At 50.4% G+C, this 288358-nt stretch overlaps 1 protein-coding gene and 1 non-coding gene across 2 annotated transcripts; both read right to left on the bottom strand.

Annotated features, from left to right (window-relative positions):
• Window positions 1-62868: 62868 nt before the first annotated feature.
• On the bottom strand, window positions 62869-276028 carry BCL2 (BCL2 apoptosis regulator). Its single transcript, XM_075532513.1, has 2 exons — window positions 274184-276028; window positions 62869-70780 (listed from the first exon to the last, which is right to left on the bottom strand). The coding sequence occupies exons 1-2, from the start codon at window positions 274736-274738 to the stop codon at window positions 70646-70648; spliced, it is 690 nt and encodes a 229-aa protein (XP_075388628.1). The 5' UTR covers window positions 274739-276028; the 3' UTR covers window positions 62869-70645.
• Window positions 63328-63461, bottom strand: LOC142428379 (small nucleolar RNA SNORA70). The gene has a single exon (XR_012780293.1). It is a non-coding gene; the product is annotated as a small nucleolar RNA SNORA70 (small nucleolar RNA).
• Window positions 276029-288358: the final 12330 nt, after the last annotated feature.

Genomic DNA, 288358 nt, shown 5'->3' with positions numbered 1-288358 from the left:
CATGCTGTCACATGAAGAGCACTGTTTTCCCCATGTAGAGTTAGAAAACGAGGCAAGATGCCGGAGAAGTACTCGTGGAATTTCAGTCTCTCTTTCCATCTGCCTCGTCTCTCTCTCTCCGACTTCTCATTCCATCGCTCCATCGCGCCTCTTCTCTCTCTCCCTCTCCCCATCTGCCCTCTTCGTCCTCCCGCACCCCTGCTTTCCGCCAACTGTCTCCCTCTTTCTCCATCTCTCCCCGGGTGCCACCCTGAGCTGCTCTGGGATTTGTAGGTTATAAAGGACTCCCGTGCTCGGCTTCTAGAAAGTCCCACAAAGGGTGGCGTGCGGAATGTCCGACTTTCCACACGACCGTCTCTGATGTACCTGCCTTTGCACCTGCAACTTGATACATGACTGAAAGGTGAATCTCAAGTCCAATTAGTAAGATGGTTTATTACTTGAAAGGAAAAAAAGAGACAGCTGATAAAAAGATTTTACAGAAGGCCAGTCTTCTGTGACTGTGTGAGTTCAGGTTCACACAACTCTCTTCATAACTGAGGATGATGGAGGGGATTTCCCCAGAGAGCAATCACTGAAGCGGCTGCGGCAAGAGCTGCAAACAGTTCCCGTCAAAGCAGTTTCATGTCTAGAACTTGAGACCCTTGGGGAATTATTATTGATAGAACATTCAGCCCCTGTTCTCTGATAAGAAGTGCATCTCCACCCAATAAGAGGTGCTGATAAGACAATGAGGATGCCTGGTGGCACAGTGGTTAAGCACTGGACGGCAAACCGCTAGGTTTGGCCGTTTGACCCCACCAGCTGCTCCGGGAGATCAGTACAGTCAGGACTGGCAGCTGTGGAAACTGGAAGGGACAACTAGGTTCTGCCCTTCAGCATCCCTAAGAGCTGGAAACAACTACAGCAGTGGGTTGGGTTGGGTTTGTTTGACTGCCTGGTGCCGCAGTGGTTAAGCACTTGGCTCCAAATGGAAAGATTTGGGATTCGAGTCCAGCAGTTCCCGTGGAAGGAAAGTCCTGCCACTCAGCTTCTATGGTCCTCTTGGCACGCCTTCAGCAGTTCCTGCAGGGTCACTGTGACTCACAACCAGCTCAGCTCCACGCAGCGGCCGCACTAAGGCACCGTGTGGACAGAAATACCCACTGAGTTTGACGGAGGTGGATCTGCGTCATGGAAGTCTACAAATGATGCAGGTAAGCATCCCATTGGTATCAAGGAGCATCGCATATAACACCGCACCCACCCACCCACCACCCTTGAGTCAATTCCAACTCACAGGGACAGCTAAAAACTGTCCCTGAAGATATCCAAGGCTGTCGATCGTTCCGGGAGCAGACAGCGTCATCTGGTGGTGCAGCTGGTGGGTTTTCAAGCACCGACCTGTACCCCCAGGGCTCTTATAAAGCAGAAGGCACCGAGAATATTCAAAACCACACCGTGGACTCACTCTGAACAAATGAGTCCTCTTTCTAAAAAAAAAAAATTATTTCCACAAGTCTGAAATTTCAGTAAGGGAAGGATGGAAGCCATTTCAAAAGACATGAAAACACAAACGAAAACAAAACCTCACTGCCCCCAGCCCGATGCCCAATTCTCCCGAACAGAAGCCCCGCCCCACGCGATGGGCTGGCTCCTTTGGTCTGCACACGTGCAATGCAGTATGGTAGCCGGCTCACGGGGTCACCAGGGAACTGGAAATGGGAGCAGTGCTGTAGACACCGGATTCCTAAGACTTGTGGCCCCTCCCAAAGGGAATGTAAACATGGCCCCTTAAATGTCAATGTGGTCCCAGTGGAGATGCCGCTTTGACTGTGTTGGAGCAATGAAGTATATTCTGAACAACACTTTCCTCTGTTTCCACGTTACCTTTGCAAGTGTGGGCCCTGGGGGGGGTGGGAGGGTCACACACTGGACTGCTAACCGCGAGGTCAGCTCTGCTGGAGAAAGACGTGCTGGCTGCTACCATAAAGATCTGAACCCTGGGAACCCCAAGGGGCAGTTCTACTTGGTCCTACACGGTGGCTAGGAGTCAGAACTGACTCTTGGGCCGTGAGAGTATGTTTTGTTTTATTGTGTGTGGAGGGGCGGTGTGTGTGGGGTTGGTTGGTGAGTGAGTAATAGTCAGAAAGACCTGGCAATCTTTTCTCAAAAGGTCTCCCTCTCTTTCCCTTCTGGCACAGTCCTGCTCTGCACCCACGGGCTGGACCGTCTAATGAGCAGCTACAAGACCACGTTCCTCAGGTGCAGGCTGCAGCATGAACGTGGGGTTTTCCGCAGCCCCAGCCCCGCAGGAAAGATCTGGGGACAGGGAAGAACCATTTTCAGGCACAGAAATCACACCATGGGGCAAAGATCAGTGTGTGTGGGGGGGGGTGGGGTGTACCAGCAACCTACCTTCACTCCTGCCAGGCATTGCATCCTGAGCTGAGCCCCATGACAAAAGACCCCACCCCTGACCACCAGGGGGAGCTCGGCTGGCAGGAGGGAGGCCGCCAGTAGGTCTGTGATTTGCTTGACCATGGCAGAAGGCACTTGACCTGCCTCATGGCAGTGGTGTACTGCTGTCCCCAAGTAAGAACCCATGCCCAAGCAACAACCTCACTTCCCCAGCAGCCCAGCTTAGTTGGGAAACCCGCCGCTGAACTCAGAGCTTGGGAAAACTGGACGTTTGGTGCTTGTTTCTTGGTAAGGAAGAGCTCTGTTTTGATGTTGATAGAGGACATCGAAGAGTCTAAGATAGCCAGCATCCATCCACAGGTGCTCTAAATCCCACCCTCGTGGCAAGACAGAAGGCTTGTGACTGCCGTTGAGATACACTGGGGCTTTGACACGTACCCAAGTAATTTGATTTGTAAATGACTCCTTGACTTATTATATTTTTGAAATGTAAGTTGAGTACAGAGGGATCCAAGTTAGCATGGGTACAGCCTAACTTTGCCTACTTTCCGACTGAAGTAATTAAAGCACGCAGTCATCGATCCAAGGTTAAGCTTTGGGTTGCTCATCACAAGGTCAATGATTCAACACCCCCGCCCCCCCCATGCTGCCAGCCACTCCACGGGAGGCTCTTTGCTCCTGTAAAGATGTACAGCCTTGTAGACCCTTAAGGAAGGGACCCCTGGTCACGTAGTAGGCTGCGAACTGCAAGGTCAGCAGTTCAAATCCACCATCCTCTCCTAGGGAGAAAGACAGGGCTTTCTACTTCTGCTAAAAGTTTCCATCTCAGAAACCTACAGGGAATTTGAACTTGTCCTATTGGATGGCTATGAATCGGCATCGACTAGCTGGCAGCGAGTTTGCCTCAGAGTTTTAAAGAATTAAGCAGAAGTTCTGGCTTATCGGGTCCCTGTGGGTCTGCATCACTTGAATGGCAGGGGCGAGCGGGCATCGCCTGTATGTGTACGGTCTTGCCCAGGTGTGTGAAATGAACCTGACCATGAGGGAATACTCAGTCTAATCGAGCATGCGGGGCATTCTACAAGGTCACTGAGCTGAACTTAAAAAAAAAGAAATGAATGAAAATGAGACACACCAATGCCAGAAAGTCCAGGCGATAGATGATGGTGGGTTATAAGAGGTGCCAAGCTAACCAAAGGCAAGACGTGAAGTTCAAGGTGAAGTTTAAAGTGTAAAGCTGTCAAAGGCACTTCTGCAGACTCTTGTGGACCTTTAAATATGGGCTGTGCATGAGGTGCTTCCATGGAGGTTCAGTTTCGTAGCTGTGATGATCATGTGCCTGAGTAGGAGGATGCCTTTCTGGTGGACGCTCTCTGAAAACTGTCGGGTGCGGGGTCATGGCTTCTGGGAAACAGATGGTCAGGCAGCACATGTTGCCAGTTGCCATTGGGCTGGCTCTGACTCTCAGTGACCTTCAGCACACCACCACCAAGCATGACCTGGCCCCATGGCAGCCTCACGATCTTCGGTGTACGTGAGCCCGTGTTACCATCACCGTGTTAACATGGTGGGCGTTCCTTGTCTCTTCTGACCCTCTATTAAACCCACACTACCCTATCCTAATGCTTGGTCTTCCTGGGCAATAGCGTTCTAGGTAAGCAAGGTGCTGTCTGGCGACCCTCCTTCCAGGGAGCCTGCTGGCAGCTCGCGGTTTATTCTTGGCATTCACTGAGTCCCTCCTTCTTCAGTCTTCCCTGTGACTGGCCAGCTCTCACGTGCTGAGCCATGTCCTGGGTCAGGCACACCTTGGTCGTCATCAGCACGCCATCTTTGCTTCCTAACATTTCAGAGAAGTCGCTTACAGCACGTGATGCCAATGCCATCGGTCATGCGGTTTCTTGACTGGCTGCTTGCATGGGCACCGGGTGAGGGTCCACCCGGATGAAGCCCTGGGCAATGTCAGCTTCTTCACCACTCACCAGCCAGACTGCACCGAGTATAAAGAATCTGCTGTCTCGGACGGAGGTGAAGACGGCTGCTGTTTGCATACACGATAGAACTTATTCTCGGGAATGCTCTAGGGCTGGCTTCTCATCTCTGCTCTTGGCAGTGGAAAGAAAGAATGCTTCGGATTGAGTCGGACGCTGCAGCTGCCCTCCCCAGACCTACACAGGCCACGTTAGGCGGCAGAAGCGAACGTGCCCTCTGTGGAAATGGGAGTTCCGGGGTGTGTGATTTTATGGGCACGTGGGCTGTTTTCCTCTCTCAGTCTGAAAGGAGAGTTTGGTCATGGCTCAGGGAACTGGAGGAAGACACCCAATGCTGGTCAAGGTCAGGATCAGCGGTGAGTCTGCTTTGACGGTGGCTGCGGAGGTTCATTTCCACTTGAAAAATAGGAAGAGCCCTCTTACTATTTGGCACAGAAAAAACAAAGTCCTTTCAGAGTGGCGCTGCCTTTGTGTTGTGCACCAGGCCCATCTCGGAGGCTGGCGTCCAGACAGCTCTCGCCCCATTCACGTCTCTGCGGGCCTTGGTGGGATCCAACGGGCAGAGAGAGGGCTGACTGCACTCCTGAATGAGACCAGGCATGAGCCTCAGTCGGCCACAGAACGTGAGTGCTGAGCTGAGGATCGCTCACTGATCTGATCGCCGGGCCAGGGTCTGTGTCAGGCCTGCCTCTGGGTCACTCACTCCCACCCTCTGGGCTGGGTCGGTCATTGCTCCCTCGGCCATGGGAGGCTCACACGCCATGAGGGGAGAACATGCCAGTGTCCCAAACAGTGACATCCACATGGCCTGCGAAGGGACAAGCACATGATCGTGTGGACAACAAGTTTCTTGAGTCTGAAATCAATAATAATCATGTGGTAGGAAAGGAATAATATGTAATCCCTGGGGGGGTCTCCCCTTCAGTGTGGGCCAGTTTCATACACGAGAAGGTATTCTCAAGCATTTTAAGGCCGTGAGCATTGTTGCCTGCCCCCCAGAAAATCCCCAGTTGTTTTTTCCTCCCTTTTCTCCGCCTCTCTCTGTAATCTCTTTTCCTCTAATTATTCTGGCGCTGAGTTGGTTTGTTAGGGCCAAGTTGGAAGCCCAGCAATAGAAGTTTCACTAGGAACCATTGAGGATTGGCTAAATGAATTATATAATATTTTTTATATTATGCACAAAAGCCTGAAAAAACATGAATTAGTAATTTGTGACAATCAGCTCTGGTCTAATTCCAAAAATTCAGGGAAATACCGAGGTATGCTATTTTAACACAGAGAAATCCTAGAGGGTTTTATTCCATTTTATCCCATGCTGTTTAAAAATTATCTCCTTCTTATAAAAGCAGCAACATAATTCATTACACGAAAAGGGAGAAAAACGACAAAATGACGCAGCTACTTCTAGCCATGAGGCAACAACCACTATTACCATCTTGGCCTGTTTTCTTCCAGGGGACTTGGAACATGTTGGAGGAAGCCGTCCTCCCTCCAACATGTCACATATGTTTCTTTTGTCACCATCATCAGTTGGGATGTTTCCTTTGAGCCCCGACTGCCTCCTCTCCACCTTGAAAAGCTGAGAGTTTCCAACATGCCACGGTATAGATCATGCAGCTATAATAATGCCTCTTCTTGGGGGGCAGGGCTGCCCCTCCTTACCCTCCTGGTTCTTCCCACTCTCATCTCTGTCACCTCAGGAAGGGGGAGCACTCCTGAGCCCCCCAGGGAATGCCTGTCTGCACTCTGGGTACTCTTCTACCACCTTGCTTCTTTCAAGGCAGTACCTATCTTGATAGAGGGCTCTGTTGTCGTTTTGGAACCCTGGTGGCATAGTAGCTTAGGAGTTGGGCTGTTAACCACAAGGTCAGCAGTTCAAAACCATCAGCCCCCTCCGTGGAAGATGAGGTTTTCTACTTTCAAACGGATTTGTCGCCTTGGAAATCCACCAGGGCAGCTCGAACCTGTCCCATAGGGTTGCTCTGAGCTGGAATCGGCTCAATGGCAACAAACTGGGTTTGGAGTTTTGCTGTTTTTCAAGAAGTTTCAAGAACATCAGTTCCATGGATCTTCCCACATTCCTCTCCTACAAAGAGGGCCAACTGAGGCTCCAAGAGAGAAGGTGAGCTGACCAGCTGAGTTCTTCCTGTTGGTGGGAGGCAGAGCTGAGATCCAGGCTTCTGCCATCTGTCCCCTCCACTGTCCTGGGTCAGGATCTCGGTCTTCATGACCTTGGTCCTGGGGCTTGGTCTTCTGTTTTCCTTTGACATGAACTTGTAGATCATCTCTCTGTGCTGAATTGTGTTTGGCAGCTGTTTCCATGTTTCCAAAATGGTAACAGATTTGTGTTAGTCTAGGTTGATGAGAGAAACAAATCCAGAGACACTCATATGTGTATAAGAAAGAGCTTTATATCAAAGAGCAATTGTATATTGAGAAAACACCCCAGATCAAACCCATGTCTGATATTCGCCCATATGTCCAATACCAGTCATACCAGTCTATAACTTCCTCTTCAGACTCATGAAACACACAATGATGGCGAATGCAGGAAGATCACAGACCAGTGAGTGGAACATCTTGTGGATCCAGTGGCGGTGGAAGCATCTCAGCGCTGGCGTGGGTCTCCATGTGGCTCCGCCAGCTCCAGGGCTCTAGATCCATTAGCATAGCAATATGTGTGTCTTGTCAGCAGGAAGACAAAGCAGACAAGTCTGTGTGTCCTGCCTCCAAGGAGGAAGACAGGAGTTCCCAGAATCCTCAGGAGAAAACCAGGCTCACACAAAGGCCTCATTCACTGTGACCTGAGTGACAGGCTAGACTCCACCCCTTCATAAATTGACAGATTATGTAACTGCCACAAGCTCTGTGTTGATAAGACTAGCCATAATGTATTGTGGCTGTGACCTCTCTGTTGCTTTGACGACCAGTATTCTGAATGAAGACTTGGACTCTTTTAGCAAAGTCTAAAAATGTAACCTATTCCGCCCACCCCACTTCCCAAAGGCCCCAATCTGGCGAGACACACTCCCTGCCACAAATTGCTCTGACCCTGAATTAAGGGGACCTGGCAGCCTGTGCATCCCACCTGCTGTGTGGAGGCCTGGGGCAGAGGCACCGTGACTCAGACGTCAAGCTGACCTGGCCATCACCTTGCTGAGGACGACAAGTTGAGTGAACTGAGCCCCCATGCTAACCTTCACAGGGACTGCTTTGTGCTGCACAATCCCTGCTTGCTACCTAGCACACCACCAAGTCTGTACACCAAACAGGTGCCACGAGATAGCAAGGCAAGAAACCCAGCCACAAACCCGCGGAGACGCACACCACCCTCGGAGCTGGGCTGGGCTCGGTCCTTCTCCTGATTGCCTGCAGGACCCTCCAGTCCTTGTGGGCTTCCATCTTACACCATTGTCTATTTTTCTTCACCAGGAGCTCCTGTGGTGTAGTGAGCTACAGGTGGGGCTGCTCTCTGCAAAGCCAGCAGTTCAAACCCACCAGCTGTTCCAGGGGAGAGAGACACAATTTGCAGCCTCGGAAGCCCCGGGGGACAGAGCAGTTCTCCTCAGCCCTATGGAGTCCTGGGGAGTCAGAACTGACTCGAGACAGTTGGTTTGTTTTGGTTTTGAGTCTCCCTGCACCATTTCTATCGCTCCTGTAATGTGATGACGGCACTTTGTGACGAATACTGGAAGTGCCATGGACTACCAAAACAACAAACAAATCTGTGAGCCATTAAACGACCTTGATGTGCGTCAACATACATGATCTATATCATAAAACCATTCTCCGTGTATAATTTAATGGCATCGATGACATTCACCCTGCTGTGTGACCTTCATCAACCTTCCTTCTACTTCTAAAACATTTGATCACCCCAGCTGTCCACCTGGGAAGTACTAACTCACCATTCCCCCCACCCCCATCTGTGGTCACCTCTAGCCTAGTTGCTGTCTACAAATTTTGCTGTCTAGATATTTCCTCAGGACTCTGGGAGTGGACACACTTGGCTGCTAAGGGCAAGGTTGGTAGTTCCAACCCACCCGGCTGCTCCATGGGAGGAACACCTGGCCATATGCTTCTGTAACGATCACAACCTAGGAAGCTGGTTATGTATGAATCCATATTGACTCGATGGCACCTCATAACCAATAGAATTTCACATATTCCAAAGTAGAACCATGAAATCACTGTCCTTTGTGTTGGCATCTTTCACTTAGCAGACTCCTGTCAGGGTCCATCCTGGTCACACCATGTATTAGACCTTCATTACGTTTTATGGCCGAATGATATTCTATTGTGTGGCCAGGTGATGCCGTGCCATTTGTTGATGAGTCCTTGGGTTGTTGCCACCTTGCTGGCTGCTGTGAATCATGCTGCAGAGACCATGCCATGTAGGTATCTGGTTGAGTTCCCTCTTTCAGTCCCTGTGGGTGTGTGCTTGGGAGTGGAACTCCTGTGTCACAATGCAGCTAGCTCTGCATTTAACTTTGAGAAGTATAAACCCGTGTTCCACCGAGCCTGCGCTACTGTGCATTCACGCTAGCAATGGACGATGGTTCCACTTTCTCCACCTCGTTGCCAACTCTTGTTCTTTCTCCCATTTTGATAACAGCCATTGCGGTAGGAGCAAGGTGACAGCTCATTGTGGCTTAGGTTTCCATCGTGCTCACGATGAACAGTGGTGAGCATCTTTTCACACGCTCATTGGCCATTTGCAGATCTTCTTTGGAGAAACGTCTCTTCGAGTTCAATGAAAAATGTTGGAGAGCTATAAGAGAAGCAGATGGTCAAAGAGCTATGGAAATCAGCAGAAGGGAGGGGCCAGCTGGGACCAGAGCGGACCAGAACCAGCTTGGCTGGGTGAGGCAGAGGACAACTACGGAAACTGGAGGCTCCTCTCCAGTCGGCCTCCTGCAGCGCCGGCGCTCCCTGCTCAGCCCTTAGGAACTTCCAGTCCCCTAGCGCCACAGAAGCAGCCGTATCACATGGGCCAGCTTTCAGGAAGACCTTTATTTCCTCAAAGTTCCAGAGGTGGAAAAGTCCCAGTGGGGGGTCTTGGCCATGTGGATTCTCTAGGGAGCCTTTCTCCTAGTTTGGGGTCCATGGGAGAGCCCTGCTATTCGAGAGTTTTGTTTTTCACTTTTACCATTTTAATGTGCTGTTGATGAAAGTGCCCACAGTGTCGTGGTACTGCCCACTTTCTCACTGTGTGTCCCATTTCCATTCCTCACTGGGTTTATTGTTTCCCCTTGTCCGCCTGTCCGATCCATTTCTGTCGGTACACTTTGTCTCTGGGTCTGCACTGCCCTTTTGATTATGTGGGGTTGGTTGTTCTAATGCACGTGTAGGGGGAGGGTGCCTTAGAGCTGACTGATGTATGTGAGGATGTGCTCCAAAAACCCAGAATGGCGCTGGGCAGAGTGGAAATTTTGAAGCACACATTTTTCCCACTAGGCAAGCATGGAGCAACTCACTCTGAGTTAGTGCATAGTGAATGTTTTTCTTAAAAGCAGTTTCACTCAAACCTCGCTGCCACCAGAACAATGTACCTGCTCATGCAGCCATCTCGGTGCACCAATTTTTGGCAAAGCACAGCATGCCTCTCTTGCTCCACGTATCTTGCTCACCTGATCTAGCTCCATGTGACTTGTTTTTGTTTCTGCAAATGAAGAGGGGCATGAAAAGACAGCAATTTGATGATGTAGAAGAGGTGAAGAAAAAAATGAGGGCACTGCTGTCAGCCATCCAAACAGATGAGCTTGAAAAATGTTTCCAAGAACGTAATTGCAGATTTGACAAATGTATTAAGTGTAATGGAGAGTACTTTGAAAGTGATAAGGTTGTTTCAAAAAACATTTAGACAGATAGTTTTGAAAAAAAAATCCCAGTACTTTAGAGGGACTGCCTCTTATATAAGTCTTTTTAGAATTTGTTTAACTATGGAAGTATATGATATGTGAATATTATATCAAGAAAACTACTAAAAAAAAAAAAGAAACCCAACTTGACATAAGATTACCATGGGTGAAAGAGGAAGTTTTTGCTTAGGGGGCATTGAGTTCATTGTAATGTTGATGGAACAATTTGGAACATTATTGGGATAATAATGGCCGTACAACACGGAGAGTCTAATCAATGGCACTGAATTATACGGGTAGAAGTTTTTGAATTGGCCAATGTTTTTTTGTGTATATTTTTGCCAAAATGGAGGGGACAATCATATGAACAACAATGAGTACGGGGATAAAGCAAATGTTCTAAAAGCGATGGTGGTAAAGACTTCGTGATATGGTTGAACAATTGAATTTTATCCTATGTGAACAAAGTGCCAATACATCTGTTTTAAAAATAACTAAATAACTAAATAAAGCACATGTACCTCCTAGGTGGTATTGTTCACCTTGCAGACCTGTATACTGTTTTCCTGGAGGTGTGTCCTTGGGGCAAGTTCAGTTCCAGGTTTGCAGGGGTCTAAGGATTTCCACCAGTGCTTAGAAGTGCAGTAAGGCTGATCTTTTAAATTTGTTATCATTTTGAATTTGCTCCACATTTTCCCTCCCATTCAATCTAGAACCTCCTAGTGTCGTCCTTCGTTGGGCGCCATCTAAGTTCTTCTGGACACGGAGTTGAGGCAGCTGGGGTTCCGCGGTCTTGAGGTCGTTGTTGCCTTGGCTCTGGACTGGCTTCCCTCTTCCTGGGTCTGGTTGCATGTTAGCTGGCGGAGCGCCAGCTTTTAAGTTCCCAGTCGCTGCCCTCGGGCGTTTGTTTCCTTAGAGACAGTACTCATGCACCATCTCTCTTCTTCTCGGGATGTCTCGCAGTCGATTCTGCTCTTTTATAATCGGAGATGATTCAATGTAGAATGGGCCCTACACTGGTGCGCTCCCGTTAACATAGGAAATGAGAACGTCTGTTTCCAGACTGGATCACGCTCACAGGTCCAAGGGCCAGGGATTCCATGTACGCTCTGAAGACATACAATTCGATCCATAACGTATGGTGTTGGTTTCTTTTACATATGAAAGTCTTTCCAGGAGTTTTCCCCGTGTCTCTTTAAGAGGCAACAATTTCTTTCCTGCAGGCCTATAGCAAACCCACTGCAGCCCGTCCATTCTGCCTTACGGCCCCTCATGTGCCGAGACTGGCTCCCCAACAAGCATGTGCAACCATCCACTACAGGTTAATCAGCAAGCACCCGTGGGCCCACGCTAAGCTTGCATCTGAGGAATTAGAAAACACCCGTGCGTAACTGTTCCACAGGGCTGTCTTGGCTGTCAGCTTTAGAGACATTGCCAGGTCTTACTTTCCAGGTAACACTGGATGGTCCCAACTGTCAGCGAATGACTAAGTGTCCATCATTTGCACCCCCCAGGGACCTCTGTGGTAGGCTAGGCTCATACACACGAGGGAGGGTTGACACATGCATGGGTTTATCCCACCAAACACGTCTAAACACGTCTCGATAGCGCTAGACAAGTCTCCTTAAGGTGCCTTCCAGAGAAAGGTCCAATCAAAACTGACTCCCAAGGGGGTCTGCTGGGCCAATGCAATCCGAGGCAGGGAGGTCAACTCAGAAGGTCATGGGGAGTGCTTGTTGGGTTCCAAACGCGTCATCCTGATAGGTTTTCTTGAAGGACGGAGGCTGATCACAGGAGCTTATTAGGAGGAAGTTTGAAGAACACCAAAAATGGCAGTGGGGAGAAACGGTCATGAACATTTCGAGAACAACTTTTTGTCCAGCCTGACAATGCATCTGCTCAAACTTCAAGAGCAGATAAGGCTGTCTTAGGAGAATTTGGCTCAGAGATGTTAGCCCATCCACCTTACAGCCCCGATGCTGCCCCTTGAGACTTGATGGTGTTCCATCAACTCAAAGACCACCAGAAAAGGAATGTGATCTAAGGCCTTTGAGGCTGCACAAACTGCCCTGCTGCCATGATGTAAAGTGAAGGACGCAGCATTCTGGAGGGAGCACCAGAGAGATGGGAACACCCCCTTCAGAAGCAGACCTACATGGAGGACACGTCAGGAAACAGCAGTTTCATGTTGTGATGTTTCTGTTGGACAAAGAGTCTGTGATGCTGCAGCAACGCTCTCCCACCTGTCCTTGTATCGCTCACTCACAGTCATCCAGTGGATGCTGACTCACAGCGACCCTCTAGTACAGGGGAGCTCTGCCCCTCGAGGTTCCAGAGTTTCCGAGACCAACTGCTGACAGGAGTAGAAAGTCCCATCTTTCTCTTGCTGGGTGGCTGGTGGTCCCCAGTGGAACTGTCAGGTGCAGTTTCAATCAGAACTGCACAACGATTACCTTTGGGTAAGCCAAAGAAAAAACATATTTGACTTACTCAAACTTCCCAGAAGGCATTGGCCTCATAAAGGAGCAAACATTGTTAGATAGGCAACAATACTAGAGAATGTGTTCCCCATGGTTTCCCAGCAACGTACCCGAGATCCCAGGACTCTAAAAATACAGCAGCTCACTTCACAGAGAACCCTCTTCTGGGAATTTAACTCCCAGAGGACTCTGCTGTAAGTACTGGTGGGTGCCCAAACCCCCCCACCACCCACTAAGTCTTCTAAAATAATTAAATTTGGTATGTTACGGGAATGCAATGAAAAGACCAATGTAATTTCAGCATGTGAGGTTCAACATGCAATTTAGAGTGATCTCAACAATTAGTCCTAGCATGTCGGATCAGCTGTGGATTCCCCACATTGAATAGCTGTCGCCTGCCTGTTTAGAGGAGAGGTTTTCCTTCTTCCTCCGCCCCAGAGAGAAGGAAGCGTTTCTGATACCAAAACGCAACTGTGCATGCTGTGGCCTGTGAATGACAGGTGTGTGTCAGGACGGTCCTCCCATAGAAGTGCAAGCTCACCCGGAAGAACAAAACACACTCACTGCCCTCCAGTCCACGTCCAATGTGTAAGCACTCCACTGTGCCCAAGACACGTCTAGGAAGACAGGGCGGTATGTGAATTGGGCATTATGCAAACCCTGTGCGAGCTGCTTCCAGAGGGCCTCATTGCCACTGCCTCTGCTGCACCTGGAGCTTCTGGGAGAGGCTGAGAGGTCCCGGGGGAGAGTGGAGGCGAGGCAGGGGCTAAGGTGGGAGAAGAGGAGAGGCAGGGGCTAAGGTGGGAGAGGAGGAGAGGCAGGGGCTAAGGTGGGAGAGGAGGAGAGGCAGGGGCTAAGGTGGGAGGAGAGGCAGGGGCTAAGGTGGGAGAGGAGGAGAGGCAGGGGCTAAGGTGGGAGGAGAGGCAGGGGCTAAGGTGGGAGAGGAGGAGAGGCAGGGGCTAAGGTGGGAGAAGAGGCGAGGCAGGGGCTAAGGTGGGAGAGGAGGAGAGGCTGAGAGGACCCGGGTGAGAGTGGAGGCGAGGCAGGGGCTAAGGTGGGAGAGGAGGAGAGGCAGGGGGTAAGGTGGGAGAGGAGGAGAGGCAGGGGCTAAGGTGGGAGAGGAGGAGAGGCTGAGAGGGCCCAGGTGGGGGATGAGGAGAGGCAGGGGACCGGGTGGGAGTGGAATGTCCTGCTCTGCTCACCATTCCACTCCTTGAGCCATAGGAGCAGCTCCGGAGACCCTGCTATGTCACCATGCGCCCCATGGCCCAAGCTGGAATACCCTGCCCTGACTCCTGTCCTCTGCCTCTATCATACCTGTGCTGGGTTTAAAACCATTACCAAAAAGCCACCTCACTGCTAGGAGGTCCATCCCAACTCCAAGCCACCCTGCGGACAGTGTCAGTCTGAGGCTGCCAGTCATCACAGGAGCAGAGCGCCTCCTCTTTCTTTCACCACAGACCAGCTGGTAGTTTCGAACTGCTGACCTGGTGATGGTTAGCAGCCGCACAGGCAATCCAACAAGCCAACAGGGATCCTGTTAAAACCTTCTGGGGGAATGACAAAAGGATGCCTGCTTTCTCTGAAGTATTTTGTTTCAAACCTCCTGTGGCCAGATGTTGCCAGAAGAAACACGAAGGGAAACATGTTGTCAGGACACAGGGACTCAAATGTAACAAGTGTGCGGATGGCGCCGGACCAGGCGGGTTCCTTCAGTTGTGCAGACAGGCAGGAGGAGTCCCAACAGACTCGAGGGCACCCGAGTTATGCATGCCTGTGCACAGTTAAATGTATGCATGTATGTGTGCAGATATATGCATATATATGATAAAGACTATCGAACTCCACATTTGCAAAGCGTCTGTTTTCCTCTTTCCCCCTGGCCTATTGGGCTGCTTGTTGTTTTATTTATTGGCATTCTTTCTGCATTAAATATACATGATCTGATTCGATCAACAATAAAGGTAGATCCTGGCGCATCCTGCTGTCGCACACCCTGTTAGTAACTCCTCCAAGTCCCCATCTCTCATCTCTTGATTTCATTTATGGCTTGTTGTTTTTTATAAAGAAGTTTCCAGTTCAGAGGGATTGTGTATCAGTGATTGTTCTGAGTTGCAGCAATGGAATCCGGTCTGACTAGTTTAAACAGAAAAGAAATTGATTGGCGCTGGTAGGAAGCCCAGTGATGTTTGTGATGGATGGGAAAGCAGGCCAGTGGCCCAATGTGAGCCACTCCCGGATACAGCACTGATCTGGCTCTGACTAGAATCCACCACCACACTCCCTGGAGCCACACAACCGGCTCTTTCTGGAAGCTTTCCCCAACTCCAACCACACCTCCTCCAGCCCTACAGTTCTAGCTTCCTACCTCCAAGTAGTTTCTGACTGGCTGATATAGGTCACGTGCTGCATGATTTGGCTGAGTCTGAGCTGGGTTTTAAACGGAACTGGTTTTGTCCTCCCTTGAGAAAGGGAGTCCCAAGGCGAGCAACCTCGACATTCAGACTCCTTAGCTGGAGATGGGGCCAATCCAGATAACCCTCAAGTGTTTGTGCTGTGGTTCTTCATGTTGAAGTCTTTCATTCTTCTGGAATTTATTTTTGCATACTTGGCAGAGGAATTTACATTTTTTCTCAGCAGAAGGCTGACTTGCGATGATGCCGCTGTCTAGTCCTCTCTCCTGCTTGTCTAGGGCAGCCATTTCTCTCTGCAATCCCAAACTCCCAACTTCTGTCCAGGTGCTTCTGACTCTAGGCGACCCCACATGTTACAGGGTGGAAACAGGTCTTGACCGTAACCTGGACAGATGCAGATCACCAGGTATTACTTCTGCAGTGCAGCTGGGGCACGTGTGCACAGCCAGTCGCTGGGCTAATGGTTGAGAGCAAACCGTACCACGGGGACACTACTCCTCTGTGCTGACCACCCTATTCTAATGCCCCCGTGCAATAACCGGGTGTAGACGCCAGTGTTACCCCTGTGTGGCACACCTGGCAGTTCACACAACCTGACTTTCCCTTGTGAATTTAGACTCAACTCAGAAGGGCAACAAGCCCCCCATGGGTATCGTCGGGAATTGAGTTAAATGTATGGCTTATTTAGGCAGCTGTGGCATCTTTATCATTTTGAGCCTCCTGATCCATTTTTTCGGGTCTTCTTTTTATGTTCTTTAATAAAATTTCATCATATTTTCCATAAATCTCTTAAGCGTTTTTATGCGACGTCTGTTCCTCGGGCCTTTTTATCGATGCTGCTGCTTCTGTGGCCCGGGTGCTTTCTTTCCATCTTGGTTTCTAATTTGTTGCTGTTGGCATGCAGGCGAGGAGGCCTGATTACATTGTGTTTGTTGGTCTTGTCATTAGCAACCTTGCCGAAAGCCTTCATTAGATTATCTGTCATTAACCAGGCATTTTCTTTATCTGAAAATTCTCATTTGTTTTCATTTCCTTTTGAAAGCTTGCACTTTTGCTTCTTGTCTGGCACGGTTGCTCATACTTCTCATGTCTGTGTGCTCTAGACTGGATCTGGGCTCCTAGAATGCTCGATGGCAGAGAATGACTGCCCCCAGGGGCTGACCTGGGCTTTTTGATGGGGACAAATGACCAGATCTTTTCTCTCGTGGGACAGATGGTGAGTTTGAACCACCAACCTTGTGGTTATAAATTGAGTGTTTAGCCATGGCACCCCCAGGGCCCCACCCTGCACTTCCTGTCCTTTGTTGAATTGTAGCCCTAGCTGCCCGCCTCTCTGACTTCTTGCTTCTAATGGAATTTGGATCCGTGGTTTCAGTGGGATTGAAACAATTGAAACAACCTGTGTCCTGCCTGCATGATCATTTTAAGTATAAAAAACAATATCCCGAAAGGTAGTTTATTATTTCATACAGTGAATACTTCAATACGAACCAAAAGAGAGGTGCGCAAAAACTAATGATAAGAAAGTATTTTAAAATATTAAGGAAAAATTAAAGCATACCAGACATAAATCAACTAAACTGTTACTAAGATATTTCCATATTGCTTCTTTGTTTTTTAAATTTAACTTATTTTTCCCACATTGCTTCTTGATTGGTGCCCTCACTTGTGATATTCTTCACTCTCATCCAAGCGCCGTCAGCTGTGTGGTCGTTCCCTCACCATCGTTTCACCGGTGGTTTGGCACTTTTTCTCTTTATACTCTATGTGTGCTTCCTGAAGTGGCAGACAGGAGGGAATACAAAATATACCATTTCATCAAAAGTTCAACAAGTCTTATGAAATGAATAAATCTTACAGGCATATTTCTGTCTAAATTCTTATACTTATGTGTGCTAGTTACATAATTTGTTGTCTATTTGAGACTTAAGAGTGAAGGGGTGGAGTTTAGCCTGTCAATCAGGTCACAGCTCGATGACCTCATTTGGAGGCGCTAAGGGAGGCTGGATACACCCTCACTCCCCGGGAGATATTGCAGCTGACAAGACACATGGAGCTACGCTAGTGCCCCGAGCTGGAAGAGCCATGTGGAGACTCCTGCCATTGCTGAGATTGCCTCCACTGCCACTGGATCCACAAGATTCCCTACCTATGGCCTGTGATCTTTCTGCATTCTGTATCATTGCATGTGTTTCATGAGTCTGAAGAGGAATTTATAGATTGGTATCAGACATATGAGCTAATATTGGACTTATGGACTTGATCTGGACTAGGTGGGGATGTTTTGTTAATGTACAATTACTCTTTAGATAAAGCTTTCTTACACACATGTGTCTATGAATTTGTTTCTCTAGTCTTCCCAGACTAACACCTTGTGGATGGGATGAACATTACTATGGGCTTAGACTATGCTACTGTACATATGCACATTAAAAGAGTAAGGAATGTAAATGATTTCCATATGGATTAGAGAGAACCCTGATTACAAGTGCTATTTTAACAACCAGTTTGCCAAAGTCAACAAAAAATCAGCTATTGGTTCTGCTGAACTGGTGCGAACCAGCTGAATGCCACCACTGCATAGGTTGGAATGAACTTCACTGCAATGTTTTTTGGCTTTTTTGTTAGTTTTTGGTTGCGGCTTATGACCCATGATGGTACACTAATTCAAGTGCCAGGATTCTAAGCACAAGGTTGGTGCTTTGAATCTATCAGTTTCCCCACAGGATAGAGATGAGCTGTCTGGTTCTGGAGAGATGTGCCACCCTGAGACCCGAGAGAGCAGCTCGACTCTGTCCTATAGGATCTCTCTGAGTTGAAATCAACTCAACTGCAACCGGTTTGTCTTTTGTTGTTGTTGTTACTTTATGACATAAGGTTGTGACAGGACTGCTCCTGGGGCATTTAAAAAAATTGATAAAATTCCCTCCTCAGATTCTCAGGTCCTCTTCTACGTCTAGTTTCCTGGAGTTTTCTTTTAAATTGAGAGTTGGGGTTGAGTTGTCAGAATAAAGGATCACACGTTATTTTGTTTTCAGCATGTTAAAGTCCACTTGAGACAGTTAAAGTTTATTGTGCCAGCCTGGCTGATAAACACATGTGGGGTTAATTGAAGGGCAGAAAGATAAATGGCTCGGTAAGCCTCGCCTTTCTAGTTCTCGGGTCTCTTGCTCTCTGATGGTTGAACCAGGGTGCAGCTGCCTTAGCCAGTTCTCTGCTTCAGCAGGCAAGGCTCACTTCCTGCAAGACATCCCCAAGGAGAAGCCACATGGACCTACCCCAGTGCAGCCCTGGGTGTTGGAGCAGCCGTGTGGAGACCCTTGCCAGTGCTGAGTTTCTTATGTGTTCACTGATTCGGCTTTCCTCCTGCAGTGGTCATCATAGTGTGTGTTTTGTGAGATGGAGGAGGACTTTGTGGATTGGTGTTGGACATATGGGTTAATGTTGGACTTGTGGGCTTGGACAGCACTGGGTGGGATGTTTTCTTGATGTGCACTTGCCCTTTCTATAAAACTCTCTTATACATATGAGTTTCTGTGCATCTGTGCATAGTCTAAAGTACCTAGACTAACACACCACTGATGGATTCTCCTGCTGTTCTCCCGTTCCTAGAATCAGCCAGAATTGGCCATGATAAATAATTTCTTTCTTTGCAATTCATATTATTTGTGTTGTGGATATTGTTGAGGGTATGCACAGCAAAACATACACCGATCCAACCATCTCTACACGCACAATTCAGTGACATGGATCATCTTCTCCCAGTGTTGTAACCATTGCCCCTTCCTTCTCTGAGTTGTCCTTCCCCCACTCACACAAACCAAACCATAGCAACACAAAATTCACCACCCTCTGTTGATGCCAACTCAGAGCAACTCTTTAGCGACTCTGTCGCTTCTCCTACACTTTCTGCCTAATCTCTCCAATTGCGGATGTCCATCGGCTTCCCTGCACATAGTTCTTAAAGAGCACAAGGTCCCAGGCCGACATTCTTTACTCGTGAAGCTAGAGGACTGTCTGGTTTCAAGAAGACTCCAGGGACCATTTTTGGTGTAAAGCTTAAAGATCATCTCAGGGCAGTGGTTTCAGAAATCCAGCAAGCCTCAGTGGCTCCAGAAAGTCTGAACTTGACAAGAATCTGAAATTCTGTCCTGGGATTTCTCTTCGAATCGGGATCTTTCTGTAGAATCAATACCTATTAATTCTACAGAATTAATAAGCAAAGGAGGAGTTTTACCTAATGCACCATCTATCTCCTGTTTGCTGTCTGTCTTCTTTGCTAGACCGAAGTCTCAGGGAAGGCAGAGACGTGCTCTACCGCGTTCCCTGCCACGTCCCAGTCAGCAAGCAGCATGGGCCACCTAAGAGATGCTCCACAGACACTTGGTGAAGTGTGAATGAATGAGGTCCATTCCTTTGGGTTGGAAGAAGAGGGTGTCTTCTGTGTGTGTTCCCCCAGCCTCAGATCCTTCACTTGATAACTGGCTCATTTCTAATGAAGTAGGAAAAGAGGGTACCTTGCACTAGCAGTGTGCACTAGCAGTGTGATCCGTCTTTTGTCCTGCAGCTGGTCCCGGGGATAAGGTTGGCAGAGTAACTGCCCACTACAGTCCACGTGGCCCTCCCTCATGCCAGCACTTCAGTTGGCTGATATTCTTTCCTTGATAAGGTGAGTCCTTGGTGATGCTGCCCATGTGAGGTGCAAGTTGCCCTTTATGTACCTTTCCCGCGGGGCAGCTGGCACCAGCAGGCACCCTGGGGGAAAGCACCCCAGCTTCCTTGGAGCGTTCTGGCCTCCACACCATTGTGCAGTGCCTCTCCGGGGTTCCTTGGGTGGTCAGCACTCACCCCGCCTGCAATCACTGTGACCGCCATTTTGTTGTTGCTTGGCACCATTGAGTCAGCTCCCACCCATAGCGGGACCCTATGGGCAACGGAACCAAATCCTGCGCCACCCTCACAGGTGTCCCTGTGTCTGAGCCCACTGAGGCAGCCGCTGTGCCAATCTAGCTCCTTGAGGGCCTCCCTCTTTGTGGCCGCCCCTCCACTTTACCGAACAGGATGACCTTCCCCACGGTATTTCCTGACAACACGTCCAAAATATGTAAAACGAAGGGACTCTCGCCATCCTTGCTTCTGAGGAGCACTCTGGCCTTACTGCTTACAATCTAGATGGGTTTGTCCTTTCAGCGGCCCATTATACTTTTAATATTCTTCTCTAGCACCACAATTCAAATGCATTTATTCTTCTACCGTCTTCCTTATTCAATGTCCAACTTTCACACGCATATGAGGCCATCTGCAAATACGGTGGCTTGGGTCAGCCGCACCTTCGTCCTCAAAGCAATATCCTAGCTCTTCAATACTCGAAATACAGACGTCTCGAGCAGCAGGTTCACCGCGCCAATATGCTTCTGACTACTGCTTCCGTGAGCAGTGATTACGGGTCCAAGTACGACACAATCCTGGACAACTGCAGCCTTTTCTCCATTATCATGATGTTACTCTTGGCCCAGTCATGAGGATTTTGGTGTCCCTTACATCGAGTTGTAATCCACATCGAAGGCTATAATTCTTGATCTTCATCAGATAGTGCTTCAATCCCTCCTCGCTTTCAGCAAGCAAGGTTGTGGCATCGGCAGACTGTAGGTTCATAAAGCCTTCCCCCAGCCCTGATGTCGCACTCTTCTTCATTTAATCCAGCTTCTCTGATGATGTGCTCAGTGTGCAGATTGAACAAGTGTGGGGAAAGGATACAACCCTGCTGCACACTTTCCTGCTCCAGATGGAATTATGATCCGCCAGAACATGTCTTGAAGTTGTAACACTTGTACTACATATATGACCCAGTTTGGAAGTTTCTTTTGTTATGTGGAGGAAGCCTGGTGGCATAGTGGTTATTTGTTGGACTGCTGACTGCAACCACCAGTCCCTCAGGGGGAGAAAGGCATGACTTTCTACTCCTGCCAAGAGTTACATGGCCTCACAAACCCACAGGAGCCTTCCTAGCCTGACCTCTGGCTGAGTTTGCCTCAACTGGATGGCAGTGAGTTTGGTCTCTTTTGTTATGTTTTGCTGGTTTCTTTTGTTGTCCAGGATAGGATGGAGCCTAGCCCTAATCCCTTCCAAGGTTCTAAAATAACCAGACCCAACACAGACCCTCTTGTGGGAAGAAAGCTCCAAGTGAGGTTCATCTACAGGTCAAGGGTTGCCTATGGCTACCAACAAGGAAAGAATGGGCAAGACCCTGCTTAGGGCTTTCAGCCTCTGAACTTGAGACAGTACGTTTCTGTTCCACAAAGTCACCCCTTGTGATATTTGGGTTATCACCCACCCCACCCCGGCCACTGCTACTGAGTCTGATGACTCATAGCGAGTGTATGGGACAGAGTCCAACTTGCTGTAGGGTTTTCAAAGCTACTCCTCTTTATGGAAGCAGATGGCTTCATCTTTCTCCTAAGTAGCAGCTGGTGGATTTGAACTGCCTTCCTTCTGACTGGCAGCCCAATGAGCCACCAAGGATCCTCTGTGTTAGCACCAAAAAACTGAACCAAACTTACTGCCATCAAGTTGATGCTGACACATAGTGACCCTATAAGGAATGTTAGAGTTGGCCCCGTAAGTTTCTGAGACTGTAACTCTGTAAAGCCTGGTCTTGGTCTTTCTCCCGAGGAGGGGAGGGTGTTTTCTAACTGCTGCCCTGGAAGATGAGAGTCCAACACGGAACCACTCTGCAGAGCCCTAGGTAACTAAGACACCTCCCGTTGTCCTTATTCCCTTTGAGGCTGCAGGGCATTGCTAATGGTTTAAGTTCCAGTTCACAAGAACTGTTATGGGTCCATTGATAAAAGTTCAAGAGATGCTCGAGTTTGGGGGATTGTCTTCTCTCTCTCTCTCTCTCTCTCTCTCTCTCTCTCTCTCTCTCTCTCTGTCTGTCTGTCTGCGCTTCTGTGACGGTGCTGGGGGTGAAAACAGCCAAGCAGGAGTGGTGTTGGGTAGAAAGACCTCCAGGGCCCCACGGTAGCCCCGTTTAGCATTAAACTTGATGGGCTTCCACGGAGGAGTATTCATTGCACATTGAAGAGACAGATGGAATGAGCGCTCCTCTTTGATGTGTTATGCATCACAGGAGAGAATTGTGCTCTAAGTGAAAAATCAACACATCAACAAAATCATTTTTTCTTATAAGCCAGAAGCCCTCTGAGACATCTAGAACTGCAGGCTTATTTCCCTCAAAAAGAGATTTAAAACAAGAGACAGAACCAGCGTGTTGGGTGACGATGGCTGGTCCGTTCCAGAAGGTGATGTCTCCATGGGAATGGTCCTCAGAACACAGGTGCTCTTACATGACCTGGGCCCCTGAAGGTCCAGACGCACCCCTGTTAGGCAGAGGCTATGCCAGAGGAAGCTCGAGTTGTCAGACATTCTGCCTTGCCTTCCCCACGTGGTGGAGGTTTGATAAAATCCTTTACACGGTTTGAACTCAGCTCTTCGTTCGTGGTATTTTCCATCCTTCCCAAGGGCAGTTGAAGGGATGTGTAAGCCTCCTGTTTCTGGTTCATTTTCCTTTCACTCATCAAAACGAGGTCACAGGCAAGTGCTTTGATCCTCCAGCAGGATTTTTTTTCCATGAGAATCTGGACGCCGTTACTTTCAAAGCAGAGCACGGGTCTTTGCCAAGAGAGTTGGGGGAGTTCGCAGCTTGAAGTTTGAGCTTCACGGGAAGCACGTGACCCGTGAGACCCAACGGGGCCCACAACTTGGCTCAGGAAGGCCTCCTGCCCTCCAGTCTCATCAATCCCATTAATTAACTGTCAGACCAGCTGTGTAACAAGTGAACTTGGATGGGGCTCTGCCATTTTCTTGATCCCCAGCCAGACACGGTAGGTATAAAACCTGGCACCATTAATGAGGTGCTTCAGAGAGAAACTGGTATTTGCGCAACAATGAAATGTGCTGGGTAGGACATGCATTTCTAAAATGAATATGTGCATGAGCCAGAAGCCTTCTTTGAGTTCTTCCAAAGACCCCATAATGGAGGGGAAGTTATCTGAGGCTGCTCTGATTCTCTGCCCCATTTCTCTAATGTTTTTGTGGTGTTCTGTGCCCATGGTGTAGTCATAGAGAGGGGGGGGGTTGTATGATTATGACAAACATCCTTGTTTAAAGAAACATCAGCTATCTTATGGTGAGATGATACTGTGAAAAGCCATAGACAGGGGTCATCCTTGAATTGCTTTGAATTGTTAGTGATCAAAGCGAAGTCAGACCAGTTTGAAGGTCAGTCCTAAAGATCCTTTGCTGGGAAGGGACGGAGTTGATCATGACCTATGCAAAGGACAGGAGGCAGGGGTCAGGGCAGGCCAGGAGTCATCATGCCCAGGACTTCCCCAGGCTCTGACCAGGCTGAGAATCAAGAGCAGAATCTTTGGGGAGAATTCAGGCAGAGAGACTGCCAGGGATGTCTCACTCTATAGAATCTCTGGAAGATTCTAGAAAGAGTAGGCTAGGTAATGCTAGCTATCATGCCCCAATGAGGTGGCCACATAAGGGTTAAATATTTCAAAGGCCAGAGAAAAATTAAACATTTAAGTCCATAGTTCTCAACCTTCCTAATGTCACGACCCTTTAATACAGTTCTTCATGTTGTGATGCCCCCAACCATTAAAGTAATTTTGTTGCTACTTCATAACTGTAATTTTGCTACTGTTATGAATCGGGCAACCCCTGTGAAAGTGTTGTTCAACCCCCAAATGAGCCGCGACCCACAGCTTGAGAACCGCTGATTTAAGTTGAACTATCCTTGACTCCATTTCTTCTTCATTACCCCTGGTACTTGGGTAGGCAACATCTCTCTCAATGTTTCCCAGGCCCAGGAGCTTACTACTTACTTACTAAGGCAACCTGTCCCTTGTTAGGAGCTGTGGTGATGTAGCGGGCTAAGCATGGAGCTACCAACCACAAAGTTAGTGGTTTGAACTCACCAGCCTCTCTGAGGGAGATACAGGAGGTTGTCCCCTATAAAGTTATAAAGTCACAGAAACCCAAAGAGGGAGTTTTACTCTGTCCAGTCAGGTAACTATGTTGGAATCGCCTCAATGACAGTGAGTCTTTTGTATTGGACGCTTTTGTTTTCTATCGGAGTCTTTTGTTGTTGGACTATAGGAAATAGGAAAAAGCTCTTGTTTTGAACTTAAAGTTTCCTCCAGTCTTTTGCCAACCATCTAGAGTTTGAATTCATGGATCAACTTTAATACAATATATGGACAGTAATCCTTTTATATTGAATACAAATCAATACATCGTTCTCCTAGAATTTTCTTATTCTAGCCACGTCTACTAAAGGTCTTCAAACAGTTTTCCTATGCTGGGACTCCCTACCCTGTTCAGTCTCTTCTGCACATAATTTAGCCTCAGTGGTCCTCTTAAATGTGGCATCTGGAATTGAATGCGCACTCCACGGCACTGTCTGGGCAATGAGCTCCTCTTCGAGCCACTTTGCTGATGCAGGCAGAGCTGGTGGGCAGTCCTCAAGCCATTGTCAAATCAGCCGTTCCCTGCTATGCACTCGTGCAATTTATATCCCGAACACGTTCAGGAGAGTGCATGGCTTAAAGAGAAAGGGAATTATGGAGGAGAAACAACTTGACAAGCAGGGTAAGGATGGCTGAACAGTTGAAAGAATGCAACAACTGTAGCGGAGTTACACGTGTAGGCATTGCTGGATAGGTTGCCTTCTGATATGTATGTTCTCCCAGACAACAGCAAGATGAACAGAAATCATAAAATGGAAAGATTGCTTTAAGGGAAGAAGAAACAGCAGTCGTTCGGGTGGTTTGGGCTCCTGACTACGTTCCATGACTTTAGCTGTCCCCCCACCCCCCATGAGGTAACAGGCCTAGACTCTGCCTTACTCCATGTCACGGAGGAGAAGCAAGCAGCGTGTCAGGTCCACGTGCAGAGCCTTTGGCTTGGATAGGACTAGGAATGATGATGCTGAGTTTTGGTTTTTGGATGCCTCCCCCGTTGCCATTGAAGTGAGTTGATCCCTCTTCCTGGTGACCCAAGTGAGTCTGAGTGGAATGTTCATATGGTTTCAATGACTGGTTAATAGAAGTGGGTCACCAGGCCTTTCCTCCAAGTGTCTCTGGGTGGACTTGAATCTCTAACGTAGCCAAGTGCGTTAGGCACCCATCCACCAATCAAAGGCTCCGTTCATTATTCGCATCAACATTTACTCTTGGGTCATTTCTACTTAATAGAACAATAATATCCTCCAGCCGAATTTACTTGCATGATGGCTGGGTTCCTGAAAACGCGAGTTTCAATAACATGGGTTATATTTTCAACACTGGTTGGGAATTCCTTGGATACAGATGCTACCATGGATCTTTCTCTGTAAAGCTGAAGAATGTTTGGAAAACCAAACACCTCTAATTTGCCAATGCAAGAAGCCTGTTGATTTACTTCCCTTAAGTCATGGTTAATCTGAATCTATAAACACTTCATCTCAAAACTGATAAAGTAGTACAGTAACTGGTCAATTGACCAGAATTAATTGATGTGATTTCATACTCTGTACAGCATGATTTAAGGTTCACACTTAGTAAATTAAATGAGATCATTTAATAACTACTAACAGGATCAGGGTGACATTTAATGTATGACGTGCATGATGGAATGATGACTCTACAGTCACCCAGATGGTACCTCCTCTTATTGCTCTTAACATTACTCATTCATTCATCAACCATTATTGAGTGTCTAGAATATTCTAGAACTGGGAATACAAACACTGGTGGTTTAATTTATATCATACAATGGCTTCGGTAATTCACTGCTGGGCACCCCATCTTAAACTGCAAAGCTCTTAATTAAGAATTAAATGAAGATTAGCATGACCTAAGGAATCTGTGATAGTTAGGTTTTCTGTGCCAACATGGCTCCCATAGGAGCCTGTGGGTGGAGTTTAGCCTGTCAATCAGGTCGCAGCTTGATTGGAGGGAGACTGAGATAAATGGCTTTCCGAGGTCAGCCTCTTTCTTTCTCCCTGGTGATCAGACCAGCATGCTGCTGCCTGAGCTAGTCCATTGACTCAATCATGTGCTGCACTACCTCTGGGCTAAGCCAATCCGTGGATTCTGTTGCCACGATGTGCATAGCTAGAGCCTGAGACTTCACTGGGACCTGCTTTGCCCGTTGGGATCGGCTGCTGGCCTCTGCTATGCCTCCGCTTCTCAGCTTCCTCTTGTTTCTGCCCCACCCTGCCACGTCTGCTGCCTGTGGGCTGAATCTGCCCACCTGGCTGAGGGTAGATTCTACTGTCAGCCTCCTTGACCTTGGACCAGCAGCTGGCGTGAGCTGAAGGATCTTCAGTATATGAACTGTTCGTTCCAAGAGAGTGAATGGAACTGAGCCTTCTACTGTTGTGTGGAATAATTACTTTTGTATTCCTTCTCACTATGTACACCTTTCCATACATGCATACTTGTGTGTATATATAATCATAAGTGTCCTGGTTTTGTTTCTCTAGCCGACGCTGCCTAACACAGAGTTAAACAGACTTTCTGGAATCTAGCTGGAAAGAAGAATAAATGAGAACGTTCATATGGTGGACCACAAGCAGGATCTTTTCCTTGGACAAGGGAGGACCAACAATCAGTGGCGAATCTATGGGAAAGTGACAACTTCAGTCCCACTCTGCCCGTGGCTCAGTAACCAGAGGTAGAACTATCACACTGAGAAGAATCAATAGCATTCACTGCCATCTTCCTGTGAGCTAGATGCTCTTTTAAGCACTTTTTATGTGTTCATTCATTCATTCAGTTCTACCCCTGAAACCTCTAAAGAGCCCTACTGGCACCGTGATTAAGTACTTGAATACTAATAAAAACATCAGTGCTTCCATGGGACAACGATGTGGACATCTCTCCTGAAAAGAGAAACGCCTTGGAAACCCAAAGTGGCAGTTCCACTCCATCTTGCAGGATCACTCTAAGTCAGAACGACTCATAATTTTAAGATCCTTACCAAACGCCAAATCAAACTCACTGCCAGTGAATGAATTCTGACCCATCCAGGAGAACTGCCCCTTTGGGTTTCCAAGACTTTCTGTCTTTATAGAAGCAGCCAGCTTCGAACCACTGACAGTGAGGTCAGCAGCTCACTGTGTAACCCACTCCCCCACCAAGCTCCTCTCCACACCACCTACTGCCATAGACTTAATACCCAGCCAGAGCCACAGGGTAGAATTGCCCCCATGGGTGTCTGAGACTGTACATCTTTATGGGAGTAGAAAACCTCGTTTTCTCCCACAGAGCAACTGGAGGGTCTGAATTGCTGACATTGTCGTTAGTGACCTGATACACAAGCCACTTGGCCACCAGGACTCCTTCCTGGGCTTCCGAAGCCCCAAACCAAACTCACTGCCATCCAGTCAATGATGCCTCAGAGTGACCCAAAACGGCAGGGTACAACTGCTCCTGTGAGTTTCTAAGCCGGGAACTCTTTATGGGCGTAGAAAGCACCTTCTCTCTCTGGAGGAGCAGCTGGTGGTTTTGAACTGCTGACCTTTTGGTTAGCAGCCCAATGGGTAATGGTTCTGCCAGCAGGGCTCCTTCCAGGGCTTCTAGGTGTGACAAATTTATTTGTGCTGGACTCCTGACCTAAAGTTTGAAAGTTTGAACCCCCGCTCCAGCCCATTGGAGGCATGAAAGAGAGCCCTGCCATCCTCTCCCGGTACCGCCCATCCAAGGAGCAGTTCTTCTCTATAAGACATGGAGTTACTATGAGTCAGAATCGACTCCACAGGAGTGATTTAAAAATATATATATAGTTGAATCTATGATGATTCTTATTTTATAAATGGAGAGCCCAAGACAGAGAGGCTAAGCACCTTACCCGAGGCTGCACATCTTGTCCAGTTGGCCTGGAAGGCCCACACATGGGTGGTTGGGGGCTCTCGTGGGTACAGTTGTTGTGTAGCCTCATGGCTCAGATGGGGCTGCACAATTGCAGATGTCATTCATTTGGTGGTGCTTTTACCCCCACCCACAACATCAGGCTAACAGACCCCCCCACCCCCCATCATGCAGACGCTCCCAATTGAACCAGGAATGGCTTCACCTTGTGATTTATGTACCTGCTCTCTTGTTGGAACAAGTAGACAGCCACCGTGTTCCGGCATGTCACGAGACAAAGATTTCTAAAAAGCCCAGTGACTGGAGGATGAAATAGATTTTCCTGGGGGACATCAGGTGACACAACCCCTCTGTTCAGAGGGATATCCACCCCACCCCACCAATTGTCCCCTTGTTATATGTTCCACATCCCATACATCAGAAGGCCCTGCATGGCTGGATACTGAATCAGGGATGGGTATTAATGGATTAATGCATGCCAGAGAGGACCTGCAGCGAGTGACCCATGAACGTAGTAGCTCCAGGTCTCCTAGCCCTGGGCCAGCTTTCCAAAACCCAGACAGAGCCCAAGGCCTCCCCTGCTGCCGGCTCTTCATCAGCCCTCCTCTCTCCTCAGGGCACACTCTGAGGAGATGCTCAGGGCCCTTGTGGAGGAGAAGCTACCCCAATCCTCACCCAGGCAAGCCCTGAGAACCCTGAATTCCCCTCTGTCCTTGCTCCTTCCCTCCTCAGGCTACCAGCTTCGCTCTCCTGAAGCATCTCTGAGGGATGGAGGACCGAGGTGAGTCGGCAACAAAGTGGGGGCAGCTGAAGCCAAGGGCAGAGCTGGGGCATCTGTGGTCCAGGGCCTCAGGCACAGCATCCCCAGTGGAAGATGAGCTGAGGGGCCCCCACCGCGCTTCCCCAGGCTGGAGACCCTGGGAGGAGAGACACCAGGGAACCAGTTAAAGGCATCGGTCCTGTTGCAAGAGCAAGGCTGGACACAGACATCTTTGACTCCTTCACTGCCGCACAGACTGGGCACCCTTGACGCATTTTTTAGATGCAATGGTGGGGGCTCCTGCACAGGTAGGATGCGCCGGTGGATATAGCAGGAGCCTCACTCATGTTCGTTTGTTTGTTTATTCGTTCCTTCATCCATCCACCCATCCATCCATCCATCCATCAGCGCAGGTCCACCCAGCGTTTGTGTGTCGGAGCTGGGCTTAAGAAGGGACCAGGCAGACTAACAGGCAGGAAGTGGGGGGGGGGGCGTTTCCTGGGTGGAGAATACTGAGGAAGTTAGGATCCTGGAGATGGTGAACCAGGTACTGAAGAGGGCAGAGCAGCTGGGAAGTGGGAGCGCCTGGCCTCATGGGGGCGCAGGCGTTCATCCAGAAAGCTAGTGGGTTTCTGGGGGTAGAGGATTTCGAAGGCAGAGGTTAATTTTCGCCTGGGGGTGGGATGGGGTGGGGGCCCTAGGCCGGGGCCCTCCCTTCCCACACGTGCCGTTCCTGGGCCACTTCTTCCCTGCCCACGCGTCCTGTTGAGGTACCACTTCCTCTTTCAGAGTTCTCCTGGGGCTCCACCTCCCCCATGTCCTCAGAGGCCACCCACTTCCCTGCAGGAAGCAGGGCATTGGGTCCCTGGGAGAGCTGGCTGGCGTTCTACAAGGGCAGGAGGGAAGGTTACAGGCTTATCTGTCGTCTTGTCTGTAACTGAACTCGGCCCGCAGCTCGCACCTGACAACACCGTGGCTGATCGCCCAAGCCACAATAAAATGTTAAGGCGGTGAAGAAAATGACCTGGAAAACACAGGGAATTACAGGTTTGGGACCCGGAAAAAATCATGCTATTCAAATTGTGAATACAATCCTGCAGAATCCCTGGACACCGCTGAGGTGGATGCACCGGAGAGGCGCGGGCATGCGTGACAGCTCTGTTTCACTCAGATTGACAGAGGCAAAGCCACCGTTTGAAACGTTTTTAAAAACACCTAAGAGATTTAGGAGGGGGAAATGATTGCTTAAAAAGCAATAATGATAATCCAACACTTAAGGGGGAAGTACCGCAAAAGCAATTCTCGTTAGTTTCCGTCCTCTCTGCCTGCCTCCCTCCTTCCTCCCCAGGGAATTCTAAAGGACGCACCCCTTCCCTTCGGCCTGTCCGGGGAAGCCCCCCAGAAAGCACTGGGGAGGCTGCTGCCAGGAGCACCTGCAGATAGAGAGCAAGCTCAGGCTGTGGGCTGGTGGAGGCGGCAAGACCATCATTTGCCTTTCTCCTCTGAGTGAGAGCTCTGTAATTTCGGATTTTGCCTAATTGCTGTTTAGTGTTCTGGGGATGGTTTCCCCCGGGCGGTTGTGAGTTTGTTGGGGAAGCGATATTCAGGGCTTCCAAGCTTGGTCCAGCTGCAGCTCCCAGGTTCGTGGGCCTGAGTGGGAACCGGTGGGCCCGAGGGCTATGCTCACCCTAAGAGTCCACAAATCCTCATTTCAGCAGGCGGGAGCCAGGAGGTGAAGGAGCAGTGCTGGTGTGCTGTGTGGTGACTGACCCTCACTGGGCAGGTGGCGTGGGTCCCAGGCTGCTCCAATGGACGGCCAGCAGCTGGGGACCCAAAGAAAGGCCGCCTGTTATGGCCTCCTGTCTCCTAGCGGTGAGAGTTTCTGGCCCACTTGCGTGAGGCTGCAGGCACTCTGCCGCTGCCCGGCATCCCACGGGCCGCTGGGAAAACATTGTGAGTTTCCAGCGCTCCCGGCTGTGGGTAAGAACACCGGAATCTCTGGGTGGTGCTGGGGGTTCAGTGAAATGCTCGACTGACCACTAGCTGAAAGGCTGAAAGGTTGGTGGTTTGAACCCGCCCATAGACTCCTGGGAAGCAAGAGCTGCCCACCTACTTTGGAAAGGCCATGGCCTTGGAGCCCCCTGGAGCTGTTCCATTCTGCACACGTGACGCTCCCCAGGGCTCGATGGCTGCGAACGCCCGCTGGGCTGCCTGCCTGCCGTGAGTGGCTCTGGGGAGAACGGAGGGTGTGAAGCACCCACACGGTCCACACCAAACTGTGCCTCCCTCCTCTGGGCGTCAATTATCACCAGCAATCATAGGTGCTTTTTTTTTTTTTTTTTTTTTATTTTAAGCAAAGCAGAAGTCACGACCAAGTTTATGTGTCATGGTCAAACACCGCGGCTAACAGCAAGTGCACTTTTCATAACTGGCAGCTCTGAGCTGAGGCCATGGACGTTACCGCCTCGAGGACATGGGCCGGGGGCAGGTGGACCGGGTAGGGCCTCGTGGCTCAGAACACAGGTTCCCCAGCCACCACATCTCCTCATTGCTGGTGCCTGAGCCCCCAAACTGGCCAGACCTTTACCACAGGGGAGGCAGGCAGAGAGGGATTACGTTATAGTTCTGAAAGGCGCAAAAGCACAGGAGATGTTTCCAGAACCGTACAGAAGGCTCCAGCAGACAGCAGAGCCTGGGGTGTGGGTGTGTGTACGAGTGTGGAGCGTGCGGGGGAGCGGGCCACGGCAGGCACTGCTGGCAGACAAGGCTGGCGTGGAGGGCTCACTTGCCCGTTTCTGAGGGCATTTCTCACGGGCGTTTGATCTAAGCGTGTTGGAAGGGCCGCAGGGAGACACAGAAGGTGAGGTAGGACTGCAGATGGGACACAGGGCAACGTGCTGCTGTCCCCGTCTGGGCTGGAGCATGAAAGGGAAGAGGCAGTGCTACTAAACGCTCCTCTTCTGAGACTGCAGCTGTGGAACCCTGACCCTGCTGCCCGAACACGATGACCACAGAATCTGCCGCTGGTGGGGACACGGGAGAAGGCCCCTCCCCTCCTCTTGCCTCTTGTCACCCACCAGCATTTCCCATTGGTCAACCTCACTAGAAGCCAACCGGGAATTGTCATCTCCCTGAGTTCAACTCTCACTCCCAAATGTCATTTATATGCTGGGAGGGGCTAGAACTAAGGCTCCATGCTCTGGGCTGTTCTGATGGCTCATAAAACTGTAAGGACCTCACATGACCGAAACGCAAGGCCCCCTGCCCACCTCGTGCCCCGATTCAAACACGAGGAGCAGATGCAAGGTCTGCTGATGTGGAGGGTGTCAGCAGCCGGGGGATGACCCAAGCAAGCTAATCACATGCTTCCGTGGGAAGCCGGGGACACCCGCCCTCTTGGCACGCTCAGAGCTTGGTCCCTGCTGGTTCCCTGTGCACCTCCAAGTCCCTGCCTGGCCTGTGGTGTCTTCTTCCCTGGCAGTTTCCAGAGGTCAGCCACTGGGGTCCAGGTTCCCTGCACCGTGCCCTTTCAACTCTAGGAAGAAAGTGGAAGGTACATAATTTCATAAAAGGAAAAGTGTTTCGTAAGCTGGAGCACCCCAAGACTTCCTCTGGCCACCTCTTCCAGACATTGCTGTGCCCTCGCCCGACTCAGAAGCAGCAGGCATGCTTGCCATCACCTGGGCATGGACAAATGCCATCAGGGGAAGCCAGGCGGGACTGTAGACTGTGGCTCCTCCTCTGCTTCTAGTCCTGAACCTCCCACATCCTTCTGTCCCAGGGAAGGGGCGTTCTCCCTCTGCCCGTCCAGAACGAGAGGAACGTTTCGGCCAGCCTCGTAGGTGGGAGCCTTAGAGTCCCATTTAACGTGCTTTAAAGACAATAAAGATACACGTATTTCTTACACAGCTGAATTTGGTAGCGTGAGATTCACACACCATCTTTATACTTTGGTGGAATGTAAAGAAGGATTTTCCCCTGCACGCCTGGGGCAGTTATCTGAGGGGTGATCTTGTATGTCCTAGAATGTGCAACACAGAAATAAGATGTGTTTGCCCCACAGGAGGGACATTCTTGGTCTTCTGTGAACTAACTGCAAGAGTTAGTTCTCTTTTTTCCCTCTGGTCTTTAGGGGATCGTAAAGTTAATGTACAGGCCAAAGATTAGGAAGAAAACCCCAAAGATGGTAAAAAAAGATCAAAATCTCAATTCACATGTGAACCATAGCCAATCAGGGAACAGTATTTTCCCAAGCACTAGCCCTACGTGAATCTGTGGGTTAACCATTAAGCAGAAAAATAGAAGGTTGGTGTTTCAGACCCACTAGATGCTCTGCAGGAGAAAGATGGGGCTGCTTGTTCCTGTAAAGGATGACAGTCTTGGAAGCTCACAGGGGCAGTTCTACTCTGTCCTCTAGGTGTTGGAATTGACTCAAAGGGGATGGGTTTGTATGTTTGGTAGTCGTAAGAGGAGCTTTGTCACCTTCCCCACACGATTGCTGAAGACAAAGCAGGTACATAAGCAAATGTGGTGAAGAAAGCTGATGGTGCCCGGCTATCAAAAGAGATAGTGTCTGGGGAATTAAAGGCTTGAAGGTGAACAAGTGGCCATCTAGCTCAGAAGCAACAAAGCTCACATGGAAGAAGCACCAGCCTGTGTGATCATGAGGTGTTGATGGAATCAGGTATCAGGCATCAAAGAACAAAAAAGTCACATCATTATGAATGAGGGGGAGTGCAAATTGGGGACCCAAAGGAACTGGACATCCCCTTACAGAAAGGTTATGGGGAGGAGACAAGTCTGTCAGGGTGCAGTATAGCAACAATAAAACATACAATTTTCCTCTAGTTCTTAAATGTTCCACCATCCCCCCACACTATCATGATCCCAATTCTACCTTACAAATCAGGCTAAACCAGAGGATGTACACTGGTAAAGATAAGAATTGGAAACACAGGGAATGCAGGACAGATAAACCCCTTAGGACCAATAATGAGAGTGGCGATACCAGGAGGGGAAGGGGCAGGTGGGGTAGAAAGGGGGAACCTATCACAAGGATCTACATATAACTCCCACCCTGGGGGACGGACAACAGAACAGTGGGTGAAGGGTGACATCAGGCAGTGTAAGACATGACAAAATAATATTAATTTATAAATTATCAAGGCTTCATGAGGGAGGGGAAATGAGGAGCTGATACCAAGGGCTCAAGTAGAAAGATGTTTTGAGAATGATAATGACAACAAATGTACCCGACACAGTGGATGTTTGTATTGATTGTGATAAGAGTTGTACCAGCCCCCAATAAAGTGATTTTAAAAAGAAAATGAAAGAGAATGAATGTTTTGGAAACAATGATGGCAACATATGACAGCATGTGTACGAATAGTCTTCATACAATTGCTGTATGGAATGTTATAAGAGCCCCCATAAAATGATTTCTATTTTTGAAAAAAAGAACAAGCAAAAAAAAAAAAAAAGAGGAGCTTTGCTCCACAAGAAGATTGAAGAAAAGCCCTAAACATTCCACTTCATTTTTCAAAAACAAAAGGAGAAATCAAGCCACGAGTTCTCTAGTTCTTATTTCTTTGAAGTTCAATTGAGTTAATGTTCAAGGTGTTTCGGGATATGTGTAATGATTAGCAATATAATACAATGAACATGTATTGGTCCAAACGAATAATTGGAATGCAAACCCTGGAAACAAGAAGGATCAGTTATTGCAAAGTATGGACTCTGTGATACAAGAAATCACATGACAGGAGTTTTGCAAGACCAATGACTTATTCATTTCAAATACCAATTTTCACCAACATGAAAGTTGGCTACACACATGGACCACCCTAGATGAATGCACAAGACTCAGTTCCACTCTATCTGTGGAAAGAGATGCTGGAGAAGCTCAATATTTGCAGTCAGAGCAAGGCTAGGGGCCACCTGCAGAACAGACAGAACTGTGAGCTCCTGAATTTAGAGATCATCGCACGAATAAACCTGACACATTGAACACAACCAGACAAGCTGTGGTATGACTGCAAATAGTTGCACATAATGAAACTGAAAGGTTATTAAAAAGAGGAAAGAAAATACCAAATTGAATAGCAGAAGAGACTCTACAACTTGCTAAAGAGCATGTAGAATAGCTAAAGAGAAAGCAAGAAGGAAGCTGGACAGACTACAAATGGCAACTTGAGAGGACAAAGGGAAGTGTGGTGACGAAACGTGCAAAGACCTGAGTAGAAAACCCAAAGGGAAGAACGTGATTGGCATTTCTCAAACAGAAAGGAACTGAAGGGGAAAAAATCAAGCCTCAAGTTGAAATATTGAAGGATTTTGTTTGACCAATTCGTCAGTAGGAGTGGAGCAAGGCTTATTAACAACCTGCGATGTGCAGGTGACTCAACCTCGTTTGCTGAAAGTGAAGAAGACGTGAAATACTTGCTGATGAAGATCAAGGATTACAACTTTCCTTATGGATTGCAACTCAGTGTAAAGAAGATCCACATTTGCACAACTGGACCAATAGATGACATCACGATAAATGGAGGAGAGGTTAAAGTTGTCAAGGATTTTGTCTTGCTTGGATCCGTACTACATGCTCATGGAAGCAGCACGCAGGGGGTCAAAAGATGTGTTGCCTTAGGCAAATCTGCTGTACAAGATCTCTCTAGAGGTTTGAAAAAGCAAGAATGTTGCTTTGAGGAGAAAGGAGCGCCTGGCCCAAAGCCATGGTCGTTTCAATTGCCTCATATGTATGCGAAAACTGGACCCTCAGTAAGGATGTATTTGGATGATGGTGATCGTGAAGAGCAGGGAAAGTATCCTGGGCTGTCAAAGAACAAACAGATGTCCCCTGGAAGCAGTACAGCAAGAGTGCTCCTTAGAGGCAAGGATGGTGAGACTTTGCCCGACCTTCTTTGGACGTGTTGTCAGAAGAGACCAGTCCCTGGAAAGGGCATCATGTTTGGTAAAGTGGAGGGTGGCTAAAAAGAGGACAAGGCCTTGGCAAGAGGCATCGACACCGTGAATGTAACAATGCACGCAAGCCTTGTGAGGATGGCGCCGGACCGGCCAGGGTTTCCTTCTGCTGAACATTGGGTCGCTATGAGGCTGAGCTGACTGGACAGCATCTAACAACACCGGACAATGCAGGAGGCACCAAAAGAAGATAGAAGGAAGACAAATGATCACTGTACCCAAAAGAACTGGCCAACAGGGAAACACTTCAGTAGGAAGCATATGATGAATGAACTGATGGCGTGGAAGGAAGAAGTCCAAGCTGCACTAAGGGCGTGGACAAAGAGCGAAGCTCCAGGAATCGGTGTAGTATTAATTTAAATGTTTTAAAAAAAACAACAAACAAACCAGAAGAGGGTTGGAGGTGCTCACCAGGTGTTATGCCAAGAAATGTGAAAGACAGTTACCTGGTCAACTGACTAGACAACACCCATATTCACGCCCATCCCAAAGACCAGTGATCCCACACGCTGCAAAAATGATCAAACAATGTCGCATGCAGGCACACCATTTCTGAAGTGAATTTAAAAAGGATTCCAGGGGTACATTGACTGGGAAAGGTCAGAAATTCAAGTCTGATTCAGAAGAGGTCAGGGAACAAGGAGTTTCATTGCTAATATGCTACAAATCTTGGCTGACAGCAGAGAATACCACAAAGATGTTTACCTGTGTTTTATTGACTATGCAACACCATTAGATTGTGTAAATCATACCCAATATTTTGAAGAATGATAATTCCAAAATACTTCATTGTGCTGAATATAGACCAAGAGGCAGTCATTCAACCAGAACGAGGGTGTAGTATGTAACTTAAAATCAGGAAAGGTGTGTATTAAGGTTGTATCCTTTCACCATATTTATTCGATCTGTATGCTGAGCAAATAATCTGAGAAGCTGGATTATATGAAGAAGAACACAGCATGAGGATTGGAGGAAGACTCATTAACAACCTGTGATATGCAGATGGCACAACCATACTTGAGGAAAGCCAAGAGGACTTGAAGAATTTATTGAACGAGATGAAATATTATACCCTTAAGTATGGATTACAGCCCAAAATAAAGAAAGCCAATATCTTTACAACTGGACTGATAAGTACTGAGTTAGTTTATTGTGCCAACCTGGCCGGTAAACACATGTGGGGTTAATTGAAGGGTGGAGGGATAAATGGATTGGTGAGCCTCGTCTTTCTACTTCTCGGTTCTCTTGCTTTGTGGTGGTCACACCAGGGTGCAGCTGCCTTAGCAGTTCCCTGCTTCAGCTTGCAAGGCTGGCTTCCTGCAAGACATCCCAAAGGAGAAGCCACATGAACCTACCCCTATGCAGCCCTGGGTGCTGGAGCAGCTGTGTGGAGAACCCTGCCAGCGCTGAGATGCTTACACATTCACTGACTCAGATTTCCTCCTGCAGTCGGCATCATTGTGTTTTGTGAGATGGAGGAGGACTTTGTGGATTGGTGTTGGACATATGGGTTAATGTTGGACTTGTGGGCTTGGGCAGCACTGGATTGGGATGTTCTCTTGATGCACACTTACCCTTTATAAAGGACCCTCTCTTATAAATGAGTTGCTGTGGATTTGTTTCTCTAAAGTACTCAAACTAATACAAGCACATTCTGATAAATGGAGAAGATTGAAGTCGATCCATAATCGATGCTTCGATCCATAATCCATGCTTATGGAAGCAACCCCCAAGAAATCAAATGGCATCATATTGCATTGGGCAGATCTCTGTATTGGGGAAATATTAAAGAGCAAAGATGTCAAAGGTGTGCCTCACGCAAGCGGCTGTGTTTTCAGTAGGCAAGATGCACGTGAAAGCTGACCAATGAACATGGAGGATCAAAGAACACTTGACGTCATTGCATGATGGCATCGGCACAGAATATTGAACTGACATCAACGGAACTGACAGAAAAACAGACAAGCCTCTCTTGGAAGAAGTACAGCCAGAATGCTCCCCAGAAAGGAGAATGATGGGATTTCATCTCTTGTCCTTAGAACACGTCATCAGGAGGGAGGAGCCCCTGGAGAATCAGGACCTCATGCTTGGTAGAGGGGAGGAGCAGAGAGATGGAGAAAGACCCGCTACAGGATGGATGGGCACGGGGCTGCAACAGCGGGCTCAAAAAGCGCAGGCAGGTTGTGTGAGTGGCGCAGGAGCGGGCAGCGTGGCTCTCTGCGGCGCGTACAGTCGCTGTGTGTCAGAACGGACTCAGGGGCACCTGACAGCTACCACAAGAAGGAAAACTGAGCCAATGTCAATGTGTAACTTTATCGATGTCTACGGATCACAAGTCAGGGGTCATTTTATCCCAAAGCCATTCTAACTAGACAGGATCTGTTTATTTTCCTTTTGTTTTGACCCTTCCTGGCTGAGGGTTGTTTAGTTAGACTTGGTTGGAGAAAAATTCCTTCTCAGAAAAAAAGCAAGTTATTTTCTTGTGAAGAGAAAATGGACGAAAACAAACTACCGGATATCCTCGTGTATAAGCCGAGTTTTTCTGGCATATTTTCAATGCCGTTTTTGTGGTAAAATTAGGTGCCTCGACTGATATTCAGGTCGGTTTATACTCGAATGTATACGGTATTTGGGGGGTTGATCGTTTTTTTATTTACCTTAAGTAGGGTTTTCAAGGTACTCCGGTGGCATAGTGGTCAAAGCACTTGTTTTTTAATGGAAAGACTAACCGTTTGACCCACCAGGTGCTCCACAGAAGAAAGGTGTGGCAGTCTGCTTCCATAGAGATGCGTAGCCATGGAAACCCTGCAGGGCAGTGCTATGCTGTCCTAGAGGATCTTAGAGGACCACTGAGTCAACTTAATTTGATGGTAATGAGGTGATTTTTGGAGGTGTGCATGCGGTTCAAGGAGGGTGTGCCAAGAGCTCTGGTGGCACCACCGTTAAGCACTGGGTGACCCACCCCAAAAACCTGTGCAGGAGAAAGATCTGGCTGCCTGCTCCTGTGAAGATGGCAGCCACGAAACTCCTGTGGGAGCCAGTCGACCCTGTCCTACAGGGTCCCTAGAGTCAGACTCGACCTAATGGCACACGACAACAGCAAGCAGGCTTCTCACGCTTCATCGGTTCGGTTGTCATTTCTTGCTAGAAAATTTTTAAAAATGCTAGGAGTGAGAGAGAGAGAGGCGCTCTCCAATGTACACCATGAAGATGGCCCAGGACTGGGCAGCGCTTCACTCTGCACACAGAGTCGCCGTGAGGGCTTGCTGACTCAAGGGCGGCGAACCCCAACAACCCACGAGAAACCTACCAACTTGAAGGACACGGTAGAAAATCCATATGTCCCTGGGGCTCTTCCTCCAAGAGTAGATGCAGGGAGGAGAAAACCCACGCAGATTCTTTAACCAGGGGTCCCTTTTTAAGCAGGCACCAGAACCCTCGTTTTGTTGGCACGTAGATCAAGCTAGAAGCCCCTGCTTGACCTTCCATGCTGGTGCTTGGTCGCAGGGATCTGCTTTGGGGTTGTCTGAGACGTCTGGGAGGAGGCAGCCCCTCAGCATCAGCATTTCACCGTGTTTTCCTGCAAGGGGGCACTGATGTGCTGGAAACCTGGCTGCCTGGGCAGGCAGCGTGAAGCCAGGCAGCCCGCCCCCTCCCCGCTGGGCCAATTCATCCACTGCCAATAGCGTCATAGCTGCAGCCTCGTGGTTTCCCTCGCCCACCTAGACTAATAAATGAACCTCTTGGAAATGAGCGGTGAGCACAATGTTAAATTTAAATACTGTGTCACCCTGCTCGAACGTGCCTTCCGTCATGAGATCAGCTCGGTTGAAGGACACGCTGGCCGGGGGCTCCGGAGGCATGGGCAGAGGCCTTTAGCCTCACTGGGAAATCAATGGGCAGACAGTCTGCTAGGGGCCGGGCTGCTTCTCTGGATGGCAGTCACAAGTCCCTTAGCAGCTGATCCACAGCGTCCCCAAGCTTGCCGAGGGCAATGAGAGGTCCTTAAATATTTTGTTTCATTATGCAACTCTCACAAATGACTTCCTTTTTTCTTCCCCCCACCCCAAGTTCTTTTTCCTTTTTGATAACCAGAAGTGATTAAAAGCTTCCCAGGAAATTAAATTGGGGGTGGTGGGGCATAGTGGTGAATCTCTTGGCTGAAGACTGAAAGGTCAATGGTTAGCCTCCCTGGCCACTGCAGGGAGAGAGATGTGGTGATCTGTGGGTACCCTCCCCTCCCCGTGTCCTATCGGGTGACTACGCATCAGGATGGACTCCGGGAGAACGAGAAGGAAATGGGAACCCTGGACTCCATGCCTACTTGTTCTAGTTCCTACTTGGAAATCCCACATGCCCAGGTTGGGAAAACAATCAAGGATTGGGCATCAGCCTACATGGATCAAGGTGACAAGGACAGGGAGGAAGAATACCACCTCAGGACACCCAGGCCCTTCCCATCTGTCGGGGTCAGTGAATCATGGATGGGCTGGCTTTCCTGGCGTCTGCCTCTAAAAGTGCTCAGGACACATTGGTGGCTTGGCTGGTATTTCAGACGAAGAAATGAGGGTCTGGACTGAAAACAGACAAGGCTTGGAGGCTCTAGGAGTGGCGGCAACCGGTCAAAACTCCAACAGAGATAGTTGTCAGCTAGCTTTCTCTCTCTCTCCTAGAGCAGGGGAACTCAAAATTCTGAGTCATCCCACCCGACAATAACAAATAGACCATAGTACAGTGTATGTGATTTCTGGCCAGGCTCAGATCTCAGGTGCCATCAAAGATGACCATCTGGCTCTCTATGCAGTGGAGTCAGCTTATAAGTCCTTCCTGTTAGACTCACGGGTCCAGCTCCATACAGGTGAAAAGCTGCCGGGACACAGATGGCATGTGACACACACGAGCACCAAGTGCTGGTTTCCTTCCTATACAAAGAGCACTGAGGAATGAATGAAAAGACCAAGGGACCTGCAGAAAAATGGGGTTACCCATAGGTGGCAAATCAACACGGCTTTTGACGCCTGTAAAGATTGGCAGCTTCAGAGAACTACAGAGGCAGCTCTCTGCTGTGCCACGGGGCATTGTGATTCGTAATGGACTCCATGGCAGGGTTTTGGGTATGATGTTCTTAAATTTTGTGATCTGAACTTGAATTTGATTAGGCGAGATTTCCCTATGTTTCTCCCTCTGAATATACATGTTTTCCCCATCGATTGCCCGCTTCAATAAGTCTGGGAAGATAAACAGGACCGGGCAGCACTCAGGCCATGCTTGGCACTGCCCCAATGACGTCACTTCATCCTGAAAGCCACCTGTAAGGGGGTGCTGTTGTCATCACCCTGGTTTCAGAGATAGGGCAACCGAGGCCCAGAATGGTCATAGCACTTTCCCAAAGTCACTCTGAAGGATCAAATCCCCCCAAAACCCAAACCCACAGCCACGGAATTGCTTCTGACTCATGCCCCACCCACCACGTGCTAAGTCCCAGGTGCTGTGGCTGTCATCTCTACGGGGCAGGTCACCAGCCTTGATTCCCCGGCTGCTGGTAGGGTTCCAGCCATAAGGCTTTCAGGGAGTAGTTGAGTGCAAACCATTCTCGAGACCCCAGGGGCCGCCTTCAGAAGGACAGTTGCCCCGAATGGGGCTACACTGCCGGTTAACAAGGACGCTTGACTGTGCTCTTCTTCAAAGCCGTGATTCTCAGCAGAGGCATCCACTGCCAATGAGCTCGCCAAGGAAGGCCCCACAGCCGGCTCGTGGGAAGCGGTACTGCTGCGTGGTCCAGCTCAGAACCCGTCGGCGGTCAGTGCTAGCTGATCGTCTACCCTAGAAGGCCCGGTGTGGCTCAAACAGCAGATGCACTTGGCTGATGGTGGGAAGGGAGACATGTGAATCCACTTCCCAAGATCCTAGGAAGAAAGGTCGAGTGGCTGAGAGCTCAGCCTTTGAACACTGAGCTCTACTCTGAACCAAATCAATGGCAACTGGGTCCCACGGGTCCCTGCCTGGGTGCAGAGTGTGTGTGAGTCTCTTGAAGTTCTTGAGTTGCTAGAAAGATGTCTGGTTTTGTTGCTGGAAGTGAGATGGCATGGTGTTTGGTTTTCAAACCATCCGGGGACAAAGCGGGTCCAGGTCTCACTGGCCGGTTGGCTGTAAGTGAAACGGGCTGCCTCCTGTATCACCCGTCTTGCCACCGCTGTAGCCCCCCTCGTGGGGAGTGGGCTGCCCGTGCTGTCGGTTCAAACCACATCCTGCCCCTCTCCGCTCTGCACCCGACCACGCACAGCAGGCTTCTCCCTGAAGCACTTTGGTGGCTTTTTTTCACAGAAGTGAGAACCGCTCAGCCCCAGGCTGACTGTCAACTCACCCTCTCCCCCACCAAACCTGGTCCAAGGCCTTCGTTTGGTACGGGGGACTTTATCTGACTTTCCTTTAGCAGTCCTGACTCCCTCCCCCACCCCTCCTGCCCCACACACACACCCAGAAGTCATAGCGTGAAGGCAGGGATGACAGGGGAAGAGAAGCAGAGGGCACCGCTGCTGTCCAGCACCAGCCCGATCCATCGGCAGACAAAGCCACAAACGCGGGTCCCTGGGAGGCCCCAGCCAGCCAAGCTCTTTTTACCGGGGCCAGCTGCTATCCAGGTGACCCCGACTCATGGAGACCCCGGGTGTCTGAGGAGACTTGTGCTCTCTAGAGCTTCCAATGGCTGAGCTCTCAGCAGCAGATTCCAGACCCTTCTCCGAAGCCACGGCCCAGTGAGCAGAAGCCACTGAACTTAGTGTTTGCAGCTAAAGGCAAGAACCATTCACCAACCCCTTCCCAGGGACTCCTCTGGGCCCTTTACAAACAGGGAGCCACCTGGCTCCACCGTCCGAGGACACTGAGTCAGGGAGGGCCATGCTTTGTCCAAGGAGATAGTCGGTGGTCGCTCTAAGCGGGCTCCTGGTGCACACTCCTTCTCAGGCCAGTCGCAGCCGTTCCATGATGGAGTGACCTCACTGGTTTCCCAGGGGGCCCTGGTGGCACAGTGGGTTACGTGTTGGGCTGCTAACCACACAGTCAGCAGTTCGAAACCACCAGCCGCTCTATGGGAGAAGGATGAAACTTTCTACTCCTGTAAAGAGGCACAGTCTTGGAAACCAATAGGGGCAGTTCTGCCCTGTCCCCTAGGGGCATGATGAGACCGATTTGACTTGGCATTTGGGTTGGCATCAGGGGGAATCAGTATGTAAGGTCGTGGTGATCAAGGAACACAACTGAGTCAAGAGGCTGTCTGCTCAGAGCAAGGGTGGTCCAGTGCTGGGTGTTGGCACATGGATGCCAGTTCCAGAAGGAGGAGGAAGAGGATGCAGTAGCTACCTGACAAACCCATCATGGGAATATCAGAGCTCATCTGGACTCCTTAGTTTGGGATTATGCCTGCTGCCCAGTCTTCTGGGGGGTCTGTGGGGAGCGAGCACGTGATGGTAAGAGCAGTGACCTTGGCAGGGCTGCCGGGAAACAAACCTGGCTGCCAGAGTCCAGGAGAAGATGCCAAGTGTCCACAGGGTATGCAGCGGGCAGGTCAGGCCAGCCCTCTGTCCTCAGGGTCCCCGCTCCCGTGGGAGGGTCTGCAAGGCTAGTGTAGCCTTGGTCGTGGGAAACTTCATTTCCAAAGACACCTCCCAGTGATGTCTGACCTTGAACTGTGCTTATCACCAGGCTGAGGGCTCTCTGCATCGGTCCAGGGTACAAATCGTCCTGGAAATGAGGAGCTTGTGAACTTGGCTCTGACTGGCATTGGGAAGTCAGACCTTCCTGGAACCCCCCAGTGGTTGTGGGCACAGCCTGGGCCCTGGTGCTCACCCTGCGGCACAACCTGTCCTGTGAGCCTCCCTGCGGCCGTTTAACCGACAGCCAGATAAGCAGGGGTGTGCCGCTGCTTGCACAATAAACCACGGAGTCCAGGGAAGGACCAGCCTGCCCCCCACCCACCCCCCGTGGTCAGAACTGAGTTCCCTTCATGACTGTCTTCTCCACTGGTTCCTCTCCATCCTGTGGTGTGTGTGTGTGTGCGCGCACGTGCGCACACACATGTTTAGGATGGTGGGTCCCCTTCACCCACTCAAGCATCACATGGTTGGTGACCAGTGGCCTGTCTCCCTGGCTTAGGTTGTAACTGCAGCAGCTGCCCATTGTGACCAGGGCTGGGCATCTGGAGGGTCAGGGATGCCAGCCCCCCAGGGGGTGACCAAGTCAGCTTGGGCATCTGTGGTGAAGTTGGTGTGGCAAGTCCAACAGGTTCAGGAGTCTTTCTGCTCTGACAGCTGGACCCCACACCTGAACTCCAACATCTTGTCAGCCAGGGCCCTCACCTGCCACAAACACTGCCCCCCAGGTGGCAAGCAATATCCTCCAAATGGACTCTGCCTGTGCCCGGCACCCCAGCACCACTCTGGGCTCGCTCCACAGCATGTGTTAGCATCTTCACTGGCCCCCCCTGCCCCACCCGTCCTCTCTGAGGTTCCAGGGGCTGCACCGGTGGTCAGCAGACTTGAACTGTCCCCGCTGCAGACTCAACACTCAGGCTCAGCATCACCCTTTTCCATGTCAGGGCTGTCCAGCACGTGCTGACCCTCATGTCCGTGCACAGCCACCTTCAGTGTGCACAGCTGGACCCTCCATGGCTTCCTGTCCAGTCTTCCCAGAACCCTCAGGGAGGGTCTGAGCCACCCACCTTCCGGCACTTATCCAGCACTTAACCCTCTGCTCCACTCTCACTCAAACTCATGCCATCCAGTTGATGCCAACTCACAGTGACCCTACAGGACTAGGTAGACCTGACCCTGGGGGTTTCTGAGACTGTAACTCTTTACAGGAGTAGAAAGCCCTGTCTTCCTTCCTTGAGGCGGCTGGTAGTTTCAAACAGCTGACTTTTTGGTTCACAGCCCAATATGTTAACCACTACACTATCAGGGAAAGATGAAGAGAGGCAGAGAAATGGTCCAGAAGAGGCAGAAAGTGAGAGAGAGAGGAGACAGAGGGGAGCACACTCGAACTCCAATGCACCACCCACTGGGCCCCTTGCCTGCCATCAAGGGCTTCCACAGGACAGCAATCACCACCCCTTCCTGTGCTACCATAGCAAAGATGCCCCTTGCCCCACCCCCCCAAGGCTGAGGCTCCCAGACAGAGCTACAGGTCCTTCAGAACAGGGATTCAGAGCAGGAGTACAGCAAGCTGCCCAGTGGACCCTCCTCTAGAACTTGGGGGTCCCTGTAGTCAGTGCAGGGGCCTCAGGTCCTCTGCTCTCCACTCCTCTAGACTCAGTGACACAGGCAGAGGCTTCAGAGAGGCGAGTGCCACCACACCCCTGTCACCCCAGCCTCCAAGTCGCACCGGGGGCACATGATACACAGGGGCCCAGCCCCTGTGTGCTCAGATGGAGTTGTGAGCAGTGGCTCACCAGGGGAAGGTGACTGCGGAATCTGGGAATATCACCGGTTACACTCCAACCAGGAGAGGCAGGGAGCCCAGCCCTGAGGCCCACCCTCTCCTTGGCATCCTGGCAGGCTGGGGCTCTTCCTGCCCCTGACTGCCTTCCTGGTGGGCGCAAAGGAGCTGCCACCTGGGCCTGGCCTGCTGTGCCTGGAGGGGCCCATGGCAGGGTTTAATCAGCTGTGGCCGAGGACGCAGGGCCCCGGACTGACCTCAGGATCTGCTCTCCATGTCGAATCCCCAGCCCCTCATCGATCACCCCCTTGCTGCCCCTCTCTGACCAGCTCCCCGCCCGCTGGCCTCCAGTTGCTCACCAATAATTCCAACCTGTCTTCTGTGACACACACAGACAAGAAGCTGTGGGCATGTGGCTCTGGGCATGGCAGTTAGAGGCGGGGTCCGCCGCTGGGGCCTGGATGGTCAGAAAGATAGCAGCACCATCACCACGTGGCTTCCTGTCCCCTCTTGGGATCTGTCTCTGGCGGGTGGCTGCCTGCCTGCCTCTTGCCTCCCCAGCTTCTCCACCCTCAGAGGCACCTGATCATAGAGGTGGCCCACCTGTGACCTTGGTAAGTCACAGCCCTCGTCATTGCACAGGGGGACCTTGCAGGAGGGGACACCTGTCAGGTGCTGTTCCTCTTGGTCTGTAATGAAGAGGCGCTGACAGACCCCAGGACACTCAGCCTTCCTGCCCAGCTTCTTGCTCTTCCTAGGTGAACTGTCTACACCTGGGGGGGCTGGGGAGGGGGTGGGGAGGGAAGACCAGGTAGGGGAGCCAGGGGGCAAGGAAAGGGGCTTCAAAAAGCTCATGAGAAAAGGAAAAGATAACAGAGTTTTCCCATGAACTTTTTGAAGCCCCCCTCCTCCAGCTGCATGCACAGGTACTGCATGTACACACGTGTTCAGTTGTGTCCCATGAGGTCCCATCAGTTGCAGCAGACTTGACAGCATCTAACGACAATATGTGTGCATGCATGCGTATGTGTACACAAGTGCCTGTGTGTGTGTATATGTGGTGTGTGTGTGTGTGTGTGTGTGTGTGAATAATTGGGAAAGAGAAGAGCAGTTAATTGAGCCTGAGTGAATGCCTTCCAAGGGTTTGGCTGGTGTTCAGTAGGGAGGGGACTGGGAAGGGAGGGACCTGGTCGTTTTAACTGAAGCTCAGAGCTGGATCCTCGGAGTGAGCAGGCAGTGGGGTGGGGACAGCTCTGAGCAGTGTTGTCCCAGGGCCTGTGCCCACAGACATTGTGGCTGCCCCAAGGACCCCCAGTCCATTTCCCCCAGGGCAGGGATGGAGGTGGGGGGAGCCCCTTAAGTGAAGAGCAAATAGAACCTCCTCTTCCAGCTGGGTGTGACTTATTTGATACCAGCTGGGAAGCCTGTTTTAAGTGGAGCAATTCTGGGGAAAGACAGAAGACATCTGAGGTCATTGCTCCTGCCAAGAAACTGCCTTGACCTTTGGCCTTTGCTGCTCTCCTGAGGCATAGCCAGTAGGTGGCAGCACCAATGCTGTTCTGTATCCTAGGACTCTGTACGTCTGTGCATTTGTGGATGAGTCTATGAGTGTGTATGTCAACATGTGTGTATGTGTACGTATGTGCATGTATGTATTGTGTGTGTTTGTATGTGTACGTGTGTATGTTCATGTCTGTGCACACATACATAAGCCTGGTCACAAGGAGATGATTCCAAGTCTTCCAAAACCAAACTCACCACCAGCAAGTCTATGCCAACCCATAGCGACCCTGTGGGGGAAGGTAGAATTGCCTTTGTGGGTTTCCAAGATTGTAACTCTTTGCAAGAATAGAAAGTCTCATGGCTGCCCTGTGGAGCCACTGGTGGTTTTGAACTGCTGACCTTGTGGTTAGCAGCCCAACAGTTCAGCACTGTGCTACCCGGGCTCATTTCAACTCCTACTGACCCGATAAGCCAAGCAGGGTAGACCTGCCCCCCACGGTTGTCATCTTTCCCATAGCTGACTGTCGCATCTCCCTCCTATGGAGCAGCAGGAAAGGTCACATGGCCAACCTTCCCGCGAGGAGCTCAGCACTTAACCGCTGCACCACCAGAGGCCAAGCTGGATGGTTAACATTCGCTGAGCTTCTCATGTGTCAGGCCACATGAAGAGTCCTGGCAGCACAATAGTTAAGTGCTCTGTTGTTAAGCGAAGGAGCGGCAGTGTGAACCAACCCAGAGACTCCGTGGCGATCGGCTTCCATACAGACCAGAGTGGAGACAAGTCCTACAGGCGCTCTGCTCTGTCACGTGGCGTTGCTGCCAGCCACTCAGCGCCAGCAGCCCAGTGTCCCAGGTCGAGTGTTGACTCGTACCAGCTCACGCCATCATGCCAGCAGCCCCAGAGTAAGGTCTGCCCATATTCATCCTGTAAGCCCACAAGCCAAGACGCAAAGAGGCTTGCGGTTCACAGTAACAAGGGAAAGAAACAGGGTTTAGGCGCACATCTTGATCTTCATCACAGGCCCCTGGCAGGTCCGCCTGCTGGGCGTGGAGTAGGGAAAGGAGGGGTAAGTGTGGTTGGGCTGCGAAGGAGATGGAGAAGACAGCAAATTCCATTCCCCCTGCAGAAGAAGGCAGTTATGGTGGGTCTTTAGCCATGGGAGGGGCAGGGAGGAAGGGGTGTTCAGAAACAGACCTTGCTGAGTGGCGCTGGCTAGCAGATGGCAGACGGCCAGGAGATTGCTTAGGAGTGGGCACTGTGGACCTGGACCAAGGTGGAGGGGGGCAACAAGAGACAGCAGGAGACAGGAGTCTTCCAGAAAAGAGATCGAAGGATGGAGGTGAGTGGACAAGTGATGGGAGAGGCAACAGCAAGAGCTGAAAAAAAGGCTTCAGGACAGGTGGGAGACCAGCAAGGTGAGAAGATGGCATCAGATAAGAGCCCATGGCCCTGTCTCCCCAAGACCGTCCCCTAGCAGTGCATTCCTCAGTTCCACGACAAAGAGAACTGGCTGAGGGGGCCCCAGGGGCTTCGCTGGTGGCTCAAATCTGCCAGGGGCACTTCCAATAAAGGCCTGGCCACCTGTCTCCTCAAAGTCACTGCTATGACCTGGAAGGTTCCACTCTGCAGCACAAGAATTCGCCAAGAGTCAGAGTGGATCTTTATAACAACTCAAAGGAGGGAAGGGCCACCACTTGAACATGAGGAGCACCGGGCCAACATAAAGCCTCTTGGTAGCAGACGTCTCAGAGCCTCAGACCTGCCAGTGTGTGACTCTTCAAGAGGGAAATCCGGTGTTTCACAAACTTACTTGGACAATGTGACGCCATTTCTGCACTGCCCCTCCTGGAGCTGCGGTGGGCCACAGGACCCTCTGCGGGAATCCCAGTGGTCGGTGGAAAACCTCTACGCCCAGAACCCTTTGTGGGCACCAGGTCACGTAGGTGACATGCCAAACCTGCGGACAAAGGTCCTGGTTCCCTGACTTCTGATGTTGCTTTGGATGGCTTTGTCATTGTTTCCTTAATGTTGCCTTGTTCCTCTCAGGGAGCAGGACCCTCTTCCGGAGTCTGGGATGATGGATATACAGGGTCCATCGTGACTGACCCGAGGGTGGCAGTGGGCCCCTGACACGGGCCTTTCTTCGGCCTCCCGAGTCAGTGATGAGCTTGCCCTGCTTGGCAGTTCTGAAGCCATTGTCCCCACGCCCATGAGTTTGCATGACATTCTACCTTGGGGACATTCTGGCCACAGGGACTTGGCCGAATAGCAGGAAAGACCAGAACGTACCTTCTTCACCGGGGTGTGTTCCTGGTGGCACAAATGGTTAAGCGTTGAAAGACTGACTGATCTACTGGCAGTTGGACCCTACACAAACAGGCCAGGCCACCTGCTTCGGAGAGCTATCAGCCGCCGGAAATTCCACAGAGTGGAGCTCCACAAATGGGGCTGCCATGAGCCAGGGTTCCACTGGATGGCGGGTGGTTGGTGGGCTAGCTGGTTGGGTGCTTTGGGGATCTGTTCCAGAAGAGAACTCAGAATTAGAAGGGTCTTGAACTCCATCTTGGGGTTGCTGGTTACCAAGGAAGGTTACCACAAGGCCTACTGTCCTGGGAGATGTGGCAGTGGGGAGCCCTGAGGGATGGCCTCCAAGAAAACGCAGGGAGCCCCCAAGGAGAAGGATGTCTGTCGGCATAGCTACCAGCCAGCCCCAGGAGCTGCTCAGCAGATCTCAGACAGGCTACCGGGACTGGGCAGGCTAGGAGGCCAGAGAGTAGAACTGGTAGGGCCGGTCAGCCAAGGGGGGGCTGGCTGACCTGGAGGGCAAATCACTTTGTGCACTTTCTTCATTAGAGAGAGAGAGGGAGAGAGAAAGAAAGAGAGAGAGAGAGAGAGAGGAGAGATAAATATCTAATCTACCTCTGTTAGAGGTTTGGGGTGGTTCTGTTTTGCTTTTATGTGAAGAGCAACTAATAAAAAATGATCCCAGAGTGCTCTGAAAATAAATCCTTGGCCTGTGCATTTCTAGCCAGAAAAGCAACTATTCTCACCGGGTCTGGACTGGGGCTCCATTTCTCACGATAAAATCAATTTCTAAAAGGTGAGCCCTTTGTGCTCGCTCCTACTTTCTCAGAAGAAAATGGTTTTTGGCTCGAGGGGAGTTCGAGGACACCCCATGCCAGCCGTCTGGGGGGTGTAGGCAGTGCCCTCCCTTGGCTGAATGGCACGCTCTCTCCCATTTTGGTCCTATTTCAGCAATGGCCGCCCGTCCGACCCTGCCTTCTTACTGGGATGGAATTCAGAAAGAAAGCGAAAACAGAGCGAGATCAGCAGATAAGTAAAGTACATTTTAATTGAGGCTCACCGTGCAGGAGGACTTTGGGCAGTGTGGAATTACGGGTTTCCATATTCTTTCTTGTCCTGGATGAAACTCAAGCCCAGGAGGTTATATTAAACGATATCACCCCATGCCACAGGGTCTCTGAACGAGTCTTGAATGCAAATGGCAGAGAACTGTGCAAAAGACCTGACACAGGTGACTTTTCTGGGTCTGTCAGAAAGGAAATTAGCTCGCAGGAGCAGAGAGGTGGGTTGACGTTTGGACCTATTGACCCTCTCATCTATCCCACAGGGTGACCCCCCCCCCAGGACGCCCCCATTGACCTTTCAGATCAGTGGTCCTCAACCTTCCTCATGCTGCAACCCTTTCATACAGTTCCTCATGTTGTGGTGACCCCCCCAACCCTAAAATTATTTTCGTTGCTACTTCATCACTGTCATTTTGCTGCTGTTATGAATTGGGTGACCCCTGTGAAAGGGCCGTTTGACCCCCAAAGGAGTCGCGACCCACAAGTGGAGAACCTCTGTTTTAGATGAATGGCCTGGAGTCCAAGCTATAATGAGGGCTTCGTGCAGGTTTTGTGTTGTGAAAACTGTACCTTAGCCCGCAGGAGTGCATCCAAGTTAAAACTTCCCTACATTCTTTTTTTTAAATTTGTATTTAATATACATTTCATAGGCTCCTATCTTAAAAGCTTTCTGATTGATTGACGGCAGTGAGCCAGCTCCCTTATCTACCTTCCCACTTTTTCTCAGCTGCGGTGGCGGCGTGGTGTCTGCAGCTGTGCTGGAAGTTGGAAAGAAAACATTCTGGAAGGCCAAGCTGCACCGTGGAAGAAGCTGCCTTGCTCTTTCAGGTCTGGATGTAGCTGTCACTGAAAGGGATTCTCCCAGATGGTCACTGGTTCCCCTTGGATTTTAAGTGACTGGTGCATTGTGAAGCCGGTGTGTGGTGACAGGGCCCCACGGCTGCCCCTCCACCCAGGGGTAAGTGTGTGAATGTGAGCTTTAATTTCAGACTTGAATCTCCAAGACCAGTCGATCCTAAGACGTCACTCCCACTGGCTTAATTCTGCTGAGTTGCTATCACAGAATATCAAAAGGCGGTTGGCGTTAACAAAAAGAAATGTATTCCTCAAAATTTAAGAAGGTTTTCCTTCTCTGTTGGTTCCAGTGGAAGGTCCTTTGTCATCAATCTTCCCGAGTCCAGGAGTTTCTAGCACAGGGACCCCAGGTCCAAAGGATGCACCCCTCCCCCTTTTTTTGGGTGGTAATAAGTCCCCCTGATCTCTGTTCATATGTTTAATCTCTTTTATATCTTAAGAGAGATCAACTCAAGATTCAACTAATCCTGTAGACCGTATCCTTCCTCATTAACCTCAGCACCACTGTCATCGACTCCATGCCAGCTCATACCAGCCACAGAGCTCATAAGGCTGTAAGTCTTTATGGGAGCAAAGAGTCCCTTCTTCCTTCGGAGGAATGGGTTTGAACTACCAACCTCATGTTTAGCATCCCAGTGCTTATCCTCCAGGACAGCACCACCAGGCCTTCTCCACTAGCATCACGGAGGCATAGGATCATTATATCAGATATTCGCCAAGCCAAGTTGACACCTACTGTGGAGGGGCACAACTCAGTCCCCAACACCCATCCTCCTGTACATTTGTCTTACATCAAGAAGGAACCCCCTCCTGCTGCCCTGTGCAATACACCGCCATGTGTGGCTATCTACATTTAAATGAAGGAACGTGTGGAATTTAGTTCACCAGTCATATCAGCCACAGGTCAAGAGCTCAGCAATCACAAGAGGCTAGTGGTTATGATGTTGGACAGTCCCTAGAACATCCTAGTCCGAGAGAGAGTTCTTTTGGGCTGTGCTGCCCAATGACTTAACCTCGTCCCTCTTTCTTCCAGAAGAAACCGAGACCCTTAAAGCTTCCCTGACTTCCCCAGGGAACTCCAGGGCCTTACAAAGTCATGGCCATTCAAAGTCATGGCCTTACAAAGTCATGGCCATTCAAAGTCATGGCCATTCAAAGTCATGGCCATTCAAAGTCATGGCCATTCAAGAGTCCTGAGGAATAGTCTTCATTACACCCTTGATTTTTGAAAGAAAATTTCCGCACCAAATGTGTATTTGACTTTTGCAAGTGAAATGTAATATGAAAATAGTCTTGAAATATAAAAGACTGGATCCTTTTTGGACTTTCTCAATGGGGAAAGTTCTGTCAAAATTAGTTTCCTGTCCTTCACGGGCTGTGGAAAGTCACAAGAAAAATGAGGCCTGCGTTAGTTTTTAGAGACCGAGAAAAATCACTCTATTCTGTCCTGGTCGACACTGATGACTGTCATCCCAGGGTGCTCGGGTCACTTTGAAAACTGCGGGTTGTTGCAGGAGGAGGCCAGGTAACACACTGTCCCTGGAGGGGCAGGTCCCATCATTAGAATGTTTACAATAGGTCAGTATCAGGCTGGCTTAGTGGGACACGTGTGTCCCAAACACACTCTGCGCATGCTCAGCCTCACTTACAGTCAAGATAGACAACACAAGTCCCCTGACAGAGCAGTGTGCAGGGTTTATGTAGTCCCATGCAAGGACTCACAGGCACCGGAATTCTCAGAGAGTGGGTTGGCTGCAGAAATCAAATCCAAATAACCATCAACTATCAATACCAGGAGCCCTAGTGGTGTAGTGTTTGTGTGTTGGGTTGCGACCCGCATGGTCAGTAGTTCAAAACCACCAGCAGTTCCTAGGAGAAAGGCTGGGTTTTCTATGCTGGTAGATAGTTACAGTCTCAGAAACCCACAGGAGGAGCGCTATGAACCAGCATTGACTTAATGGCAGTGAGTTGTTTTTTTGTCCATTAATAAGGGGTTTTCAGAAAGTGGGGCCTCTTACAACTGGTCCTCCCATAGATTGTTGTGAGGCAGAATGGGAGGGCCCCAGAAGGGTTCCTAGTCTGTAATCTTTCCTGAAGATGATCATCAGGCCTTTTCTCCTATGGAACCACTAGGAGGGTCTGAACCACCAACCTTTGGGTTGCGCCAACAGGACTCCATTTTCTCCTCGGTAGAAGAGGCCCAGAAACATCCTCTGAGGGCATCTTTCCTGCTGCTCTTTCCGGTGGATGCTCTGCCCTTTGGAGCTCAAAGGGCATTCAGGGCAATTGGGTTGGACTATTTGTTCAATGGGTTGGTGCGGTCATTGTTCTATCAGACAACAGAAGGGGTTCTCATGGGTTATCTGGGTGCCCCTAGGCGATCACAGTGTCTTTATGAAATGGGCACACAGTCACAGCAGGTGCAGTGATGGAACACAGAGAATGGAGCCATGTGAGGAAGGGGCCCTATGCCCAGGAATGTTCGAGAAGCTGGAAAAACCTGGCCAAGGGCATGGATTCTCCCCTGGGTCCTCCTCTGACAACCCCCTGATTTCATCCCAGTGAGATTCATAAGACTCATCAGTAATGGACCCGCCCTGCTGAGCTTTGTTACAACGGGTGTAAGACCTTGAGAACTGACAGTAAGGGATTGGCATAGCATAGCATCTGTCACACTCTAGATGCCAGTTAGGCGGTGGGCTGTTTGGGCATGTGTCTTTAAATTGTATTACTAGCCTATTCTGAGGGCCAGGGTCGGAACTTAAGTCTGACCATAAAACTCACCCCTGACGCTCCCCTAAAGACAGCTGGACAGGTAGCCCTTTCAAAGAAATGTCATGGCATGCGTTGTCAAGTGGATTATGACAGGTGCAGTCAGGGTAAAATGCAACACCTTAATATTTGATCTCCCTTTTGACCGATTTTAAATTGGTTCTTGTTTTTAACATGTCCTGATTTCTTTTCCATTGCGGCGCTTACATCTGTTTTACTTTGTCATTGTCGTTAGGGTTTTTGTATGTTTTCTGTATGTTTTCCTGTCTGTGAAATCTAGGATCGATCAAGCTGTAGAGACAGTAACGGGATTAATGGTTCCTCGAGGCTGTGACGGGGGAGGTTGGGGGGGGGTGAGTGGGACAGGGAGCTAATAACAATGAGGATAAAAATGAATAAAAGGTCCTAAAATTGATTGTAGTGATGCGTGTACAACTCTTCCTTGTGCGATTGAACTCTTGAACGGCATGCTCTGAATTACACGTCAACAAGAAAGACATGACAGAAGAAGAGGAGGAGAGGAGGAGAGGAGGAGGAGGAAGAGGAGAAGGAGAAGGAGGAGGAGGAGGAGGAGGAGGAGAAGAGGAGGAGGAGGGGGAGAAGGAGGAGGAGGAGGAGGAAGAGGAGGAGGAGGAGGAGGAGGAGGAGGAGGAGGAGGAGAAGGAGAAGAAGAAGAAGAAGAAGACATGAAAGCATCTTTGGGCTCCTGTGTCCCCAGGAGATGCTTCCCAGTCTTGGTTTCGCAGAGTACGTGGGAGTCTCCCAGTGGCTCCTGGGAAAGGCCACTGCCCCAGGCAGTCTACAGGCTGGGGAGTGGACGCCTGGGCCCTGGGGTGAACCTCAAAGGTTCACACCGAGCCTCACAGGTTGGCGGCGGGACCCAGCCTGTGTCTTTGTAGGAGAGCCCTGGTGACCTGCTTCCACTCAGAACCCACGGCCACAGTCCCTGCTGACTCGGAGGGACCCTGTGGGGCAGAGCAGAACTGCCTCGGACAGGGTTTCTAACCGCCATCTTTACGGAAGCTGACTGTCACCTCTTTCTCCCTCGAGGCAGCTGGGGGGCTCGCTCCGCAGCGAAGCACGCAGCCACGGTGCCAGCGGGCTCCTTCCGAGGACAGCAGCGGAGACGATGCTCCTGGGCAGGCCGACTCGGTTAGAGGGTCGCTTGGCTGGCATCCATCAACAGCAATCATGAGACGGTCTGCGCGCCACGGCCTTGGTGCAGGCAGGACGGCCGTGCACTTGAGACATCCTCTCAGACAACGGGGCAGCAGAGACCAACGTGCCCTGGAGCTGAGCGACTGCTAAGTGGGAGCAAAGGACCCAGAGAACACCATTAACAGATTGCTGGGCGACTTCCAGTGTGTGGCCCCACGCTGCCGGGGACTTCTGATAGTTTCCGGTCACTCATGCATCTCCCTTTGTACGTTTTACCATCCGCACCAGGAGTTTTGTCTGTTTGCTTTGCTTTAATACCGCCAATGGTTGATGTGGGTTCAGAGGGGGTCAAGACACGACACAGACACACCTGGTCGCCCATGGCTGATCAGAGTGACAGCCATGGTGCTTCGTACATGGCTCCCGTCTTTGTGGCGTGGTCGCGGCTTCCCCTCCGAGCAGGGAGTGTGTGTGATGACACAGGAACCCCATTTTATTTGAGTTTGAATTAGTTATGGTACCATTGGGAGTGTGTGGTAATGATGGAAGCAATTAGTGAAGGAAAATGAGAAGAGGCCGACATTGGAGTTTTATTTTCAAGTGTACTTGAGAGAAAAGCATTTAGGGAGGGAGAGCGCACAGGGCCCCTTTCCTGCACACCGATCTCATTGCAAAGCAAACACAGAGGAGGTGAGTTTTAAGTGGCGTCAAAGGGAATGTTAGAAGCGAATGTTAATCATCTAAAAACCATCAGTGCAAGTAAATAGCTAGGTGGGGCTGGGCAGAGAAATTGCAAAAGCTCTCTGTGGGCATCTCAACCCGTTGATCTTTGAGAAGGAGGCCCGTGCACAGTGCTCTCGGCAGGGCCATTGTCAAGGTTGTTACAGAGTCTAATATCAGGCATCATCACCTGCTCTCCCCAGGCATGTACCTGGTTCATCCTGCCTGCTGCCCGTTATTACCCCAGGGCCATTTCTCTCTCTCTCTCTCTCTCTCTCACGATCTCTCTGGGTAAATAAACAGGAAAGGCAGGGGTGGGCAGTGTTTAAGGAAACTGTTGACATTGCGACCGTGTAGGTAATTGTAGGGCTTTGTTTCACCGACATGTTCTACTCCCCTAAAAGCTAGTCTGGGAAACTCAAGGCAGTCTACCTCACACCTATCAGGCCGCTATGCGCTGGCGTTTGATTTTTGAGTTTGGGGCTTGGCTATTTCTTCATTTCAGCCCTCACTCTCTTTGTAGACACAGTCACTGTACTCCTTCCCATGTTCACGCCATTCTAACGGGCTCACAATCATAAATAACACGGCACCCTGCTTTCTGTGCAGTAGAAATCCTTTGCACATCGGTCTTCCTCTCCACTGTCTCATGAGGCTAATAAGACAGACCACGGGACTTCTGAGACACCCCCACCAAACCCAGGAGGAACCAAAGACTCAAAGACGAAACTGAAACACATCCAGAGTGCTCCTTAGAAACAAGGATGGCGAGACCCGTCTCCCCAGATTGGACTCTGAGAGTTCACTGCCTGCTGATCAAAGTCAAGAACCAAGCCAGTCGTAGGTCAAGTGCAGGCATTCTCCGTGAGCCAAGTAGAGCTGGCACCACCGAGTTTCAACCACGTGGATGCTCAGAAGCACATCACCAGGCAGGTCTTCCCAGACACCCCTCAATGGGTTTGAACTGCCAACCTTTGAGTTAATCTTCAAAGGACCGCCTTTACAGCAGACACAGCTGTAATAAAATAGGTACTTTTTAAAAAGCTAGCTAGAAAAGAGAGAGAAGAATGTGTCCCAGACTTAGCCACCTAATTAGTGAGTTGGCGGGGAGGGGGGAGACACAAAGGTCATGTAGTGTGTGTGTGTGTGTGCTATAAAACCACTGGCTAAACAAAGCCTAGCCCCAGGTCTGCTCCACCCAGCACGGCAGCCACCGCCCCTGTGGTCACCAAGCACTGGAAACGTGACCCATTCACAGCGAGAGAGGCTCTCTGGAACAAACAAATTCATCTTGGGAGAAATACAACTGGAATGCAAGGCTGGCACGAATCAGTCTCATGTACTTTGGGCGTGTTACCGTGAGAGACGGGCAGCAAAGGAGAGGGAGACCGTGAAGGAGACTGATGGGCACCACGGCAACAACAATGGGCTCGGGCATAACAATTGTGAGGCTGGGGCTGGACCGAGCCGTGCTCCCTTTTGTTGGACGCAGGGTTGCTGTGAGTCCGAACTGGCTCAAAGGCACTGAATAACAGCTATTGCCGTGGGGCTGATTCAGACTCATGGAATGGAGACCCTGGAAGACAGGGTAGACTGTCCCCCATGGGGTTTCTGAGACTGTAATGTTCATGGTGGCATAGTGGTTATGCATTGGGCTGCTAATTTTAAGGTCAGCAGTTCAAATCCACCAGCTGCCCCTTGGGAAAAATATGAGGATTTCTACTCCCATAAAGAGTTACAGTCTCAGGGCAGCTCTACCCTATCTATCCTATAGGGCCTCTATGAGTTGGCATCTGCCTCGTAGCAATGAGGTTAGTATTCAGCTTTCCTATCCACGGAAGCACACATCTTTCTCCCTAAGAGTGGCTGGTGATGTTGACCTTTCGCTTAGCACCCAGGCGCTTACCCAGTGCCCCATCAGGGTTCCTCTCGACCCTGGGAGTGGGCCCCTCTTACGGAAGGACGTGGGAGAAAGCAGCTCCCTATGGCACTCTCAATGGAAACATGCTCATTTCTGAAACGTAGTTTCTGTCCGAAACTCCACCCAAGGCAGATTGCTTCCTGGAAATGGAGCCAGGGGACTTTAGAGTGTTTCGTATTAAAAACAGAAAAAAACCAAGACAGAGAGAAATAATTATATTTCTAAAGGCTTTTAGAACAAACGCCTGCTTGTGAGACCCGCACTTCCTATAAATATTTTATCCCTCTTTCTTTTGTTCCTCAGTTTAGGGGCTCCACGTGGCTGTGGGGGAGAATGGTCCCGCTGGGAGCCAAGACCAAAGCCACTCGTGTCCACTTACTGCTAACTGTGCTCACAGGCGTCTGGCACCTCGCAGACTCCGCCTGCAGTATTCTGTGATGACTCGCGTGGAGAACTGAAGAAAATCAGGCCATGCAGTAAAAAAAGCCAAACCTGCACAGCGTCCAAGCTGCTTGTGCCTGCAGCCTGCTGACCGTTAGACCGGTGAACAGAAGTAAGTCAAAAAGTATCGCTATGGTGTGTGTGTGTGTGTGTGTGTGTGTGTGTTCCAGTCAATACATGCCTGGGTGTCTTCCGAACAAAGTGCGTTTAGACATCTCTGGGACCAGTGAGTGGACTGCGGACCAGTCCTTTCCATCTTTCCAAAGATCAAGACCAAACCCACTGCCAAGGAATTTGTCCTGGCTCAGCGAGACCCTGTAGGAGGGAGTGGAACTGCCCCTTTGGGTTTCCGAGCTAAATCTGCAAAAGCCCAGGCAGCCTCGTCGGCAGAGTCTAACTGTGCACCTTGCAGTGACCAGCCCACCGTGTCACCGGGGCGCCTTCGGTCTCGTTAGGGTGCCTTTGGGGGGAAAGTCCAATGAACACGGTGGCTTCCAAAGGAATTTGTTGGGCCTCACATTCAATGCTGGACGTCGGCTGGGAGGTTCTCACTCACTGCCAGCAAGCCAGTTCTGACTCACGGTCACTCTACAGGATGGGGTAGCACTGCTCCTGTGTGTTTACCAGACTGTCACTCATTTTATTTTTTTCAGATTTCTAGTGACTCCTCATTCATTTCAACTTATTAAAGCCATGTATTTCAGCTTGCTTTTTAAAAAAGAAATAGAGGAAAGCCTAAAACCAGATGAGTAGCCAGTTTTGAAAATATACGCAGATTTCTCATGCACATGCACTACTAGTTCACTTCTTTAGAGAACCAGTTAAACAGAGTCCTTAACACAGAACGTGTGTAATTCTTCCAAAATGACGGAGACTGCCACTCTTGACAGGAGTAGAAAGTCTCATCTTTCTCCCGAGGAAAGGCTGGCGGTTTTGAAGTGCTGACCTTGTGGTTCGCAGCGAGGCTGTCGCCCACGACACCACCGGGGCTCCTGAGACAGTCAGGGCAGCTGAGTGGAGGAGCCCAACGGCGTCAACGTGATCGATTTTCTCAAGCACACCCAATGCTCACAGGGCTTACCATGAAGATGTTCTAAGGAAGCAGAAACTGGCCTTGGTGGGGACAAGGCCAGGAAAGTGATGCGGAAGTGTTCCCGCCGTCATGACAACACATTCGCCCATTCTTCAAGGTAGCAAGGGCCATCCTGCCAGAGCTTCTTACCCCACCCACCCCACAGCCCTGACCTCCCCCCTCAGACTGAAGATCACTGAAAAGGGGGCGGATTTGAGTCCCTCCAGGAGGCGCGGCAGAGCCTTTTGGACATGGTGCAATTTGAGGAACCCAGAATCTTTGGGGGGAGGGTTGAAAAGATAGAAACGCTGTCCTCAGAATACGCAGAAATAATAGCTTCACGTTTTGATGTTTTGGAATCATCACTCTGGAGATGACTGTGTAGCGGTGCTTTCTGACGTATTAAGCAAGTGTGCGCCTACAGATGTAAATCGTTCACAGGCCCCCAAACAGACAAGCTCTGCAGCTGCTGCCATTTCCATTTTGAGTCAAGGAGACCCCATCTGGGTCAGACTAGAATTGTGTTGTAAAAGGTTTTTAAGAGGCGCCCTGGTGACTTAGTGGTGACACCCTGGGCTATGATCCACAAGGTCAGCAGTTTGAAACCACCAGCTAGCTCCACAGGAGAAAGACAGGGCTTTCTACTTCCTCAGAGTGACAGTCTAGTCTACCCTGCAACGGCAGGTCACCGTGAGGCAGCATAAACTCGATGGCAGTGCATTCCTTAAAGAGGGTTTTCAATGGCTGCGACATTTCCCAACTGGATGGCCAGGCCTTTCTTCCATGGCACCCCAGGGTGCGTTCAAAATGCTAACCATTTGAGTGGAGATGTCCCAAATCACAGACATTCTAAATCCATTGATTTCCCTCCTCCCCTAAATTCAGGGTAGGAATACCAGCTTGTTTCCTTGATGTTGACAATGAGATTCATTCAAATGAAAACACCCTGTGGGGTCCCCAAGGGAACATAGATATCTGCTGCCGCTCGCTCGTGAAGACCTACGCTCAAGCCCCGGGTCAGTTCAGAGGGAAGTGCCCAGGACAGTGGGCTTCTGAGAAGCTGCCTGCTCTGATACCTAAGAGGTGCTGGACAGACACCCGCCCCCCTGCATATGTTTAAGTTGACATCTAATGCTTAAAAGTTTTTTCAATTGAAATCATTACCCAAATGTCTAATGCACAGGAAATGGGATGAGAAAAATGATTATCCTCAACTGATGACATGGCTTCCTTTTGTCTGATATAATTTCAGGTCCTTCTTGCTGTGACAGGAGGCCTGGTGTTGTACTGGTTACACGGGACTTTGAAACTCCCAGGCGTTCCTTGGGAGGAAGAGGGGCTGTCTACGCTGGTGAAGGGATAGTCTCAGAAATGTACAGGGCAGTTCTCCCTTGTCCGAGAGGGCTGCTCTGAGTCTGCATCAACTGGATGGCAGTGAGTTTGTGTTCCTGCTGGGATTGTGATCCCTGATCAAATTCCTGAAGATTGAATGGATTAAAGAACGCCTGAAAAGTGAGGAGTCCTCACCCAGCCATCTAAATACACATAGCCACTCCTTTGTGGTGGGGCTACTTCTGGTACATACACACAGATAACACAGACACAGGCACACACACACATAAACACAGATGCACATGCACAAAGATACACACACAGACCCGTCCACAGACATACACAGAACACACATGCACACACAGAAAGAAACACAGATACAGGAACACACACAGACACACATGCACAAAGACACACACACAGACGCACACACACAGACCCGTCCACAGACATACACAGAACACACATGCACACACAGAAACACAGACACAGGAACACACACAGACACACATAAAAAAAGACATACACACAGATGCATATACACAGACTCATCCACAGACATACACAGAACACACATGCACACACAGATAACACAGACACAGGCACACAGACACATGAGCCCCTGTTTCTTCTAAGAGAGAATCTTTGATTTGGCTTGCTGGGCAGCTTCTTCCTTGGAAACCACTTTGGATTGAGATTTTTTTTTCTATTTTTAAAAATCATTTTATTGGGAACTCATAAAGTTCTTATCATAATCCATACATCCATCGTGCCAAGCACATTTGTACATATGTTGCCATCATGTTTTTGTCTGTGTGAAGCACATTTGTACATATATTGCCGTCATCATTCTCAAACACTTGCTTTCTACTTGAGCCCTTGGTATCAGCTCCTAATTTTTCCCCTCCCTCCCTGCCCCTCTTCCCTAATGAACCCTTGATAATTTATAAATTAATATTAGTTTGTCATGTATTACACTGTCCTATGTCTCCCTTCACCCATTTTTATTGTCTGTCCACCAGGGCGGGGGTTATATGTAGATCCTTGTAATAGGTTCCCTCTTTCTATCCCACCTTCCCTCCACCCTCCTGGTATTGTCGCTCTCACCACTGGTCCTGAAGGGATCATCTGTCTTGGATTCCCTTTGTTTCTGGTTCCTACCTGTACCGGTGTACATCCTCTGGTCTAGCCCGATTTGTAAGGTAGAACTGGGATCATGATAGTGGGGGAGAGGAAGAATTTAAGAACTAGAGGAAAGTTGTATGTTTCATTGTTGCTACACTGCACCCTGATGAGCTTGTTTCCTCCCTGAGACCCTTCTGTAAGGGGATGTCCAGTTGCCTGCAGATGGGTTTTGGGTCCCCACTCCGCACTCCCCCTCATTCACAATGATATGATTTTTTGTTCTTTGATGTCTGATACCTGATCCCATGGACACCTCATGATCACACAGGCTGGTGTGCTTTTTCTATGTGGGCTTTGTCACTTTTCTGCTAGATGACCACTTGTTTACCTTCGAGCCCTTAAGACCCTAGACGTTATATCTTTTGATAGCCAGGCACCATCACCATATTTGCTTATGCACCCATTTGTCTTCAGAGATTGTGTGGGGAAGGTGAGCATCATGGAATTCCAGTTTAACAGAACAAAGTATTCTTGCATTCAGGGAGTACGTGAGTGGAGGCCCACTGTCCATCTGTTACCTTAATAGTAAACCTATAAATATATGCACATAGATCTATTTCCCCATCATTTATAAATATATTTACATATGTACATGCCTGTATTTAGACCTCTATAAATGCCCTTTGCCTTGGATTGAGATATTGACAAATGGTTACAAGTTTGCCTGAGAAGTCACTTTAACAATGAACACACTAACCTTCTGCAGGACTTTTTAAAGGTGTTCAATGGAAGCTAAAGATCCTAAGGACTCAGTTACTCAGGACTAACTACAGGAGGACTACCAGGACCAGTGCTTGTTGTCACACTGGGGAATCTCACATTGTTCCTGTGCCTGCCTCAGTGTGTACATAACTCCATTCCACTTTTTATCCTAATAGGAGTCTCTACTACACCTGAAAAGTTTTTGATTACCCTCTTGTATGTTCTCTACTTCAAAAATCTATGCATTTAAACAAGTGTGTGTGTGTGTGTGTGGGGGGGGCATAAGCTTTCATAACTTGCTTCTGGATTGATTTCTTATTATTATTATCCAATGCACAGATAATACATTTGATAATATGCAGAAGATTTGTCTTGTATGGAAGTGCATCTTTAGATGAGATGAAGGGGCTGGTTTATCTCTCCTCACACCCTCTCCTCAACCAGGAAGCACATTATCCACAGATAGAAATGATATATTACTGGAAAGAATTTGGGTTCACCTTCTATGTCATTCCTAATTTTTTATTTTAAGGGGTGCAAGCACTGAGGATCGCACACATACACAATAACATAGGAGGGAAAGGAATTTTGCTATAACAACTTCTGAGATATATATATATGTATATATATTTAATCAGGAAGTTCCGTTTTTATTTGGTGGGTACAAGTGAAGCAGCGCAGGGCTACCAAGGCCTTTGTGAATGCAGGGCCCGCCACTTATCTAAAGGGGGTGGGCACAGTTAGGGATGTATTCGACTCCACAGCCATCAGGGTGAGACACTTCTCAGCCACCATATTCTCAAACTCGTTGGCATTAAACTTGGTGAAGCCCCATTTCTTGGAGATGTGGATCTTCTGGTGCCCAGGGAACTTGAACGTGGCCCTGGATAAGGCCTCAATCACATGCTCCTTGTTTTGAAGCTTGGTGCAGATGGACATGATAACCTTGCCAATGTGGACTCTAGTCACCGTGCCTTGAGGTTTCCCCAAAGCACCTCACATCCCAGTTTGGAGCCTGGGGGAGCAGAAATTAGCCAGGCCAGAGGCATCGAAAAGCAGCGAAAGGCTGTCTCCAAGGTCCCTTAGGGCAGCCTCTACACACCAATAGGCTGCAAACACTACCGAGGAGGCTTGCTGTTTGCAGCCACTGCACACCGGCCCCCACCAGGAGGAGGATGGTCGGCGTAATTAGCTGCAGACTGAGTTATATTTTTTAAAGCATGTTAAAGAAATAAAGGTTGATCAGGAGGCTTGATTGGGTCCTCTTTCCATTTTGTTGGAAGCAAAAAAATTGTAGAGCCAGTCGACACAGCCATTAGAGTCAAGTACTCGGATGTATCAAAGCATCCCTGTCACCCCCTGGGGCCTGAGGGCAAGTTTGGATGTCCATAAGCAAAGTGGGTGAGTAAACCGGTGTTCTAGAATGAAGACATTTTTGTTTGTAGCATTTGCTGATCTCTGTTGTGCAAACATTTCCACCATGGCCACTTTTAAATGACCAACTTGACTTTCCTCAATGCAGAGCTGGAAAGAGATTTGTATAATTGGCTCTCATGATGGTCCGAGTTGGTTTCAGCAGTCTGCTGCAACACCCACAACAAGATTCACAAGTGAAGTATAACAAGATGATTGTGAAAACGGAGGTGGGGGAGTGGAACGCTGATCTGACCTCAGGAAGGGTTCTCAGGGAGATAAGGTTGTGAAAAGTACCCATTGGCAGTGAGGGGACTGGTGTGTTTTACAGCGCTTTGGAGGGGAAAAGATGGAGCTTTCTACTCCTACAGAGTTAGTCTTAGAAACTCACAAGGGTGGATGGTTTCCCGTCCTAGAAGATTGCCCGGAGTCAGAACTGACTCAATGGTAGGTTGTTTTGTGTTTGTTTTTTCAATCCAAATAATGTGCTGAACCATGTCAATGGCCCTCCAGAATTGAAAAACAGGAGTCCCCGCCCCCTTATCAATGTAATCTGTAAGAGTTTAAAGGAGGAGAGTTGAGGGCTGATGCGTAGGGTCTGAGGACCTAAACATATGAAGCGCCTTGCTACTTGAGACTCCAAAGCAAGCGGCTTCTTTGGTTATCTTGAAATCACGGTAACTTAAAAATGTAATTCCAGTTTTTTTCTCAGCTTTTCCTAAAATCCTTCACCTTGTGCAATCCAGGGGCGGGAACTCCAAGCCCTGGGCGGAGTACATATCCCCCAGCCCAGTGGTTCTCTGCAGATGGGGAACTCCTGCTCCAGCCTGGTCACCTGAAAGCCCCCAGGGCTTCACTAGGGTGGGACTGCTGCTGAGTCAGCCCAAGAAGGCTTTCAAAGGTTTTGTTTCTTGACCATCAAGGGCAGGGTAAAGTCCTGGGGGCCCATGTGGACTGTCACAGGGCAGAACCAATAGCACGCACGCTCCTCTATTTGTCTTCACACTATTGGCTGGGCAGACAAGGAACATTGAGTGGGTGTGTGTGTGGGTGTGACGTTTTTCCAACCCAAGAACAGTACCACTATAGTGAATGGTGGCCAGAAAGAAATCACCTTCATTGTCTAAAATCATTTCGTTTGTAGTTGCTTGGATGTCTAGTGTTACAAGGTAACGAGCCCTGAGGGGCAGAGTGGTTAAATCACTCAGCCGCTAACCCAACAGGTCATGGTTTCAATCCCCTGGATGCTCCACTGACAGTGTTGGTCACCCTCTGGAGAGTTCCAGTCTGTCCCAGAGGTCACCGAATCAGAATAGACTCCACAGTAACGGGGGAGTCTGAGGCTAATCGAAAACACCGAAATCCGTTGCTGTTGATTCTGACAGGCTGGAACTTCCCCCTAGGGTTTTCCTAGCTGGGAAACATTACAGCCAGTCTGCCAGGCCTTTCTTCCTCAGAGCCACCGCAGGGTGGAACTGTCGTCCTTTATTTAGGCTGGCAGTCAGGTAAGTGTTAGCCACTTTTGCCACAGGGAACTAGTATCCTTGAGAAGTATTGACCTTAGAAATAGCCCAGAGAACACAGAAGCAGAGAAGCCTAGCTAACAGAAGTTTTCAGTCCGAAACACTTTTAATTCACTTGTTTAAAACACAAACAATCCCAGTGGGCCCAAACAAAAGCAAAGCTTGATTGCTCTGAAGACTTAAGGGGGCATTGCATCAGCACAGCCACTAAGGCTTCTAATTGGCTCTCCTTCAAACACTGCCCAGGATGGGGGGCAACTTAATGAAACCGAGTAGCTGGGAAGCCAGCCCACCACAGATCCCCCAACAGGGCTAGGCGTGCGGCTTTAGAAACAATGCGACAGGACTTTTTGATTGAGCGGATTCTCCCACCTTCCACCCAGAGGACGTGTGGAACCTGGCACATTGAATCATCTCACACAGGACTGCCATGCTCATTAAGAGGCTGCCCGTCTCTTGACTGTGAGCCTTTCTGGGGAGTGGCGTTGCCAATCTGTTGTTTTTATTTGTGGAGTCATTGCTGTGCTGTCCTTGGGACCAAAAGCCACCTTGTCATCGAGAGGATGGTGACGACAGTGATTTTCCTGGGCCGTCCATTCACACCCCATCTGGTCTCTCTGTGCCCAGTGAGATGCATGCTTCACGGCTGTCCAAGTCCATGCCGGGAGCAGACCTGGAACAGAATGATTCTCTGGGTAAGGCTAAGGGACATGTGTCAACATGTACCTAATTCAGCTTCGCATTACCCTATTTTTTATCACTGCCCATAATAAATACTTAGAAACAGATGTCCTCACCATCCGGGAGGTTGTTGTTCATCTCCCGCTGGTTAAAATAGCAAGCGCCATTGTTAAATACCTATCGGGTAAACCTGGGGTGGACATTCATGCCGCTGGTGGCAGAAGCTGCACAAGAACTTTGGGCCCCTGGCTCTGCAGCACTGAGCTGGGCCGTGCTGTGCAGATGTCTCTAGAAGCTACCCCACAAAGGCTTCCCATTGGGCACTCGGAGTTCTTCATTGATGCATCATGGAGACACAGGGGTAGCCCCGCTTGCTTCCATTGCATGCCCCAGTGCAGGCGCCCCAGAAACCCATGCTCTCGGACCCCATCTTAGGATTGCTTGGTTTAAAAATCCTTCCTCCCTCTCATCTCCACGACACATGTCCTTTGTCCTGCAATATATATTCTTTTAGATCCCTAAAAGTTCCAAATGGATTAACAGTAGAGATCTGATTGGAACCTACATGTATCTGACCATGTAGAATCGTATTTCTTTAAAAAGTGTGTAACCACATTTGTCTGGGCAGCAAAAGACCCCACAGACTAAGATCAGAATAGAATTTCAGCCGCCTCCTTAATTTCCCCAGCATGGCGGAAGTTTCAAGCCCTTCCTGTGTTTTCTCCGATAGAGGTGGTGTACATTACTCACCATAAGTGATAAGAAAGCGTCAACACAGCCGCAGCCTCAGCAAGCTGATTGAAATGAGAACTGAGGTTCAAATTCATAAATGGCCCATGTTAGCAGAAGTCGACTTACAAGCATAGGCGCTCTGCCATTCTGTTGTGCCACTAGATGCTTGACGTCAAGGTTGAACGGGTGTTGTTGGGTTCCTAGTGGCTCACACTAATCCCTGATTATCATCACATCTCTTAATTCACAGTCGCTTCCTTATTTCTTGCACTGGACCGGGGTTGGGCCTTTAAATGGCAAACAGTAGACATCCGCTAATGAAAAGCACCTAGCGATGGACTGCTAACCCAAGGGTCTGAAAGGCCCCAGGCCTCTCCAGGGGAGAATGCGGAGCCTGTTGGCTCCCTTAGAGATCCTTGGAAAACCTCTGGGAGGTCACATTGAGTCGGAATGGCCCAGCAGGTTTCTGTTCATGAAGCCAAAGTCTCATCTCAAGGGAAGGCCACTTACTATGGACATGCTTTCAGAGGGAGCTGTCCCTGGAGAAAGGACAACTTGCCCGGTGAGGCAGAAAGCCCTCAGTGAGACAGTGACACAGTGGCTGCAACAATGGGCTCAAACCTAAGCAGTGTGCCGGTGGTGCAGGACCAGCATCAAGGCACCGAATGCCAACATCTGACTGTGCAGAACTCCGTGGGCGGGCCAGAGAGAGGGGGGTGTGCTGCCGGAACTACTTGAAGGGCCTTCTTCATTCTAAACGTGACTTTCCTCCAACGTTCAAGCCTACACGGGTTTGCAGGCCGTCAAATCCTCTGCAGTGTCCTTCCCTGGGGACCGTGTCTCTCTGACTGCTTGGTCTTTCTTTGAGAGTGCTCACGCAGTGAGGTCTAGAGAGCTTCAAGACCTTGAATGCTCTTTTCCCCTGCCCCCTGCTAAGTTCTTTGTCAGAGCCTTTGACTCCAATTTAGAAAGCGCTGATGTCCGATTGCACCCCGGCCCTCGCCAGCACACTCGGCCTGTGTGATACAGAGGAGTGAATACTCAGGGGTGAATCCCTTCTGGATATGAAGCGGGTAGAAATGTTTCTCTGCTGTCAGGCCACACTGCGATTGAGACACGAAACAAAAAATAAAGGAAGAGGGGAAATGACTAGTTGAGGCTTTTATATATACATTCATTGCTTCTAACATTTTTTTTAACAAGAAAAATGTAACATCAGCTACTCTTATTAGAGTGAGGGAAGCCACAATACTGTACAGTTCTGGGGACAGGTAGCCCCGCACATTAATGGTTAAAACCAGTTATCAAATCCCCACAGCAAAAGGAAACTAGTCAGAAATTCACCACCATGACCTTTGCTTTATATATATAGATATATAGCTATACATCTTTTGAATACTCTGCGAATCCCAGCTTAAACAACAACAACAGTAACAACAGACAAACGGACTTTATATTAAACACGTCCTCTGCGCTTCGTGGTTACTTCGAAAGCAGCTTGAAGACACCTCCCCGTCTGGCGCGCTGCACGCTGAGCTGACCCACTGGAACGATCTTGGCAGGATGGCAGCACAGGGTGGGATATTCCAGGTGTCTCACTTTTGACAATGTAAACCTTTCAGAAAATAACGTTTTGCTAGAAAAATTAGGATCATTCAAAGGTCTGATCATCCTGTTCCCTGAGGCCTGCCAGGAGGTCTGACTTTATACCACGGGGTTCCTGCTCTCTCCCTGGGGAACGTGAAGGGCCCTTGCATTTCAGGAAGGAGCCGAAGGAGGGCCACAGAGAAGGGCCATGGGGCAGGAGGGACGTGGGGCTCTCGATGGGGAGTTAGGTTTTAGCAGGCCAGCGAAAGCAACGGACTGTCTTAAAGTCAAACCAGTCATAGCCAGATTTTAACCCTCTGATCACTTTCCACCTGGATTTTCAACTCATGAATGTCAAGCGTTTAACCAAACCTGTCTGGGATCCTCAAAAAAAGCTGGGTTACATTCAGAATTGCCCAGGAATGGACGAGGGGTCCTTCAAGAAACAGGGTCAAAGGGACAACAGCTGCCCGCCTCAAGCTAAACCACTGGGCTGGCATGCAAGTGCAGGACGGATCGGCTCGGTTGAAACAAGGCTCCTCGTGGGCCAAAAGATGCTCCTGGGTTTCTCAGTTTGTGGACCGAGACTCAGGGCGCCCCACCTTCCCGGAAATGCTTTTGACGACTTAAGACCCAAATCTCAAATGATCATTTCTGCTCACAAATAGTGTGGCGGCCGTTAACTAAATACAATTAAGAAAAATGATGAGATGTATGTAATTTTTAAGCAGCTTTTGAAATATCAACCACAGCATTAAACACTGAACATAGTACATTCCCAGGTGAACACAGGTAAAGGGATACAATGCAATAATGCCGCAAACTTAGTTCATGTATGTCTCAAGGCTGACGCTAAACTTAAAAAAAATAGCTTCTAGTACATTAACTGGAGATTTCTTTTGACTTCGTTTGCTACTTCTCTGCAATTTTCCACCATTTTTTAAAATTGTCTCAAGATGTACAGATAAATCCCCAAATTCCACACCTGGTGGCCCCCCTTTTTTGTTATTTTTTGTAGGTTTTCAAATAAAACCAAAAGACAATGATAAGATAATGCTTTACATTGTAAGTCCATAGACACGCCAATCCTTAACACCACATGTCAACGCTTCCTTCAGAATTTATGACCTTCTCCCAAACCAGTTAAAGCCTTTCTGGAAACTGTGTTCGTTCGGGCCCATAGGCCACGTCTGTCCCCAGCATGCCTGACACCATCTCTCTTCCACTAGTTCCATTGGCAGCCTCTGCTGACCCCTCCGGAAAAGGAGCCATGACTCAGTTTCCCTCCACCACGATCCACTGCTCTGAGACAACTTCCCAGGTTGTTCCTTCAGAGTGTATCTTCAGAGGTCCTGTGGTATCCAGGTTCTGGTTCTGTGAGAAAACGGGCCCAACCTGAGAGCCAGCCCCGAGGCCAGCAGGCCCAGGCAGAGTCCAGCTATTGCTATATCTCCACGGTGGCGTTCTGAACTCCATCACCTCGGTGACTCTGGGAAGCCACATGGTCTGTGTGTAAAAGCCCGCCGTGAGGCCTGTGAGCGCCCAGGTTCCCTTCTGGGCCAAGGCCCTCTCCGGGTAGGCGGCCAGATGGGCCTGCGGCTCACTCTGGGAAAAGCAGGCACTTGTGGCAGCCTGATGCTTCTGGAAACTCTTGCCTTCCTGGTGCTGAAGAAGTCACCGATGCCCCCGCTTTCTGGCAGGCCAAAGGGTCCTGCTTTGTCCTCAGGCGGAGCCTGCATCCGGAGGGGCAGGTCCAAGCTACAGGGATATACACATACACACCAGGGTTTAAGGTACTGGATGATACTGTATAAATTGCTAAAATGCTTCTCGGCACAATTGGTAGCTTAAAAAAATACTTTCCTAAGGTTTAAGGGCATTGAGTTTTCTCCCCCACCGCTGACTGTTGGCGTGGAAATCTCAGTGGAGTCCGGTTTTTCCCTTCCGACCGGCTTTGTACCTTGTGAATCCTACACGCAGCGAAGAGGGGCCTTCCATGCCAGCATCCGCCCTCGGTGGCCAACGTCCCAGCCGGTGGAGAGGCTCACTCCTTTCCTCCCAGCCCCGAGCAGCCACCCTCTGGGTCCCCGGGTGACAGGTCCAGCCCTCTGCCAGTCAGTTTCTCAAAAGGAGACTAAGTGCAGCCGGAAGCCGGAAGTGGGGCTTGGCAAGATGGGAGGTCTGATGAGACTGTCTTAAATAAATAAATCTTTGTATTACCATGTAAAAAATAAATGATATTTCCCTTTGGCAGTAAGTAGCTGATTCGACGTTGAGTGTGAAAGTCATTCCTGTGTGTGTGTGATTGCTGTTTGTTTGTTTGTTTAATGTTCGTTTTGAGAGACTAGACCACGGCTGCGTTTCTTGGTACCTCACTGATGACGTAAACAGTTGCCACTGCTTTAGCGAACCTTTCGAAGAACTGTTTGTGGCAGGCTGGGTGACTTCACTTGTGCCCCAGGTAGGCCCCCAGGGTGATACAAGCTCCAACCAGAACAAGGCTGAGCAGGGTCTTCAAGGACAGCCAGGAGAGATCGAACAGCGGCCGCATGCCGGGGCTATACAGTTCCACAAAGGCGTCCTGGGGAGGGGGAGGGAGGGGAGAGAAATATGGTTAGAGACAGAACACACAATGCCTGGGTCTCACGGTCACCACCATCAGAAGGGCAGAGGAAAGGTAGCCGCTCTTGCTGGGGCAGGTTCAGGACCCACCACCATTCATTTAAAGAACAGAGGTGGTGGAATCCTTAAGGCAGTGGTTCTCAACCTGCCTCATGCCAAGATCCTTTCATACCTCATGTGGTGGTGACCCCCATTCCCCGCCCGCAACCATAAAATGATTCTCATTGCGGCTTCATCACCGCCATTTTGCTACTGTTATGAATTGGGCGACCCCCGTGAAAGGGTCGTTCGACCCCCAGAGGGGTTGCGACCCACGGGTTGAGAACCGGTGGCTTCATGGATCCAGAGCTTTGGAGGGGAGAAGGTTTTGGAAGTAGAGAATTGGTGATGGTTACGCACGCAACATCGCGAATGGAATTGGTGCCACAAGGTTGGCAGTTTGAAACCACCAGTGGCTCTGAGGGAGAAAGATGAGGCTTTCTACTCTTATAAAGAGTTCTAGTCTTAGAAACCCACAGAAGCAGTTCTACCCTGTCCTATAGGGTTGCTAGGAGGCTGCGTCTGCTCAATAGCAGTGAGTGTGGTTTGGTTTGGTTTGGTTTGGGTTTGCTGGCAGTGATTACTGCCAGGAGCCCTCAGGGTTAAACACTGGCTACCAACTTAAACGTCACCAATCCAAACCCACCAGCTGCTTCTCAGTCCTGATGATCGACTTCCATAAGGATTTAGTGCCTTGCGAACCCCATGAGGCGGTGCTACTCTGCCCACTAGGATCACACTGAGTTGAACTTGGCTTTAAGGCAATGGGTTTTTGGTTTGGAGTGGCAGCTAAGGGACCAGGTTTCATCTCTCTATCAAGGGCTCAGGAGGAAGCAGGGTAGCCTTAGGAGCGTGGGGCAAGTCTGCGTCTTACAAACTGCACAACTCTGGGGGCCAGGCAGGCAACATTCCCAGCAGCCCTCACTACTTGATGCTTGGGGTCCCTGAGTCCCTTCAGCTGCCTGGGGTGCTCTCTATAGCTACGTTGGAAGAGAACCTTGACTCTCAGCCAAGTGCTCCTGGACATGGGGTCACCCCAGAGAAGTGGGGGCAAGAAGGGACAGGTTCTGTTGGCATGCCTCCCAGTTAGCCTGGTGTCCAGCACTGGAGAGGGTCCGGGCACTGCCTCCCCACACACCCCTTTCTCTCCTGAGCTGGTAGAATTTCCTCCCGTGGCTTCCACCCACCTGCTGCGTATACCTCTAACTGACCTACTGGGCCATCCCTGGTGTGCAACATAAAGTATCCTTCCCAGAGCTGGATTAGGTAAGGTAGCCTCCAGTGACCGAGCAAGGGGCACCGTGGTCTTGAACAGGCGCTGCAACTTGTGGGCGATGGTCTGTGTGAAATTCCCGCCTGGCAACTTATTAGCTGGTGACCTTGAACAAATTACCCCACCCTGAATGCCTTTTACTTCATCCATAAAATTGGTTGTTTGGCAAGATGAAAGTCAAACACATCCATCAGTGTGGTTCGGAATCTGAAACAGAGGAATCTGAAACAAAGGAAGAGGGTGCTCCCTCTTCCAGTGCTCTCAGGAAACCCACCCGCCCCCGCCTAGAGGTCCCAGTGAGCCTGATATGCTACAGAGGCAATTGCCCAACTCCTTCCGAAGAGGCAGCTTTCGGTTCTGAAAGGCAACAAAGATTCCTATGGAAACTGTGCATTAAGGTGTACACATTACGTGTCCTAGTTCAAGACGGGAAATAATACCAGAGGTCCTGCCACTCAATAATCCACCCGTCCCTCAGTTCCTAGGCTGGGGATGCTGCCCTTGGCATGCCTAACCCACAGGCACCTCCCTGAGGCACCTTGAAGAGGAGGCTGCGTCTGGTCCCTCTAGGCTTTGCTCATGGGCGATCCCAAAGCGCACCCTGTGGCTTGTGGACGGGACATCTTCCAAGTCCCCTCTCTGGGAGATACGACCGGCTTTGTCAAACATCCTGGTGAGGGTGATGTGTCAAGGCTCTCTGAGCAGTCTGTCACTGTTTGTTTAAGTTTAAAGGCCGTTTTAAATAAACACGTGCTCTTTGTACATATTCAAACAAAGAGGGGAAAGAAAACCTGGGACATGAGCACATGATTCCAACGAACTCCCAGGCTGTTCTCTCTAGCTCTCAGTCCCGGGGTGGAGCGGCTCCCTCACTCTGCTGCTAACCCCAAGGTCAGCAGTTCAAACCCACCAGTTACTCCAAGAGGGAACGATGAGGTGTTTTGTTCTTATGAAGAAAGATGTGCAGCCTCAGAAACCGCGAGGGGCGATCCTGCTCTGTCCTCTCTGCCAGGCTCAGAAATGGACGAGGGCCCCTCGCTGCTTTTCCCAGCAGACGGAGTCTGAGCCCTGGCTGGGGGTTTCCACAGAGCTTCTCTACAAACCTCCAGGTTCACAGGCCGCAGCTGGTGCCTGTGCCACCAGAGCGGGCACAGGAGTAGAGAATGGCCAAGACCCTGGCCTGCCGCCTGGTTGCAGGAGGTGTGGGCTGACACAGACCAGCGTCAAGACTTCCTACCAGGCATGTCATCCAAGTGTCCTCATCCCTTCTACACCACGACCAGTATGTGACAACTCTCGCCCCCTTCCATCAGCCAGCCTTTTTCTCTCTCTCTCTCTCTCTTTCACACACACACACACACACACACACACACACACACACACACACACACACACACACACACACCTCTTGGGCTTTTGTCCATCCTCCAGCATTTGTCTTTTTCCACTTCAGGACCCTTTAAGATGCTCCATGTTAACCTGATTCCAGATCAACTGAGATTTAAAAACAGATGGCGTGTATGGGCAAACACTGAAGAAAATGCCAATTCCTTCAAGCACTGGAGAGGTAGAGGGAAAGGGGGGAGGGGCTCCAGGCCATCCTCACACACCAGGTGTAACAAAGTCCTGAATGAAACACATATTAGCAAAATCCTACCATTTACATCCCTGCAGGGGTATACTATTCAGCCACGAAAAACTATAGTCTGTGTGGTGGTTAAATAATTCCATGTCAAACTGAAGAGAGATAAAAGTATAGGGTGGTATTCAACTTGTCTATCGGGTCACAGACTGATGGTCCCTCCTTGTGGGCGCGGCCTTCTCCTAAGGAGGGCTCTGGGAACCTCCCCTTCTCTGTCTTCACCTGTCAGAACACTGTGATGCTTCCTCCACTGTTGATCTGCAAGACTTTGCAACCAACAAATGGCTTGAGTCTGAAGAAGGACTGGGCTGGGCTGTTTTCTCGACACATAATTACTTCTTGATAGAAAGCTTTTCCTTACACGTTGGAGAGTGTCACTGGCTTTGTTTTGCTAGTCAACCTGGCCTGCATCTATTGGCAAGAGAAGAGGTTAAGGTGTTCCTGATGAAGTACTGCGTGAAGTATGAAGCAGATGAAAAAATGGTAAGCAAAACGTGATTCCATATTTGCAAAAGGCCAGCACACGCATATGTGTGTGTGTGTATTGTGTGTGTGTGTGTGTGTGTGTGTGTGTGTATTCAGAAGAGAAGGAGTCAAGGGAATGCCTCCAGCTGTCAGCCCCGATGACCTTGGGCGACAAGAGTCAGGGGAGGAACTGGCCTGGACAGGTTTTTCTTTTTGTTTTGGGTTAGCTGTCTTTTCTCATGTGCTTACAAGAATTGTGTATTAATATTTACTACACAAAAGTTAAAATATTATGTATAAGATACTAACACCTGCCCAGTGTTGACTGAATCTGGTGGGGAGGGGGGGAATCTGACACTGTAATTTGACTGACAAAACTCTTGGGAGCAGTCCACACTGAAGGGGAGGGGCTCCTAGGTAGTAGGCAGCCCAGTACATGGCTCCAAGGAAATGGACTCCTCCCGGACCCCAGCCCCAAAGAGTCCTGAGCAGTTCTGCACTCAGAGGCCTGGGCCTCGGGGCTCATGGGTGATCTTGAGCAGTGGACAGCACAGGAACACTTAATATGGCTTAGCAGCGAATAAGCTGCCTTGCTACAATCCACAGCCTTGGAGCTGACTGGGGACGCAGTATTTACACGATGAGGGGAGGCATGGTGGCAGGGATAGCCATTCTGCCTGAAAAGCTCTTACGCTCCAGAGAGGTACTGCCTCTCTGCGTGGATTCACTCGGAATGAAATGGGGGCTGCCGTCTTGAAACCGGCATGCATCCGTAAAGAGAAATTGAAGAGGAAGAAAGTGTGGTACCAACAAGAAACCAAGTGGTCCTATCCAGCACCTTTGATCGTTCCTGGCTTGTTTTTCATGGCTTTATAATTTTGTCTCCATGGGCATCTTCCCCCTGAAGTTTTGGGAGGGAAAAGACAAAGGCAAGGGCAGGCCCATAGGCACACAGCCATGGGAGGTGGGAGGTGGGAGGTGGGAGGGACGTCGGGGTCAGTTGAGATTTCAGGGATGGGGCAATGGCGTCTAATAAAGGCACTGTCTGACTGGGGAAGCAAACACAGCGAGATCGGCTCAGGAGATGACCTGCAGGTGGTACCAGTAAGTACAAACACACGGTATGTGTATGCTGAGTTTTATGTCTCCGGTCTCCTGCCCTCTATTGATCTATTGATCTCCCTGTGCCCTCCCCCAGTCTCCCTCACCTGGCTTCTTCCCTTCCAGACTGTCTGTGTACCAACTTTGCCTCCAACCCACAGAGCCCTGCTGGGGCTCCCAAGTGCTCTGGATAAAATCGCCCAACAGTGCAGGCGGGCACTGCTCTGAATGGACAGTCTCCGGCTCAGGGCGCTCTTAGATCACTTCGCAGCCCTTCATCCTCGGCCAGATCTCTTCTCTGTGCCTTGTAGTGACCGTTCCCACCTGCCCCCACTTCTCTCGAGCGGCCTGTTCACCTTTTCCCAGATGACCCTCCTTTCTTCTTAAAGAAAATGGGGTCTAGGGGGCTAGCTTGCCCACCTGTTAACAACGTTCCGACCTGCTCTTCTTCACGCTGCACCTCTATGCCACTATTTCCCCATCCCTTCTGGAATCTTCCTCCATCTTAGTCTTCGCTCTACATCCCCCTCCTTCCGTCCTCTTTTTCCTTGGCCTGGAGACATTCCGATTTCCTCAAAATGCTGGCTGTGGTGCTGTGTGCCACCCTACCCCTCCTCCTCCTCCTCTCTCTTTCTCTCTCTCTCTCTCTCACTTCCAGGCAAACCTCGAGCAAGCGCAGGCAGCTCGCTTCTCACTCACATCTCACCCACTTGCTTTGGCAGTTTCCTCGGAAACCACCCCCACAAAGGCCACTAGTGCCCTCCAGGTTGTTAGCTTTGGTTTTAAGGGTACCTCTTACTGGAAGCTGGGGTGCGACCCCCATGAAAACCACGGGGGTCTTTCTGCTCTCTCTGGGGTCTCCTGAGGCTTTACCGACTAGGAAATGACATCCAACTTGCGTGGGTCATTACACATAGATAACATTGTACATCATGGGAATCCCATAACTCTACATGGTCCTCATGTAGAACCTGCACCCAGAAGCATCATTCACACAGTACAGGGGAATACTGAGCAGTTGAAAATCAGGAAGGTGTGTGTTCAGCATATAGCCTTTCACCATACGTCTTCAGTGTATATGCTCAGAGAACAAGCCCAGAGGCTGGACAGCAATGCAGCGTCAGGATTGGAGGAAGGCTTGTTGAACACCTGTGGGGTGCAGGTGAGACAACCTTGCTTGCTGAAAGTAAAGTGAGCTTGAAGCGCTCACTGGGGAAGATGAGAAACTAAATAAAGCCTTCAGCATGGATCACGGCTCAACATCAAGAACGCGGCCCACAGGACCAAAAAGCAACAGCACAGTATATGGAGAAATGGAGACGGTGTCAGGATTTCATTTCCCTTGGATCCACCATCGATGTCCATGCAGGCAGTAATCAAGAAAGTACATAACAGATTGCATTGGCCCAATCTGCTGCAAAACAAGACACCATTTTAAAGTGTTGAAAAAAAAAAAAGCCAAGATGCCACATTGAGGACCAAGAAGTGATTGATCCCCACCCTGGTATTTTCAAGCGCCTCACGGCTGGGTAGGAATAAGGAAGACCCTGGAAGAACTGATGCATTATGACTGTGGGGTGGGTGGAGAAGACGGAATAGAATACTGGCTTCCAGGAGCAAGACCAAGTCTGTCTTGGAGAAAGTACAGCCAGAATGCTCCTTAGAAGTGAGGTCTTACACACTAGGGACGTGCTGCTTGATAGTGTCACTGAACAAGGGGCTGCCCCTCAACAAGGGGGGGAGGGTGTGACGCAGTGGCTGTAACAATTAAGGACAGTGAGGATGAGCAGGAGCCGGCACTCAGGATGAGAACAGCAGGCTTCTGTTGAGACGCTCGCCTCTCTCCTTGGCGAACCCCTTCCTGCTCACGGTCTTAATTAAAAACCAACCCCTTCTCTGAACACCAGGTTTCTACGGCCAACTGCTTTCTAAAACGGACAATGCCTTCCTCCCAAACTAAAGCTAGTACTGTCCCTCACCCCTCAGACTGGCCCCTCTTCCTGCATTCATGAAGCCCCTCAGTCAAGCACACCTAAAACCCAAGGTTCTCCTAGACGGTCCCCTCCCACTCAGTCAGGGTTCCCCAGGGAAGACCCTGAGAAAAAGACTAGAATGCATGTCACTTACGTGGGAGCTGAGCCCAGGGACTATTCGCCGGGTAGTGAGGAATAGAGGCAGAAAAGAAGCACAGTCAAGTGTGACCTCATCAAGCAACTGGGCAGTAGCTCCTGTAGGTGAGGTTCAGGTGGAAGTGAAGCCTAGGAGCCTCAAGGCATCCTACCCAGGGGCTCAGGGGCTGGGGTCTCCAGATGGCAACCCCCATCACTTGAGGGGGTTCTGCACACAGCAGAGTGGGCTAGGGGGCAGGGATGGGCCACCCTGGAAGCTGGTGCTCAAGCTGGAAGGGCAAGGGGACACAGGTCCTTCTGCCTCATGGCCTTTACCACTTAGACTGCTCTGTCCCATCACCCCCTCTCCCCAGGATCACTGCTGTGATTTCCCCTGGAATCCCCACCTCCAGTGCCAGCCTGGCCCTCTGGCCTTCTCCCCACCTGCAGCCAGAGCAAGTGGTGTTCAGCCCGTGACTACTTCCTCGCTGGAGTCCGGGTTCTCTGATGTGGCTCCAGGCTCCCAAGGCTCTGGACTAGCGCCTGCGTCTGGGGGAGCCATTCTCCTGCCAGCAGCTGACCCTCCAGGGGAGTCTGGGCAGTCATTTTCTCCCCAGCACTTTCTCCAAGGCTCCCAGGTTGAACAAGTGCCCTGGAGTGCTATGTTTCAGAGGCCATGGCCATTGGAGTTGGTGTCTCCTCACACTCTGAGCACCTGGGGGAGCAGGGCCCTGGAGCATGGGGGTAGCAGTGACAGTGGAGGTAGTGGTCACATGTTAGGCATTCAAGCGTTATGGAATAGAAATCCATCAATTTCTTTCTTTCTCTCTCTCTCTCTCTCTCTTACTGTAGATTCCCCTAACTTCATAGATGTATTTTTTTAGGGATAAGTGTTCTGAAGCCAAATAAATGACTGGATTAAACAATCTTCAATGTTTCTGTTCATATGTATGTGTGTGCATGTATATATATCTATCTCGGCAGTGTCTAGCTTCTCTCAAGAGGGCTGCTATCCAGGCAGCCACAGAGCACCACGCTGGCATCAGCCTCTAGCCACCCTGGTCAGCATGGGCACCGTGCTGCTTGTCACATCGCCTGGCCCATAATGCATGCTGAATGCCCAGCCGGGCAGCATGTTCCTAACTCACCTGTCTACTTTCTACAGGGAAGATGCCTGCCGTGCTGCCAGGGTGTCTGTCAGGCACAGCCTGTGACACCTGCCGTCCACAGACACAGGGTGGGCCTGCGGGGTGGGAGCAGGAAAGGCTGCACGGGATGGGGACCCCATCAGGCACAGGCTGCTTTGAGACATCCCTGCAAACAGAAGGATCCGGCTGAGTCCCCGGCCCCGGCCACGGTCCCCCTGAGCAGAGCAGGCAGACGGCTCCCAAGACTAGCTCAGACGGAGCAGCTCCAGGAAGCTCAGGGCCTCCTCAGTAGGCCACTCAGAGGGAAGTGAGACCTCTCTCTACCGGAAAAAAAGCAGCTGGGGGGAAGTGACTCCCTTTCCCCTGGTCCCTGGCCTGGCCGGATTTCCTCTGCAGCACATTGTGCTGAATGAGGCCTGAGGCTCTGCCAGTCAGTTGCATGCATCTGTCTGTTCTGGACTCTTCCTCCTTCACCCTCCCTTTCCTCCCAAATACTGATGGGGGGGGGGGAGAGGAAGAACATCCCCGGGGGGCGGGGGGGGGGGTGAAGGACACACAGCTGTCTGGCCTGCAGGTGGTGTGGGCAGACTGACTGGACCCTGTCCGGTGGTGATGGTGGCAGTGGTTGACCGTGAGCCACTCTAGACACAAGGTTCGTTGAATAATAGGCCAGCCACCCACCGACGAAAGCTAATCTAAGTGTCATTTGGATGTAAGACGAAACCGGCTAGAAAAATGGCAGGGGATGAAAACCTGAACAAAACCAAAACAAAGCTTCCCTGCCCACTGCTTTTGGTCCAGGGAAGTCTGGGTATATTTTGTTATGCAAATTTAGCTGAGCATGCAAATAAGCCTGGGGCCCCTGGAGGTGGGGGGACAGTAAAATGAGAAGTGGGGGGGGGGGTGCTCCTTCCATGCTGAGCTAGGCTACATCTGCAGCATCTGAAGTGAATGTGGGGTCTTGATCAAAAGATGCCTTGTGGGGGGTTTTCCCACAGGAGGAGAGGAGGCTGGGGCAGAGAGCTGTCAACCCCCAGGTGGGATCTGAAGGGTTCTGTTTGATCTCTAGAGGGCCTGAGGCCAGAGGCGCAGTCTGGAGAAAGGTCCTGGTCCGGAGACCCAGTTCTCACCCTCTGCATTCCCAAACCAAACTCACTGCCGTTGTGTCCAGACTGACTGATGGCAACCCTACAGGGCGGGGAAGAACTGCCCCTGTGGGTTTCTGAGAATATAATCTGTACAGGAGCAAAAAGCCTCGTCTTTCCCCCTCGAAGCGGCTAGCCCTTTTGAAATACTGACCTTGTGGTTAGCAGCCCAACCCGTAACCGCCCTGCATTAGGTAAACAAATGTTGTGGGGAGTGGCTGGGGGTACTTCCGTGGCTTTGGTCCCTCCAGCTAGGAGCTGCTCCCTGGTCCAGTGCTTCCCCAGCCCCACGTGGGAATGGTGAGACACACATTCGCAGAAACACGTGTTAAAGAAAGGCAGGGTACTCAGGCTGTTTGCTGCCTCCAGCTGGTGTCATTCACATGTTGGTCCGTCCTGATTCACGGCGACCTCTAGTATGGCAGTTGTAAGCCATGGCTTCCCAGGCTCTGACCTTCTGGGAACACAGTGCCAGCCTTTCTTCGGAGGCACCTCTGGGTGCGAGCCTTTTGGTTAGGGCACAAGGACGGAACTGTCTATGCCATCTGGGATACCCTAGCCGTTACCCCGCCCCCACTGCCATCGAGTCAATTCCGACTCTGGGTGACCCTGTCGTGGGTTGCTGAGACGATCGATCTTCTCAGAAGCAGTCAGACAGCCTCATCTCTGTGCGGAGGAGCGATGGATGGGTTTGAACTGCTGACAGTGCCTCCAGGGCTCCTCCCTCTGAAATCTCATCGTCAGCTCCCTTATTCGCCCAGGAGTCCAACGACTTTGGGTTAAGAGTGAAGGAGCCTGCCAGCTCCACGCGCTGAGGATCCTGCCCTGCTAACGTGGCTGCATGGTATCTGGGCAAAGCCACAGCGCTGTGATGGGCAGGAGACCGCTCTCCCTGCGTGGGAAGCCCTCTGCATGGACCCTGAAGCTCTGTGGTGGAAGGGGACGGCTGTCCCTACCCACCCACAGGTGTCCTAAGAGGAAGGTGTCTTCCTCGGGATCAACAAAACTGTACCTGTTGGTCACTGATTGGCCTCTGCCGAGAGTCCTGGGTGGGGATAGCGCCCTGGCAACCAACTCCTCTCTCTACCACTGCAAGAGTTAATTCATGAAAATGCTAGAAATGGGAAATGAAAGCAATGCTGGCGAAGCTCTGCAGCTCAGTCGAGTGGCTGTCATTGGGGCGCTGCTCCCTGGGCGGGAGGGGGGCATCCCTTCACTGATTGAATGTGGAGGGTCAGAGCCAGAGGCTGCCACTCGGATGCTCACGGCTTAAATCAGCAAGTGTTGACTGAGGTGGGTGGGGCAGGAAGGACATAGAACCTGCATGTTTAATAGGAACTTGCCAACAGTGGGCTCAGGTTTCCAGGGGCGTAGATGGGGCGTCCCAGTGAGAAGAGTGGAGGAGAGCACTGGGGCAGGCAGCATCCTCTCCTGGCACCTGCACCTGCCTCCACCCCACATCCCTCTCTAATGACATTGGTGGGACCAAGCCTGACCTTGCTGGGGCAAGTCACTCAGAAACTCTGCTCCAACTTCCCGGTCCACTGCCGTCCCACTCCAAAGCACCTGAGAAGGGATATGTGCGTTCATTGTGTGGTCGCACTTTTGGGAAGCCTCTAGAATGGCACAATTAATTGGTGGGGCCGGGAGGACTGGATAGAGGGGGCGGGGGGGAGAATGGGAGTTACTGCTTGTGCGGTGCTGAGTGTGCCTGGGGTGTGTGATGTGGATTGAATTGTGTGCTCCCTCCCACCCCAAATAGGTGTTGACTTGGCTGGGCCATGATCTGCCGTATTATGCCTGTGTCTTCCACTTGGTGAATTGACGTAATTATCTTGTGTTGGAAACCCTCACTTCTGTGACGTTACTGAATTGGGATTAGAAGCAGTTACGTTCATGAGGTAGGATTAGGTTGTAGCTCCAGCGGTACCTAAAAGAGATTGAAGAAGCAAGCAGAGAGCCAGGGGTCTCATGACCTCCAAGAAAGAAATGCCAGGAACTGGCACATCCTTTGGACCCAAGGTCCCAGTGCCGAGAAGATCCGAGCCCCCGGGGGAAGACCGATACCAGGACACCTGGAGAGCTCGAGGAACCGCATCCCCCACAGGGGTAGAAGGTGACAAGACAGAGAGACAGCCTGCCAATAGAGTTGGTGTCTTGAATTCCAACTTCCGGCCTCCTAACCTGCGAGAGAATGCATTTCTGTTTGGTAAAGCTGCCCACTTGGGGGATGAAGGCATTTGAGACTGGGTAGGGGTGATGGCAGTGGGCAGCACCACATGGCGGGTGTAACTCATGTCACTGGAAGCACATAGTTAAAAAACGGTGAAAACGGCAAATGTGTTATCTCTATTTTACCAAAATGAAATATTACCACAGAGATCTCAGCAGCCATGCCCCGCTCCCAGCCCTCCGTGGCCCCAGCCGAATGAGGCACTCTGTGGCAGTCCCGACAACCGGGAAAGGTCCCGGGGCAGCAGTGGTTGCAGCCCCCACCCCACCCCGTGCACACCCCAGCCTCCCACCAGGAGTGCTCATGGGGGCCTGGGGGCGGCGGGCTCTCTCTCTTTGGCTGGGAGCTCCAGATGGGCGGGCGAGGGAGACCTGCTTTCGTTTTGTAGTTTATGATGAAGCTTCCTCCGTCCGTTCGTTCACCTGGAATGACTCAACGTGAGTGAAAGCAGATGCGTTTCCAGCTGCCCTGCCGGGGTCTCTGACAGGCCTCTCCTTTCCCCGGCAGACCCCTGTCCTGTGAGCAGCGAGGGCATCCGGGGGAGCCCTGCGCCGCCAGGCTGGGCAAAGCCTGGGCTTGAGTGGACGCTCACCAGGAAGGACCTTGGGCAGTGTGTTCCCAGTTGTCACACGGGCACACAGACAGGAGGGCCTGACAGTAAGCAGAGTGAGTGCCAAGGGGGTGGGAAGCTGAGCTGATTTCCACCAGCGAACCCTCCAGGGGAACAGCTGACAGCTGGCGGCCTGCAGCGAGGACCCCCTCCAGGTCCTCAGGCCTGTCTGTCCTGCAGCCTCGGAGATTTCTGCGGCGTGATCCCTGGGGTGTTACTTCCTCCACCTCCAGGGCCCCTGCCACTCCTGGCCATCTGCTGCGCACATTCAGCACCCCCGCCACGGGGACTACCACATGCCTACCTGTCCTCGGCCACAGGTGAGGCTGCCACGTCCCAGGCCAGGGCACATGCCTGGGGGCAGGGCCCTTGGTGACACGTGGGAGTGGGTGGGCTCCAGCACAGATATGTGCTTAACAGCATCAGGCGGCATGCTGCAGGGACATGCGGGTGACATGGGGCTTGTCCTTGAACCCAAAGCAGGGCCCTACCCACACCGAGGACTTCATAAACGCTCTCCCTGGTGAGATGGAATAGCTCAGTGTTGGGGTCCGGAGAAGAAGCCCGAGGTCAGGGCAGTAAAGGCCTCAGCAGGGACTTCTGCCCAGAAAAGGAAGCCCATTGCCCTCGAGCTGATTCCGACTCAGCGAGCCCCTGTGGGACAGAACGGAACTGCTCCTTGGGGTCTGAAGAGAAACCCTTTATGGAAGCAGATGCTCACTGCATTTGCCCTGGAGCAGCTAGTTGGTTCAAAACACTGCCCTTTCCCTTAGCGGCTCCACACTTAATCGACGGAGCTACCAGGGCTTCTGCAAGGACTTCAGGTCAAGCAAATGATTATTTCTCCCACCTAGTGAACCACACACAGCTCTGGGCCTTCCTGCTCACACTTCGATGCCTTCCTGTCACGAGGCTGGCCCTTGTCCATTTTGCTCTGGTCTACTTTGGGCATGTCTGAATGGAGCAGTCCACTGGCAGCCAGGACACCCGTAGGCACATCCCGTCTAGTGCTCAGTCGGATGTACCCTGGCTCAGTTGTATATACACTGGCTCACTCAGCAGTATACTTCTCCGCTCCGGCTTTTCTCTTTAGCTTCCCCTCATGGTCCCTTCCTAGGGCAGGCGTGCCCGAGTTTCCTGGAAGACAGTGCTTCTCCATGGAAAGCTGGCCTCAGGGATAAATGCTTGCCGGGTGGAAAGAGCAATCAGCAATCGCTAGAGGGGATCATGTTTGGTAAGAGAGATGGGCAATAAACCAAGGGATAGCCTCAAGGAGATGGCCTGACACAACAGCCACACTGATGGCCCCAAACAAAGCGCCCACCAGGAAGACGAGGCAGGGACGGGTCCCTTTCCCTGAGGAGGGCCCAGGCCCGGGCCACCTTTCATTCCGTTGCACTTACGGTTGCCTGGAATGATGAGTGACCAACAACAAGTGGGGGCAAGGAGGCCTCTGCAGACCCGGTGGGTTTGGCCATAGCCGTGTCTGCATCCTCCAGCCTTCCTCCCGGTGTGGGCAATGGCAGCAGGCTTAGAGCCATGCCATGCGGGCACCACTGTTACCTCTGACCTGGGACAGTCAAGACACGTCCCTCTGACATCGGAGCCAGATGCCCCATCTACAAGCCCCTTTCACCCTGGCAGGGGAAACCAGCTTCTTAATGACGAGCGAGCAGGAGCGGGATGAGTTCGGATAAATGGGCAAGCGCAGAAGGAACACGTCCGAATCTCACGGTCTCTCCTCTGAGCGTTCTCACCTCTGCCAAATCCTAGAAATTCCCAGGACCTACAGTTGGATGTGCTTTTCCTCTCCGGCTGAGCCTGAAACATCACTTAAATGGCTTCTGAGGACCTCCTCAGGCACTGAACCCCCTGCAAAGCCTTGCAGTGAAGTCCAGACATGCCTGGAGGGGTTTTGAGTGACACTTGACCCTGAGGATAAGTTCACGGTTAGCAGGTTACAGAGTCAATTAGGTATGTTTCACTAACTTGGAAAAGATAATTTTGTGAAAGGTAATTTTAAATGTTAAAACGATAATTTCACAGCCCCACTGTTGATATTTCACTGCTGGGGAGCCTCTGCTGACTCACAGGGCCCAAATCACACAGAGTAGCTCTGCTCCCCAGGGCTGCTCCCCAGGTCGTAAATCTTTATGGTGGCAGCGTCATTGTTTATAATGCCTTTTAAATTTCTTAGTGTGATAAAATACCTATATATGTGTAGATAATAAATGTGCTAATCCAACCATTGTAAGTGCACTCGTTGATGTGGTTATTTATGCATTGAGCTGCAAACCTCAAAGTCAGCAGTTTGAAATATCCAGACACTGTGCAGGAGAAAGACGAAGTTTTCTATTCCCCCAAAGTGTTACAGTCTCAGAAACCCACAGGGGCAGTTCTACCCTGTCCTATATATTGGGTTGCCATGAGTCTAAACTGACTCGATGGCAGTGAGTTTGGTGTTTGATGACATAAGGGATCTTGGTAACACAGTGGGCTACTTATTGAACTTCTTACTGCAAAATCAGCAGTTTGAACCCACTAGCCATTCCATGAGAGAAAAATGAGACTGCTCCTGTAAGGATTTAAAGTCTCCAAAAACCCAAAGGGGTAGTAATTCTACTTTAGTCTATAGGGTTGCTATGAGTCAGAACTGACACAATGGCAGTAAGTTGAGTTTAGTTTTATTTAAATTCAGGGACATTAACTACATTCAATACATTGTGCAAACATCCCCACTAGCCAGTTGGGAATGGTTTCCCCCATCCTATAATACTGTTCATGAGAAAGTAAGAATTCTCCCCAAGTACAGTGCTACCTCCATAGCATCCTGTCCCTGGGTTCTTTATATGGTTTCAAGTTCGTGTCCAGTGGAGTAGGCTCCCACTGGGGACCACATACTTGAGGGAACACAGTCTTTCAAAGGCAAAGACCTGCACAGTGCTGTCCCTTGGCTTAGCAGCTCACACATCACGACATCACCCAGGTTGGCAATGGTGAGCATTGTTCCCTGTCACCTCGAGTTGTCATGAGTGCCAACTGCCCTTGTCTCAGGTCTTCTGCTTCCTGGGCAGGGACTGGCCTTTCCAGAGTCTGTGGGTCTCATTGGTCACACTGGGAGATTGCCCCAAATGTCCTCCTAGAGGTTCCTTTCTGGTTCTAATGTCATATAATGTTTAGATACTGGAATTCTAGTTTGTGTTTGTGCACAAAAGGAAGGATGAGGAGGGCTGAGGAATTGGGAGACTAGGAGGAACAGGTTGTGATGGCTCTTTAGGAGCCCTGGTGGTGAGATGGTTGAGCGGTCAGCTGTAACTGTAATGTTGGCAGTTCGAAGCCAAGCAGCCACTCTGAAGTAGAGTGAGGAGGCAGTCTGCTTCTGGAAAGCTCAGAGACCTGGAAACTCGGGGGAGCGGTGCTACCCTGTCCTCCAGGGTCACTGTGAGTTGGAATTGACTTCATGACACACAACAACAAGGGCATTTTGACTCATCAAAAGAGAGTTTATGACCATAGAGTTGGCTCAAATCTATAACTGAGGTGGTTTTATTAGAGGAAACCTGGATATAACCTGGCCCAAGACAGAGGCTAGAGATGTGCTTGGCATTCTAGGCAATGGAAGCATTATGGGCCAAAGCTTTTCCAAACCAAACCAGACTCACCGCTACTGCGTCGATGATGAATCATCACAACCCTATAGCACAGGGTAGAACTGCCCCTGTGTTTCTGACACTGTAACTTTTTTACAGGGGTAGAAAGCCCTGTCTTTCTCCTGAGGAATGGCTGGTGGTTTTGAACTGTGACCTTATGGACCACATAACCATTATGCCACGAGGGCTCCTCCAAAGTCTTTAGGTGGCCTCAAATGAGAATTCTTCTAAGAACCCGAATCTGAATTTGGGGCAGGTTTATAATGACTTGACTACCCATTCCTGCTTGAGAATCCATGTGATCAATCGCAAAAACAAAGAAACAACCTAAATGCCCATCAATAGAAGAATGGCTAAACAACTGGCGGCCTGGACATGTTTGGTAGGTGATATTTATACATGTGTATTTACCTTTGCTGCAACTATATCCATGCATGATGTACAGCACACAGTGGGCAGAGTGACGCTAACATCTGAGACATAACGAACTACCTTGAGGGAATGAGTCATTGGGCTTGGGGGCTCAGGACCAGACTCTCAGGGGCCGTCAACGGCAACTGGCCTCACATAGTCCACGAAGGCATGCTCTACGTCCTACTCTGGCGGGTGGGGACCAGGCTCTTAAAGGCTCATGAGGTACAACCATGGACCTCTCTTTGTCTGGAGTTCAGAAGAGTGATGAAGACACACGGAGACGGTCCAACCGATGAATGGACCACACGAGCATCCGTCTCCACAACCCCGAGGCTGGGAGAACTAGATGGTAGCCAGCTACCCCAACCAATTGCTTCTAAAGGGATCATGCTAGAAGGCCTGGCTAGAATGAGATAAAACGGAAAACAAAACACAATGTCATAGAAAAGGACCGGATTCACTCTGAAAGCCTGTATATAAACTCACACCCTTCATGAGCTATGCCCACCTTTGAAAACCCCACCATTTGAGCTCCAAAGGGCAGCATTAGCCCAAGGACAAAGTCCTGAAGGGTTCCAAAAGCAGGAATGGAAACAGGCAGCACAGGGATGAGGGGGGATTGGCGATGACTCGCTGTGGGGATTGCAATGGATGGGATGAAACAAAATGTGTACAGAGTGTTGAATGGAAAACCAATCTGCTCGGCAGGCCTTCACAGTAAAGAATCCCTGTCGCTGTTTTGTGGGGTCACCGTTCAAGCGGAACAGAAGTCCTATTTCAATAACATTCGATTATTTTGTGGCAAGTGAAGGGTTGCCTTCTCACGACGTCTCCTCTATCAGTCATAGATAATATTTGCAGGATCCCTTTGGGGGAGAAGTTACTAGGGTAACCAGAGCAGCTGGATGGCTTTCCTCCCTAGTCCTCGGGCTGCAGAAATGTATGACTCAGAAGACCGTGCCATGCTCCATCCTAGCTCGACTTGTGTCTCCCGGAGTGTTCCCCTTGAGCTGAAACGTTCCATCCTTACGTCTTTTCCAGAGGGTCTCCCCCTCCTCCTACCCCTTCCCCAGAGGAACTTGCCCAGAAAATCCATTCAGCGCTTTGCGACTTAGCGGACAGTGGGCTGATATCCCAGCTTCAGAACCTGTAGATTGGCTTTCATTTTCTTTTTGAGTTCAGGTCTCCCCGGGTTGGTCTAGATCCACCCCATCAACCTTGGCCTGGACCAGGAAGGTGAACCGTGAACCGTGCCTGGTCCGAAGCTGACCAAGATACATCACTGCCACTTTCTTTCTCTCCTGGGCTTTCACAAAGACAGTATCCCCCCCCCACCCACCCACTCTGAGCTGGATGATGTATACTTTTAACATCCCAGGAAGAACGTGTCAGTGATATGCAAGTCATAATAAGATAAAATCAAAAGAAATGCAATAACGAGGGACAGGGAATGCCGTCATTTTTCGCATGACGTGCCCCCAAGGAAAATCTACTTGTAAGGAGTGCCAGCACCAGATAGATGGGAACAGAACATCAGAAAAGCAACTTGCTAGTGGAAGGGTGGCTTCATCTTTCGTCTCTGTGGCACGTCGAACTTCCTGTCAGTTGTAAAGGCCAACCCATTCTAATCTATCGATGCAGATTAACGTGACTAGAAGTTACATTGCTCTTAGAGGCGGGTGGTCAGCAGGGGCAGCAGAAGCGCTGCCCCTGGTCAGCCTGGTTTTGAGCCCTGCCTCTTGCTTTTGTTTGCAACCACTGTATGGCTTTCTATCCCTGGGGCAGGTGGATTTTAAATTTGGGGAGAGAGGTTACTTTTGTCCAGATACCATTCCTTTTACCCCACCTTAAAGCCTCTTATCAATTGTCATGGGCCCCACGGGACCCCGGGAAAGCCAGCCCTTCGTTGCATCAGTCATTGCCATGTGATGGGGGGCACCATCATGACCCCTCCTTTGTTCTTCCTCAAACCTGGTCCAAATTCAAGGGTTAGCCTCTTCCCATTTAGCCTTCTAAAGACCTGCCTGACCCACAAATGTCAATGCAGGGACGGCGAGAAAGGCCACGACACGAATTCCTAAATACACGGACGGAAGCCCAGCTAACACTTGTTGGTGTCCTCCTGGCAGTAAAATGTCTACGAATGTTGGGCTGCGACAGAAACCGTGATGTTTAAGGAAGAGCTGTAGGACTTGGGGGTGAGGGAGAAAGACTGCCGGTCCGAGGGCCCTGGCTGACTCCTTCGAGCTTGGTAGGCAACACTCCTCAGAGATGACGAAGCCACAGCCCCACCAAGTAGGCAAATGAGCCTCTTTTCATCCTGACCACCCTGCAGCCTCACTGTCATGTCAACACATGCCCGCTCAAGGCCCTTCCATTTCCCCTGCTGCAGTGCAGTCGGGGCCAGTCCCCACCGCTTGCTCATCTTGATACTCGCTAAGAGCAGAACGGACTTTTCCCATTGTGGGCCTTTCTATCAAGAAGCCTTAGACATGGGTCACACTCGTCTCTTGAAATTTCCCACAAAATTCCCTTCGCCACCCTGGACAGTATCTGTGCTGTCCCTAAGCTCGGTTTCTCATGTGGCCCAACTCCCCTCAGCCCTCAGCGGGCAGGAGGGTTTTCTGGGCACCTCTTAGGGCTTCTGGGGAGGACTCTGAAGAAACGGAGCCCACTGCTCCTCTGGCCAGTCCATGTGAGTCCAGGGAGGAGCAGTGTCCTCTGGAGCGCCCTAGGATGGCATTGGGCATAGCTCAGAAACACAGACCAGGAGGGCTCCGGAGAGGAGGCCAGCCAGGAGGTGATGCTGAGGCAGTCACGGGGGAGGGAGGCTGTCACCAAAGCTGGAGGTGGCAACTTGTATCCAGGGAGTGGACTCTGAGAGTCCAGCCTGCCTGGCGGGCACTCCCAAACCGAAGCTCATGAGAAACAGCCTTGGCATGGAAGTCAGAGCTTATTGAATTTCTGTAGGCCCGGCCCAGTTTCTCATCATCCCCAGGCTTGTGGATACATGCTCATTTCCTTGGCAGCCTCAGATAAAGCCCTTAATGTGACATGAGTTCCTCAGAGATTAGCATGATTATAAATATAAACGTTCAAACACAAGCAAGTTGACACCGAATGTCATCCCCCCAAAACAAACAAACAAACAAACAAACAGTGGCTTTCTGTTATCTGCAGATTCTGAGTAGTGTACTGAGACCTGGGATGAACAAGCTAGGACATAGGTCATTGGTCCCACCTGGCTCATTTTCAAGGCCAAAGAGCCTTTGCAGAATGGAGCCGGATTGGATGATGGCCCTGATATGTATCTGCTACCATGCATGATGGGCCAGCCGGGGATGGCGAACTGAGAAATGCTGGTTCCGAACTTCAAGGAGGGGCTCGGGTAGGAGTCACTGAGACCCTTATCAAGGCAGATGGCCATTGGTCAGGAGCCAACGTGTCTAACTTCTCTGTGTTCTTACTGCTTCATACAGTGACACAAAGAGAGACCCTATGACCTACAACTGTAAATAGACAACAGACATGAAAGGGTTCATTAACCTAACGAAGAGAAACCCATTGTAGAGTTCCGTAGAAACAGGCATTGGTCACCAACTAACTGGGGTGGAGCCTGGTGTGGAGTTCCTGTCACCAGGACTGGCACTTTGATGTGTCCTTGGTCACTAAGCAGAGCCACCCCTGAGCAGCACCTGGGTTCTCCAATTCTAGGTATATGAAACTTAAACAACAACAACTATTTCTATCAAGAAAATTCTCGAGGTGTGTTTTCATTCATTTGTACAAACCCTCCCCCAAGGTGAGTCAGAGAGGCTGAGATGAGACTGGATCGTGCCACAGGCAAGCCAGGGGAAAGCACAAGTCAGGGGACTGCAATCACCAATTCTAGGCTTGCCTTTCCTGACACCCGTAACCCACCAAGCCAGCTCAGGGCACTGCTCCGCCACATGCTTCTACAAAGAACGAAGTGGCAAGCATTCTAGTTGTTAGGTGCCTTTGAGTCGGTTCCAAGTCGGCGTCCCTGATGCACGGCAGAACGAAACACCGCTGGTCCAGCGCCATCCTCACAATTGTTCTTAGGCTTGAGCCCATTGCTGCCGCCACCGGGTCAGTCCATCTCCTTGAGGCCCTTCCTCTTCTTCGCTGCCCCGCCGCTTTATCAACCACGATGTCCTTCTCCAGGGGCGGGTCTCTCCCGGTAACATGTCCAAAGTACTCGAGACCACGTCTCACCATCCTTGCCTCTAAGGAGCATTCTGGTGACACTTTTTTCAAGACGGATTTATTCCTTGTTCAATCCCCTCCGTCACAATTCAAATGCACCAAGTTTCCGTTAGTCTTTCTTATTCAAAGTCCAACTTTCATCTGCATATAAGGTGATTGAAAATAGATGGCTTGGGTCAGGGCTCCCCTTAGTCCTCACAGTAACAGGCTTGCTTTTTTAACACCTTAAAGAGGTCTTAAGGGGCGCATTTACTCAGTTCAACAGCTCCCTCGATCTCCTGACTTCAGGTTCCATGAACATTGATTACGGATCCAAGGAAGACAAAATCCTGGGCAACTTCAATCTTTCCTCTGTTTATTACGATGGTGCCTATCGGTCCCATTGTGAGGATCTGCATTTTCTGTAAGTTGAGTTGTAATCCACTGAAGGCTAAAATTCTTGATTTTCATCAGTGTGTAGTCTGGGTTGACTAGAGAAACAAATCCAGGGACAATCATACGTGTGTAAGAGAGAGATTTATATAAAAGAGCAATTGTATATTGAGAAAACATCCCAGCCCAGTCTAGATCAAGTCCATAAGCCTGATATTAGCTCCTATGTTTGATACTACTCCATAAATACCTCTTTAGACTCACACAGCACATCCGATAATGCCAAATGCAGGAAAATCACAGGCCAGTGATGGATTCAGTGGTGGTGGAAGCATCTCAGCCCTCGTGGGAGTCTCCACATGGCTCCTCCATCTCCAGGGCTCTGGCTGCAATCAGTGTGGCTCTATGTGGCTTGTCAACAGGAATGTGAAGAAGAGTGTGTGTGTATCCTGCCTCCATGCCCACACAGAGGCCTCATTGGCTATGACCTGATTGACAGGCTAGACTCAAGTTGACAGAAGATTATGTAACTGCCACAATCAATAAGTGCTTCAAGGCCTCCTCACTTTCCGCAAGCAGGGTTGTGCTATCTGAATATCAAAGGCTGCTAACAAGCCTTTCTCCAATCCTGATACTGCATTCTTCTTCATATAATTCCGCTTGTGTGCTCTGCTCAGCAGACAGACTGAGTAACTGGTGCACACCTGCCTTGACTTTAGACCATGGAGCACTCCCTTGTTCTGATTGCACTGCTGAGTGGTCGAAAGAGCCGAAGACATGTGTCCACTCTCATTGCAGACCAGCGGTTCCTTTCTTCTTGGAAGATTCATTATTTGGGCTCAGTTAAATTGTATAAGACCTACTTTAATAGGATGGTAGATTGGTCAGACAACTCTTTTCCATAGTTGATTAATTTACACACACACACACACACACACACACACACACACACACCCTTCCCAAACCAAACTCACTGCTATCGATTGAGTCATTTCCGACTTACAGTGACCCTGTAGGACAGGGCAGAACTGCCCTCTGTGGGTTTATAAGGCTATAAGTCTTTATGGAAGCAGAAAGCTTCATCTTCTGCCTTAGAGAGGCTGGTGGTTTCAAACTGCTGACCTTGCGGTTAGCAGCCCAATTCATACCCATGATGTCACCAGGGCCCCTGGATCGATAGATATAACACATAGAACGCACTGCCATGGTGTCAATTCTAACTCATGGCGGCACTCAAGTGGGCAGGGTAGAACTGCCCCGTGGGTTTCCCAGACTGTAACACTTTACCAGAAAAGAAAGCCTCATCTTTCTTCTACAGACTTAGATCAAACATATATATTTCTATATAAATATATATAAGTTATGTAAAACATAGTAAATATTTGATAACAAAAGATAGACCATGGAAAGGAAGACAGAAAAACACACACGATCAAACTGTGGTGTTGATAAAGGACAGTGAGTGTACTGCGGACTGCCAGATGGAGGAGTAAATGCGGCTCAGAGAAGCACAAACGAGGAGGCCCCTCAGAACTGACCAGGGGAGACTGACTGGCTTACTTTGCAAACGGTTGCAGCAGCGCATCGACAGGGAGCTGCCAGAAATTCACACCAGATTCAGAGGGGACACGGAACCCGGGATATCACTGTTGCTCTCATACGACAGAAAACACCATCCAAAAGAAGGCAGTCGCAGGACAATGTTTTCTTGTGTCTTCTTGGCTACACAAAGGCTGTGTAGACAGATCATAACAAACCACAGATAGCAGTGCAAAGAAGGGGAATTCCAGAACACTTCACTGTGCTCTGCAGAACCTGAATACGGACGGAGAGGCAGGCATTTGAGACAGAACAAGAGGATCCTGTGTGTTTAAAATTGGGATGGGTGTGTGCCAGGGTTGTGTCCTTCCACCACACTGATTCGATCTTTTCACTAGGCAAATAACCCAAGAATATGGACTATGTGAATAAGAACATTGCATTGGGTTTAGAGAGAGACTCATGAACAACCTGTGATATTAAAGTGACACAACGGTGCTTGCTGAAAGTGACGAGGACTTTGAGTAAGTGATAATGAAGATCAAAGACTACAGCCTTCATCGTGGATTACAATCAATGTAAAGAAAACAACTGGGCCAACAAATATGATAAATGGAGAAAAGATTGAGGTGGTCAAGGATTTCATTTTACTGGGACCCGTAACCAATGCTCATGGAAGGCACGAAATCCAACAACATGTTACACTGGACAAATCTGTCCCAGGAGACCTCTGTGGAGTGTTCAAAATCAAAGATGCTCTTTGAGAACCAAGGTGTTCCTGAAACAAGCCAGTGGTATTTTCACTTGGCTCACATGCAGAAAACCTGAAGAAGAATTTGGGGGTTGAAGAACTTTACATTCCAGAACCGTCAGCGGAATGAACTGCTCTGTCTTGGGAGAACTACAGCCAGACACACCCTTTAAAAGTGAGGATGTGGGGGCTTCATCTCACATACTTTGGACATGTTATCAAGACGGACCGGACCCTAGAGCAGCGGTTCTCAACCTGTGGGTAGCGACCCCTTTGGGGGCTGAATGACCCTTTCATGGGGGGTTCCAGATTCATAACAGCAGCAAAATGACAGTGATGACATAGCAAAGAAAAGAATTTTATGGTTGGGGGTCACCACCACATGAGGAACTGTATGAAAGGGTTGCAGCGTTAGGAAGGTTGAGAACCACTGCCCTAGAGAAAGAAAGCAGAGGGGCAGTGAAAAAGAGGAAGGGCTTCAACAAGATGATGGGTTGACATAGTGATTGGAACCCTGGGCTCAAACAGCATCAGGTGTGAGGATGGTGCAGGGCCAGGCAGTGCAGGTTCTGTTGTACAGAGTCCTCTGAGTCCGAGCCGACGGCACAGCATCTAACACCACCACCACCAATGCTGGACAAGCCATGAGGAAAGATTCATTTCTAGAAGAGGGCCTTGTGTTCAGTCAAGTTGAGTGTCAGCAAAAACAAGAGAGCCTCCCACGGACAGACACACACACCAGCGTGAAGCCCACGTCTACTCTCCTAGCTTTAAGGTCTTCCAACAGGCGACCATCTGGAGGCTGGGCGAGGCGAGGCAACATTTTGTTTTGTTGTACCCAAGGTCACTTTGCGTCAGAGACAACTCAACAGCAAGTCACAATAGCAACCTATTTGCTAACAGCTCCCTCGGGAGAGAACGCACGCACGAGGCTCAGATTCCTGAATGCCTCCAGCTCTGAGTTCAGGTAGTATCAGTCAGCTCACCAGCCCATCCTCCTAGCCTGCTCTTGCATGAACGGCTCTCTCTTGGCCAGCCACCTTCGGCTCTGCAGCTCGGCCTGCCACCTTGCTCTCCGCCCCTCCATCTCGGTTCGCTGATGAGCTCACTGCCTGATGCCTGCCCGCCTCCGTCTGCTGGAGGGCAATGACTGTTGATTTACCTCCGTCTCCGCAGGTTCCAGCACTGCCTGGCATCTCATGTAAGATGTGTGTTTGCTTAGGATGAATGAATAAGTGAATGAATAAACAGAACCATTTATGTAAAACAGACTTGACTTACTGGTCAGACGGAGTCTGGTGAAAGCCCCAGACTATAGCCCTGAGACACCCTCCAAAGTCACACACCCCCCACCACACTCCAGGCGCTGCCTCTCAGTCACATAATAGACAAGCCTCCAAGGTGAACAACAGATAGTGCTCCCCACGATGGTCTACTGTCCAAGACCAAAAGAGCAGCGTTTGCCCCAGACAGGCCAAGAAGGCAGGAAGGGTGGATGGAAAGGGGCAGCCCAGGGAGGAAGTGGGCGAGGGCTGACCCATTGAGGGGAACACAAATAAAATCATGAAGCACCATGTGTCTACGCTGGCCAGTGGGAAACTAGTGTACCCTGGACACACTCTCTGAGGATGCCACACAATAAAGTAAATGGATCAACCGGGGCACATAGATGGCATTGGGCTACAGGGTGATATGCATGACACGCATGCTTGAAGACCCCCAGGAGCATCTGGGCCTGGGGAGGCAGAGTCTAGAACCCTGAGCTGGGAAGACGAGGCTTGAAGGCCAAGACCACAGCGTCTTAACTTTATGATCTTGAATGCGATGTCTCGCCACAGAGCCTCAGTCACCTCCTCTAGAAGAAGCAGAGGATGATCATGTCTAGCATGCCCACTGGCTGGGGTGAGGATGACACTCGCAAGATCCTCCAGGTCCATGGCCCTATGAGGTTGGCACGGAGGAAACGGGAAGTCAGTGGTGGTGCGGCCTCACCACCAAAGGCAAACAACTACCCCAACAGGCACTTGGTGAATGCACCGGGCCAGCATGGCGATGCCCCAAGGAGTGGACAGGGAACACGGCGAGTCAAGGCCATCAGGAGTCAGGGGTCCAGCAATCAGTATGCGAGCGAGCTCTGGAGAGGAGCTACACTTTGAGGGCAGGATGGGGTCTTAGTGGGTATCTTGTGAAGTGGGAGCTACAGGGTCCTTACAGTGTGGGCCAGAGTCTTGCTAGTGGTTGGGTTGGTTGCATTTGCGTTGCTCTCTGCTGCCCCCTGTGGGTGCACAAAGGGAAGAGGGGGCGGAGGTGGGTGGTGGTGGTGCCATCAGCTGATCAGCTAAGCTGGCAAGAGGAGAGGAGAAGCAGGTGAGGAAGACACCCAAGCTTTGAAACCAGGGACAGGTAGTGGGGGTGGACAGAGAGGAAGGCTGCACAGTTCCCTGGACTGTGTCACCCCCTCACTCCTCTTTGCTAAGTCTGAGACCCAGGATGACGATTCATCCTGGGAGGATTCCGGACAAGTATCAGACTAGCTTGGACCCGTGGGCTGACGGAGGCCAGGTGCACAAGCCTCCCTGGGTCCCGGACCCAGGTTGAGGGTGCCCTCCAAGCAAGGTCAGAAGCGGCTGAGAGGAGAAGCCCCAGGAGGGAAAGATGGAGAAATGAAGGATGCAAGAGCTGACCAGACTGCTAGACAAAGGCATGTACATGCAAATATAAATATGAGGATGGGGAAATAGATCTATGTGTCTATATTTATAGGTTTAGTATTAAGGTGGCGGAAGGACCTTGGGCCTCTACTCAAGCACTCCCTCAATGCATGAATACTTTCTATTATTAAATTGGCACTCTACGATGCTCACCCTCCCAACACAACTGCTGAAGCCAAAGCAGGTGAACAAGTAAATGTGGTGAAGAAAGCTGATGGTGACCGGCTATCAAAAGAGATAGTGTCTGGGATCTTAAAGGCTTGAAGATTAAAAAGCGGCCATCTAGCTCAGAAGCAACAAAGCCCACATGGAAGAACACACCACCAGCCTGTGTGATCACAAGGTCCCGAATGGATCAGTTATCAGGCATCAAAGAACAAAACATCATATCATTGGCTGCACACCTCCATGATACGATCGCTGAAGATAAATGGGTGCATAAGCAAATGTGGCGAAGAAAGCTGATGGTGCCCAGCTATCAAAAGAGATAGTGTCTGGGGTCTTAAAGACTTGAAGGTGAACAAGCGGTCATTTAGCTCAAAAGCAACAAAGCCCACATGGAAGAAGCACACCAGCCTGTGTGATCACGAGGTGCTAAAGGGACCAGGTATAAGGCATCATGCAAAAAAAAAAAAAATATATATATATATATACCATAGTGAATGAAGGGGGAAGTGCAGAGTGGAGACCCAAAACCCATTTGTCGGCCACTGGAGATCCCCACCCAGAGGGGTTTAGGAGAGGAGATGGGTCAGTCTGGGTGCAATGTAGTACCGATGAAGAACACAGCTTTCCCCCAGATCCTGGATGCTTCCTACCCCCAACTACCATGATCCGAATTCTACCTTGCAGGACTGGATAGGGCAGAGGTTGTACACTGGTGCATATGGGAGCTGGAGGCACAGGGAATCCAGGACCTGGGATGTGAGGGGCGATACTGGGAGAGTAGAGGGTGAGTGGGTTGGAAAGGGGGAACCAATTACAAGGATCCACATGTAACCTCCTCCCTGGGAGATGGATGGCAGAGAAGGGGGGGAAGGGAGACTCCGGATAGGGCAAGATATGACAAAATAACAATCTATAAATTATCAAGGGCTCATGAGGGAGGGGGGAGCAGGTAGGGAGGGGAAAAAAAGAGGACCTGATGCAAAGGGCTTAAGTGGAGAGCAAATGCTTTGAAAATACAATTGATGTATGTATATGTATGGATTGTGATAAGAGTTGTGTGAGCCCCTAATATAATATAAAAAAAAAAATGAGCTGACCAGACTGAAGTGAGCAGCAGAACAGCCAGAGGCAGAGGAGGGCCGACTGTCCCCGGGGGCACAACAACAACACGATGAACAACGCTTCTCATGTGTGTCAGCCCGGCGCTTGCAACTCACAAAACACGAGCCGGTGTCAGATGTGGGGCCAGAGTGCCTGGGAGGTTCTCCGCCCTGGCACAGCCGGCACTCGGGTCAGGTAGTTCTTTGCTGGGTAGCCGGGCAGGGGGCTGTCCCATGCACGGTTAAGATGCTGAACAACATCCCTGGTCTCTGCCCACTCAATGCTGGCTGCGAGGCCTGCTTCGTGGTTCTACCCTTTAAAATATGCCCCCCACCCCAGGCATGGCCCATGTCCCCTGGGAGACTAAACCACTCCATGAGACTCACTTGTGCCATAGACGGCTGGCAAAACCTGGGTGGCAATCTCACTTGGAAGGAGACTAACCCCTGGGCCGTCGGAAGAAGTGTCTCTTTCTGTTCAGGGATAGACAAGCGGACACTAAGGTATGTCATTCTCGCTCAGGTGAGGGGAGAGGTCAGAGCTTCGAGGAGTCCATGCTCACTCGAATGACCCTATAAAACAGAGGGGAACTGCCCTGGGGGCTTCTCGTGGAGGCCGGCTGCACATCTCCCTGCCCTGGTGCAGATGGATGGTTTGAAGTGCTCACCTTTCGGTTAGCAGCCAGGTTCATCACCAAGCTGGGCTCTCCCTGTGGGCGGGCAGAGGGGGGGGATGGTATGCCTCAGTGCCCCTCATCCACCCGTTCCATCCATGAACAGAATAAGATGCTCCTTCCGGAGGCCCAGGGATATTTTTCCCAGCCTGGATTTTGGAGGTCCTGGCTTAGCTCGGGTGGGGGGTGGGGGCTGTCAGGTGAGCAGGAGACTACAAGGGAGGGGGTTCAAACCCAACAGCCACTTCTTGGGACAAAGAAGAGGCTGTCTGCTCCTGTAAAGCTTTACAGTCTCAGAGACATTATGTAGGGTCCTGTCAATCAGAATTGGCTTGATGGCAATGGGTTTGGCTAGTCTGTCCATTTAGTGGTTACAATGTAGCAACACACAAACCTAACTGACAGATAGCCATCCAGAGAGACAGACATGATCGAGTTTTATCCCTCAGTCTTCTTAGGTCACTGCAAACCACTGCTTCATAATCTCCAGAGGGCTCTGACCTGAAACCCTGATTCCCCAGCATTGGACTCTCAGGAAGAGGCTCTTTTCTGAAGACAGCAGGGTGTGTGTGTGTGTGTGTGTGTGTGTGTGTGTGTGTGTGTGTGTGTGTTCAGGAGGGGGTTGTCAGGGAACCCCACTGCTCTTACCATCCCACCACAGCAGAGACAGTTGCCAGGACAGCAAGGACCCCGACACCCCCCCCCCCCCATCCCGCCCCAAGCAACCACTCGTGGGCGAGCAAATCCAGGGCCGCCTTCCTTCACAGTCAGACAGCCCTGTCTTGGAGCTAAATACCAAAAGTCTTTGCACAAATAAACAATTAAGTTAATTGTGGGTCTGACAAATATTCCCTTTTCCCGAGGAGCTAAGCACCCATTGAGGCATAGTCTTTTCGCCAGAGCCTCTTCCAGAAACACCGAGATGGGAGAAGCAGAAGGAACATGGTCCAACGCCTGTATTCCTTCTGGGGAACCGGAGTCCCGGAGAGGGCAAGTGGCAGGCAGCAGCAAAGCCACTGGCCCTGTCTCTGCTCCCCAACTCCACGGGTCAGCCTGGAAGGGCAGCCCGCAGGGGCTTTCCAGAGGTTGGGGCACTCCATGTTCCTGGACTCTCTGAGACGGCCTGCGAGCCTCGCCTGGTCTCTAGTAGAACCCTCATGTCTGTCTGTCTGTCAGTGAGGGTCACGTGTTGCTCTGGTGCCAAACAGGCCACAGCAGAGCTTCCAGACGATGAAGAAGACGAGGGGAAAAGGCTAGCGGCCCACTTCCCGAAGCAGCCATCAGAAACCCTTGGCTCCCATCAGCCTGAGCGGCAACAGGGGTGGGGGTGGGGGCTGCAACTCCAAAAACTGGATAGGCAGCAGCCAGGAACAGAGATGGACGGCTTGTGGGCTCCTGGAAGCCCTCGCCCGTGGCTGGTTCCGGAAACCACCCCAAAAGTTTGGACACGGTGGCCCCAGGACAGTGGGGTACCGATGGCTTGTTCTGTGATGTGGGATTCAGTCACCCTGAGTCTGGACTGTGCGCAGCTTCCACCGGCTCTCTCATCCCCCCACCCCTGCTTATTGAAGCTGTAGCCAGGCACAACGTATGGAGGTGGCACTTGTGTTTATACGCCACATGCCATCAAAATCCCACAATGACAGCCCTCTGCCATCCCCTGAGCTCCCCGGGCCTCACTGGCTCGGCTGGAGCTGGATGCGTACCCCCCGCCCCAACACAAGCACACACCCATGCGACACGCAAGTCTGGGCCAGGCGCACCCTGCTTATTGGCCAAGAAACAAACACACCTGTCTGCTTTCATGGGGTGCTAGGGGGTTTCCAATCTGTATATGAGACAACTTTTACACTCAACCCAAACAGCCGTTTTTTTTTTTTTCAAAAGCCAAAATTAGAACAAAAACAAACACATACAGAGCTCTTGCCTCGACGTAGCAGGAACAAGAAACTCAAAAGTCGAGAAATGTCATCAGAATAGCCCTGGCTAGGTGTGGGGGCTCGGTTCTCGGGGCTCTTCTGGGGTTGGGGGTAAGGGTGAGGAACCCTGCCTCAGGTGACGCACCTTAAAACTAAAGCCAGCCTGTCCCTGGAACATACTGCATTATCCCCACACCAAATACCCCTAGATATGCAGCATCTGCATGCCCACCCACCACTCAGCCAGCCTTGAACCAGACCCGATGCCCTGACTCCAAGCTGATGCAACAACATGGTACAGGGTTTCTAAGGCTGTGGATCTTTATGGCAGCAGACAGCCTCATCTTTCTCCCTCAGAGCAGCTGGTAGGTTTGAACCCCTAACCTTGAAGTTAGCACCTCAGTGCATATCCCACAACACTACCAGGGCTTCAGTGTTTTGGCAAGATACTGACTCACATAGGATTTATCAGCGTTTAGGGAACCAGGTATGTTTTTATTGTGTTTAGGGGCTGTCGAGTTGGTTTCTGCTCACAGCAACACTGTACGATGGACCCACAGATCATTCACAGTCACGTGAGTATGGATTCACAGTCCCTGGGTGGTAAAGATCGTGATAGTTGATTCCTACCCCAATGGTTGGTGGTCCGTACCCATTCACCAAGACTGCAGAAGATGGACTTGCTGGTCTTCTATGTGTATCCCAGCCAGGAAAGCCTCACGGACCTGAATTTGACCCCGGAACACCAAGGGCGTGGGCTTTTGGTTCTGACTGTAGATTCATGGGCAGATTATCGACTTTGGAAATAAAGTAGAGATACTGGGGCCTTGCACGCCGAGCCGCCCAGCTCACATGTTCTTCTGGGGCCCCAGCCCGGGGCTTCAGGGAGCTGGGATCACACTTCAGTCAGCGAGTGGGGCCTCAGCCAGGGCGAGGGCTGGGCAGCGTGAATGTCAACCAAATCATTAAAAACACAACTGAAAGGAACTATTATTAAAAAGACTCATGCACCATAAAGGGGAATTTCCAGAAGGCTCTGATATTAGCCGTTCAAATCTATTCCTGCCCTCTCTCGGTTCATGGCAGATGATGACAAGGAGAGCAAGGGGTCAGGAAAGCACGGGGCAGGGGACACGGTGCCACTGCAGGGGATTCCACGCCTGAGCCCCTGGCTGGTTGGTGAGAGCAGAAGACACACTCACAAGGAGGGAGAGAGAGAGACAGAGAGGACAGACAGAGCAAGAGAGAGAAAGAGAAAGAGGCAGACAGGGCAGAGCGAGCAAAACACAGACAGAACAAAAGAGAGAAAGAGACAGGGGGTCGGGGAGAGGGGGACAGAGAGGCAGAGGCAGAGCGAGAGCAGGACATGGACCCATTCACCCACACGAAGACATAACTGCTTACGTTAAAAAAAAAAGAGGACAAAACACCCACTAGTTGTTAGTGCAGACTTTATCTGTTCAGTTGGGCAACATGGCTTTTCCAAAGTATGAATTCGGAAACGAATTCTGTCAGAAGCAGAGCGAGTGGGGGATTTCTCTGAGTACAAGGGCAGGCATGGATGTCCTTGTCAAGTCCACGCTTACGTGTGCACGGACGGCCACGGCACACTGGGGAGTGGGCCACAGCGGCGGCGGGGCACACTGTATTGCTGGGAGCCGGACTTTACTGGGCGTCCATTTTTGATGTGGACAGGGGCATCAAGGGGGAAATGAGCTAAAATATGTGAGCATAAGGATTTCCCCATACAGCAGGGGCTGCCCCCACCCTTATCTCCTCGTTTCTGCTGGCCAGCTCTTGCAGTTCTGAGTCCCTTTCAGTGAGCTGTCAGAGGGGACTGTCCCTGAAAAATGCCACCAGGCTTGGTAAAGCAGAGGAGGAAGGCCTTCCGTGAGATGGAATGACACGGAATGACACAGGGGCTGCCACAAGGAGCTCAAACACAGCAGCCAACGGAGTCCCCGTGAGGTACAGACCCTACAATGGTACCTAACCACCACAGCAACACGTCATGTCCAGGTTTTGTGTTTCCAAATTCAAGACACTTTATTAGTGTTTTAACTCTTAAATTGAAGTAGAATTTTTTAAAAAACCCAACTCTTATGTGCACAGTTTGATGTATTTTTCCCAACACATATCCCCTGGCCCCCTCTACCTCTATTAAGAGATGGGAGTCTTTTCATCCATCCTTAAAGCCACTTTGTCTTTAAAACTCTGTCTGGTTGTACTGGAGATGGTCAAAGGCAAATGCATGGGAAGCCAGCCCTATCGTTCCTCAGCGATTGAAACACACGTGAGACGGGCTGGAGGAGGCCACCTGCCCCAGCAGACGTGCCTGCACAGAGGGGTCCTGGGGTTACAGCCAGAGAGGGTTCTGAGACAGGCACCTGGCCCCTCTCAGCAGCATGCCGGCACCGGACCATCTAGCCAAGACTGCGCTGGCTTGGGTTTCTGGTTTTGTTCTTTAGACATTAGGACTGACATGTTTAGAAAGAGGGAAGTTGAGGCTGAATAGTCAAATCTACCAGATTCTCACAGGGGTGAATGCTCTCTGATTAGGGGGGTTCAGCCACGACTTGGGGGACTCCTTATGCGACATTTGGTCGCCATCGTGGATGTCAAATGGGTGCACGCGAGCAGGCTAATGAGAAGTTGTCTCCTTGGGGTTTCAAGTCCGCTCTGACTTGTTGTGAACCGATGTGCAATAGAACAAAACACTGTGCCCCAGCCACAGCTTGTTCTATGTTTGAGCCCGTTTTTATAGCCACCCTGTCTATCCATCTCATTAAGAGCCTGCCTCTTCTTTAACGCCCTCTTTGGTGTCCAAAGTATGAGAAAAGGGCTCCCCATCCTGACTTCTCAGGAGCATCTGGCTGCACTTCTTCCAACACAAATATGTCCATTCTCCTGGCAGTCTGTGGTCTCTTTTCTATTCTTTGCCGTAATTCAAAGGTATCCATCCTTCTTGGGTCTTTAATGTTCATTGTCCAGCTTTTTAGTCTTCTTGGCATTGCCTGTTTCCAAAATCCTCAGAGGAGATCTTTGGTAGAATGTCTGTCCCAGGTAACAGATTTACAACTAAGGAAAATGGTCACTTTGGGTCCCACCCCCCTTAGCTTTCCCATCTCCATGTCTCCTTGCACCTTAGTAGGATGTTCCTCTAGTGGCCCTGTCCAGGAGGAGGGACAGGTCTGGGAGGGAAACATTGGCGCATGCACTTCCTTTGGTGGGGGGTCACAGGAGTCCTTGCTCTGCTGGGCCCACACCCCTCACTGTGCTCCTGTCCAGAGCCGCGGTTCTGGCACTTAGACCAGGCTTGCAAGAGCACACGGAGAGGGAGTCAGGTACTGTTGACCTCTTCTGGACAATCATATCTCAGAGCCTTTGCAGCCTGTGGGGACATTTGAACGACAGGTCACTATGAGTCAGGAGGGACTCAGTGGCAGTGAGTTGGGTGTGAAAACAAAAACAAAATGAGTCCAAACGTACGACTCAGGGCACTGTCTTATGCAAGCTTTGCTTTCCCAACGTAGTACCCCAAGACACTGCTGTCTTCAACTTTCCAGCTATCAAAACAATGTGGTTGAAAAAGTTGACGACTTTAAAGCCCCTGAAAGGTCACCTCTCTGCCTTGTACCCTCTCGAATTAACAGCCCAACGGGTGTTTTGAGTCACATGCATTGTTCTTTGTTCATTTGCATCTGGTGAAATCCCTCCTTTGGACCAATTTAGTAAGCAGAGACCTTGGGCTTCCTTGGTGACTGGTCTCTCGTCTCCTCTCTGTATGTATTTTTCCTGCTCCCCAAAATGCAGACTCTCAACTGATGACATGAAGGTACCACCTTGGTCACCTGAGCTTCCTTTTTGCTGACACTACCTGCCTGCCTCACCTGGGGTGGGATCCTGTCTCCTGTTTCACACATAATATAGACCTTCGGGCTCCAAGCTCCCCAAGGCCCCCAGAGCTCACTCCATCAGGGAGGGTCTCCTGGGGCAACCCAAGGGGGCACTTCACCTTCTCCTGCCCCAGGACCCCAGCACTTGGTGAAGGCCCTTCAGCGTGCTTGTGCCAATTACTGAGGGTGACTCCAAGAGAACTTATCCTGGGTACCCACTCCCCAGTCCACGAGCTACAGACTTTAACCTCCCAATGCACTCCGTGGCAAAGAGGCCCCATCTGGGGCTGTGGGTCCTTGTGGCCCCTAGTGCTTACAGGAGGCTCTGGGGCCCCACGAGGCACCCTGCTCACCACCCACAGGTCTCTGTGTAAGTGCTGGCTTCTAGAACTCTACTTCTTTCTCTATGAGTCATTGAAGAATGACTCATGCTCAGCCTCCCCAACTGGCACATGTGACCCCAGGGCCGTGAAGTGTCTCTGTGGATGTGTAAACCAAAGCAGTTCTTAGAACCCAGCTCCACCCTGCCTGCCCCCCCCCCACTGTCTTCATTTCCCTTCTGTTTGTGGAAGGGAGGGGGCAGAGGCAGAGGGGCCCCTCACACTCACGTCCCCAGAGACTCTCTGGCCAACAACTGGGGGCACACAGGCAGGCTCCAGTGAGCGTATTCCCTAAGGACAGCCCATCCAAAAGCACAAAGCAATACCCACAGGGACCGGATAGGATGAGGACCGGCCTAACAAACCCCACTGTAAGCCCTGTCTTCTGCTGCCCCTGCAGGAATCCTGCCTTAAGGGAGTGGAGATGAACCCTGAGGTACAGGATGCCACTCCCCCTCGCCCCAACCAAACGACCCGCCCCAGTGAGCTTCGTCTCTGGAAACAGAGGAGCAGGCCCAGGCTCTGCTGCAGTGTGACGTGGCTGCTCACACCCAGAATGGCCATGGCACTCTGAACCCCACAGTGTCTTGACTATCCTGCTGCTGTGCCTCAGCTCGAGGCTGGGGGTGTAAGGCTTTGCTTGTTCGCTCGCTCGCTCGCTGGCTCGCTCAGGCACAGGGCAGGAAGGATGTCTGGTGACACAGCTGCCATGTACTCTAGATAGCGGGAACGACCTCCTTTCTCACTTCCCATTTTCTACGACACCAAATCTGAGCTCATTGGCCTGCTTTCTGAAGACCCCCGTCCTGAGGGCCTTCCCAGACTTCTTTCCCAGCATGGTGATGGGGACCATGCCTGGTGCTGGTCCCTCCCATGGGGCCCTCTTCCCACGCCCTCCACAGCCCCACCCCTGACCTCCATCATCCAGATCTTAGCCCAGTCCTCACTTTCTGCCAGGCCTACCTGGAAAGCTTCCACGGAGGCTCCCTGGTCACTCCCACAATGTCACCAGCTCTTAGAATGCAGATCCCCCCGCCCCCCATCCCCCCAATGCTTACTGCCCTTGCCCCTGGCTGCAGAGCTGATGCAGATGGACGGACCGGACGGGGCCCCTCTTCACATCCACGTCTCCTAGGCTTTGGCAACACTTGGTTTCATCTGCTCATCCTCTTGCTGTCACTAGACGTAGGGTGACTCTTTTTCTCTGTCTCTCGGTCTGGTGGGTGGTTCTTGGAAGAGGAGGGGACTCAGGAATTTTAATTCCATGTGGCTCCACAGAGTGGATGAATCCAGCTTCCAGAGGACAAGAAGCAGGACTTTGTCCTATTTTGCCAATATGGCTTCATTTGCACAGCCTTAGCTAACTTTCAGGAGCCCTGGTGGCGCAGTGGGTTAAGCCTTGGGCTGCTAACTGCAAGGTCCACCGTTTGAACCCACCAGCTATTGCGAAGGGCAAAAATGAGGCTGTCTGCTCTCGTCAGGATGACAGCTTTGGAAACCCACAGAGGCAGTTCTACTCTGTCCTATAGGATCGCTGTGAGTCAGAGCTGACTCAGGGGCAGTGAGGGGTTTTGGGTTTTTGTTTTGTTTTTGCACCTAGCATTTAAGAGACCCTGGTGGTCAGATGTTGGGGAGCCAACTGAAAAGGCATGTGTACTCCTGAGAAAAAGGCAAGCAGCCTGCTTCCTTCAGATGACAGCCTCAGAGACCCTGGGGATCGCTAGGCCTGCAGTCTGAACCCCCCAGGGGGCTGGGCATTAGAATCCACTTGAAGGCTCTGTGGCCTCGTGGGTTACCCACTGGGCGCGAACTGCAGGAGCCACAGTTGGAAACGCCCAGCTGCTCTGTCGGGAAAGAGGAGGCTTCCTGCTCCTGTAAAGAGATCCAGTCTCCCCTTCCGGTGTGCTCCCGTTCCCTGGGGTCTCGGGCCCTGCCAACATGGACAAGTGTGGAGGTGCTTCCCATGCGAAGGGAACTGTGTTGGGAGAAGTGGGCGTGGAAGACAAACAGCCACATTCTGCCATTCGGAAGCGTGGCCTCATCCAGCTCTTCAAGACCAGCCAGAAGTCACAGGCTTTGCACCCGACAATGGTGCTGGAATTGAACTGAGAAGAACGATGCAGGTCTGGTAGCTGGACTTAGTGGCAAAGGTCATGCCATGGTGACATTCCTGGAGTTTGTTTTAAGGTTGTCAAAGTAGGCAATGTGTCACCCTTGGCCATCTCAAAGGCAAGAAGGAAAGGCCAAGATCCTGTTTAATGGCGAACATGTAATAACATTTCTTTGCCAGGAAAAAAAAAAAAAAGAGTTGCAGTCTAGGAAACCCACAAGGCAGTTCCTCCCTGTCCTACAGGGTTGCCAAGAGTCAGCGTCGACACATGGCAGTGAGATACTCCGGCCTCCTATTGAGATGGCCTGCGTGCCACCTGAAAGGTAAGCTGTACTCTGCATCCTGGTCAGAGGCGGCACAGGAGTGGAGTGCTCAACCAATGGACCCACCCAAGCAGTGATCTGAATTTTATACAACATGACTTAGAGCAGGGAGGCCTGGGGTATTGCAGTTGATGGACTTAGCTATTGACCTCAAGGTTAAAGGTTGGAGTCTGCCCAGGAAGAGAGGCCTGGCAATCTAACTCTGCTCCCCCCCCCCAAATAATTTTTTAAAATCAACCATTGAAAGACCCGAGGAGTGTCCTTCTACTTTGACACATATGGGCTTGCCAGGAGTTGGAGTGGACTTAAAGGGGCACTGAATCTGCTTTCATGGACAAGAGTAGATCCAAGTGTGTAACAGTTATGAGCGCATCTGGACACCATACTAACCAAAGAGGCAGGTGCTATTATTATTCACATGAGGAGACGGAGACAGAAGAATGACCCAGTCACAATGGCAGCCCCTGACTCAATCTCCAGACCTACGGTTCTGTGTCTGTTCTCCACTACCACGTTAAGTCCTGTTAGAGAGTGGGTGTTATTAATGGTCTGCCGGTTCAAGACCACTGGCCGCTCTACAAAAGAAAGAAGAAGCCTCTGCTCTGGTAGTGACTGGCAGTCTCAGTAACCTGTACTGGGCACGCGTGCTCTGTCCTCTAGGGCAGCTATGAGTCCGAATCATTTCAATGACAGTAAGGATGAGTTTGGTCAGGTGTTCTGTGGTGGTAGTGGTGGTGCTGCTGCTGTGAGTGAGGCATTGGGCTGTTAGCCTAACAGTCGTTGGTTCAAACCCAGCAATGGTTTAAACCATTCATCTCTCTCATGGGGAGAAAGAAGGCATGACCTGTGCCTGTGAAGATGGACAGCCTCGGAAAACCCATATAAGGTCACCGAAAGTCAGAACGGAGGAGGCCTGGGTGGTGCAGTGGATTACAACTGCGCTGCTGACCACAAGGTCAGTAGTTTGAAACCACCAGCCGTTTTGCAAAAGAAAGACGAGACTCTCTAGTCCCACAAAGACTGACAGCCTTGGAAACCCACGGGGGCGGTTGTACTGTCTTACAGGGTCACCAGGAGTCAGAATTGACTCGTGGGCTGTGAGTCTGGTTTGGGTGAGTTGGAAACAGTTTGCTGCAAGTTGGCTTGGGTTTAGGCAATCTTGCTGTCATGGTGAGGGACCTGCCTTCCATGGGCACTGGAGTTCAACATGAAGAAAAGCGATGACTAGACAAAACCGCCCAGAGATGCTCCACAAAGCTACAAGGGGCTCAGTAGGGTTTTCACGGACCCTTTGATGGTAGGCTGCAAAAGGTTGTTACCCAAGTGCTGTAGAAATATTAAATACCTCTTGAGATAGCGTCCCCTCCAGATGAAATGACTACACACCCAATCGAATCGTCCCAAGCCCTTTATTCCTCAAGCTAAAGAAATGCAACATGCCCTACGATAATTGAGCTTTTAGGTCCAAGCTGGGTCAGGATTCTCAGTGGTTTCTACCTGCAGCAATCTTTTAGGATGAGATCTAATACCACGTAATCTTTTCGATAATGAGATTTTCTATATGCAGCTAATCAATGGAAAGAAGGTTTCCTCAGGGGTGGGGGCTGCTTCCAACTTAAGTGGACCCTGTGGGACAAAGTGGCTTGCTTTCTGCCGGGTCTGGACTTTGCACCTGGCTGGTTGAACTCCAGTTCTTTAAGCTTGAGTCAGGCCTGCAATATTGCCTGCCAGCCCTGGGAGTTGTCAGTGGCCTGCCACTCCTTGGATTTATTAGCTTCTGCAGCCACCAGCCTGTCATCTTCCTTCCCCTTGGATACTCACTTTACAATAAGCCTCCAGCCCAACATCTGACCCCTGGATTTGGAACTTGGCTGCACTTGGGACTCTGTGTGAGGCATTTTCTTGATATGAATGCCCCTCTATCTGGGCTAATAGAAGCACCACTGATTTCACTTCTCTAGAGAACACAGCCGCAGACACCCCGAACTCATCACTGCAGCAAGATTTGTTGACCATCTTTTAAAGAAGCTCACTCTTGCAGACCCACCCAGAGCTTGTGACTCTGGAAGAAGAGAAACCTCATCCTGGTGGTCAGATCTCGGCAGGAAGTGATACCTCCCACTATTATTCATGTATTAGCAGTTGCTTAAGTGCCGCAGGCTTTTAGGGGGGAAAGCTGGGAGGCCGTGGTTGGAAATGAAGTCCCATTATTAATGTGGTCAAGCTATTCAGCTGGATTCAATAAAGTAAAAAGCCCTGCCCAGATGAGTGTCTGTGGTAGTCGAGGCTAAAAGCTGTTTTTGAAAATAATCTCGTTTTATTGAATCCAGTCTTTCTACACAGAGTGCCTTCTTCCCGAGCGGCTGAAAACCCTCCCATACATTTCAAACCCTGCCCGGGGAGATGGGCACAAGTTTCATGGAGCAAGCACACTTAGATTGAAGGGCGGAAACGTCAGGATACTAACACTAAGGGAAACCTCGGAGTCTGTTGGATCTGCGCCCCAGGAAGGCTGTGAGAGCTTCCTCTGCTTGCTCTATTCGGGGTACAGACCATTATGGAGCAGTCTCAGGGGCAGCCCTGGTGGTGTCGTGGTTCAGCACTTGGCTGATAACCACAGAGTCACTGGTTCAACCCCACTGGCCACTCTGTGGACGGAGCCATGGCACTCTGCTTCAGGAAAGCTTCACAGCCGTGAGGGGGCAGTTCTTTACAGCTGGGGGACAGTTCTGCCCTGAGGTACAGGGTTGCTATGTGCTTGAGTGCACCTGAAGGCAAGGTGGTGCTTTGTTTGCTTATTATTTTAGGAGTCCCAGAGTGGTATACCTGGGCTGCTAAGTGAGATTGGTGATCCAAACTGGCTCAGAGGGACCTTTGAAGAAAGGCCTCCCGAAAGGTCCCGGCCCCTGAAATTCTATGGCTCAAGAGACCCACTCTGAGATATCAGAGTTGCTAAGTGGAACATCCACTCAACAGCACATGGAATCAGCGTCTGCCCCTGAGAACATCAAGGTGAGCAGACAAGGGCCCCCTCAGGAGCAAACCTGTGCCGGGGGCCGCCAAGAGCAGTGAGAAGGGCATCACTTTAGGTGGGCATGATCTGGTGCAACTCCATCTGTCTCTGTCTGGCCCTCAGCCTGAAAGACTTATGATACCTGGCTCTGTCCCCATTGTTCTCAGCTGTCTGGTCCCCTCCTCTCCCAGCCCTCAGCCTTCCCTGGCCTGCTAAGCCCAGAGGCGTCTTCTGAAATGATCCCTCCAACCACATCCTTGGGGCCATCTGCTCCTCCTGCATCGACTGCCCTGCTTGGCAGCATGGTTCCCAAAGCCGGCCACCTGGACAGGCCCCTGTGACCCCAGGCTCTCCCTGAAGGCTTGGCCACTCCACCTGAAAGGAAGGCCTGGAACTGAGCTGGGCAAGGCCAGATGCAGAAGGGGACCAGGCCAGGATGTCCTCAAGGGCCTCAGGACCTCGAGAAGGTTGAGGGTGATGGGTGTAGGTCCCCTAAAAAACTCACTGCCACCAAATGCATTGCCACTCAGAATTTTCCAAGATGCCGTTGGCAGAAAGGCAGGCAGAGGGAACAGAACAGAAGGAAGGCGGCAGGCGCAGGTGCTCCCACTGCCGGAGGTTCGCAGAAGGTACGGAGCAGTCATTGGCCGGGAGTAGATGCCACTCTTCACCAGCCCGGCTCTTCCTGGCCCACACCCAGCAAGTTCCTGGAATTATGGAACACACACAAACACAGACAGGGAACACTAGCGAAGTCCGTTTTCTTGGAAAGTATGATGTCACAGATAAATGTTATAATGAATTTGAGGAGCCCTAGCAGTGCTTCTGGGTAAGCGGACTGTGAACTACAAGGTCAGGGTTCAATCCCACTGGCCACTCTGAAGGAAAAAGATGGAGCTGTCTGCTTCCATAAAGATGGACAGCCTCGGAAACCCCAAGGGGCAGGTATACTTTGTCCGATAAGATCATGAGTTAGAATGGGCTCAATAGCAGTGGGGTGGGGTGTTCAGGAGCCCTGGGGGGTTAGTGGATTCCACATCACTCAGCTCACAAGGTCAGCGGTTCAAACCCACTATTCGCTCTGAGGGAGAAAGAGGAGGCCATCTGCTCCTATAAAGATTTAAAACCTCAGCAGCCTAAGGGCAGATCTGCCCTCTCCCAGACAGCTCTAGGAATAGAAGTGGGATTTATGCCAATGGGTTAAAGAAACCTAACTCACTGCCATCCAATCAATGCCGGCTCACAGCAACTGTGTAGGACGGGGGAGAAATGCTCTTGCAGGTTTCTTTACAGGTACAGAAAGCCCCATCCTTCTCCTGCGGAGCAACTAGTGGTTTCAAACTGCTGGCCTTATGGTTTGCAGCCCAATGTGTGACTAGTATGCCACAAGGGCTCCTCTGTGTGGGTGAGAAGGGGGTTCAATGTGTGTGTGGTGGGGGAGGAGGAGCAGGAACAAATCCCCCCCCAGTCCTGGGGAGAGGCTGTCGCTGCCTTGATGTTGAGCATGACTAACCAAGGGGGCTGGGCCAGCAGACATGTGAGAGTGACTCTGGGTAGAAAGGTAAAGCGTGCAGCACTGGGAACAATGCACCATGGACAGGGGGCGGTATGGAAGTAGACTAATTTCTTCCCTTCCTTCCATTGGTGTCAACCAGCTCTAGGCCCAGAGATGGCTGCCGAGGAGCAAGCTGGCACCCAGGAACAAGGGAGACTGAGAGCTCAGCATCAAAAGTTGCAACAGGGCAAGGTGCATAGACAGTGGTTTATGGACAGCGTGCTAGGGGGCTCTTGGGGAGAGGACATGTGCTGGGAACAGTCTCTGAGACTCTTGTGGTTCGTGAGTGTGTCATTAATATCTCCCATTGTGAGAAGCTTCATTGCCACTCTCAGCCATGTGTTTGCTCCACCAGTCCATCCATCCATTTATTTCAATATTAACATCACAGAACACCCCTCCCTACGGCAGGTTGTGCGTGCTGCACGAGAAAGCTAGTGGGCAAAGGGAAAACTGCCAAAGTGCCTTGGAGCCTCTTCTCAGGGGGTATGTGGACGCAGGGCTGGCTCTCACCTGTTGAGGGTGGCCCCTCGTCTAAAGGCTGAGAGGCTGACCAGAGGCCCAAAGCAGAGGTCATGAGCGACAGCCATAGTGGACACAGTTCCCTCGGACTTGGGAGTCTGCACCACAGGAAAGATTGGTATGAAGGACATGACAGAGAAGGGCTAGGACATCATCGGCCAGGCTCCTCATGGACGGGCATCGTGCTGGCAAAGACATGCCTCCCACCCACGTCCCTGTGGTTGTGGTTGCTGTGAGGTACCATCGGGTCCATGCCAGCTCACAGCAAGCCCTTGGAGCACGGAATGGGATCCTGCCCGGTCCTGTGCCAGGCCCACGGTCATCATGTTGAGCCCGTTGTTGCAGCTACGGCCTCCTCTGGGCCCGTTTCTCACTGGCCTTCTACTTTCCCAAACATGGTTGGCAGTTGGCTGGGCCTGGTATGCGCTGCCCTCACCACATGTACAGAATCAAACCAATGGGTGCCCTTTGCCAAAGACTTACAACCAGGAAGATGGTACCCCATCCCATTCGCTATTCTTGGCAAACTTGTTCATCATATGTGATCAACCGAGTGTTTGTGGGCTCTTCCCACTATGCGAATGGCCGCTTCTTCTGTTCTGAACCAGAATGGATTTTTCTGTGCAGGTCTACACGCGCTGCTCTTTCCACTGTATACTCAGCCACTGGGGGAGGGGAGATGGGCAGTAGGGGGCACCCGCCACCCTGTCGATGACCTGGGTTCACAATATGCATTTCAAGTTCTGGTCCCCATGTCAACTTCATGGATTTTGGAAAGAAAGGGGGCGGGGACAAAGAAAACCCACCACCTTAATTTCAAACTCCTGGTCTTTTTGCCTTTGCGGCAATGAAATTATTGAAGTAGCCTCTTGAGATATTTTGTGTATCCACTCTGCAATTCTATCAGCTCAGCCTGAGAGGCCCCAATGCACTGCTGGAGGAGGGGTGGTGGTGGGATGGGGGAAGGTGAGCAGATGAATTCAGATGGTCAATGATGATGAAGTGTACTGAAAATGCTTCTGGGTTCTCAACTGGGGGCCCAGCAGGTTTCACAAAGAAAAGTCCTCATGTGTATGTGCTGAGGACTAAACTGGAGAATCCTTTGGAAGACAACCGGTGATATAGATGAGACTAAGTAAAAGAGTTCTTCTCACAGGGCTCCAGTTCACACGTGCAGTGGTTTATCCTAAACATGTCTGGACACACCTCGGCAAACAGGGGGTGTCTGCAGGCAGGTTCTCTCCATAAGCTACGTGACCTAGTCTCACACACTCACTGCCCCGAGTCAACTCTCATAGTGATCCTGTGGACAGGGTAGAACTGCCCATGTGGGTTTCTGAGTCTGAACATTTAGACAGGAGTCTAATCTTTCTACCCTGGGGTGGCTGTGGTTTTGAACTGCTGACCCTGTAGCGACCAGCCCCAACACCTAATCCACTAGGCCACCCCAGCTCCTTTTAGGATGTCGTTGAAAAAAACAAAGCCCTAAACAAAATAGTGGCTTCTGCAGGGATCAACTGGACCAGTTCAATTCAAAGCAGAGGTCAGCCCAGCAGGTGACGGTGATGACTGTGCTTTGATCCCCGCAGGGTAATCTGGATAGATACTCTTGAAGAGCACAGGGCAGTCACTGGGCACCCAGAACACTGAAAATGCTAAGAAAAATGAAAACTGCTTTGGTGAGGAAGAGGCCAGGAAGTTGTGCCTGGGATTTGTTTTCCATCATCACAGGGGACCAGTGGTCCCAGGAGAACAAGGGCTGTCCCTCAATCGTTGTTCTGGGAAGCCTTCCCCCATCCATTCTACAGCCTGATCTTTCATCCTGAAGAAGTCTCTGTTCCCAAACCAAAAAACCTCACAGAACATGGGAGAGGAATATGCCGTGGGTCTTCTGAGCATGTCCAGACTGCTGTTTCGACGGGGTGTGAACTGGAGGATGCAGAATGCTGCATGGAAGCCTTAAAGAGATGGGAGCACCATGGAGCTATGTCAAGATCCAATGGCTGCACATTAGGATGTTTTGCCAAGTTTTCTATGGTTTTATAGTACTGCTCCTTGACATAACCCCATCTGTGGTAAACGTGATTCCAGTTATTGGGGATGAAATAATAATTATAGGTTTTAATAGAATAAACAGACACTCCCAGTCTGGCCTCTGGTGGTTGCTGGTTCATTTTGATTCTATAACGACTCCTGGTGACCACACAGTAGAACTTCTCCATGGCTGGAATCTTATCTCCAGACCTTTTCGTCCCTGGAATTTCTGGGTGGGCACCAACCTTTAAATGAGCAACCCAGCGTAGACCCTGCGGCACCCATGGTCCTGAGCTCCCAATGAATTAACACTCACAGGCACAGGTGGCTTCCACTGACTTCCCCCATGCCAACCTCGCCGGGTTCTTCCACAGAAAAACCAGTGAATGGACAACATCTAAAGCTGGTGGAGCACGTGGGCATTCTTTGTCCTGTTCACCACAACTCGGTGGATGAGTCTTCCTGAGAAGGATCAACACAGGTACTATAGATCTGGGGATGGCCTGGCGTCGAAGAACTGGAGAGATGGTCAACATGGACCTGTTCTCCCGCCCTGGAGCTTCAGTGACTCAAGGATTCACCCTTGAGGGTAAGATCAAAATGGGCAGCAAGGCATTTCAAATGACCGGTTTGAAGTTGAGAACCAAGAGCTCATCTTGTGAGGTCATGGAGGCAGAGATGCTCTGTGTCTTCAAGCACGAGTGGGCACAGACAGCCGCTTCAATTTCTCCTCTAAGTCATCTTTCTCATCATTTACACCACGACCTGAATTTCTACTGAGTGATCAAACACGGGGGGTGAATTGGCAACACATTGTCCAGTTTGAATTAACCTTTCAAAACAACACTTAGGATTTCTGGGAAGATGGCGAAAGAGTGACACATACCAGAGGGACTCCGCAGAATTCAGCCCAGGAGAGTTGCTTAGAGGGAAACTCAACACGGCTGGATCTCAGAAGGAGCATCATAAAGATTAAATAGGCACAGACCCACAGGGTTTTGAGGGGCTGGGGCCTTTTGGTTTACCTCAGTGGAAGCCGGTTGGGGCTTGACCTTGGCCCCGCCACTGTATCTGCCGGAGCCGGGACCATTTGGAGCCCATAGGGGGGCTTGGTATCAACACAGCCCCAGTTTGTCCTTGCCTGCCTCCAGAAAATCATAAGAGCAGCTAGGGAAAAACAAGCAATCACATAGGAAGGTTCCCAAATAAGAATATGCTCAGACCTATCAGCAGAAACTATGAAGAAGAGGAGAGAGTGGAGTAACATATTCCAAAAATTGAAGGAAAACAATGCAAACCCAAGAATATTCTACCCAGCCAAATTATTGATCAAGATAGATGGAGAAGTAAGAGTCTTCCCAGACAAGGAAAAACTCAAAGAATACGTTAGAAGACACCCAACCCTACAAAAGATCCTTGCCAACACAGTATGGGCAGACGAACAACACTCACCAAGCATAAATAACAGACTGCCACATAGAACAACCTCACACAGAGGGCAACAAAGAGAAAACAGACCCCAAGATCGCATTGGCTTAAAAGGGAAAGAACAAGAGAGTGATACACCCCCCCCACACACACACACACATGCACAACAGGCTAATGAGAAAGGAAAGTAGGAAAACACCCAACACAAAAGATATAAGATGACATCACAGAGTCCTCAGATGGGGATAATAACCCTGAATATCAATGGCCTGAACTGAGGCATTAAAAGACTGAGACTAGCAGACTGGCTTGAAAAACACAACCCATCAATCTGCTGCCCACAGAGATACATCTCAAGGCACCAGGAAAAAAAGAGACTGAGAATCAAAGGCTGGAGAAAGGCATACCAAGAAAACAACAATTCCAAAAAAGCAGAGGTTGCAATCCTAATCTCACATAAAATTGACCTCAAAGTGCAAACCATAAAAAGAGATAAGGAGGAACACTATATAATGCTCAAGGGAATGGTAGACAAAGAACCACTAAACATTGTAAACATATATTCCCCGAATGAGAGATCCGCCGAATATGTCAAGCAATCACTCCGAAAGATCAAAAAAGAAATCACAGCCTCAATAATTATAGTGGGTGACTTCAACACACCGCTCTCTGAGAAAGATAGGTCACAGGGAAATAAACTCAACAAGGAGGCTAGAGAGCTATACACTACAATTAGACAATTTGACCTGATAGATATTTACAGAGCTTCTCATCCAAATACAAAAAAATTCACATTCTTCTCAAGTACACATGGCACATATTTGAAGACAGACCACATGCTGGGGCATAAGACAAATCTACATAAATTTAAGCACATTGATATCATACACACCTCTCTTTCTGACCACTGTGCCATACAGCTTGAAATCAACAAAAGGAAGATGAAGAAAACAAGAGCAAACAATTGGAGGATGAATAGCTCTCTACTACAGAAGGAGTGCATACCAGCGCAGATCAGAAATGAAATTAGGAAATTTCTAGCAACCAACAAAATGAGAACACGTTGTACCAAAACTTATGGGACACAGCAAAGGCAGTTAACAGAGGAAGTTTCATAGCAATACATGCATGCCTAAGAAAGGAAGAGAGACTCATGATTGATATGCTGGCACAAAATTTACAACTAGAGCAGAGTCAGCAGGACAATCCTACGAATAGCAAAAGAAAAGAAATTATAAAAATCAGGGCTGAGATTCAGGAGAGGGAAAATAAGAAAACATTCAAAAAACGTACTGCTACTAAAAGTTGGTTATTTGAAAGGATAAACAGAATCAACAAACCACTGGTAAACCTAACCAAAAGAAAGGAGGGAACAAATTTCAATAGCAAGAATATGGGATGAAAGAGGGGACATTACAACAGACCCCAATGAAATTAAAAGGATAATTACACAGTACTAAGAAGGATTGTACTCCAATGAATTCAACAATTCGGAAGACATGGACAAATTATTGAAAAAACAATCCCTCCCTAGACTAGACTATCCTTGATGGATGTAAAGAATCTCCACAAACCTAGGCAATAGAAGAAATAGACAAGGTTATCAAGGGATTACCAACAAAAATTCCCCTGGACCAGATGGCTTTACTGGTGAATTCTACCAAGCTTTTAGGGAAGAACACCAATCCTACACAAACTCTTCCAGAGCACAGAAAAAGACAGCAAACTCCCGAACTCCTTCTATGAAGCTAGTATAACTCTGATATCCAAACTGAGCAAGGATCCCACAGAATAAAGAACTAAAGACCAATATCCCTAAGGAACATCAATGCAAAAATCCTTAACAAACTACTAGCCAACAGAATACAAAAGTATAGAAAACAACTAATTCACCATGACTAAGTGAGATTCATACCAGGGATTCAGGGAGGGTTCAACATATGAAAAACCACTAGTATTATTCTTCAAATTGACATGGAAAAACTTGAAGAACCACCTGATGATATCGATAGACGCAGAAAAAGCATCCGACAATACACAACACCAATTCCTGTTTAAGACACTTGAGAAGATAGGACTGGAAGGAATGTTCCTCAAGACAATACAAGCCATATATGAAAAACCAACAGCCAATGTAGTAGTCAATGAAGAAAAGACTAACACAATCCCACTGAAAAAGTGGCCCAGACAAGGACACCCTTGTCCCCACTCTTATTTAATATCGTGCTGTAGGTTTTAGGTAAAAGCATAAGGCAAAGAAGAGACATCAAAAGCATTCGTCTGGGGAAGGAAGAGGTGAAAGAATATTATTTGCAAATTATATGATTTTATATATGGAAAATCCCAGAAGCTCCAAAAGGGGAGTACTAGAAGCAATAGAGGAGTTTGGCAGAGTTGCAGGATACAAGATCAACAAACAGAAGCCCATCGATCTGTTATACGCATCTTATAAGACCACAGAAGAGGAGATCAAAAAGGTGGTATCCTTCACAATAGTCCAACACAAATTGAAATATCTAGGGATATACCTGACTAAAAGAACAAAAGGTCTATAAAAATAATAATAAAGAAATGGGTAGGGGGTGCACAGAGCACTAACCAACCCAAGGGGAGGGTATTGTTTATATCTCCACAGGGAAAGAGGGAGCAGACTTCAACCCAGTGCTCCAAGATGTGAATGCAAAATACTGGCATGGAGTAGTGAATCAGTGGAGAGGTCTGGGAGGCCGGCCCCAATCCCAAATACTAAGTAGATACCTGCCCTTACCCCCAAATAATTTATTTCAAAGGACGGTATTGAATCTGCAGATCTGGGAGAAGTCCATATCTGATTGGAACACACAGGTGCTGATGAAGGAGGAAGAGGAGAGAGTTGAGCACATCCTTGCCCACCAGGCCTTGAGGACAATCATCCCAATTAGAGTAGCCAGTCCACAGAGAGGACCACATGGCCAGCCCCACTATGAGACATGATGCCCCTCACTGCCTCATATCCCTACAGGGGACAACACTGGAGACACAGTGAGGGAATTGCACCTGATCTGATCCTGCCACACCAAGGCAAAACACTAAGTGGGTGCAACAGAACAGCAAGGGAATGGAGCAGTGAGGTCCCCAGAGAGTGCTGAAGGTGGACTTTGGGGCCAGGTTGTGGTGCCCAACCGACTGGGCTGGAAAATACTTCTAAAGGCCAACAAATGATCCTTGAACTAACTACAAGCTTTTCTTTCTTGATGTGTGTGTGTTTTTTTATCATTGGTTTGTTGTTGTTGTTTTGTTGTATATTGTTGCTTAGTTTTGCTCTGTTTTGTTTTTGTGCATGTTATTATCTCCAGAAGTCTGTCTAAATAAGATAGATTGAATGAACAATCTGGAGGAGAAAACAATGGGACCGACAGTACCAGGGGACATGGGAGAGGGGAGGTGGGGGAAAAGGAAGTGGGGGTTAACAAACCCAGGGACAAGAGAACAACAAGTGATCCAAATCGGTGGTAAGGAGGGTGTGGGAGGCCTGGTAAGGCATGATCAAGGGTAATGTAACAAAGAGGAATTGCTGAAACCCTGGTGGGGGCTGAGCATAATAGTGGGACAGAAGGAAAATCAAGGGAAATAGAGGAAAGAGCTGGGAGGCAAAGGGCTGAAAACAAAGCGGATAAATAAACAAATGTGGTGAAGAAAGCTGATGGTGCCCAGCTATCAAAAGATATAGCATCTGGAGTCTAAAAGCTTGAAGGTAAACAAGCGGTCATCTAGCTCAGAAGCAACAAAGCCCACATGGAAGAAGCACACCAGCCTCTGTGATCATGAGGTGTTGAAGGGATCAGATATCAGGCATCATCAGAACAAAAAATCTTACCCTAGTGAATGAGTGAGGAGCGCGGAGTGGGGACCTAAAGCCCATTTGTAGGCCACTGGACATCCCCTTGCAGAGGGGTCTTGGGGAGAAGATGAACCAGACAGAGTGTGATGTAGCAACGATGAAAAACACAACTTTCCTCTAGTTCCTAAATGCTCTCCCCCCACTCCCCTGCCCACTATCATGATCCCAATTCTACCTTACAAATCTGGCTAGACCAAAGTATATATACTGGTACAGATAGGAACTGGAAACACAGGGAATCCAGGGCGGATGATCCCCTCAGGACCAGTGGTGTGAGTGGGGGGATACTGGGAGGGTAGAGCAAGGGTGCGTTGGAAAGGAGGAACAGATTACAAGGATCTACATGTGACCTCCTCCCTGGGGGATGGACAACAGAAAAGTGGGTGAAGGGAGATGTCGGACAGGGCAAAATATGACAAAATAATAATTTATAAATTATCAAGGGTTCATGAGGGAGGGGGTAGTGAGGAGTGAGGGGGAAAATGAGAACCTGACGCCAGGGGTTCAGTGGAGAGCAAATGTTTTTAGAATGATGACAATGAATGTACAAATGCGCTTTATACAATTGATGTGTGTATGGATTGTGATAAGAGTTGTGTGAGCCCCTAATAAAACGATTAAAAAAACAAACGAAAACTTAGTTTAGTTCCAACCTAGAAGGTGGACTCACTTGTCCTCTTTGTTTTTATTCCAGAAAAAAATGGATGCACTGCAGACGGGGTGAAAAAACAAACACAACAGCCCCAAACCTGCTTTCAGTGCATGTATTATCGAGCTTACTGTTAAAGTGCGCGCAAACACACACACACACACACATCAACAACACCCTTTCTACCTGAATATTTTGGGTGTTATTTGGTTAAGCATGTTTGGTTTGGGTTGTTTTGTTTTGTTTTCGTTTTTTTAGTTGAGCTAAAAATGTTACTCCCCACCCCACCCCTCCACCCCCCGGGCATTTCGGAAGGAACATTTAGAGGAAAATAAGAATAAAAATAAATGACGTGTTGAAAAAGTTAAAGCTGTCAAACTCAGAGCAGTGGACAGAAGACGGATGAAGGAAGTGAATTTTCGGTCCGGTGTGGCAGTTTTCCTATTTTGGTTCCTCTAAATAGAGGTGGAAAAACAAATGGGGGGGGGGAGACGAAAAACAAAAAGTCTATCTCTACTCCAGGCAAGAGAGGAATCATCTATGAAAACTTAGTCCTCCATCTGTGTTAACCTCAGCGAGGGGTTCATGTATGTCCCCTTTCATCAGAGAACAAGCCCGCTTCCTGGGAGCGACATCAATGTGTAAGACCTTCTCTTTGACCAGACTTGCCACCAGTTGGCATATTCTTGACATGGCTGAGCTTAGGAATCTCAAGGGGTAGTGACCACAGAGAGATATCTATGACAGCAATGGACTCTAATCAAATTTGACTCTTACCATTGTCTTTGAAGTAAGAAAATAATGAGTTTTGCAATAGCAAGGGGCCTTGGAGGCTAAGGAACTTTCCAGAAGGCTGATGGCACTGGAGAGCCTACAGCTGCCCTGACACTACTGGGCAAAGTTTCTTGTGTTTGTGAATTGTTTGAGGAGGAAGAAGGTCTATCTTCTCATTGAAATCCCAGAGGGCTACATACGCACACATGTAATTCTCACAAACAAGCACTACTGTGATGCCCCGTTTTACAGATGTCAAGTTGAATGGTAAGTGACCTGCCCAGGGTCATGTGTCCAGGTGTAGCGTAGTTCATTCTAGAGCCCAGATTTCCTGGTTTCGAGTCCCCCTGCTGAGGGACTCTGCCAGTACTGTGAACCCATACACTGCTCAGAGTGACATTTTGAGAAACAAAACTGGAACTTAGAATTCCTAGGTGGTGTATCGGCAGGCATGGCTGGGTGGAGGGCGGATGTCCTTCCAGCCACCACCTGCCTTACTGCAGCCAGGATTGGAGGTCCTCTTTCACAGAGCCAGTCTGGGCTGGGCTGGGTGGTAGTGGTAGCTTCTTTTCTTCTTTTTTCTTATAGTTTTATTAGCACTCCGTCCACATGTCATGCAATTCAATAATCCAATCAGATCAAGAAAACTTGTACAATTATCACCACATTCAATTCTAGAACATATTCTTTTTTCCTTGTACTCACTGTTATTCGTGTCATTTCTTTTCTAATTGTGGCAAAAATATACAAAACATTCTCCGATTCAACAACTTCGACATGTATAATTCAGTGCCACTGATTAGACGCTTCATGTTGTACAGCCATGTGGTGGTGTTTTCTACTCTGCGAGAATATGCGTCTGTTTTCCTACTGTCTTTTCCTGCATGTGGATAAATGTGTCATTCCACATCCTAGCCTGAAGTTATGTGCCACGTTGTGCTTTTCTGGTCTACCAAGCACAGCACATGTATTATTTACATTACTCAATTATAAGCAGCTTAAGAACAGGTTCTTGGCTCTCCCTCCGGGTATTCCTATCTCTTTGTCATATGTTCATCAAAACACAAAATTGTGTGACATTCCACTCAGAGGCGTATAGCATACCCACTTTTAAAATTGCTGATGGTTGGCTATTTCCCCCTAAGACGTCACACTGAGACTGGGCTACAAATAAAAGTTTGAGGAGTGTCTTGACATTCTACAGATGGTACTTTGGGTTGAATCACATCCCTCTTTAAGACATGGAGGAAATATTTTTCTCTGCACCCAAGTCAGCACTGGTCTACCCTCCAGCCTACTGGGGAAGAAAACATTAGACAAGAGGAAGGAAAGAGAGGTGGGAGTGGACAGGGAAAGCTCTAAGGAGGTTTAAGAAGTGGCTAAAGTTATTGAAAACAAAGATGATGGTCTAAATGTAAATCCCCACCTAATTTACAATGAAAGATTTTTAGAGAGAGAAAGTCTTAGCCCCCAGAACCAGAAACTGTAACCTGGTTGGAAATCCTGGCAGATAGAATCAAGTTTAGTTGAGATCATTCTGGATTAAGATAGGCCCAAATCCACTGCCTGCTGACCTTACAAGAAGAGACAGCAGCGAAGCCGAGAGCCAGAGAGAGGGAGGAAAGCCACATGACGTCAGAGGCAAAGACTGAAGTGATTTCAATACAAGCCAACCCATGTCAAAGGTTGCTGGCAACCATCAGGAGCTGTAGGGGCCAAGAGGGCTCCCTGGGCAACAAGACCCTGGCACCATCTTGATTTTAGATTTCCAGTCTCCTGGCTGTGAGACAAGGTTCTATTCTCTTGAGTCACAAGACAGGGTAGAACTGCCCCTTTAGGATGGAAACTCTTTATGGGAGTAGAAAGTCCTGCCTTTCTCTCACTGGTGGTTTTGAACCGCATACCTGCTAGTTAGCAGCCCAATGCGTACCACTATGCCATCAGGGCTCCTCCGGAATCCACAGGAACCCCAAGACACCAGCAAACACAGAGAAACCCTCGGATAAGAATGTCTGAACTGGAAATGTCTTGTTACTTCTCTCCTGAGCCTCAACGGAGATTGGCAAGTGCAGAAATGATTCCTTTGTCAGTTGATGAGAAAAGACGGCATGTAAAATGTGCCAGCCTACCCAACCAGATGCTACAGTTAGGCTCCGCCGATGTTACCTACCGCCTCCTTCACAGAGGTTGTGGCAGGAGTCACATTCAAAACACCCAACCCCACACAGGGTGCAGCCCACACCCAGCCAGGCCCATCAGAAGAGATGTCATCTGGCTGTGAACACCTGGCACAGCCAGACTGGGCAAACCAGGGGAATTCCAGCCCTGCCTAGCTCAATCCAGGTCCTTGCTGGCACTGAGAAGGCCCTGGTGAACAGATGGTGATGCCCTTGCCAGTCCTCATTCAAGGCTGGTGGTTTCCACCTGTCCAGCTGCACCGTCGAGGAAAGGCCTGGTAAATACTTCATGAAGATTTCAGTCCTGATACGTCTGGGGGCACTTCTACTCTGTGACACCTGGGGTGGCAGGAACCCGGCAACCGCATTGGCAGGAAGCCCATTTTAGCCCTGGGTGTCAATGGAAAAGGAAGCCGGCGGGAAGGAAACTTGGGCTCAGGGAAGCTCATTCCGTTGACTCAGGTAGAAATCGGTAGGGGCGAGACTCAAGGTCAGGTTTTCTGATTTAGGCTTAGTGGGTTATGTGCCACTAGACACAAGGTCAGCAGTTTGAAACCACCAGCCACTCCCTGGAGAAAGATGAGGCTGTCTGGTTCCACAAAGATTTATCGTCTCTGACCCCCTGTCCTTTAGGATTGCTATGAGTCATGATTGACACCATGGTAGTGAGTTTGGCTGCCGGACACAGGGTAGCCTGAGGTTGAGAGACGTGAGGTTCTACCTTAAGCATTCCCTGAGGGCTGAGCTGAGTGCCTGGGCTGGGCTGGGCATGCCAGCCTCACTGTCAGGGCCACAGCCTGCGGCTGGGGTACACTCACACTTAAATTCAACCTGGGGCAGGGGGAGGTCGGTGGAAACCGTGGGTGGCAATTTCAAATACAGGTCAATCTGAACAACAGCCCCAGCTCCCGGCTCTGACCACCACCGCTATAGCCTGGCTGCGGATGGTCCCGATGAGACGCCGTGCTTGCCTGCTCAGTATTCCTGGCGCCCCACTGACAGGATGGGCCCTTACTGGGGAGAGGCCTCGGGGCAGCCATGGAACAAGTGCTTTGAGAGCCTTAACACCATCTGCAGACGCAGACAGTACCCTCCATAATGATGAGGCCAACTGTCTCCACGCCCTGGTCCATGCCAGAAGGGGCAGGGACGTGCAGGAGGCAGGCGCAGAGGCCCCTCCTTGCTGCTGGCAGCGTCCCAGCCTAGCAAGGGCCTGTCGGGAAACGGTTGTAGAGTGAATGAGTGCGTGAACAAGGCTGAGTGGTGAGTGGATGAATGAGAGCTCCAGCCAGCCAGTGAGCGATCTAGAGAGGCTGGGAGCAGGTGTGCGGTGAGTGGTCAGGGGCTGTGATGTGCAGCCTCTAGCTGGTTTCCAGGATACTTCTGGCCAATTGGACTACATGTGTTTGTCCTAAGGGCAAGGCCGGGTGGCTCGCCATCCGGCCTTTCCCATGGATCTAATTCTCCTCTTTCAGCAGGGCCCCTCCACAGAGGGAGGCGTGGGACCAAGGACACCCGGCAACGGGGCAGACCAGGCCTCTAAGTCCAGATGGCAGCCTCTTATGCCCACAGGAGCCTCTCCCAGGTCCAGCCACACACACCCCAACCTCGGGTCTGGACAGCCTGGCACTGCTCACCTGGCCAGTCTCCCGTGGAGACCCTGGATGAGCCCTCTTCCCGCTCTGCTCCTGTCACCAGTTTGGCCATGGACACCCTCCTCAGGGCACAGACCCCAGCACCAAGCTGGACACAACAATGCATGTTGATGGACAGTGAGGACCAGGTGGGGAGTCTGGCTTCTCTGGTCAGGGGCCGGGGCCTACGAGCTCAGAGAGCCATGGACTTGGGCTCTCCGGCAGGGGTCCTTCATCCCCGAAGGAACTGGGAAGCCATTCTCTGAGGCCGAGTCTCCACACAACCCAGGAAATTCACAAGGATCCGCTTGGAAAAATCAGCCAGTGGAATGCTGAGAAACCACCTTTTGGTCTGAAAGCCACCAGGCGAATGGTGCGGGGCGGGCAGCTCTCCGGTTGTGCGGTCACTGGGAGGCACGGCTGAATGGGGGAACAGTCAGCAACCTCCTCTTCCAGGTCAGCACCCCTCGCCATGTTGCAGGCCGGGCAGGTGTGTTCCCCTCGACTCCATACTAAACCCAAGGTATGACTGAGCTTACAGGTGTGCACTACCAGCCCATGACAGTTCTGCTCCTTTGCCCCTTGTCTGTGCCAAGAGAGAAGGGGTTCGTCCCAGTTCTGCCCCTCCCCCCCCCCCCGACACACTGGAAAGAGAATGCCCAAGCACCCCGGGGTTGGGTGAAAAGATGTAGCTATGATTTAGAAACAGAGTCCTGGTGGCATAGTGGTTACTCATTGAGCTGCTAAACTTCAAGGTCAGCCCTTCAAAACCACCACTTGCTTCATGGGAGAAAACCGAGGCTGTCTAGTCCCAGAAAGAGCTGCAGTCTTGGAAACCCACAGGCGCAGTTCTACCCTGTCCTATATAGTGGCGATGAGTCGGAATCAACTTGAAGGAGGTGAATGAGTTCTTTTCATTGTTTAGACCTGTCAGTGGTCCCACATTAGGACCAGAGATGGCTGGTCTCAGAGCGGGACTGGGGTCTGGGAGTGCGGACCTGTGAATTACAGGGCCCCCTCTGACTCCGAGGCTCACAACTGCCATTTGGAAAAACAATTACCTGCCTGGGATCCTGGGAAAGGCAGGCTTCCTGGTGTCTCTGCCAGCAAGCACAGTTGTAAACAAGGGCTGGGGAATTTCACCAGCAAGACTTGAGAACTGTCTCCTAACAGCTGCAGGTCACCTTGGAAGAGACCGGGCTCAGTGGGTCCCAGTGGATGTCGCAACACAGGGATCAGGGCTCCCCAGCACAGTGCCAAGTCAGCGAGGCCCCCGAGAGGCAGAGAGAACATTCGGTCTGTTAATCAGAGCAGAAAACAACTCCCCCACCCCACCCTCCACCCCCTAGCTCCCCCACCCCCTAGCTCCCTGCTTTGTTGTGAAATTGCCACTGTGCCTTTGACAGGCCATGAAAACCCCAGCCATGTCCAATTTAAAGGGCAGGTTCCCAGGCGGAGAAGGGGAGAGGTTCAAGGGTAGAGAAGAAAAACACAAGTCAAACGTTAGTTGCTGTGAACATATGGAGGATTTGCGGATCACAACGGTCCTGGGACTTGACGCAATCAGAATGAGCACAGGAGCTGGGCTCCCACTTAAGAGGTAACAGGCAGCGAAGTTGCAAAGTTCTCCAAGGGCTGATTTCCGGATGGCCTCCCAGCTTGGGTGCCGAGGGCCACTGCCACTTGCTTTCCTGCCCCCCATACACAGCAAGGGGGCGGTGCCACCCAGTACTGAGCGCCTGGCAGAGCTGTTGGAGTGGGAAAGGAAGACGGGGAGCATTCTCGCACACAGCAGAAAGGGCCAGGGAACACTGAGCGGCCCGAGAGGAAGCTGCCCTGATGTGGCAGCCTGGTCAAGTTCTCTGAGACACACGGGGCTTCTTCCCAGTTTTCAAAGAGGCAGCATGGCCCCTTCCAGCCTGCTGGGGGTGAGTAGGTGTCTTGTTCAGTGTGCCTGTGAACTGACCGTACCCGCTATGGGCAGAAGCTCCTCAATATGCTCCCTACTGGCACTGGGAGTATAGGTGGGGGAGATGGTGATGCCCAAGGAGTGCCAGGCCCACGGGCTAAGGTCCTAGAGTGTGCACGTTGGGATGTGGAGGAGAGGGAAGGGCACTTGTTCGTGGTGTGCTTGGACCACGGCCACTGGCTTGGGACAGACAACACCATGGAAGACAAGTCCATGGGTTCTCATCGTCTGCTCATCCACATTTCTATCACAGGGAGAGTCACGGCAGGTGACACACAGACCAGGATTCTCCTGGAGATCGGATGCATGGCAGTGGGAAGGGATTCTGACACATCGTAGGGGCACACTAACAGAGCTGTTCTTAGATGCTGCCCTGAAAGGTTTCCCGGGCTGCGGTCCTGGTGGAAAGGATCGCCACGTCTCTCTCATGCAAAGTGGCTGATGCCTTTTAACAGCCTCGGATTTGGCCCCTCTGCCTCCAGGGGTCCTTCTCAGGGGTGTTGGAGTTCATGGCCACTGCTCCTGGCATTATTCTCTGACTGACGGATCGCTTAGCTTTCTGTTTTCTCTATGAGATTTCTGGATGTGGGCCCGCATCAAGATGGCCTTCTGACGGCTGTTTAAGATACACTAACCCGCCGTGAAAGAAGTCCAGGGTCACCAGTTAAATCAGCAAATGGCAAATCCAGGTCAGGGATCTACCGGTGGAGCATGGTGCCTGACGTGGCTCAAAACAACACCCGTCAAAACCACCCCTGCCTTCCTTACGCCCCCCTTCCCAAACACGCTCAAGACGCCTGGCAGGCACAGGACTCATAAATAACCCCCTGGCAGGTTCTGGAAAAGGTTCTCATCATATGAAGTTGTTTTTTCTGACTCAGACATGAGAACCCCCGCCCAGCCATGAAGAGCACCATCCACCCGAGGCCTTGGTGTTGCTAGGAATTCTTGTCCTCCAGCACAAAACTGCGGCAGCAACCCCCTCGCCTTCTTTGTGTGCCCCTCGCTCTGCAGGCACGGACTCCCCCGGAGCGGAGCGAGGGCAGGCAGGGCTCCGTGGTCAGCTTCATGCGGGCTTGGTCTCCATGGCGTTTCCCACTTTCCCACGCCAGCCATGGCAGCGTGAGGGATTTGCTGCCAGACAGCTGAGCTGAAGCTCTTGGTGAGAACTCGGCCCAGTGTTGGCTGGTGACGTTGGGGGGTAGGGGGTGGGGTGCTAAATCCATACCAAAGGAAAGGAGGTGGCTATGAGCTACCGCTGAGTTGGCCCCTAGTGCATGACAACTCCATGCACAAGTCCTCCCCCCCCCCAACTGCCAGTCTTGCTCCAGAAGCCTGGGGGTCCATATTGTGATCCACAGAGTGCTCTGATCGTAAGGCCTGCCTTCCTACATGGAGAGGTGGAAGCCCTGCTCACATCTGTTCAGCAGGGCAGCAACAAGCCAGCCTCCACTGACAGACAGGCGGTGGCTGAGCATGAGGTGGCTTTCAGGAATAGAGCTTCCACACCAAGGCTGAGAATCCACAGGGAGCAAGCAGGTAGCCGATAGGGTTTCCCACCTCCACCTCCCATGGCTCCAGGCTAGCAGCTCCCATGGCTTCTGAGCCAGGCTCTCTTGGCAGCCGCTGGGCTGGGCAGACACAGCCTCCACCCTGTTAGAGTCGACGGAAAACAAGGAGTGGCAACTCCACCTTGGGTCCTTGCATACTTCCCGGGACCCGCGTCCATACACAGAGGAAGTTTGTCGAGGTGCAGGCCCTCTGCATCACAGTGATCCAAGGGGCTTTTCATAGATCTGAACATAAACACCGGCCCTGAGAAGGCACTCTCATAGCTAATGAGAGAAGGATCGTTGGTGCATAAAAGGGAGGGGACAACTCAGTTTCCACCCGTAGTCAGAGATGAAAAGGCTCAGGCCTCGTTTGGCCAGGAGTTGTGGATTGAGAGGACGCCGTCAGCTTTTAGGTCTGTGGGGTAGGGCTGTGACCCAAAACCTGGAACCAGGCCAGAAATGTCCACCCCTTGATTGATGGCTCAGCTCCCATACGCCTCTTGTCTCTGGTGAGGTGGTACAGAAGTGGACCAGAGTGATTAGAAAGTTCTGGAAACTCGGGGTTCATAGCAGATGGTTGGAAGGTGGTGAATAAGTTACAAAGCATGCCCAGCTCGACTTTGGGGGAACCACCACTGAGTACTCCCCCCTCCTTGTCCACCTTTCACACAACCGAGCCCCCCACCTTGGGCTGGACCACACGCACTGCCCAGCTCGGTAGAATTATCAACTCCATGGCCCCCGCCATGAACTCGGACAAATGTACATCTCATGAGCTCTCTTCACCCCAAACTACAGCATCGCCATCGTACAGAACAACCAAAAAACAGAAACACGGACCATCTAAACTTCCCGAAGGATCAGGGCCTTAATCCTGGATAGCACCAAGGTGTACTATTCACAGAGACAATGTTGTACATGCTTCTCGGGCCAAAAGCAACGAGGGTCTTCAAAACTAACCATGGGGCTGCTAAGCACAAGACCAGAAGTTCGAACCTACTGGCCACTCTGTGGGAGAAAGAGGAGACTTGCTGCCCTCATAAAGATTTACAGCCTTGGAACCCCAAAAGCGCGGTCCTACTCTGCCCTAAAGGGTCACTATTGAGTTGGAATTGACTCAATGGCAGTGAGAGGTCATTTGTCTGTTTTGCAAGGTGAGGAGAGCAAGGAGAGTGGTCTCTCCCCATTGGAGGAAACAGAAGTGATAAATGGAAAGCCAGGTGAAAACAATGAGTCGAGTGGACTAATGCACCCCACAAACATCAACCTCCATCACCCTGAGACCCAAAGAACTAGTTGGTGCCCGGCGACCACAGCCACTGCTCAGAGGAGAGTCTTGTTAGCAGGTTCTGGATAGAGTGGGAGAGAGGCTCTTAACAACACTCAGAATTGTAACAGAGACAGGCTTAGAGGTCAGAGGTGGGACCCCCCCTGAGATTATGGCCCTTAGTCACCTCTTCAATCTGGAACTGACCCCACCCCTGAGAATAATCAATGACTTATAATCAAAAGGACAGCATTTACCCAGTGACCAAGTTCAGAGGGCGGGAACAGGAAACACTGGGGGAATGCAGAGTAAGCGACGGGAGTTGTTGGGATTGTGATGGACGAGTCAGAACAAATGGTGTAGGAGTTGTTGAATGCAAACCTGACGATCTGCCCAGCACATCTTGACCGAATTCACAAGTTAAACAACTCCGACAACATGAACTCCAATTGCCACTGAGTCGATTCTGACTCTAGCCTTCTCAGTGCCTAAGAGTCCTGATGGCTTCATGGGCTACAAGGTCAAGTTCAAAACCACACGCGAGCCACTCCTCGGGAGAAAGTCGAAAAGTCTTTCTACTCCCATAAAGAGATGTATGCTCTGGAGACCCACCGGGGCAGGGCTCCCCTGTGCTATGAGTCAGAATCAGCTGGATGGCAGTGCGTTTGGTGTGGAGAGGGTTTAGAAGTCGATTCCCAGGCCTTTCTTCTGACGTGACAATGATGCTGAATGCCCAGTCTGCGCCGGACTCCATGGCCATTTGATGAAGCTTATATGGCAGGCCGGCCGGTATGCGGTCTGTGTTCTAGTTCTTCATGAGGAGCCGGCAGCTCCGGTTAACTCGTGTCCTGGGACACACAGCCAACATGTGTCTGTCTGGGGAAAGGTGCCCCATTCTCTCCTGACCAGGTCCTCACAATGGAGCCCTAGGAGCAGGGTGGGACCTGGAGGCACCTCCCTCCCCACAAGGGCAGCCCTTCCTCTCTACTCCTCCACCTGGTTCCAGTCTTCCCCTCCCTCCTCTCTGCTGACCTCTCCTCGCCTTCACCCTTTCCCCTGTCCCTCAGACAGGCCACCCCCATCCTGCTGCCACTCTGAGATGCCCCAGTGCCTCGTTCAGGGCTTGAAACCTCCTGGGTGAATGTGCAGCAAGGAGCCCCCACCCTCACCCCAACTGAGGCGCAGCTTGTAGAATTAGGAGGGTCAGTTGTGCACCTGCAGGCCAGCAACGGGGCTGAATGTGCATGTGCTGTATTGGAGAACACACGGATGTCCCCACATGCTCGGACATCACCTGGTCACAGATGGCCAACACCCATGGACAGATGGCAAGGAGTGGGGATACTTTACAGCTGGCTGGACAAGCTGTGTCCATGGCTGGTCTCTGCAAAGCAACCCTTTGTGGACACATGATCCTCACAGAAGTGGGTAATGGGAAGGGGCATGACTCCCTGCATATTAAACAGCTGGGAACTCAGGGTGGCCGGTCACACCCAGGCCACCAATGCGGCCCATGCCATAGCCCAGCCATAAAAGCATGAGGTTCTGTGTGACCCGGGCTGCAGCCCACCAGGATGAGCGCCCAGACACGGGGTCTCTGAGGCCTAAACATGAGGGCCACTCATTCATCAATGAGAAAATTCATATGACAGCGCAGATAGACTTTCTGCCGCAAACAAGGACCTTGGGGTGGGGGCAAATTGCAGATGGCCACGCGGGGACAGAGGGGTCCAGCACCTGAAGGCAACCATCAATCAGGCGGGAGGACCCCTCCTCCCTCCAGACAGTCTTTGGCTGTGATCCAGGGATGGGGACCAGAAGCGGGTATTGTCTGCCCGTCAACTCCCTGGGAGGAACTCGACGCCCGGCAGGGGGTTGGGGGGGGGAACACCCACAGTGGATCCCAGGGGACTGTGCTTCCCTGGGTGTTAGGGCAGGGTGGGTGAGCAGGACAGAGTGGCTGGGGACGGAGGCCCGCCCCTGGCTCAGACAGCTGTTCTTGGGAGGGACAGCTGCAGAGAGCTCCATTTAGAGCCACCAGCTCAGCTGTGCCCGGCGGGGATGCCCCAGAAAGCTGAAAACAAAACAAATAAAACTCAAACCCTTTGCCAGAGGTGAGTGGGTCCCAAACCACAGCAGTTGTGCAGGGATGGAGCAGAACTGGCCCCAGTGTGTGTCGGAGACTGTCCATTTCTGTGGGAGCAGACCCTCGGGCCCCCACCCCCATGCCGCAGGGGCTGGTATGCTCCGTCCACCGACCTCTAGGTTGGTGGCTGAGCGCTCAACCTCTGCGCCACCAGGGACCCTTCTGGGAAACTGAAGAAGCTCCTGAGTGAGGGGCGTGTCCCAGACAGCCTGACAGCATCCGGGGAAGGCTTCCACAACGCCCCATGTGCAGCAGGAGCTGCAGAGACAGAGAGCACCCTAGCTGGCTGGGTGATGGAGCAGGCTGGTCCAGAGGGCTGTCTGGAGCCACCGGAGCCAGCAGTGCTCCAAGTTTACGGGCCGCGACCCTGCCTCTTGTGTACAGCAAGCGGCGTCATTTGTTTTAGCAAGGATAACTGGCTGCCTCTTGTGCGCGCCGCTTGGCGGACTGCCTTTGAGGGCAGTTTGCTGGAGAACATCAACCCTCCACTCCACAGCGGGGCTTGGGACCACACAGGCACAGGCATGCACACACCCCCCTCCCCAAGCAGCAACAGAAAGGCAGCTTTATTAAAGAGAAGAATGGATCCACATGTGCAACCTGGCTGGACATATCTTGGGGTGGCCACTCTGGTCAGGACAAGGCTCTGTCAGCTGTGGCGGGTGAGCTGGAGAGGGCGGTGTCTGGACTGCCCACAGCTACCTTACTCATGAGAGGTGCCCTGGCCAACGACAGAGACATTCTTACACCTAAGGGTACCATCTTGACACCAACACTTTCCCTGACATCCTCTGTTCAGTTCCTGGGGTCTCCAGGCAGCCTCCAAAGCCCAGCAAGTTCCCAGGACCACCTGCTCCCCCAGGAAGGGCAGGCTGGGCAGGTGAGGTGGTCGCATTCTGGCTTTGAGGCCGGTTTGGGGAACTGTGATCACAAGGAGCCCCCAGCGTGTCCTTGGGGTGTGGACAAACCAGCTCTCTGAGGCTCAGGCCCAAGATCACGGTGGATTCCACAATGCTGCCACCCTTGGGGACCCTTTGAAGTCATGCCCTCGGCCTTTCCCCGATGACAACCCCCCCCAAACTGAGCCAAGTCTTCTTTTACTTCTACAGGATGGGCATCAGGTTCCCTGAGGCAGTCTCTGGTGCAGAATACAGAAATGGGCTGAGCTGGACAGGATCTAAGGACCTGGGTGTGACGTGCATGCCTGAGGGGCAAAGGGATGTCTCTGTGCCCTCCTCCCTTGCTCATTGGACCTAAGGCCAATCTAGATCTGTCGGAGCCTTCAGCCATGCTTCTGGGTCCTGTGAGAGTCCAACAGAAAGCCAGTCAGTTGGGAAGGGTGGCCCTAAGTTCTGAAAGAACAGAGAATTTGGCTGGCGAGACAACAGACACAGAGCAATGCCACAAATAAAAACATAGTCCAGACTAATGCAGGAACAAGCCAAGACTGGGTGGAGTTGGTCTGGAAAGGTTCTCTGCGGGACACATTTCGAAGGGAAAAACAGTTGAACGTCCTAAGATGCACGGGGTCTGAAAGGCATAGGTTCAAGTGTGAATGCCTGGTTGCTTGCGGCGGGCACTCTTAGGAACCATCAGCTACCTTGTTCAGGTACAGAGAGATTAAGGAACTTCACAAAGCCAACACAGTGAAAGGCCGAACCAGGATTTGAACCCTTGCAAGCTGGGTGTCGGGGCACTGGGGTTGGTAAAGCGGAGGGGCAGGTGTAAAGAGGAAGCCCCTCCACAGGCTGGGTTCAGAGTGGCTGCCACAGAGGAACCCCTGCAGAAGAACAATGTGTGAGGACGGCACAGGACCAAGTGGTGTCCCGTTCTGTTGAGCAGAGGGTTGCTAGGAGGTGGGACCCACTGGACGGCAGATAACAACAATTTAGGTCTGAGTGTGGAGGCTTCACCACGCCGCTCGCCTGTCATTTCCCATCACACATGTCGCACTGCCTCGCTGGGAACTGTAGGTATTAAGACGACTTGTCCGACAGCTTGACTTCTGAAGATGAATATTTAAAATACGATTAGCCTCTCGCTCCCAGGGGCGGGGCTGCCTGGATTCTGCTGATCTCTCAGTAATGCATCTAAGGCAGTGATGTGCGCACACTATTTTTGTCTCTGTTAATCTACAGCACTGTATAAACACTGACTCGGTGGAGAGCCCAAATAATAAATTATCACTTGCCCAAGTGCTAAAATAGCACTGGATTTTCTCTGTGCCCGAGCAGGCTATCTTTATACTCCGCGTACTTCTGAGGAGGCCACAGGGCGTTATGCACGCTTCCTCACTGCCACACGCGGGCAGCCTGGCTGCCTTTTTGGTAGACATGACCAACGTTCTCTACAACGCTGAACATGTTACACAGCTGCCTCTGGCTTCAACCGGCTTTCATAAGACAGACAGAGGGGATTGCTGGCTGCCTTTTATTTGCAATGAGTGGAAGTCTACTGATAAGTAAAAGAGGAGTGTTTTGCTACTTAACGGTGTTTTCACTAATGTACATCATTTTTTATTCCTCTCCTTCAAAAATGCAAAACCAAACTCACTGCCATTGGGTTGGGGATGACTCAGAGCGACCCTACAGGGCAGGATAGAACTGGTCCTGTGAATTTCCAAGAGTGTAACTGCTTATGGGAGTAGAAAGGTAACCACTGTGCCCCAGGGCTCCTCACAATTTCTTTTTTTGGGTTGAACTTGAACTTGAATAGATCTTCTATTTTAAAACCATTGCCTTTTTTACTCGCTTGAAGTTCCAAATCCAATACACACGTGGTTCCCCTTTTCCTGGAGGTGGCCCCATTATTTGTTTTCTTCTCTTCTTCAAAACAAGTAGTTCTGCCTCCCGGTCTAGTTGTCTTTCTCTCCACGCCAGCGGTCTGCAGCCAGTCTCTCCCTCTGTTTACCCTGTTTTGTTTTGAGGTTGATTGGTGCCCTGAAGCACGTGGCTTTCCACAGTTGGGCTTCACCTTTTCAGTGTCCGTAGGCAAAAGAGAAGTTTGGATATGGAAACAGTCCGAGCTAGGGAAAGCGCGCCAAAGAAAGCTTTCCTTCAGGGGCTCAGAGCAGGTGGGGGCCCAGCCCTGTGGCGGACATCGACTGGAAAAACAGGCTTCTCTGTCGTCCAGAGTCAGTGCCACGTAGGGCCCAGTGGCATGCCTTAGTCCCGGGTGCATTTAGAGACATGACGAGTTGTCATTTAAGGTTTGTGTCAGCGACCAACGAAAATAGCCCAACAGCTTCTCCTAAGGCAGGACATTCTGTTTTTCGGTCCCCTCTCATGTGAATACCCATCATCGTTATTGAAAAGAGAACCTCCACTCCTAAGAATTGCCGGATGTTTGCAAAAAGAATGTTATACCAACCGTCTCTTTTCAGGGATGGTCGGTTTCCACGGCTCCGTACAGGTTCCTTCATCTCACACACATAGGCTGTGTTATCAGGAGGGACCAGTTCCTGGAGAAGGGCATCACCCTGGGCAGAGCATAGGGTCTGCCAAAGACTGGAAAGACTGTCAGTGAGACGGGCTGGCACGGTAGCTGCCTCCGTGGGCTCACACACAGGGACCATGGTGGGTACGGCACAGGACCAGGCAGTGTACAAAAGCTTGCTCTGACTCAGAACGGACTCAAAGGCACCGAACAAACACACACAACTGTCACCCTGCGTGTGTCCTGAAGCTGCTCTGTGTGGCCCCCTGTGACCTTAGAAACACAGAGCGGGTCTGACCAGACAGAGGTAAGAAAAGGGTCATCGACTCACTGTATCAATGCTGCTGTTGCGGCGGGTGCTAGGGAGTGCTGAGAAACACAGCTTTCTATGCCGGGGGAAGTCTATATACCCGCGTGGCCCTGAGATGAAAGGGACCCGCGTGGCCTACTGGTTAGGTAACGAGCTGATATCTGCAAGGTCAGGAGTTTGAACTCCCAGTTGCTTTGAGGGAGAAAGATGAGAACGTTGGCTCCCATAAAGATGTAAGAATCTCAGGTGCAGTTCACTGTCCTATGGGGTGGCTGAGTCGGAATCGACTTGGTGGCCATGGCTGTGGGTTTGCACTAATATGAGAAGCCCTGGCTGGAGGTGCAGTGTCTAAGAGCTCTGTTGCCGAAGGTTAGGGTTCCGAAGGTTAGGGTTCAGACCCTCCATCTGCTGAATATGTGGTGGTCTGTTTCAGCCAAGATGCCAATCTTGGGAACCTGCGGGACCGGCCTGGTAATTTTTTTTCCCTTTCCCCACCCCCAACTTTTTATTGGTTTAAAGACAGGCCGGGTCTCTCCCACAGGGTCATTATGAGCAGGAGTCAACTTTGGTTTGGTGCTGCTAGGACAAGCCTTTAGCACAGCCCCACATGTTAACTAGCTGCAGTCTAAGACGGGAGCCTCAAGGACACACATCCAGCTACACAGACCCTTGTGTTCTCTCCTCCCTGGGAGTACTCAACACCCCCATTTAAGAATGGCTAGTGGCCTCTCCGTTTTACCCTTCTGGAATCAAGTCGGTCATCACTTCCTCAAGAAAGTCGTTCTAAAGACTAAGCTGGATGCTTACTGGATAGACCCACCCCTCTTTGCCAGGGTCACCACCCACTCAATGGCACCTAACAACAAGCCTTTTTACTCGCAGTCCACATATCGGGCTGTTATGGTGGTTGGTCCCCATGCACAACGCAGCACAACACTGCTGGGTCTTATGGTAGGTTAGTGTGGGGCTGCAGCCACTGAAGCGTTGTCCAGTCTAGATCGCTCCTCTGCCACCAGGAAAAGGGACCACCCCTGTTGAGATCCACAGTTTCCATTGGCTAACTTTCAGAAGCCACCCCCCACCCCCCCAGTTTAGCTTAGCCTGGCAGTGTCACTGACACCAGCCCACTCTAGGGGACCCTGCTGACATTTGTAACACCGAAGGCATCACTTCCAGCAAAACGGAAGCCACCAGAGTACCTCAAACAAACGGATGTGTATCCCACTGGGTTGAAAACGGCACAAAACAGCTTCCGGCAATGACCAGGTCTCAGAAACTAGTTGGATGAGAGAATGCGTGTATGAAGTCAGGAGAGCGGGGAGGGAGTCGGGGACTTGGCGAGACCTTCCTATGATCACGCTGGTTCCTTCTACATGTTTACCCAGGTCTACACTATAGAACTTGGGACATGTCTTAAATCAAAGCCAGGCCAAGCCAAGACTGGCACCGCTAAGAAAAATTACCTGAATGTTTTCAGGAGCAGATTTTGCCCTTTTGTTTTTCTCTGTTTTTAACTCATGGAAGTAAATAGATAATGAAATGAAAAGAGGGGAGACCTTCAACGAGATGGATTGTCTCGGTGGCTGGAATAATGGATTCAGCAATCGTGAGGCTGGTGCAGGACTGGGCAACGTTTTGTTCTGATGCACACGGGGTCTCGACAAACCAGACCCAGCTCAATGGCACCTGACCACCACAGCATGGCGTTCTCACCGGAACGGGGCTCGGGCCTGACCACTGGGGCAGATTTCAGATTACACTCCCCTTGGTCTCTGGCCGTGGAGGACTGGTGTTCGCACCACGGAAATATCAGTAGAATCGGCCTGGTAAGTTTCCATAAACTTGTGTCGGGGTTCTATCCGAGTTCAGGCACACGGGAAACACAGAATAAATAATTAAGAACAATGGGGAGTGGAAAATGCTGGAAAGTGAGGCTGACAAGTAAACAATCCAAAACATGCTTTCTGCTTCATCTTTTTTTTTTTTAATCAAAATTATCTTTTAAAACAGGAAAACCGACTCTGGGCACAAATGAGCTCACCAGCATGGTATTTCAGAGAAGGGAATGTGGAACTACACGCCGCCTTTGGAGTTAGACCTGAGTCTGAGCGTCAGTGCGGCGACTTCCTGGTTGTATAAGTTGGGTCCGTTACTGACATTGGCAGAGCCTCCTGTTTCCTTATCAGTAAAGTGGCCATCAAAATAAGGCCTTATTTTTCAGGATTTTTGAGAGATTTCAAGGCACTCTAAGTGCACAGCCCACGGCCCTGGTTGTGCTCAGGCCCACTCTGCTTCCCAGTGGCCCTGGGTCTCCAAGGGATGCTTTTCAGAAGTCAACTGCTGAGCCTTGCTGACAAGGCACCACTTGTGCTAGAACTTCCAACCTTGCAGCTAGTCGCCAGGCAGCCATTTAACCTGCCCAGGGTCTGAAGCACAGGGTAGGCATTCCACAAGTAACAGAGTGATTGCCAAGGAGCCTTGCCTGCTAGTGCAGCGGGTTCCATGTGGGCCTGCTAACCACAGGTCAGCAGTTCGAATCCACCAGCCGTTGTGTATTAGAAAGACAAAACTTTTTACTACCATGAAGAGATATAGTCTTGGAAACCCACAGGAGCAGTTCTGCCCGGTGTGATAGGGTCCCTTTGAGTCGGCATCAACTTGATGGCAGGGAGTTTGGAGTAGGAGTGGAGACTGCTTACCATCATCCTCCACACTCCTAGATGTATCACTTCGGACAGGAAGATTGGCCATAGGTGGAATTGAACTTTAATCTGTGTACATGATATGAACACAGGTTTAAATAAGCAAATCAGAATGCCAACGAGAACATGTTCGGTATACATGGGAGAGCAAACTATTTAAAGAATTCAGTAGCCCCCGTTTTACTATGAATTAATATGTCTATGCCACTTAAACTTCATTTTTAGTAAGTTACAATGGTGATTAATCTGAATTTATAATCTTGTAATCATCAAATTTTATTAAATACAGATTGTATTGCACCTCCTTCCGGAAAATCCTATTCCTTTCCAGACACCTAGATGTGTACCTAATATGTATTTTTTCATCAATGGGATTATACTTTCTATGTGGGGCTCAAGTTTTCTCTTCTGCTCAGGCCATCTTTCTGTGTGAGTTCACATGTGGGGGATGCTCTTGTGAACAGTCGCATTTCGTTTCAGAATGATCCACTTACCAGCACGTCACCAGGCCCCTGAGTGGGCCGTTGGTTAATTTTCCAGTTTATTTGGTATTTTTTTGGCTTGTTATGATACCTCATGCTGTAATTGAGGTCTCTAGATCCATGTAGGAAAACCATCGAGAACTAAAATTGTCGCATCAGTAGGCACGTGCCACCTTAGGTCAAATTACCCTCAAAAACCCTACCAGAACGTAGCCTCTCCGGGCGCAAACCCACCAAACTCACGGATTCCGACTCTTGTCGGTCTCTTCCCACTGCTGTTGTTGTGAGGTGCCCTTAGGCCGATTCAGACTCATGGCGACCGCAGGCGAAGCAGAACCCAACCTCGCCTGGCCCTGTGCCATCCTCACAGTGACTCTCCTGTGCCTGTGCCGGGCCCTGGGTGCAGCCACCGGGTCCATCCATCCGTAGGGAGTAAAAAAGAAACGTTTGACGCACAAATGGCAGGTTATTTTTAAATGTGTTGCTTTGAGCTCTCTCTTTCAGGTATGTCCCAAAGGAGGGGGCACCAACTGAAGGGGCAATAACATGATTTAAATATTGACCCTTCGCTGTTTGCTTCACCGAGTGTTCATCTTATCTGCTAATGCCCATTGAACGATGTGCATGGCGCCAGGTGGGGGGCCAGAAGGTGGCTGCCTGAGACTCCTTGGATTTCTCCTGTTCCTTCCGCTGAGGAGCCCATGGCAGCATAGGAAGAAGCTGGTTCTCTCTCTCTCTCTCTCTCTCACACACACACACACGTTCATCGTTACCGACTGCTTCTCCATTAGGTTCAGTGTGCAGGCGTGTTCCACCCACACCACCTCCTTTTAGGGTCTGTGTACTTTTGAGTGTTTATAAACCCAATAAAAAGGAGGCCGGGAGCAATAAGAACTGACCTTCACCTCCGGCGAGCAAACCCTCCCCAACCACCTGCTGCTGCCAGCCCAGGGACCCACGGGCGGCTTTCCATCAGCAGGAACCAACCACTTCCTCAGGCCAAAGCCCCTGGGACCTGCCACTTCTGGGGTAACCAGAGTTCTCCAATATGAACCCACGGGTAGGCAAGCTCTGAAAGCACTTCGGAATCACGGAGAAAGAAGGCAGCCCTGCTTAGGACCATCTTGGCACTGAGCACATTGTGTGGTATTTGAAGCTGACGGAGGGTGGTTAGGGAAGAGTGGAGTCCAGGACACCTCTAGGCCCATGGGTGCCAAATTGCCCGGAATGCCGCAGGCTTCTATCTGACTGGGGAGTCCTCTGTTATTCACATGGCTGGGAATTGCTGCCTATGCATGCCTGGCTCTGAATTTAAAACGTGTAACCAGGACTTCATACCTCCTGTCGAAGAGGGAAAGAAGGGGTTCCCTCTCCCAGGAGGGGAAATGTCTGAGGAATAGTGATTCCCCATCACCCACCCCAAATAGTCACCTCTGAGCGAATGGCCACCCTGCCGTGACGCGTGCTAGGAGCCAACAGGGCTAGGACGCAGACAGTGAGGGTGCACCCTGTGGCTTGCTAACCCACAGGCAGCCCCTTCACTGACCACGCCTTTACACATTCTTTTCAAAAGCCAGGTTTTTGGAAATCAGACTACATCCTCCCTCTCCCTGAATGAAGGCAGCTCTCGAGTACAAGGTCAGGCACCAAGTCTCCCTCAATGGCCCAGAGCACTGTGGAATCCACACCATGGACCTAGTCGGGTCCACCCCTCGCGTCCCGATAGGTCTGCGAGGAACTCGCTGGGTGGAGCAAACAGGTCACACACTCAGCTGCTACCTGAAAAGTGGGAGGTTCCAGTACCTCCAGCAGCACCTTGGAAGAAAGGCCTGGTGATCTACTGAAAAATTAGCCACCGCAACCCCCCAAGGAGCACAGTTCTATTCTGACATGCCTGGGCTCATCGACTGGCTTAAATAGGGTGTTCGTCCAGTTCCCTGTCTGAAGGCTAAGCCACTGTATAGTAGGTGGGTCCCAGGGCTCCCAGGGGTCACTCCTGTCGGCAAAGCCACTGTGACCTTGCTGTGACGGCAAGCAATCCCCGTGGTCTCCCTATGACAGACTTATCCTCTACTCCATTCTGCTTCCGAGCCAGAAGCGAGCGGCGCATTCCGCAGCAGGCCATCCGTATTCAGGAGTAGCACAGCTGGCTCGGGCGGAGGAGCACAGAGCATGTGTGACAAGCATCAAACTCCCGGGGACTGGCTTCTGGTGACATCACCCAGGGCGAGGTGTGGCTGGGCAGCTGCTGACTGTAGAAGGAGCAAGCCTGCCAGTTTCAGAGGCATTAAGTAGGGAGAGCGAGTCTTGGGGGCAGTGCCGAAAACAGCAGGTCCTTGGAATCCCCTTAGGTCAGCCCCCACCAATCAGAAGCAGCTAAGTGTGAAGGTAAACTGTAAACGAAAGGAAGATAAAAGGAACCTTTTTTTCATTTCTTTTGCGTCATTTAAAGAAAAAGAGCCTAAGAATATCATATGTGACATTTGAATCCACTGCAATACAAATATCTTCCTTCATTTAAGAAATTCTGGTGGTTCCGGAGACCTGCGGGGCTGATAACCAAAAGGATAGCGGGTCAAGCCCACCAGCTGCTCAGTAGGAGAAAAGAAGAGGCTGTCTGCCTCTGTAAAAATGATGGCCCAGAAATCCCAGGGGGGCTTCCCTTCTGTCCTATTGGGTTGCTAAGGAGATGGAATCGAGGAGATACCATGGGCGGCTCCCTCACTGGACAGCTACTCTGTGCTCGGTGGGCTTCCTGGGGCTGGAGGTCCAGGGTGTGAACTCTCTGTTCTTATGGAGCTCAGACTACCAGCATGCGAGCTCCGGGCTTTCAGATCCAAACTCTCAGAGGACGTGGCATTGAAGCTGGGGTGAGGATGTCAAGAAGAAACAGCGAGGCGGCGAGGGGCAGGGCAGCCCACACAGAGGGCGAGGCTAGCAGTGGCACCATGGGAGGGTCCATGTGTGCGAGGAGCAGACACAGTGCCCGCATGGCTGGTGACCGAGGGCCGTGTTAGAACGGCAAGGTTCAAGGGGTGTGTGCAGGGGGCTAGCCACGTGAGACTTCGGAAACCCTCAGGCAGGCCTGGGATGTTATGCCAAGGGTGGTGGGGCATTTGGAAGTGAAAGACAAACTGAACAGTATTGTTCACACAACGGTGCCGCCACACGCCAAACCCAACAAGAGGCCCAAAGAGAGAAGGGAGAAGGTGTCTTGACAGGTCATGCACCTCCTGACAACCCTTTCCCCAGTGAGCCAGACGCAGGGGGGCACTGATGGCAACTGGGCTCCCCTGACAGCCCTCCCAACACACACACACACACACACACACACACACACACACACACCAGCACAGTGTCCCATCAGCTCTCACTTGGCTAAGGCTGCAATCAGCAAACCATGTCCTTCCTTGGACCTGTCCCAGCTCCCCAGGCTATCTCCAGCCTCCCCACCTCCCCAGGATTTCTTCTGCATTTTATACCCACTGAAGGGTTCCAGGCCCCCACATTTCACACTTCTCCTGTATAAACTAGGTTATTTGGGGGGGGTCGGCAATCTGCTCCCAGTTGATCTGGAATCAACGCCAAGCAATGTATAGCAAGTGAATGTGCGTCGGAGTAGAACTCAGCCCCACAAGGTTGTCAGTGGATGGTTTTGGGGGGAGTCGATCACCAGACCTTTCTTCTGAGGCAACTCTGGTGCACCACTTGAGCCTCCAACCTTCCAGAGAGCAGCCGGCTGCTTACCATCGGCTCCACCCAGGGACTAGGTCTGAAAGCCTTAACTTATTTCACCCAAGGACACAGACTACTACTCAATTCTGCAATCACACTTGTCTTGGGATCGGAAGGGAAGCACCGGCCCAAGACTGGTACCCCATGGTGAATGTCACACTCAATCAAGGCAGGCTTATTTTTAGCAAGTATGAAGCTGTGAGCCAACGGGCAGATCATGTGCTATCTGAGAAGTACACGCTATTACGGTCACCCGATTGCTAATGTGGGGTGCGGTATGCCGTGGGCGACGTTTGTTATGGAACTTGAGGGGTCCATTGTGACAGCTGCACTTCAAAGGCGTAGTAGCTCCCTCTGCAGCGATGCTGGCTGGACAGAAGTCCAGAGAAGAAGCTGAAAGCTCTGTGGACTGCCAGAGGAACCCACAGAGCCATCTTGCCAGGAGCGTGGCCAGCATGAAAGCAGGGTGCCGATACGTCACTACTTGTCTTTCTGACCTGCTGCCAGCCCAGCCCCCAGACAAGGATATGACGCTCGGTCAAGCAAAGGGCCAGCCAAAAGGAGGAAGGTCCCGCACAAGGTGAATCTGGGCTCAGAGCACCACTGTGAGGAAGGTGCAGGTGCAGGACCAGGTAGGGGGATGCGTGCTGTGAGTCAGATGGGCTTGACAGCAGCTGCCTGTCACCCCCATCACCACCACCACGTCCGTGCTCAAGGGGACATGGATTCCATCTCCAATGGCCTTCTAAAGGAGCACCATCAATTCACATTGCTCGATACCTTTTAACACGGAAACCTATTGGCACCTTGATTTTGGGAAGCACTCACAGAAGGTACCCTAAGGTATTTCAGCCCATTTCGCCACCACAACCTGGCTCATCTCTCACTGGGCTGTTTCAAGGACTGACATGAGACAGGGTTCGGGAAGCACTCCATGAAGCACACCACGATGGTGCAGACACTCAGGAAAACTGACCCCCCCTCCTTCCTTTAGCCACGCGCTCCCTGCGAGCCCAAACAGTTACGCTTTTAAATATTTTTAAAATATTTATGTCAAGAGCTAAGAGTTCCTGTGTTCTGGTGCAGTGATTAACACCATCCACCGGCAGTTTTGTCTGTGTACTGCTCTTTCCTCAGCGCCCAGAGAAGCATTGCCACAACACGGTATCGCACGATAGGGGGAAATTGGAATGAAATGGAGTTGAAGGTCAGTTCCTTTGAGAGCTGAATTGTGTGGTCTGTTTGGGTGGGAAGGGAAATCCCTTGGGAGTGCTTTTCCAGGCAAAGCCTTTGGAATTCCCACCCAATGACTGGGCACAGGCATGTAAATAAAGCACAGAGGTCTCTAGTTCAGGCACCCGCTGGTGTCGACATTCCCCTGTGTATGAGACAGACATCTCAGAAGTAGGAAAACAGAGAATCCCATGGCCACCAACAAAGAAGAGCCAGGAGTGAAACAGACCTGGGATGCCTATATGGAGCGGCAGAGACAAGGAGCAGCATCGAGACCCTGAGACAGAGCGGTGGGCTCCCAGCCCACGGAACAAGTAAAGCTCAGTGCCTTTGGGGCATCTATCAGCACTAAAGGAACTTTGTAACACTAGCCAGAACAGGACATAGGCCAAGGGTCTGTGTGCCTGAGAGGCCGAGGACCAGAGAGAGAACCGCATGGCAGCATGGGTGAGAGGAGGCTCTTTGGACAAAAGAACATTCCTGATCATATTTCCTGATCCTGACTTGTGGCAACCTGTTAGCTTCCTTCGTGTGGCCCGTGATTGTGAGTCTGGTCCATGAGTTCTGCGTGGCCACTGCAATGGATGATGGAACCCAGCAGAGACACAGAATCCTGCAGGAGGGATGGTAGATGTCAGCACCGTAGGGTAGAGAAGGCTGCAGAGGGGAGGTGATCTGGTCTCATAAAGATTATAGCTGGGCGGATAGCAGAAATGTGGGGAAAGGGAGACAACGGACAGTGTAAGGCACGAAATAACCACAATAATATATAATTGATTAAGGATTCACGAGGTGGGGAGGGTGGGGGAGGGAGAGGAAAAAAGAGGAACAGATACCAAGGGCTCAAGTAGAAAGAAGATGTTTTGGAAATGTCGATGCAACATATGTACACGTGAGCTTTAACGCGATTGAATGATGGGTTGTCATAAGACATGTAAAAGCCCCTGAATAAAACGATTACTACTACTAATAATAAAGTGTAGCCGAGGAAACCCTATGGGGAAGCTCCAGTCTGTGACTGGGGTCACTGTGAGTGGGTATTCTCTCTATGGCCCCCAATAACAAGAAACCTGCCTCGACCAATAAGTGGTATCTGGGCGCTGGCGCTGCCCCCAGCCAGCTATGTGGCTTTGGGTGGGTGGTTTTACCTTCGGTGAAGCAGGACTCGTGGGTACCATCTGGAAGAGGGCTGTGGTGGTGTGACAGCTAAAGCGCTGAGCTGCTAACACAACGCAGTCTAGAAAACCCTGTCACACGAGGGGCCACTAGGAGCCAGGGCAGCCTGAATGGTAGCCGGCAGTAACCAATTGTCCCCACTGGCCTACGCTTCTGCTCCGGTGCCCTTGTTCAAAGGTCCTGGGCGGTCCAGGTCTCCCATCTGCACAGCACCCTCTATGTTAGCAGCTGCTCACGACAGTGCGGGCAGAGGGAAGAACGGGTCCCCTTCGCTTCCACACCCAACGTTCAGTCGGCACGCATCCTTGACGGGAAATCCTTGGCAAGGTTCAACCTTGAGTCTTGAAAGCAAAATAGGGAGCTTTCTGATCCAGAAGAAAAGGGAAGCGCTGGGGGAGGCCCCTCCGGCCCTTTGTATTCCCCAGGGGTATGGCAAGTCTGAGGACTCCCCTGTTTGAAGAGGCTAACTCACACCCTGAGCCTGTAAAATAGGGCTGTCTGATGTAACGTGTGGATTCATGTACAAAATAACACACCGTTGGTACTGGAGACTTTCACGAGGGCCCTGAAAACAGTGATTTCACGAACCTCTATTTTTATGGAGCCTGTCTGGTTTAAAAAAAAATTTTTTAAGGCGGCTTAACAAAAACTTATCGATGGGTGGTCTCACACCTCGGCAGGGACACATAATCCTTTGTCAGATGGCGGGTCCTGGTGTTTGCTCTGCAAAATGTGGTCACCGTAATTATAAGTAAGAGAAAGTGAAGGCTTGAAGAAAACGCTTGTTGTTGTTGTTCGGACTCGCTGGAGAGCCAGAGGCTGGTGCTCGTGTCCAATGAAGAGGGGGGGGGGTGGGCAACCAGCTTTTAGGTCGGTAGACAGTAATTGGCCTGACAAGTCCACCACTTGGGGACATTGGACTGTGCCTCCGGCTCTTTGCTCAGCAGTCTGCTTTCCTCTTTCAGACGCTCCTTGGGAACAAATGCTGGGTTTCCTCTGTCCGGGGACCACAACCAAACCCGGACCCGAGTTTGTTTTTCCTGTTCAGTGGACCACACAGAATCTTTCAGGAACGACCTCGGAAAGATCGGGCGAGAAAGAACTCAGGCGAAGAGGAAATCAATGCATGGCTTGTATGAAACGACTCCTCGTTCTAACGGTCTTCAGAGGCAGACATTTACAAGGCTCCTGGATAGAAAAAGTCCGTGTGCTGGGTTTTAAAGGGAGAGTCGACCAAGAAAAGAACCAGGAGCAATGAAGTATTGGCAATGGGGGTTGGGGGAGGTTGCTGAGAGCTTTAGCCCCTGGGTAACTGTTAATGGTTCAAAATGTGCCAACAGCTCCAACCCCCCCACCCTCCCTCCCTTCAAATATACTGCAGTCCTAAGCCCTGGCCATGTGAATGGAATTTTGCTGAAAAATGGGGCCTTTGATGTCACTAGTTAAGGTGGGGGGCACAATGGAAGGTGGGTCCTATTGCAATCTGAGTGATGTCCTATGAAAAGGGGAGACACAGACAGACAGACAGAAGGAAGATGGCGATGTGATCCACGGTGTTGTTGCAGCTGCGAACCAAGAAGCACTAGCCGCCCCCACTCCCACCCCCGCCCCCCAGCATCCAGGAGAGACGGGAGAGAGAGACCACCCCCTTGGAACTTTGAAGCAACGTGGTCCTGCCACCCCCTGTAACCCAGAGCACTAGACTGCAGAGCCAGAGACACTCCGCAGCTGTTGTTGACAGTTCCCCAGCCTGCGGTGCTTTGTTACGGCAGCCTGGGGAAGCTCACACCATGAGCTGAAACCCCTTTTTTCACGAGGGCCTGAAGTGTCCCTGCTGGACGAGAGACCACACGTGGGGTGCCCGTGCTCTCTCCGGGTGGTCTGGAAACGGATCGGTCAAGGCTCGGCAGCCCATGGGACCTGGCCCAGGCTGAGTAGCACGCAGGCGCACTCAGAGGGAGTTCAGCAGCAAGAAGGCACCAAGCCCGGCATCCTGGGGTGGGAATACCTGCACCTTCGAGGGCGGGCCAGAGGACTGCATCCCCCCCAGCCCGAGGATTCCCCTCAGCCAGGAGCCCCTACATGCCCGGGCTCCTCCCTCATCCCCGTGCTGCTCGCTTCTCCCAGCCATGAATAGACAGACACAGGGAAATCTGCCACTGCACACCTATGGTTCACCCCCGGACGGCTCTCCCGGCCAGCCAGCCCAGGAAAACAGAAAGTAAGTCATGAAAGATTTCAGTGTCTTGAATCAGAAAAATGGATGATTTTGAAAACACATGAGAAAAAGCAAACTTTTCCTGAAATGGAAAGGCTTTACTTGGTTACACGTGGCTTCCAAATACATACATGCACTTGTATATATGTATGTATATATGCACATCCACATATATACCCAGAGCCAAATAAATACATCACTCACTCACTGCCATGAGGTTCTTTCTGACCCATAGCAACCTATAGGACAGGGTAGCACTGTCCCTGTAGGTTTCTGTGATGAGATATCTTCAGGAAGGAGAAAGCTTCATCTTTCTCCCGAGGAGCGGCTGGTGGTTTTGAACTGCCGACCTTGTAGTTAGCATCCCAATGTGTAACCACCATGCCACCAGGGCTCCTTCCCACTTCTGATGGACCTACTTACCTACATAGACATATATGCAAACAGACACGCAAGTCCATAGAGAAATTCTATTACACCTTAGTTCCTTTTCCATGAACTTTTTGAAGGCCCCTCCACATGGTCAGGCACTGTATGCCCACTGTCTGTAAAGCCAGTAGGTTACGCTCTCGAAGTAAAGGCACATTATGCAGAGCAGCACATGGATGTTACTTTGCAATGCACACCGAAACACTGTTGCTAGTATGACTGTACTATTTTGGTAAACAGGCTTTGGGGTATCTCCAGGTGTTTCTTTAGTGCTTTATAAAAAGCACAGTGCACCATCGGACACAATACACCCAAACCAACCTTTGGCTGATGTTCATGCAAACAGTATCCAACTGTTTTTACTTATATACAAATTTGACTTAAACATAGCCTCAGGAAAGAAACTAGTTTGTAATCCCAGGCCAGCCTACATATTATAAAAGGTGTTTGCACAAAGTCCAAGTCACATAACGTCTTAGCCCACAGAATGTATCGTGGACCCTAACTTATATATGACTCTCTCTCTCTTTCTCTCTCTACACACACACACACACACACACACACACACACACACACACACACACACGAGCTGCACAAAGTCCATGAGGAAAAGAATCCATCATCTTTTCATTCCATTTTCCACGAACTTTTTAACACCCTCTTGTGTGTACACATACATGCATACATGCATATACACACATATGTATATCATCTGGGTGATGTTTCCTGCGGCAAGTCTTCCTACTTGAAATGTCAGGAGTGTGACACGGTGTCAAGCTATTCGGTGTTTTCTGGGCTGTTCCTCCAGGCACTGGTGGCCGGGAGGTGGCCGTCAATTCTGTAACTGTGCACTGAATGAACTCATGTCATCAGAACTTCAGAATACACCTGAGATGTCACCAAGTTAGGACGAGGTCATCATTGATTCCAGTGGGCCCTCATCCAATGACCGTGTCCATAAAAGAGAGGGAAGTCTAGACGCAGACCCATGGGGAAGAAGGCCTGGGAGGCAGACTGCAGTGATACAGCCACAGCCAAGGAGTGGTGGCCTCCACCAGGAGCTAGGAGAGAGGCATGGAGTGCTGTCTCTCTCTCTCTCCACCCCCAAGAAGGAACCAACCAAGGTGACACCTTGATTTCAGACTCCCAGTTACTCTAGAACTAGAGGATATGAGAGTCCTGTTGTTTTAAGAAACGAGCACTAGCTGGCTTAGAATTTCCCACCTGGTAAACGAGGCGAGGCATCACACACACACACACACACACGAATGGAAAATGGGAAGGAGGGAGGCAAGAAAGGAGGGCATGCCATGAAGATAGACCTCCTCCTTGCCTTTTTCTTGCCACCACGCGTGTTAACTTCAAGGGGACACCACTCTCAGCCAGATACTGGGGAGTGAAATGGGAGCTTGGATTCTTTGGGAGGCAAGTTGGCAGTGTGACAGGGTACGCAGGGAAAGGCCATACAGCACCAGCAAGGGACTCAGGTTAAATTGGTCTGTGTGCAACAGCCTGGTGTGGGATCCCCAAGGACAGACTGTGACCTTCAATACCGTGCCATGAGGTGTTTATTTCAGCTTCTGAGGTTATTTGGCCTTAATCTTGTTAAGAAACCACATCCAGACATGCACTCTCACACACACGCACACACACTGATACACAGACACACAGACATGTACGCACACACTGATACACAGACACACCCAGATCCTCAGAGACGTATGTGCAGTTATACACACAGGCACATGCACACGAGTACACACAGACAGACACACAGACGCAGAAACACAGACACACAGACAGTTATGCACACAGGCATGTGCACACAAGCACACACAGACATAAACATGCATACGCAGAGGCACACATAGGCAGGCACACACAGACAGCAAGCAGGTATACACAGGCATGTGCACACATGGACCCACAGGCACACAGGGACACTGCACAAACAGGCAGGCAGACACATTCGCAGAACACACACAGGCATCTAGGTAGATAAACTTGCAGGCCAGGAGCACCTACAGAGACACTGGCAGGCACACAGACATACACAGAGACACACATAGGAACATACACACACGTCTGTAGGCGCGCACACATAGGCATGCACACATGAACATACACACAAAGGGCACACACATGTGCATAGGCACGCACACACATGGGCACACACAGACACACCCTCCGACACATACACATAACACCAGGGCTCGCCCCTCCTCCTTTCCCGAGTGGTGTCAGAGGCTCTCCCCTCCCCTCCCCTATCGAGCACGCCCTGACGTTTCCGACAACACTGGGGTAAACACAGCAGTACAGACCAAACCAAAACAATCACAACACAAAGCGCCAGCGGGGAAAACCAGAAAAGCATCTTTGCAAGCACGTGGGCCTCCAGGGACGCTCTGAAAAGCCCGTTGGCGTTGGCCGTTAGCGAAGCCTGCCCTGCTGCTGCAGACGCGTCCTCGAGGGCTCCTCTCGCTTTATTTGTGCCTCCGTTCTGCAGGAAGTCTCACAGATGTGACGAGGTGATTGAATTCGGTGCAAACCTCGCCTCCCTAAATTCTTAGAATGTAGATAGATACCACTGCCGGTGTTCTTAGAGCTACGCTGCCTCTCACCCCAGGCGGAACACAGTGGGAGCCACGTTTCTCTGGAATCTCTACTTTTAGGTGTTTGCAGGTTTCTCTCTACGACACAGGAAACCATAGATGAGACACTGTTGCCGGTGCAGATACAGGGGGCCTTCTAAAACACTGCCCATCGCTGGCCCACGGCAGCTGAGCTGCACCCAAATGGGAGGGAAAGAGCTGACATCTGCAAGCAGAAATGGGTCCACTTCTCACACCGTGGGGAGGAAAGTCAGCTTCTAGGCCCCCTGTCGTCCTCAGGTGTCTGAAAGGGCTCAGGACAGCAAGGACTGTGAAATGGTTCTTTGAAGAGACTCTCACAAGGAGGCAGAGGTGGTTCAGTGGGAGGATTCTCACCTTCCATGCCGGAGACCCAGGTTGGATTCCCGGCCAGTACACTTCATGCATAATCACCACCCATCCGTCCGTGGAGGGTTCAGCAAAGCTTCCAGACTAAGAAAGACGAGGGAGAAAAGGCCTGGCAATCTATTTCTCAAATCAGACAATGGTTGGCCACCAATCTCCGGAAAGGTGCCAGGCCAGGCTGCATTTGGCCGGAGGTCTGCTCCAGAGCAGTCAACAAGGGCATCTTCTGTAGGCCACAGGGCTGGCAGAGAGCCACGGGGGGCTAAAACCGAGGCAGGTGATAGAGTGATGGTAGTAATAAAGCTCTGAATGGGGGGGTGGAGGGTGCACTAGCAGGAAGCTGCTGAATCGTCTGATCCAAGAGTGAGGAGGCTGAGCATCTCCCAGACAAATGGAAAACGAGGGGTCAGCGCACAGGAGAGCAGTCGAGAAAAGGCTGGTCCTGAGGTTTTCATGATTTTGCTCCGACTATGAAAGCGGGGTTCAGAGCATGTCTGGAAGCCAGCCTCAGCAAGGCTGCACATTCCCACCTGGGCTCTCTGCACCCCCAGCACACAGCACACTGTGGTAGGAAGAGTCGAATCCTTTTTCCCCCGACTCTGACATTTAAGAGTTTCTGAAAGACAGCCAAAATTTCCTGAAGCCCAGATTGTGAGAGTCTTTCAAAAGGCACTAACCAACTCATGTGGGAGAAAGAAGCAGCTTTCTCCTCCCAGAAACAGTTCTCCTCAGCAACCCACACGGGCGATTTGGCTGTATCCTTCAGGTCACCGTGAGTCTGAATGGTCGCAGCAGCAGGGAGTAACATGCGTGAGTCAATTCATCCTTATAGCACCCTCTTTCCAACCCCTCACTGGCCCCCCATCTCTAAGAGAATGCACCCCAGATGATCTTCTCCGGTCAGGATGAGGGTGGGTCAAAAAGTATCGCTACACAATCACAGCAACCTGTATGCAACAAAAGTATCTGTGTGTGAAGTGATGGTCTGTGGACACACCTGCCTTCTAGGTCAATCTGCACTTCCGGAGGCGATGCTTCCATCTCTGAGTCCTTCCAGCCACACCGCATCAAAAACCACCATTTTTCATCCTTAAAAGACTCGAGTTGTGTTTCTTTCCAATGTGAATTTGGGGACCAGAAAGGATTCTGGAAGGGGAAAATCATGGGCTAAGATTTCCCAGAAAAACCCTTATTGTCCTGATGGAAAACAATTCCCTGTCTTTTCTTCACCACAGCAGTCTTCATTGTTCTTAAGCCTGCTTCCTCGCACACCCCTGGGATTATCCTTCAGGAGCATCTATCAAGATGACCCTTTGGGGATCTCTGAAAAGAGTCACCATAACCAGGCTGACCGCTCTGCCTGGAAAAGTAACTGGTCCAACAGACCCCAGATCCCCTTGGAAGCCACTGTTTTGATTGACCACCCTGATGAAACCCAGTCAAGTGAATTCTTGGGAGAACTTGTCTGTCACCATCCTCTGGCCTGAGACACAGTTCAACACATTTTGTCCAGAATATGCCTGTGTGCGTAAGGGCCAGTGCCGTTGGTTTCGACTCAGGCTACAGAGCGTAGCTGTTTTCTAAGCTGTGAGTTTCCCCCAGATCTCGTCTCCGGTGGCGTCGATGATGGATTTGAACCGCCAACCTTGTGGTTAGCAGGTGAGATCTGAGCCTCTGTGCTACCAAGGCTCCTCACATTCACCAACTAAGTAAATAAACTCCTGTGGAGCACGTTAACCCAGGGCCTGCTCCAGTCAGTGAGTAGGTGATCGAGTGGGATTTTACTAGATGGCTGGTTTTAAATAACTTCATTCATTAATTCACTTCACAGTAAGCGTGCTGGCAGCACACTTTGATGGCAACACACTTGACGCTGTAGAAGATGTGGCCTTGTCACTACCCAGGAAAGCAACCGGAGCCCAGTTACTTCACTTTTTTTGTCCAGTTTACTGAGCTCTGTACGATGTCTAAGGTTACTTTCAGTCCTAACTACATAATGTAGATGCCACTTCATGAAAGACACTACTAAGCGCCACTCAGGAGACAAACTCTTAAAGATGCGACCCTTTCTCCTCCTGATAGAGTGTCCCACCTGGCTGTATTCCCAAACTTGCATCCTATGCAGCCTTGATTAAATTCTGACTCGTAGGATCCTACAGGGCAGGACAGAAATGCCCTACAGGGTTTCCACGGCTGTTATCTCCACAGGAACAGATGGCCCATCTTTCTCCCTTGGAGTGGCTGGTGGGTTTCAACTGCCCACCTGTCTCGGTTAGCACCTGAGAGCTTTGACCTGCATATCATTGGAACGCCTGTGGGCTGCCTTGATGAACCATCAAATGCCCACCTCTCTTTAAAGCTTAGTGGTGCCCACTCAGATTTGCACACGCTTGGGCTCAGCATCTTCCCTTCCTGGGCAACCAGTGTTTCCTTGGCTCTCAAGCCCATCAAGAGCCCTTGCCCGAGGCCTCTCGGTTGTCCTGAGCCTCCAGGTTTCGGGAACTGTAGAGTGTGCACTGCCTCCTGGTCCTCCAGGATTCTTCTCTTTCCTTCCCTCCAGAACAAGCGTCCTGGCCCGCCGCCCGCCGCCTGGGTACTAGCAACCTGCTTTAGAATCTGTGCATGTCGGACCTGTCACCATCCGGCTCAGTGGAACCAGCTGCCCTTGGGCAAAACAGCTTTGCTAATCAATCATGCTTCGGGGAAGGGGGCAGTTTGTTCTCGGGACCCACTTTGCCATGACTGGGCCTCATGAAACCGTCTGCGTGTGAACGAAAAGGAGAAATTAAACAGTCTACTGTCCGCGTGCCCTGTAGGAGGGCCGAGCCAGGGGTTTCCTTTACAACACTCTTCCCTGCATGCTGGAGCCACGCGTTCCAGCTTACTGAGAAGCCCTTGCTGGACACTCAGAAGCGACAACAAGTGGGGTACTGGTTGGGAGACTGGAACTCAGTGTCATGAGCAAAAGGAGAAAGCTTGAGAGATATTCCCCAAGTGGTCAGAAATTGGGAACAAACTGTAATTCTTTTTTAAAGCTTCCTGGGAGAAATCCAGTGTGGTTGGGAGATATTAGCATGGTACTTAGCCAGCCGAGCAGATTACTGTCATCTGAAGCCAGCCCAGACAGAAAATACAAGTGGGAAGAGGTCAAGTTCATTGTCATGGAGCTCAGTATACAAAGGCATACCCCCCCCAATGGATTTTTTCCCCCAAAAGCTATGTATTTAAAGTTTTTTACAAAACTGCCTTACCACCTTCAAAGGACTGTCCACTACACTTAATAAATTTATCAAATCTGTGATTCCATTCTTGGAAACATTTTTCAAACTCATCTGTTTGGATGGCTCACAGCACATTCCTCGGTTATTTTTTCGTCTCTTCAATGTTGTGAAATCATGTCCTTTCATGACCCTCTTCATTCACGGAAACAAAAAGAAGTCACATGGAGTGAGGCCAGGTGAGTAAGACGTGTGGCACAAGAGAGGAGGCATGCTGTTTTTTGCCAAAAACTGGTACAGTGAGATGAAATGTGAGCAGGCGCATTGTCAATGTGGCTAAACCAGTCCCCCATCAGTCACAGATCAGGCCTTTTTTGTCAAACACTGTTAGGCAATTTTTTCAGAACCTCTAAATAGAAAGCCCAATTAACAGTCTGACCTGGTGAAATGAACTCCAAATGCACTATCTCCCTCACATAAAAAAACAACACCAAGCATCGGTTTTGGGGGACTACCCCCTCATCTATCTCGACTATAACTTAGTGGCATCGTGGTAATGTGTTGGGCTGCTAACCATAAGGTCAGCAGTTTGAAACCACCAGTCGCTTCCTGGGAGAAAGACTTTCAACTCCAGTAAAGAGTTACAGTCTCAGAAACACACAAGGACACGTCTACTCAGTCCTATATGGTTGCTATGAGTTGGCATTAACTTAATAGTAGGGAGTTGGTTTTATAACTTGGTTATTGGGGCAGCTCGTGTAATTTCTCCGAGTCTTCTATTAAAAAAAAAAAAGTAAAATGGGGCAAAATACACTTCTAGGATGTAATGACAATCAAGTGAGACACCCAGAGCAGGTTGATGCTTCCTCTGCTGTAAATAAGCATAGGAGGAAAGGATTCTTGGAGTCATGTTTTTATTGTTGTTGTGTGCTGTTGAGTTGACCCGGGCTCAGAGCGACCCCATGAGACAAAGGAGGGAACCCCCATGGAGTTTTCTAAGCTGTAGTTTCATGCACGCAGATCATGAGGCCTTTCTCCCCTAGAGGTGGATTTGAACCACCAACCTTTCATGAGCCGCCCAACACTTAGCCAGTCTGCCTCCAGGGCTCCTTGTTATAGTAACAGACCTGCCCGAGTTTGTTCACTGCATGCTACAGACATACATGATCATAATAGACATGGTTGTGTTTGTTCACACTGCATGCCAGAGACATACATGCTGTTGACTCAAAATTTTTTTCTTTCCACTCAGGGTGTCAGCAGGGTGTTCTCGCCCGAGGCGCCTTCCTCACCACGGGCTGTCTGTGTTCTGACTGTGGGTCTCCCTGTGACCCTGCTCCTTGCCTACAAGGAAGCCACTCGGGTTGGCTCAGGACCCATATGAGCCCAGTACAGCCTCATGTCAACCTCACTGGTGCTCAGACCCTATTTCCAAGCAAGGTCACACTCACAGGTGGCAGGAGTTGGGGCGTCTACATCTCTGATTGAGAGAGGGGTGGGACTGAGACTTGCCAATACATACTGGTCAACATTTTCAAAAAGCAAGAAATGGACTTCACATCTAGACTGGGCAGCAGCCTGGAGCCAACATTTTATCAGGGGCCACTGAGGTCTGGAGAGCAGGGCCGTTTCTTTGGGGATGATGTCAACCCTTGGGAAAGGGGCACCGGGGGGAGTGACAGCAGCACCGCCTGACAGATGTCACCCGTGTTACTGAATGATAAACACTTAAAACAGTTAAAGCGGCAACCTTTCGCCATGTATATTTGACCATGATAGTTCTTTGAAAGCTGAATTCTAAACCTCCAGCAGAGTCATCCTTTATTTATAACAACAGCTTTCCCCAGAGCCAGAATAGTTTCTTCATAATAATACCCCCACCCCCCACTTTGGGGGAGTGAGTCTGACTCGCAGGACCACAGCGACCCCATGCACAGGGGCGATTCACACACCCATTCTATCTTCTCTTGTGGATTAAAATTGAGCTTGCATCTCAGGCACCGTCAGATCAGAGAAACAAATCAACAGGCTCTGCCATCACTGTGTGTGTTGATTATGCCTCTTGCTGAATTCAAAAGACAACAAGCCACCACCTAACCTCCTCCGGCTGTTCACAGGACCCTCGACAGTCTTTCAGCAGAAGGGTAGACATTTATTATTATTGCAGGCCCTGTTTCTGTCATATAGGAACTTTGAACCTCTGCGGGAGGATAGAGAAGCAGCTATATTTGAATTCCTCTCACCCCACCCCCAACCCCCACCAAAGCAAAACAAACTCCCCTGTTAAAAAAAACAAACACCCATTGGACTAGGGGGAGTCCAGAAAAAGAAAGGAAAAAAAGGCTTTTGTTATTTTCCTTATGAAAACCGTCTCCCGTCTGCGGTTGGGGCGGGCTGCCGTCTGCAAAGCAGACTAGACATGCCGGGATGTGGACATGGGCGCTCGAAACCAGAGTACGCCAGACCCATCCTCCAGGCCCAGAGAGCTCTGCGCTCCAGCCCCTGCAGAGTGTCGGTTATGACTCCACGAGGCCACAGGGTTCTTAGTAATCCGTTGCAAGGTTTCCCACGTCTCCCTGGAAATCCTCACTGAGTTTGAACCTGCCCCTCCTCTACGAGCCCAACAGGTTCTTATCGAGTTAGCTGTTTCCATCTTGGACCCCTACTAAAGGTGAGGTCACCTGCCTGGACAGCCCCACATCTCTCCCAGGAGAGGCAGATCAGCGTGGTGGACCATCTCCACCTTTGGGCATCTAGGACCGCTCGATCGAATAGCACCACAGAGACTTGGTTCTAAGGCTGCTCTGAAATAACAGAAGACCCATCGCCAGGTCAAGTGTGAGATGCTGAAACGGTCCATTCCACTCTTACTCTCTTTCCCAGGTGATGGAAGGAGCTGAGGAGAAACCTAACAGCAGGGACGCATTGTACGCTAAGTCAAAGGTGAAGAATTCGAAGGTGGCCCAGGTGATATCATTCCAACGCCTTCATTCCCCTCTTACATTTTATTTCTCAACTCTTTGATCGGGGTCCCTTTCCCCACTCCTCTGACAGCGGAGGCTCTTCCACGGAGGCGGATACCACATGGAGGCGCTGTGAGGTGTTGCCACCCTAAATTGGGTAGGTGCCTACCTAAGGGCAGGCTGTTGGGTCTGATGCTGCTGGAGCGAGAAAAGATGAAGACATCGGCTTTTCCATTCACGGAGAGGGATGCTGATGAGATGGGATTTGAAGAAGAGGGTTCTGGCTTGGTTGCATAGAATGTGCTAGAAGTAGGCAGCAGAGGGCAGTGGTGCCGGAGAAGAGGGAAAGAGCAGGGCAGTCAGCCCAGAAACTGATGGCTATTCAAAGATGGCTTCCAGATTCTGAGAAGAAGAAGCCGGAGATTCTGGAGCTCTGGGCAGAGACGAGGAGGATTCATGGTGGGCTGGCTGGCTGAGCCACGGCGGGTGTTAGAGAAAGGAGGAGGAGACTCGAGACTTGACTCTGGGTGAGAAAATCAGACTGGGAGTAGAGTTTTATGATTGATGCCACAAGAAGAAAATGTCTGTCTGCGGGAGCAAGTGACAGGAAAGAAGAGACTGCCCACTCCACAAGGAAAGAGCCCTGGGGAGCACTCTAAAGGATAAGAGGAAGAGGAGGAGGAGGAGGAGGAGCCACAGATGGCAGGGGAGTGGCCACTAGACCAGGAGCCCCTCGGAAGTGTGGCCTTGATTATTATGTAGTCATTGTTAGATCCAGGGAACTGATGGCAGGCTACATCTCGTGAATGTCCGTGGAAGGAAGGGAACCACCGTCAAAGACGTGGGAAGAAACCCAACAACGGGGCCTTGTCCGTCGGAAGAACCCCAAGAGGGCCCGGGCTGATCCGCCTAGAGAATTCTAGTGTCTCCTGAAGACCACACAGCACCAAGTGCTCTCGCCTGCCGGGGTGCAGAAGCTGTGCCTCCAGTCCCGGCCGCCCACACTGGATGCCTTGATGAAGGCTGGCTTATTGGTCTGGATGAAAAAGAGCTCTGGAAAGTGGGTGAAAGGAGACGTTGGACAGTGTAACACATGACCAAATAATAATAATGTATCGCTTATCAAGGGTTCATGGGGGGGGGGGGAGCAGGAAGGGAGGGGATAAAAAGAGGAGCTGATACAAGGGCTCAAGTAGAAGGCAAATGTAAGGATGAGGGCACCAAATGAACACATGTGCTTAACACAATGGCTGGATGGATGGATTGTGGAAAAAGTTGTACGAGCCCCCAATAAACTGATTTAAAAAGGGAAAAAAAGAAAAGATCTCTGGGCTTTATGGCATTTTTCACTCCATGTCTGTGCTGTTTTAATTTGACTGCAAACTCTGGAAACTTCTGAAAGGAAGACACATCTGAAAGGAACCTGGAAGCATTTAGGCATCACTGACTCCATGAGCACTTACGAGGCGGCTTCAAGACGTTTGTGGAGAAACGAAATGAAGGGATGGTGGGATTTCCCCCCACAGACATTTTAGAAGGCTCCTTGTAAGTTATTCTATCCTTGACTTTGGGGGGGGGGAGGAGAAACTAGTGTGTGCATTCGCCTTTGGAGAAGGAAAAACAAGTCATTCAAAGACACTGGAAGTTTATTTAATGTCTGAAGACGGGTACTGGATTGGAGGAACACTTAATGGAAAGGACTAGAGAGGTAAGTAAATATTCCCATCTGCTCCCAGCCCTGCCACCTGGCCATCCGTCCCTCGTCCCTCAGATAGGCTGCAGCCAAGCCGCTTTGTTTTAGTTCCGAAAGTGGAGAGGGCACCTCTCATGGAGTATAAGTACCCAGGAAACACAATGGTCCTTTCTTATGTCTGAACCTCCTGTATGATTTTTTTTAAAAAAATAGAACACATAGCCTCCGCTCTCTCCTTAGGCTGGAGATGTTAACACTGGCAAGCAGTATAACAGGGCAGTCACTGGTTCCCCAAGACACTCCACCTCCCCCAGTACGAGACACCCCCCTGCCCTGCCCCACACCGATGGAGGGCTCCGGGCACAGTTCTCCGCGCATTCCGCCAGCAGTGATGGGTTGACGTGAGAAAAGCAGAGGTTCTCCATGGGCGCAGGCACACCAGGGCTAACCATGGTCACCGCGCAAACCAGCGGAGACCAGGCTCCAGGAACAGCATGGGAGACACCAAGAGGGAGGCTGACGTGTTTAAGGGAGCACAAGGGGGAGTGGTGGCCCAGAAGGCTGGCAAGAGACATGGAGGTGGGGGGCTTCACCCATCAGGCTAAGGAAGGGTGGCTTTATCCTGGTAACAGAACACCAGGGAAGTTTGGAGGCAAGACTCTAAGATCACAGATGTTTTCCACGGTGCTTGTTTGGGGGCCCCGACAAGAGCTTGGAGAGCAAGTCTACCTGGGTCACAGCTGCTGTGCGGGCTTGCACCATCCTCACCTGAACAGAGTGTCTGAAAAGGGGAACGAAGCAATGAGTGGCTGTGTTTGAAACAGAGGAAATGAAGGTTCAGAAGGCACATGGATATGGAAGAAAGGGAGCAAAATGGAACCAAAGGCAACTTGAGATGTGAGGCCCAGGGCTGGGGGTCCCCCTGAACAGCAGGGACTGGAGGCACTGGGGAAAACAGACGCCTGGGAGGAAGGGGAGGCTCAGTTAGAAATGGTGGTGGCTCATCCAAGTTGATTTGACAGCCTCTGGAAAGACAGCTGAAAACCGGGGATGGACACAGGGGGATGTAATGTTGAGAGACCGGGATGGCAGAACAGCCCATGTAAACGGTGAAAGGCTTAGAGGGAGTGCTTGGGATCTAGCTCTAAGGGAGACACATCAAGTGAAAAGTCAGGCCTGAGCTCAGGGAACTTGTGGATGTAACTGAGCAGGAGAAAAGCCCGTGCAGCCGTCAGTGATGGGCTGGACGGCAGGGGAGGAGGAACTCGGCTCATGTGCTAAGAGCCAGGAGGCATACTGAGGCCCCGGTTCCAATTAGCCCATGGAAAGTCAAACACAGTGGCTGAAGGATGGCCTCTAACGTCGGTGTGTAAGCCACTGGCACGACAGCCATTTGAAGAGAGCGTTCATTAGAGAGAGACCCATCGGAGGAGGAGGAGGGATGAAAGAAACTGAGCCATAAAGGAATAAGGCAGCTGACAGCCGTCTAATGGAGCAACCGAATTAAAGACATCGCCCCCAACCCTGGGACTTGGGCGCTCGAATACCATGCCGGAAGGACCAGCCAATCTGTCTTGGAAGAAGTACAACCAGAATGCTCCTTAAAAGCAAGGAAGGCAAGACGCTGTCTGGGGTACTTCAGGCATGTTGTCGAGAGAGACCCGCCCTTTGGAAATAGGACGCCGTGCTTGGTCATCGCAAAAGAAGAGGACTCCCCCGCCCCCCGACCCATGATGTGGACTGACACAGTGGTTGCAATGACAGGCTCCAACCTACCAATTGGGAGGACGGCGTAGGGCCAGGCGGTGTTTCCCTTGTTGTATGCAGGTTCACTAGGAGTTAGGATCGACTCTAAGGCACCTGACCACAACACACTTGTGTGCCATGGAGGAGACACCTGGATGCTCAGGAGATCGAGGAATCGCCAGAGATCCCTGGAAGGGTCTAGACTACCGAAACAGAGGTCAAGGGAACAGCAGACAGCAAATGTGCTGCGTTAAGAGAGCAGAACTCGGGGAGAGGCCCAGGGGCTCCCCGCTGCACTTCCAGGCTTGGTGGGGATTAGAGCTCCTGTGGGCCTGAGGCTCAGGGCAGAATAAGTTCTTCCTCTTTACATAGAGAATGTCAAATTAGCACGACTGGACCCCTTATCATCTTATCTTTGGTTTTGAATTTCGCTCCCGTGTCACACTCTCCAAGTATGGTTTGTTAAACATTTCCTGAATTCATAAATCGCTTTCATCAGTGACGAGCTGCTCTCCACAATCATATGCACTTTACTTAATTGACAACTACATGAACATATTTCTATTTATTACCTCTCAGTGATGTACCAAACAATGAGTGCACTCCATTCGGATCTATATTGTTCTTTTATGAATGAAGGAGCAGGAGTGGGACGTCTGGCCAGTGAAAGGCTCTCTGGGCTGGGAGATAATATTTTATCTGGGTTTCAGTTCAGTCATATGCCTCAGAGGGAGCTTATCTTTCCCGCTGGCTCATGCCTTCCCCCTCAGTTCATTCACTGCTGCCATTCACATTCACACGGAGCTCAAGGTTTCCTCTTCGGTCCATTCATGTCTGCGAAACGGGTTGCCTCATTCCCAACCCAGCACTGAAGAGGTGCTTCTCTTGTCTGCCCCTCCGTTCTCCTAACCCAGACTCCATCCCCCTACCCCCCAGGGTCTGAGTGTCCCCTGACCCAGCTCCCGACTTCTCAAGCTCTTTTCGACTTCATGCCACCTCACACCCAGAACAAGTCTAACTCTGAAACGCCTCTCTGTTTTCCCTCCTGCCCTGAACCTGCCCACTGGTCACGTGGCAGCTAACACATCTCCCTGCCTCTCCCAAACCTTAGGCACACTATCGCTGGAGAGTGACCCCAACTCCGCCTTCTCCTGGCGTTCTGGACCCACAGGTGTCTCTAGGTGACAGCCCTCATTTCCAATGTTAAGCCACCTTGGTGGGGTGATTCACTAGGTTGCTAGCTGCAAGATCAGAAGTTCGAGCCCACCAGCTGCTCTGTGGGAGAAAGACAAGGCTTTCTGCCGCTGTAAAGACTTCCAGCTGCAGAAATCCATGTGAACAGTTGTGCTCTGTCCTGTGGGGTTCCCGTGAGCCAGAATGGACTTGATAGCACTGAGTTTGGTTTTTATATATTTTTAAGTCTTCACCTGGAAACCCGCCCTCAAATGCCCACTGTCACTCTCCCCTTCCCTCTCCCCTCTGTGGTTGCGCTGGCCTCACGCTGGTCCTGTACAGGTGCACAGAGAAACAGGATTGACGATGAGGCGGAGATGTTCCTTTCCTGCACTGGGCATTACTCTAATTGGTCTTGGTCTCTGGAGAATTCAGGGGACACGTGCCACAGGGCACCCACCATGTCCACCATGTCTCCTCGCTGTCCAGAGAGCAGCCAGGGAGCCATCACAGATTCCCTGGTGCTTGCACCGGCTGCATCAGAGACTTGCTGGGGCTTCTATTCAGACTCCAGCAGGGAACCGGCTGAAGGCTGCAGCAGCACCCAGCTTAGTGTTGGTGGTGGTAGAGGGTGCCGCTGAGTGGATTCCAACTGACAGTGACCGCTGAGACAGAGGAGAACGGCTCCCCAAGGGCCTGGCCCCCTGCTGCTAACAGACTGGCCTGCGGTTGAGCCTATAGTGGCTTGGCTGCAGAGAAAGATGATCGTCTGGTCCTATAATGACGTATGGTCTTAGAAGCCCCAAAGGACAGTTCTACTCCATCCTCTGGGGTGGCCACCAGTCAGAATCGACTCTTGGGCATTTGGCTCCTCCACCGTTTCAAGAACAGATCACCAGTTCTTTGTCTCACAGCCGAGCACTGAAGCATTATGCCTCCGGGCTTCTGACAGCTCCCTGTTTTTCAGGTGTAGTTTCTACGTGCCCCGGAAAACAAACTGCCCTTAAACGTTTTGAGACGCCCGAGTGTCTGCCCAGGAGAGGAGGGAAGGTAGAAGTTCACGAGGCTTTCTGCAGCCACACAAAGTGGCCCATTTTAGAGACCAGAAAAGCGAGGCTGCAGAGGGACTCTCATGAAGGGGTACTAAAGCATCACGCCAACACTGGGACCCAGGAGCCCTGCGTCTGAAGGCCAAGTTTAGGTGGCAACTTCTAAGTCTAGGAAGGATAAAAACACAGAAAAAGAGTGAAGGGGGGGTGGGGTCAGGAGAGAAAAGGATGGCGGATTTTCATATTTGTTTCCACATGTGCCCCTACATAGACGCTGCGCCAGGTGAGGGCAACACGCTAAAGCCAGAGGTGACCTGGGTTCTCGCAGGCTGTGAAAGTGAAAAGCAGGTAAACAGATTTATGCTGACTGCTTATGTTACTTTCCCTCCCACGGCGACAGAGGTTGGTTTCAGGTTCTCGAATAAAAATGTAGGTAGAGGCTGTAAAAACCGAGCACAGCAGACATCCCCCTCACGCCAGCAGCCGTGAGTAGCCATTTGAACGCTTTTCTTGGCAAATATTCAAATGTCACATGCCAGCATCACATGCTTACTGCTATTTTAGTCGATCTGATTTGTGTTAAAGTCACCTGCAATGTCAATTGGGTGACTGTGTGATCTCATTACCACCGACAGGCCTCACACAACACCCCTCGCTGGGGACGAAGTCACCAGAAAGACTTTAGTTTTAGGAACCCAACATTTTCTTAGAAGAGGAGGGGAAAAAACGTGGGGGGGGGGCAGGGGGCAGTTCTCAGTAAAAGACAAACCACAGAGCGACTTGGTTCAGAAGGGTGTGCAGAATAAACCACACACCCACACAAAAATGCTATCGAAATCACGAGGAGGCTTTGCCTCGTCCACAAGTGTGAGCACGTTCGCAATAGAACCTGCGGGGTGAGGAGCAGCATTCTCCCCTGACTTTCCCCGTCACTGCGTCCACACTGAAAGAGGACAGAGGACATTCCGGATTGCCTCATTTGTTCTCCATAAAGCGTCAAGAACCCATCAATAAGCCAGGGACCCTTGACTTGGTGAGACACAAGCCCCCTCCCCTCACCCCCTCCCCCGCCACCAGTATCCTTCCTCAGAGCAGGTTGGTCAGCAGTCTCTCCAGACAGAGTCTATGTGGTCTTTCTCAGCCTCAGGCTTCCATGAACCTCAAGGTCCCCAAATTGTCTGATAAAGAAATGAAAGGGGGTGAGGGGGGCATGGAGAGAAACATTTCTGCCAAGAGGCAGGTCCGTTCACAAGAAAAATAAGGAGTGAACACTGCTAAGGTAGACCAGTGACCTTGAAGCTGCACGCACAAGGAGATGGGGCTGGCTGGCCAATCGAAATGCCATCTCAGCTGCAGGCAATGGCTGCGAGGGCCAAGCCACTCAGTGCGGCAGCTGAGAGATGGGGGAGAAGTGGGAGGGAATGGGGCCCGAAAGGCACCTGGAAGGAGGAAAGCAAGGAGCGGGAACAGAAGTGCTGGCAGAGAAGAGGAGAGAGACCAGCAGGCAGCCTAGGATTGAGAGAGAAGAGGCTGTGGGGAGTGCAGAAAGAAGCCCACAACGCTGCCATGTTGGCAGTGGGGGGCAGGGCACACATCTCAAGAGGTGGACTGTCGGAGCCAGTTCTCCCAGCTGCTCCAGGACTGCCAGAACCATCGAGATGTTTACCGTTCTCTTTCAAATGTCTAAAATAGGAGCCTTGTCCATGGGCAGTCTCTGTCAGAAGTTGCCTTGACATCCCCCCACAGCTGTGTATCTTCAAGGTTGAGGCAAGCATCAGAGGTCATGTGTGAGATAGATCATCTACCTTTGGGAGTATTTTTGTTGTTTTTTAAATCAAATCCATTAAAAAGCAGAGGAAAGCCTCCTGCTGCCACATTGTTGTTGTTGTTGTTAAGTGTCACAGAGCCCTTCTAAAAATAAAGTCACACTTCAGACTGCGCGGCTCGTAACTATAAATGTCACTTCCTCAGAACCCCACTCCAGCAACCCATCACCACCTCTTCGCGAATCCTCTTACCTAGCTGGTCAAGATGGCCCCCTCACTTATCTGGAAGTCTTGGGTTTCCCCTGCAGTTCACATGCACTGCCCTCGGCGGGGACAGGCTCACAGCCACACGGCAAGGAAACGGGGAAGGAGCTCGCCCACGCTGCAGACGGAAATAGAAATCACCACACGTCCAGAAAGCTCTGTCCTAACTGTAAAACGCATCTTGTCTTTGAAGCGATCTCATGCCATTATGGACACAGGCCTGTGTGGACCAGAGAACCGGGGCTGGTGGAACGGCTGAATAAACTGTGCCCCGGACTGCTCGTGGAATATGACACAGTCATCGCAAAGGAAGACGGGAAGGGTTTGGATGGCGTAGACTTGTAAAGTGGGAAAGAAAAACAAGATGCAGAGATGGAGAGAGATTCTACGATCAGCTTCTTATTGTCCTTGCTGGTCGGGGGCCGGGTGGGGCTGGGCACTAAGCCATTCTGACTCACAGCAGCGCCATGCCCGGCAGGGCGAAATGCTGTGCCATCCCCGCAATTGCTCTGATGTTTGAGGCCATCGGTGCAGCCTCTTGGCGAGGGCCCTCCTCTTCTTAGCTGGCCCTCTTCTGTGTAAACAAGGGCAACACGTGTGTGCACATCCATCTCGATGCTTTCCTGAGTTATGCTTGGTGTGGTTTCTGAGCACGGGGCCAAGCAGGAAAGAGGTCCTCCAGTGCAGGTGACGTCATGTGTGCGGTCTTCGGCACCACACCCCCTGCCATCAAGTTGGCTCTGACTCATAGCAATCCCAGACAACAGGGCAGGTTTCCAGGGTTATAACTCTTGCTTGGAGCAGAAAGTCTCATCTTTCTCCCCCGGAGCAGCTGGTGGTTTCTAGCTGCTGACTCTGCAGTGTAACCACCACACCACATGGAGACCATGGGTGTGAGAAGATGCATAAAGGGTTGGCCTTCAACATCCCCATGGCTTCCATCTCAGGGTGGTTGAGTTTGAAGCTTTCTCTTTCACCCTAACCTACAGATAGGTATAGCTATAGATACAGACATAGGTAATCAATCACCCTGATCCACAGACGTGTGTGTGTGTGTGTGTGTGTGTGTGTGTGTGTGTGTGTGTTTAGCCCTGGTGGTTACGAGGTGGGCTGTGATCTGCAAAGTCAGCAGTTGAAACCACCAGCTGCTCTTTGGGGGAAAAGATGAGGCTTTCTATTCCTGTAAAGAGTCACAGTCTCAGACACTCACAGAACTCAAAGTTCTATCCTGTCCCAGAGGGTCGCCGGGAGTCAGAATGGACTCAAGGACAGTGAGTCGATATTTTGAAGTATATTTACAACTTTGTGGTGTGTGCATACTGAGAACATTTGACAAGCGGGGGTGGGGCAGATCTGGGAGTCCTATGGGAGGCAGCATCAGGACCAAGAGAGAGTGCACAGGGAAGGCGCACACCCTGCCACAAGCAACCCGGGCAGGTTCTGAGTGCCCGGCCAATCTGGGACACAACATGCAAAGAACAGTTTCCATACGGTGGCAATGTTTTCCCTTCTTCTTCCTGCTTCCCTATGTTTTCCAACTTCTCTGCCATCACCTTATGTTGTTATAATCAGAATGGACGTTATCGTACCATAATTAATTAAAGAATCATGCCAGGAAAGGTTTGAAGTCGGAGAGGCAATCACCACAGAGCTGTTGGAGGATACTCATCCCACCCCACCTGTCCCGCCGCCACCAAGAAAGAGCTAAGGATGGATGAAGCAGCGGCAGCAGTGCGAGCTGTGAGAAGCCACAGAGGCGGAGGAGGCAAGGAGACCAGCAAGGAACCGAAAGGGCAACCCGGCTGGCACTCGAACACTGTCTCGATTAAGAAGACAGGAGGGCAACACTGCTGAAGTAACGCTGCCTGGGCTTAGCGGGTCCTGGCAAAGTTTATCCAGGGGGAGCAAAAAATGGCCCATCTGTGCGTCAAAGATGGCAGAGGTGGCTGAGAAATTGAGGAGCACCGCTCATCTGAGATCAATCCTCTACATACATCTTGTAAGGCAGGTGAAGGCAAGGTGCAACAGTCAGGACAAACAAATAAGTGGCCGACACCACAGACGTCAGAGAGTCGAGGATGGAAGAAGCATTCCGCAGCACAGCACCGAAATGCAGTGTGGCAGCAAAGCATGGCCTGAAACCAACCCCGGGATCCGGTAGAAAGAGTAAACCGATTGCCGGGTAACTTCCGGCTGTGTCAGCCATAACATGAAGGTTAGGATCAGTTAGAAGGAGGACGTTGAAAAGGGTCAATTCAATGATAGCTTGCTTTTTTAATTCTATGAATCGCCCATTCACTTAGCTGGCCCAGTGATAAGCATTCTGCCAACCCGTGGGATCGATACCCTGCTCCACGGAGACAGACATGGCAGTCTGCTTCTGTAGGCTTACACCCTGGCACATGCTGGCTCTCCTACAGGGACTCTCAGAGTCGGAATCACCTCCAGGGCGATGGCTCTGGGAGTTTAAGTCTCCTGGGACAGCACAGAGGATGCCAAGCTGCAGGTGGTGGAGGGGGAAGGTTTCTGGAGAGCCCCCACCTTCCCATTTCCCTGATTCAAGATGGCACACTGTGCCAACTACCAGATTGCATGCCTTCTTTCTCTCTGACGCTCCAATTGGCACAGTTTCCGAAAGGCACCGTGTTTATGCTGCCTCGCATTCCTGAAGCAGCTGCAGCCTGAGTGAAGGCAAACAGTTTTTGTCCTGCAACTCATGCATTGCCATGTAAACACCACGTGGTCGGGAAATGAAAATGTTTACCAAATAATCAAGGACTGAGGCAAAGGAATCAAAATGGACTTTCTGAAGGGCAAAAAGAGGATTTCTGGTGACTCACCCCTAAAGGGCTCATCGGGAAAGGGCACTGTAACCGGGATTCTCCTCGCACTCATGACTGGCCTGCTATTATTTCAAGGGGTCAAGAAAAAGAATGTAGGGAGGCCCGGTTGGATTCTTAAGAGAAACTTGAGTCTCAGGGCAGGCAGGTCAGAGGGGAGCAACGTCCGCCGCCAGGTGCTCCCCACTGCTCATCCTGATGCTTCTGCACAGGTGGGACTTGCCTCAGCCTTCCTCTCCATCCTGCGCCATGGGCTGGGGCACTGGCTGGCCTTGGCCACTTTGCCCTCTCGGCTTCCGCAACCCAACCACCTCGCATCTTTCCAGTCTGGCCCACTCTGGGAGTACCTTCTGTCTGGCACCAGCACCCCCCGCCCCAAATCTCTCCTCCTTTGTGAGCACTCTTCTGGTTGGTCCACTCAATCCGCTGCAGTCAGGTAGGAAGTGGAGTAGCAGCAATAGCCCCAGGGACAGATCTCAAAACCTCTCCATCTGTTGTAGGGAAGTGGGGAGGAGGGGAGGGCTCCGCCTCCATTTCTTTCTCTTCTCTTTCTTTCTCCCTCTTCCTTCCAATGTAATGCTTACTAAATACCTCCTTTACGCAAATGCATAAATACTTCCTTTATGCAAAGCACTCAGCAAGGTTCTTTTACAGGCTTATTTAGTTCAATCCACTCACAAAACCTGAAAGGAGTCACCGTGGAATCAACTCAGACCCCGTGTGTGGCAGAGGGGTTTTCAAGGGCTGACATTTCAGGAGAAATTCTGGAGCCGCTCTGGGTATCTCCCTGGAAATCAAGAATTCTCAACAGCTCTGGGTAACTCCTTGCCAAGGAGCCCCATGTCTTTTCATCGCAGAACTACCTGCCCATCATCACCCACTCAATTCGCCTTGTGTCAAGGCCAAGTCTTCTCCTTCCTCAGCTCCACAGCCTACCGATCTCCTACCTAGTTCCTGCTCTTTGCTTCCCTCACCTTTCTCCATCTCCCGAACCTCGAGGTTTGCTCATAACTCAACTCCTGGCTTCTGGTCTCACTGTAACAGGTTTGCATTCGAAAGCAGGAGCCGATTGACACATGCCACTCATCCAGAACCCTGCGTGAGTCCCCGCGTCTGCTCAGCACAATCTGAGCTCCTGGGCTTGACAGTTAGGGACGTGTTCCTTTCCCCTCCCACAGTCTACTAAATCTCCTCTCCCAGGCTCTGTCCCTGTCATTCCCATGAGGAATGGCCTTTCCCGCCTCTGTCCTCAAGAAAATCCTGCTTTTCAAGCCAGGCTCCAAGGCCACCTAACTCACCAAGTTAACATTGGCTGCTCTTTGTTCTGAGCTTTCTTATCGACTCCGCTGCTTACAGCTCTGGGGCCATCCACAGAGCATATGATGTGGTAGGGCCAAGATAAAACCGAAAAAGCCAAACTCACTGCCATCAAGTCGATGCCAACTCATAGCAACCTGATAGAACAGGGTAGGGTGGAGATAGCATCTATTTTCCTTTGCAGTCCACTACTGTGTCCCAATCACAGCAGTACGGCACAACCAATGAAGTTATTAGCAGTAGTAAATGGGTTAAGGAACCCTGGTGGCATAGGGGTTACACATTGGGCTGCTAACCAAAAGGTCAATGATTCAGAACCGCCAGCTGCACTGTGAGAGAAAGACGAGGCTTGATCCTCTTCCTGTAGAGAGTTCCAGTCTCATAAATTCACAGAGGCGGTTCTACCCTGCATTACGGGATTGCTATGCGTCAGAATTGAATCAATGGCAGAGAGTTTGGGAGGGAGGTTGTTTGAGTAATTGGGTTATGGAGCCCTGCTGGCACTGTGAGTCAGGCCTTGACCTCTTCGCAGCAAGTTCACCAGTTCAAATCCACCAGCCACGCTGTGGGTGGAAGGTCTGCTCCCATACAGACAGAGCATCGTGGCTCCTTCCACCGACCCGTATTGTCAGCACTGACTCAGTGGCAGTGGGTTTAGTTTCTTTGGTTTTAATGAATGAGTTTGGAGGCACCTGTGTCCCTCAGGATTCCGAGCTCGCCTTCACTAAGGGCCTGGTGTGTACGGAGCACTCCTCGGAGGCCAGTGAACTAGTGAGCCATGCTGCTTATCGTGAGTCTTTTAAACAACAACTCACGTTACTACGTCCAACCTCCAGAGACACCATGATTATGAAGGCAGTTTAGTCTGGCGACTCACTGATCATTCTCCTAGCCCTTTCCTCCCTCACTGAAGCCACTAGGGGCAAGAGCCCTACGTTTTAAACACACACGCATGAAAAGAAGGCTCAGAACTATTTACTAGGACTCCTTCCTTCCAGAGCAGCGGGTGGGCGTATAAGGGAAAGAAAGGCACCCACTACTCAGCAGAACGATCCTCAAATCCATACCCTACTTTGTCTGCCATGAGAGAAGCGGAGGAAACAGGAATGTCTGGGGAAACGAAGCATTTTGTTACCTATGAGGCTGGGCGGGTGGAGGACACCTTCCAGAGGAGAGGATGATGTTCTGTTTGGGAGGCTGGGGTCGGAGAGCAGCTGTGTGGGCTTTCCAGAAGAGCCCTGGGTGATCTGTGACATAAGGTGGCCCGGTGGCCTGCTTGTCAGGGTCCTACTTTATCCCTGTTGTCTCTGCAGGATATTAATGGCACCCTCCTTCGCTCTCAGAGCTGTCCCAGCTTGAATGCTAAACTGTGTGCTGCCTTCAGTTATCTGTGGCCGGTCGGTCAGCGTTGGTCGGTCAGCTTGCCCAAGCGCCCCATGAACTGACGATGCTCAGCAAAGGGGCAGGATCGGGGGTCCTGGTACCAGACCAAGGCGCTCTCTAAGAGAACCTACTTCCTCTAAGCTGTTTCCTCAGCAACGATCAGTGACAGAAGCACTTTGGGGAGCGGTAAAGACATCTAAGTTAGTCGCTGCCAACTAGTGCTCACAGCGAGACGAGGAGCTACAGCTTGAGTTACACTGAGTCCTTACGGATGGAGGATCTGATAGCGCCCGGTGAGGCGTTGGTGATGCAGCTCGTGTAATAATCTCCAAAAACAGATAGAGAAGGAAATATTTTGGTTTGGGTTCTAAGGAATATTCTATGGAGAATCAGAATTCCCCCTTAGGTTCCTCACGAGGAAGGTTTAAGGGTTGAAATGACCAGTTTCCCAACAAATGGTGGAAACCTATTACCACAGTGGCGCTCGGTGTCAACAAGTCTCAGAGTTTCCCATTAGCTGATTAGTCCCTCACTCTGAAATATGATCAGCCAGCCGCAGACAGTCAGACAGACACAGCCAGCTTCCAGGCTTAGAACACTCCCCTACAAGCAGTAGGTGCTCAATAAATATTTATTAATTATGTGAACAGATTAATACGTCTGACACCCCCTCAGAAATAAATAAGACACTACCATCAAATCGATTCTGACTCAAAGGGGCTCTAGGCTAGATATGGTAATCATTTTTCAGCCAAAATCATTCTGGGGAGTCGAGAGAATGGCTGCTTAATTATCAAATCATACAATCCCCAGGAACGCTTTTGAAGCCCTAACAACACAGGAGCAAAATACATGTAACAAAACAGATTTAATGGCAAGGATATATGAAGCTTGAACTTACAGTGGATGATTTTAGCATGCAGCTTTCTGAAATTGGTAAAAAAAATTTCATTTGTTATTTCTAGGAAAACAACAAAGAAGATTTTAAGAATGCAGAGTATCAGCTTCATCTAATAGATGTGGGCATAGACCCTTTACCCCGTAAATAAAGAACATTAATGAAATGTTTATTTATAAAACTTCTCCAGGTCACAGAACAAGGGTCAACACATTTCAAACACTGCTCCCACGCAGACCTCAGTGGCCAGCAAAGACGCAGTGACGTGGGAAAGTAGTAACCAAATCACAGTAATGCCTCTACAACTCTTCTCAATATGATTCAACTATTAAATAGTGTGATACGTGAATTATATGTCCACAAAACTGTTAAAAAAACACAAAACAAAACATAGCCTCCAGGCCCTGGTACATTCTGAATTTTCAAAAGCACATGGATAAATAATTCATATAGAATATGCCTATGAAATCATCACGCAAAATAGCAAAATACATATTTAGAACTGAATGATGATAGAAGCTCTAGATTCCAGGAAAAGGGCAGTTTGGCATCAGAAAACTAAAACCATATAAAGAAATTAGAGATAAAACAACTGAAAATTCCCTGTTCCCCATGTGGATACACATAAAGAGAGAAAGACCAGTAGCCACTCAGCACCTACTCATGACTCCCCATGTGCGCCCTAGCATATCTGCTCCACAGGGCTTTCGATGGCCAATTTGGGGCACGCAGATCAGCAGGCCTTTCTTTTGAGGTGCCTTCAGAGATGCTATAATAATAGACAATCACAAGCAAAACCAGTCGCCAGAGAGTCAGTTCTGACTCACAGACACCCTGAAACCAAAACCAATCCCGATGCTGTTGAGTCGACCTGCTCCCTAGGGTGTCCATGGCTGTGTTCATTATGAACCAGACTGTCACCACTTTCTCCTCCCCGGAACCAGTGGGTTTGAACCACCAACCTTTTGGTTAACAGCCGAGCACTCAATCACTGTACCGACTACCTGGGTCCTTAAGATGAGAGTCAATCAACCACACAGAAACTAAGGAACAATAAAGTCGAAATAAAACAAAGGGTGGTTCTTTCTAAAAGATGAATGGGCGTATATTTGAAAAGATGGGGCAGAAATAATGAAAGCTCAAATAAACAGTATTAAGCATAAAAAGGGCCATAGCTATAAAGAGAGTAGAAAAGGAGAGATTATTTTAAGCATGAGGATTCTATTTTCCACTGTAAAGTAATAAAGTTAAAAATCTATAAAGTAGAATATCTGGAAAATTTGTTACCAAAATCGACTCATTTTTCTGAGTACCAATGAAACCTATATTTTAGAATAGATTACAACAATGCGAAAAACCAAAGTCGTTGGTCAAGTACAGTTCAAAACATCCAAACATCTGAGGCAAAATATTAGCAAACCAGAGGTTTTAGTGTAGTGTGTGCTTATGTGTGTGTACAGCACTTCTTTAAAACAGACCATTTTGATATTTGAAAAATACCATATGCTTGTTCACACACTACACTGCTGGATTCATAGTCTATCACACATCATCTAGCATGTAATAAACATGATATATATACACACATATATACATACCTGTGTCTATATGTGTGTGCTGTGTTTATATTTACAGAAAACAAGAGAAATGACCTAGTACTATTCATCCCAGATCAAGGGAGACTTAGCATTAAAAAAGTATACATATATATATAAATTTTAGATTACAAAGAGGGGAAACTGCATAATCACCTTAATAGGTAAAAAAAATCAGCATCTGATAAAGTTTAGCACCCATTCATACTTTTTAAATATAACAAAATGCCTAGCCAATAAAAATATCTACCAAGAACCTATAATAAACTTTGGAAACATTTCCTTTAAAGCCAGGAACAGAATTAAAACAATAAAGAAACAAATAAGACACACATAGAGACACACAGATAAAATAAAGTCAGGAACAAGCCAAAAAACTTCCTTCTTAATTTCCACCCGCACCGCACCTCCACCCACGCCCCTCAGTAAACGCTGTCTGAAATACCGAGCTGAGGCAACGGGAAAATGAGTGTGTGAAATATGGACTGGAAATAAGGACGGGAAAGTGCCACTCTTTGCAGAGGAGAAATGACACGAATAATAAGAGAGTCCAGTAAGGACCCTTGATACAAGAGTAACATACAAGTAGCTGTGAAGTGTGAAGAAATAAAATCATGTTGCCATTGAGCCAATTCAACTTGCAGGTTTCCCAGGCTGCAAGCTTCATCGAAGCCAATGCCCACATCTTTGGCCCATGGAGTCATCGGTTTTGAACCGCTAGCCTTAGGGTTAGCGACGGAGTGCTCAACCACTGTGCCACCAGGGCCCCTTCAAGCTTCTAGAGCACCAACAACCGATTTTTTAAAATGTCGTTTTAGAGAGATCCCATTAGCAACAGCAATGAACTATGAAGCACCCAGGAATCACTCTAAAGAGGTCAGCGCCCGCGAAGGTTAGGGGTGTGCGTCTGTTTTCATTTGAGGGACCATGACAGGGAGCAAGAGCAGTGGGCTCAGGGTCACCGGTGTCTCATCCGAGGGCCCGTAGTGACCAAACCCCGAGGCTCATTCCACGATTTGCAGAGCACCAGGAACTGGAACGAGATGCCATTTAAGGCATGCGAGTGAGGGAGATGACAGCTTCTTCCCTTCTGGAGCAAACCGCAGCCTGCGGAAGGGCATGACATCACTTGATAAAAAGGGAAGAAGCTTGGTGTCCGGGTCATCTGACAGCTCCTTAATGGAGCTCATTTGTGGAGGAGCAGGCCATTCACCGAGTCCCTGGGGAGGATGGAGAAGGGGCAGGAGGAAGTGAAGATTGGCTCCAGAGTCTTCAGGGCACACTGTCTCCCTTACGGAAGGATGGGATTAATCAGGGGGCGGTCAAGAGGCTAGCCCTGGGTCGGCCCAAGAAGCTCCTCCCCTCTTTCTGGCTTTTACCTCTCAGTTAAAACTGAGGCCCTAGACCTTTAACGTGAAGGCCAGGAACTTCTAGAAACTATTTCCTTCCTGGCTTCTCGTGATTGTTGTTTATTTCATTCTTTTAAAATGCAAATCAGGAGCCTTTGCATTTAACGTTTGCACGTGGCTTGGAAGCTTGTCCTGAACGTGTCACCGTGGTGAGAGCAGTGGCTGGCAACTGGCTGTGGTGGAAGCGCTGACCTCCTCCCCGGCTCCACGCCCACTCCCATGGGCTGGCAACTCTTTGGTATGAAGATCAAAGTGATTGTACCTTTTAGCTCAAAACCAAAACACCCATTTGCCATCAAATCCATTCCCACTGCTCCTTAGCAAGTCAATACCGCTTCGCCTTGCCCCACCTGCTGGGGGTACACGTCTCAGTCAATAACCTAGTTCCATTTGCATTTGAGCTAGAAATAAGAATTTCCTGACAGCGTCTCCCCGCTCCTCCCTCCCCTCAGTTCCTGTCCCCAAACCCACTGTCACTGAGTTGGATTCCGACTCATAGTTACCTACATCGGGCCTCCCAGGCTGTAAATCTTTGCAGGAGCGCATAGGCTCATGCCTCTCCCATGGACCAGCTGGTGGTTTTGAACTGCCATCCTTGTCTAGTGCTCCCCACCGCCCACACCCACACCCCAGAGAGGGGTTGTGTGACACTGGCAGGTCATACAACGAAGGCTCCAAAGCCTCTCGGGGAGCTCTTTGAAAATATGAGAGGCTCTCCCAAGCCTGAGGGGACTGTCTGGAGACAGCTAGCCTCGCTGCCCGGTCAGGTGACTGCTTCCTGCAGCTCTGACGCCCTGCATGAGCTCAGCCTGGGTCCCGCCTGCGCCCCTTGACTGGCTCCTTCCTCTGGAGAAGCTCACTGACTGCCTGTGATCCCACAGACTTGTTTCCCTCCACCCGCCCGCCTCCAACACCTTTCCTGATTATTTTACAGAAAGTTGGTCAAAGGTCAGAGTTGCCCAATCGCCCACACAGAGTTCGGTGGTGGCACCAGATACCAGGGCAAAACAGAGCTCCGGCTCCGGGCAGCTTCCGGCACATTGAGGCCAAATTTGGATGCAAACCGAGAAAATGAGCTGTTGCTAACAATCCGTTGTAAATGAAAATACGATCCCGATCCCGGTAATTGATTTTAAATAGTTTTTTGGAGGTTTTTGTTTTGTTTTTTAAAGAATCCTTGGCCGCATTTCATGGAGAATACAAAGTTTCCACAGCGTTCATTCCAGGGTCTGCTTTTTTTTTTACTTCTCCCCCTTTGTGCTGGCTGAACCCCCACGTGGCCAAGCCCAGAGTCTGCATACAGTGTGGGCGGGGCCCGCTCTGTGGGGCCCAGTGGAGGATGCAATCACTTTGTCAGTCGGTTCGGCATTCAATCATCTGCAACTGGCCCCGGAACTCCAAGGAACTTTCGCTCCGGAATGGAGGACAAGGCTACGTGTCGGCTTTTCCCAGCCTCTTTGGGGGAAAGGGGGTGGGAGGGAAAAGAAAAATTAATTCTCGGGGCAGCGAGTGTTTAATTATGTATCAAGTTCATTGACCTCACAGGCGGCTGTCAGATGATCTTGCGAAGGCCCGTGAAAGGCATCCTAGGAATGCAATGATGTGGGCAGAAAGGGAGTGAGTTCATGCCACAGGACTGTGGTTGGAACCTGGTCAGCCACCATCCAGCAAAGCTCCTGATGGAAAACAACAACAACAACACAGGACTTGGGGAGAATCCATGCCTCCATGTCCCTCAGGCTTTTCCAAACCCTCCAGTGGGCGCCTTGCACCTCAAAACGCTGGCCAAGCCCAGAATGTGCCCACCCCCCCTCGGGCTGGGTGAAGTCGCTGAGTCTGCTGCTTGCTGCTTCCACTCGCTGAAAAGGGAACTCTTTGCAATGTTCTTTCCCCATTTGAGAGGTAATGCTTTCTGACTGCCCCGCTACCGACACAAGGAGAGGCTGATGAAGCAATCCCATTCATAAATACAGGGTGAGGCTCGTGAGAGACATGGCAGAGCCTATGTTTATTTGCATGGTTTGGATAGACCTCAGCTCTCCCGTGTATAGGCAGGAATTAGACCTACTTGTCAGTGGACGCCTGGAATTGTGTTCTAAATACAGAAAGAGCTGGGATTTTCCTCTCGGGTCAAGAGATGGGAAGGGGACCGACTGGCAACACGGGCTCCCAGGCATGTGGGTTCCTTTACAGCCTCCCTTTGACTCCCAGGAACACAGAGCCGTGTGGGGACAGTTGAAGACCCACTGGATGCACAGCGGCAGGCCCTGACCCAGTGTTCGCTGTTGTGGGGTTAACTTCGGGGACCTCTCTACTCTGAGAGGGAAGAAGCAGGCTCCTTGAGCTTAGTGCATCTTAAGACACTAAAATTCGCTGACGAGGGTGCAGTATTATTTTCTTCCGTAGCAGTCCCATCAAACATGCTCACTGCAGCACTCAAAGGGCTGTACCTTGAGGAGGGAGTAGAACACAATGGGGCCGCACGAGTTCTAATATCTTTATTATTACCCCACACAGGGAAGGTGGCTGGAATGCAGCCAACACTGTGGATCCCCGGATGGAAGCAGAATGGAAGGCGTTTCCCTCATCAAATCCTTCGCTGCTTCACCACGTCAGCTGCCCAGATTTTTATTTACGTTCATTCCATTAATATTTGGAAAACACAAAGAATGGACTACTGGGAATACAAAACTCCCACAAGGCTGTTGTTGTTTTGTTGTATATTGTTGCTTGGTTTTGCTCTGTCTTGCTTTTGTGCATGTAATTATCTCCGCAGGTCTGTCTAAATAAGATAGGCTGGATGAACCATCTGGAGGAGAAAACAACGGGACTGACAGTTCCAGGGGGACATGGGAGAGGGGGAGGTAGGGGGAAAGGAAGTGGTGTTAACAAACCCAGGGACAAGGGAACAAGTGATCCAAATTGGTGGCGAGGAGGGTGGGGGAGGCAGGGGTAGGGCATGATCAAAGGTAATGTAACCAAGAAGAATTGCTGAAACCCTGGTGGAGACTGAGCATGATAGTGGGACAGGAGGAAAGTCAAAGGAAATAGAGGAAAGAACTGGGAGGCAAAGGGCATTTACAGAGGTCTAGATAGTGACATGTACATATGCAAATATATTTATATATGAGAATGGGGAAATAGATCTATGTGCATATATTTATAGGTTTAGTATTAAGGTAGCAGATTGACATTGGGCCTCCACTCAAGTACTCCCTCAATGCAAGAATACTTTCTTCTATTAAATTGGCATTCTGTGATGCTCACCTTCCCAAAACAACCACTGAAGATAAAGTGGGTGAATAAGCAAATGTGGTGAAGAAAGCTGATGGTGTCTGGCTATCAAAAGATATAACATCTGGGATCTTAAAGGCTTGAAGGTAAACAAGCAGCCATCTAGCATAGAAGCAACAAAGCCCACATGGATCAGGTATCAGGAATTATCAGAACAAAATATCTTACCATAGTGAATGATGGAGAGGGAGTGCAGAGTGGAGACCAAAAGCCCATTTGTAGGCCACTGGAAATCCCCTTACAGAAGGGTTTCAGGGAGGAGACGAGCCCGTCAGGGTGTGATGTAGCAACAATGATTTTCCTATAGTTCCTAAATGCTTTCTCCACCCTCCTCTCCTTATCATAATCCCAATTCGACCTTGCAAGTCTGGCTAGACAAGAGGACGTACACTGGTACAGATAGGAACTGGAAACACGGAATCCAGGGCGGATGATCCCTTCAGGACCAGTGGTGTGAGTGGTGATACTGGGACCGTAGAGGGAGGATGGGTTGGAAAGGGGAAACCGATTACAAGGATCTACATGTGACCTCCTCTCTGGGGGACAGACAACAGAAAAGCGGGTGAAGGGAGACGTCGGACAGGGCAAGATATGACAACATAATAATTTATAAATTATCAAGGGTTCATGGGGGAGGGGGAAGTAGGGAGGAAGGGGGATAATGAGGATCTTATGCCTGGGGCTTAAGTAGAGAGCAAATGTTTTGAGAATGATGAGGCAATGAATGTACAAATGTGCTTTATGCAATTGATGTATGTATGGATTGTGATAAGAGTTGTATGAGGCCCTAATAAAACAATTTTTAAAATTTCTTTAATTAAAAAAAAAAAGGCCACAACAGACAGCCATCAAGCCCCATCGGAGGGGGTTGGAGAAGACTTCCTGCGTAGAATCTTACAGGCAAAAGCTATTTGTCCAGAAAGCCTTAAAGGTTTTCCGAAGGTCAAGAGGAATTTACTGAAAGTTCTGAGCAGGATGCACTGTGGCATTCTGGAGGAGAAAACGATATGACTCACTTGGGTCGTGCTAATTCGGGGTTAACGCCAAACACCAAACCAATTGCTATGGAGGGGATATGCCAACTCGTGACAACACCGGGTGTGCCCAAGCGAAGCTGGGCCACAGGGTTTCCATGGCCGCCATGTTCCAGAAGCAGAGCACTGGGTACTTCTGAGTCCCCTTTTGGTGGGTTCGAACCATCCAGCTTTCTGTTAGTAGCCCAGGGCTTAATCATTCCCATTACCCAGGGACTTGTAATGCATGGCCAGAGAGCTATAGGTCTACCTTACCTTTAACCCATCTGATATTGGTTAAGATTCCCTCTAAGACCCCTTCTCCAAAGGCCATGCTCTTTGCCCTCAAGCCGATGCAACTCATGGTGACCCTGGACACAGGGCAGAGGAGACCTGCTCCCTGGACTTGGCCCGTCTGTACGTCTTGACCGAAGCAGGCTGCCACGTCACCATTTTCTCAGGCAGAGCATTTTGTGGATTCCAATCACCGGACTTTTCGGTTAGAGCTGAGTGCTTCACCACGGCACCACCAGGGCTCTGTCCAAGACCCACAGCATTGAGCTTGACTGTTCTGGTGACAACAAAAGGAAAAAGAACCCCTCTGCCTTCCCACCCAGAAGACGGCGGCCTTCCTCCCATCCTTTACCTCTGCCTTCCCACCCAGAAGACGGCGGCCTTCCTCCCATCCTTTACCTCTGCCTTCCCACCCAGAAGACGGCGGCCTTCCTCCCATCCTTTACCTCTGCCTTCCCACCCAGAAGACGGCGGCCTTCCTCCCATCCTTTACAATGTGTTCGAGAAATGCGATTAGCCCCATTGTTACAAGGAAATACACTTCCCGATAAGAAATCTGGACGCTAATATCCTAAATCACTTCCACTCTGTGCAAGCTATCACTTTAAATAACTCCACGAAGGAAACGACTCTTGTTTCTCAAGAAGTTCCCACTGGGAATCGCTGTGAGCCGCAGCTAGGAAAGCAATATCCTTTTGCATATCCGAATGCCTCCAGCGCTCACCGTCTCCAAACGACCGCAGCAATTTAGTCACGTGCCATCTATTGTCTGTGTTGCTGTCTGCCCTGTCACAGGGCTCTGTGCCTACCTGGCTTGTCTCTAGTGATTAGAAGCTGGATGGTAAGGACTGCTTCATTCAGCTCTGCGTTCCCCAGCGTGTCTTCACCAGAGTGATATTCACAAAAAGGATGAATGGGTGAATGAATGAACGAAGGAACGAATAAGTGTCATGCAAATGTCTAAGGCAGGGATTCAAAAGCTTCCATAAAAACTTCCACATTTTAGTCCATAAATTCTGTTACAACTACTCAGTTCTGATGTGGTAGCATGCAAACTGCCATGGCAAACAACCAAAACCAAAAAGCAATACACTGTCATCTAACCATGTCCGACCCACAGCGACCCTTCAGGCCACAGCAGCAGCCCTGCTCCCTGGAGTTCCCGACGCTGTTCACCTTTACAAGCGCCCACAGCCTCGTCTTTCTCCTGAGGAACAAGTGGTGACCCTGAGATTAGTAGGCCAATGTGTAACCCACTGTCCCACCAGGGATCCCTGAAAACAGTCATAGACGTACATAAGCAATGAGCCTGATATGTTCTACTTAAACTTTATAGATACAACCCAATGGCAGCCTGGACTCAGTCCGCGGGGCCATACATCTCTGACTCTTGACCTACGGGGTCCACTTTGTGATAAACTTCAATATACTTTTAAAAGCTTCATAGGGCACCTCTGATTGGCAATCATTTCTACCAATACAGAAACTTATAATTATCAAAGAGTTGGTTTAGAACCACATTATGATATAGTCACTAGAAGACACCAGAAAAGCACATAGGGAATGAGCTATCCCTCCAAGCATGCTTCATGGCCGTCGATTTTGTATATTGAATGCCTCTAAGAAAAACAAGCCTCATCCCAGAAATAAGAGTCGTCGTTGTTCCGTGTACATCCTCGTGCGCAGGCACATTTGAAGAGATGAGCTCTCAGTTACGGCTGCGTGAAGAGTGGTGCTGGGGCATGGCGAACTTGACTCTTTCCTGGGAAATGGGAACAGCCCTCGCGCCTGCGCTCCACAGGTCATTTACTCTCTAATTTTACTGTTAGGTCCTTTCCAAAGGTTATTAAGGCAGAAAATCCTTCTTTTTCTTGATTACACTCTGGAAAACATCCAGCGGCAAAGGAGGCCCTTGGAAATGCAAATGTTCAGCCAGCAGGCTGAGCCCAAGGGCCACGAAGGGGACCTGGTGAGAACAAGAGGTCCCAGCTGGCCCCCCTGGCCTGGTGAGAGCATCCTGCCCATCCTCAGCTTATGAGGCCAGCTTGTGCGTTAGATACACTGAAAGGGGGGATTTGAATGGAGGTGTGGTGGAAATGAAAAGGGCAAAAATCCTCCCATTTCTCAGTATGGAAAAACCCTTTTTCGAGGTGGGAAGAAACATTCAGCCCATCATGGACAAATTAGTACCCAAATTGTCATTCTGGGGGATGGGATACTCTTTGGAAGAGATCTTCAAGCCACACCAGTCACCCACGGGGTGCTGTGGAACAGTTCTAGTAAGAAAGAGGAATAAGCCAATTTCAGCCTCTACATGAACACACCCAGTAGTACCAGACCAGGCCACGGACAAACGAAGCAGATTAGGAAGCTGCATGTGGAACATAACCAGAGGAAGCCATAAACACGGAGCTCAAAGCTACCACATTGACCCATGTGACGTGAAGCAAGATTATCTGACTCACATGCCACTTGATGACATGATTTTCAACCTCGGGTTAGGATGTGCCCAGACCTGGTGAAAAAAAAGGAGGCCACACTTACATGGCACCATTTGTTTGAACACAAGCTTATGAATGAGCTTGTGCTGGAAAGTAAACATGCCATGGATCCTGACCACAGAGAGCCAGTGAGGTCATCCTGGGTTGCTTTCCTAAGGTCATTGAGTTGTCTACCCTGGTAGCCTTACAAGGAGTAGCTCTGGCAGTAGTGTAGGATATGCACTGGGCAGCTAACCACAACGCCAATGGTTCAATACCACCAACTGAGGCCATCTGCTCCCCCAAAGATCTCCAGTCTTGGAAGCCTTATGAAGGTTATGAATCAGTAGTGACTCAATGGCAGTGGGCTTGGGCTTGGTTTCTTAACCATGCCACAACCCTTTATCATCAGATATTCCTTATTAACTCATAGCGCCGCACCCCCTCCTCCTCTCTACCACCAAACAAGGAGGGGATTCTCCTCATTAGTCAGAACTGGGCTCCAGCTAACAGGATTATGTACATGAAGTAATACTGCTGTTTATAACAACTGAATTGGATCCAGTTTCGAATTGCTTAAAACCTGTGGCAAAGGCACCGCAGCCTCGGTGTGAAGTAAGGTATATGAAAATGAAGACAGGAATTCCAAAGAGAGGCCCGTGAACCGGACATGAAGATTGAGGTGTCAGTCATGCAAAACTGCCCCAAGGGCTGTTTGTGCCAATTCCAGACAACGCCCGACATCTCAGGAAACCTGGAGTCGCTTACTTAAGAAAGCACTGAAAATGAAGTCAACATTCGTCTGCATCCCGGTACAGATGCAGACATCCTGTGAGGTCAGATGATGTGTCCCACTCGCCTCACGATCCTCTTACTCTACTCAGAGACATTGAGATTGAGCCTGTCGATAGAAGACACGAGGCCTTTCTTTCCTTTAACTCAGCAGTTGTCAACCTTCCTCATGCTGTGACTCTTTCACACAGTTCCTCAGGTTGTGGTGACCCCCCCATCCCCCAACTATAAAATTATTTTCATTGCTACTTCATAACTACAATTTTGCTACTGTGATGAATCAGGCAACCCCTGTGAAAGGGTCGTTCAACCCCCAAAGGGGTTGCGACCCACAGGTTGAGAACCGCTGGTTTAACTTAATTCTTTAGCCCTGGTAGGAAAGTGGGTTACAAACTGGACTGCAAATCTCAAGGTCAGCAGTTTGAAACCAGCAGGGTCTCCTAGAATGAAAGATGAGGCTTTCTGTTCCTATAAATATTTACAGCCTCAGGAAAGTTCATCAATCACAAGAGGATAAATATTGTATGAGACCACTGCTATAAGGGAGAAGCAAAACAAACAAGTTATGGACTTTCAACGTCAAGGAAACAGGCCTTGGAGTCGGCCAGCGGCACGGAGGATGAGAGAGGGGATATGAAGCAATAAAGCAGCTAGTAGACCGGTGTCCACCTGGACAAAGTGGGAGATGGTGGTCCCACTTCAAAAGGCAGAAGAGAAACCAAGGCGCAGGGTGGTTTAACTGGTTTAAACTGTTGAGTACAAAGGTGAACATTGGAAATGCAAATCCACACTTAATTTATGATTTAAAAAAAGGAGAGAACCCCCATGCAGGGTCACTCTGAGTCTAAATTCATACCATAGCTGTGGGTATGGTATGGCGTAGGCCGTGTCTGCAGGATACAACTAACAGGTTTATTAAAACGAAGCCAAACTTGCTGCCATGAGCTAAGTTGATGCACAGCAATACTACACACACACACACACGCCACGGGTTTCTGAGATTGTAACTTTTTACAGGAGTAGAAAGCCAAGTCGTTTTTCTACAGCACTGCTGGTGGTTTTGAACTGCCAACCATGCAAATCAAAGCCCGAACGTGTAACCACTACAAAATGAAGCAGTGAATGAGCTTATTGGACATAGAGCCGTTTAAGGTCAGGGCAGCATTGAGATGCCGTTGCTGTGACTGTGTACCATAGTTGGTTTCTGACTCTCAGTGGCCCTGACCCTGTCGGGCAGAGCAGAACCATCCTATGGGGCTTCATCCCATGGGGTCATCTTATGGAAGTGGATCACCAGCTCTTTCAAATACCCAGCTTTTTGGGGGTGAAATAGCTGGTGCTCAATCCTTTCTGAGGCCTCGAGTGCACTCCATTGTCCCCCTTCCTCTGGTTCCCAACTTCTTTACCTCTGAGACGTCGGCTTGATGCAGGAAACGCCACAAGGCTCTGCCTCTGGATTGCCAGAGGTTACGTTTGGCAATGTGGACGGCCCCTCCGATGAGCGGCTCTCCAGGAATACGGGTAAAATGCCTTTTAAATCAGTGCTTTTAAACTAACGTCTGAGGAATGCTACTTCAGCATCGAGAAACAGGACCAGATGAGTTCATTTCAGCTGTCCCTGGCAGCATCCTGGGCACAGAAAAAAGAAAATCTTGAGGGGGAAAAAAAAGAAAGAAAGAAACTTCCATAACCCTCTCTGGGCCCCTCCGCATTCCTGTTTTAAGCACTACAAGATTGATCCTAGCCCACAGATGCAGCTTTTGGATGTCAGACCCGGCAGGCAGATGTTTTCCCTTAACTCTGCTGTCTCTCTCTCAATCTGTTTATAGCGTGTTTCCACTGCAGCCTGCACCTCCCAGAGCCTTCTTGCCTCTGCACGGAAAGGGGGAGTTTTCAGTCACATGCCCGGGGTTCTATTTTCTCAATGGCAACGACCCACCTGTCAACCCAGTCCTGCTTTGTGTGCTTCCTCTGCCAGGAGTCAAGAAACGCTACGGGGACTGGCGAGGGTTCTGTTCTACGTTTCAGGTCGCCGACCTGGTGATGCAGATGGATGACTACATAACTGATATGTGTCTACTGGTCTGTCCCGTCTGGTTACTCGCTACAGGATCTCTATTGTTGTGGTTCTCCTCGTCCTTCGGCGCTGTCAAGCTGGTTCCGACTCATAACAGCCCTACGTGCAATGGAAGCAAACACGGCCCCATCCCGCATCGCCCTCACTGGATCAGTCATCTCCTCCAGGGTCGGGCTCCGCTTGACTCGTGCGGTGTCCTTTCAGAGACTGGTCCCTTCGGACAATGCACCCAAAGTCATGTGAGAGGAGCCTTCATCCTCCTCTCGTCTAAAGAGCATGCTTTCTGGTTATACTTCCTCCAAGATAGATGTGGTTGCTCTTCTGGCAGCCCGGGGGACTTCAGTAGCATTTGCCAGCACCATGAGGCCACAATTCAAAGGCATCCACTCTCCCCTGGTCTCCCCTGTTTGCTGCCAGGTTGGACAGGCAGAGGAGGGGATCAAAAAGGCCCCGGCTGCGTCAGGCTCACGTTGGTGCTCAAAGTGCTCTCTTGACTCGTTCACACTTGCCTGAGGTCTTCGGCAGCAGGCACGCCCCAGGGGACCCGTGCTTGATTCTGTGAGTGCTCCTCTGTGGTCGACCATCACCTTCCGTGGCGGCTTGCTGATGTATCCTCTCTCCCCGCACATTCGCACAGGAGCTCGTGAGAAGCCTGTCTGTCTCTCAGAAGGAAGGAAGGCAGGAGGGCAAATATTTCTGTTGAATGCCCGATGGAATAGATGAGTGAAGCGTCTCCCAAGTAATGGCCCTTAGGAGACCATGGCCATTCTCAACGCCGAGGAGCTGCATGATCATTCAGGCTGGCTTATGTGTTTGGAGGTCATTTCCAGTTTGGCTAAAAGAGCAAACAGGCCAAGTTGGAGTGGGGTCTTTCATGTTAACAGCTAGTTCAATGCTAGGGGGATTCAAACGGAACGACGAGACTCTTGCTGAATGTTCTGTCTGAGATAGAAGTTGACCAGCAGGGAGCTAGATGGATGGAGAGAGAGGAACAAATATATATCCAAACATGCATGCGCACACGCAACACACACATTTTCTCATTTTCAAAGATGCAATCGGACCTTGACACAGTCTTTAGTCTTGTCAGCTAACCTGCAAGGATGGGGAAGCCTTACTTCGCATGGGCAGGAGCAGAAAAGCCCAAAGGAGGGAGAGCTTCTGGGCTCAAGGGGAGTAGGGGAGCAGCTGTCCCTGTGAGAGATGACAGTGGCCTGTGGAGTCTCCTCAATGACTTCATCCCCGACATGGACTGCACGCCAGGGTCATAGGAAGTCATGGTGAGTGCTGCCCCATCACCAATCCAGTGCCCAGCTGTCTTTCCTGAAACCCGTCATGCCCCTGCTCAACACAAGTGAGGCTTGGGGCATCCCCCAGAGCCCAGGTGTCAGGAGAAAACTCTTAGAAGGCGGTGTTTTCACCTGAAATTAACTGCAAATAAGCCACTGAGCTTATGCGTGCCTTCTTTAGGGAAGAAATGAACGCTATCCCAAGAGACTCTTTGGAAAATCGTGGGAATGGGAAACCAGGAGGTCAAAGGCCTCCTCACATTGAAAGCGCCCATGAAGAAGTAGCTTCAAAGTCACCCCGGATCCCAGCATGGGCATGTGCCAACGCCTCCCCTTCATTTCATGATTCTCTTCCAGGAAAATAGCCGGGGCTGGTGCAGGGAACAGCAAAAGGCCAGAGAAAGGCGACTCACACAGGAGCAAAAGAACTGCTCAACCTGCCAAGATGCTTCCGAAGGCCAACCAGGCAGAAAAACCCTTTTGTGGTAAAATACGCCGTCCACCCACTTGACTGGCCCGAGGCATTTCAATGGAGGAAAACAAGGCATCGGGTGCGCATCTCGTCAATCAGAGATGGCAATGTGGTGCCGAACGCCAGAATACACACTAAGTACCCCCTGAAGAAGCAAGGTACCTATGAACAGAGCTGTCTTTGTTTGCTGGCCCCTCTCCTCGGATGACAGCCTCACTGCAGAGTGCAGCAGCCCTGCGGGGTGCAACCCGTACACACCCAAACGGCTGCCAGTCCTCACCCGCCCTGCGGCTTTGCAGGTGGCAACGGCCTGGGGATCTGCTCCTTGGTGAAATAACCTGAGAGTCAAAACCACTGCCATTGAGTTGATGCCTGTGTTGCGTTCAGGGTCGCTGAGACTGTAACTCTATGGGAAAAGCCAGTCCACCTTGCTCCCTTGGAGCCGCGGGAGTTTGAAGGACCTTTCTGCTAGCAGCCAACATTTACCCAACTGCAAAGCCTAGGGGGAAACAATCCTAAAGGCAGTTATGCTCCACTTTATGGGGTTGCCATGGGTTGAAAACGGACTGGACAGCACCCCACGACAATCACCATGGGGTCAAAGGACACGGGCTCAAAGGCAAACTCCAGAGAGTCACCTGGAACAAGCTTCTCTTGAAGAAAATGCCCAACTGGTGTAATTTCAACCACCTAAGACTGGGGCCCTTGCATCTCCTGTCATCCTTGGGAATTCTTGGGGGTAAAGAGGATGCACATGCCATTACAGGCATTTGATAGGAGACAGAATAAGCACATGTAAGACTAAGCTCACACAGTTCACCCTCGGGGTGCTGCTTTGGCTGAGTTTGAGCAAGTCCCTGGTGGGATAATGTCTCTCTGGAGACTAGACCATCCCATCACAACCCCTTCCCACCCCACCCCAGGCCCGACACGGTTGGTGTCTAAACACTCAGGAGTTGGCTTGATGGCTTCCACAGTCTTCCATGATCGACGCTGAAAATCATAGACTGGCCAGTCTGCGAAATCCTTCCAGGAAACACTGGGCCTGCGAGATGCCACTAGGGTGCCAAACAACTCTGACTTCATGGCGGAATGTTCTGGAGACCTCGCCGACCATTATTCCGGTCCTTGATTTCAGAATCATGTCGAGATCTCAGAGTACATTCTAGATTCCAAGATGTTCTGCAAGAAAGAAGCCTGGCTTAAGCCAGCTGGTTCCCAAATGACATTCAGAAATGCTGATATTATTTCCAGTTCATGCCTATTGCCATCCTGAGTACCAGTGCTTTGGAGATGACTGGGGTGGTGTGTGTGTGTGTGTGTGTGTGTGTGTGTGTGTGTGTGTACACAATCTTAAAGTAAATCCTGGTTCATACCTAATTGTATGTCATCTGTCACTAAGTCCAGCAGCTTCTTCCTGAGCGCTGTGTCACTACGGCCTATGCTGCCCATTTAAAACCCCACTGTTTGCTTCTGGTTCTGTAATTCAACACTTCCTGGTGTCACAGAGCAGAAATTATCTTCGAAAGAAGCACAGTGTTCATCCTCCCCACAATTTAACAGAGGAGTCAACCCAGGCCCCCAAGGGGAAGGTGCAGGCACTAGAGACCTGGATCTTTGCAAGCAGGCCTGCTTTTGCCCCATCTTGGTTTAAACTGTCAACAGGGATGCCTGCAGGGTTCCACAGCAGGAAAAGAGGGGGGATTGGGGAGGGGAGAGGAGGAAAGGGGCGTTGGAAAGAGAAAGAGGAAGAAGGGGAGGGTGCACCAATGGAGCACCCGCTCAGTGCCAGACACTTGTGCGCACACCCTCCCACTTAACTCCTGACTATCTCTGCGCACCAGGTGGCTTACAGATGAGGATGCTCAGGGCCACACAGCCAGCAAGTAGCTGCCCAGGATTTGAGCCAAGGACATCCTGACTCCGAGACGTACTTGCGCCCTTCACCACAAAGAGGCTCTGGAGAGGAGCCCGTTGGATGACGGTCAAACCAGGAATCAGTAGATTTTAAGCGAGTGGGACTGACACACCCCACTGCAAGGAAGAACAGACACCAAGAGGATTTTTGCTTTTCCATCAAAATGTGCTCTCGCTCCTGACTGTGGGGAAGGTGGTGGGTTTGCCTCCTCTAGGAAAATAGAATCAATTTAATCAAGTAATGAGACCTGAACTGTGGTGTCACTGGATGTCAGGATTAATCCGGCTGCATAACCATTTAGCGTCAGGGCCCAATGCCTTCTCCTGCCATGTACAAATTCGCTGTGGTTGCTCTTTACGACATCAGCAATGTGCACAGGCTGGGTTAAGATGCCGGTTTTGGTGGTGGTGGCAGTGGTGGTTTATTTCCATTTTACTTACCGGACGGAACATGTACTCTTCAAAACCGATGTCATCCTAGATAGGGGATGGGAGGTGGGGGTGGGAATGGGGGTGTGTGGAAATATCCTCCAGAAATAACCACCTGACAAACTGTGAGAGGATTCTTTTTCATACTCCTCTTTCTGCAAACCAAACTCATAACAGCAGCAACAAAACTCAGGCTTCTTTCTCCCTTTGGTTTTGTTTTATTTTCTAACGGTATTTTGCACTTATTTTTCACTTAGTCGTGAGATTGCTGTGTCTTTTGGAGAATTTAGGAAGCTCACAGAGTCCACAAGTGCAAACCAACAGTGAAAAATGACATCAGCAACACACCAACAGCAACGTCAATGGTCCCAAATAATCGAACCAAAGAAAACACGAGCACTGCAGGACTGGCAGCAAGCATCTCGAGCACGGAAGCGGGTCCCAGCTTATGGGCCCCAGGGAGTGTCCGGATGGGCGGAAGGTAAAGCTGGAATTTGTGTGCATCACAGCCAGTGATGGCTGAGTCACCTTAGGAGAAAGTGTGGCCGGTGTAAAGACAGGCCGGCAGCCCTTGAACAGCCAAGGGTGCTTTCTAGGGAGTGCAGGTAGGCCTCGTCCCCACTAGATGCACCATCTGAAACCAAAACAGAGCCACGCCCCAGTTACCAAGGTGAACTCCTGGCTTCCCCAGCCTTTGTCCCTCAAAGAGAAGCGCTGCTGCTTTTCCTCACACTGTAAAACCGGCACCAGGAACATCTTCATCCACGGAGACGATGTGATACAACATAAAGCAAGTATTTGGGAGCCAACGAGGCTTGTTAAATCTTGATGAGCCAGGTCACAGCTTATCTACAGACAAGCTTGCTTCCAAGTGCATTGACAATGTACTCTGTCATTTGCTTTAATCGGATCCCTCACTCCTGCTATCTATTTTCCTTCGGCTCATGTCCTGAGTGGGAGAGCTCATACAACAGCATTTTATTTCCTCCCCTCGAGGCTCTCCATGGTGCAGACAGTTCACGGCGCTGGCCTCCTAACCCTGCAGTGCCCCGGCAGAAAGAGCTGGTCACCCACTGCCAAAAAGCAGCTCGTGAAACCCTATGGAACATGCCTTTGCTGAGACACGGGGCTGCGTCACGTCTGCCTGCTCAACAGACACTAATCCACGTAAACTTCATAGGGTTAACTTCCGCAACATTAAGAAAACCTACCAGAAATCAAGTTAGAATGAATTAAAAACCACTGCCATCGAGTCAATTCTGACTCATCGCGACCCTATAGCATGGGGTCGGACTGCCCCTGTCGGTTTCCGAGATTGGGAATCATTATGGGAGTAGACAGCCTCATTGTTTTCTGTCAGAGCAGCTGGTGGGTTTGTACTGCTCACCCTGCGGTCAGCAGACCAACACATAACCCACTGTGCCAGCGGGGCTCCTTCTCAGTCCTAGAATAGAGCAGGAAAAACAAAACCTAAAACCCTCCGGGCCCTGCAGTCAATGTTCACTCGCAGCAACTCTCCAGGACAGGGCGGAACTGCTCTGAGGGTCCCTGAGACTGGACACCTGGACAGGAACTGACCGCCTCCTCTTTCTAGTCCAGATCTGAATTCCCAGACAACCGATACCGAGTCTATAAACAAACAACATCGTTCCAATAGTCAATAAAAATTCTCGCTTGGATGAATAGTCAGGAGTGGCCCTTGCCTGGTGAGATGCAAGCATTGCTCAGAGTCCCATGGGCTGCTAGGTGCCGGTGCTTTTCTAAGTTTCTCCTTGCATCGACGCCTAAGAGTTCCACAGCGGCCCCAGAAGCAGGGAGCGAGTGACCTGCACTGTGCACATGAGGAGAGGAGGTGCAGAGCATTGGCTAAGAAAGGGCTGAGCGGGATTGTAATCCACCTGGTCTGGCCCTGGAGTCCACGCAGCAGCATATTGTTGTTACGTGCCGTCGTGTCAGCTCCAGCTCATAGCAAGCCTACAACAGATGGAAATGCTACCAGCTCCCGCACCGTCCCCGGCAGCCTTGCTGTGTTGGAACCCAATGGCTGTAGGACATGTCTCAGTCCATCGCATTAAGGGCCTCCCTCCTCTCCCACGGGCAAACCCACCTGAGAGATCCCATGAGCCAGGAGACGTATTTAAAAACAACAGTGACAAAGGCAAACGCCTCCCCAGGAACCCTAAGCAATTTACAGTGTAAGTCTGTGTTGACAAACTATGGCAGGCGGAGTTTAAAGATTTCTATTGTAAAAAATAAAAAGTGAATGTTTATTTTGAACTCCGGAGATGAATAAACAGAATCACTTGATCGCTGGAGTTAAAGGCTTGTCTGCTTTTAGGAGAAGTTTTTTTTTGTTTTTTGGGATTCCCCAGTATGTTAGAAAGATGATTCTTGGTAAATTGTGGGCAAGAAGGAAATAATATACACATCTGTGGCTATGAGCAGCTAACCAAAAAAAAAAAAAAAAGACAGAAACTGTCTGGACTTGCTTAGCTCAACAACTGCTGAACGTGTTCTCGCTGTTTTTCATCTTACTAAGCAGTTCTGCCTTATCGAGGAGGGTGCATCCCACCTGCGCCTCCGACAGCCTTGAAATGCACACGACGTGTTTGTTTTCCACCCACTGGAAACTTGTGCGAGTTAATCTCTCTTTGGTCTTTACTTGCAGGAGTCGCATTTTGTTTGGAAAGCTTTGGGTGAGAGTAAGCTTCCTTTTGTGTACAGCAAATGGCTGGCGACGTAGCGTGTTTGCTCGGAGAAACTGGGGTGCCCGGTTAGAGGGCTTTTCTTTGCTGTCGGGATGGCAGGTACAAGACTGGACAGAAGCGAAAACGTGCTTGCACTGGGCTCCGTGGCTCTTTGATGAGTGCTCACACTCCTGGAACTGGGTTGTGGCGCTAAACGGCAGGTTTTTTCAGTCTGACGCTACTTGAAACTGCCAGGTATTTGTGTTATCAAAGGCTGCAGACCTCCAACCTTCAGACGATGGGAAAGTTACACCGGAGGAACTCCAACCTTTGGCTGTCCTGCCCTTGTTCTCCACACTGAACACTGATGCTGTTAGCTGCTGGCAGGCCTGCCCCTGACTCATGATGACCGGTGCCTTATAGCAGCTGAAACACCTTCCCAGGGCTATTTGTGGACATCAACACTGTGATTCCCCAGGGTTGGCAGTGGTTGATTTTTGAAAGTAGATCACCAGGCCTTTCCTCCTCAGTCCTTAGTCTGGAAGCTGCTTTGAAACCTGGGCAGCATCAGAACAACACAGAAGCCTCAGCTGGCAAGCCGGGAGTGGCTATGCAGGAGGTGCTCTGCACAGGACTTGAACTTGGGTCTCCCACATGGAAGGTGAGAATTCTATCACTGACCCACAAAGGCGCTCACAGTGCATCTGCGATTCCAGGTCAGAATGACATCTTTATCTTAAAGGAGAGCCATCTGAGGCATAACCATGGTCACACATGTACAGCATGACCCCTCGACTTCTGCAGACATTGTTCGAGGAAAACATACAAAGAGGCACAAGGACTAAGCCAGGTCCTGCCTTAACCTACATCTGGTCCTTGGGTTGTGGATCTACTGGAATCTAGCCCTTGGATTGTTGATCTACCTGAATCTAGTCTTTGGATTGGATAGCTACCTCGTCTGGTCCTTGGTTGTGGTAACCCAGGACCTGGTTCTTGGATTATATAGCTCTACCTGGATCTGGCCCTTGGATGGTGGAGCCTGGCTGCTGTGTGTGGACACCTAGCAAGGGTGTGCTGCTATTATGGGTATTTAGAAGAATTAAAGTCCTGAAAGGGGAAGGCTCTGGCCTGATTCCCGCCCTCCCGTCAGCTAAGGCTACCATCCCGTTTTAATGACGACACAGCCTGGGTACAAAAGGGTTTACGTGGACACAAAACTGTGTGGCGCCAACACCGGCACTTTCTCCAGCTCCTCCGATTACAGCCGGACTATTTCTGTGTGACAGGTCGACAAAGATACACAGGGCAGCCTTGTAATCATCTGACGAAACGCAGGGATGGCGTCCTCCTGGGCCCCGTTGTCAGCCATGACCACCATCTCTCCCCACATCCCCCGACCCTGTAAGTCCTCAGCCAATGAGATCTTGTGAGAGGTTCCCAGGTCCGGGGTTCTCATTGGAAAGTCACATTGGATTCATTGAAACATACGCTTCTTCAAAAACGACGGGGGAGTGTGAAGTCCTGAGTGCAGTGGGTGGACGTGGAGACAGCCGGGCAGCCGCGTGGGCTCCTGGGCCGGACTTCCTTTCCCACTTGGTATTCTTGCCCAGGCTGAGGACTGGGGCCATCGCTTCTTAACTGCCGTCGCCCTGGGATCCCCCCCTGGTTCGGGAAATGTGGGAAGACCACAGCTGATCTCTCAGGGGTGTTGTGAAGATGCTCTCTTTCATGTTGACACACCATGGGACCCCAGGAGTGGCCTGACTGACACCTGTGATTGGCTGCCGGCACACAGCCCCCTCTTAAGTAGAAGTGGGAAGAAGGCAAAGAAATGGCTTCTGTTGTCTGTGGGAATTTCACAAGATGCCATATTAAAGACATTAACATTCTGCGAACGAATTCCATGACACGTGGCAAGGGAACATGCTAATGTACTAGCTCAGTCGTGAAGCGATGCCAAACGTCAAGTCCTTCAAGGGGAGAAAACAATGTGTCCAGATGGTTAAATCATCAAATATATTGATAGGACACATGCCATCAGAAGGCTCCTTCTGTTGGAAATCTGGTTTTGTCTTACGACACTCTGAAAACACTGTCTTTGTGCAACTGGTTGAAGGGTTACATTTTCCAGCTACATTACCTCACGTTATAAAATGGCCCTACTAGAATCTATCAGCAGATACTGCTTGGTGACCTGCTCGGATACGTGTTGGGTACCAGCGCACAAGCCTGGCGGTTCTAACCCATCAGCTGTTCTGAGAGGGAAAGCTGAGGCTGTCTGCGCCCGTCAAGATCGACTGTCTCAGAAACCCTACATAAGGTTGTTGTGCATGGGAATCAACTCGATGACAATCGTTTTGGTTTGGTTTATGGAAAAATGAAACCGAAATTCCAGCTAAAGGGTGGACTGAATTTATTGGTTAATTTTAGTTCCTAGAGTTAAAGGGTGACTTATTCAAGGGCTCCAAAAAATTTCTTGGAAAAATTCTATTATCTTGTCATTGTATGTCCACAAACTCGTATAAAAGGGATAGCTCTGAATGTCTACCCCTCATGCCTAGCACCACGCACAGGAGGCTCGTCAGCTGGCCTGGGGTCTGGGCACAGCGTTAGCGGCTTCTCCAGAGGCCTCCCTGAGGATTGTGGTCACAGGAAGCCAGCCGGTCCATGAGAGAAGATGAAACATACAATCTTCCTCTTGAATGCCTCCCCCCACCCAATCATGATCCCAATTCTACCTTACAAATCCAGTTGGACTGGAGGATGTATACTGGTACAGATAGAAACTGGAAACACAGGGAATCCAGGGCAGATGAACCCCTCAGGACCAGTGGTGAGAGTGGAGATACTGGGAGGGTGGAAGGAAGGTGGAGTAAAAAGGGAAAACAGATTACAAGGATCTAATATAACCTCCTCCCTGGGGGATAGACAGCAGAGAAGTGGGTGAAGGGCAATGTCAGACGGTGTAAGATATGACAAAATCATAATTTATAAATTTATCAAGGGTTCATGGGGAGGGGGGAGCAAAGAGGGAGGGGAAAATGAGGAGCTGATATTAAGGGCTCAAGTAGAAAGCAAATGTTTTGAGAAAGATGAGGGCAACAAATGTACAAATGTGCTTGACACAATGGATGGATGGATGGATTATGATAAGAGTTGTACGAGCCCCCAATAAAATGATTAAATTAAAAAACAGATTAACAATATCCATGAAAACCAAATGCAGGGCCATCAAGGGAAGCTGATCCAGGAGTTTACGCCCGTCAAATGGAGACAGGGGGTGGCAGTGAGGGGGTGGGGTGGAATCTGGTGGTACATTTTTTTGAAACATTAAAGGCATTCATTTGGGGCACCCTCAGCACCACCCCCAATTCAGAAATTTCCATTTTTATTCTATGACTGGGTATTTCCCTACACTTTCAGTGTTCGACTCTTTTATTGTACCCGTGAGAGTCAAATAGCCAAGTTCTTCAGATCCTAAACTGGCTCAATAAAAAGTTAGGATCTATATATTGGTTCTTAGACTTAAAAATAAGAAAGGAAGGGCAGGGATGGGGATGTGGAGGGTAGAGATTTTTGAAATCGTCTTAGAAAGAGTTAGCTGTTGCAAAAAACTCATATAGACTGAGAACATCGAAACAAACCCACTGCCGGCAAGTCAATGCTGACTCAGAGCAACCCTGGAAGGGTTTCTAAGGCTGTGAATCTTCACGAGAATGGACAGCCTCATCCTTCTCCAGCTGGGGGCTCTGAACTGCCACGTCCGGGTTACCAAGATCCATAGGGGTATTATTTCATGTGACCCAATGTTTCACAAAATGTCGAGTGCCTCACTTTGCTCTGTACTACAGAATTACAGCTACATGAATCTAGCTCCCACATTCAGAGTTCGCAGAGTGTTCTGTGCTCTGAAACCAGATGAAGTGTAAATTCTAAAGCACGGTGCGCACACCATCGATACGACCATTCTCCAAATGGCATGAAGTGTTTTTATGGAAACCCAGTCAGTATGCAGCAGGCACAATACAATCCAGCACACAAAGTCCCAATAAACACCCCCAAACCCTGGTTTCCAACGTTGAGATCCTATCTCCACTCTGTAGAAGAGAGGGATTGACACCGTGGAAATTTCCAGAACACCAGGAAAGGGGAAAGCCGGCAGCATCGTCCAGTCTCTTCTGACACCTGGGAGCCCAGGTTGTGTCCGAGAAGATCCCTCTATGCCCAGCAATCTTTTCAGATTCATACAGGGAGTACCACATCTTTCTTGCAAGGTACCTCTGGGTAGACTCAAGCCCTCAACTTGTTGGGTGGCACCAAGTGTTCCACCGCTGGTACCACCCAGGGGCTACGAGGGAGGGGGAGAGTGAGGGACTGATGGGTGTGGCCTCTGGAAGAGAGCCCACAGAGGGGAGAGGAGCAAGGCCGTGCTGCTTGTTTTAGGGGGAAAAAAATCTCCTGTTCTGTTGGGCTTTTAGCCAGTTATGCATCCTTAAAAGTAGTCTTGTGATGTTATCAGAGCAAGAGTGGTCTGATCCCTCCTCAGCTGAGGCTATACTGAGGGCTGAGAGCAGCCTCCTGTGTTGCCCTCTTGGGGCAGCTGTCCCCGGGCCCCCAGACATGTGTTTAGCGAGCGTTGGAGTGGAGGAGCCTTGGCCGTGTCATGGGATCAGCAGCCAAGTACATGTGTGCCCCACACCCACTGTCCAAAGCAAACCCACATTTCGGCTGGGCTTGCTACAGGCTTGTTGGCTTGCGTGATGAAGAACAGGCTGGAAGGCGCACCGGGATGTGAGAGAGCGTAAGAGCCTGTCATCAGCTCCCTTTGTAGATGAAAACATAAAAGCTACACCTGACGGGGTATTCCACGGCATCGGAAAACCTCACCACGTGGCCTCATCACGAATGCAGGCTCAGTCCATTTGATTGAAGCCACAGAAAGATGTCCAACTGTGCGGGCAGGCTGTGGTCCAGGCTGTGACCTGTGAGTCCACACCCTTTGTTCACTGGGAGACGAAAGAGCACATTGAGCCCAGCAGCCTGCGATGTTGAGGCAAAGGGTTGTCACCTCCCCCATGAAGAGGCCCATTGACTCCTGGGGAAACAACTCCCCGGGCACCAGCAGGCAGTGACTTAGCACTGGGAGCCGTCCCAGGTGGCACAGCCTCCTGCTGAGCTCCGCCGGCTCTGCTCCTGTGCTGGGGAGCATTTGGCGGGGGCAGAAGCAAGGCCAGGCGGATACAAAGGGAATGACTCGTGGGGCAGCTTCCTTAAGGATGGGCACGCTGGAAAGCGAGCAGAGCGGTGGTGTTTTATCAGCTGTCGAATCCAGACTGCAGCAGGAAGTGGCTCACTTTCATTCCCATCCTCGGCTCCAGTTTCTGCTTCCGCGTGCCATCCCTGACAGCTACTACCCCGCCCTCCTCCACGAGTCCTTACCTGCAGGCGTGGGTATCAGCCATCTAGGCGTAGCAAGTTTGTTCCCATTCCACATTGCAGGTGGCCAGGTCACCCCTGAACGGACTTCCAATGATAGGCACAAAAAGCACCGGCGAGAAAGCAAGTCGCAGGCCAGGAAACACAAAGCTCATTGCACGAGGGGGTCGCTAAGACGCCGAGAGAGTAAGGCAGGGAGACCAAGAACCGAGCTCTCCCTTGTGGGTCCTCACTCAGAAGAGAGTAACCCCGCTGGAAGCAACTGTGTCCAACTACACAATCTGCTTCCTCCTTGTGACAGCAGCCTTGTCTGCTTCTGAACCCTTCCCTTGTCAACCTATGAAACCGAATGAAACTCACCGCCATCAAGTCCCTGCCCAGTTACAGCAAGCCACTCAAACAGAGTAGACCTGCCCCTGTGGGTTTCTCAGACTCTGGACGGGGGTAGAAAGCCTTGTCTTTTCCCCAAAGAGCGGATGGCGGTTTCAAAGTGCTGACCTGTGGGTCCCAGCCCAACACATGACCCCTATGCCCGCCTACTGTCCCAGAAACCTGATTGGTTGTGCTTTGGGAACATTCCTGGTTCCGCCTCATCTGCTTCATTTCTGGCTCTGTGAGTGCTACATTGAACAAATTCTGCACTTGTAATTCTGCTATTCCGGGGACCGATGTAAAATGGAGAAACTTTGACACTGTCAAGGACTTCTTGTTACCTGAATCCACAATCAACTCCCATGGAAAGCGCAGTCAAGAATTCACACAGCGCGCTTGCAGCATTGGTAAAATCTTGCTGCCCAAGACCTCTTTAAAGTGCGAAAGAGAAAAGAAGTCATGTGGAAGACTAATGTGCACTTGGCCCAAGCTAGGGACCTGCCAATGATCTCACACACGTGGCCACGCTGGTGGACAAGTGAAGGAGGAAAGTCAGAGAAGAATCGGTGCATTTGAATTCTGCATCGTGTGGAAGTCGAACATTGAATGTACTACCAGATGTCTTGCAGGGAGTAGAGGCGGCACGCCCCTGAAAAGCGAGGAGAGGAAGAGCTTGTCCCCCGTCCCTTGGACATGTTGACCAAGAGGGACCAGCCCCTGGAAAAGGACATCAGGCTTGGGAAAGTGGAGGACGTGTGAAAACAAGGAAGACCCTCAACAGGGGGGCGCAGCACCACGGCTGCACCAATGGGCTCAAACCTAACAATGGTGAGAACGGTGCAGGACCGGGCAGGGTCGCCTCCTGCCGGCCACCGGGTTGGTGCGAGGCAGAGCTGGCTGCTGGGCCCCTAGAACCACAGTCCCAGGGTGGTACAAAGGGTTCACGTGCTCAGCTGCTAACCAAAGAGAGGGCTGGTCGTCTTTGCGGGAAACGTTCACACCAAAACCTTACTGAGCAAGGTCTACGCGGACATAGACATACTCGCTCTCCAGCCATTCGTCTCTCATGTTGCGCGTGAAAGCCGGAGGTTTCCACTTCCGGGCTCCACACGTCACAGACCCCGACATACCCAGCAACCTCGCAGTTAAGGCCGGGTGGGGAGCCATCGGCCCACAGGTTTATCAGGCCCGAGAGATCACCCACCCCAGCGAACAGCACCCACCTCACCCAACAGAAGCAGTTCCAGCCAACACCTTAGGGGTGAGTTCACGAAATGTTTGTCCAGTGTGGCCCAAGAATGCTGTTGTAAATAGCCAACTGGCCCTGCGGAGGAAAGACGATCCTGCACCTGGTTTAAGCGGCGAGGGGCAGAGCTTCCAAGCACACACTCCCAGGACCCTGTGGCTCTCCAAGCTCTGCATCCTCTCCATCGTGTTAGAGGCGCCTGACAGAAGGCTGGAAGACCCCACTTTACCAAAGAAGCCCGCAGCCCCTGATCCTGACACAGCAGCGTACCCCGATGGGGAGCCACCGCCTCGTGAGCCCGGCTAACCTGGACCAGTGGCAATGGGAGAGGGCGCAGACCAACTGATGCTTAAAATGTGGGGGGAGAGTGGACAGAAGGTCTCCCATCTCCTCCCTGTTCCCCACAGAGGATAGGGCCGATGTGGGAGGAAGAAGAACAGCAATGCTGTAAAAGCGAGAAATAAAAATAAACATGAGCTGAATCTAGACCCTCCTCCCAACACACACAAAAGAAGACGAAGCTGAAATGATCTTTTTGATGAAAGGCTTTCCTCAAGGCAGCGCCTATCGCATGCAAAGCCACTGCATGCTTCCTACAGCGCCTTTCCACGCCACAAGCAGCAGAAGAGACACCAAAACCAGCAAGGGGCTCCACCGGCCCTCGAGAGGCCTGCTCCTCTCTCTCACGCTCTGGCTGATGGGCACAGGGCAGCCAGGCTGCCTGGAAGAGAGTCCTTTGTGGCCTGACTTGACCTGGCTTGTTCACAGAGGCAGCTTCTTAGTTTGCAGGGAAAGGATAAATAGGAAGTGTTGTGTTCTTCCATCAGGAAGGCAACCCAATCCAGTCCTGTCCCTGAGGCTCAGAGGAGCCAAAGAGCCTCCCTTCTGGCTGTGCCAAGGATCCGCTGCTCAGGTGTGGGCCAAACAAAAACCCTGCCTGTGCCTCCCAGGGAGCAAACAGCATCCACTGCCCCATCAGGAACAAGACACGTGACAGCAGGTACTGAGAGAGCCAGCCTGGTGTCTGGTGCGTCCAGTTAAAAGCCACGACCTTGTTGATCATTCCTCCTTGTGGGGACACCCTGTGAGTCGGAGTAGAAGCCTGGGCCCCACAGAGTTTTCAGTGGCTGATTTTTCTAAATCTATCACCAGGCCTTTCTTCTGAGGTGCCTTGGGGTTGACTTGAACCTCCAACCTTGGGGCTAGCAGCCGAGCATGTTAACCTCGGTACTGCCCAAGAACTCCACTTGGTGCACAGGGGACAGGAGATAAATCTTCACGAAGGAACGAGGAACAAGACATCAGGTGATCAAACGCCAGCACAGAAGTGTTTCTTTCATTAGCTACTAAAGGCCCTGCAGGATGGGTGGCCTTGTCTTGGGAAGGCTAAAGCAATAGGCATTTGTTGGATGAAGAAGCAAACGCCCCCAGCTGTGAATCTCACGTCCTGAAAACCTGCTCTGGAAGGAAACTGACAGTGTTCATAGACAGTCATGGCCATCAAGAACCCTGGCCCTTCGGTTCCTGGGGTTTTAACTGAGGGGTCTTGGGAGGAAAAGACATGTATTAGCCAGGTTTTTTTTTGTTTTCTTTTAGTACAAGGACAAGTCCTTTGTGCCAGGACGTGAGAACCGGAAGTCATCAAAAGCACTGTAATGTTAAGGTATCAAAGTCCTACTTAGTTGTTGCTAGTCTGTCTGTCCATCCTTGTTAGGGGGTAAAAATGTTGCCCCCCCCCCCCAAAATGGGAGGTAGGGAGGTGCCTCTTAAGGCATCTCTACAGTAAATCCAACACCTGGCACTCAGCAGGGCATTAGCATGTTTGCAGCTGTGTCACTGGGGAGCTCTGCCTCTTTCTTCTTAAGTGACATGCTGCCCGGTGTGTCTGTGTGCCTATCTGTGGTGAACGGGAAAAGAAAAAGGCAATACTCCATTAGCATGTGTCTCACGCCCACTCCTGACTTAGCAAAGACCAGGACGCTCCTCAAAAACCAGCGTGACGCCAAAATGGAAGGTGACCACATCCGATCAGAGTGGAGGAGGACTCGGCCATCAATCCCATAACTCCCCAGTTACATCACTGCATAATTGCCAAACCACAGCACTGCACAACTGCCAGATCACATCATTGCATAACTGCCAATAACATAGAACTGCCGAATCACGCCGTTACGTAACTTCCAATGACATCATTATATCACTGCTGAATCACAGCACTGCACAACTGTTGATCACATCATTGCATAACTGCCAAAACTCACCACTGCATAACTGCCGAATCACATCATGGCATAACTGCCGAATCACATCATTACAGAGCTGCCGAATTAACACAATTATAACACTGAGAATCATGGTCCAGCTAACGTGACATATAACCTTAGTCGCCACAACCAATGTAATGTACCTCTCCCTTCACACCTCAGCATCCAGTACAGCAGGCACTTGCCATTAGTGAGCAAAATAGTCAGACAGTAGGGGTGGGTGTGTGCATGCGTGTGTTAATGCTCTCCTACATGTGAGATCTTGAATAATGAGATGATTGATAGCTGAGGAGTAGGTGTACACTGAAAGATTCAGTAGGCGTGTATGGAAAAAAATGGAATCAATTCCAGAGCATTCCGGGGTCACAATCAACCACCCATTAAATTGGCCAGCTGGTGAGAGACCAGATAGGCAGAGACCAAAGCTCTCTTTTACCCACTTCCTTCCTGGAAATGCAGAAGGCTACTTAGGAGTCCAGGAAGGCCTACTTTGGTCAGAACATCAGCACAACTTTAACTCAAACCCCAAACAAAACCACTAGGCCTTGGAGTGTAGTCAGTTAGACGTGGAGCTGTCCATCTCAAAGTCAGGAGTTCAAAACCACCAGTTGAGGGGGGGCAGGAAATGAAGCTTCCTATCCCTGTGGGGGAGTCCTTATGGTGCAGTACAAGGTCAGGAGTTCAAAACCACCAGAAAAAGAAAAGGCTTTCTACTCAGTAAAGAGTGACAATCTCAGAAACTCACAGGGACGTTCTCCCATGTCCTATAGGGTCACTCTGAGTCAGCATAGACCTGATGGCAGTGAGTTTGGTTTGGGTTGAGTTCTGCTCCTGTAAAAAGTCACATCTTGGAAACCACAGGTGCAGATCTACCCTGCCTTTATGGGAGTGACCTGGGTCTTGACTTGAGTCGTGTTGGTGTCTGCCCAAGTTAGGCCTTCTTGGACATCCAAGAAGGAGGTGCATCTCCAGGAAGGAGGTGACTGTGTGGTAGGTAATGTTGGTCTGTCTGCCAAACTGGTCTCTCAGTAACTGGACAGTGCAGCCACTTAGCTCACAGTCAGGCCACCCACCATAATGTGGGCTACTCACGGGTGCCTGGCAGGGCCCAAGAAGAGAGTTCCCTCGGGCAGACAAACACCACCACCCCAGACACACAGCTCCGATCCTTGTCACACCCTCTGTGCATCAGACTCAGAGGAGCAAACACCAAACTGCTGTCCGCAGATGAAGAACTCCCATCAACAGGGAATATAAAACGTTATTTCGAACTTCTGTTCTCAGATGGTGAATACAAGGAGAAGCTGCTGTGCCAGAGAACAGAGTGATCCAACATTCGCAACGCAGGAATGCTCCCACTGCGTTCTGTTTCCAAAACACCGAGCACTACGGCAAGGCTTCGCGCTGGGATCCAGACTCTGCTTCTGGAAGCAGCAGCGGAGATAACGGCCCACTGGCGCTCCCAGGAGAGGCGGTGTCGGCATTTGGGGGCAGACCCTGTAGACGTCAGACCCGCACCCACAAACATGTGGAATAGGGATCTGGCAGGGAAACGGGGGGGGGGACGGGGGAGGGTTTTTATAGCTACAGAACATTCCAGTAACATACCACAGGGAACCTCAAGCATTTCATAAATGAGCCCCTTGGGCCCAGGGGCCCGGGCAGGACCAGCATGGGCTTACTGCCCTCCCCCGCCCACCCCCCATGGTTGTAGACAGAAAGGAATGAGAAACGCCCCTTTCTATGGACTTTATACACCTGCTTGTGACCTGCCCACCAGGTACTGGGAGGGGGTCTCTGCTATCTGAGTTGGGGGGGGGGGGGGAGAGGGGCAGGGAGCAGAATAGCTTAGAAGTGACCTTTCTTTTATCAGGGTGAATGGAAAGGAGTCTTGGTGGCCCAGTGGTTAGAGGCTTGGTTGCTAACTGAAAGGTCAGTGGTTTGAGTCCAAAAGCCGCCCTGCGGGAGACAGACGTGGCAGTGCGCTTCCGTGCGGATGACTCAGAAACCAACTCCCCCACCCCCCACCCGTTCCGGGGCAGTCCTGCTTCCTCCTGCAGGACCACTAGGGACTGAAACTGGTTGACTGCGCTGTGGAACCTCATGTCAATCGCTGGGGTGGGTGCAGGAACAGTACAATGAGGCGAAGATCCTGAGCTTCATCCTGGCTCTTCCACTCAAGATGTGACCAGCGCCCTTGACTCAATGTCTCTCACACAAAACGTCCTGGCTGTAAAACTGGAGTCAAGGGCCTGCTGTAGGGCCGTTTCCGCTGCGATTCAGATGATCCCTGACTCGCCACGCACAGCAGACAGAACCAGTCCCAGAGGACACACCCGCGGCCCATCGGGTTCTCATTGGCTGGTGCTTCAGAGACAGATCACCAAGCAGCCTCTTTCTTAGTCCATCGTGGTCTGGAAGTCCCACTGTTCCCTCCCTGTTCAGTGCACTGGCCGGAAATCAAGCCCTGGCCCGTGGCATGAACAGGGAGTATTTTACATGGAACCCCCATGGTCCCCTTTAGGGTCGACTGTAGAACATCTTCAAGCTAGTGTCTGTTGTTAGTGCTCTCCAGTCAGCTCTGACACACAGTGACCCCGGGGCACAGCGGGGCCACCTCCCCCCACGGTGTCCTCACAGTTCTTGTTCTGCATTGAGGCCACGGTGGCGATGCTGCCGGTGCTACAGGCTCAATGTTGGACACCCAGCTGAAAGGTCAGTGGTACAAAGCCACCAGTCACTGCCCAGGATGAGGCTGTCTGCTCCAGTGAAGAACCACAGCCTCTGAAAGGCCGCTCTGCGTCGTGAAGGGTCAGGAGTGACTCCAGGGCAGGGCCTCGTTCTAATAAGACAAGTGAAACGCTTACCTGGCAGTGGGCCTGCCCACCCGTGGTGGTCTCACCTATCCCCCGCCGGACCTCTGCCTCCTCCCCGGGCTCACAGAACTAGACGGGACATGTTTGACACTTTTCCTTCTTATCTGCCCTCTGCCTCTGCCCCTAAGCAATCTCTCAGGCAAGGCACCAGCCTTCTCAGGTGTGGCATGACAGATATTTTACACACACACACACACACACACACACACACACACACACACACACACCCCTCTCAGTAAAACACCACGGGTCCTATTCTCATTCATGACAAGACAAACTGAATAATTAAACATGAAGATCCTCCCCAGCGGCTGGTGCCCCTTTATCTCCCCACCCTGGGCTCTGCAGGGACCACTGTTCAAGCGAAGCCCCTAGAGGAGATGTGGGACGAGGGACAGGAGCCAGGGAGGCAACCAGAGGTAAATGTCAGCAGCTCAAGGCCCCCCATTCTCAGCCTGCCTCGTTGACTAAACACTCCAAAACACAGTAGTCAAAGGTGACATCACAGAAATGTTCAGGGGGACTAGTGGGGGGCACCCACTAAAAACCTTTGGGCTCTGGGTTTTTCCTTCCGGCGGGGTCGGTAGGAACGGACAGGGCTTGGTGATATGGGTCTCTTGCTGTCAGCACCCGTACCCGCCCTCTTCTCCCAACTCACTGCGTCACAAATAAAGACAACCTGCTTGGGTGGACACAGTTATGCTCTGAACTATTAGTTGAAAGGCTGGCAGTTTGACACCCACCCTCACCTCCCACCCCACCAAAGTGCTTCAGCAGAAAGGCCTGGTGATCTGCTTTGGAAAAGTCAGAGCACTCCGCTCACTGGGGCTGGAACCATCTGCTCCATCACAACTGGCTTGGGTGTGTGTGTGTGTATGTGTGTGTGTGTGTGTGTGTACAGTTGACTCATTGGCCTGCTAAGGCAAAAGTTGGACATTCAAGCGCACCCAGGGGACCCTCGGAAGAAAGATTCGTGATCGGTTACTGAGAAGTTGGCCCGGAAAACCCAGGGAGCACAGTTCTACCACAACGCATGCCCGGTTGCTGTGCTCCAGAGCCGACTGGCATCCGCTGCTTTCTGTGAGCATGGCCATGTTTCAAATCTGCTCAGGAGGTAACAGGGCAAAGGGCAAGATCCACCAAGGGGTGAGGGCAGGGCTGCTTGTTCACCTGTCACAGCAGGAGCCCCAAAGAGGAGGATGCAGGAGCTCAGTGGTGGGGGGTTGTGAGGAGACGCAGGGAAGAACAGGGGCTCACTGGGGGTCCTGTGAGGTGCCAGGGTCCTCGAGGGTCTGGGAGCCTTCTCTCTGGTCAGTGAGGGCTGAGTGGAGAAACATCCAGGGCCCCCAGGCAGTGCCAGCCAGGACTGTGGGCCTTGACTTTCAACTCACAATACACAGTGAAGCAAACCATGAGCAAGGTCGGGTGCTCCCCACGGTACCTGGCGAAGTCTCGGGGCATCGGGTGGGAATGGCAGGATGGCAGGAGTTGACAGCAGGCCCTGCCCTACGTGGCAGAGTAATGAACTTGGGTGAAATCTTCACGCGATAGAAGCACCACCAGTAATGGAGTGGTAGTCACTTCCCTGAGCAGTCTCACTGCCTCTTGACTAACCTTAGGAGGTGGGTATTAATAACGCATTTTTCTAAAAGCCTTCAAGGTTACGGACGTCGTTAGAGATGAGCCAGGGCGAAAGGGGAGGTCAGCCTCCCCCTGGGGATCCTGTTCCAGTGACTCTCCTGCGAGTCCCATGACCACACAGATACAGGCAACTGCAGGCCTGCGGAAGCCAACTCAAACCCAGAGGCTGTCAACGAAATGACTGTTAAGTTGGTGGGGGGAGGTGTTCCTAAGAAGGGGGGGGGGGAAACGGGGGACCACCAGAAACAAAGATAAAAGACAAATGACAAACCAGAGACGTGTGAGCAACTCCAGTCATAGACAAAAGCAAATCTCCTCAGCTTGCAAGCAGGGCGCCAAGCAAGGAAGGAGGATCCAGTGAGCCCAGTCAACAGTCAAAGCCTCAGCAAGGCCATCAGACGAGTTTGTAAACCCATAAAAAGAGACCCTACTCTACCCACAATCAGGGAAATGCAAATTAAGCGTTAAGATGGCAAACATCAAAGTGTTTTATTCCCCGCTGCACTGGGAAGGCCACAAGGAGAGAGGCACTTTCATAAATTGCTAATGAGAGGATAAATGGATGCATCCCCCAGGAAGGGCAGTCTGGCACCATCCATCAAAATTATAAATGCATTTATCCCCAACCCCGAATTCCAACGGCAGGATTTTATCTTGCAGCAAGAGCCACACGTGTGCACTGCCACGTCTTTATAAAGCCAGTGTTTGCAGCCTTGTTGGCTGTGGCTGAAGAATGGCCTAAATACATAGCGAAGGAAACGGACTAGGTAAACTATGGCCTAATCACTCTAATGGCCAATTATTGAGCCATCAAAGAGAAAAGGGGGCTCTTAATGTATCGAAGGAACAGACCCCAAGACAGGGTGTTCGGCCCCAAAGCAGAGATTATGAATGGCAAAGAGAATACGCTATCCCAAACGTAAAAATCCAAATGATACCATTTATACTTAGGCACGGGCACGACTATCCCTGGGAAAGATACACAAGGGATGGCTAACAGTAGTGACCTTCTAGAGAGAAGCTGGGGGCTGGATGGGCCAATAAAGGTGGGAAAGATACACACCTTTCACTGTGTACTCTGCGGATCTTTTAAACTTTGTAATACGTGTTTGTATCACCTGCTCAAAAAGCAAATTGTACGCATACCACACACAGGTCATTAGGCAAGTCATCGTCTAGCAGTAGCAGAACTGGCTGTGGCCCAGCCTTGACTACAGTGCGCAAGAAAAGGAAGCTATGGGCCCACATTTAAGGGACACGATGTAAGTAAGACCTGTTCACCTAGTATCAGAGCATCCTCTGCTGTAGGCTCCCACTCCGTGGCTACATGGCCCGGGTAAGTCCCATTATCCCTCAGAAGAGATCCAAGTTTCTCATACCCAAAGTGGCGACAATAATTCTTCCTTTTTCCTGTGACTTTGAGGAGTAACCCCAGTCCAACACTACTCACTGCCATTGAGTCAATGCCAACTCATAGCAACCCTATAGGACAGGGTTGAACTGACTGCCCCTGTGAGTTTCTGAGACTAACTCTTTATGGGAGTAGAAAGCCTCATCCTTCTCCTGAGGAACGGCTCATGGTTTCGAACTGCTGACCTTGTGGATCACAGCTCAACTTGTAACCACTACGCCACTGATGGGGCTTTCTACTCCCATCAAGAAATCCACTGAAGGCAGTGCTATCCTATCCCATAGGGTCACCATGAGTCAGAATAGACTTGATGGCCGAGAGTTTGGTTTGGTTTGCTTTGCTTCTCTCCTGTGGCTTTGAGGGCTAACCCCAGTCCAAGCACACCCCAAACTGCCATCAAGTTGAGTCCGACTCACAGTGACTCTGCATAGGGTTTCCAAGGCTGCAGATCTTCCCAGGAGCAGGAGGCTGGTGGGTTTGAACCACCAACCTTGCGGTTAGTAGCCCGCTACTCTGCAGTGCTACCAGGGCTCCTCTTGAGGAGTAAAGATTAACATATATGAGGTTCCTGGAATTTTCCCAGACACACAGCAAACATGCAAACACTAAACCATCCCCCCTGTTGTTGAGTTGATTTCAATTCATGGTGACCTTAGAGGGCAGAGCAGACCTACCCCCTGGGACTTCCAAAGCTGTAGCCTTAATCTTGACAGAAGCAAATGGCCACATATTTCTCCAGAGGGGTGCTTGGTGGGTTCAAACCACTGACTTTTTGGTCAGCAGCCAAGAGCTGAATGACTGCTGTACCAGGGCTCTTTCTCATACACAGTGTTTATTGAATAAGTCCACTCGCTGAGGACATCTCCTTCACCGAGACCCTGCACCAAGATCAGAAAGGCCAGCAGGAATCAGCAAGGGAGAGGAAAGCAGAGGGAAGGGTGGGCCGTTCAGAACAAGGAGCCCAGCAGAGGTCAGAGCCAGACCAGTCCTGGCTCCTTGGAGAAGTTCGTCATGGCTGTAGGTAGCCAGGGGAAGCGAGCTTGGTCCAGTCAGAAAAGTTTCTACACGGACAGTGGGGAGCTCATGAAGAACTGGCCTGTGGGGAACTCCATGATTGGGCCGACTTTTCTAAAATGATTTCTCTGGAGGACAGGTTAGAGGGAGAGACGGGGCGGGGAAGGGGGCAGTGTTAGCTGGAGGTAGTGGCAGCAACTCCAGGAAGAAATGAGAGGACTATGAATTAAGACAGGTTGTGGAGTAGCCTAAGAGGGGGTGATCAGGGGACACCAAGAGGTGGAAACCATTGAGCTTGTGGACCAGCATTGGGGCGGAAAGGGGAGGAGCCAAAGATGCTGAGCAGAGGTCTGGCTCGGCTCACTTGGAAGACGGTGTACACCTCGCCTATTGGAGATCAAGAGTTCACAGAAGGAACCTGTTGGGATGTAGGCGATGTGTGGAGTTAGATAGTCTCACAGGTAATCCATAGGTGTCCAAATTCCTGATGAAGGTGCCAGACTGGAAACACAGATTTGGGAGGTATCACGACAAAACATTACCGTTTTAATGCCCTCAACTGTTGCAGGTGAAGGTTGCTTGCAGTTAGGTAATGTCACACCAATTCTGACTCAAAGTGAAACTGTCCCTCGGGGTTGCCTGGGCTAAAGTCGCTGCCATGGCTCCACTTGTCCACGGAGGAGACTCTGAGCAAGTACCTTGGTAATGCACCTAAGATGTCTGCTCCCTCCCTCCTTCACTGTGACTTTTCCAAAAGAGGAGTCATTTATAGCCCAGTCATCAAAATGATGCACGTACCCCAAGTCCAGTCTCCAGGTGGTGCCAATGGATAGGGAGCTGGGCTGCTAACTAAAAGATTGATGGTTCAAGTCCACCCAGCAATGCCTCAGGAGAAAGGTCTGGTGATTGCTCCCAGTCAGGACAAGCAGCCGTTGACAGTCATACAGAACACTGTAGTTCTGCTGACACACATGCTCTCACCATGAGTCAGTATGGACTTGACGACAAGTGGGCTGGTTTTACTCCAACAAGTGTACCTGCCTGCATGGCTTTGGTTTTTGTTTTTCACAAAGGGCGCTCTGGTTTTCTGCTGCGGATCTCCAGCCAGACCAAGGCCAGAGAACTTTGCTATGAGATCTTGGATCTACTTTCTAAAAGAGCAGCTAGGCTGCTATTGGAGAGAAAAAAATGGTGTTGAAGCAGGATTTTTGGAGGAATTAAGCTGGGTGAGATCTGGGGTCAGGATCCTAGAGGGTCAGCTGTGTCACTCACTCATTAACTCACTCACACTCACTCTCACACACATGCACTCACTCACACTCACACTCACTCACACTCACCACTCACTCACTCTCACACACGTACTTACACTCACCACTCACTCACCACTCACTCACCACTCACTCACTCTCACACACATGCACTCACACTCACCACTCACTCACTCTCACACATGCACTCACACTCACTCACACTCACCACTCACTCACCACTCACTCACTCTCACACACATGCACTCACACTCACTCACCACTCACTCTCACACACATGCACTCACTCACACTCACCACTCACTCACTCTCACACTCACCACTCACTCACTCTCACACATGCACTCACACTCACTCACCACTCACTCTCACACACATGCACTCACTCACACTCACCACTCATTCACTCTCACACACATGCACTTACACTCACTCATTCACACTCACCACTCACTCACATGCACTCACACTCACTCTCACACACTCACCACTCACTCACTCTCACACACACACACTCACCACTCACTCACTCTCACACACATGCACTCACTCACACTCACCACTCACTCACACTCACCACTCACTCATTCTCACACATGCACTCACACACACACATACACTCACTCACTCTCACACTCACTCGCTCTCTCACACACACACTCACTCACACCCCTACTGAAAATATCCTAAACTCCCAGCTTCTGTTTTCTCCTCTTCTAAAATTGGGATGAAACATTAGACCATCTCCAGTATCCCTGAAGTTCCAAAATGTTGGTGAATTGAGATTGGAGGGAGGAATACCATGGAGTATTCCAATTCAAAACTACCACTAAACTTGAAAGGCACCTTCCAGCCTTCCTGATTGGGCAATATCTATAGTATCACTTTATTATTCACAGCATTTGTTGTAAAAGAAAGGATATTGATCTCACGGGGATCCCCCCACACTTAGGAGACATCAGATGCGCAACGTTCAAAGGTCATACTTGCCCACAGAAACCGCCTCTTGCATGGGCTGAAGAAACCCCAGGCGGGGACTCCCAGGTGAAGAAAGATGGCGTCCACACCAGGGGATAACTGTCGTTGTTGGCAACCCTCTGCACAAAGGAACCGAAACACTGCCTGGCCCTGTCCCATCCTCACGATTGTTCCGGTGCCCATTGTTTTTGTTGCAGCTACTGTGTCAGTCTATTTCATTGAGGGCCTTCCTTCCTTCCTTCCTTCGCTGCCCCTCTACTTCACCAAACATGATATCCTTCTCAAGGGACTGGTCTCTCCTGACAACATGCCCAGGGGTTGCAAACCCTTTTGGGGGTTGAACGACCCTTTCACAGGGGTCGCCCAATTCATAACAGTAGCAAAATGACAGTGATGAAGTAGCAACGAAAGTAATTTAATGGTTGGGGGGATCACCACCACGTGAGGAACTGGATGAGAGCGCTGCGGCATGAGGAAGGTGGAGCACCGCTGGCTTAGATCAGTGGAAACCTGCTTGCAGAATGTGTGGATGTAAGGGAGGATCTGTCAAGAAACAATAGCTTCACATTTTGAAACATTTGTTTAATAAAAATGTCTACAAGTTTGTAACAATAATAAAAGGAGTCCCAGGATCCCACGGGGCAGGTATACTCTGTCCTCTAGGGTCACGGTGCGTTGGAATCAGCTCAATGGCAGGGAGAAGACAGGTACCATCTACAAGAAATGAGGGATGGCGGGAGCTGTCGAACTTTCACCTCCCACACAAGAGGCCTGCATTTGCTTCCGGGTCTGCCCACGAATAGTGGCTTGCTTGTGGCTGGAATACGAACCAGGTTTCAACAGAGCTTTCAGACTCCGATGGACTGGGAAGAAAAGCCGTGGCATCTACTTCCAAAAACGAGCTAATGAGCATCTTGTGGATCACACGGTCCCGCCCTGCTGTGCACAGGGTTGCCAAGAGTCAAGGGCCAGGCCAATTCAAGGGCAGGTAACAGCCAACTCCTAGACGTGGAGAGCATCCTTCCCACCCAAGGAGGCCTGCAGGGCACTTGTCGGCCTGAGTAAGCAATATGGACACGGAGAAGTAACACACCTAGAACCCTCACTGCCCGCTCTCTTGGAGTGGGCCCCAGGATCATCTGGGACAGTCCAGTTGCCATTACAGCCCAGCTACCGTCATAACTAATAGCCACAGGGGATTTCATCTGACGCAGGACACAGAAGAGCCGGGCCAAGGTGGCCATTTTTATCCAAATGGGCAATTTTTCATAATGTCTGTCAAAGTGCAATTTCTCTGGAATCTGTATCTTTTTACTAAAAAGCAATATATGCCCCTGTTTGATTGACCTGAAACACTCTATCTTTAGAAATCATGCAATACACCCTCACAAGTCAAAGACTCAATTAGATTAGTTTGAAATGAGCTACTTTGAAAAATAATTTTAGTTGTAATCTGATTTCAGCAAGACGCTTTGGGGAACCGTATGAAGGAAGATATTAGGCATCTTCCAGCATTCTAAGCCATATTTGTCATTAATAACTACACTATTAAAATATCAGTTATATCATTTACTAGAAGCAAGCGTAACTGCTGGTGTGTGGAGTAGCTGGAAAGGAAAAGGCAAAAATCTATTTATGTCTTTCCAATTTAAACACACACACTCATGTGTAGGAGTCTAAGTCGAAAGTGTCGCTTCAAAATCACCAAAACCTTTTTAAAACAAAATCTCAAAATGTGAACATTACTGTTTCTCAATATATCCTCCATCTAAGCCTACACACTCTGAAACTGGTGTTTCCATCTCTCTACTCCTCCCAGAAACAACTTGAGGGAAATGCAAGCCTCGAGCTGCAATCTGGAAAGGTTCGATAGGCAAGATAGTGAATGAGGCAGGAAGTATCAAGAGAAGATGGGAAGAACACACAGCCACCGTACCAAGAACTGGCTGATACCCCATCATTTTAGGCAGCAGCACACAAGCAAAAATCAAAGGCGCTGAAGGAAAAAGTTCAAACTGCTTCAAAGCTTCAGGGATTGATAGAATGAATCCCCGTTGAAATGTTTCAACAAGCTGATATATCAAGGAAAGCACTCACTCATTTATGTCAGGAAATTTGGAAGAGAGCTACTTGGTCAACTGACTAGGCGAGATCCATACTTGTACTCATGCCAAAGGAGACCCAACAGGATACTCAAAATCTAGAATAGCGGTTCTCAACCTGGGGGTTGTGACCCCTCTGGGGATCAAACGACCCTTTCACAGGGGTCGCCTAAGACCCTATTTCTGATAGTCATAGGAACCAAGACACCGCTCCTCTATCCGTCTCCAGGTGGGTCCGCCCACACGCAGATACGCCCACATATGGGGTCACCACGACATGAGGAGGTGTATTAAAGGGTCGCTGCATTAGGAAGGTTGTGAACCACTGCTCTAAAACAGTATCATTGAAATTTCACAAAAGTAAAATGTTGATTAAGATCATCCAACAGTGGCTGCACCACTACATTGACAGGGAGCTGCCAGAGGTTCAGGCCAGATTCAGACAAGGCTGTGGAACAAGGGATATCATTGCTAAGGTCAGATGGACCTTGGCTCAAAGAAAGACCAGACATATGTTTACTTGTGTTCATTGACTATGCAAAGGCATTCGACTGTGTGGATCATAACAAACTATGAACAACCTTGAGAAGAATGGGAGTCTCAGAACACTTCACTGTGCTCATGAGGAACTTGTACGTGGATCGAGAGGCAGCTGGGGAAAGGAACAAAGGTATCCGCAAGGTTTAAAATCAGGAGAGGTAAGCTTCAGGGTTCTATCCTCTCACCATTCTTACTCAATCTGTTTGCACAACGAATCATCAGAGAAGCTGGGTTAGATGAAGAAGAATGTGGCATCAGGGTTGGAGAGAGGTTTATTGACAACCTGAGATGTGCAGGTGACACCGCCCGCTTGCTGAAATGAAAACTTGAAGTACTTGCTGCGAAGAACAAGGATCGCAGCCTTCCAGATGGATTATGACCCAATGTAAAGAAGACCAGAGTTCGCATAACGGGACCAATAGAAAACATCGCGATTAATGAAGAAAAGTTTGAAATTATCAAGGATATTGTCTTGCTGGTATCCACAATCAATGCTCATGGACACAGCAGTCAAGAGATCAAAAGATGTGTTGGATTAGGTGTATCTGCTGCCTGAGACCTCTGTAGAGTGCTTCTTGTAAAGCAAGGATGTTACTATGAGAACCAAGCTGTGCCCGACCCAAGCCATGGTTCTTGCCAGGGTCTCATATGCATGTGAAATCGGACATTGAATAAGAAGCCTTAAGAGGATTTGATGTGTTTGAATTATAGTGCTGGAGAATATTGAAAGTACCATGGACTGCTAAAAGGACAAACAAACCTGTCTTGGAAGTACGGCCAGAGTGCTCCTTATAAGGCGAGAGGTTGTCTTATATACTTTGGACATGCCACCAGGAGAGACCAGTCCCTGGAGAAGGACATCATGCTTGACACAGTGGAGGGGCAGTGGAAAAGAGGAAGGCCCTCAATGAGACGGACTGACACAACATTGGACTCGGGCATCGGAACCGTTGGGAGGCTGGCGCAGGACTGGGCGGTATTTTGCTCTGCTGTGCACGGGTCGCTGTGGGTCAGAACTCACTGATGGTGCCTACCGACATCAATGCTTTGCAGGAAGAATTCTACACTCTTCCATTTACACCACCTAAAAACCAAAGTTTCTGGCATCCCAGAGTCTTGAATATGTGCTTTTAAGTGATCTGGGGGTTTGAAGGAGCCCTGGAGGTGTAGTGGATCCTCTGTTGGGCTACTAACCACAAGGTGAATGACAGTTTGTATCCACCAGCCACTCTGCAAGGGGAAGAAGAGGCTTTCTGCTTGCGTCAAGATTGCTAGCCTAGGAAACCCAGAGGGGCAGTTCTATGCGGTCCTAGAAGGTTGGCCTGAATCAGGATTGCCTTGATGGCAGTAGCTGGTTTTGAGTTTGAGGAACAAAATGAAGTCCGAAGGGGCAAGGTCAGGCTGTGGGGTGGATAAGGGAAGTTTTCCCAATGAAATTCTCATAGGACATCCCTTAAGACCCTCAGAGAAAGAGCAGGTGCATTACCCCGAAGGCAAGCAATTCCTTGGGGCTTCTTTGCTGGCCTTTTGCCTCACCAAGGCAGTTTTTCATTTTCCTCACCCTTCTTTCTAAAAGAAACCCCCGTGATCATCCTTGGAGAAAATCTACCAAAATGACCCCTCGGGGGTCCAAAAGCCCAGTCTTCTGATCTGACCTCTCGGCCTGGAATTGAACTAGTTCAACAGATGGTCTGGGAAGCCACTATCTTGATTATGGCTTTTTTTTTAAGGTACCCTGCTGAGACAGAGACAAGTCTCAGGCCAAAAGAACTGGTCTGCACACATCCACTGAGAGCAGAGTCTTGTTGAAGCACATTATGTGAGAAATAAACCCATTGACCGGAACCCTGATAGCAATTCTTTTTGACATGCCCTCATACACACAGCACATCCGTGTGTGTACATGTGTGAACTTAGTGTGTGTACAGGAATTTATCGGTTACTCTAAATTTCATTATACCCAACATCACTCCAACCAGGGCATGTTCACCTGTAAACTGAGATCGCGCTATTTCTCCTGTTGTTTTCCCAAACATCAAACATCTGCCAGCTGCTCTCACTGCCAGCAGAGCTGTCAACCACACGCTTCTGTGTAGGGCAGCGTGACAGAACCATCAAGATTTTGAATACACTCCCTGTTGGTGGAAGAACTTCCATTTCTAGGATGTTTCCCCTCTAGGTATACATAGACCAAATCAGGTGTGTCACGCAACCCCCTGTCTGCCCCAGCCAAAGACTAGAAATAACCTGAATGCCCACCCGTTAAGGACGGGTTCAGGAGGTCATAAGATGGTAGGTGATACGCGCAGCCGTAACAAACAGAGAGGAAGCTCTTTGTTTATGGATTGGGACTGAATTCCAAAACGTCTTCGAGTTAAAATGAAATAGAGGCATGTGTAGTTGAGTCTGTGCAGGAGGCCTGGTGGCGCAGTGGTTAGGAGGTGGGCTGCAAGCCTCGAGGTCAGCAGTTTGAAAGCACCAACTGCTCCAAGGGGCAGAGCTTCCTGCTCCTGTAAAGAGTTACAGACTCGGAAACCCACAGGGGCAGTTCCTACTCTGCCGGATAGGATCACCAGGAGGCAGCATCGACTTGATGGTCGTGTTTGGAAGGTTTTTTGCCACCCTTGATAGAAAAAGGGGGGAAGAAAGTATATGCATGCATGTGCCTATATGTGCACATGGATACACATTTGTATACCTCCATGTACACACGCACACCTAACACAGATTCCAGACAGCAGTGGGAGAAGACTGGTCCCTGAGCACCTTTGGGACCTTTTGGATTCTGAACCAAACGAGCTAGTTAGCTGAAATCAACACATAACAATCAGGTGCTCGCTGGTCAACATGAAATGAGAAGGCCTGGTTGTGCAATGGTTAAGGGCTCAGCTGCGGAGCGAATGGTTGGTGGCTGCAACCTTCCAGCAGCTGCGAAGGAGGAAAGACCTGCAAGTCTGTGACCTTAAGTTTAGGAGCCTTGGAAATCCTCTGGGCCAGTCTGAGGAGGAATGGATTCCACAGGCCCCAGTCACACCCAAACCCAATCCCACTCCCTGTCCTCGAGTGAATCTCCACTCAGAGCAACCCAAGAGGACAGAGTAGAACCACCACTGTGGGTTTCTGAGACCGTAACTCTCTTTACAGGAGTAGAAAGCTGCTTTCACAGAGCAGCTGGTGGTTTCGAACTGCTGACCTTGTACTTACAGCCCAACTTGTAACCACTACACCATCCGGGCTCCACACAACCACATCAATGAACACTAAATACATAACCGTCTATATTACACCTTTGTAAGAACATTAAGGAACTTCTATTTTAAGCACCCAAGCAAAAAAGCCAGAGGGCTAAAGTGATGGAGCCTAATCGTGAGTCAGCTCCACTCTGAGAAAACAGGAAAGGAAACCATTTGGAGGGGAAAAATAAAATAAAATAATAAAATTGTTGTTGAGTGGATTCAAACTTATAGTGAGCCTGCAGGGTAGGCAATTGCCCCATAGGGCAGTGGTTCTCAAGCTTCCTAATGCCACGACCCTTTCACACAGTTCCTCATGTTGTGGTGATCCCCCCCCAACCATAAAATTATTTTCATTGCTACTTCATAACTGTTTAATTTTGCTACTGTTATAAATTAGGCGATCCCTGTGAAAGGGATGTTCAACCTCTAAAGGGGTCACAACCCACAGGTTGAGAAACACTGCCTTAGAGTTTCCGAGGCTGCAATCTTTATGGAAGCAGAATGTCTCATCTTGTCCCACTGAGAGGCCGGTCGGTTTGAACTGCCACCCTATCAGGTAGCAGCCAGAAAGGCTCACTCACGGCACCACGAGCGCTCCTCGGAAAAGCAATTAACGGGGCCTAAGCCATCACTAAGTCCTTCCTCGGATGAACGGCAGAGACACGTACATTCCAATGAGCTCAGAGCAGCACTGTGTGACCCACAGTTTGCAGGGAGCGAGCTGGCGGCGCACAAGCACCCGAGGTGCTGGGGAACAGAAAAGAACACGAGCTGGTTCTGGAAAAGGCAAAAAATGTACCGGAAGGAACACGGCTCTGGAAGTATGGACGGGCAGACGCGCCTGTGGAACTCTGGGCCAGGACTGCGCCGACTCTGCAGCCATGGATTCAGCTACCACAAGGCACAGGAGCTGCCAAACCCTATCCCATTTTCTACATAAGCAAACACACCCACGCACCAAAGAACGGACCAACCACCTTTTCACAACGGGAAGGTTTCCTATCCTCAGGCGGCGAACGGCTGTAATTTCAGGCCAGTCTAGCATTTCTGCTGCACAGAGGGCTCAGGCTGCAACACAGAGTCCGTTGTAACGAGATCTGACCTGAAGATTTCTGCATTAGCAACCACCCCTCTCCTGTCCCGTGAAACAGATTTACTGCATCCGAGGGAGAAAGGGAGAGAGATCCTTGGGTTGATGGGCGCCTCCGCCCAGCCGCAGAGCAGGGACGCGGTGTCCTGACCCTCCATCAAACGGTGACGAGAACCGCCCGCCAAGAGGAGGGCACCGCTGCCTCACTTCCACGACCACCCCGTCCTCACTTTGCTCTGTCAAACCAAGGGTACCCCAGACGCAGGGGTGGAGTATCCAGGCAGCGAGGTGAGCACGGGCTTCCTTGTGCTACTTACTAATGTGTGCTTCCGAACAGATGGCAGGTTAGTGCAGGACCCTGGGAACAAGTGCACTCCAGGTCAGGGAGCAAGCAAGAGAAAGCCCGTGCTCACCTTGCTGACCAGGCACGCGTCCATGTTGGGAGCTGCACGTTTGAACGGGCGCTTTGATTCGATGGGCAGGTGCTGTGGGCCTTGCATAAAGGCAGATGTCCGCCAGCCCGAGAAGAAGAATCTTTGATGTGGTGAAGAAATGTGAAACGGCTTGCTCCTGATGAGTCAGTAAGCACAGGGCGCTCCATGCGTACCCTGCTGGGTGGGCCCTCTGCCCCTGCAGGCAGTGGCCGCTGGGTTCCGCCTTCACATGTGGGAAGCTTCAACACGGCTGACAGCTGCTCTTGCTCCCTGTCCCCATTGACCCAGACTGTGGAGGGAGACTGTGGTTTCAGACAACATGCCCTCCCAAGGGTCAGGATATAACCCTGACAAAAACCGACTCAAGCTCTGCCACCCGGAACCGGCTCCTGGCCACTCAGAGGGCCCAAGGCCGAGGCCGGGCACTGCTTATCATGAAGGTGTGCCTATGGAATGGCAGTGTCTACCTGGCCGACCCCTGTCTTTTGCAGTTACAGGCTCAAAAAAAAAAAATGTAATTCTTAGAGTAAATCAAATTTGTCATAAAATAAATAATAAATAAAACTTTACATAAGCACTAGGTACAGTGTTTGCTCTTCATGCAAAAAAAGACCAGAGAGAGTTTTTTGTTTTGTTTATTTTGATTTCTGATCTCCAGATAAGTCCTCAAAGGGGTGGGGGTGGAGTGGGAGGTAGCTATGCAGCCAATCAGATTATCTCTGGCTCTATCAACAACATTGAAGGCTCAGAATGAAAAATAACAAATGATTTAGACAAGCTGAAGGTTTGGGCTTAAAACTCAGACTCTGTGTGCCCAGAAGGGACTGACGAGATGTACCTGCAGCTACATCAGCATGAAGCAGTGTTGGGGCAGCCATTTGGCTGCTAACCAGAGGCTGGCGCTTCTAAGAAAAGACTCAGTGATCTGTTCCCTAGAAAAGGTGAGAAACAAAACAAAAGGCCTGCAGCAGTGGAGTCGGTTCCTATTCACAGACTCCCTGGGACCCTCTAGGGCAAATGTACTGCCGTCCAATTGAACAGGGTAGAACTGACTGCCCTGTGAGTTTCTGAGACTGGAACCCTTTACAGGAATTAAGGGCCTCATCGGTTTGTTGCAGAGCAGTTGGTGGTTTTGAACTGCTGACCTGAGGGTTACCAGCCCAACTCAATACCACTATGCCACCAGGGCTCCTCCCTACAGGACAAGGCAGGACTATACTACCTGGTGTTTTTCCATGGGGCTCCCAATGTAATCTTCAGGAAAGCAGACTGCCACATTTTTCTCTGGTAGAGAGATTGGCAGCTTCAAAATGCCCGTCTTTAAGTTAGCAGGTGAGAGCTTAAACACTGTGCTGCTGGGGTGCTTCCCATACACGGCAGCAGCCTAGGAACCCTTACAGGGCAGTTCTACGTCCACACATCCGGTAGCCATGGGTCAGAGTCCACTGGATCTAGCAAGTGCGCACACACATGCACACACGGAGGGAGAGTGCGCACGTGCGCAGACCGCCAGCCACACACAGACAAAGCAGAGAGCTCCCACTGAACCATCATTTGCAGTCCTGGGATTCAAACTCAATTCCATCCCCTATCTGCCAGAGCCGACTCATCTGGTTTGAGGATATTTTTAAATATGAAAACGGATTATCCTATCTCGCTGCCTATAAATTCAATTTCCCTTCTCAGTGCTGCTTCTGTGAGTGCCTTTTGGGCGCCCTTGGCACCGTGGCTTGTTTGCAGCCTTGTCTAAAATCACGGAACGAGAAGGGCCACATGCAAACGCAGCTTCCCAGACTCTTCCCCGGCTTTGGCAAGGCCGGAGCCTCTCCATCATGCCAGATTAAAAACAAACAAGCGAGCGAATCGAGTCCGTTTTCTAGGAGGGGACGGTTCTAGATGGCTGACTCCCCACCCCACCCCCACCCTGTCGAGGGCTTTTCTAGGTGAGATTGTCCAGCAAAGCCCATCCGCCAACGCATGCGGAGATGCGCCGCGCCAACTGCTGGATGCGCTGGGGCCGGCTCTGCATTGTGTCAGCCTCCGGAGAACGTCCAAGGCCGAGCTGGGGGCCTCAGGGTGCAGGGCTGCAGCGTGGAACAAACACCCTTCCCTCCCGAGCCGAGAGACTCCCTTAAACGAGAGTCCTTCGCAAACATGTCAAGGGAAGCAAATTAACAACTACAATTTATGCTTAACAGCTGGGGCAGTGAAGGTCAGAAACAAACCAAAGTGAAGTGACAATGATAAAGAATTAAAACAGCCTCCGCTGTGGATCCGCTGGGTCCCTCCGACCCTCTGTCGGCTCCACTTCTGCCTGGCTGAAGAGCTCCTCACCATGGCTCCTCGTCAACAGCCAACCCCTGCGCGGCCGGCTCAGCCACCAATTAGCCTCACAGCCCATGCGGCCTCAGAACTCTTCAGACCTCCTCTTTCTTATCTGGGGGGGGGGGTGTCCTACAAGGTGATGCTGGGGTTCCTTCCATGATCAAAGGCTGCGGCTACTCCCCCAACTCTGACCCTCCAAAGCCTTGCTCTTCAGTCACTCCCGCCAAGACTCCATCTACTCTGTTTTCCCCCAGCTGGCAATGGATGCAAAGATATGAGGTCTTTTGCAGATGTCTCCTGATCGAGACGGGTTTCTGTTTCTGGGTTTTGTAAACATCTCAGAGCCAAGGAATATTTTTTTAGGAGAGGGCGAGAGAATGGGCTCCGCTTAGTGAACAGCATCTTTGAAGCTGGACTCGGTGAGGTAGACGGTGACTTCGGGGTTGGAGGGAGACACACTCCACCCGCTTGCTGAGACTAAAGAGCACTTGCTGATGAAGACCACCAACTGCATCCCTCAGGGTGGCCTAGCCCTTCACATAAAGAAACCAAACATCCTCACAGCGGGCCCTATCGGCAACATCGGGACTAACGGTAAAAAAATGGTGACATCCAAGGTTTCACTCTTTGGGGATCCACGTTCCACATTCATGGAAGCAGCATCAGAAAACTACACAACATATTGACCTCGGGCAGCTCTGCCGCAAAAACAAACAAAAAGAAACCCCTTTAATGTGTTCAACGGCAAAGACGGTACTTTGAGGATGAAGGCCCTTGACCCTGGTGTTCTCAGTCCATTTGAATGAGGGTGTTGGTGAAGGACAGGGAATATACCATGTGCTGCCACAAGAACGACCCCATCTGTCTTGCATTTGAAGGACGGTGAGATCTCTCCTTAGAAGTGAGAATGGCAAGACTTTGTCACACCAACTCTGGACGTGCTCTCGGAAGGGACCAGTCCCTGGAGAAGGACATCAGGCTTAGTAAGAAGTGGGTCCGCGAACAAGAGGAAGCCCTTCCATGAGACGGAGCGCACCTTGGCTGCAACAAGGGCTAAAGCCCAGCACGGCCTGGAGGGTGTTGCAGGACACAGTGCTCCATCCACTGTGCATGGGGTCGCTGTGTGCCGCAGCCGCCAGGAGGGCATCCGGCAAGAGGAACAGGGATCCTGAGGGGACAGTGCTCAGAAAGGAAGGAAGGCACAGCTGGGGGGATAAAGCCACTTTGGGAAACTATTAGGGCTTTTATCTTGTTTCCAGGAAGGAAACTAAGAAGCCATTCTTACAGTCGACTTCCTTAGTCCCCATTATTTAAGCTCTGGCTTTTCTCATTTCCCATCTCCCTCGGGACTAAGAGAAAGAATAGGCTTCCCCCGCACCCCCTACCTTCTGATTTGGACAAATTTGGACGGCTACTTGCATTAGGTGCCCAGAGCTGCTATAACAAAACAACACAAAGGAGCTCTCGTGGCTCCATCCCGTAAGCACTCGACTGCTAACTACAAGGTCCAAGGTTCAAACCCACCAAATACTCTTAGGGAGAAATATGAGATGGTATGCCTCTGTGATGAGTCAGAGCCCCAGAAACCGTATGAGTGGCTGTGAGTGGGAATGGATTCTGAGGCAGTGGGTTTGGCTTTCTTTGGTGATGGTGCACATGGATGGTACTCACTGGAGGAGGCACGAAGCTAACACACTAGGCCACTAACCAAAAGGGTGGACATTGGAGACCACCCAGAGATACCTAGGAAGAAAAGCTTGGCAGTCCACATACCACAAACCAGCCACTGCAGCCTTTGTACAGTTCTACTCGGAGTACACGTGACGTCACCGTGATCCAGTCACCCGGATGGGACAGGTTTACTGGATGGTGTACGCATTCACTGTACAGCCTCCGGCGGAGCCATCGCAAAAAGACTTCTTGCAGGCACTAAAAAGTAAAGACGTGTGCGTGGTATGTTCAGATCCCCTCGTGTGCCTGGGCATTGGCTGAGGGGGACTCCAGAAGCACCGATGTCTTTGGATAAGAGTGCTGACAAGGCACACTGAAACTGGGCGAACACAAGTCTGTCTTGGAAGAATGGAAGTCAGAATGTTCCACAGAAGCAAAGAGGGAAAGACTTCATCTCACAGACTTTGGACATGTGATCAGAAGGAACCAGGCACCAGGGAAGGACATCATGCCTGGCAAAGTAGAAGGTCCGAGCAAACGAGGCAGCTCCCAGCAATCTGGATTGTCACAGTGGCTGCAACAAGCGACTCAGAGGTGGCAGCGCTCTGAGGACGACGACGCCGGGCCGTGTTTCCTTGCGTTGTCCGTCAGGTCCCTGTGAGTCAGAGCTGACTCAATGGCACCTAAAAACCACCACAGCCACGTGCCCAACTGAGCTCCAATAACGTTTGACACAGAAAGACCTGGGAGCTATTCTTGACAGCCAAGATTTGGGTGACCAGGAGACCCCTGGGCTCCTGGGGCGGTGTGGAATGAGGTGGGGTTTCATCTGGATCCATGTGAAAGGGCAATCGCCAAGCCTTTCACGCTGCAGGCGTGGCAAGTTACCAACCACTGTAACCTGTAAGCGTCCTTGCCATTCATAGTTCTAACCCAGCGGGGGGCTGGGAGGAAGAGAACTTGACCTGTCCTTCCCATTCTGGGCTACCGACCACACACGCCTGACCCTTTCTCCACACACCCGAGAGCCCCAGGGTTCCCTGTTACAGGGAAAGAAAGGGCTTGCTTCAGTTGTGGCAAATGTAAACAGGCCAGCGCAGGGAAGCGTGCAGGCCAGATTACAGCGTTTTCTTTTTCATTGTTTGCAGTTTCCAGTTTAGGGTTTATCCAATTATCCATCTATTGTCTGGCAGGCCCGGCCTGGGAGACTCCAGTTACAGGAAATGCTCACAGGCCCCGCCCGCCCACGTAAGCACTGAAGCAGTTGGTAGCAGGGTGCAGGCAGAGAGGGTCAGGCCTGGAAGGAGAGGCCCCTCCCTGGAAAAGCACCCTGTGTGCAGGTGAGGTGTAACTGCGCCAGCACTAGGACCAGCAACCCAAACCAAACCCACCGCCACTGAGTCAATGCAGACTCGCACCTACCCTGTTAGTCAGGGTAGAAGGGCCCCGTGCAATTCCGAGACTGTAGCTATGGACGGGAGCAGAAAGCGTCGTCTTTCTGCCGCAGAAGCAACTGGTGGTTTCCCAGTGTTGACCGTATGGTAAGCTGCCCAGCACGTAGCCAGGACGCCACCGGGGGAACAGATTGGGCAAGTGTGGGACGATGATCCTCCTGAAATCTGCTTGAGCTGACCAACCACACTTGTCTTTGTAAAGAATGAGGGGCAATCGAAGTACCACTTGCGTGCGGCCAGATTATCATGGAGCCAAGTGCGCTTCCAGGTCCTAACTGTCCCTGGCCCATGAGCTAGGTAGTTCTTGAACAGACAGGGGGCCCCGGGGCGTGGGGCACAGGCTGATGTGCTCAGCTGCTAGCCAAAAAGTAGGCCGTTTCCATTCATTTAGAGGCACCTCGAAAGAGAGGCCTGCCAACCTGCGGCTAAAACAAAATCAACCATGGAAAGCCCAATTCTACTCAGACATACACAGAGCCACCAGGAACCGGAGTTGACTCAACAACCATAAATGGTCTGGAACAGGCAGACTTCTGTGTGGAAGCTGAGTGTGAGATGAGGTGGGAAGGCGAGGCAGGTCACACCCTCTGCAGTGCACACCCAGCCTCCCAGTCCTCACTGAGGGGCACATACAGGTGTCAGCTTCACCCTGTTCATCCCTGCTCAAAACAGTCCCCTGGCTTTGCATCTCATACAAAGAAAACTCCGAGGTGCATCCTGGAAATCCCAGGGTGTGATGCTGGAAGTGGAGTGATCAATATTCTGAATAGTAGCCAGATCACCCCTGATGGGCAGGGATCATGACGGCAGATGGGTGGGAGAAGGAAGCCCTTGGGGATCGACTGTGGGAACCTGATGGACCACAGCAGAGCACGTCCAACAGAGTGCAGGCTGATGAGTGTCCTAGGTTGGAAGCCTCTCAGCGCACACGGCAATGGCCACAACCATGCCCCTGGGCACGCGAACATGGTGCAGAGGCAGGGCCGTGCTGCCTCGAGTTGGACTTGGGGTGGCCCTGAGTCAGTATGTACTTGACAGCACCTATCAGCAAGTGGCCCTGAGGGCAGAAATGCTGGGCAACCTGATGGGCACAGGACTGGCCAGCATGACATGGAAATGCCCATGTCCCATCTGATTTTCCAAAATCTGCAGGCCATCCTTCAGGTGAACCTAACGCCATCTTCCATGGAAGCGGCGTCTTCTCTCCACAGGCTTAATGTACCTGGGTTTTCGGGGCACGCTGCAAAAGTTGAGTGCTTTACCTCGCTCGGGACTTGCCTTTCTACAAACATTCACCCTCCTGGAAATATCCCATCAGTAACATCACAGCACTGATTATGTCCTCCGAGTCTCCGAACGAGCATATCTGCAGTTGTCGGTCTCCAAGGGGCACGTTCACGGTAGATCTACATGTGGGGCGCAACACTGTCACATCCCCCGCCTAGAGGGCATGCTGAACCACTCGTGACTGTAGTAGGAATCGCTGGTTCCTATTCCCCTTGTGTCACAGTTATGCTGTTACATTGATTGCTCGTCCACTATGTGGGCAGGAGAGATAGGTTTTCTATGAATTTCACTGCATCAAAGTACTGAGGGTGAGGCTTGGGTCTTAAGACATCACAATGAAAACAAGGCAGGACAATTACAGTCATAAAAACTGAGAACTTATTTTCATCAAAAGCTTCTGTTAAGAGATGCAAATTCACAGAAGGAGAGAGTGAATATATGCAACACCTATAAATAAATGATGGGTTTCTATTCTGAATGCATGTCTCCCAATTGGTAAGAATAAAGAGAGACAATTAAATTGAGGCCTGAGCAAGAGATTTGAACAGGTGAGTCAGAAGAAAGGATAATCAATAAACATACCCCCCAAAAAATACCAATCAGAGAACTACAAATCAAGCCCACCACAAGGCGATATCACTACAAGCACACCAGAATGGAAAAAATGATAAAAGACTGTTGATCACAAGTTTGCAGAGTATGCAAAACAAATGAAAGAAGAGTAAACTGGTGCACCCATTTCAGAAAACGGTTTGGTATGACCCCTCTCCTTGTTACATACGTGTGCGGGAAACACCAAGAGACAGGTACGATGGGGTGCCCAGCTACACCTTAGGTGATAGCTAAAACAGCAGGATGGATAAGTATCCTAAAAAACAACAGGATGAATAAATATACTGGGTATTTTCCAAATAAAACAAGAAGAAGAAACAAAGTAGGTTCACTAACTCACTTGAAACTCTAAGCAAAAGTAACAAGGTGCAAAATAATGTATCATTGAAACTAAGTAAAGTTAAATAGCAAGAAATATAAATCTACACTGTTGAGAGGTAGATCTGAGGGTGAGTCAAGAAGTACTGCTCTCAGGGTTCCGGTTCAGACATGCCTGGGTTTAGACCTATCTTGGCAGCCAAAGTGGGGAGCAGAAAAGTTTCGTCGTCTCATGAGGGTACCCTCAAAGTCCAGGGTATTTTCTGTACCAAAGGAAAAGAAACAAGCTTAAGGTTTGCACTTTTAACAAAACTCAAGTGTCTCTTCCCAAATCAGTGAAGCTCTGCAGCCAGTTTGACAGGGGCTTTTTAATGGATCGAGTGTTTAAGAAGCTGGAGAAGATGTCAACAAGTTCAAGGCCAAGAAGTCAGCTCAGAGATTATGGTGAATGTTTGGGGGGATTCCAAAGAGGTCATCTGGAACGATACAGGATGATCATGCGGTTGACTGTGAAGAAACTTTAAGAACATTTAAACCGGCATTGGTGAGGTAAGAAAGGGGCAAGGGCATTGTGCCAAGGACTGATTTTCCCTCACAACACTGCGCCTGCTCACTCAAGGGTAGCATGAGAATCCCATTGGGAAGCCTTCCCCCATCGACCCTCCACTTGCCCCTTCAGACACTTTTGAGGGGGGCCCCCCAAACTCAAGAACACTGAAGAGGAATACAATTTGTATCCTTCAAGGTATAAATTCCAGGAATGCGGGATTCTACAGGGAAGGGTCACAGCGATTGAAATACCACCTTCAGAAGCACATACACTTAGGTGGAGGAGGGCATGTCAGGAAAACATAGCTTCCTTTTTTGATATTTTGTTACAAAGGTTTCTATGATGTTGTAAGCATAATTTCCCACTTCCCTTCCTACTTCTGGTAGTCAAGGTGTCCAGAGATGCAAAGAAGTGGCCACCATGCAAGCAAACAGGATTTTTATCTCTATGAAGGGGTCAAGCCAGGACTGTGAAGGGATCAAGAGAATGGTATTCCTTAGACCTGGGAGGTGACTCCCTGAATCAGTTTACCTTCAAATAATCCACTGGGTTGTACACTGCTATTTCAAGTACAACTTGGTCTGTTGACTATGCTTCTAAATTTGAAGTGATTTTTAAAAATCATTTTATTGGGGCTCATACAACTCTTATCACAATCCATACATACATCAATTGTGTACAGCACACTTATACATTTGTTGCCCTCATCATCCTCAAAATTCACTTTCCGCTTGGGTTCCTGGAATCAGCTCCTCATTTTCCTTTTTCCGTTCCCTCTCCCTCCCTGGTGATTTTGTTTTTTAATGAAGGGAAAGCATACGTTTAAAAGGAAGACGATCATCCACACGGTTGCAGGATTTGGAGCACGGCATATGAGGGTAGGGATCCTGGCTCCACCTTGAATAAGCTCCTTAAATTCTGCAAGCCTCTAAGAATTCCCCATTTATTACGGGAGGATAACAATGCTTACCTCTCTGAGTGGGAGAAGGAGCTGAACTGTGGTAGATTAAAGCCCGCGTAACCATTGGATACTGGAAGGCTCAAAAAATGGAAGCCATGTATTATAAACTACAGGTACACACCAGGGGAATGAAACTTCACACTGCAGAACAGAGGGAAGCCAGCAGAACCACCTAGCTTTCTGGTCTACTGGTTTGGCTGCTGGTAGTTATTTCTTTTTCTTATCCCATCCAAGAACGAAGTAACATTTCACATATGTGATTGCTCCTCTTTCAACATGAATACCAACAAAAATTTCTCTGGGTAAAGAACTTTCTCATGGTAAAGACTCACCCAGAATGAGTCCAGAAAGAGTAGCGGCTGCCTCCAGGATTACTAGGTATCTTCTGTACAAACTTCTGTTTGACTGTAGTGTAGCAATTTGTTAGCTAGGTGAGCTTCGTGCTGATGGGGTAAAATAAAGGTCATAGCTGATGCAAAGGGCACCAATACTGCCCGATTTAGCCACTCATTTCAATGAGTACTGTCACGCCACGCTCTTGCCACGAATAATGAAGGGTATTAAGTTCAGGATACCCTTGAATGATGTTGCCATTCTGATTGTCTTGAAACCACAGTTCCAATCCACGAGCTGCAACTAGTTATTTCTCTCATGCACCAAAGGATCAGAACGTACCCTGCAATGTTCTCAGAACTGTTTCCGAACTTCAAAAACTCAGATCTGCACGCAATAGCCTACCAAAGAACCAAACTCACTGTCCTCAAGTCCATTCGGACTCATAGTGATACCAATCAGACAGGAGAGATCTGCCCCTGTGGGTTTCTGAGACTGCAAATCTTCATGGGAGCAGAAAGCCTCATCTTTCCCCTAAGAGCTGCTGGAGGTTTCAAACCACTCACCTTGTGGCTAGCAGCTCAATGCATGGCCCACTATGCCACCAGAGCACAATCTTAAAAATCACCTGCCCAAACACCTAGGTGACCCCAGGTTTGGAGCCATAGAGAAAGCTGGTTTCATTTCTCTTTCTTTTCCCCTCTTGAGGTTGAGGTCAGGTTTGCAAAGCACATCAATAAGACGGAGGTCTTTATTTCCAAGATAGTTTTCACATACATCTCACTAATGTCTGGCGTGCCCTGCAGGTTGTACCTACTCAGGACACCGAAGGTGAGCGTCCTGACACTCCCCCTGTCAGCTAAGCACTTCTGGGAGAGGTGCTGAACCTTTGGAACCACCCAGAGCGTGACCAAAAAGGTCCCAACGCAAGCTCCATGAAACTCCAGAAAACGAGCAACGAGTGCGGGTAAGAAACAGGCTAACTGGGCGGCTTGCGCCTGGCCTGGGGCACCACGCTTCCTGTCCCATTGCAGCCGCCCTGGTGCGAGAGCACACAGTCATCCCAGTCCATTCTGCAAACACCCAAGATCCACCGATTCAGAAATCCTTCGGAAACTCAATCCCCAGGCATTTGGCTTTTGTTCTTGGGATTCCCACTGCTTCGAGAAGCCAGCTTCAGTGGGGTTCTTTCTGAGAAACTCCGGCGGGTTCTGAGAAGTACTTTTTTTGAATGCTCCACGCCACTTCATTCTTCAATTAACGAAACTCTTGAGACATCGTCCCTCCTCCTTTCCTTTCTTCTTTTTTTAATTCGAGTTTGTTTTGGTTTTTTTCCTTGCCTTTTTGGGTAATTAGGAGCAGAAAAGGCCTCCCGCGAGGAACCGAAGGCAATAAATATGGCGACAGAAACACCAAATGTCAAAACAAATGCCATCTTCAGAGTTCTGAAAGCCTCTCTCTGAGAATTAAAAACACTCCCTGTCACCTTTAAAGGCCTTTGGTGGCTGAATGGCACAGGGATCACGTTCTGACTTCAGTGGGGAATCCAGCCAAGAATGACGCTGTCAGACACCCCCATCTTCCCTGGACTTAACCCTTATCCGGTCTGGGAGCCACACTGGTCCTTGCCAATTCAGCTCTCTGTTGGTCATAAAGGAGACCACACCGGGATTGCTTGTTGTCCTAAATGAAAACACGCCTGCGTGGTTAACAGAGTCCATGGGCACTGCCGGTATCTGGTCCTCTTCTCTCAGCAGTCCACTCACTCGCTGAACATGGTCACTCGAGAACCATCTGGTGAGGTGAGTAGGTTGTCGTCGGTGCCTCTGAGTCAAAGCCGACCTAGAGTGACCAGACATCCAACAAAACAAAGCAATTTCTGGTCCTCTGGCATCCAGCCGCCTAAGGATTGCTATGTCTGAGCCCCCGGCTGCAGCCACTGTGCCAGTTCCTCTCACAGGGTCTTCCTCTTCTCTGTCGACCTTCTTTACCAAGCTCGATGTTCTTCTTCAGCGGGTGGTCTCTCCTGATAACATGTCCACAGTCCATGAGATGACAACTCCATCCTTGCTCCCAAGGCTCAGGAAAGCTATCCTTCTTCCAAGACAGATTTATTGATTATTTTGGCAGTCCGTGACACTTTCGATATTCTTTGTCTGCACCGTAATTCAAATGCCTCAAATCTTCTTTGATATTTCTTATTCAATGGTCAACTTTTACCTGCATAATAGGTGACTGAAAATACCAATGGCTTGGGTCAGGCACAACTTCCCTCTCAAAATAACATCTTTCCCCCAGGGACAAGGGAACAACAAAGGATTCAAATCGGTGGTGAGGAGGGTGTAAGAGGCCTGGTAGGGTGTGACCAAGAGTAATGTAACCAAGAGGAATTACTGAAACCCTAATGAAGGCTGAACATGATAGTGGGACAAGAGGAAAGTCAAAGGAAATAGAGGAACGAACTAAGAGGCAAAGGGCACTTATGGAGGTCTAAATACAGGCATGTACATATGTAAATATATCTATATATGAGGATGGGGAAATAGATCTATGTGCATATATATATATATATATATATTTAGTATTAAGGTATCAGATGGACATTGGGCCTCAACTTAAGTACTCCCTCAATGCAAGAATACTTTGTTTTATTAAACTGGCATTCCATGATGCTCACTTTCCTGACACAACCACTGTAGACAAATGGGTGCATAAGCAAATGTGGTAAAGAAAGCTGATGGTGCCCGGCTATCAAAAGATATAGCGTCTGGGGTCTTAAAGGCTTTGAAGTAAACAAGCGGCCATCTAGCTCAAAAGCAACAAAGCCCACATGGAAGAAACACACCAGCTTGTGTGATCACGAGGTGTCAGAGGGATCAGGCATCATCAGAACAAAAAAATCGTATTATTGTGAATGAGAGGGAGTGCGGAGTGGAGAGACAAAGCCCATCTGTAGGCAATTGGAGATCCCCTTACGGAAGGGCTGTGGGGAGGAGACGAGCCAGTCAGGGTGCAGTGTAGCAATGATGAAACATACAACTTTCCTCTAGTTTCTAAATGCTTCCTCCCCCCCTCCCACCCACCCCCTCTACTATCATCATCCCAATTCTACCTTACAAATCTGGCTAGACTAGAGGATGTTCACTAGTACAGATAGGAACTGGAAACACAGGGAATCTAGGGAAGATGATCCCTTCAGGACCAGTTATGAGAGGGGTGATAGCGGGAGGGTGGAAGGAGGGTGAGTTGGAAAGGGGGAGCTGATTATAAGGATCTATATATAACTTCCTCCCTGGGGGACAGACAATAGAAAAGTGGATGAAGGGAGGCTTCAGACAGTTCACGATATGACAAAATAATAATTTATAAATTATCAAGGATTCATGAGGGAGGGGGGAGCAGGGAAGGAGGGGGGGAATGAGGAGCTGATGCCAGGGGTTTAAGTGGAGAGCAAATATTTTGAGAATGATGAGGGCAATGAATGTACAAATGTGCTTTACACAATTGATATATGTATGGATTGTGATAAGAGTTGTATGCGCCTCTAATAAAATGATTAAAAAAATAATAACATCTTTACATTTCAATACTTTGACTAGCAACTATGCATTTCCTTATTTTAAATTATTTCGTGAAACTGATTTCATTAACAATCATGTATTTCATTAGCAACAATGTATCCACCCATCAGCTATGACAAAGGTTATCACTGGAATGCAAGGCCTGCGTGGAGGGGAACCTCAGGGGATGGCAGTAGGTGGGGGTTGGCTCTGAGAACCCTCTGTCCTCCTTTTCCTGTGGGTGGCGGGGGTTGAGATCAGTTTCCAGGACTCAGGCCCTGGACTGTGAGTATCTTGGAAGCCAAAGGAGCTGGCTACAATCGCGCTTGGCTCCAGTGAGTATAGACGCCAGGAACAAAATGGGAAAGGCCAGACCACAAGGGCTTCTGAATAGAGCATCCAGGGAGCAGTAGTCTCTCACTGTGGCACCTGGCTCTGCCCGCAGCTGCCCTCTCTCCTGTAGGTGCAGCGACCTAGAAGGTGGCGGGGACAGGGATGTGCTCTCCTCTCAGAGGGTCCTGGGCTCCCAGCAGGTAGACGGGCTGGTCCCCCCAGTGAGAATGTCGCCCTGGAGCAAGGATGAGGGCAAGGAGAATGATGATTACTGGTTTTGCCCTCACTAGTTCTCTGCCATGGCAATGACATCGTCCGGGGTAGGGGGGTGAGTGAGGGTGAGGAGGAGGATGGCTTTCTGTGGCCCCTCTCTGAGAGGAAGGGAGCTGCAGAGCACCGAGGGGTCTGCTGTGGGGAAGGCATGTTTAAGAAGCCTGTGTGGGCCCCCACAGCGAGCACGAGCCTGCTGCGTGGAACAGCTATCCCTGGGCCTGCATGTGGTTCCGTGGGCCCTCAGGGGCGGCTGGAGCCGATGGGTGGGGACATGCTCTGTAGAGGGGGTGCTGCATCTCAGTGGGGCCTCAGAAGGTGCTGGAAGGGTGTCTTACTGAACTTCACTAGCAAGCACATCTTGAGGCTCCTGACTTCTCTGTGCAGCCTAACTGTGACCAAACACAAGCTCTGCCACCCTAGTGGGGGAGGGTGTGCTCATCTGGCTCACCACCACTGGGGGAGGCCTCTGCCTACTTCCACGAGGACACCCTCCCTCCTTGGGGTCCATCTGGGCTGTGTCCAAATCCTGAGTGCACAGCAGGCCACCTTAGTGGCTGTGACCATGAGCCCGTCACTTGGAAACTGGGCGCCCTCCACTCAGCCAAAAATCAAGCCTGTTGGTTTCGAGTGGCCTTCAGCTCCGGCCGACTCTGCTGGGCAGCATGGAGCTGAGCCTCTCAAGCAGACGGCCTCACCTTGCTCCTGCGGAGGGCCTGGTGGCCTCAAACCACTGACCTCACAGTTTGGCAGCTGAGTGCTTAACCATGTGTCACCAGGGCAGGGAATCCATATGAGAGACTCGAGTCTAGGAACAAGGGGGCACAATAAAGAAGAAAGAAACCCCGGCCCCTCCCCCCAACTTCATGTTGAACTGCGAGCTTTAGCCGAGTTCAAGGCAGGGAGGAGAGAAACATGCGTGACTCATTAGGATCCCAAGCCTGCTGGCTCTGAACAAACCCAGAGGGAGCCTCCCTCCGCAGAGGTTAACCCTCAGGGCAGGGCCCTCAGGAGGGCTCCCCATGAACCCTGACTGCAGCTGGAGCAGGAGATGGTTGGGGGAGAGGCAGGAAGCCAAGGGAGACAGCTCTAAGGGCAGGTGGGCTGGAAGTGGGTTGGACTCCGTCCAGAAGTCCTTGCAGTGCAAGTTTCAGGGTTAGGATCCAGCAGTGTGGATGGGGGGAGGGGGAGCTGTAAGATGGGAGGGTGGCATTGGCACATAGGGTTGGGAAGAGGGTCATGGCATCAGGAGTCCCCACACCCCATCAGGCCCATGCCAGCTTGTCAGAGAGCGACCTCAGTCATCCAGATGTTATCTCCCCTTCCAGAGCTCAGCCCGGGTCTCCCACTCCCTTCTCCAGATGAAGAGCCATCGGAAGATGCCCGGACACATGGCGAAGCTGCCCTGAGTGGTTTGCTGTCGCACAGGTTTCCACCACGAGGCAGTGAAGCCACCGGGGAGGGGATGATGAGCTCACTCACATCCTCCACTGCTGTCTCGCCGCAAGCCCCCTGCTCTGCGCTCCTGGGCAGACGGCCTGTCCTCATCACTCCCTCCCCTTCTTCTCCTCTCCACAGTCCCCCCCACCCCACCCCATGTTTGCTGGTGGATGCCAGTGAGCCCATTCTGACTCACAGGGACCCACGTAACAAGAGTAGACCCATCCCGTAAAGGTTTTCTAAGCTATCAGCTTTATAGAAAGCAAATAGGTGTTGTATCCTCATTATTCAGGGATGTCCAGACCCCTCCTCATTCTCACATTCACATTCAACCCACACACTCACTGTCAGGGGATCAATTCCCACCCTCATGCCCCTATAGAGAAGAGAACCACTTCCACCCTTGTCCCCCCATAGAGAAGAGAACCACTTCCACCCTCGTGCCCCTATAGAGAAGAGAACCACTTCCACCCTTGTCCCCCTATAGAGAAGAGAACCACTTCCACCCTCGTGCCCCTATAGAGAAGAGAACCACTTCCACCCTTGTCCCCCCATAGAGAAGAGAACCACTTCCACCCTCGTGCCCCTATAGAGAAGAGAACCACTTCCACCCTTGTCCCCCTATAGAGAAGAGAACCACTTCCACCCTCGTGCCCCTATAGAGAAGAGAACCACTTCCACCCTTGTCCCCTATAGAGAAGAGAACCACTTCCACCGCCGTGCCCCTATAGAGAAGAGGAGAACCATTCCCTTGGGTTTTCAAAACTGTCAATCTTCCCAGGAGCATGAAGCCTCAACATTCTCCCTTGGAGCAGCTGGTAGGTTTGAATCCAAGTCCCCTTTGATGAAATAAAGTGAATTTTCAAAGAATCCCAGTAAGCCTGAGAGCAAGAAGGACAAGGGACAGGGTTGCTTCTACCACAGCCCCCATGGCCACCATTCCCCTCGAAGTAACTGCTGGCTTGTCTAGTCCCTCCCCCTCCTCAGCAAGGCTCATGGCCTTCTTCCTCGGGAACCAACCCATTTCAAAAGTATGGGGATTACTGATTCCAAAACTTCTCTTACACTTGGACCCAGTCATGTGCTAACAAGGAAACAGAATTAAGTCTTTCTCAAGGCCACGTGTGGTATTGGAAACAGCACCGACATCTCTTTGATGCCACAGGCTCTGCTGCTTCTCCGTTTCAGAGCCTGTTGAGACCAAAGCTTCACAGTCGCCAGAGACGGGGAAGGAGCCGTCCTGAGAGCCATCTCTCTACCAGGAACCAAGCTCCAACCCACATTTGCCCACTGCGGTTGCTATTTGTTAGAGCTGACACAGGAGGAGACAAAGATGCTGAGAACCTAACTGTCCCAGGATCGCATAGTAAGGGGTAAGGACAGTTTTGAACTCAGGTCTGCCTGACTCCAAAGCTCACATGTGCTGGCCATGCAGGACTAGAAAGGGGCCCCAGAGGAGGTACGTTTTAGGAAGGTAGTGCATCGTGGATGAAGAGGATGAGCTGAGGGCCGGCACTCGGAGGGAAGGGACCAGTTTATGTGATATTTTAGGAAGGGCAAACTCTAAAGATGGCGGCAAGACCCATGGATGCTGCTGCAGCCAGAGAAGACAGGGAGACAAGGGGCAGAGTGAGGTTCTGTATTCTGCTTATGCTGACACCTATGAATTTATCAAACCTCCAAGAATCACATACCAAGAACAATTGGGTTTTGCGCATGCAAAACCAAGATACAATTAAAGACCAGCTAGAGGATTGAATCACCAGGTGTTCTGGAGGAGTTGAGCTAGGGGCACTGCAAGATTTTGTATAAAGGAGGGGGTGTTTATGTGAGGGAGATGGCAGGGGATTGAGATCTGTGGGAAGTTGGGAGAAGAAGGAGCCAAGGATGGACAGACACAGATTGTCAGAGATCGCAGTGGCCTTTCATGCTGTGAGGAGGCAGGCTGACAATGACTTCAAGGTCGGGTGCTTTGTCTGGCTGGGAGGGTGATCTCATTCACCAGAGAAAGAAGCGGAAGAAAGAGCAGACTCTGGGAGGAAGTGGATGGGTTCACTTTGAGAAGTGTATTTATGAAGTTGGAGCACTCCTGTCACCAAGATTTCCTTTTTGAGTTTTCAGGAATTAAAAAAAAAGAACGTGTCACTACACGAGTACTAAACGAAGACAGTCCATTAAATTATTCGAGGTTTTGAATGTGCTTTGTGTCCAGCTACTAACTGCAAAGCCAGCATTTCTAAACCATCAGCCGCTCCATGGGAGAAAGACATGCTTTCTACTCCTGTAGAGATGACAGTCTCAGAAACCTACAGGGCAGCTCGAGCCTGTCCGAAAGGGTAGCTGGGAGTCAGCAGCAACTTGATGGCAGTGGGTCTGAGGTTTTTGTGTTTGATTGAGTGTGTGTGTATGTGTGAGTGTGTGTATGTGTGTGCAGGGGGGTGGTTATGTGTGGGGGTGTGGCTTGGAAGCCATTCAGACTCATAAGGAAGGGTCAGTGTTCATCCCAGAAAGATCATGGGCACATTGCACACAAACGTGTTCACCCATCAGCATTACGGTGCCTTGGTGTCTCCAGACAGCAAAGGGTTTCCTTTCTTATCTAGGACACAGGGAGCAAAGAGGGGCTCATTCTTACTGCCACCAGAATGCAATCCACTGCTGTGCTGCTGGTTGGGTTCGCAGTATGCAGCGAATCACCAGAGGAGAACGAGCACCGATCTGCTATCGACCAGTCTGTCCAAGGTTCTAGTTTGGGTGTCTGTCAAATATCAGACTCATTCGCAAAGTGACTGCAATTGGTAATCAAGGAAGGGAAAAACAGTTGTCATCTAGTAGGTGGCCCGGTGTCATCTAGCGTGTATCAGAAGAGAGGATGATCCATAGGAATTTCACTGGCTGATTTTTCCAAACTAGAGTGCCAGGGTTTTCATGCCTCTGGGTGGATTCGAACCACCAACCTTTGGGTTAGTAGCCAAAAGCACATTAACCATTTGAATCACTCAGTGAAGCAGAGTCTCCAGCAACCTCAAAGACACTGGAATGGGTAACCAATTTTAAGAACCAGAACCACAAAATTAAAAACTCCCAAGAAGGCAAGACATTCTTGTCAGCAAAGCTTAGAATCATTGTTACTGCTGTTGTTGTTGTTGTTGTTAGGGTTCCTCAGGTTGGTCCCAAAGCATAGCAACCCATGCACGAAAGACCAAGACACCGTCCGGCCCTACACCATCATGAGCATCATCCCCATCGCTGTGGCCACTGTGTCACAGAAGGCCGTCTCCTTTGTCACTAGCCCTCTCCTTATCAAGCATGGCCTCCATCTCTAGGACTGGCCCTTCCCAATGACATTTAAAAAGTGTATGGAAGGAAGTCTTCCCACATTCGCATCTAAGGAGCATGTTGGATGCACCTCTTCCAAAGCAGATCATCCGCAGGTGAGCGACACATAGACCCTGAGGACCGCTTGTGTCTCTTCAAGAGCTGAGCAGAGTTCGGGGCAAAGAGGATGAATTTTTAAAAGCCCAAAATGCAAGTCCCTTCAGGTGGGGTCTTTGTTTCACGCACGGATGCGGATCCCTCCGGGCTTGGAAGATGGGAGCTCTGTGGGCTGGGAAAACAGCAGGGAAAACTGCCCGGGGGGGCGGGGTGGTGGAGAGGAGCAGAAACCTTGCAAGGGAGTAGCGGACAAGGGTGCTGCGAAGGCCCCACGGGTTGAAACGAAGGCTCGAAATCCAGAGGAACTGGATCCGAAGGCCGGCATGAAGGCTGAAGACTTCAGCCAGAGGAGCATGCCATGGTTTTCAATGGGGACGAATGCTAATCCACCCCAAGACAAAGCTGGAGAGAGTTCATGAACTTGCCGACGGCAGTGAGAACAAGGGCCGAGGTGCACTGCCATGGGATGAAGGGAAGCTTTGAGAACTGCCCGGGGGCACCTAGCAACCCCCAGTATACGGAGCTCACCAGGGGCACGCAGGCAGGCGAAGCCCTGAGCCTGGGTGAGCCGCACCGAGGTACTGACCAGAAAGAGTGCCTGAGCAGCAGTGGGGTTGCAGACGTCACTGCACAGCAGTGGGGATACACGGGGTCACGAGCAGGAGTGTTGGGGTGGGGCGTGAGAATGAGCAGAGAGGAGACATCTGACGGCTCCCCTGCAACTGATAGCAGGGCCAGCTCTGTGTCATCCACACACCCCCACATGGTCAGAGGAAACTCCTAAAGTGGACTTGGATGTCCAGAGGTCACCAGCCCCCGCTGGTAAGAAGGCACTCACGGCCATTCGCTGGGACAGAGCTAAAGACAAAGGGCACAGCTGAAATTTCAACTTGAAAGGGAGCAGGACAGAGGAAGGTAAGCAGAGCCCCTGCCTTTGAACAGATTTCCTCCCAGAGGCCAAGTTCAGGCTTCTCGCAGGAGGTGGGGAAATAAATAACAAACGAAGGGCTAAGCACTGCTCTTGGGGTGATGGCGATGGAAACCAATCCCCTACCTCATTTCCCGGCCAGCCAGTGGGGAGTACAGGTAGAAAGGGAGAGAGGAGGCGCCCGCTGTGTGGGACAGGCTTTTCCTTCCTGCTCCCGCCCTCATCCCGCCCCGCCCTCCGCAGGTCACCGGCCTCCACGATGCTGATGGGGAAGCTGGACAGCTGCCAACTCCTCCCCCAGAAGAGGGCACGCCTTGAGACCCAGGCGTCCCACCTTCCCTTGGAACAAATGCCACGCCCACGGCTGGTTCCCATGAAGACAGAAATCGGCCAGCCCCGCAGGTCTCTTTGAAGGCAGCCCCATCCTTTTCCTGTGGCCCCATTCTGGGGCAGATTGAAAGGAAACCGATTTCTCTCTAATATCACGCCCCCAAGGCAGAGACACCTGGCTTTGACATTGCTTGAAGAGTCTCTCTGCACCACAGGTGCGTAAAATGCATTTCTGCTTTCAGTGTCAAGATGGAAGTCTGTGGTAATCATAATCATGCTATGTGGGCCACAAGGCCATCGTGGTGCTGGCTCATAGTCAGTCCCCTGTAATGACATAGATAGGCAGGCCCTACCCTGCAGGCCATCATGAGCCCTGGGAAGTAGTCACCCATGCATGGGGACCACTCAGAGGGCCTTACACAAGGGCAGCTCTAACTCTTCTGGAATCTAATTTTTAAATGTCCATGTCAGCCAGTAGAAGTGACACACAAGTACTTTGTATAACAGACACCTGGAAGAGGACGTTGCGAACAGGTTTTGTCACCCTATCACACAAGGACAGGTCCTGGTGGCATACTGGGTATGCATTGGGCTTCTAACTGCAAGGTCAGCAGTTCAAAACCACCAGGTACATCAGTGGGGAGAGATGAGGTTTTCTGCAACCCTTTAAGAGTTACAGTCAGGGACTTCTGGGAAGATGGTGAAGGAGTTACGCATACCACAGAGACTCCGCAGAATTCACAGCCCAGGAGAGTTGCTTAGAGGGAAATTCAACACAGCTGGAATGCAAGAGGAGCATCATAAAGACAAGTAGGCACAGACCCACAGGGTTTTGAGGGGAGAATTTTGGCTTGCCTCATTGGAGGTCAGCTGGGGTTTGACCTTGGCCCTGTCACTGTCTCTGCTGAGGTGGGACCATTTGGAGCCTGTAGTGGGGCTTGGTCACAACACAGTCACAGTTTGCCACTGCCTGCCTCCAGGCAGGAACTGGACCCTTGCAGCTTCATGGGCAGGGATCCGGGTTCAGCTACATTGTTACTTTTATTTCCATCTCTTCTCTATATCCCCCCACATTCTTGGAGGGCTGACCAGGGTTTTTTTTCTTAACACAGCCACAGCTTGCCAACACTGCCTGAGGGCAGGAACTAAACCCTTGCAGCTCCATGGGCGGGGAATCACTATATCCTGGCACAGGTTTAACTGGCTTAATTTTTTTTCTCCTCTTAGTCTCTTTCATGTTCTCTCACACTCCACTGCTGACCGCCAGATCACTCCCCTTAGTCTAGGGCATTTATACCTGTACCACACCAAGCTAGGTGAGCTCCACCCTGTGTAGCTAGCCCAAGGCTGGGAAAAGCCCAGCTGACTTCCACCAGGGTATATTCTGCTCAACTTCTTACCGGGAAATTCCTGCATGTAAGCCTGGGGTTGGTCAACACGCATCAATGCTCCAAGTTGCTGCAGGAACCTCTGTCCAACCTCCGCAACACCAAAGTAGGCCACCCACCAGCCTTCTGGGGCACTCCCCTGAGAGGGAAGTCACAGGAGGATAAAGTGGTAGGTTAATGCCATAGTAAAATTGGCTGTAGGAAGTTTGAAGAAGCATTCCTACATGTCTCCCACAGAGAGCCAGTGCTCTTCGACTCCCTGGAAAATAGCACTTGGCTCCTCTAAAACAACGTAATACAAACAGCCATCAGCCCCAACGACCTCAACAACAACAACAATGACACACACACAAAAAAAAACCACGGGAGAAACAAAAGACAATGGCAAAAGATGTCCCAAACATAACAACATGCATATAAGAAGCAAACAATGAGCTGCCATAAAAAGAAATCTTCAGAATGCTACGTGGAGTCATACAGGATATGAGGGAAACAATACAGGGAAAAAAATGAAATGATGGAGGAGATAAAAGACATACAGAAAAGGGGAATACAGGAGCTTAGGGAGGAGATAACAAAGACCAGTAGCAGAAACACGGACCTCAAGAATCGACTGGAGGAAGCAGAGAACCACATCAGTGACTTGGAGGACAGCCAAGCATACTTTAACAAACACGAACAAAAATCTAATAAGTTCATCAGAGAAGGTGAAGAAAACCTAAGAGCTATGTCTGCTGCTATGAAGTGGAACAACATTAGAATTATTGGATTACTAGAGGAAGACACAACATAGAAGTCATCTGCAACAATAGTGAGAGAATTCTTGGAGGAAAACTTCCCCAGCTTAATGAATGAAACCAGGCAACCACTCAGGAGGCTGAAAGAACACCAGCTAGACTGACTCCCAAGAAGAAGTCATTAAGGCACATAATAGTTAAACTATCCAACTTTGAGGAAAAGGAGAAAATCATAAGAGCAGCTAGGGAAAAACAAGCAATCACATAGAAGGTTCCCAAATAAGAATATGCTCAGACCTATCAGCAAAAACTATGAAGAAGAGGAGAGAGTGGAGTAACATATTCCAAAAATTGAAGGAAAACAATGCAAACCCAAGAATATTCTACCAAGGCCAAATTATTGATCAAGATAGATGGAGAAGTAAGAGTCTTCCCAGACAAGGAAAAACTCAAAGAATACATTAGAAGAAACCCAGCCCTACAAAAGGTCCTTGCCGACCTAGTATGGGCAGAAGAACAACACTCACTACGCAAAAATAAGAAACCGCCACATAGACCAACGTCACCCAGAGGGTAAAAAAGAGAGAACAGACCCCAAGATATCATTGGCTTAAGGATGGAAAGAAGTCAAAGTCTGCTGAGGTAAGCTTTAAAATAAAAAAATGCAAAAGGAAAAAGCTACTCTATACAAACATTCCTGAGGTGAGGATCAGGTAATATGGCAGGGACCAGACCAAATACAGGGATACACATAATAGACGACTAAAAAGGAGGTGGGGAAAGGACAAAAATAATAATAATAAATAAATGGGTAGCAGGGGAGGGTATTGTTTATATCTCCATAGAGAGAGACCACACTTCAACCCAGTGCTCCAAGATGTGATTGCAACATGAGGACATAGAGTAGATAACCAGTGGAGATGTCTGAGGGTCCAGCCCCAGGCCCAACTATGAAGTGGACACCTTCCCCTCCCACCAGAAGAATTTATTTCAAAGGACGGCACTGAATCTGCAGCTCCAGGAGAAGGACATGTCTGATTGGAGCACACGGGAGCAGATGAAGGGGGAGGAGGAGAGAGGGGAGCACATCCTAGCCCACCAGGCCATGAGGACGATGCTCCCAGTTGGAGCAGCCAGTCCACAGAGAGGACCACATGGCAGGCCCCACTGTGAGACATGACACCCCTCACTGTCCCGTGGTCCTGCAGGGGACAGCACTGGAGACACAATGTGGGAATTGCACCAAATCTGTTCACGCCACACTGAGGCAAAACATTAAGGGGTGCAACAGAACAGCAAGGGAATGGAGTAGCGAGGTGCCCAGGGAATGCTGAAGGTGGACTTTGGGGTCAGGGTGTGGTACCCCAACAGACTGGACTGGAAAACACGCCTAAAGGCCAACAATCCTTGAACTAACTAAAAGCTTTTCTTTCTTGCTGTGTTTTGTTTTGTCATTGGTTTGTTGTTGCTGGTTTTGTTGTATATGGTTGCTTGGTTTTGCTATGTCTTGTTTTTGTGAATGCTACTATTTCTGCAGGTCTGTCTAAATAAGATAGGCTGGATGAACAATCTGGAGGAGAAAACAATAGGACCGACAGTTCCGGAGGGACATGGCAGAGGGTGCAGTGGATGGAAAGGTAGTGGTGTTAACAGACCCAGGGACAAGGGAACAATAAGTGATCCAAATAGGTGGTGAAGAGGGTGTGGGAGGCCTGGTAGGGCATGATAAAGAGGAATTGCTGAAACCTTGGTGGGGACTGAGCTTGGTAGTGGGACAGGAGGAAAGTCAAAGGAAATAGAGGAAAGAGCTGGGAGGCAAAGGGCATTTATAGAGGTCTAGATAAAGGCGTGTACATTTGCAAATATATTTATATATGAGGATGAGGAAATAAGCTATGTGCATATATTTATAGGTTTAGTATTAAGGTAGCAGAAGGACATTCAAGTACGCCCTCAATGCAAGAATACTTTCTTCTATTAAATTGACATTCGATGATGCTTATCTTCCCAACACAACCGCTGAAGACAAACAGGGTGAACAAGCAAATGTGGTGAAGAAACCTGATGGTGCCCAGCTATCAAAAGATATAGCATCTGGGGTCTTAAAGGCTTGAAGGTAAAGAAGTGGCCATCTAGCTCAGAAGCAACGAAGCCCACATGGAAGAAGCACACCAGCCTGTGTGATCACGGGGTGCCAAAGGGATCAGTTATCAGGCATCAAAGAATAAAAAACCATATCATGTGTGCTCACCTCCCTGATATGATCACTGAAGACAAGTGGGTGCATAAGCAAATGTGGCGAAGAAAGCTGATGGTGCCCGGCTATCAAAAGATATAGCATCTGGGGTCTTAAAGGCTTGAAGGTAAACAAGTGGCCATCTAGCTCAGAAGAAACAAAACCCAGATGGAAGAAGCACACAAGCCTGTGTAATCACAAGGTGTCGAAGGGATCAGGTATCGGGCATCATCAGAAAAAAAAAAAATCTTACCATAGTGAATGAGGGAGGGGGAGTGCAGAGTAGAGACCCAAAGCCCATTTGTAGGCCACTGGACATCCCCTTACAGAAGGGTCTCAGGGAGGAGACGAGCTAGTCAGGGTGTGATGTAGCAATGATGAAGAATACAACTTTCCTCTAGTTCCTAAATGCTTCCACCCCTCACTATTGTGATCCCAATCCTACCTTGTAAGTCTGGCTAGACCAGAGGATTTACACTGGTACAGATAGGAACTGGAAACACAGGAAATCCAGGGCGGATGATCCCCTCAGGACCAGTGGTGTGAGTGGCGATCCTGGGAGTGTAGAGGGAGAGTGGGTTGGAAAGGAGGAACCAATTACAAGGATCTACATGTGACCTCCTCCCTGGGGGACAGACAACAGAAAAGTGGGTAAAGTGAGACATCGGACAGGGCAAGATATGACAAAATAATAATTTATAAATTATCAAGGGTTCATGATGGAGGGGGGAGTGGGGAGGGAGGGGGAAAATAAGGACCTGATGCCAGGGGATTAAGTGGAGAGAAAATGTTCTAGGAATTATGAGGGAAATGAATGTACAAATGTGCTTTACACAATTGATGTATGTATGGATTGTGATAAGAGTTGTATGAGCCCCTAATAAAAGTATTTTTTTAAAAAGAGTTACAGTCTCAGAAACCCACAGAGGTAGTTCTACCCTACCCTAAAGATCAGAATCAACTCAAAGGCAGTGAGTTTATTAAAGAAGGGCCAGAGAACATTGTGAATATTCTTCCCATCTCCACCCCTGTCACCGGCAAAAATTAACTATTAAAAATTGTTTAACTTAAATGTTTTTAAATAGTATCCCCTCACATCAAAAATGCTGACAGACCACTTCACTGAATGAAAGAGAAACAGAATTGTGTTTATTCTGTCCTTAGGATCTTAAAGAAACACGTTTCAAGGTGATTTAGGGGAATAGAGGATCTCAAGGAAAGGGAGTCCAAGAGGCTGGAACCCACGGAGCACAGCATGGCATGCACAGAAGAGCTAAGCCATGGAGGAGGGGCAGCAGCGAGGCCCATGAGGGTGGGGATAGAGAGAGCCCAGATCCCACCTAGGGGCCTAGGGACCAACTAGAATGGTTCTGAAGTCTTTGGACGATCGACGCAGCGGTTAGTGTGCTCGGCTGCTAACTGAGAAGCTAGAGGGTCCAGCCCAGCCAGAGGTGCCTCATAAGACAGACCTGGTGATCAGCTGTCAAAATATCACCCACTGAAAACGCTGTGCAGCCCAGTGCCCCTTCTGCCCATGGAGCTCCAGGGCCCAGGTCAACCCTCTAGCAACTATTTACTGACTGCTGGTTGGTTGGTTTGCTTTTAGAGTGGCTTATAATGATATCAAAACCTGTGTAATCATTCACTTGATTTACAGAGAAACACAGGAAGGATTTACCACAATGCCACCTGCCCTGCCCTTAAGAACAAGGGTATGCTCAGAGTCCCTTCTGTGTGTAATCTCTGGCGTGGGCTACCCCAGGCTACCCGACACCCTCTGCAGTCACTGGTAATGCCTTTCTAGCCTCACCACATTCCACCTTGGATGACACGTTACGGCTGTGCCAGATGGCGACCAAATAGGTTCCAAGGTGACTATCCAGGATAAACAATCTGAAGGGGACTCTGGGGCCAGGAATAGCTATGTGCCCCGCAGCTGCTAACCAGAAAGCTGACAGTTTGAGCCCACGCGGGGACTCTGGCCACTGCATGCAGCTGATGGACAACAAATGGATTCCAAAAAGGAATCAATCAACGCACTAGAACTACGGTGCTGGGGAAGAACACTGAAAGTGCCGTGGACTGCCCAAAGAACAAACAGATCTGTCTTGGAAGAAGTACAACCAGAATGCTCCTTAGAGGCCAGGGTGCTGAGACTCCTTTCTCCCATACTTTAGACGTGCTGTCCGGAGAGTCCAGTCCCTGGAGGCCCTCCCTCAACAAGGTGGACTGACACAGCGGCCGTGTCAATGACCTCAAACATGAGAACTCTTGTGAGGATCAGGTCACGCACGGGGTTCTTGGGAGCTTGTAACCAACCGCACAACACATAACAACAAGGGGCTCTGCAGGAGCCGGACCTGGTGATCTGCTTCTGTGGAGAGTCCAGCCAGGGAAACCCTTGGGAGCAGTTTGCTCCCACAAATGGTTGAAAGGATTTAAAATCCACTCGATGGCCCGCAACAACAAGAAACCATCGAGTCCTCGGGGACTAGGAAAGGCTCTCTTTCTGTCTAACGCCTGATGTAGAATTCATATACTGTTTGGCATAGAACTGAGTTGGGAGTTGCCATCTGATCCTATGTCATGTAGTTTGTCTGCAGAAGAAAGGTTATTTATTGCCAGACACCCCCCTAGGAGAGTGGGGTGAGCAGCGGCAAGTAATAGTGTTTGAAAGATGGAGCTGAAAGGTCCATTGCTGCTTCATTGTGGAGGAGTGCTTCTTTGGCCACATGATACAATACTAACCTCCCCACCCCCACCCCCACACAATCTCACTGCCACTGAGTCAATCCTCAATCATGGGACCCTATAGAATGGAGGAGAACTGTGCCTTAGGGTTTCTGAGACTGTGAATCTTTATAGAATCAGCTCACCTTTTCCCCCAGAGAGTGAGTTTGAACCACCAACCTTGCTCATCACCTAAGCCACGGCACCAGATGCAATGCTAAGGAGTGGCTTCAGAGCTCCTAGTTCTGTCGGTGAACTAGGTGGTGCGTTGGTGGGAGGGTGAGCCACTTGCATTTCTACTACAGAAGGGTCCCTAGCACTGAGGCGCTCTCTCACCTAACACCAGGAAGTGGGGGGGGGGTGAGCTCTGTGAGGGATGTCCTAGACACATGGCCCTAAGATGGAAGACGTTGACGGTTTGGACATGCCCCCTCGGGGTATAGGCCACACGTGGTGCTAATGGTTATTCTCAGACAGTTGGAGAGTGGTGGCCGCCAGTCCCTCCTGTGCTGGGAGGGGAAGTTAGGAAGCCTGGAACTGGGCTTCAGAGCCACCTTCAGTGACCACGCTGGTTGGGCTCAGCCCCTTGAAGCAGCCCCGTGCCTCAACAAAACACACAACCTCCAGGGATGGGAGAGACAGACAGCAACCTGAGGTCAACACATCCCTCCTGCCCAGAGGTGCTTCCAGAACCAAATGCTCGCTGATCCACTGAAGGTTTTCAACCACAACATAAGCACACCCCGAAAAGCAAGTGTGCTGGTACTTCTCTTTTATTTTGAGGGGGGGGTGTTAAGGGAGGGTGAGGTGCTGCAGACAACACCACTTCTCAGCACAGAAAAATCCTCAGCACGCAGGTCAACGCCTGTGTTTTTCTACCCTCCTGCCAAATCAGATCATCACAAACAGGTTTTGACGAGATAGCCTCTTCGGTTCACAGGAGGGAGACCTGGAGCCAAAAAAGAGGACCCAGGACAAAATGGGTGTGTGTAGAGGTGGGCTGAGTGCCCAAGGGGGCTGGGAAGGGTGCAGGATGAGTCTGGGGAAGCTGGGAAGGTGGGAGGAGGGTGTGAATTGGGGGGAGGCGGTGGGCAGAGAAAAAACCCTCTAACCAGTTTTTCTCCATTACACACACATGCACAAAGGGAAAACGGGATCATGTTGAAACAGGCTACTTGAAAAAGTCCCCGGTGGAAATTCAAAGTCAAGATTTCGGAATGGAAAATGCCCCTGTCGGTCATGTGCGTTTCTGGCTTCTGGTCTTGGACAGCCACTGCTCACCCACCATTCACCTCCAGCTCTTCTGGAAGCACCGGCTGATGGGCCAAGGTCTGGTTCTCCCAGATGCAGCCCCTCCCTCCCTCCATGCTTCATCACGCGTGTATCTGTAAGAGCAAAGCCTGTCGCTCTGGAAGCATGCAGAGAATAACTCAGCACCCTTTCTGTGCGCGTGATCACAGAGAATGCAATCAGTCCTCAGGCTGCCTGGCTACGTAGACCAAACCTTCTGCCACGGTGTTCTGTGGGGCCGCTGCCTGCCAAGCTTCCATTCCAGCAGAAACAGCGCCAGGCTGCTCGGTGCTGCTTGGCATAAAAGGTGACTGGAGCCTGGGAGGGAAGGGGGCAAGGGAAGTGCACTCCTAGAATGTCCCTTCGCCAGGCTCCTTGCTGTCCCCAAGATCCAGAGGTTTTAGTCTCCCCACACCTATGACTAGCCATCAGAGTGCAGTCTGGAGGACAGGGAGCCTCAGAGAGTTGAACATAAAATGATCATGCTATGGTTGTTGGGGGCCTTCGGGTCACTACTGACTCACAGTGACCCCACGAGACAGAGGCGAGCTGCCATACAGAACATTCTAGGTGCCTAGGTTTGCTCCGGCAGAATCTCTGGCTGGGTTTTAACTGCATGGCCACCAGGGCCCTGAGACTTACCATAGGTTCCAGAAGCTCACTCCTGGGTATACCCCCAAAAGAATGGAAGGTACCCCAATGCTCCTTGTAGCACTCTCCGTAATAGCCCCAAAGGGGAAATAGCCCATGTGATTAAGAGGCAAACAAAATGTGAGGGCAACAAACACACACACACACACAGGTATGGATGCATGCACAAACACATGTGAACAGTACTCAGCCATGAAGAGGAGTAATTCTGAAACATGCTATGTCACGGATGATGGGGAAATGTGGATGAACTGAAAGCACTGTGCTAAGTACAAGAAGTCAGACCAAGAGGGAGGACCATCTTGCACGACTCCACCAAAACGACATGTCCAGAATAGGTAGCTTCAGGGAGATCAAAATGCCTTCGTGGTTACTGTGCGGGGAGTGAGAGGAGCCCTGGTGGCAACATGGGCTATGAGTTGGGCTGCTGACAGCGGTTCAAACCCACCAGCCCCGTAAAGACTGACAGCAGCCTCAGCACCCCAGAAGGGCAGTTCTGCCCTCCCCTCTGGAGTCCCGGAGAGTCAGAATCAACTGGATGACCGTGGAGCTGAAGGTTGTCACAGGGCACTGAGCACCTGTCGGGGGTGATGAGGAAACCTGGAAACCGATAGTGGCGACATTTACACAGCAAGGTGAATCTAACAGAGATGGACGAATCTAACACTTCAAAGTGGTGGAGACAGCAAATGCATCATCATTATCTCATCACACACATTTTTAATGAGTAGTCTTTACAAAGAAAAAGCAACAACAACAAAAGACATAAGTAAATTTTAAAAGTCGTAGAATTCACAAATCGCCGTCATCTGTGGCCCCAACATCTTTTAATTCGAGGGACGTGGAAGACAGAGAAAAGAGCCATCGGCAGACAGGAAGTGCAGCAAGCAGCCATCTTGTTGAAGCCTCAGAGCAACATGGGAGAATGACTACCTGTGTGGCCCTGGGCTCTGAAGATACAAGATCAACCCTCGTTAAAACTCTCGGGAAGTACAGGGAGAAGAGCGCCAGCACAGCCAGGGAAGGATGGATAGTTTTAAAGACAGCCATTCAAGACGAGTGCACCGGCTGCAGCTAGTCTCTGCCAAGCCAGGGGCCAGCGGCTGGGCCAGGCCACGGACCTTGTTTCCAGTGGTCTCTTGGTTGCCCACTGAGCTGCTGCTGTTGGTGTTGCTGTCAGGTTTGATGCATAGCAAGCAGAGGTGACAGAGTAAAACTGCCCCACAGTTTTCATGACTGTGGTCTTTATGTCAAGTGTCCCCCACATGGCCACTGGAGGGTTTGAACAGCCAGTCTGCTTCACTGCTGTACCCCCACCTCACCCCACCCTGCCCCCAGGCTCTTTGCAAATATATTAGACAGGGGGGGGGGAAGCAGCAGAGGACCACAGACGATTGGTGGAAAGCCTTCTGACCCATGGCAGGGATGATGGGTTTGCAGATGAAGCAGGTGAGGTTCAGGGAAATCTGTGATCTGCTCTCCCCCAAAAGTTCCTGTTGGGCAGGAAGAATACACCTGAAGGCCCACAACCCTCAGTGACCTCAGTCACTTCAGTACCATCTCCTGTGGACCTGATGTTTCCCACAATGCTCAGCTTCGCTCGAGTCACGCTTCATCCTCTCTAGGGGACACGACTTCCTGGATCCATCTGCTCCTCTCTGGTCCAGGTTCTATCTCTAGTCCTATTTCATCCACGAAACTCAACTTGAGGCCCATGGGATACGTGGTATCACCAGCCCTGTCCACTACTGCTCGGACTATGATGTGCCAACAGCTGACTTCCGACCAAAGAAACCAACAAACAAGCAAAAACCAAGAGTCAACGCTGACTCAGAGAGACCCCCTGTGGGTTTCCGAGACTAACTGTTGATGGGAGCAGAAGAACCAGGCTTCCTCACACGGAGCTGCAGGTGGTTTCAACTGCCAACCACGCAGAGCATAGCCCAACCCGTAACCACTACCCCACCAGGGCTCCTGACCCAAGAAAGCACCCCCGTTTTGGCCCCAGATGAGACTCAACACAGAGCCTTGTTCATCCCTTTACCTCCACTGTGACCAACAAGCCCTGATGAATGTGTTACCTGAGCCCAGCAAGTTTCTGTGAATACACAAAGAGAGAGAGAGAGAGAGAGAGAGAGAGAGAGAGAGAGAGAAACTACTAGATTTGAAATGCACATGTTCTACCATTTTTGAAATGGAAATAAAACTGTAGCTTTCCGTGGGCCCATTTCTAACAGGCTGGAAAGTCACAAACTGCAGGTCCACTCTGCTCTCAGAGCAGGTAAGCAAGTCTGCCTCTTCCTTGTCTTCTGCGTTTTAGTTTGGTGAAACAGATCTACAATGGACCGTTTGAACCTTTTTGAGTCTACAATCCCATAGCATTAAATGCAGTCCTTGTACTGTAGCCATCGGGCAAGATCTACTGCGATATCTTTGTCCTACCGCCTCCCAGAGGAACATTCTACTCTTCCAACAAGAACCTCCCAGGACACACACACACACACACACACACACACACACACACACACACAGACACACACGCAGCCCCTGGAGCCTCTGTTCTATTTTCTGTCTCCATAATACTCCACAGGATGCACACATACAAGGAGCACTAGGGGTGACATACTCAGATGCTGACGTGAGTTCAAGGCCGCCCAGTTTCGTCACAGGACAAAGAACCAGCCTTCTTCTGAAATCGAGACCACAGCCCAGAAAGCCTGAGGGGGCAGTGTCACCTGATGTCACAGTGAGTTGGAGGAGACTCCAAGACACCAAACAAAAATGTGCATACCACATATTGCTTAATCATGGCTTCTTGGTAAGTCTCCCTCAAATATAAATCCATACCGACTCACAGGGCCCCTCTCTGGAAGAACAGAACTGAGCCCACGGGGTTTCAAGGGTTGTCACCTCAGAGCAGAGCCAAATGCTTAACCACTGTGCCACCAGGGCTCCTTGTGCCTTGCGGTAGTTAAACAATTTCATGTTAACTTAATAAGACAATGAAGGGTGTAGTCCAGCCTGTCAATCTGGTCACAGCCTGGTGATCCCTCCTTGTGGGCATGACCTTCCCATGAGGGTTCTGAGAACTCCTTCGCTTCCTCCCTGGTGAACCGACCAGCGTGCTACTGCTGAAGCTACCTCTTTGCCTCAACTGTGTGCTGCACTACCTGCGGGCCAAACCAACCCGTGGATCACATCGCTAGAACTTGAGGCTCCTTTGAGACTGGTGCATAAATACATCCTTTGAACATGAGGCTGGTGGATCCTGTTGCCTTGCACTACTTGAGTTCAAGATCTCGTTGGACCTGCTTCGCTAAGCTCAGGAGTTACTGACTGTTGCTGATGCACCCTGCTGTTTGCTGCTTGCAGGCAGGCTCTGCCTGTGGGCAGACTCTACCTGTCTTGCCTCAGGGAAGACTGTACTGTCTGCTTCCTTGACCTTCGACTGGCAGTCCTCTTAAATTGAAGGGCTTTCAGGATATTAACTGTTCCATGAAAGTCAGTTGAACTGAGCTCTCTGTACTGCTGTGTGGACTAATTAGCTGCCAAATTCTTTCTCGCTGTATATATATAAAATATTCATAAGTGTCTCAGCTTTGTTTCTCTAGCAAACCCTGCCTAACACATACCCACTGCCATCAAGTCCATTCCGACTCACTGCAACCCCTTGGAGGGTTTCTGAGACTAAATCTTTACAAGAACAAACAGCCTCAACTGGATATCCCCTGACAGAAGGTTTGTGGGGAGGAGAAGAGCCAGTCTTTCATTGTTACTAGACTGCACCCTGACTGGCTAGTCTAGTAACACTGAAACATACAACTTTCCTCTATTCTTTAATGCTCCCCCTCCCCTTTCATGATCCCAATTCTACCTTACAAATCCGGCTAGACCCGAGGATGTACACTGGTACAGATAAGAGCTGGAAACACAGGGAATCCAGAACAGATAAACCCCTCAGGATCAGTAATAAGAGCAGTGATACCAGGAGGGTACCGGGAAGGTGGGGAAGAAAGGGGAAACTGTTCACAATGATTTACATACAACCCCCTCCCTGGGGGACGGACAACAGAAAAGTGGATGAAGGGAGACATCGGACAATGTAAGACATGAAAAAATAATAATTTATAAATTATGAAGGGTCCATGGGGGGGGGGGAATGAGGAGCTGTTACCAAGGGCTCAAGTAGAAAGAAAATGTTTCAAGAATGATGATGGCAACAAATATACAAATGTGCTTGACACAATGGATATATGAATGAATTGTATGAACCCCCAATAAAATGATTTTTTTAAAAAGAACAAACAGCCTCACCTTTCTCCAAAGGAGTGACTGGTGGGTTTGAACCGCTGGCCTTGAGGTTAGTATTGCAATGCTTAGCCCATAGTGCCCCTTATGTCTCTAGTTTCACAGGCTTCCTCCCTGCCTCAGTGGGCCAGTGGTGGGGCCAAGCAACAATGCGATTGTGCTACACAATGTTCCAAACACTCTTTCTACCCTGGGACACAGCAACCACCAAATAGGAAAATGAGATGGCTCAGAGTGATGACAACAAAACGCCATGATGAGTGGAATCATGCCACTCAATTGTTCACATAAAAATGATTGAAACCACAAATATTTGTCACATATATTCCAGCAAAAATGTAATGTTTTAAGACCATACCCAAAGCAAAACAAACCACTGCCATTGAGTTGATTCCCAACTTAGAGTGATGCCAAAGGCAGCAGGGCTGTCCCTTTTGGTTTCCGGGGCTATACATCTTTACAGGACCAAGAAGCCTCATTTTTCTTCCTCAGAGTGGTTGGTGGGTTTGAACTACTGACCTTGCAGTTAGCAGCCAAACATGTAGTCCACTATGCCACCAGGGCTTCCAATGGGCCCAAAGTCACTGCCATTGAGTTGATTTCAACTCATAATGACCCCATAAGGCAGGGTAAGACTGCCCTTGTAGGTTTCCAAGATTGCAATTTTTTTACAGGAGTAGAAAGCCTTGTCTTTCCCCCACGGGGTGGCTAGTGGTTTCCAACTGCTGGTCTGGTGGTTAACAGCCAACTCAGAACCCACCATGCCACCAAGACTCCTAAGAAGATCACAAATTCACAGCCATCAAGTCGATTTCAACTCACAGCAATCCTGTAAGACAAAGTAGGGATGCCACTGTGGCTTTCCAAGACTGTAGGAGTAGAAAGACTTACTTTCTCCCTAAGAGTGGTCAGTGGTTTCAAACTGCGGACCTTGTGGACGGAGCTTACGCTAGGAACCCCTGTGAGGCAGCTCTTCTTTGCCATACAAGGTTGCTATGATCCAGGACCAACACTGGGACACCCGAAGCAGTATTGGTCTGGGTTTCCTCTCCTGGAGATCCTGGTGTGGTGAAGCTGCCCACAAAGGACTTCCACGCATGCTGGCCACTGCTGGGTTGGCCCTGCTGCAGACTGTGCCGCCTTCTCTAAAGTGACTACTTCTCGAAGCCCAGGGAGACTGCGGAAAACAGATGAGGACTAGTCCTTGAGTCCAGCATTTCTGTGAAATCATTTGCATTCTGTTGAGCTACATTTGCATAAAATTGGTGCCCAGAGAGCTTGGCAGGGTTTCCAGGCCTCCCTCCCCCATCTCTCGCTCCACTCGGCTGAGATTACCGAGGGTAGGAGACCAAGGCAGACCCCCAATGAAAATCTGCATGGAAATGAGTCTCTCCCCTCACACTGACACGCCAAACGGTGCCCTCCTGAGTACACGGGGAACAAGCGCCAAGACGTCATCTGGCTGCTGTATCATTTGTTATGACAAGAGTTTATTTTACATGACTCTGACCTGTGTCGTGAAAACACAGCACTGGCTGAGGCTGTAACAATCCATGACCACACACACCTGAAGGCCACCGAGCTCAGATTCCGGCAGCCGGCCATCCGAGAAACCCAACTCACGCCCCTTCCCTCCAGAAAGCCATCCCAGAGCAGTGCTTGACCTAAGGACCCTGCTCGTCTGAACCAGGTCTGTTAAGGACAAAGCCAAGGTTGGGTACAGTGGTCCCTAGCTGCCCCCACTGCTCTCTCTTCCTTGGGGACCAGTGTGTGAGCCAAGCGACCAGAAGGCCTATGTACAAGTGGTGAGCGGGCAGGGTTCATCACACAACAGAGAAGACCAGGTGTGATGTGTGGAAGGAAAGTGCAAAGCATTTTCTCTTCCATTATCTTTCCTCCACTGCCTAGCTCTGCTTAGGGCTGCTCTCCGGGGCAATTTCCTCCTCAGCATAAAGCGGTTCTCTGGGGCAGGGATTGCTCTCAACATCATTGTTTGCCCTACAGAGGTCATCTCGGATCATTCGTCTGCACAAGATAAACGGTTTCCTAGACAGGCATCCCCGCTTCCTGCCCTGGTGGTCTGCCCTGTGTCATCGCCGCTCGGGCTTTGAGAGGCAGTTTCCCAGCCAGAGACTCCGGAAGCAGAGAAGACTTGCAGAAGAGTCTTGTTATGAGGGCACAAAGTCCTAGAGGATCGAGTGGTTCAAACCCAGCTCAACCATTCAGACGGGGTTCTGCGCCTCAGTGGCCCATCTTCAGAAGACAAGGGCGAGGCCACGCCCGTCAACATGAGTGTGCAGGTGGTGCGCAGAACATGGACGAGCTTTATCATTGTCCTGAGTCCAGGTGGTTCTCCTTAAGACTCGCGTGGCCCTGGCCTGTCCGCTTCTACACAGCCCGCTGTCTGTTCCTTCTTATTGTGCCTCTACTACATACTTAGAGGGTAGGGGTGGAATTCTCTGCTTGCACGTGGAAGGCTCAAGGCTGAGCCCCAACCACTGCCTCTCACACACAGCCGCTGCCCACCTGTCACTGGAGGTCTGTGTGTGGCCATGATGCTGAACAGACACCAGAAGACCTTCCAGGCCACAACAGACCAGGAAGAAAGGCCCAACGACCCACTTCCCCACATCCATCCAATGAAAGCCCCACGGACCACACAGGCCATCTGAAACGGATGTGGAGCCGGCATGGGACCAGGCTGCAGTCTCGTCCACTGTGCACAGGCTCCTGCTGACGGAGTTGGGTTCGCTCAATGGCCACTGATATCAGCACCTGCGTCCTTGCCCTGCAAGAGCACCGAGCAGGCAATGACTGCCCCGCACCCACACTGACTCATGGCCAACACGAAGCCCTGTGGGTTCTCTGTTATAAACTCTGTTCGAGTTCTCCCTGATCTGCCTGTTCCTACTGCCCCTGCCTGGGTGGACACTGGCCTCATCCTCCCGTCTACTAGCCCGGGCTGCCCCTCCATGCAGCAATGACCTGCTGCCAACTGGATTTCTGACCCCCAAATCCTTGGTCCTGTCACTCACCACTGCTGGGGCTCCCCAGGCTCCTCCATGCAAAAACCCCACACCTCTACCCCATCGTGGGGCAGACAGGGCCCTTGACAGTTTCCCCCCAACCACCCCCTAAGATGCGCATCTTCCATTCCACCTCACACTCCCCGGATTCTGGTCCCACTGCCCCTTTGACCAGGCCTAAGCACATCAGGCCCTTAAATGACTCTATGTGCATGGGAACCCTTCCCATCCTCCACAGAGTAAGCTCTTACATAAGCTTCAAGACTCGGCTTGGGTGTCTACTCCAAGAAATCTTCCACAAGGCCAGGGGTCATGCCCAGCACCCAGCCGACAGGGGAGGTGTCAGACGGACAAGTGGCCACATTCTCCGCACTTCTGTTTGGCGTTGCCGTGACGAGGACAAAACTCGGAGTCCCAGCATGGCAGGGCAGCTCCTTGCCCGAGTGGTTCTGTCATGCTTTTGGTGGCTAACTCTCCCAGCCAGGCGTAGAAGTGAACTTGCCTCCACAGAGAGAATCAGATGCGGCAAACCCGCTCCTGGAAATAACAGTACCCCATGCCCATGGGAGCCCACTGGCAGCTCATTCTGATTCCCACGGAAACTTTAATGGGGAAGCCATTTACTCCTCCTAATCTATCTGATGTCCTTTGGATATGTTGTCAGGAGAGACCAGTCCCTGGAGAAGGACATCATTCTCAGTAAAGGGAAGGGGCAATGAAACATGAGGAAGGCCCTCAACGAGATGGATTGACGCAGTGATGGCAATAATCGGCTCAAGCAGAGAAGCAGTAGTGAGGCCAGCACAGCACGGGGAGGGTCTCCTTCTGTTGTTCACAGGCTTGCTATGAGGTGGAACCAACTCAACGGCACCACCACCATCTCCACCAACCACCACCTCCACCTCCTCGAACCACCACCTCCTCCAACCACCACCTCTACCACCACCACCACCACCTCCACCCCCATCAACCACCACCTCCTCCAACCACCACCTCCACCCCCATCAACAACCACCACCACCTCCACCACCACCACCACCTCTGCCTCCACCACCTCCGCCTCCACCACCACCACCTCCACCTCCACCTCCACCACCACCTCCTCCACCACCTCCACCTCCACCACCACCGCCTCCACCAACATCACCTCCACCTCCACCAACCACCACCTCTACCTCCACTACCTCCACCTCCACCATCACCATCACCACCTCCACCTCCACCACCAGTAATACTACCAGCAGCTCTCTAAGGAGATCGGCTGGTGCCATGGTTTAGTGTCCAGCTGCTAACAGAAAGATCAGTGGTTTAAAACCACCAGCTACTCCCTGGGGAAAAGATAAGACAGCCTGCTTCTATATAGTTTCACCACCTTGGCCACCCTGGGGTAGAGGTAGGGGGCATTCCACACTGTCCTATAGGGTCACTATGAGTCAGAATCGACTTGATGACCAAGTTTGGTTTATGTTTTGGTAACCTATGTAATACATTTCCTTAACAGGCCATGGGTGGGCTTCCCTTCGCTGGCTATGTACTGGAAGGAAGCATTTCAAGCACGTTGAGTTTTTCAGATGACTGAAGCCTAAACTTTTCTTTAAATAAATTAACCATTAGGAATGGGGATGCTTCTGCAGCGGATTAACCACTACTCCTGACTCTTCAATTGCTGGAGTGGGAAATGGCCCTATCTCGATGACTTGGCAGAGTGGTAGCCATTGAGGCCTCCCGATGTTACAGGCCACTGAGATTCTGTTACCGGCGCCCAACCTCAGGGCCTAACCCCGAGCTGTGTTCCAGTCCCCAAGCTGGCTTGTTGGGCACGCTGGTCTGTTCCTTGCAATAGGTTTGCAACATCATGTTTGTACAAATTCACAGGATGAGCCCTGGTGGTGTAGTGAGTTGTGCGTAGAGCTGCTTATTGCAAGGTCAGTAGTTCTAATGCACCAGGCACTCCATGAGAGAAAAGTGAGACTTTCTGTTCCCACAGAGAGTTACAGTCTCAGAAACCCACAGGGGCCGTTCCACTCTGTCCTAGAAGGTTGCTAAGAGTCGAAATCAAGAAAGACGAGGCTTTCTACTGTCATAAAGAGTTACAGTCCCAGAAACCCATCAGGGGTGGGTCTACCCTGTCCCATAAGGTCGCATTGAGTCTGAAGCCACTCGACTGCAATGATTTCAGAGTTTGATGAATTCACAGGGCTCCAATCTCCCCGCTGCCAAATGGGGCCTTCATGTCATGCACTGCTACTCGGTGGAGGAGGTGTGGGTACGGAGTGCTGACGGTGCACTGTGACACAGGAGCTGGGCTGCTACCCATGCCGTCAGCGATTTGAATCCACCAGCTGCTCCACGGGAGAAAGATGAGGCTTTCGACTCTCACAAAGATTTATAACAGCCTCAGAACCCACAGCAATTCTACCCTAGCCGGAGGAGTTGGAAGTGACTCGCTAGCAGTGAGCTTGTTTTTTTTGGGGGGGTGGGAGAGGGGAGATAAGCAATCTTTTGAGAATGCTGGTCAGTGGCATCCTTCTGCAGGAAAGAGATCTCAACGCCTCCCCCTTCCTCACAATGCTCAGCATCTGCCTCGCTGCTGAGCAGTCTCTAAAGTGCTTAGTTCCCAAGCCACATGTTAGTTGCACTGTACTGACGCACTTGGCTGCTCACTAGAAGGCGGAGGCTTAGATCCCAGCCGGGGGTCCACAGGAAAGGGGCACGGTGCTTTGCTCCCATCAAGAGTACACCCTGGAAAACCCAGGGAGGGGTGGTTCTGCTGTCCCGGCAGGCCACAGTGAGTCGGAAAATCAGCTTGAGAAAAGCCCCCAGAGACAACCAGTAGGTAAGGGGCCACGCTTTATTTCCAGGTCGGCGTTGTGAGTCACAGCAATGGGAGTTGAAGGTGAGGAAAGATAACGCTTTCTCCTCTTCACGCTGGACACTGACGAGTCCCTCCTGGGCACTGGTCCGACTCCACACTCTCCCAGTCTTGGCCTCCCTCCTGTAACAAAGAGGACCCGGAGACCTCTGGGAAAAGAACCAGGCTGTTCTGAGTCCAAGACGACCTTCAGACCAGTCCGAGGTGACCCTCAGGCATTGCGGTTTTTCTTTGCGTTCTTCTGGTCGTGTTGCAATTTTCCACCAGACCCACAGCAGTAGGGTTGATTCCAACGCATAACGAGCCAATAGGACCCAGAAGAACTTCCCCAGAGGGTCCCCAAGAATGTCCATCTTGGCTGAATTGGATCGGCACATCTTTCTCCCTCTGGATGGCTGGTGGGTTTGAACTGCCAGACCTTGCAATTAGTAGCCAAGGTCTTAACTATTCTGCCACCAGGGCTCTCTTCAGCGACACTCCTTAGGCATTTCAGAATGCCTTCAAAATACAGAAAACAACACCACACGTGGGTTTCTAACTTAAAAATCAGACGTTTCAGCTTATATTGGACAAACAACATTAAAGCAATCAGGTCTGTAAGACAGCCCAGAGGAGAGAGAAGAAATGCCATGGGAGGCTTGGTTCAACCAGCCCAACGCCCAGGGTGTGGGGAGCCTAACGTGAACTCTGTCTCACTTAATGAAAGGTCACAAGTCTCTCTGCCCCATTAAGAAATCCCCTTCCTTTTCTGCTTCCTCGTGAAGCACCATGAACTTCTACTCGAAAAAGGCTTTACACATTGTGCCCGGGAGGCCTGCTGAATGTCATTTCTTTACTTGTGGGTGCTTGATGAAAGAAACCCCCTCACAATATTCTCTTTTTCTCTCTTCTTCTGGACTCGGGTTACTCATTCGGCACAGGAACAAGAAACAGTCCCTCCTAATACAGAGGCTTAGACCGGAATCAGAAAGCAGGGGGAGTGAGACGGGCTTCAGGAGGAAGCCAGTAAGAGTTTCCAATCTGGTCGGAACGGCATGTTGCAAGTTTCTTTTCAGCAAAGAGTTTCCTGGCCAGGCTGAAACTCCCTCCGACCTGCGCCTCCACCACTCAGCGCATCCTGTTCACATGGTATTGTGGAAACACTGTGCTGGTCTAAGCCAAACGCATCCAAACGAAGCTGGCAGGGTGGGTGGGGGTGGGTGTAGAAGGACGCTCTCTCTGACCGCCAGTGCTGAAGGTGGGTCTATTTATGAAGAGTGTAAAAGTCACAGCTAAAGTCCAGCTAGACCAGAGCACATTCATTGGTAGAGGTAAGAGTTCTGGACACACGGAATCCAGGACAGATAACCCCCTCAGGAACAGTAATGGGAGTAGTGATACCAGGAGAGTAGGGAGAAGGGGGAGGGAGAAAGGGGAGAGAGGAGCAACTGATTGCAATGAACAATGGATTACACACACCCCCGCCCCCAAGGGGAATGAATAACAGAAACGTGGGTGAGGGGAGACAGTAACAGTGTAAGATATGAAAATAATTTATCATTTATCAAGGGTTCACAAGGGTGGGAGGGTGGGAAAAAGAGGAGCTGATACCAAGGGCTCAAGTAGAAAGAAAATGCTTTGAAAATGATGCTGGCAACATATGCACAAGTGTGACTGATACAATTGATGAATGGGTTGTTGTAAGAGATGTAAGAGCCCCCAATAAAATGATTCTTTTAAAGTTACAGCTAAATATAAATGCAGCTTCATCATCTTTTACAAGCTTGAGTAATGTGTCATTTCACCTCAGGACCCCCCAAAGGGGACACACCCAACAAGCAGGCTTAAAATAAGCAGCACGCACACTCCGGTCACCACTGAAGCCTTCCCCACCCCTTTCCGGAGGCAGTAGGCAGGTTACAATTGGACAGTGAGATCACTGGCGAGCACGGCGGGTCTGTTATTCCAACATCCTCTGACCCCTGAGCCAGGCCTGGCCGTGGGATGGGGGTTAGGGTCTGATCAGGTGCCTGGACTTGGTACGAAGCAGTGATCATGTTGACTGACGTTGAGTTAATCTAAGAGTGAAAGAATTCAACTCACACACCCATACCCCAACTATCATGATCCGAATTCTACCTTGCAAGTCTGGATAGAGCAGAGGATGTACACCGGTGCAGATAGGAGCTGGAGGCACAGGGAATCCAGGGTGGATGATACCTTCAGGACCAGGGGTGTGAGGGGCGATACTGGGAGGGTAGAGCGAGAGGGGGTTGGAAAGAGGGAACCGATTACAAGGATCTACATGTGACCTCCTCCCTGGGGGATGGACAGCAGAAAAGGGGGTGAAGGGAGATGTTGGACAGGGCAAGATATGACAAAATAATAATTTATAAATTATCAAGGGCTCATGAGGGAGGGGGGAGCGGGAAGGGAGGGGAAAAAAAGAGGACCTGATGCAAAGGGCTTAAGTGGAGAGCAAACGCTTTGAAAATGATGACGGCAAAGAATGTACAGATGTGCTTTACACAATTGATGTATGTATAGATTGTGATAAGAGTTGTATAATGAAATAATTAAAAAAACAAAACAAAAAGCCCACATTGAACATAATTATAGTGTTTGATCACAAAAACAATATGTAATTACATATTGTGAAATATTTATTTCTAAAAATAAAAATTTTTAATAAAAAAAGAAATATTTATTTCTAATTACAAATCAATGAAATTTTGTCTTGAAAAAACAAAAAGAATTCAACTCAGTGACACCTAACAGCAACTGGCTTCCTATGGAAACCCAACAGCCCATGTTGTGAGAAAGACATTACTTACTGCCATCATTCTTGTCAGGGGCTATCGAGGCCATTCCATCTCAAAGCGACTCCATGTGCTACAGAAGGAAACCCTGCCCCGTCCTGCTCCATCCTCACAATTCTTGTCATGCTGGCGCCCGTTGCAGCCACTGTCCATCCATCTCGGTGAGGGTCTTCCTCATTTGCACTGACCACTTACCTAAACAAGCTCCATTCTACTAAAACAAAAGCCACGGATGGGCAACAGGTACACACTCGGCTGCTAACGGAGCGGCTGGTGGCTAAGTCCACCAGCAGCTGCGCAGGGGAAGCAGCCTGGTGATGGGCCCGGGGGAGCAGTCCGGTCTCAGACACTCAGACACCATGGGGCAGTTCTACTCAGGAAAGGGGCCACCATGATCCAATTCAACTCCTGTGCCTAACAGCTGTGTTCCTCAAGAAACAACAACAGGAGCCACGGGGTCCTCGTTTATTTTGCTTTTAAATGCATGGTTTTTTGTTGGTTGTTTTTTTTTAACTTTGCTGGGGACATCCATTATCTGTAGGATTTCCTAAGAAAGGGTCCCGGGCTGGCCTCTGAATAGGCAAAGTAACCTGACGTTAGTGAACATTGGCTTCCTGCCTGTAGTTCTGCTTCCCACTCTGCTAGGGAGACCCAGGAGGGGTTACAGAATCTCCTGTGTGCAGAACTGTTAAACTCATGTTCTGCTGGCACATAGTCCACACACAAAAAAACCTTACGGCCATCAAGTCAACTCTGACAGGGGCATCAGACATTAAGCTCCTCTCTACTATCGACGTGAAAACGTCGAAAGTTGAACCAGAGGAGGCAGGGAACCCCAGACCGAAGATTGCACCTTCGTATTCCTGAGGGCTTTTAAAGCAGAAAACAGTAGAGATAGCATCTTCCAAGACTGACCATACCCAGGGCGTTTCTATGGAAGAATCTAGAGCCATTAGGAAAGGAACCGCCACTCCAATTCCAAACTGGGGATGATTATCAGCGTCCCTGTACTTCCTGGCTCCACCCCAGCCTCTCTAAGCCAAAGCTCCTCAGGCCTCCATGTGGGGAAACTCACAGCAGAAAGCCTGTGGAGAGAAGAAGGCAGAGGGGCATGGGACTGAGCCCTCCTTGGGTGGGGCTGCTGTGACCATCAAGCCACCAAGAGGTAACATTGCTCAGAAAACGTAACAAAGCAACATAAAGACGGGATTCTACATGATTGGCATTTTCCCATTTGAAAGAAAAGACTAGGACAATGGCCTACCACAGTTGACTTTGCTCCTCATGCACTTTCATTAACAAAAGGTTCATCACCATGTGAATTCTAACAAAATAACGTTCTGGACCAGGTCATGTTCGTTTAAGAGAATGAGGAAAGAAAGAAGAAAGACTTGCACGTAATCAGAATACGAGCACATTCTTTTCAAAATGATTACAGGGTGCACAACCCCGGAGGAAAGCAATATGGCACGACCTCAAACAAGTGGGGATAGAACTTCCATCCCATCCAGAAATCCCTCTGCTGAGTAGCGATCCTAAAGAAGCAAGAGCCGGAACACAGACAGACAGACACACCCATGTTCAGGGCAGTGCTGTTCACAATAGCCAGAAGTTGGACCCCGCCCACATGCCCATCAGTAGGAGAATGGATAAAGAAATGCTGGTACACCCACACAATGGAATACGACGCATCACTAAAAATCAACGATGAAACCACAAAACACCTCATCACAGGTGTGGACCTGGAGAACAGGGCTCTGAGTGAAGGGCAAATGTTGTCTGAGGCCACTGTGAGGCAGATAAACACCCAAACAGGGACTTGCACACCAGAGGGGACACACATGGGAGGTCCCCCAGGGAGAGGATAAAGTAACAGACTAGAAGGTGGACAGGTATCGACTTGGCTGAGAGGGGGATGGGAGGGGGGAGAGAAATCAGGGGAGGGGGTGGTTGACCTGGGGGTTGAACTGTTGAATGCAGAGTGGATGGTCTGAAATGTAAAGCCCGCCAACCTAATTCAAAAACTTTTAAAAATCGTTCCAATATAAAGGATTATAAGGGAAGAGTTAAATATAGAAAAACACAGTCATGGAAGGTGAGATGAGCAGTGTGTCAAAGCTCTCAACAGTGACTGCATCTTCCTAAGTCTCCCGCCACCCCGCCACCCCGCGGTCCACCCAGAGCCATTGCCTCCATCCATCGCCATCTACCCTAGGGGGAAGGACAGAACTGCCTGCAGCCTTGCCAGGACTGTAAATCGTTATGGAAGCAGACTGCCACATCTGGAGCGCCTTGTGGGTTCAAACCACCAACCTTTCTGGTCCACAACTAAGTGTCCAGCCACGGCACCACCAAGGCTCCCTCGTCACTGCCCAGTGTTGTCCATTTCTACCATCCCACTACCATTCTGCCAGGCCAGGCCTTGCTCGGGAGTGAAATGGTTCCTGTCAACTTGCCACTTTCTCCCCAAACAAACTGCAGGAGAAAGAGAAGGCTTTCTGCTCCCATAAAGATTTACAGCCTTGGAAATAACAAAATCACAGATCAGAGGAGGGACGGGTATTAGAGCTTAAGTTCTGAGCGCCAGGTGTGCAGAAGGCTATGAAAGGCGGTGGAGGCCCCAAATCCACTTGCAGAGCATCCCGTGGGGAATAAGCCTCCACTGAAAAGCCTGCCTTCAGGCAGAGTGCTTTGGAAAAGGAATTAAAGCAGATCTCACTAGGTGACAAGTTAACTTATCATTTGTTTTCCCTTTGAACCCAGTCTCATGTTCTATCACTTCCTACTTTCATTTAGATTGAAATAAACATGCAACCAATGTCATTGAACAAGTTGCTTGCCATGTAAACTCTCACTGAAAACACAATCAAATTATATGTGTGTAGGATTTTGCGAACTTGGAAATCCAAAGGCTCTAAGAAGGTGGTTATGAGTTGATTCCGACTCAGTGGCAGTGAGGCTTTGGGGGTCCTGGTTTTCAAGGTTTTAAATCTATATGGAGAGAGACGACCACATCTTCTCCAGAAGAACAACTGGCGAGTTCAAGCCACTGACCTTTCTTTCAGATGGCAGCTGGCCTGGGACTCAATTCATCTCCCCAAAACCACGCCCACAGCCATTGACTCCATTCTGACTCATTTTGACCCTATATTGGTTTTACCAAGGCTATAATATAAATCTTTATGGGAGCAGATAGCCTCATCTTTCTCCCTCAGAGCGGCTGGTGGGTTTGAACCACCAACCTTGCCCTGGGTTGAACCATCAATGCCTCATCCACATTGCCACCAAGACTCCTTATATCAGATGTCCCCCAAATCTCTACATTCTGAAAGCACAAATTTAAAACTACCCTTTAAATAAGCCCTTGGGGAAAGTACCTTCAAATTCCATTTGACACATACACGCATCAGTTGATTTTTAATTGAGTCAAATATGAAATGCTTTCAGTCTCTGAGACAAAGCTTCATGCAGGGCCACTGATGTGCAGTGACAGCTTGTGTTATTCTCATGCACAGGCCAAGCATGAAACAGAAAACTAATAACCCCTTCACTGAATTCTCCAAGTATCACTTATGGGAAAGAAAACTGCCGTCAAAGAAAACTTGTGCCATGCCTGTGTTTGGGGGTTTTTTTCCCTTCCTTTTTGTCCCTCCCCGAGCGGCAAGCTGTTACAAAGCAGGGAGGCTCATTTCTCACGGACTCGGACAAGCCCAAGAACCCTCTGTCACTGAATGTGTTCATTAGGAACGAATCTGGCAGCAACACAGGAGACAGACACTTTGGAGAACAGGCCAATTATCCGGGTGTCCTTTTTAATTTGTAGTTTCTGAATCCACTCGAAGATAAGGGACTTAAAGGGGGGCTGGCAACGGAAACACACGGCACAGATGGAAAAGCGAGGGGCGAGAGAGGCAGCTTTTGCTTGTGGTCTCATTGTCAGGGACAAATCTGTAAGCTGACGCATCCCTCGCTTTAAAAAGCCCTTGGAGGAGCATGGTCCAGCTTCGTGACAAGTAAATAAATCATACCACTGCTCTCGAGCAGATGACAAAGATGAACCACAAGACTTGGGGCTTGCTTCCTGCCAAGGGGTGAACGACCTCCAGACACAGATCGCAGAGGTTCTGAAAGCCAGAGCAGAGCCCTCGGCTGGCGCTGCCAGGCCAATGGTTTTCCCCGAGTCCTCCGGTCGGACAGCTCCTTTTCGGTCAGTGAGACCTCACAGGCTCTCACTCCTGGAACCCTGAGCTCCACAGACGTGTGCATTCAATCGGCTGCCTGTCCTAAGGAAGAAGGACCGGGAGGTCATTCCTTCTTGTGCTGGGGATATTGTCCTTCTTTTATGCTTGAGCTTCCCCATTGGTCAGAGGAACCACCACCTGCCCCTCCCCCAAGAGAGCCGTGGGCCGGCTGGGCACCCAGCATGATCAGGGGGGGTGCTGCGTAATCTCAGGCAGGAAGCCCCACCCTCTGGATTAGATTAGATTAGATTAGAGATAGGATGCACATAGATGGAAACCATGTGTACACATCCTTTGTATGCTGTGGCAGCCAACGGGCTGGTGTCTAGCATTAGCACCAAGGATGGACCGACGGGCAAAGTTCTCCTTTCAGGAAGGACTAACACACTTGTTCAGTCCAGTGATCGAGGCTCCAGGTATTTTCTTTTTCTTTTCATTCCGATGAACCATTCATGAGCTGGTGGGACCTCTGAGGCACATACACCAAACCCTACCTGAAACCACTGCCATCCAGGTGAGTCTAGAACTGAGGACAAGGCAGCGTGGGCTCTGAGAGAACAACCAGCCTCACCTTTCTCCTGCAGAGCTCCAGGGTGGGGCTGGGACTGGGGGTGGGGTAGCTTCAAGCACTGAGCCTTGACATTCAAAACTGAATAAACAAGTAAAAGAAGGTCAGGCGACCGGCAGGGGTATTTTGGGGCCAGATAGCAAAGAAGAGAAAACGGAAATCCACATGGTCTAGGGAAAAGGCATACTGTATTATAGATTCCGCATGGGCATCTCCAACTGCCTAGGGGACACTTCAGTTGGCTATCCTACCCACAACTCAAGGTCAACATATCCAAGGTTAAGCCTATCGTGTCTATACCCAAAATAAGCACTTGCAACCTTTTATTTTTCTCATGATGTACTGAGGTGGCAGAGGTCACGCCTGAAATCCTCTGGACTCTCCCATTTCTTCATCCCTCACAGCCAAGCTATTGTCAGTCCCTGGGTGCTGCTTCTGCAGATGCGGTCCCCTACCCCGTGGTTCCACCTCCCACCGGGTCTCCGCTGGCCAGCCTCAGTCATGGCCAATCTCCGGCCAAGCTCTTCCACATTTCACCCAAACCTCTCCACTGAGGACCTAGGATCAGTTCTCAGAGCAGAGGCTTATCACTGTGGGTCTGGAGTCTTCCCAGGCCCCCCAGCACGAGCACGCCTCCGGCACTGCAGCCTGCTGGAGCCCTCCCAAAAAACCCTCTCCCACAGCCCCAGGCGGCTCTCAGAGCTCATCCCAAAGTCGTCTCCTCTCCCAGGTCCCCATTTGGCTCCATCTGACCTCTGTTCACTGAGGGTTATCCAGGTGTACAGCTATTTGCAGACTTCAAACAAACAAAAACAGACAACGCTGTCCAGTCAATTCCAGCTGACAGTGCCCGGAGAGAGCAGAGTGGAACTGCCCCTGAAGGTTTCTGAGGCTGTACACCTTCCTGGGAGCAGAAAGCTCGCCTTTTTCCCTCTGAGTGGCTCCTGAATTTGAACCAACACGTGCCTTTTCCCTACTGAAAAGCAAAGCAAAAGAACTCAGTGCCACTGAGTCAATGCCGACTCAGTGCTCCTCTAACTAACCAGCTCCCTGGAAGGCAGTCCAGTCAGACTCACAGCACCCTTACCAGCGGAGCCGAGGGGGCTCTCCATGGGGGTTCTAAGGCTATAAATCCCTATTGGGGTTGGGCAGCCTCACTCACTGCTCTGGGAGTATGATTCTCACCTAGGGTGTGAGAAGATCCAAGTCCAAATCCCCGGGCATCCCTTGTCTTTTCCTTGGAAAAGCTCTGAAGGAGCAGTGGGGAAAGTGCTCAGCTGCTACCTGGCAGATCTGGGGTTCAAGGCCACTAGCCACTCTGAAGGAGAAAGGTATGGCAATCTACCTCTGTGGCTGTTTGAATTTGTCACGGAGGCACCCTGGTGGCTCAGCGGAGTCGGCAAAATGCTGCTAACCAGAAGGTTAATGGTTTAAGACGACCAGCTGCCCTATGGGAGAAAGAGGAGACATGGGACTCCGCTAAAGACTGGCAAGCTCAAAACCTAGTGGGGCAGTTCCACCCTGTCCTAGAGGGTCACTGTGCGTCGGAAGTGACCAGGTGGCAGCAAGTGAGGACAGGGTCACTCAAAGGCAGCACACGTGGTTTGGAATCCTTATGGAAGCTGACACCCCCCCCCCCGCCCCAACCTTGCTCCTACAGAGAAGCTGGTGGGCTAGAACCACGGGCCTTTTCATTCCTGGTGGATGCTTTACCCACTGCACCATCAAAAAAGCAGATCAGACGACCTGTCCTTTCAAGGAAGTGACCTCGCGACCCAAAGGAGCCCAGGTAGAGCAGCGGGTTGTTATAAACCAATGCTTTCCAACATTTTTGGGCTTTGGCTGTTGCTGCTGCTGCTTGAGGGGCAGCAGCAGGACTCCTCGCAGGAAGTAGGGAAGGTGTTCAGGAGAAACTAGACCTGGGGGGCTAGCACGAGCATCCTGGACGCCTCGTATCTACCCTGTATATATCTGTACGGTGATTACCAACGAGACCTAAAATATCAGCATCTCGACATGATGACATACTCTGCCATTTATTTGACTCCGCTCCTAATTGTAAGAAGGCTACACAGGCCAATTAGGCACTGAAAGTAATGATCTCCTATCCTCTTGGACATGTTTCGAGCAGCAGAGTGGAATATGTGTCACCAATTCCATTTCAGATTCGATACACGGTTCGGACATACCCAAATATGACATGCCTCACACCGGACGGCCGAAGACATCTTAGACATCTGCTGGGATCAAATGGGAGCAACCTGCAACATGTTGGCGCTCCACGCACTAGAATCCATCAACTCCCATACTCCTTTACAGTTTGAGAAAAACCCGTTTGAAACGAGAGAGAGAGAGTAATTGGAGTTGTCACAAGAGAAGATGTATTGGTCTCAATGGAAAAATCTCCCTGGAAAAATTAAAGCTTCTCTTGATACTGTGGGTTCTTGTCTTGTTTTCAGGAGACAAAATAAAGAGCCGAGTGGAGCCAGGCATCCTATTCTGACTCATCACGTCGAAGGCCCAGAGTGCTGGCGAGCTGAATATTAACTAAAAAGGGAATGTGGTTCTAGCCCTAAAATTCTGAAGGCAAAACAAGCAGCGGGAGGAGGAAGGCACGGCTGCCCAGCAGAGCCTCCCCCTGTGGGCAAGAAAAGGTAGTCTCTGGTCCGGTGAGGGTCTTCTCCACCCAAGAAATACCCACCCCGCCGGCCGCGCCAGCAGGGCATGGACATTCCATTTCGAACATGGTGAGGATGGTATTTAGGGAAGTAGTCTTTACTACAAGCTATTTTAGTCTAGTTCAGTTAGTCAAATTTTAGCAAAAGCTCGAGTCTTCGCCCCGCTCTGATCTGTCACCTTGCCCTCCGCTATGTGAGACCTGCCCCAGATACCCAGGGATGGCTTGTGTGGTCGACGGCAGGCAGGACACTGTTGGCAGAATTGCACTTGCCCTGTTACCTGGAACAAGACTGATGGTGGGAGAACTGCCCGCACGGTTTCCTCGACTGCCATCCTTATGGAAGCCCCGGTAGTGCTATGAGTGAGGCGCTGGGCTGCGAACTGCAAGATCAAGGTTCAAGTCCACCAGCTGCTCTGCAGCAGAAAGATGAGGCTGTCCTGCTCTTGGAAAAATGTCTCATCTCAGGCACTCTACAGCACTTCCCTGGGCGCTGGAGTCGACTCAGTGGCAGTGGGTTTGGGTTTATCTTTATAGAAGTGGGCGATTGGGTGGGCTTAAACTGGGAGCTGTGCTTGACCACTGTGTCACAGGCTCCTTATGCCTGTGTAGTGACAGACTAGCTTGGGTCAGAACCCATTTCAGATTCTCTGAGTTTGGTGACTCCCCGCGGTTAGCCCAACCCTTCCTGGACTGGAGCGTCTCACAGAGTTCTAGCTCTGAGGTGTCCCTTTGGTGGACAGAAATAACCACCCAGTCGTCATTCTCCCTGAAGAAGCGGGGACCCTTGATTTGGCCCCCGAGGAGCAGCACAATCTTGCTGAGTGAGACACGTCAGAACAAGAGCGACATTTTTAGTCGTGAAAACAGCTCTGCCTTAGTGTTTAACGTTTGATCACTTCCATTTAAAACCAGGGAGCCACCAACTCCAAGAAGTTAGAAGCTCTTTATCTTTAGGAGAAGGACCGTGGGGGGGAGGAAATGGGTGTCCGCAGAGTTATTTTTGAAGAGAAGCACAGTGGGGCTGTCCCTGCAAAACAAAAGGTCCCCTCCAAAAGGAAGAGCCCCTGTCAGGCTCAGAACCAACACACACACACACACACACACACACACACACACACACACACACACAAACTGATATGCAGCCAATTCCAAATCCCAACCTCAATAGAGTTTCCAAGTCAATCCTTACAAGAGCAGTCAGCCTCAGCCAGGTCTATCTCCGGAGGAACGCTTGGTGGGTTTGAACCACTGACCTTTCCCAAGGGCACCACCAGTTCTTCAAAAGTAAGCTGGTCTAGTCATCCTCACAGAGGAGCCTGAACCTCTCTCACTTAAACCTCACTGGTGGATGACGTGCTTTTAGAACCACAGATGCCCACTCAGGACGTCCTCTGAACTTCCCAAAGGATGCTGAAGCCCAACACTGGGAGCTGATTCCGACCCAAGGGGTCCTGTAAGGTGAGCAGAACTGTAACTTCTACAGAAGCAGACTGCCTCGTCCTTCTTCCCAGGAGTAGCCAGTGGGTTGGCAGCCACAAGCTTAACTATGGAGCCACACATACAGCTTCTTACTGAGCTGAGTCGGGTCCTGTGGGGAACTTTTCTGACCCCAATCCTAATGCAAATTGCCTTCACTTATGATTTTACATGCACATACATTAATAAATGTGCTTTCTGTATCTTCATATAGGCCGCTGTTGATATTGACTAAAACGAGCTAAAGTCCACGTATTGCAGCCTGCTGTGCTCCGTCCAGTGGGTCTGGACTCTGTGGCTCTCTAGGACAGTAGGGACCGTCCCGTCGAGTTCCCAAGGTTGTCATGTGCATGAGAGCAGACAGCTGCATCGTCCTCCCTTGGATTTGCCACTTCACATTTAACTGACGGGCCACCAGACAGCCTCTGAAGGGTGTGTCGCAAACAAAACACTCACTGCCACCAAGTGCAGTCTGACTCATAGCACCCTAGAGGGCCGCCGGGTACAAGTACCCCTGTGGGCTTCCAAGAGTGTAACTCTTCCTGGGAGCAGAAAGCCTCATCTTGCTCCGTGGGTGAGGCTGGTGGTCTCACACGGCTACCTTGCAGTTCGCGGCCCAATGCATAATGGGTTGCACCACCAGAACTTTGAAAGGTGTGTCTCACTGGCTGTCATCGCATCAATTCCGACTCACAGCGACCCTGTAGAGCGGGGTAGAATTGGACCTGTGAGTTTCTGAGACTGTAACTCTCTCCGGGATTAAAAAGCCTCATCTTTCTCCAGCACAACAGCTGGTGATTTTGAACTTGGGACTTTGGGGTTTACAGCACAGTGAGTAACTACCAGGGTCTGGCCCCAAAGGGTGCGGCGTAGTGAGGACATATTTAGCCAAGGGAACTCCCCCCGCCTCTCAGTTCTCTTCAGAGCATGCCATGTTGCTCTGTATTATGAATACCATCTATATTTCTCCCCCAGGTTAAATCAGGCTTTAATGCACACATGAACAGCCATATGGTTCTAAATAACTTCTTTTTTAGGCAAAGCCTGAGATGTATGCAAAATAACATATTCTCAGATGATTTTTTTTCCCTCTCGGCCTGAGAGTCTGGCCATGCTTTTTATGTGTGGCAACCGAGTTTATGAAATAAGAGCCCTAGGGCTCTGGCCTCTGCGTTCACCCAGGACGGGCAGAGACTGGCTTTCCTTCCTGTGACCCCGGCTGAGCCCAGGGCCCGACCCCAAGAAAGCTGCACTCGAGAGTGTGTGGAACGTGCATCTCCGTCGTGGAGGGATTTTCATCACGAGTCCCAGGTGAACATCGGACCCGGATTCTCTCTGAACCAATCCCAAAGGAAAACTTCCTTGAGGAGGGAATCCAGGGAGTGGTCCTCCACATGAGGCTGGGGGAGAGGCTGACTGCTCTGACTGGCTACTGCTATACCTGGATCAGGTGGCATTAGATTACCTTAAAAAGGGTCGGCGGGACCTTTGAACCTCAAATACAATACATCTCTGGGGGAACAGTAACAACAAAAGGCTTCTCTACTTGTGCACTACAAAGACCTTGCTGTGGGCGGGCCCAAGTGCACTTCGCTGCATGGTCAGGCTTGGGCTGCTGTGACAGGACCGGGGACCTTGGAGCGGTGGCGGCAGAGGCATGATGAAGGGTTGAGACCACTGATACCCAACACACCACGCCCGCCCACCGGCTTTCGGAGGAGCTCCGCCAGCCCTTCTGGATGCTAAAGAGGATGCAGGTAAGAAAACTCAACCTCACTGCCACCAAGAGGATCCTGACTCATTGCCACCCTATTGGACAGGGCAGAACTGCCCCCTTTGGGTTTCCCAGGCTGGAAATCTGTAAGGGAATAGACGGTTTCAAACTTCGGACCTTGTGATCTTCAGTTCAGCGTATCCGAGCTCAGCATGTTGCTGCGGTCATTAATCTGGGGCTTTTTGCGACATGGTGGCGCCTCATGCCTATCGCCAGTGAAGCAATCTTCAACATTACCAAAGGAACCCTTTGTTGTGTCATGAATGCACGGCTACGCCTGCTAACTGCAAGGTCAGCAGTTCAAAACCATTGGCAGCTCCCTGGGAGAAAGATGAGGCTTTCTGCTCCCGTGAAGAATGACAGCCTGAGAACCCCACAGAGGCAGTTCCACTCTGCCCACTGCCAGACAGGATTGCTATGAGTCGGAAATGACGTGATAGCAGGAAGAGCAGAGTGACATTTGGGTCTACAATTTTCTAAAAAGGAAAGAAAGAAAACATCAGTTCTCCCTGGGAAGCACACCTCAAGGACCCAGGCTCTCGGAAGAAATCCTGTGTGTCCCACAGAGTAAGCAACAACAAAGCCCTGACACAGGAAAGCGAGTGGGGAGAACTACGAAATGTTCAGCAGGGCCAGAAATATCATCACTCAACAGCACATGACTGGAAGCTCTCAGGGCAATAATTTTTTTCTTTCCTCCTACAAAATAAATTATTGAAAGGGGTCATGTGATGCTTAACAGGCAGAAAGATACACTTTCCCAAGGAAAATTCATCATTAAATATATTATTTAAGACTGGACCATCTTCAGGCTATTTTTACTCCCAGACTTTTGCTGCCAACATGGGCCATCAGCAGCTGATTCTCAGCCTCGATAAAAATGATGTTCTTTCACGTAATTGGGACGCTGGCATGAGAAGGTTATTGCTCTCACTGGATGCGGACTGCATTCAGAGAAGAGAGGCTGGGTAGAGAGCACAAAAGCAGCCAGGGATGAAGAGGGTCAACCCTTTCTTTCTAAACGACCAAGACCAAAGGTCAGTTAAAAAATAATAATAAAGTTGGGGGCAACATTTCATCAACAGAATAAAGCCAAACCATTTTCTGTTTGAATCAGATCATTCTTTTCAAAACCAAACAAGCTCACTGCCATCAAGTCAATTCTGACTCACAGTGACCCTATAGGGCAGAGCAGAATGCTCTCCTGTAGGTTTCCAAGGCTATGGATTTTTACTGGGGCAGGCAGCCTCATCTTTCTCCCACAGAGCAGTGGATGGGCTCAAACCGACAACCTTGTAGTTAGCAGCCCAATGACTAACCCACCATGCCACCAGGGCTCACTTTTTTGGTAGCCCATCTATGACTGTCTTCTAAAACATACAGATGATGTTGCCACATTGCCACTTGTGCGGACACAGTAACAGTTTTCACTCACCATCACTGTGGCACCCTCTCAACCCTTTGCTGGATAAGAGCCTCTTTGTCCGAAGAAGTCTCAAGCACACTAAGGAAACTCATTTGCGGAATTAGATCAAACTATAATGGAATAAAATTAAAACTACTAAAAAAAGCTAAAGCTTTTGGTCTTTAACAGAGTAGAAAAGCTAACTTCCTTCAATGGGGTCAGTGATACCAATACAAATTGTAACGCCAGAAGGGGGTGGGGGTTGGGGAACCTCTCATTGCCATCAAGTCGATTTCGATTCCTATCAACCCTATAAGAGCCCTGGAGGCAGAGCGGTTAGTTACAAGTTTTGATCAGCAGGGTCAGCAGTTCAAAACCATTGGCAGGTCCTCCCAGAGGCCAGACAGGGCTTTCTACTCCTATAAAGGGCTACTATCTAGGAAAGCCATGGTGGCAGTTCTACACTCTCCTACAGGCTCTCCATGAGTCAGAATTAACTCGATGGCAGTGAGTTTGGTTTTGGAGGATCAATCCAATACGACAGAGAGACACCACCACTAGGGATCCCCAAGCTGACATCTTTCAAGCGTACACTGCTGCTCTTTCTTCTGTGGGGCAGTGTGGTGGGTTTGAACCACTCACCTTTCGGTGAGCAGCCAAACGTCCAACAGCTGAGTCCGAGGGGCCCTATAAATTGTCTTGCTACCTTGAAAAGCACTCTGAGAAGAAAGGACACCTAGTACTCTATCTCCTATTTCACTTTCACCTGGGCCTTCCTAGTGTCGGCGCCCTCTGGGGCACACCTGGGAACTCTTCAGGGTGTCAGGTAAAACTACGGACCCTTGGAGCTTTGGGAATGGGGCGCTTACTGGTCATTCTGCCAAAAGGTTGCCCCCCGACCCCCGGGATCAAGTTCTTAGGCAGCATCCACAAATCATCGGGGGGTCTTGTTAACCACAGATTTTGACTCAGGCAGTCCAGGGTAGGCTCTGAGCTAATTCTACATTTCAAGCAAACTCCCAGGGGAAGCTCATGGGCCACACTGAGTCAACAGGCCTATGACACAGCTGCTGTCTCTCTGCTCCCCGTCTCCTGCCTTCCTGTGAGCACTGCACAGTACCTGCTGCAAACTGGGGATGAAAGCACATGCGACACCCACCCTCTTCTTCCATCTGTATTTCATCTGCCGACTGCATGGACCACTCTGCAGTCCCAGGCTCCCAGGTTGTTTCTCTGCCTTGGGATGTGGGGTGCTTGCCTCGGCTTCAGGAGAGGTCCTGACGTCGCAGCAGCAGTAGCAGCCAAGGAAAACGGTGCTTTCAGGTTGAAAGCCTCCACTGGTTCACGATCCACTCTATGCGCTGAGCCACCCACTGTGTCCCGAGCCTCAGCTGGATCACTGTCATACACTGGGAACCCGTGTGAGTGCTCTGCTGAAACTGTACCATAGCCAAGACCACGTCCACACTGCAAGGTGCGGCGTATTACTAGAGGTGGTGCCCTGACTAGTGAAAATGTGGAGGAAAGTCTGTCCCTATGCCCAATCCCTACACTGAATGAAGAAGAACAGACATCTGAAATCACAGGCAAACTCCCAGCAACGCTCAAATGCCACCTCTTTCATTCCCGAGTGTTCGTAGCCGATTGTATTTCCTGATCAGTGCCTTTCGTCCTTGCCAAATTCCTCCGTGTTTCCCTGCTGCCAGCAATTTGTGTGTTGTTGTTCTGGAAACCGCTGCACATTTCAACACCGGCCAATCGTGCTCCTCCATGATTCATTTTTACTTTTAGGGGTTTCATCAAGAAGGGCTTTTTGGTTTTTTTTTTTTATCATGTTCTACAGCGTGTCACTGTGGTTTGGCACCGTAAGATGTAGCTCCACAGTCATCAACCTCAGATACCTATGGACCACAGGGATAGGTTGTCCTCCAGCAACCCTTATGTGAGGAGGAGGGAGAAAATGAACTGTCACTTAGAAGAAACCACAGCTGTAGCGGGGGGGGGGGGGTGTGGAGGGGGTAAATCGACTACAATTGAACAGCCAAGATCAAGAGTCTGTCTTCACTTCTGTCATACACATATGCCTCTGTTTCCCTTCTACTGAGCTACTAGATCAATAGGGTCATTACCATTTTAACTTTCTTTCAACTGGAAAAACAATTTTAAAATATCTCTTTAACTGTGAAGCTTTTACTTTGACTTAAACATGCTCTTTGGGGAATCTGAAAGCCCCTAACCTCTGGTGATCATGCTTAACGAGAAAGGAAAAAACTAATCCACTGACTTAACCAAACATTTAACATAAATATTCCTCCCATCCTTGGGTGAATTCCTCCTGAATGGCAAAACAGCGACCACAAGGGCTCTCAATTGAGAAACTAGCAAATCACTCGCAAAGCGTATTTCAATTTCAGAGACGCACACCGGGATCTGTTCATTCATGTTAAACATCGACATTCCATCACCTTTGGTCAAGCAGGCTCAGATATTTAAGTCAGGCATCTACTATCCTCCACTGTTTCTCTTCTGGGCCCCTTAACATCAGCATGGTTTATAGAATGTGATGAAACACGCAGTGAGTTCTAAGCTACTTGAAGTCATTTCCAGACTGTTTTGTTCCTGGTAAGTCCTATACAATAAGCCCAATAGGAATTCTCCCAGGGGACTACAAGAGGAAGCAATGAATTGCATCCTTTGCCAAAGATAAGCCTGCAGATGAAAACAAAAGCCTTAAAATAACCTCAGGCAAGAATTGTTCTTTTTACTTTTTCATAATTTAGATATGAGATGTAGCTGTTAACGACAAACCTTGAGTCATAGCAGCTACATGCTCCCACCCCCCGCCCCCCGCCCCACTCCAAAGAGATCAGAACAGTGGCATGGCCAAATGACAAAAGTTCTACCTAGCACCATCCAAAACCAAAACCCTCTACGGCTGGGTGATACCGACTCCGAGTGACCCTACGGGACAAGGTAGACCTGCTCCTCAAAGGTTCCAAGGCTGTAAATCTTTATGGATGCAGATTGCCCATCTTTCTCCCAGGGAGCAGCTGGTGGGCTTGAACTAATGACCTTTCAGCTGGCCGCCTATTGGTTTAACCACTGGGCTCCCTCAATCTGGTCCAGTACCAGAACAGAGCACCTCACAGGTGTTCTTCAAAAGTGCAGCCATCAATCACTTTGACTCACAGCAAGGTACGAGACAATTCACAGCCAGGAATCCATTCTTCTGCACTTTGCAAACACACCCTAGAAGCCCTTTGGGTTAGTTTGTCTTTTAGCAGAGGAGACAGCAACATGATGTGGATTTGCAGGAGAGGGTGGAAAGTAAGACACCACAATTCTCAGAGACCCTGAACCCCTACTCGTGTTACAGACTCAGCCCCCATAACACACGATGCTAATTCTGTCTCCAATGAGTAACGCTTCTCTGTCTAATACTCTTCTCCAGGCAGGATCATGTCCACGGGAAAGCAATTATAGGTTGGAGTCCAAGAACCCCTGCAACGTCATCTCATTTCTTTACAAACCCAGGCCCCCTGGGAGAAGGCAGCATACTGATTTTCCTCTTTGGGTCAGTTTTACCAAATGAGTCTCAGAAAATACCCCCTTGGTCCTCTGGTGTTATCTGTTCTTCTGTGTGGTTCCCAAAGTTTGGCACACACAAGGATCCCACCGGGAGAGGTGGTTTAAAGGCAGATTGCCCAGGCCCAAGCCTGGCGTCTGGGGCAGTGGGCAAGAGTGGGCCCTGAAATCTCCAACACCCACAAGCTCCCTGAGCCACGTGAACTTCCGAGGACCACGGCTTGAGCAACTTGCAAGAGACCCCATTTACCACCAGCTCCTCCTGGATGGCCAAGGCCATGTCACTGACGGTCAACATCATGCAAGCAAGTTTTCCTCTTGGCGGGAAACAACAGGGAAGGGCAGGGGAGAGAGGCAAGCAGCGGAGAAAGTGACAAAGTGACCTGGTTTAATTTCAGTGGCCCAACAGCCTCCCCTAGATTCTGGAGCCCACCCAGTCGCCAACCGCGGAGTCTTCAACCTGAGACCTCAAGCAACGGTGCCCACTCCCCCACGCATGCACCTACCCAGCCTCCGTTATCCTGGATCCAAGTGTGCAGGTGCCGGTTCAGGTACTCAGTCATCCAGAGGGCGATGCTGTCCACCAGGGGCGACATCTCCCGGTTGACGCTCTCCACACACATGACCCCACCGAACTCAAAGAAGGCCACAATCCGCCCCCAGTTCACACCGTCCCTGAAGAGCTCCTCCACCACCGTGGCGAAGCGTCCCCTCGCGGTGAAGGGGGTCAGGTGCAGCTGGCTGGACATCTCGGCGAAGTCGCGGCGGTAGCGCCTAGAGAAGTCGTCGCCAGCCTGGCGCAGGGTCAGGTGGACCACCGGGGGAACCGGGCTGGGCGCTGGCTGCGCAGCGGGGGCAGCCTGGGGCGGTGAGGTCCTGGCGGCCGGGCCCCGGGGCGCCACGGGCGGGGAGGAGAGGACGCCCGGCGCGGGGGTGGCCCCCGGGGGCGCGGCGCTCGCGTCGACAGCCTCCCACTCGTAGCCCCGCTGCGACAGCTTATAGTGGATGTACTTCATCACTATCTCCCGGTTGTCATACCCGGTTCTCCCCGCGTGCGCCATCCTGCCCGCGCGGCCCGCTCCCACCCTGCGCCCCCGACGCCGCCGGGAGCAGAGTTATAATGCAGCGATTTTATTGGATGTGCTTCGCATTCTTGGAAGGGGGGGTGTCTTCAGTCACGCGGAACTCTTGACTCTGGGGTTTCCCCCTTGGCATGAGCTGCAGGAAATTTTTATTAAAATTCCTTTCGGGTCTTTATGGCATGAGGCACAATATTATTATCAATTATTCTTGACTATCCGTCTCCTCCCTCGGCGATTCAGAAAGGTAGAGGGGAAAAATACAGTCTACTCAGTCAAAATCAGGTGCAATTCGCCAGTACACACGGGGTGCAGGCAGACAGACTCGCCAACAAGTTACCCAGCTCCGAAGAATGGATGCCAACTGCCCGGAGAGCCGCCTCACTCGGATGCACTGTTCAAGTTAAAATCGCCAGCGTTTCTATCCAAAGTTACATGAAGCCCATTTCCTGTGCAACGAACTTACTTGTATTTTTTGAGGAGCAGCGGGATCCTCTGTCAAGCTTCCTTCTCCGGACAAACAAACGCATAAGGCAGCGATCCCATCAATCTTCCCAGCCCGCCGCTTGGAGCCGCCGCGAAACTTCCAAAGGGATCGAAGAGTGGAGCGGTGGGGGTGGGCGGAAAAAAAAATCAGGAGGGTTTGCGGAAGGATCCCTAGGCTCGTGCTGCTGCCCGGGAGCGTCAGGCGGCCGCAATCCCCGCGGCTAGGGCTCCGCAGCACCAGGGGCAGGGCTGCGGCGGCGGCCGATGAATTACAGTTTCCAGCCGGGTCTCCGCACAAGTCCTGCGAGGGCGCTCCCCCCCGCCCCCCGGGCAATTTCCCCCGCGCGCGCCCCAGCACGCGCGCGCGCGGGCACAGGCGTCGCTGTGCGCGGGGCCCTGCACGCCTCCCCGGGACAGGGACAGGCGGGGCGGCGACGCCGGCGGGCCGCGCGGGGGCGGGAGTCAGTCGTCTTCGGGGGAAACTGCGAGCGGCCAGGGCATGTTCCGGAGAGCGGCGGCAGACGCCGGCCCGGGCCGCGCGCGAGCGCCGCGCTGTGTGTGGTGCCGCCGCCGCCGCCGCCGCGAGGGGTGGGGAGGAGGCGGGGCGGAGGCTTTATTTTTTCCCTCTTTTCCTAAAAAGGATGACGGCTACGAAGTTCTCCCCCCTGGACCCCCGCTTCCGCTGCACCCCACGTTGCACCCCGCCTCCGGGCTGCGCACCCTTTCTCCTCCGCCGCCTCCGGGCCCGCGCGCAGCCCGCTCGAGCGGGGACGCCGGCAGGCCGGCGGCGCAGGCAGTGGCGGCGGCGGGGACCCGGCGGGCGGGCGCGCGGCGGAGGGGGCGGGGAGGACGGCGGGCGGGCGCTCTGACTTCATTCTCCTCGCGGCCCCGCCGGTTTCCTGTGCGCACGTCACACTGTTCATTCAAAAAAAGCAGCCCGAGCGCGCCGCCTCGGAGCCCGGTTAAAGGCACCGCGGCCCGGCCGAGCCGCGCGCCCACGGAGGCCGGGGCCGCGCCCGGGGAGGAGGGCGCGCGGCCCGGCCTCCCGCGCAGCCTGGCGCCCTGGGTGTGCGCGGCCTCCTCGGGCCTGCGGCGGCCGGCCGAGCCCAGGGCCGTGCGCCATGAAAACCAGCCCCGGAGAAGTGCCGGGGACTCGCGCGGACCGTGGAAGCGAGTGTGTGTGTGTGTGTGTGTGTGTGTGTGTGTGTGTGTGTGTGTACATGTGCTGTGTGTACGCGCACGCTGTGTAACCCACGTTCTGGGCCCCCGGAGTCCCAGGCCGCGGGGACCTGCGCGCTGGCCTCCCGTGGAGAGAGGCGACCCTGCACAGTGGCCCACCAGCAAAGGCAGGCAGCGCAGCGGCCTGTGTACTTTCAAGTTGCATCCGCGGGTGCCCTTCCTGCGCACACGCGCGTGCTCACATCTCGCACCTCCTCTCTGCCTGGTTTCCACCTGAAGCCACCATCTGTGCCCAGGGCCAGACCTGACCCTTGGGGCCAGTGCTGGGCGGGGCGGTCCAGGAGTTGCGCCACGTGTTTTTCTGGACCCCTCATTATTCCCGCCCTGGGTCAGGGCTGGATGCTGTGGAGGGTGACGCAGCGACTTCCAGGCCCACAGTCCCAGCACACGAGTCGGGTTTGTAAAGGGCTCCATTCCTGCCCAGCGGCCAACCCTGGCAGGCCGCACCTTCTGAAGTTATGAATCTATGGGCGCAAAGGTGCAAATGGTCGGTGAGACACACTTGGCTACTAGCCTAACAGTTGTGGGAGGGTGGGGAATCAACCCAGAAGGCCACTGGGAACAAAAACCTGATCATCTGTTTCTGGGAGGTCACAGTCTAGAAAATCCTGTGGCCCACGGTTCGATTGTGACCCATGAGGGGAGGGGAGGGGTATGAGTGGGATTAGATCCCAGAACCCAACCAAACCTATCGCCTCTGGTCCTACTGGATTAGTACGATTGCCCCATGGGGGTCACTGTTGCTATAATTATAGAGACCGACTGCCCCATCTTTCTTTTGTACATTGGCTGGGGGGGACCAAATTGCCAACTTGCGCTTCGTAGCCCAGTGCTTATCCACTGTGCCGACACCTCTCCCTCTCCCTCCCTCCTCTCTCCGCACAGATTGCTACTCTTTAATGCTATCTAGATGATTCCAACCCTTATCAACCCTGTACAACAGAGTAGAATTTCCTGATAGGATTTCCTGGGCTATATCATTTTTTCTAGAAGGAGTCGTCTTGGTGAACCAAAAGATTCTCAGTTGGATCCAGCAGCCCTCCTTGGGGGAAAGATGAGGCAGTCTACTCCCATGGAGACTGACAGCCTGGGACCCCCCATTGGGGAAGCTCTTCCGCTCTATCCCACAGTGTTGTTGGGAATCAGACCAGCTTTTCAGAAGTAGGTTTTGAATTCCAATGGGAACAGATCCCCAGGTCTTTCCCATGGTTTAAACACCAACCTTTCCAGCAATGAGGTGCATTGTCCCTGCTTGTCTCTAGTTACATCTATACACACACATGCATCTATGCACACCCCTTTTCCATTTTGTCGGCATGTAGCGCAGAAGAGGCCAAGCACGTTGCACATGCTTCACTATTTTTACCTCTCGGTCTTTGGTGACTAAAGCACCAAGAAAAAGAAAAGGGAAAAAGACACTTAACCCAGAATCCAACAGCTCGCTTTATGGGGCTCAAAGACAAACAGAGACAGGAGGTTCACACAGACATGACAAGCGAGTCCTACCACGTTGGCCGTTGCATAAGGAAGACCAAAGGAGACTCGATGCATTCGAATTGCGGTGCCGGAAAAGAATATCGAGAGTGCCCTGGACTGCTAAGAGGGCCAATGGATCTCTCCTGGAGGAAATAGGGCCAGAGTGCTCCTTAGAAGCACTTACGTGCTTTGGACGTATTGTCAGGAGAAACCAGTCCCTGGAGAAAGGATATCATGGTTGTTAACAATAGAAGGGCAGCAAAGGAGAGGAAGGCTTTCAAGGAGACGGATGGACACAGTGGCTGCAACAATGGGCTCAGACGCAGGAACAATTGAGAGGATGGCCCAGGACGGGGCAGTGTCTCATTCTGTTGTGCACAAGGTTCCTGTGAGTGGGAACAGACTCCATGGTACATAACAACAATGACAACGTGTGCCAATATGTTCAGGTGCCATCTTTGATAGTTTGTCTCCTTGATGCCAAATAAAGGTTCTCATTCCTTCAGTTAGCCAACAGGCAAATGTCTCCTACGTAGGAGTAGGTGATCAGTAGGAACTCCTTAGGCAGGTAAGCACGTGGGGAGAGAAATGGCCCTCCCTGCTGCCCCTGATGGCAGCAGCGGGGAAATGCTAGGCTGGCCCTAGGCTGGTCCGTGGGTGGAAACTGGACTGGGCATAAACCTTCATAGGAATAGCAGAGCCACGTTCACTCCTTAACATTATGGTTGACTCTGAGAGGGACAGTAGTGGTTCTGGGGTAAAATTCCTGCTTTCCACTCTGGGCATCTGGAATTGACTCCTATACATGTCACATGAATACAGCGACCACCATGACAAGTAAGAGGCTTGTATGTGTCTGTGATGCCGAACAGGTTTGCAGCAGAGCTTCCAGATTGAGACAGACTAGGAATAAGGACCTGGTGATTTATTTCTTAGCCCCCCTCCACTCCACCCAAAAAAAATCCCATCAATGAAAGCCCTGTCTGCCCACAGGAGTGGCCCAGGGCCAGGCAATGTTTCCATCCACGGTACAGGGAGCCACTGTGAGTCAAGGTGACTCAAAGGCAGCTAACCCACAGTAACAACAGTGACTTCATTGAGCCCTAGTAAAATTGCCTCAGACCTGGTGTTAGCCCTCAAAACAATCCAGAAAAGGTGTTGAAGCCTCAGTCTCCGGAGACCCAGCTGATGAGTGAGGAAGTGAGAGGACACAGCTAGGAAAGAGATTTACTCTGCAAGAGGCAAACGGAAGGAAACACAACCTCCTCTTCCCTAAGGCTTCATTGGTGGGTTGGTTATGTTTGTTTTTCCTTTGTTGCCTGCCATATAGTTCGCTTCATGGATTTTCCTTGTGTGGCAACCTGACACCAACCACCTTCTCTCTCAGGGCGGGTCTATAGCCCATGACTGAAAACCAAACTCACTGCTATCAGGTTCATTCTGACTCACAGCGCCAGCCTTAAGCACAGGGTAGAACTGCCCTGTGGGTTTCTGAAGCCGTTAACCTTTAAGGGAGTAGACAGCCCCATCTTCCTCCCGTGAAGCAGCTGGTGGTTTCAAAAGGCTGACCTTGCAGTTAGCAGCCCAATGAGTAACCGCTATGCTGGCAGGGCTCCTGTGACCGGTGGGGTGGATGTGTTTGGGGGGGGGGGGGGTCCTATATCCCTCAGGAGACTCTGCATACTCCAGTCAATCTGAGAGTGAAGCCACTCTCTCCTTCGGATCCCTAATTGGAATCCATTGTAAGCGAGTAGAACTATTCCTAGAGAGGACGCAACGTGAACTCTGCCTTTGGGTGAGGGTGAGGTCGTGGAAGCCTTGCTGGCCTCCGCTTCTAATCTGGCCCGAGACTTCCAAATGGACACGCTTTCCGAAATGCCTTCCGCGGTCAAGACCGATTGAACAACCCTTTTGCCAGCTTGGACTGTTTGCGGGGAAGCGTCTGGTGGCGCCAGGAAGAGCAAAGGGCGAGAGGCAGGGGTTGGTGTTGAATCAAGAATCTGAAAAAGGGTCCCATTTTCCTTTTGGAACCTCGAGGCTGCCAAACAAGCTTTTTATTGCCAGTTTTCGCCACCTACTGGTTGGTGTTTGACATTACAATACAGAACGTTCTCTTCATCCTTGGCCGCCAGTTCATTAAATTAAAAACAAAACAAAACACTATTCTTAACCGGACAGACTCGTGTGTAATGTAGATGTGTATGAAACTGCCCCAAGTATTTTTGGGGGGGATTAACACGCAAAGGTTTTATTAGGGGCAATGTCTATGGAGGGAATGGGCAGGGAACCGGATGATGCAAATGTGATTTCCAAGTACAAGAGACAGGGAAGAAGGGTCTCGGATGAAAACTAAGCGCAATTCTCTGCCAGAGCAAGATCTCAGTGGCTGCCCCAAGTATTTTAACTTTTTATTCAAAACAATAGTCTAAACAGACACCATTAACTATAGGAACCAATGATTTACGGGTAAGAGGAAACATTTTAAAGTAGAAATCATGACCCCACCAGGTAAGCCAAAATGGAAGGGGAAATACATCCATAAACAAATGAACTGCCTAGAAAGAGCAAAATAAGGAGTAGGTCAAGTTAACTTCCACAGAAGCCAAACAGACTGCTTTTAAAAATGATATATGCGCTACTAGCAGTAAGGGTTTGAACGAGCCAGCTCCTCCTCTGGAGAAAGACCAGGCTTTCTAACCCCCTTAAAGATTTACAGTCTTTGCAGCCTTGGAAACCCACAGAGGTAGCTCTACTCTGCTCTGTAGGGTCACTATGAGTCAGAATCAACTCGGTGGCAATTAGTTTGGTTTGGGAGGTAAGTACTTGAAAAAAAAAGTTTCCTATTTTAAGTATCTTATACCTCAAGGAGGTGTCTGGGTGGCACGAATGTCTGTGTTGGGTACTAAGTTAAAGCCAAGTGGTTCCAAACCACCCCACCCCCTCCAAGCAGAAAGAAAGGCCTGGGTATCTGCTTCTGTAAAGATGGCAGCCAAGGAAACCTTACGGAGCAGTTCTGCTCTGTAACGCCTGGGATCGTCTGCGTCTGAATCTATTCAACAGCACAGGATTTGGTGTGTGGCTTGTTCTTTACAATCTCACATGCAGAACAGGGTCTCACTCTCGACTTAACTGGCCAAAGGGTTTGGATATCTTGTAGGCCAACATCAGGCGCTGCTGGTGAGTGCTGGCAGCAGACCGCTGCCTGGCCCTGCCCCATCCTAAAAACCGAAGCTCTGCTTGGGTCCCAGTTGCAGCCACTGTCGATTCATCCTTTGGATGGATTTCTCGCGTGCACTTTTTTTTTTTTTTTTTTTTTTTGCTGACCCTCTGCTTTACCAAGCATGACGTCCTCCTCAGACACTGGTCCCTCTTGACAATGTGTCCAAGTCATACTCCCTTTCAAGGAGATTTCTGGCTGGACTTCTTCCCAGACAGATTCGTCCATTCCTCTGGCAGTCGATAGTCGTCACCACGCGCCATGATCCCAGTGCATTCAGTAGTCCTCCGGTTTCCTCCTCACTGTCCAGATTTTATATGCCTATGAGACAATTAAAAGTCCCATGACTTGGGTCAGGCGCACCTAGTTCTCAAAGGGACATCTCTGTTTTGTTGACTTTTTAACCTTTTGTTAAGAATTGGGGGAAGGTTTGCACACCGTGACTTTTACATAGATACTGTGATTCATCTCATTCATTGAAGTTCCCTCAATGCCACACTGCCCATCTCACCTTCTCCCCGTTCCTCGCCTCCCAAGCCTTCTTCAGCCTTGTTCCGGGAGAAACGCCCCCTCTAGTCCTAATGCTGATGGTTCTGTGGTGTGCAAGCCTCCCTCACTGGTGTCATTGTTCTCCATATCGTCCTGTCTACTGTTCGCCTGAAAATGGAGCCTTAGAGATGAGCTCCGTTCCACCTGAGGGGTGACTAAGAGTCCAGCCTCGTCTCTCCCACCAGGAAACCGAGTCTCATGTATGATTTTGAGTTCTCTTCCACCTTGACCTCTCACTTTATGCAGGACCTTTTCATGTGAGCCCTCCCAGAGCAATGGTCGTGGTCATTCATGTAGTTCACCGGGTCTCAGGACCATGCAGACGGACGTGCACGTGGTCCATTAGTTCACTGTGCAACTTGTTTCCCTGTCTTTGATCTTCAGTGGTCTTCTTTGCTCCAGCTCTGCTTTCGAACACTTACTCGCTCCCATCGAGTCGATGTGGATTCACAGCGACACTGCTCCCCCTCCCCACTGTGGGTTCCCGAGACTGGAACTGTTGACAGGAGCAGAAAGCCCAGTCTTTCTCCATCAGAGTTGCTGGTGGTTTTGAACTACCCACCCTGTGGATCGTAGCCCAGCGCATGACTGCTTCACCACCGGGGCTCCATTCGAACACTTCAAAGAGTCTTTTGCGACAGATTTACCGCACACGGTACATCGCTTCATTTCCTGACTCCTACTCCCATGGGAATTGATTCTGGACTCAGGTAACATGAAATCCCTGGCCCATTGGACCATTTCTCCACTTGGTGGCCCAGTTGGGAGCGCAGTTTTTGGTGTCTTGATAGTCAGTCATAATCCATACTGAAGACTGTAGGTTTGGCTCCTCACTGGTAAGGGTCTCAAGACCTCTTCACTTTGGGCAAGCAGGTGTCATCTGCATAGCGCAGGTCCATAATAAGCCTTCCTCCCATCCTGATACTTCGTTCTCCATACACCCCAGCTTCTTACACTCTTTGCTCAGCCTATAGATTCAATCCATGCGATGAAAGGACTCAACCCTGCCACCCACTCTGCCTGATTTTAAACCAGGCACTGTTCTCTTAGTCTATTGAACAACCACCTCTTGATCGGTGTACAGGTTCCCCGTGAGCCTAGTGATATGTTCTGGAATGCCCATTCTTGCAATAGCTTGTTCTGATCCACACAGTCGAATGCCTTTGCATGTCAACAAAACTACTGCCAGCGTTGTTCTGTGGTTGTGTGTGCCTGCTGTGAGGCTGTGACACGGGAGCTGTGCCATGAGCACTTTCATTAGCAGCAGGCTGCCCGGGCTGGACCGGTTTCACATGAGGATGGCCTGGGGGAAAGAATCGGGTGATCTACTTTGAGGGAGCGAGGGGCGGGCGTGTGGTGAGAAAAAGGACACATCACAGGAGTCCCGGGAAGATTGTTTCCAAGCCATTTATGCCGTGGACCTTGCCACAGACCAACTTCATCCCAGGGGACTCTTATCAAATCCAAGCCAGTGAGCCCGGGATGAATTTAGAGACCGACCTGAGTGATTTATAGTGGCTTATAAATCGCAGGGAGTGTTTAGAATCATTTAGCAGCGAAGATTGCAACTAAACACCAAACTGCAGGCCAGCCATTCTGTTGGGCATGTGTTGTCGTGGGCAAATGAGGTTTACTTTGGTTGACTGGTGGCAGATTTTTCCTTTCAAATAAATGACTTGGCACTTGAAGGGGCGGGGGGAATCTGGAGAGGTGGTTCATCTACATTTCCATTTGTCAAATGTCTGGTGCTCTCCTTAGAACCACAGTGGCACAGTGGGTGAGCACTGGGTTGCGAGCCGAAAGGCCAGCAGTTGGAGCCCAGCAGCCCCTCCCTGGGAGAAGTGAGGCTGTCTGTGTGTCGTGATAAGGGCCTGGAAGCCCTGGGGCAGTTCTACTCTGCCTGTGAGGTCAGGCTGACTGAAGAGCAGGACTCGCCTCGACTGCCAAAGTGGGTAACGCGGGCACTGGATTGAACCCTGAGTAATGACAATGGGCATCTAGGAATGGCGAGTATCCTGGCACCATGTTGAGATGGACCAGGGGAAGCATTTGCATTCTCTGTGGCAATAAATGAATTTCTGTTCTCTTACGCTATTTAGCACCAAGCCTTCTAGATGCTTGTTGCTGATGAATGCAGTTAGAATCTCACTCGAGGTCAAGGTGTATCTAATGTGGTCTCTTTCAAAGCAATGAGGGCTGCTTTGCTTCATGGTTCAAGGGTTCAGTAACAGCACTAAAGCTCAAGAAAACACCATGATCTTTCTAAGGAGCCCTGGTGGCACACAGGGAGAAGCACTGGGCTGTTCACTGCAAACCCACCAGCAGCTCTGGGGGAGAAAGGGGAGGCTGTGTGCCCCTGGGAATAGTTTCATTCTCAGAAAAGCTATGTGGGGTCACTATGAGTCAGAATAGACTGGATGGCGGTGAGTTTAGGGGTTATGATCTTTCAACGATATTAAAATTGGGCCATCTCATTTTCTTTTCTTTTTTTCACTCAAAGGGTAAAATCGCAATTCCTTCACTTGGTACCCTGTGATCCAAGCCTGCCAGCCCAGGGCTCACCCTTCTCTTCTGCATGCCGCACCCACCTCACCCCCAACTGCTCTAACTTTGAGGTATCCCTGCAGCATGCCACGGCCTGGCTTGCTGTGCTGCACACAGTCTAATGCCTTTGCACAGACTGGATTTGTGCAGGCTGCTTCCCTGAACGGCAGCCAACTCTTTCACCTGGCAAATTCATTCTCGATCCTCCAGTTCCAGCTCCAGCCCATCCTCCTCTGGGAACCAACGCTGGTCTTCCTGGGCAGTCTTCCCATTCCACACTTGCCTCCAGCAGAGGCAGCAGGGTGGAGGGAAGTCTGTCATTAGGTGCCATTGAGTCCGTTTGGACTCCTAGCGGACGCTGTATATCACACAATGAAAACACTGTCCGGTCAGCACCATCCTCACAACTGCTCGTATATTTGAGCCTATTCCAGAGGCTAGAAGCTCAGAAACCAGCAACGGTTCCGTGCCTTACAGCTGGTACCCTGGCCTGGACCTGTGCCTGTTCAGAAAACAGGGTTGCTATTTCTAGGGTGAGCATATGGTTTAAGCTTGTTACAACTTGTAAAGCGCTCAGAACTGTGAGTGACATGTTTGCAGGGTTGGGTATGCTGTCATCTGCTTGATGACTGTGAGGTTTCTAACAGGTTCCCCTCGATCGCTTATGAACAGTTTCAGGGCAGGGATTCGATTGCTTTTCCCTTGTGAATTCCCAGCCTAGAACAGCGCCTGGGACACAGATACCTGTGGCAAACAATGAGGAGGCCCCAGGCCTGTGAAGGGGCTGAAGGCTGCCCTGCTCCCTGCAGAGAGACTGTGGAGGATGTGGCAGAGCCACCAGAGGGAAGAAGGGTGATACACAAGCAAAAAAAAAAAAAGGATCATTTCCAGAGAGAGGGATAGGCATTTTGTGCTGAGTGATAAACCCAGTGCCTGGATCAGACTCATCAAAAAGTACCAAGCTCTGGACAGCAGAGAAGGGGCGAAGGGAGACTCCGGATAGGGCAAGATATGACAAAATAACGATGTATAAATTACCAAGGGCACATGAGGGAGGGGGGAAAGGGGAGGGAGGGGGAAAAAAAAAGAGGACCTGATGCAAAGGGCTTAAGTGGAGAGCAAATGCCTTGAGAATGATTGGGGCAGGGAATGTATGGATGTGCTTTATACAATTGATGTATGTATATGTATGGATTGTGATAAGAGTTGTATGAGTCCCTAATAAAATGTAAAAAAAGAAAAGAGAAAAAAATGATTAGGGCAAAGACTGTATAGATGTGCTTTATACAATTGATGTATGTATATGTATGAACTGTGATAAGAATTGTATGAGCCCCAATAAATTGTTAAAAAAAAAAAGTACCAAGCTCACCCAAAAAATCAATTGCTTTCAAGTTGATTGCAATCTAGTGATCCTGTAGGACATGCAGAGCTGCCCCGTAGGGCTTCCTGGACTGTCACCTTTACATCAAGGAGCCCTGCTGGCACAGCAGTCAAGCACTCGGCTGCTGACTAAAAGGTTGGTCGTTCAAACCAACCAGCACTCCATGGGAGAAAGACGTGGTAGTCTGATTCTGGAAAGATTTTTTTAGAAACATACTGCCGGGCACGTTCTCATGTATGTCTTCTAGGGCTCGCGGCAGCTTCAGGAGCAAGTTCACCATCCTATCGGTGGGCTTTCATGTGGATGCTCATTCATTTCTATATAAAACAGAATCACTGTATTCTCTAGCATAAAATGACAATGATGTCTCAGAGGTGAACGAGAGACATCTATAAACCACATGAATGGATTGGGGGAATCGCACTTAATTCTGACACCCATCTAAGAACAATTAGTTCTTCTGACTACCTGTTCTCTGCCCTGCCTGATACGCACGCACCTTCGTGAAGACATCAGTGAAGATCCGGGCGTAATAGCCAAGTGTAGTGAAGAACCCACGGTGCCTGGCTAGCAGAAAGAATAGTGCCTGGGTTCTGACAGGCTCGTCTGCAAACAAGCAGCCGTCCAAGTGAGGGGTCAACTAAGTCCACATGGAAGGAGCACGTCAGCTGGCCTGGCCCAAGGATTGTAAATAATCAAAATCCGAAGGAGGGAATGGCATCAGAGCTTAAATTGTGAACAGCCATTTACAGAAAGCTACGGACGACAGTGGAAAGCTCACAATCCATTTTAAGGTCCACGCACAGATTAAGCCTCTGGTTACCCCCTCTGACAATAGCTGAAGGATGTGAATAGTCTTGTTCTCAGACAGAGCATTAGAAGATGACTATGTTAAAGTTAAAATGTAGTATTTTGTTTAATCCTCCTTTGGACCCATTTAAAAGTTGCTTCAGCTCATGTGGGGTGCAAAAGGGTTTTTCCCCAGCTTGTCTCCCCAAATATATGTCAGACCTAGGACGCTGCTTGTATCAGATGGTAAATGACTGTACACTTGGAGATCAATGCAAGCTGCTCAGAGGTTATTCTTCCTGAGGGTTATCAGCCATCTAGTGCAATCAGACTGTGCAGTCTGTCCCACCCGAAGTAGGGCCCACTCCCTGCTGCTAAGGACAGTGCATTGCTTTCCTGAAGGAGAGCTCAGAATAGGTCAAGCCAGCTCAAGGAGGACCAAGGTGAGGCTGCCATCTTGAATCTAGCGTTTGCCCATCTTGTCATGTGTACCCATCCCTTCCCTTCCTATAGTGTGTACACCCCTAGGTTGTCCCCTCCCATTGCTTGTACTGCCTACGGTACAACCCCTTCCTGTTACGCATGTGATTACCTGTAATCAGGGGGACTTGCATCCCCCCAAAGCTATATAAGCCTTGGTTAGAAATAGACATCTCACTTTCTCTTCCTTGTCTCCCACCTCTACGTGGATCACCAAGAGGGGCTGAGGTGAGCGTGACACCATGATATGTGTCTGACTCCTTTATTTTATCTTCTACCCTCCCTCCTATTCTCTATGACTTTACTATATCTTTATATATTATGGCCGTACAATTGCTCCTACAGACACCTACACTCGTTAAAAGGCTGGCTTACTCTAACAAGCTCAACAGCATGAGTGAAGGATATGCATGTGGATGAGGCTCCCAGGAAATCCCCTCCGCCCATCCACCAGGGCGATGACTAGCCTGGCTACCACGCAGAGCGCACTGAAACATGGGTTATGGCAGATGTCATTAGGTTAAAATTCAACACTGTATCATTTGATCTCAGTGCTGCACCATTTTTACATTGTTCTAGTTTTTAATATTTTCTACTTTCTTTCCAGCTGAGGCCTCTATTTTATCATTGCTGGCAGTTTTGTTTGTTGGTATGTTTTCCTGTACATGAATCCAGGATGCGGGATAGGAAAATCTTAGAGAGGCGGTAACGGGATTCATGGTTTCTTGGGGGTGCAGTCAGGGAGGCTGGAGGAAAACGGGAAGCGCTAACATGGAGCGCAGGGAAGACAAAGAGGTGCTGAAACTGACTGTGGTGCTGACTGCACAGCGCTTCGTGATGTGGCTGAACGACTGAATTGCATGCTATGTGGACTGGTCCCAATGAAACTGCTTAAAAAATAAGTACGTAAATAAAACCGAATCACTTCAGAGATCTTACTAAAAGCCACGTTCCCTTCTCCCTTGACTCTGGTAGCCCACATCAGATGCACACAGGAGAGGATCTGAAACAGAGCTCTGACTAGCACATACCTACTCTGAAAAACCATTTCCTAAAAAATAGGTTTGCACTAGTGTTCAGGACGCGCACGCAAGACGGCACTGTGAGTTGTGCTTTGCATAAGTGTCTTAAACAAGCAAACAACAATTTCCACAAAATGAGTTTCTCAAACCAGTAGAGCTTTTCCTCATTTATTTTCTGTCAGGATACAAGATAGGAAAGACAAAATATGAAAATTAGTTTATAATCCCACCACAAAAGCTTTGAAAGTAGCCCACACATGTTCCAACGTGTACCAAAATAGCCATGTGCCCTTTAATCTGTTTAAAAGTAGCCTTACAGTCATTACATTGAGCAAGTGTAAAATATAATAGCTCTTATCTCCTCTTTAAAATATCAAATCTTCCCTCACTGCACTGGGCCATAAACTGAGCAATGA

The sequence above is a fragment of the Tenrec ecaudatus genome, chromosome 15 (genome assembly GCF_050624435.1).
Source record: "Tenrec ecaudatus isolate mTenEca1 chromosome 15, mTenEca1.hap1, whole genome shotgun sequence".
NCBI lineage: Eukaryota > Metazoa > Chordata > Mammalia > Afrosoricida > Tenrecidae > Tenrec > Tenrec ecaudatus.
This window is presented reverse-complemented; position numbering and strand designations above follow the sequence as displayed.

Coding starts and splice junctions, on each gene's coding strand:
- BCL2 (XM_075532513.1), bottom strand. CDS start 274,738: ATGGCGCACGCGGGGAGAACCGGGTATGACAACCGGGAGATAGTGATG. Junction 70,781..274,183: donor TCCAGGATAACGGAGGCTGG/GTAGGTGCATGC, acceptor CCCCCTCCCCAG/GACGCCTTTGTGGAACTGTA.